The 251,666-nt window shown below is 41.5% G+C and overlaps 4 protein-coding genes, 1 long non-coding RNA gene and 1 other non-coding gene across 85 annotated transcripts; 1 reads left to right on the top strand and 5 right to left on the bottom strand.

Annotated features, from left to right (window-relative positions):
* Nucleotides 1–4,977: 4,977 nt before the first annotated feature.
* ANXA7 (annexin A7) lies at nucleotides 4,978–45,525 on the bottom strand. Of its 6 annotated transcripts, none has more exons than XM_028853431.2 (14): nucleotides 45,299–45,518; nucleotides 31,522–31,576; nucleotides 28,562–28,766; nucleotides 27,560–27,670; nucleotides 26,916–26,980; nucleotides 26,442–26,507; nucleotides 18,110–18,212; nucleotides 17,499–17,593; nucleotides 13,009–13,122; nucleotides 12,602–12,772; nucleotides 9,412–9,582; nucleotides 9,258–9,333; nucleotides 8,293–8,405; nucleotides 4,978–5,758 (listed from the first exon to the last, which is right to left on the bottom strand). In XM_028853431.2, the coding sequence occupies exons 2-14, from the start codon at nucleotides 31,573–31,575 to the stop codon at nucleotides 5,636–5,638; spliced, it is 1,467 nt and encodes a 488-aa protein (XP_028709264.1). In that variant the 5' UTR covers nucleotide 31,576; nucleotides 45,299–45,518; the 3' UTR covers nucleotides 4,978–5,635. The 6 variants fall into 6 exon arrangements, with proteins under 6 accessions (XP_028709264.1, XP_077801353.1, XP_028709266.1 ...); NM_001260935.2 differs by having other exon boundaries at nucleotides 5,051–5,758; nucleotides 45,472–45,525; XM_077945227.1 differs by lacking the exon at nucleotides 26,442–26,507.
* An 8,467-nt stretch (nucleotides 45,526–53,992) lies between these two features.
* MSS51 (MSS51 mitochondrial translational activator) lies at nucleotides 53,993–64,875 on the bottom strand. 5 transcript variants are annotated; one of them, XM_015147381.3, is made up of 8 exons: nucleotides 63,864–63,968; nucleotides 59,955–60,030; nucleotides 58,394–58,638; nucleotides 57,936–58,091; nucleotides 57,032–57,156; nucleotides 56,236–56,802; nucleotides 55,505–55,598; nucleotides 53,993–55,188 (listed from the first exon to the last, which is right to left on the bottom strand). In XM_015147381.3, the coding sequence occupies exons 3-8, from the start codon at nucleotides 58,612–58,614 to the stop codon at nucleotides 54,969–54,971; spliced, it is 1,383 nt and encodes a 460-aa protein (XP_015002867.3). In that variant the 5' UTR covers nucleotides 58,615–58,638; nucleotides 59,955–60,030; nucleotides 63,864–63,968; the 3' UTR covers nucleotides 53,993–54,968. The 5 variants fall into 5 exon arrangements, with proteins under 5 accessions (XP_015002867.3, XP_077802740.1, XP_077802741.1 ...); XM_077946614.1 differs by having other exon boundaries at nucleotides 59,923–60,030; nucleotides 63,864–63,962; XM_077946615.1 differs by having other exon boundaries at nucleotides 59,965–60,030; nucleotides 63,864–63,962.
* A 2,248-nt stretch (nucleotides 64,876–67,123) lies between these two features.
* Nucleotides 67,124–127,764, bottom strand: PPP3CB (protein phosphatase 3 catalytic subunit beta). 22 transcript variants are annotated; one of them, XM_015147315.3, is made up of 15 exons: nucleotides 127,140–127,764; nucleotides 110,792–110,992; nucleotides 109,328–109,452; nucleotides 105,752–105,863; nucleotides 102,273–102,418; nucleotides 101,876–102,015; nucleotides 101,693–101,770; nucleotides 101,493–101,587; nucleotides 98,056–98,181; nucleotides 84,421–84,498; nucleotides 78,881–78,907; nucleotides 76,691–76,775; nucleotides 74,953–75,050; nucleotides 70,198–70,227; nucleotides 67,124–68,739 (listed from the first exon to the last, which is right to left on the bottom strand). In XM_015147315.3, the coding sequence occupies exons 2-15, from the start codon at nucleotides 110,817–110,819 to the stop codon at nucleotides 68,561–68,563; spliced, it is 1,347 nt and encodes a 448-aa protein (XP_015002801.2). In that variant the 5' UTR covers nucleotides 110,820–110,992; nucleotides 127,140–127,764; the 3' UTR covers nucleotides 67,124–68,560. The 22 variants fall into 22 exon arrangements, with proteins under 22 accessions (XP_015002801.2, XP_077802728.1, XP_028682308.1 ...); XM_077946602.1 differs by having other exon boundaries at nucleotides 76,691–76,772; XM_028826475.2 differs by having other exon boundaries at nucleotides 127,545–127,764.
* Nucleotides 127,448–156,173, top strand: LOC107000156 (uncharacterized). The gene is made up of 4 exons (XR_001447142.3): nucleotides 127,448–127,557; nucleotides 128,167–128,247; nucleotides 142,782–142,903; nucleotides 155,541–156,173. It is a non-coding gene; the product is annotated as an uncharacterized LOC107000156 (long non-coding RNA).
* Nucleotides 129,302–247,212, bottom strand: USP54 (ubiquitin specific peptidase 54). Of its 50 annotated transcripts, none has more exons than XM_077946559.1 (25): nucleotides 222,479–222,602; nucleotides 214,036–214,100; nucleotides 198,807–199,372; nucleotides 198,522–198,685; nucleotides 194,130–194,222; nucleotides 175,324–175,458; nucleotides 172,190–172,303; nucleotides 171,975–172,057; nucleotides 170,804–170,909; nucleotides 170,546–170,692; nucleotides 167,121–167,270; nucleotides 163,913–164,081; nucleotides 162,337–162,507; nucleotides 158,095–158,226; nucleotides 157,534–157,914; nucleotides 157,063–157,294; nucleotides 153,923–154,056; nucleotides 150,587–150,754; nucleotides 147,869–147,988; nucleotides 146,769–146,964; nucleotides 143,351–144,726; nucleotides 136,604–136,743; nucleotides 136,163–136,303; nucleotides 132,278–132,461; nucleotides 129,302–130,938 (listed from the first exon to the last, which is right to left on the bottom strand). In XM_077946559.1, the coding sequence occupies exons 4-25, from the start codon at nucleotides 198,666–198,668 to the stop codon at nucleotides 130,379–130,381; spliced, it is 5,079 nt and encodes a 1,692-aa protein (XP_077802685.1). In that variant the 5' UTR covers nucleotides 198,669–198,685; nucleotides 198,807–199,372; nucleotides 214,036–214,100; nucleotides 222,479–222,602; the 3' UTR covers nucleotides 129,302–130,378. The 50 variants fall into 50 exon arrangements, with proteins under 50 accessions (XP_077802685.1, XP_077802687.1, XP_077802684.1 ...); XM_077946561.1 differs by having other exon boundaries at nucleotides 198,807–199,094; XM_077946558.1 differs by lacking the exons at nucleotides 214,036–214,100; nucleotides 222,479–222,602 and adding an exon at nucleotides 247,151–247,212.
* On the bottom strand, nucleotides 156,419–156,525 carry LOC114670270 (U6 spliceosomal RNA). The gene has a single exon (XR_003719738.1). It is a non-coding gene; the product is annotated as a U6 spliceosomal RNA (small nuclear RNA).
* Nucleotides 247,213–251,666: the final 4,454 nt, after the last annotated feature.

Raw genomic sequence — 251,666 nt, 5'->3', positions numbered from 1 at the left:
TGTAATCCCAACACTTTGAGAAGCCAAGGTAGGCAGATCACTTAAGCCCAGGAGTTTGAGACCAGCCTGGGCAACACAGTGAAACCCCATCTCTACTAAAAATACAAAAAATTAGCTGGACGTGGTGGCACACACCTGTAGTCCCAGCTACTCGGAGTCTGACATGGGAGAATCAACTGAGCCAGGTAAGTTGAGGCTGCAGTTAAGCTGTGATTGTGCCACTGCACTCTAGCCTGTGTGATAGGAGTCCTCACTCAAACCCTGTCTCAAAAACATAAAATAAAAGAGATGATCAAAAAACTAAAGGAAGATATGGAAAAAGTCAAGAAAATGATGAAGAAAATGGAAATATCAATAAAGAGACAGAAAACCTAAAAAGGAACCAAAAAAATTCTGGAGCTGAAAAATACAATAACTGAAATGCAATAATTCACTAGCAGGATTCAAAGACAGATTTAAACAAGCAAAAAAAGAGTAAGTCAACTTGGAAACAGGACAATGGAAACTGAGTCTGAAGAACAGAAAGAAAAAAGATTGAGGAAAAGAGAACAGAGCCTAAGGGACCTGTGAAACACCATCAGGTGGACCATCATACACATTGTGGGAATTCTAAAGGACAAGAAAGAAGAAGAGAAAATATTTGAAGAAATAATGGCTTAAAAGCTTCCTAAGTTCTGTTAGACATGAATATAAACACCCAAGCAGCCCAATGAACTCCAAGTAGATGAACTTAAAGAGAGCCACATTAAGACACATTTTAATCAATCAAAGTTTCTTTTTTTTTTTTTAAGACGGAGGCTCACTGTAAGCTCTGCCTCCCAGGTTCATGCCATTCTCCTGCCTCAGCCTCCCAAGTAGCTGGGATTACAGGTGCCTGCCACCACGCCCGGCTACTTTTTTGTATTTTTAGTAGAGACAGGGTTTCACCGTGTTAGCCAGCTTGGTCTTGATCTCCTGACCTCGTGATCCGCCTGCCTCGGCCTCTGAAAGTGCTGGGATTACAGACGTGAGCCACCGTGCCTGGCCTTTAATCAAACTTTCTAAATCCAAAGAGAGAATCCTGAAATCAGCAAGAGAGAAGTGATTTACCACATACAAGATTTTTTTTTTTTTTTTTTTGAGACGGAGTCTCGCTCTGTCGCCCAGGCTGGAGTGCAGTGGCTGGATCTCAGCTCACTGCAAGCTCTGCCTCCCAGGTTCACGCCATTCTCCTGCCTCAGCCTCCCGAGTAGCTGGGATTACAGGCGCCTGCCACCACGCCCGGCTAATTTTTGTATTTTTAGTAGAGATGGGGTTTCACCGTGTTGGCCAGGATGGTCTCGATCTCCGGACCTTGTGATCTGCCCGCCTTGGCCTCCCAAAGTGCTGGGATTACAGGCATGAGCCACCGCACCCAGCCTAGATGTTCTTAATAAGATTATCAGCAGATTTCTCATCAGAAAGAATAAGATGATATATTTAAAGCGCTAAAAGAAAACAAAAACTGTCAACCCAAGAATCCTATATCTGGCAAAACCATCCTTAAAAAGTGATGAGGAAATTTACATATTCCTAGATAAAAGCTGGGAAAGTTCATTACCACTAGACCTGCCCTACAAGAAATGGTCAAAGAAGTCCTAGTCCTGCAGGATGAAATGAAAGGAGACTAGACGGTAACTTGAAGCCACATGAAGAAATAAAGATCTCAATAAAGGGTAAATATATGGGCAATTATAAAAGCTAGTGTTATTGTAATATTAGTCTGTAACGATACTTTTGGTTTTCTACATGATTTGAGACAAATAACGTTAAAAAAAACTAAATGCTAGTATGACTGTAATTTTGGTTTGTAACTCCAAATTTTGTATTCTATGTAATTTAAGAAACTAATGCATTTAAAAGAATTAGTTTATGTTTTGGAGCACACAATGTAAAAAGATGTAATTTTGTGACATCAACCAAAAGGGTGAGTGTTATTACTTTAGGATGTTAAATGTAATCCCAATGGTAACCACAAAGAAAACAGCTATACAATATACACAAAACAAAGGGAAATGAATTTAAATGTTTCACTACAAAACAACTAAACACAAAAGACAGTAATGCAGGAAATGAGGGACAAAAAAGCAATAAGCCATATGGAGAACAAATAGCAACACAACAGAAGTTCTTATCAGTAATTACTTTAAATGTAAATAGATTACATTTCCTTTTTTTTTTTTTTTTTGAGATGGAGTCTTGCTCTGTAGCCTAGGCTGGATTGTAGGGGCATGATCTCAGCTCGCTGCAACCTCCACCTCCTGGGTTCAAGCAATTCTCCCACCTCAGCCTCCTGAGTAGCTGGGATTATAGGCACATGCCACCACAACCGGCTAAGTTTTGTAGTTTTTGTAGAGACGGGGTCTCACCATGTTGGCTAGGCCAGTCTCGAAGTCCTGACCTCAAGTGATGCACTGGCCTCAGCCTCCCAAAGGGCTGGAATTACAGGTGTGAGGGATTAAACTTTCTAATCAAAAGACAAAGACTGGGCCGGGCTCGGTCGCTCACGTCTGTAAATCCCAGCACTTTGGGAGGCTGAGGTGGGCAGATCACGAGGTCAGATCGAGACCATCCTGGTTAACATGGTGAAACCCCGTCTCTCCTAAAAATACAAAAAATTAGCCGGTGTGGTGGCGGGCACCAGTGGTCCCAGCTACTCAGGAGGCTGAGGCAGGAGAATGGTGTGAACCCGGGAGGTGGAGCTTGCAGTGAGCCGAGATCATGCCACTGCACTCCAGCCTGGGCCACAGAGTGAGACTCCATCTCAAAAAAAAAAAAAAAAAAAAAAAAAAGACAAAGACTGGCAAAACGGATTTTTAAAAAATCCTTGGGAGGCTGAGGTGGGCGGATCACAAGGTCAAGAGATCGAGACCATCCTGGCCAACAGGGTGAAACCCCATCTCAACTAAAAATACAAAATATTAGCTGGGCGTGGTAGCACACACCTGTAGTCCCAGTTACCAGGGAGGCTGAGGCAGAATCGCTTGAACCCGGGAGGAAGAGGTTGCAGTGAGCCAAGATTGCTCCACTGCACTCCAGTCTGGCAACAGAGTGAGACTCCGTCTCAAAACAAACAAAAATCCAACTTTATGCTGTCTACAAAACACTCACATTTGATCCAAAGACACAAACAGATTAAAAGTTAAAAGACGGAAAAAGACACTACATGCAAATAGTAACCAAAAGACAGCAGGGGAGGCTATAGTAATATCAGACAAGATAGACTTTAAATCAAAAAAGGTTATAGGGGCTGGGCATGGTGGCTCATGCCTGTAATCTCAGCACTTTGGGAAGCCGAGGCGGGCAGATCACCTGAGGTCAGGAGTTCAGGACCAGCCTGGCCAACATGGCAAAAACCTGTCTCTACTAAAAATACAAAAATTAGCCAGGCATGCTGGCGGGCACCTGTAATCCCCACTACTTGGGAGGTTGAGGCAGGAGAATTGCTTGAACCTGAGAGGTGGAGGCTGCAGTGAGCTGAGATTAGGCCACTGCACTCCAGCCTGGGCAGCAGAACAAGACTCCATCTCAAAAAAAAAAAAAAAAAAAAAGAAAGGTTATAGGGGACAAAGTATATTATATAATAAAAAATTCAATACTGCAAGAAGATATGACAATTATGAACATCTACACACCTAATAAGAGACCACCTAAATATATGAAGCAAAAACTGATAGAATTAAAGAAACAGTTTTACAACAGTAACTGGGGACTTCAATACCCCATTCTCAATAATGGATAGAAAAATCAGCTATAAGGAAAAAGATAACTTAAATAGCACAATAAACTAGATCTAATGGACACATACAGAACACTCCATACCTAACAATGGTAGCATATACATTCTTCTCAAGTACACATGGGATTTTCACCTATTAGGTTGGGTATTATCAAAAAGGTAAGACATAGCAAGTGTTGGCAAGAATGTGGAGCAAAGGGAACCATTGTACACTGTTGGTGGGAAGGTAAATTGGTACAGCCATCATAGAAAACAGTATGGAGGTTTCTCAAAAAATTAAAAATAATATGATACAGCAATACCACTTCTGGGTATGTATCTGAAGGAAATGAAATCAGTGTCATAAAGAGGTATCTTTACTCCCATGTTCACTGCAGCATTATTCACAATAACCAAGATATGGAAACTACTCGTGTCCATTGATGGATGAATGGTTAAATAAATTATAGTATATATACACCATGGAATATTATTCAGCCTTAAAGGAGGAAATTCTGGCCGGGTGCAGTGGCTCACGCCTGTAATCCAAGCACTCTGGGAGGCCAAGGCATGTGGATCACCTGAGGGTCACGAGTTCAAGACCAGCCTGGCCAATCTGGTGAAACCCCATCTCTACTAAACAAAAAATTAGCCGGGAGTGGTGGCAGATGCCTGCAATCCCAGCTACTCAGCAGGCTGAGGCAAGAGAATTGCTTGAGCCCAGGAGGCGGAGGGTGCAATGAGCTGAGATTGCACCACTGCACTCCAGCCTGGGGAACAAGAGTGAAACTCCATCTCAAAAAAAAAAAAAAAAAAAAAAGGAGGAAATTCTGCCATTTGTGACAATGTGAACTATAAACTTAGAGATCATTATGCTAGGTGAAATAAGCCAGACACAGAAAGAGAAATATTATATGCCATTTATATGTGGAATCTAAAATAGCTGAACTTAAACAGAGTGGTGGTTGTCCAGGTGAGAGGTGGGGAAAATGGGGAGATGTTGGTCAAAGGGTATAAACTTTCAGTTATAAGATGAATAAATTCTAGAGGTTTAATGTAGAGCATGGTATCTATAGTTAATAATGTATTGAACACTTAAAATTTGCTATGGTAGTAGATCTTAAGTGTTTTCACTACACACGAAAAAATGGTAACTATGTCAAGGTGACAGATATGTAGTTAGCTTGACCTTAATTGCAGAATCATTACGCAAGAAATGCTGATATCAAAACACCATATTGTACACCTTAAATATATGCAATTTTTTATTTGTAATAACTCAATTTAAAAAAGAAAACAACTGGAAAAAAAGTAGGCTATGTATCTTAAGCATATAAACATTTGACCCTTTCTTAAAAGGTGCTACAGGTAATACTCATCTATTTTCTATGTGGAAAGTGTTTATGAATACAGAACCAATTTATGCAAAATAAGATGCAAATTATTCTAGATGTAAAGAGATGAAATTTTTTTTAAAGTACACAGTTTTGACATACTATCCACTCTATCAAGCAGACCTAGAGGGATTCTGGAAGGCAGAGCTTTCAGCAACCTTCTAAAAAATTATGCAATGTTATTACACGGAATCAGAGATTGCTGTGATTTTTATTCAATTTGACATCTTGATGAGAATGAAAGTAGTAAGAATGAAGGTTTACAAACATTGCAATATTACTGTATCATTGTGATATGGCTTTACATTGATTATATGTAGAGAACAAAGTAACATTAGAATTAAGGCAATAACAACTTGTGCAAACCAAGCACATTACCCTGATACGGTCCTTGATAGAAAGCTCTTTTGGTTAGCTGATGTTTGATATTGCTGCATGCAGGTCATTGCTCTGAAGGATAAGCTATGAATAGAATTTTTTTTCATTAAAAAAAAAAAAATCCCTCCTACTGGCCCACAATAGCCAGAAGAAGTCTTCGGTAATCTCCACTCGTGTCACCTGCAATCATTGTGCCCAGAGTCTTCTGATACATCTGAGCAAACATCTGTTTTATTTGTACAAGGTCAATCTGCATAAGAAATAATATTTCTGTTAGAAAAGCAACTGTGATAACTGATATTTATTAAAATTCTTTTAAAATAATAATATCTTAATAATAATCAAAGCTGAAGGAGGAAAACACCAAGTGACTGACATTTTATGGCTGGCACTCATACCAATGCTAGCACTACCCAATGAAGGTCTGATTCACAATTCTGTAAAATACTGGATAAGGGTAGTACTAGTTTCATCTATTATTCCAAAGATACCAGTCATTTAAAGACATTTGATAGGATGACTATTACCAAAACCAAAAAATAGTCAGATGTCATGAAATGGGAACACTTGTACACTGGTCGATGGAAAAGTAAAAGGGTGCAACTGCTATGGAAAATAATATGGTAATTCCTCAAAGCAAAACAAAAAAACTCCCAAAGAATTACAATATGACCTAGAAATTCCACTTCTGGGTATATTCAAAATAAGTGAAAGCAGACTTGAACAGGTATTTGTACACCCATGTTCATAGCAGCATTATTCAGGTAGAAACAAACCAAGTCTCACAGATGAATAAAAAAAAAAAGGTGGGATACACGTACAATGGACTATTTATTACTCAGTCTCAAAAGGAAGGAAATTCTGACATGTTACAACATGAATAAACCTTGAGGACCCTATGCTAAGTAAAAGATGACAGTCACAAAAAGACAAATATTGTATGATTCCACCAATATGACGCACCTAGAGTAGTCAAACACAGGGACAGAAAGTCACATGGTTTGTTGCCACCAGTTGGGAGAAAGAAGAATGGGGAGTTACTGTTTAAGGAGTATGGATTTTCAGTTTTGTAAGTTGAAAAAACTTCTGAAGGTGAATGGTAGTGATGGTTGCATAACTATGTGAATGTACTTAATGCTACTTAAAAATGGCAAATTTTTATGTTATGTATGTTTTATCACAACTTAAAACATCCTGCTTAGAAAATTTAAGTTAAAGAACAAAGTTTCTTTCAAAATACCATATTCTGGTTGTTTTCTTTAAAAATAATCTACCTTCTTTGCTATAACTTAGGGTTTTTGGCCAGGTGCGGTGGCTCACACCTATAATCCCAGCACTTTGGGAGGCCAAGGCAGACGGATCATCAGGAGTTCGAGACCAGCCTGACCAACACGGTGAAACCCTGTGTCTACTAAAAACAAAAAAATTAGTGGGCGTGGTGGCACACACCTGTAATCTCAGGTACTCAGGAGGCTGAGGCAGGAGAATCGCTTGAACCCAGGAGGCAGAGGCTGCAGTAAGCCGAGATTGTGCCACTGTATTCCAGCCTGGGTGACAGAGCGAGACTCCGTCTCAAAAAAAACCACACACACACACACACACACAAAACCCAAAAAAACCCAATAATAATAATAATAATAATAATAATAATTTAGGGTACTTTTTTTAACACTGGATCTCTGTCACCAAGGCTGGAGTGCAGTGGTGCGATCACAGCTCACTGCTGCAGCCTTGACCTTCCGGGCTCAGGTGATCCTTCCACCTCAACATCTTGGGTAGCTGGGACTACCACGCCCCGCTAATTTGTGTGTGTGTGTATTTTTTGTAGAAATAGGTTTCACCATGTTGCCCAGGCTGGTCTCAAACTCCTGGGCTTAAGCAATCCTCCTGCCTCGGCCTCCCAAACTGCTGAGATTACAGGAGTGAGCCACCACACCCCGCCATGTTTTCTTTCAATTAAAAGTTCAGGTTGGGTGTGGTGGCTCACACCTGTGATCCCAGCACTTTGGAAAGCCGAGGCGGGTGGATCACTTGAAGTCAGGAGTTCAAGGCCAGCCTGGCCAATATGGTGAAACCCCATCTCTACCAAAAAATACAAAAACTTAGCTGGGCACAGTGGCGCACACCTGTAGTCCCAGCTACTCTAGAGGCTGAGGTGAGAGAATTGCTTGAACCCAGGAGGTGGAGATTGTAGTGACCTGAGATCGCACCTCTGCACTCCAGTCTGGGTGACAGAGACCGTGTCTCCAAAAAACAAACAAACAAACAAAAAGGCACAAATGTCATTTCTTCTGAGAAAACAATAATTTTTTATAAGTGCAGTAAATATATAAAGTAAAATTTTAAAAAATGAGGCTATATTTAAGGGGACAATGATGAATATTTTAAAAACTTTATTATTAATAAAGGATGCTAAATTTAAATAGTGTTGATATCCAATAGGATTAATCTACATAGGCTTTTCATATAATTTTTATATAAGCAAAATGAAAATCAAAAGATAAATGTCTAACTTCCCATCAATTTGTATTCTCCATTGACCTTCTCAAGTAGTAAAATCTGTTAGTATTATCTTCATTAGGGCAGAGTGGCCTATTTCACTAACACAAGCTTCTCCCACAGCATGAGGAAAGTGAATTTTCTGTTCTTTATACCACCTCTTTTAGGTGACAAAGAGAGCTCTTTCTTACCATTTTTGAGGGATTGACAACCAACTGGGGAACTTCTAAGAAATCAACATTGAACATGGAGTAGACTCGACAAAAAGAGAGAGGCCTGCCTCACCTCACTTCGAGTGACCACAATCCTGACCAGGGTGGAGTCATCTGTGCCAGCACCTTTCATAGCATAGTAGAGCCTCTCAGCAAAGAAGGCAGGGCGGTTCAGGGCACACTGCACTGCAAGTTAGAGATGGTTGAGACATGGAATCATGATCTGACAAGAAGTGTACCCCTCCAGCTTCATTTATCACTTCTAGCCCTCCTTTGATTATTTTCTCTGTAATCATCTCAGAAGCATGAGGTGAGTTAAGGATGTTCAGATGTTCTCCTCCTTGATTTTTTTTGAGAAGGCTCTCTGTCACCCAGCCTAGAGTGCAGTGGTGCAATCATGGCTCACTGCAGCCTCCCAGACTCAGGTGACCTTCCCACCTCAGCCTTCTGAGTAGCTGGGTGTGAGCCACTGCCCCTGGCCCGACATTCCACTGTTAATACCAATGTGTTACTAATACTCCCCTTAGTCCTAATATCCATGAGAATGAAACTTTCACTTTGTTAGACATCTGTGTATTAGACCACCAGAAACTGGTTGTTTAATTTCAAAAAGGAAATGAGTCTCACTGGGCTGAGTACCTGAAATACCTGTTTTGAGGACTCAAACTGCTTCATGGTGATACTGTGAGTTCCTCAGGGCTTTCCCTTTCTCTTTAAAGGAAGTGCTACAACTATCAGGTATTCTTGCACAGTTCTCAAGAAAGGCCTACAGATGAAGGCCAAATAATCCCCAAAGAGCCCTGCTTGATCACAGCACTACCACTCATAGGAAACTGCATGTAAAAATACAGGATTGTTTCTGGGGGCTTGTCCAATAAAGAAAACAAAGAACAAAAAACAAACCCCAAAGGATTAGGAGGTCACCTACTGCCTAAGCAGATTCCACTTGGACTATATTATCAACATTTAAAGGGAACAACTATTCAAAGCTCCCACTCATTTAAAAACAAAATAAAGCAAAGCACAAAAATATCTTACAGATGGTCTTCAAACCACTTTCCACATATCCGGAAAACTCACGGCTCACACTGCTTAATAAATCTCGATTAGCCATCTGCAAACAAAATTAAAGGGTTAAATATTTTTTTAAATCTTAAAACAGAAGCCAAATCTTCAGAAGAAAAGCTCATACTCTGGAATAAGCCTCCATGGTAGCTCTCAGCTGAGGAAAGCTTCTTGTGGCAAGGATCATGTTAAAGCAAGATTCATCGGTCCCTAGTCTCCCCTCACCAGCTTGATAGAGACGCTGAGCATCTTCCTGAGCCATTTGGTGGTTTACACTCTGGTTCTCATCACGATTTCCCTGCAAAAGAGAAAGGCAGAAATTGGAAGAAATAAATAAAAGTTCCACTAAAACACTTTTTTCCAATCTAATTCACTTTTGGATTTAAAGAGACAATTTATTTTATTTCATTTTTTTGTTTTTGTTTTTTGAGATAGGGTCTTCCTCGTCACTCAGGCTGGAGTGCAGTGGCACAATCACGGCTCAGTGCAGTATCGACCTCCTAGGCTTAAGTGATCCTTCCACCTCAGCCTCCCGGGCAGCTGGAACTACAGGCACAAACGACCATGCCTGGCTAAGTTTTTTATTTTTTGTAGAGGCAGGGTGTCTCACTGTTGCCCAGGTGCTGTTCTCTAACTCCTGGGCTTAAGTGATCCTCCCGCCTTAGCCTTCTAAAGTTCTGGGATTATAGATGTAAGCCAATGGGCCTGGCCTAAAGAGATAATTTATTAAAGATTAATCCATAATGTCTGTCATGCATATCCTTCATTTCTATGCATGGAAATACAACTAGTAATTTATTATACTGTCAACTGGATTTTATAATATAAGATCATGGTTTAATGAGGTTATGTTAAAAATGAGGGCTTTTGGGAGCTAAATTAAACCCAAATGTTTAAACAAAAATATCTCTACTAGGAAATATAAACTACCACTCAAATGAAGAAACAGTTCTCTTAGCTGGAATTTAAGACCAATATGCACTGTACTGAGTTCTACTTTGTATTCATTCACGCGACTAAGAGATATTAAGCACTTTCTTTGTGTCAGGCACTATGTTAGGTGGTAGGGACACAGGAGAGACAGGGTCTCTGCCCTCAAGAAATTTAACTCTAGGGCAGGAGGGAGGGAGGGTGTAATATGGAGGCTTCATAAACTTTCTTTTCTTCATCTGAGTATATTTTTTTAAGAGACACGATTTCACTATGTTGCCCAGGCTGGAGTGCAATGGCTATTTGCAGGCATGATCATAGCCTCAAACTCCTGGGTTCAAGTGATCCTCCTACCTCAGCCTCCAGAGTAGCTGGGAATATAAGCTCACACCACCACACTCAGCCATCTAATTATAATCTTAATATATAGGTATTTACTATAAATACATGCATAAAAATGACACATGAGCTTTACAGAAGAAGCTACAAATAACTCACTTTCTGCTAGACTGTGCCTATTTGTATACCAACTCTTCCCTGGAATAGGAGAAAAGGAAGGAGGAAGGAAGTGTTTAAGCTTAGATGGGCAGTTGGTTTCTCTCAAAAACAGAAAGACAAACCCAAACAAGAAAAGGTTGCCTTTTAAAGTCTCAGGGACCATCTTAGGAACAAGATGGAAAGATGCTCCTTGCAGCTGAAGAACTGTCTTCTGAGCACCTGGCACAAGGAATATGTAGAGGCACATTCTACATGGGCGACTGAATATAACACAGGAAAAAGTAGTCACGAAAAATTTCCCCAATTATTGCCTTTGGATTCACACACACTTTCCTAGGAAGTTACTCCTCTACTCATGCCCTGGAAAAGGTAGGGCTGGGCCTTGAACTCTGCATAGAGACTCAGCACCTCATGTAAAATCTTAATACTCGTTTTTTAGTATTGTCTGTTTTCCTTCTTGTTTCTTTTAAATCCTAACCTACTTCCCTTCTCTGTTACTCTGATGTAGGTAAATTCAATTTCCTTCAACCCATTTACTTTGCTTTCTCATTTCCATGTCCACTCACTGTTACACACTATCCTTTCCACACCTACCTCCCTTTTTATTTTTTTAGATGGAGTTTTGCTCTTGTTACCCAGGCTGGAGTGCAATGGCAGAATCTCAGCTCACTGCAACCTTCACCTCCTGGGTTCAAGCGATTCTCCTGCCTCAGCCTCCCAGGTAGCTGGGATTACAGGTGCATGCCGCCACTCCTGGCTAACTTTTTGTATTTAGTAGAGATAGAGTTTCACCATATGGGGCAGGCTGGTCTCAAACTCCTGACCTCAGACGATCCACCCGCCTCAGCCTCCCAAAGTGCTGGGATTATAGGCGTTAGCCACCACACCTGGCCCCTCCCTTGGCTCTTTAGAGCCCCTCCTCTCCTTTAGATCCCTCCAGATGGTCCAATCTTGTGCACTTGCACAATAGCCAGTAACTCTTGATATTGAATTAGCATGCTAGTCATTTACATAATCTCTTTCAAATACACCTTCATCATCTCATTCTAAGTGTGCTTCTTTTCTTTTTTCTTTTTTGAGGGCAGGATCTCACTCTATTGCCCAGGCTGGAATGCAGTGGTGTGATCACAGTTCACTGCAGCCTCAATCTCCTGGGCTCAAGTGATCCTCCCACTCAGCTTCCTGAATAGCTGGCACTACAGGCACATACCACCATGCTTGGCTAATTTTTAAAAATGTTTTTTGTAGAGATGGTTTCTTGCCATGGTGCCCAAGCTGGCCTCAAACTCCTGGCCTCAAGCAATCCTCCTGCCTTGGCCTCCAAAAGTGCTGGAATTACAGGCGTGAGGCACCATGTCTGGCCCTAAGTGTGTTTCTAATGCCATTCCAAATACGTTGGAGTATTTTCTGTCAATTCTCCAGCATATCTGGGGAATCAAAATAAGGAAGGTGCTAATCACAGTTATTACTGGGAACCCTAAAACATTTTTCTGCATTTCTGGGTCTCCTCACAGAGTCCTCACTTCCTGTAGCACCTCTATGGCAGTCCTACACGTCTTCACTTGATGGTACGGCATAATGGGGCAGGATAGTGATAAGCTCAAGTGTATACTTTCATCCCCATCCCAGCCACAGAGCCTCGTATTGGTTTCTGATTCCATACAACCTTAGAGGTTAAATCTCTAATTCCTTACAAAAGCCAGATTTACAGGAATAAATCTCAACAGTAACTACAAAGAAATCTGTACACTGGTTTCTGTGTTGTCCTTCTGAAAGATGACAATATTGCAAGGTGGCTAAATATTAAAAGGAGTAAAGAATGCTCACTGGCAAAAGACTTTTAAAGTATGTTCCCTCTATCAACGCACAAGCATTCATACTGTACTTACCTGGCACATGGACACAAGTAAACGCTCAAAATGTCCTGATGTATCTGACCTAATGTCCTTTTCAAGGTCTCGTCCAAATTCTGACTGATAACATCTGACAATTTCTCGGATTTCCTGATTTGTTCTTGTGCACAAAATCTCAATCAATACACGTTCCTGAGTTCCTGCTCCCTACATGAAATGAAGGGAGGATTATACAAATAAAAATGAAATTTCTGCAAGTAATTAAATCTTAACTGCTTCATCAAATATTACTTTGTTCTCTAGAACTAAAAACTATATATTCAGATGGATGACGGGAAATAAAGAATTGCTTTAATTACCACTGTAAATTCAGAACTGCCATAATTTGTACGGTCTTACATATGAAATAGGACAAAATACTCACAACAAATGACATACAGTACCTGCATTGCTTTCCGTAAGCTCCAGGCATCGTAATACGTAGGAGGCATGAAGAGGGCCAGAATCAGTTCTTCCATATTTCCACTTAACTCTGATTTGAGATCTTTGATTAAATCCTATTTAATTACAAATACAAGCTAAGTATATGTGTTCTCCAAATTTTGTCACTTGAGTGTAATGTATGTACAAGCAGATCTATTTTATTCATTCTATCAATGAACATTTAATAAATTCTTATTCCACTCTACGAGGTACAAAAACAAGGGATATATGAAACAAAGAATTATTCAAACTAACAAAATGATAAACAGATATTTACTTAGTAAAAGAAACTGTTCTGGCCGGGCGCAGTGGCTCAAGCCTGTAATCCCAGCACTTTGGGAGGCCGAGACGGGTGGATCACGAGGTCAGGAGATCGAGACCATCCTGGCTAACACAGTGAAATCCCGTCTCTACTAAAAAAAAAATACAAAAAAACTAGCCGGGCGACGTGGCGGGTGCCTGTAGTCCCAGCTACTGGGGAGGCTGAGGCAGGAGAATGGCCTGAACCCGGGAGACGGAGCTTGCAGTGAGCTGAGATCCGGCCACTGCACTCCAGCAAGGGGGACAGAGTGAGACCCCCGTCTCAAAAAAAAAAAAAAAAAAAAGAAACTGTTCTTGGTTCTATGAGGAAGTAGAAACCTTTATGATCTTGTTCTTATTTTTTTGTTGTTGTTGTTATTTTTTTTGAGACAGAGTCTTGCTCTGTCACCCAGGCTGCAATGCAGTGGTGCGATCTCGGCTCACTGCAACCTCCGCCTCCTGGGATCAAGCGATTCTCCTGCCTCAGCCCCCTGAGTAGCTGGGACTACAGGCGCATCCTGCCACGCCCGGCTAATTTTTGTATTTTTAGTGGAGATGGGGTTTCACCACGTTGGCCAGGCTGGTCTTGAACGCCTGACCCCAATTGATCCACCTGCCTTGGCCTCCCAAAGTGCTGGAATTACATGCATGAGCCACTGTGCCCAGCCAATCTTGTTCTTATTTGGAAAGATACACATCTAAAAAATAATAATAAGGTAACCTGTACTCTAGCACTGGGTAAGCAGCATAGAAATAAGTAACAGAGAAAGTTGAAACAGAAAAAGTTCAAAGTCAGCTAGACAGCTCAGAAAAGAATGTAAAAATTAGCACGCAAAGAGGAAGGAGAAAGGTATTTCAGGTAAGAAGGAATACCACCAAGGAACACAGAAGCGGTTCCCAGCCTTGACTCTTCATTACATCCATTTGTGGAGCTTTAAAAACAAAACAAAACAAAACAAAACAAACCACTGACGTCCAGGACTAAGACTCAGAGACTGTGTATTTTTAAGTTTTAAAGGAAATTACGATGTTCAGTTAAGGTTGAGAATCACGCATATAGAGGCAAGAATGAGCAAAGCTTGTTCAATGGAACAATAAGACAACTGTTTTTGTTACAGAGGAAGGTTTTCTTTTTTTTTTTTTTTTTTTTTTTTTTGAGACGGAGTCTCGCTGTGTCTCCCAGGCTGGAGTGCAGTGGCATGATCTCGGCTCACTGCAAGCTCCGCCTCCCGGGTTCATGCCATTCTCCCGCCTCAGCCTCCCAAGTAGCTGAGACTACAGGCGCCCGCCACCACGCCCGGCTAGTTTTTTGTATTTTTAGTAGAGATGGGGTTTCACCATGTTAGCCAGGATAGTCTCGATCTCCTGACCTCGTGATCCACCCGCCTCGGCCTCCCAAAGTGCTGGGATTACAGGCTTGAGCCACCGCACCCAGCCCAGAGGAAGGTTTTCATAATAGATGAGTTAAAACAAAGTTGTAACTAAATCTTGGATTATTACATTGAATGCCAAGCTAAAGAATGTGGACTTGATTCTGTTTGCTGGGAGGAACCACTGGAAACTTTTCTGTCTTTTTTTTTTTTTTTTTTTTTCCTTTTTGTGGAGAACGGGGTCTCGCTATATTACCCAGGCAGGTCTCGAACTCCTGGGCTCAAGCTATCTTCCCGCCTCTGCCTCCCTGAGAGCTGGGATTACAGGCGTGAGCCACCGCGCCCGGCCATGGAAACTTTTCATGCAAGATAATGGCACTGATGTAGCAATAATATTCAGAATGGATGACGGTGACAAAGAAGCTATAGATGAAAACATTTAGGCTACTGGAATATTTAGTTAAGAGGTAATAAAGTCTTGGACTTGAGTGATAACAGTGGAAATGAGAAGAAACAAAGTAGACAAAAGAAACATTTTAAAGGGCCACTCTATAGATTAGATCAATAAAAACTAGTAAATAACCAATTGCTAGGACAAAGCATACAGAACACTCTGACTGATAAAGAAAAACATGGAATCAAAGATGACTCTATAGCAGGCTAGAACAGTATTTTACTAATTAGGAAGTTAAGAGGTGGCTAGTGGTATGGAAATCAGATTGTTAGTTTTAACTCTAAAGCAATATATAAGAAAACTCGAGATAGCATTGTACAGCCTAGATAAAACATTCATAACATGGCAAATATCTTTGTGAGAAAAGTGAGTCTGATGTTGAAGCTTAAGGAGATCTAGGGTTTATGTTGCATAAACAGTCACTGGGCTGGGCAGACAGGGAAAGGCAGAATAGAATAAGCAAGGTGGGACTAATCAATGGACCACTACACCATTCTGAAAAACATAAACTAGATGCAGAGAACATTAGGACATTTTTAGGATTCCTATCTAAATGACAAAGCAGGTCGGGCGTGGTGGTGCAGGCCTGTAATCCCAGCACTTTGGGAGGCCAAGACGGGCAGATCACATGAGGCCAGGAGTTTGAGACCACACTTGCCAACACGGTGAAATCCCGTCTCTACTAAAAGTACAAAAATTAGCTGGGCGTGGTGGCAGACACTTATAATTCCAGCTACTCGAGAGGCTGAGGCACGAAAATTGCTTTTGCCTGGGAAGTGGAGGCTGCAGTGACCGGAGATCGTGCCACTGCACTCCAGCCTTTTGAGACTCTGTCTCAAAAAAAGTAAAAAATAAAATAAAATAAAATAAATCAATCAATAACGCAAAGCAGTGTGCTATCCATGTTTTCCCATTATATCTGAGGAATAGTGGCATTTTTTAGCCATAGAATCTTGTTGGATTTAGAAACTGATAATCCATTCAACAAATATTAAGTGGCTACTTGCCATTATACACTTGGTACTGTAATACAAAGATGACTATGACCATGGTTTGTCCTATGGGAGCTCAGTTTTTGGGAGTGGGCCATAAGATTAGTTATAACAGAGGTTTTACAAAGTGCTGTGTACTTAATACTACAGTATTAAGAAGAAGCTAAATTCTGTCCAGACTAATGAAAGAAACTTCACAGAGTAGCTGATATGTAAGCCAAATCTTAAAGAAGTTGGCCATGAAAAAAAGAAAAGGTATTCAAGGCCAGAAGAATGGCATGTACACAACACAGAAGCATAAAAGATCATGGTGCGTACACAGAATGGCAAACATTTCCATATTATTATTTTTTTGATATAGGGTCTTGTTCTGTGACGCAGGCTACAGTGCAGTAACACAATCACAGCTCACTACAGCCTGACTTCCTGGGCTCAAGCGCAATCTTTCCACCTCAGCCTCCCAAGCAGCTGGGACTACAGACATACACCATCACACCCAGCTAATATAATTTGGTGTCATTGTTGTTGGAAATGAAGTCTCCCTATGTTGCCCAGGCTGGTCTCGAACAGCTGGTCTCAAGAAATTCTCCTGCCTTGGTCTCCCAAAGTGCTGGGATTACAGGCATAAGCCACCACGCTCAGCCCATATAATTTTAATATAGGACATGTTTAGAGAAAGGGAGAGAAGCACAAGACGAAGAATAAACAAGGGCTATGTAATAAGCCTTGAATCCCACTGTAACAGGCAGAAGATTGAGAACTATCCTCTTGATCATGATTGTAGTCGTGATCTACTTTCTACTGAATATCTATCACATGTGTGACCGGAGTAAGGTATAATTATGAGATCAAGGACTACTCTAGAATGAAAAAGACTTTTAAGAGAAATAGGCAGGGCGCAAAGTGCTATAAACCCAGCACTTTGGGAGGCCTAGGCAGGCACATCACTTGAGGTCAGGAGTTTGAGAGCAGCCAGGCCAACATGGTGAAACTCTTTCTCTACTAAAAATACAAAAATTAGCCAGGCATGGTGGCGTGCACCTGTAGTCCCAGCTACTTGGGAGGCTGACGCAGGAGAATTGCTTGAACTTGGGAAGCAAAGATTGCAGTGAGCTGAGATCGCACCATTGCACTCCAGCCTGGACACTGCAGTGAGACTTCATCTCAAAAAAAACCAGAGAAATATATAGGGAATACAGTACTCTTGAGGTCTCTGAAGTCTAGTTGTCCCTTTTTTGCACCCCAGGTACTAATCAAAATATAGTATCCAATCTGACATGAATGCAGAGTCTACCGGCCACTGCTGGTGCTCACTCCAGGAAAGAAAAACATACCTTGCCATAAGAGGTCTTAAATGCTGCTTTAATTTTTTGCCTCTGATCATTGGAACGGTTGGCCACCACATCCACAATTGCCTGCTCGTCTGTCCCTGGAAGAACCACACATGTTTAAATAAGGACAAAGTATGTGCTAGGTGCTGCTTGAGGTCATCTTTTTTTTTTTTTTTTTTGAGACACAGTTTGTCACCCAGACTGGAGTGCAATGGTGCGATCTAGGCTGACTGCAATCTCCACCTCCCAGGTTCAAGCAATTCTCCTACCTCAGCTTCCCGTGAAGCTGGTATTACAGGCATGCACCACCACACCCATCTATTTTATTTTTTATATTTAGTACAGATGGAGTTTCGCAACGTTGGCCAGGCTGGTCTTGAACACAGGTGATCCGTCCACCTCAGCCTCCTAAAGTGCTAGGACTATTGGTGTGAGCCACCACACCCAGCCTGAGGTCAACTCTGAGAATGCTTACAAGGAACCAGACATCAGATTAAATTCAGGTACGTGCACCCAGGCTGACACATAAACTTGGTTTATGAGATAAGGTTTATTTTTACTTTAGAATTGATCACTTTAACTTATTAACAAAGACAAAAATTTGTTTTCCTTACCAAAACCCTTCATTGCCTTACGAAGAATTTCTGCATCTCTCATAGCATCAAAGTTGGCAGCTGGTCGGATAGTTCCTTGAGTGCCCTGAGTCATTGCAGCAGGCTGAAAATAAAAGACATAAAATCTGAGTCAGCATTTCCAGAAAATTTCTAATGAGGAAACTTAAAGACTTCCCCAGACATCAATCTTAAGTAAGAAGGCCAGTGTTTGGGTTTTAGGGCAAGGATATGAGCATTTTATTACCAGGGCTCATTCTGGAACAGACAGGAAAGACCTATCCCCCTTCAGGACAGATTTTTCTCCTGCCAACAGATAGCCAGACACCAAACTTCCAGGAGACAAGATGGCCAAACTTGTGAAATTAAAGTCACAATCTTCTTATGGTTTCCTTTTTGGTAGAATAGGAAGAAAAAAGGAGATTGATCCCTGAATAGTGTGAGATGAGCAACAATGTTTAATTTAAAAACAGAAGAATATAAAATGGCTTTAGTGAAGTAGAACATGAGTGCCCAGTGAGATTTCAAACCAGCAATATAATTTTAGTAATATCTCTTAATTTCCTATATGGACCCTGATTATTACACATGAAATAAGTCTATATGAAAATAAAAAATTGCCATTTGGTAAATACTATGGTAGTAACTGTTTCAGGCAAGAATCACCAATGGGTGCTAAAATTAGGTGGCAAAAGTATAAAGAAACAGGATATTTGCATAGCTTACAACATTACAGCAGAGAAACCTTGCAGACACCAACTTAAATGATCAAAATTAATTATCACCAGTAATGGAATAAGTCAACAATAAGTACCTCCTGATATGATGCACTGGGGGCACAAAATCATTTCTGTGGTACTCTTGCCAAAAAGGCATGACCTGGATTTAACCATGAGAAAATATCAGACAAACCCAAATTAAGAAATATTTTACAAAATAACTGACAGTGTTCTTCAAAAGCATCAAGGGCATGAACAACAAAGACTGAGGAACTATTTCAGATTAAAGGAGACTTAAGAGACATGACAATAAATACAACACTGCATTCTGGATTTGATCCTGAACCAGAAAAAGGACATCATTGACACAACTGGTGAAAATGAAATAAGGTCCATAGGTTGGGTAACAGTACTATATCAATGTTATTTGCTGATTTTGATCGTTCTATTGTATTTATGTAGGAAGTTAACATTTGGAGAATGTGAGTACAGGGTATATACGAATTATTTGTACTATTTGCAAGCCTAAAATTATGTCAAAATTAAAAGATAAAACAATTTAAAATACAAAGCTATGAAATAACTCAATAGTTTTTCCCTATTTTTTATTTTTTACAGATAGGGTCTCACTCTGTTGTTCAGGTTGGAGTGCATTGTTCAGGTTGGAGTGCAGTGGCACAAACATAGCTCGCAGTAACCTTGAATTCCTGAGCTCAAGCAATCCTCCTGTCTCAGGCTCCTGAGTAGCTAGCGCTACATGCATGTGCCCAGCTAATTTCTTACTTTTGTAGAGACGGGTGTCTTGCTATGTTGCCCAGGCTGGTATCGAATTCCTGGCCTCAAGTGATCCCCCTGCCTTGGCCTCCCAAAGTGCTGGAATTACAGGTATGTGCCCAGCCCAGAACAATTCAAGAAGTTTCTTTGGGTATTCAAGTCAGGGCTTAAGAGGAATGGGATGAAGATGATGCTCCACTACTTTTTAAAAAAATTTTAATTGTAACAACACATTTCTTGTATGTCTGAATGTTGACCTAAAATAAAGATTACTGTTGTAAAATAAGCGTTTTTACCACAGAAAACACACACACGCACACACACAATTAATTCAGTATCTCCAAAATATTATCATTTAAACATGCAATCAATACCATTTCAAAATAAAAGGTGATTCAACTGCTTTTTAGACAACTGAAACTGTTCTTAAAGTTATACACATTGAATACAGCAGTATGCCAGCACTTGTAGGGGCAAACAACTGAGGAGATGAGAACAAGCCCCATCTTTCAGCAGCTTTTCAAGATAACACTTTTATGGGTCAATAGCTCCTCCCACTCACATATATTTTTACTCCAACATTTTCTTCTACTAGTAAGCCTTAACATCCATCCTCTACTAGTTTCCAAGCTAGGGCTGTAAGCAGAGAACTAACAAATATACCTATAGTGGTTTTAATAGAAAGCTAAAATTATTCTACTTGTAGCAAATATTCAAGTATAAAGAATTTTTATGAGCCTTCATGTCTCAAGAAATTAAGTTTCCTTTGATGTAACCACTGTCACTAAAATCCTAAACAGGACAGAAGCCATTGTTTCTAATACACTGGACTAGATAAACTAACGCTCACTGTGTATCGTCTGATGATTCTCATTTTCTGTGATTCTCTTCTGTAAAAAAAAAAAAAAAAATATATATATATATATATATATACACACACACACACATGTATTGACTTCATATCTTATCTGTGGGGGAAAATTTTTTTGATGTATTCTCTGTTGAAAGTCTAAGTTGGAAGTCAATTTTCAAGAATACTGTCATCTTCCAGGCATTCAACTGAATTCAAAGAAAAGAAATCAGGATCTGGGCTGGGTGCAGTGGCTCATGCCTGTAATCCCAGCACTTAGGGAGGTCGAGGCAGGTGGATCACAAAGTCAAGAGATTGAGACCATTCTGGCCAACATGGTGAAACCCCGTCTCTACTAAAAATACAAAAATTAGCTGGGCGTGGTGGTGCACACCTGTAGTCCCAGCTACTCAGGAGGCTGAGGCAGGAGAATCACTTGAATCCAGGAGGCGGAGGTTGCAGTGACTCAAGATGTCGCCGCTGCACTCCAGCCTGGCAACAGAGCAAGACTCTGTCTCAAAAAAAAAAAGAGAAATCAGGATCTGTGTTCTTGAGGTTAAAACTCTAGGGGAGAGTTCTCAGCACAATCCATTACCAGAAGTTCCAACATTTGCCATTCTTTTTTAATGCCCATTTGATTCCAACCTTCTTGCTGAAAAACTATCATAGAGCTGGGTACAGTGGCTCACACCTGCAACTCCAGCCATTTTGGGAGGCTGAGGCAGGAGGATCACTTGAGTCCAGGAGTTCAAGACCAGCCTGGGCAACACAGCAAAACCTTCATCTCTACCAAAAATTAAAAAATTAGGTGGGCATGCTGGTGCACAACTGTAGTCCCAGTTACTCAGGAGGCTGAAGGAGGAGGATCACTTGAGCCCAGCATTTCGAGGCTGCAGTGAGCTTTGATCATGCCACTGTACTCTAGCCTGACCTGAGCAGCAGAGGCCCCGTCTCAAAAATGAACAAACAAACGAAACAACAACAATCAACAACAAGACTATCAGAGAATTAGAGAACTGGATCAATCAGGAGGGATAAAGTGGCCCAACTTCCCATCTAAGACAAAAAATTTTTTTGCACCTTCCTTGATACACACAGACACATCCATACTCACATCAACCAAAATCTGCCTGTGGACTTTCAGTGACAAGAAGCTCACCCCTCACAGGGTAGCCTATTTCACTTCCATCTTAAAGTTCTTCCAAAATCTAACACTCTACATTCTGTTAACTTCTACCTACTGGATTTAGTTCCAGCTTAAGGTGGTAATTGTTACATAAAATAAGTTGCATACGAGACTAACAAAGAAAAGAGAGAAGAATCAAATAGATGCAATAAAAAACGATAAAGGGGATATCACCACCGATCCCACAGAGATACAAACTACCATCAGAGAATACTATAAACACCTCTATGCAAATAAACTAGAAAATCTAGAAGAAATGGATAAATTCCTAGACACACACACTCTCCCAAGGCTAAACCAGGAAGAAGCTGAATCCCTGAATAGACCAATAGCAGGCTCTGAAATTCAGGCAATAATTAAGAGTCTACCAACCAAAAAAAGTCCAGGACCAGATGGATTCACAGCCAAATTCTAACAGAGGTACAAAGAGGAGCTGCTATCATTCCTTCTGAAACTATTCCAGTCAATAGAAAAAGAGGGAATCCTCCCTAACTCATTTTATGAGGCCAGCATCATCCTGATACCAAAGCCCGGCAGACACACAACTAAAAAAGAGAATTTTAGACCAATATCCCTGATGAACATCGATGCAAAAATCCTCAATAAAATACTGGCAAACCAAATCCAGCAGCACATCAAAAGCTTATCCACCACGATCGAGTGGGCTTCATCCCTGGGACACAAGACTGGTTAAACATACGTAAATCAATAAATGTAATCCATCACATAAACAGAACCAAAGACAAAAACCACATGATTATCTCAATAGATGCAGAAAAGGCCTTCGACAAAATTCAACAGCCCTTCATGCTAAAAACTCTCAATAAATTAGGTATTGATGGGACGTATCTCAAAATAATAAGAGCTATTTATGACAAACCCACAGTCAATATCATACTGAATGGGCAAAAACTGGAAGCATTCCCTTTGAAAACTGGCACAAGACAGGGATGCCCTCTCTCACCACTCCTATTCAACACAGTGTTGGAAGTTCTGGCTAGGGCAATCAGGCAGGAGAAAGAAATAAAGGGTATTCAATTAGGAAAAGAGGAAGTCAAATTGTCCCTGTTTGCAGATGACATGATTGTATATTTAGAATACCCCATCGTCTCAGCCCAAAATCTCCTTAAGCTGATAAGCAACTTCAGCAAAAGTCTCAGGATACAAAATCCATGTGCAAAAATCACAAGCATTCCTATCCACCAATAACAGACAAACAGAGAGCCAAATCATGAGTGAACTCCCATTCACAATTGCTTTAAAGAGAATAAAATACCTAGGAATCCAACTTACAAGGGACGTGAAGGACCTCTTCAAGAAGAATTACAAACCACTGCTCAACGAAATAAAAGAGGACACAAACAAATGGAAGAACATTCCACGCTCATGGATAGGAAGAATCAGTATCGTGAAAATGGCCATACTGCCCAAGGTAATTTATAGATTCAATGCCATCCCCATCAAGCTACCAATTACTTTCTTCACAAAATTGGAAAAAACTACTTTAAAGTTCATATGGAACCAAAAAAGAGCCTGCATGGCCAAGATAATCCTAAGCCAAAAGAACAAAGCTGGAGGCATCACATTACCTGACTTTAAAGGCTACTCCAAGGCTACAGTAACCAAAACAGCATGGTACTGGTACCAAAACAGAGATATAGACCAATGGAACAGAACAGAGGCCTCAGAAATAATACCAAACATCTACAACGGTCTGATCTTTGACAAACCTGACAAAAACAAGAAATGGGGAAAGGATTCCCTATTTAATAAATTGTGCTGGGAAAACTGGCTAGCCATATGTGGAAAGCTGAAACTGGATCCCTTCCTTACACCTTAGACAAAAATTAATTCAAGATGGATTAAAGACTTAAATGTCAGACCTAAAACCATAAAAACCCTAGAAGAATACCTAGGCAGTATCATTCAGGACATAGGCATGGGCAAGGACTTCATGTCTAAAACACCAAAAGCAATGGCAACAAAAACCAAAATTGAGAAATGGGATCTAATTAAACTAAAGAGCTTCTGCACAGCAAAAGAAACTGCCATAAGAGTGAACAGACAACCTATAGAATGGGAGAAAATTTTTGCAATCTACTCATCTCACAAAGGGCTAATATCCAGAATCTACAAAGAACTTAAACAAATTTACAAGAAAAAAATCAAACAACCCCATCAAAAAGTAGGCGAAGCATATGAACAGACATTTCTCAAAAGAAGACATTTATGGAGCCAACAGACACATGAAAAAATGCTTATCATCACTGGCCATCAGAGAAATGCAAATCAAAACCACAATGAGATACCATCTCACACCAGTTAGAATGGTAGTCATTAAAGTCAGGAAACAACAGGTGCTGGAAAGGATGTGGAGAAATAGGAACACTTTTACACTGTTGGTGGGACTGTAAACTAGTTTAACCATTGTAGAAGACAGTGTGGTGATTCCTCAAGGATCTAGAACTAGAAACACCATTTGACCCAGCAATCCCATTACCGGCTATATATACCCAAAGGATTATAAATCATGCTGCTATAAAGACACATGCACATGTATGTTTACTGCGGCACTATTCACAATAGCAAACACTTGGAACCAACCCAAATGTCCATCAATGATAGACTGGATTAAGAAAATGTGGCATATAGGCCGGGCGTGGTGGCTCAAGCCTGTAATCCCAGCACTTTGGGAGGCCGAGATGGGCGGATCACGAGGTCAGGAGATCGAGACCATCCTGGCTAACACGGTGAAACCCTGTCTCTACAAAAATACAAAAAACTAGCCGGGTGAGGTGGCGGCGCCTGTAGTCCCAGCTACTTGGGAGGCTGAGGCAGGAGATGGCGTAAACCCGGGAGGCAGAGCTTGCAGTGAGCTGAGATCGTGCCACTGCACTCCAGCCTGGGTGACAGAGCGAGACTCCGTCTCAAAAAAAAAAAAAAAAAAAAAAAAGAAAATGTGGCACATATACACCATGGAATACTATGCAGCCATAAAAAAGGATGAGTTCATGTCTTTTGTAGGGGCATGGATGAAGTTGGAAACCATCATTCTGAGCAAACTATCACAAGGTCAAAAAAACCAAACACTGCATGGTCTCACTCATAGGTGGGAATTGAACAATGAGAACACTTGGACACAGAATTGGGGAATATCACACACCGGGGACTGTCGTGGGGTGGGGGGAGGGGGGAGGGATAGCATTAGGAGACAAACCTAATGTAAATGATGAGTTAATGGGTGCAGCACACCAACATGGCACATGTATACATATGTAACAAACCTGCACGTTGTGCACATGTACCCTAGAACTTAAAGTATAACAATAAAAAAAAATTGCATACATACATGTGCTTTACTTTTAGTGTTTTATGTTTAAAAATCATTCATATTCAGTCATAAAATGATTTCCCTAAAAATACAAGCATGCTTAAACTACAATCAAAATTTTCATAACAAAAGTGATTACAGGTTTATAATATGATTGGCAAACAACTTCAACAATGAAAAAAAGGACTGAAAGCAACTTACATGACTGTATCAGCAAAGCACCTTTGTATAAGAGAGAGACCACTGGTCTAGAAGGCAGAAGATATAGACTAGAATCTTCTCAGCTTTGTCCTTCACTAGTTTTGTGGCCCTAGACAAGTTTCTCAACCTCTCTGGAGCTCACATACCTCAAAGTGAGCTTAAAAAATCACTAAGGTGTTCCTCTTCCAATACTAGAATCCTTCTCCTACCCTAGCCTAAAACAAGCTTGAAAATGCTAGATATCCGGCCGGGCGCGGTGGCTCAAGCCTGTAATCCCAGCACTTTGGGAGGCCGAGACGGGCGGATCACGAGGTGAGGAGATCGAAACCATCCTGGCTAACACGGTAAAACCCCGTCTCTATTAAGAAATACAAAAAACTAGCCGGGCGAGGTGGCGGGCGCCTGTAGTCCCAGCTACTCGGGAGGCTGAGGCCGGAGAATGGCGTGAACCCGGGAGGCGGAGCTTGCAGTGAGCTGAGATCCGGCCACTGCACTCCAGCCTGGGCGACAGAGCGAGACTCCGTCTCAAAAAAAAAAAAAAAAAAAAAAAAGCTAGATATCCATGAATATCCAATATAGAAATTAATAAGAAAATCAAAATAAAAGTAAGCATAAAAGTATGCTGCTTATTATGTTCCTAGTAACTTGCATAGGCTATAAAAAAATTAACAAGGCAATTTAAGAATAAAATTTGGGATTAAAATAAGAAGCCAGGCCATGCGCAGTGGCCCATGCCTGCAATCCCAGCACTTGTGGGAGGCCGAGGCAGGTGGATCACCTGAGGTCAAGAGTTCGAGACCAGCCTGGCCAACATGGTGAAACCTCGTCTCTATTAAAAATACAAAAAATGTGCCAGGTGTGGTGGCGTGCACCTGTAATCCCAGTTACTCCAGAGGCTGAGGCAGGAAAATCACTTGAACCTGGGAGGTGGAGGTTGCAGCGAGCTGAGGTCGTGCCACTGCACTCCAGCCTGGGTGACAAGAGTGAAACTCCGTCTCAAAAACAAATAAATAAATAAATAAATAAGCAGCAGCCATACATAGTAGGGCAAATATTTAATATATGGGAAACTCTGCAGCTACTGAGAAAATCCATTCAACGGACTAACTGGCTACCATGTCTAAAGCCCTACCAACCATTACAGGAACATAAAGATAAAATAGATACAGTTGAGCCCTTAAGGAAGTAATGAGAGACAAGTACATGAGAATCAGAAACAAAGGCACACATATAAAGGACCTAGTGATTAGTGAACATTAGAAAACCTTACTCACTTCACTGCTATAATCCAAAGAAACAGGAGAGAAAACAGGATAGGAAGGAAAAGATTCTGTATTGATCTGAAAAAAGAGTGAAAAGTTATAAAGGTAAAAATGGGAAACAAAACCACCCTACATAAATCACTGTCAGAAATACCAATCCCCAGCCACCCAAATTCATAGGTATAACTGCTGGTAAGGGCAGGGAAAAGGAAAAAGAACTAAAACCAAGAGCCCAGGTGAATTTCTAGGATAAAGTTGTGAGAATCATTACCTATGAGATTGGACCTATGCTTGTCTTCTCAAAGTCATCAGGACACTATTAATGCAGATGGACCAAAGAAAGTATGGAGCCTATTAGAAGCAAAGACTTTAGTCTTCCATTACAATAATGGGCCATTTCTTCTGACCCATGGAAACCTCAGCAAAGGGAAGGTTCCTTCTTTATCTAACTACCTAGACTGAGCTTAAAAGGTAGGAACAAAATACCTGACTAGGGTAAGTAGGTTGTCCTCCAGGATACTGAGAAGGCATCTGTCCTCCAGGAAAGCCACCTATATGTTAAAAATAATAATAATACAGCAACAGGTCTTATATGTTTTAATTTTTCAAAACAGCATTGATGACTATGAATATGGAAACATACAAGAACATTTACACTATGATATTCATGAGGATAATTTTTAAAAAATATAATTTACTGAATCTAAAACCAACTTTGGTCATAAGAACCTTTTTAATATTCCACGTTCTACAAAAGATCCTCACAAATAACACTTTTTCACACTTGAACCAGATTAAATTCTGATTCCATCTGGAATGGTTATCATAATATAGTTCTGGGGGTGGTTTCACTAGTGGTACAGGAGTGGGCAGAGAAGTTCCTGAAGGCTTCCTTTTTGGCTTTGGGACAGATTTTTTTAATAGAAAAAGTGTGACTTTATCTCTATTTTACTGATTAAACTTTTCCATCAATGTAATACATTTCATAAAACCATTATGTTTAAAATTATTTATGGAAATATCTAAACATTTATTGCAGATTACCTCAAATAAAAACTAAGTTCTCTCAATGGCGATTTTAAAATTCAAAATATCATGATACTGTTTTTGTCTGGACAGCTGGTACCTACCAGGTAGTGGGACCTGTGCTGGACCACCTCCATAAGATTGTGAAGGTGGCTGTGGGTAGCCAGAAAAGCCTGCTCCACCTGGTGGGACTCCAAATCCTTGGCCTGGAGGAACTAGAGAAAAGAACAGGTCAATAAACTATAGTACAGTTCTCATGATTGCAGGAAAAACCTTAGAAAAATGTCTATTGTTAAAAGTGGAAAAAATATGCTATTAATGCTATAACAACAGTCCCTTTTCATCTAGATTCAAAACTTCAAATTATCCAGTAAAAAACAAGTTTTTAAATTTTTATCTTATTTATTTATTTATTTTTTTGAGACAGAGTCTCACTCTGTTGCCCAGGCTAGAGTTCAGTGGTGCAATACCGGCTCACTGCAAACTCTACCTACCAGGTTCAAGTGATTTTCCTGCCTCAGCCTCCCAGGTACCTGGGATTACAGGCATGCGCCACCACACCCAGCTAATTTTCATATTTTTAGTCAGACGGGTTTCACCATGTTGGCCAAGCTGGTCTCAAACTCCTGGTTTCAAGTGATCCAACCACCTCTGCCTCCCAAAGTGTTGGGATTACAGGTGTGAGCCACCGCACCAAGCCAAAATTTTACTTTATTACTTTTCCCTACTAACTTAAAATACAAAAATGCTAAGGTTTTTTTTTTGTTGTTTTTTAGGGGTCTTTTTTACCTTTGAATAAAGCTGACCTAAAGGTCACAGTCTTGCTAATTGAAATGTCTTAATCAGGTCTTAAGACTACAAACAAGCAAAGTGTTACATATTGATCCTTTATTGCCATGAAATTTATTCCAAGTCCCTTCACAGTGGAATTTTTGAAACTGCTCCCAGCTTTCATGCCCCCAGAGAATCTTCATCCCTCCATCTTGCCAGCTAGGTCAGAGCGACTTGACCTCACACAAGACAAGCAGGAATGAAGAGGATAAAGGGAGAAGGAAAAAGTGCTACAGCAATCTCAATCATTACTAATTCCGCAACCCATAACTCACCTCCGGGATAGGATGGAGCTCCCCCTGGCTGTGGGGCACCAGGATAGCCTCCAGGGGCTGGATAACCTCCAGGCGCAGGGTAGCCTCCAGCTCCTGGGTAGCCACTACTTGGCACTTGTGGGTAGGCACCTCCGCCCATTGGAGGAAAGCCACTAGGATAAGGATACTGACCAGAAGGGGGAAAAGATGACTCCTGACCTGCAGGCTGAAAAATCAGAATAATTTTTAAACAAATGCGATCATAGAGAACTATGACCCATCTAAAAATAAGGAACAAACAGAGGTTATTATTAAGGTCTAGCTCATTCTTTCACTTTTTAAAACTCTCATTAGAAATCCTGGAATCTTGGCCGGGCGCGGTGGCTCAAGCCTGTAATCCCAGCACTTTGGGAGGCCGAGACGGGCGGATCACAAGGTCACGAGATCGAGACCATCCTGGCTAACACGGTGAAACCCCGTCTCTACTAAGAAATACAAAAAACTAGCCGGGCGCGGTGGCGGGCGCCTGTAGTCCCAGCTACTCGGGAGGCTGAGGCAGGAGAATGGCGTGAACCCGGGAGGCGGAGCTTGCAGTGAGCTGAGATCCGGCCACTGCACTCCAGCCTGGGCAGCAGAGCGAGACTCCGTCTCAAAAAAAAAAAAAAAAAAAAAAAAAAAAAAAAAAAAAGAAATCCTGGAATCTTATACTAGTTTGTCAGTATACCAGTTTGTAAGGACACTTGTTTGTCAGAATTCAGTTAAATTTAATTCTACTTGAGTCAGGCAAGAGGGGTCTGCTTCTCTATTTGGGAGTCAGAACAGGGTTCTTTACAAACCTCAAGGTTTTAAGAAAAAAAAATAAAAAACCTCATTAGTTCCTTCATTTTCCCAGCATCTACAAATATAAGAAAAATCCTCCTCTATACCCTAAACAGAGGAATTTGAGGCTATTTTGCAACACATCTGGATCTGTTACATAATATTTAAACATGAAAAAGGTAACCTGTATATCACATCACACACAGGATGTGACATTTTGGACCTCACAGTTCAGTGCAGTAATACGTAGAGAGGCAGAGATTGTTGCATATTCACTGAACTATTTCTCCCCAGGCCACAAAGCTATACAGACTACATTTCCCAGACCCCCTTGCAGTTAGGTCGGACCACATGAATGAATATCAGTGAATGAACATAGACAGAAGTGACATATACCACTTTCTAAATCTGTCCCCTAAAAACCTCTGGCAAATCCTCCATGTTCTCTCTCTTCCTTCATCTGCCACCCATAAGCAGAGGATCCAGCAGAGGACTCCAAAGTGCTAGAGGATGGTAGGATCAGAATAAGGAAGGAGCCTGGAAACCCAAAACACTGCATGAAACAAAGCCTCGTCCCACCCACCCCCTATCCACTACTGACTTCCAGGAGACTGAAGAAAGAAATACATTTTTTTTTCATTGTGTTAAGTCACTGAGATTCGGGAGTTGTCTGTTTTAGCAACTAGCCTACGCTGACTGAAATAGTTACTAAAGTCCTGTTTAATACATAGGGACTTGGGAACATATCCATAATTCTCATCTCTCCTGTGATAAATTCACAAGAGCTATATAATCACTTTGCATAAGGATAAACATATCACAAACTTGTATAGACCCCTCTTGCTATTCTCCCAGGGTTAGATAGCAGCCCCACAGTTATGAGTATAAAACTGAAATGTAGGCAGGGCTAAGTGGCTCATGCCTGTAATCCCAGCACTTTGGAAGGCCGAGGTGGGTGGATCATGAGGTCAGGAAATCGAGGCCATCCTGGCCAACATGGTGAAACCCCATCTCTACTAAAAATACAAAAACTAGCTGGGCGTGGTGGCATGTACCTGTAATCCCAGCTACTCGGGAGGCTGAGGCAGGAGAATCGCTTGAATCCCGGGAGGCAGAGGTTGCAGTGCGTTGAGATCGCACCACTGCACTCCAGCCTGGTGACAGAGCAAGACTCCGTCTCAAAAAAAAGAAAAACAAAAAACTGAAATGTGGCCGGGCGTAATGGCTCACGCCTATAATCCCAGCACTTTGGGAGGCCAAGGTGGGCAGATCATTTGAGGTCAGGAGTTTGAGACCAGCCTGGCCAACATGGTGAAACCCCTTCTCTACTAAAAATACAAAAATCAGCTGGCCATGGTGGTGGCACCTGTAATCCCAGCTACTCGGGAGGCTGAGGCAGGAGAATCACTTGAACCCAGTAGGCATAAGTTGCAGTGAGCTGAGATCACACCACTGCACTCCAGCTTGGGCGCAGAGCGAGACTCTGTTTCAAAGACAAAAAATAAAACGAAACAAAAAAAACCTGAAATGCACAATTCTTACTTATGGCTCAGCTCTTAGTCCTCAGAGTAGTATAGCTATCAACAAGGTGGAACTTAATAGCACATTTATAAAACGTACTCCAAGTCTAAGAACTATAAATCCACTGCAATTTATCTCTGGGTCAAGCCAAGCCATTAATTATTTTAAACATTCTAACACAAAGGTTAAGACGCAGTGATACTATGACTCAAGGGTATTAAAAAAAAAAAAAAAAAAAAGAACCAGTGATTAATGGGATGGATTTTGCTTACATCTGTGTTTTATTGGCTCATACAGCAGTTAACATTTTTTAAAACTAACTCCTAAATTTTGAAACTTTGGACAATTTCATATAGAACCCAAGTTTCTGGCTTTACTTGAAAGGCTGGAGTATCTAGCAAAGATAAGTGTGCCTCCCACCATGGCTACACAGGGCTGGTGCTAAGCACCTGCCAGCTTTCAATAGACAAAGCAAGACCTCTCTAGTTCCCCACACAACCGCCTTCGCTCACTTGCTCTACTCAGTACCTGTGAGCATCTGAATTTACGACCCCTGCTCTAGCATATCGGTAAGATCTGACATGGCCAGTCCCAAACACCACCTGTTTTAAGGATGTGAGGTATTAAGTGGCAATACTTACAGGATATCCAGGGAAAGGTGGGTAGCCTGTTGGGGGATAGCCTGGGTATGACATTCTGTAAGAACAATAAAAAAGGTCCTCTGTAAGTTTTTTTTTTTTTTTTTTTTTTTTTTGAGACAGTGTCTTGCTCTGTCACCAGGCTGGAGTGCAGTGGCATGATCTCGGCTCACTGCAACCTCTGCCTCCCAGGTTCAAGCGATTCTCCTACCTCAGCCTCCCAAGTAGCTGGGACTACAGGTGCACACCACCATGTCCAGCTAATTTTTGTATTTTTAGTAGAGATGGAGTTTCACCATGTTGGCCAGGATGGTCTCAATCCCTTGACCTGGTGATCCACCTGCCTCGGCCTCCCAAAGTGCTTGGATTACAGGTGTGAGCCACTGTGCCCGGCCTGTAATTTCTTATAATGGTTAAGGCCTTTGAAAACATATAGATATATACACACACACACCCCACACACACACACACAGGGTTTTATGCAAAATATTTCTCTTTTCAAAAGAGTCTGGCATAAAATTAAAGTGTGGATATTAGGGATATAAGCAAAGCTTATTAAATGCTTATTTCATCATTCACACCAATGGAATCAGTACAGCCTAGTAAAGTTTCCAACTTTGTCATGACATACAATTTTTGTCACATCTCAATTCTACCACTACTATTATTTATGAACTATTCTTCTTTCCTCCTTTTTTTTTTGGAGATGGAGTCTTGCCCTGTTGCCCAGGCTGGAGTGTAGTGGCGTGATCTCAGCTCACTGCAACCTCTGCCTCTGGGGTCCAAGTGATTCTCCTCCCTCACCCTCCCGAGTAGCTGGGATTACAGGCGTCTGCCACCATGCTCGGCTATTTTTTTGTATTTTTAGTAGAGATGGGTTTCACCATGTTAGCCAGGCTGGTCTTGAATGCCTAACCTCAGGTGATCCGCCCACCTCGGACTCCCAAAGTGCTGGGATTACAGGCATGAACCACCTCACCTGGCCAAGGCTTCACTTTGGAAGCAGAAAGCAGTCCTCACCAGATGCCAGCACCTCGATCTTGGACTTCCCAGCCTCCAGAACCACACCCAGCCAATCTATTTTTCTTTAAGCCAATTTTTTACTTCCGTTTATTTTTAAAGTATGCTTATTATCAGCACACTTTTAAATATCACCATACTTTTAAATGGAAAACTTCTAAATGGAAAACTTCAGTAGTTTTCTTACTACAAACAGAAGGTAATATTAAAATAAATACTTAGCTATTACAATAAAAAGTCCTTTCTAGGTGCCACAGAAATCCCCTCATATGGTGATATAACCACATTATGGGAAACAACGGTACAATGGTTAGGAGTTAACATTCTGGAGTCACATATACGTGGATTAAACTCTAGCTTTCTTTTTTTAAACTTTTTATTTTTGAGACAAGGTGTTGCTCTGTCACCCAGGCTGGGGTATAGCGGTGCAATTACAGCTCACTGCAGCCTCGACCTCCTGGGCTCAAGTGATCTTCCCACCTCAACACCCCGTGCTGTAGCTGGGACCACAGGTGCGTACCACCATGACTGGCGAATTTTTGTATTTTTTTGTAGAGATGGGGATTCACCATATTGCCCAGGCTGGTCTTGAACTCAAGTGATCTGCCTGCCTCATCCTCTCAAAGTGCTGGGATTACAGGCATAAGCCACAGAGCCCAGCCCGAAATTACTGTTTTAATGACACTTTGAAAATTATTCCTGTGTAGTTATGCTATCAATTTGACACATATTAGGTCCATTTGTTTCATTTTGCTTTTGACTTTTAAGGTTTTAAAATTTTTTGATTTAGTTTTATAATTATATAAAACATTTTCTGGATTCTAAAGTCAAATCTACAAAACAAGATATGTTCAGAAACCTGTTAACTTCTAACCCTGTCCCTTACTATCTCCTACATATGATTACTTTTACAGTTTATCTACCTATCTTTAAGTACATAAGCTGATATGTCTATATTTGTATCCCCATTCCATTCTTACATAAAACATACTGTTTTTTTGTTTTTTTGAGACTCACTCTGTCGCCCAGGCTGGAGTACAGTGGCATGATCTCAGCTCATTGCAACCTCCATCCCTTGGGTTCAAGCGATTCTCCTGCCTCAGCCTCCCAAGTAGCTGGGATTACAGGTGACTGCCACCGCGCCCAGCTACTTTTTGTATTTTTAGTAGAGATGGGGTTTCACCATCTTGGCCAGGCTGGTCTTGAACTACTAACCTGGTGATCCACCTGCCTCGGCCTCCCAAAGTGCTAGGATTACAGGCATGAGCCACTGCTCTTGGCCCATACTCTGTTTCTTTACTGGCTTTTTTCTCTTATTATGGCTATCATCCATAGTCTTCAATCCTTTTTAAAAACAATAACATAGGCCAGGCACAGTGGCTCATGCCTGTAAATCCCAGCACTTTGGAAGGCTGAGGCAGTAGAATCTCTTGCGGCCAGGAGTTTGAGATCAGCCTGGGCAACAAAGAGAGACCTCATCTCTACAAAAAGTAAAATAATTAGCCAGGCATGGTGGTGTGCACCTGTAGTGCCAGTTATTCAGAAGCCTGGGCAGGAAGATCACTTGAGCCCAAGACTTCAAGGCTGTAGTGAGCTAGGATCGCACCACTGCACTCCAGCCTGGGCAACAGAGTGACACCGTGTACCTTAAAAAAAACAAACAAAAAACACAACTACATAGTACTTCAGTGTGTGGCTACATCATGGCTTATTTAATGGCAGACATCTGAGTTATTTCTACTCTTTTAACTATTAGTCTTGCAACGAACAGCCCTGTACAGGTACCTCTCTGTATATTTTGCCAATATTATCTTTGGGGAAGATTCCTAGAAATGGCATTGCTGAGACAAGCGGTAAAGGTGAATGTGATACTGCCCAATTCCCCTCCACAGGGGTTGTACCAATTTGCATTTTCACCAGCACTGCCAACAGAATTTTCCATCTAACATCCTGGATTTCTAGCTGTGTGAATATGGGCAAGTTACTTAGCTTCTCAAAGGAAGTTACTTAGCCTTTTTAGGCCTTATTTCTTCACCTATAAAATGGGATGTGAACATACCTACTTAAGGATGTTGTTGTAAGAATTAAGTAAAAGAATATAGGCAAAGCATTTAGCAGTGCTTGGAATAAATTAAGTCCTCAATAAATGTTAACTGCTATGATCATAGAGAACTGTGATACATAACACAAGAATATTAAAAAATAATTAGCACAAAGTTTGGCTTTTATTCATTCATTATAACACTTTCAGTATATTTACCTTCTCAATTTTATTAGACTTAGACTAATTTTAAAATTAAAATGCTTTCTGATGGAAAAAGAAAGTAGGGTGGTAGAGTGTGGTTAGTCTGAGATTAAGGAGGCATTCATATATTATCTATTCTGTGATAATAATGGTGATCAAAAGTTGATAGTCTTATGATCAGCAAACATAACACTGGAAATATCTTTTAAAAACTGCAGTCTGTACCAGAAAGTTTGAAAGTTACGTTCTTCAAAAGGTACTCATTTCCATTTGGAAAAGTAAACAATAACCTGCACATCAAGTGATGTTAAGACATTACTATTTTTTTAGGTGTGATAATGGTATTATGATTTTCATCAAGTATTCTGATCTTTTAGAGATATACACTAAATATTTACAGACAAAATGACATGTCAGGGATTGTGTCAAAATAATATGCAGGAATATTATATATAATATAGTGCAGGAATTTAGACATAATAAGCAACCAGGAGTTGATAACTGTTCACGCTGGGTGATGAGTACATGGGATTCATTACACTCTCCTGTCCATTTTTGAAAAGACGGCTCATGTAAAATAAATGGAGCTAGTGTGGTTAAAAACAAATATCCCTATATATATACATATATCTTCTGCATTTGAAGAAAACACTATTAACCTAAAGCAAATGCAAATAAACAGAGAAAAAACAAACATTCAAAAGAATACCCTCTTAGCCTGATCAAATCTAAAATACGGTCAGGCGCAGTAGCTCACGTCTGTAATCTCAGCACCCTGGGAGGCCAATGCCGGTGGATCACTTGAGGTCAGAGACCAGCCTGACCAACATGGTGAAACCCTGTCTCTATTAAAAATACAAAAATTGGGGCGGGGCACGGTGGCTCACGCCTGTAATCCCAACACTTTGGGAGGCTGAGGAGGATCACAAGGTCAGGAGACTGAGGCCATCCAGGCTAACAAAATGAAACCCCGTCTCTACAAAAAATACAAAAAATTAGCCAGGCGTGGTGGCACGCACCTGTAGTCCCAGCTACTTGGAAGGCTGAGGCAGGAGAATCACTTGAACCCGGGAGGCGGAGGTTGCAGTGAGCCAAGATTGCACCATTGCACTCCAGCCTGGGCCACAGAGCAAACTTCTGTCTCAAAAAAAAAAAAAAAAAAAAGAAAAAAGAAAAGGCTGGGTGCGGTGGCTCACGCCCGTAATCCCAGCACTTTGGGAGGCTGAGGCAGGTGGATCACCTGAGGTCGGGAGTTCGAGATCAGCCTGGCCAACATGGTAAAATGCTGTCTCTACTAAAGATACAAAAATTAGCCAGGCATGGTGGCATGTGCCTGTAATCCCAGCTATTCAGGAGGCTGAGGCAGGAGAATTGCTTGAGCCGAGATCACGCCACTGCACTCTAGCCTGGACAATAGGGCAAAACTCTGTTTCAACAACAACAAAAAAATCTAAAATACTATTAGTGATCAGATATAATATACCTGGCAAATATATCTATATAAAGTCAGTAATCACTTTTTTGGCATCTACAAGAAAACATTGCTACAAGTGGAGAGTGAATGATCAAAGGTTTAAACTAGGTTTTTTTTTTTTTTTTTTTGAGACGGAGTCTCGCTCTGTCACCCAGGCTGGAGTGCAGTGGCCGGATCTCAGCTCACTGCAAGCTCCGCCTCCCGGGTTCACGCCATTCTCCTGCTTCAGCCTCCCGAGTAGCTGGGACTACAGGCGCCTGCCACCTCACCCGGCTAAGTTTTTGTATTTTTAGTAGAGACGGGGTTTCACTGTGTTAGCCAGGATGGTCTCGATCTCCTGACCTCGTGATCCGCCTGTCTCAGCCTCCCAAAGTGCTGGGATTACAGGCTTGAGCCACCGCGCCCGGCCTAAACTAGGTTTTTAAAGGTGCTAGACACAGATAGGCAAGAAAGTAGAACAATGTTATTTGCAAGGCAAAAGGTGGGATGTAACTGTGAGGTGGAGGATCACCAAAACAGACTAAGGAGCAGATTAAGACAGAAGTCAGTTAGGAGGACTTCCCTATGTGTAGAATAAAATACTCATCATTCTCCACCACACCACTCAACATCCTTTATCTGTCAATAGCACCCCTACTTAAATTACCTAATACTCCAGAATAGTAAGAAACCCAGTATTTTTATCTTCTTCTTTTTTTTTTTTTTTGAGACAGAGTTTCGCTCTAGTCGCCCCAGCTGGAGTGCAGTGGTGTGATCTCAGCTCACTGCAACCTCCACCTTCTGGGTTCAAGTGATTCTCCTGCCTCAGCCTCCTGAGTAACTGGGATTACAGGCGCCCACCACCACGCTGGCTTATTGTATTTCAGTAGAGAGGGGGTTTCACCATGTTGGCCAGGCTGGTCTCGAACTCCTGACCTCAGGTGATCTGCCCACCTCGGCCTCCCAAAGAGCTGGGATCACAGGCATAAGCCACCATGCCTGGCCAAAACCCAGCATTTTTCTATCCATCCTTTGAAATGCCTCTCTTGTAATTTCTGTTCTCATGGTCACATACTTAGACCAAGTTTCATCACTTGATGCCTATCTTACTAAAACTCCTTCTCTGTTTATATTCTTGCTTATACTCTCTCACCCTCCCAATTTTCTCAGACACTGTCACTAAACTTTCCTAAAATGCTACTCTTTCAGCAAACTGCTCTTCAGCTCAAAAATCATCAATGACTACTGCTAGAGTATCAGATGAAAATTAATTGGCCTGATATTCAGGTCTCCTTAGTACTGGCTCCAATTATTATTATTTTATTTATATATATATATATATATATATATATATATATATATATATATATATATTTTTTTTTTTTTTTTTTTTTTTTTTTTTTTTTTTTTGAGACAGAGTCTCACTCTGTCACCCAGGCTGGAGTGCAGTGGCCGGATCTCAGCTCACTGCAAGCTCCGCCTTTCAGGTTCACGCCATTCTCCTGTCTCAGCCTCCCGAGTAGCTGGGACTACAGGCGCCCACCACCTCGCCCGGCTAGTTTTTTGTATTTTTTAGTAGAGACGGGGTTTCACCGTGTTAGCCAGGATGGTCTCGATCTCGTGACCTTGTGATCCGCCCGTCTCGGCCTCCCAAAGTGCTGGGATTACAGGCTTGAGCCACCGCGCCCGGCCTATTATATATATTTTTTTGAGATGGTTTCTTGCTCTATTGCCCAGGCTGGAGTATAGTAGCGTGATATCAGCTCACTGCAGCCTTGATTTCCTGGACTCAGATGATCCTCTTATCTCAGTCTCCCAAAGAGCTGAGACTACAGGTGCACATCACCATACCTGGCTAATTTTTTGTATTTTTAGTAAAGACGGGGTTTCGCCATGCTGCCCAGGCTGATCTTGAACCCCTGGGTTCAAGAGATCCACCCGCCTCAGCCTCCCAAAGTGCTAGGATTACAGGCATGAGCCACCGCATCCAGCCTCTATTTATCTATTTAATTCATTTCTTACCAACACCTAACCCGTGTCAATGCAAAATCTCTAACACTTGAACTATTCCCAGCATTCCTTTGCTTAAGCCATTCTTATCATTAACAGACTTGGCCCTCAACCCTGGGCTTACTCACCCCTCCTATCTAGCTCAAGTCTTCTCTCTTCCTTCTTTGAACAACGAGGTTGACTAAAATAGTGTTTCCCAATGTTTTCTTTTTGAGACAGTTTTGTTCTATTGCCCAGGCTGGAATGCAGTGGCACAATCTCGGATCACTGCAGCCTCGCCTCCTGGGTTCAAGCGATTCTCCTCCTTCAGCATCCCAAGTAGCTGAGACTACAGGTGCACACCACCACACCTGCTTAATTTTTGTATTTTTAGTGGAGACAGGGTTTCACTATGTTGGCCAGGCTGGTCACAAACTCCTGACCGCAAGTGATCTGCCTTCGTCAGTCTCCCAAAGTGCTGGGATTATAGGCGTGAGCTACCGCGCCTGGCCTCAAACTTTAATGTATATATGAATCCCTAGGGATCTTGTTAAAATAGAGACTTTAATTCAGTAGCTCCAGGATGGGGCCTGAGATTCTGCATTTCTAAAGCTTTCAGGTGATATGGCTTCTGCAGGTCTGTGATTCACACTCTGATACCAGAATACTTCGGGATTTCTGGATCTACACCTAATTTTCTAAATTTGTAAATATATGTTTTGGCACTTCTCATCAATATAGCTATAAATGATTCATATTTCTTTTATACCAAGATGCCAGATAAACCCAACTCAAGTCAACGTTTATGAACGTCCACTGTGTAATAAGCACTGTCCTAGGTGCTGATAGAAAGATTGAGAATAAGTATTCAGCCTTTTGAGTACACGGTATAGGAAAATGAGACAATATAGTGTCTCTTATGACAGGAACACAGGATAGAAGCTAAAAATGTGCTGAATTGAGAATAAATGGACATAGATTGAATCAAGGCTGTAAGTCAATAAGAAACATAAAATGATACAAAAACTGACCCAGTCAATTCTAAATTGTCATTTGGGATCCCAAAGGGCTGGATATAAAAACAGGGACAGGCTAATTGTTTTTTGCTTTTTTCTTTTCTAAGCCTGGTTTGTATAAAGAGTAAAGGAGAGACAAAAGCTTTAAAGAATGGTCAGATAGGCTGGGCACAGTGGCTCACACCTATAATCCCAAAACTCTGGGAGGGGAGGGAAGGGGGAAGGGGAAAGGTAAGGGAAAGGAAAGGACAAGACAAAACAAGGAAAAAGAAAAAGAAAAGTAGATAGACAAAGGACAAAAGGGTCAGGGTCAAAATAAAGGGAAAAAAATCTGAAATTAATTTATGAGATAAATTAATAGTAATTTGAAAGGCAATAAGCAGTTATAGTACCAAAGACTTCATAAGCAATTTAAATTTCTAAGTCTCAAGAAATTGTTCCAGTGACAAAACCTATATCTAAATTCTTTAGCTACTATCCTAAATCTTACCTTTGAGAACCTGAAGGAATTATGTCAACAAAAATGAAAATAAGGCAAAGATTATCTGTATATAATAAAAATTAAAGCAATTTTAAGAAAGTGAATTTTGGTACATTTTGAAAAACAATTATATAAAAGACTAGAAGGCAATTCCATTTCCAGGAATGTACCTTATAGAAATACTTGCACAAGGACAAAATTATATATGTACAAGGCTATTCACTGCAGTATTTTTTTAATAGGAAAAGGTTAAAAACCACCTGAACGTCCATCAACAAGGGACAGGTGTCATCCCAGGGATGCAGGAATGATTTAACATATACAAGTCAATAAATGCGATGTATCACATAAACAGAATTAAAAACAAAAACCATATGATCATCTCAATAGATGCAGAAAAAGCATTCAACAAAATCCAGCACCCCTTTACAATAAAAAAACTCTCAACAAACGAGGTATAGAAAGGACCTAACTCAAAATAATAAAAGCCATATACAATGACAAAGCCAACATCATACTGAATGGGGAAAAGTTGAAAGCATTCCCCCTAAGAACAGGAACAGGACGTCCACTTTCACCACTCCTATTAGAGGGAAAGCAAGGGAAAGCAATAAAGTGCATCCAAATTGAAAAAGAGGAAATCAAACTATCACTGTTTGCAGATGTTATGACTATATACCAAGGAAATCCTAAAGACTCCAACAGACTCTTAGATTTGATAAATGAAATCAGTAAAGTCTCAGGTTACAAAATCAATGTACACAAATCAGTAACACTGCTATATACCAAAAACGTCCAAGCTGAGAATCAAATCAAGAACTCAATCCCTTTTACAACAGCTGCAAAAATAAAAAATAAATAGAATACCTAGGAATATGCTTAACCAAGGAGATGACAGATCTCTACAAGGAGAACTACAAAATACTGCTGAAAGAAATCACAGATGACACAAACAAATGAAAACTCATCCCGTGCTCACGGATTGGAAGAATCAATATTGTGAAAATGACTATACTGCCCAAAGCAATCTACAGATTCAATGCAATTCCCATCAAAATACCAAGATCATTTTTCACAGAAGTAGAAAAAACAATCCTAGCATTTATATGGAACCAAAACGAGCCTGAATAGCCAAAGCAATCCCAAGCAAAAAGACAAATTTGGAGACCTCACATTACCAGACTTCAAATACACTACAAGCCTATAGCTACAAGAACAGCATGGTACTGGTATAAAAGTAGGCACATAGACCAATGGAACAAAATAGAGAACCCAGAAATAAAGCCAAATACATACAGCCAACTGCTCTTTGACAAAGCACACAAAAACAAAAGTTGGGGAATGGACACCCTATTTAATAAATGATGCTGGGAAAACTGGCAAGCCACATGAAGATGAAACTGGATCCCTATCTATCACCCTATACAAAAATCAACTCAAGTTGATAAAAGATTTAAATATAAGACCTGAAACTATAAAAATTCTAGAACATTGGAAACAGTCTTCTAAACACTGGCCTAGGCAAAGAATTCATGACTAAGACCCCAAAAGCAAATGCAGCAAAAACAAAAATAAATAGATGGGACCTAATTAAACTAAAAAGCTTCTGCACAGCAAAAGAAATAAACAGAGTAAACAGACCACCAACAGAATGGGAGAAAATATTTGTAAATTATGCATCCAACAAAGGACTAGTATCCAGAATCTACAAGGAACTGAAATCAAAAGAAAAAAAACAATTGCATTAAAAACTGAGCAAAGGACATGAATAGACATTTCTCAAAAGAAGATATACAAATGGCCAACAAACATGAAATAAATGTTCAACATCATTAATCATCAGGGAAATGCAAATTAACCACAATGAGATACCACCTTGCTTCTACAGGAATGGTCATTATTAAAAAGCCAAAAAAAGGGCCTGGCGCGGTAGTCCACATGTGTAATCCCAGCACTTTGTGAGGCCGAGGCGGGCAGATCACCTGAAGAGGTCAGGAGTTTAAGACTAGCCAGAATGGCATGGAGAAACCTGTCTCTACTAAAAATACAAAAGTAGCTGGGCATGGTGGCACATGCCTGTAATCCCAGCTACTCAGGAGGATGAGTTAGAAGAATTGCTTGAATCCGGGAGGCAAAGGTTGGGGTGAGCCGAGATGGCGCCACTGCACTCCAGCCTGGGCAATAAGAGCAAGACTCAGTCTCAAAAAAAAAAAAAAAAAAAAAGTCAAAACACAATAGATGTTGGTGTGGATGTGGGGAAAAGGGACCACTTATTACACTGCTATACAGCCTCTACAGAAAACAGTATGGAGACTCCTTAAAGAGCTAAAAATAGATCTACCTTTCCACCCAGAAATTCCATTGCTGGGTATCTACCCAAAGGAAAGGAAGTCATTATATGAAAAAGACTTTTGCACATGTATATTTATAGCGGCACAATTCACAACTGCAAAGATGTGGAATCAACCTAAGTGCCCATCAACTGAGTGGATAAAGAAAATGTGGTATACATAAACCATGGAATACTACTCAGCCATTAAAAGGAACAAAATAATGTCTTTTGCAGCAGCTTGTATTAAGCTGGAGGCAATTTTTCTAGGTGAAGTAACACAGGGGTGGAAAACCAAAAGCCGTATGTTCTCACATTATAGGTGGAAGCTAAGCTATGAGTATGCAAAGGCATAGGTATGAAGTGTTATAATGGACTTTAGAGACTCAGAAAGGGGTGGGTGAAAAGGGGCTAGGAATAAAAACTACACATTAGGTACAATGTACATTACTTGGGTGACTAAAATCTCAGAATTCACCACCATATAATTCATCTATGTAACAAAACACCACTTGTACTCCAAAAGCTGTTGAAATTTTATCTTTTATTTTTTTTGGAGATGGAGTCTTGCTCTATCATCCAGGCTGGAGTGCAGTGGTGTGATCTCCATTCAATGCAACCTCCACCTCCCAGGTTCAAGCGATTCTCCTGTCTCGGCTTCCCAAGTAGCTGGGATTACAAGCACGTGCCACCACACCCGGCAAAATTTTGTATTTTTAGTAGAGACACGGTTTCACCCTGTTGGCCAGGTTGGTCTCGAACTCCTGACCTCAGGTGATCCACCCACCTCGGCTTCCCAAAATGCTGGAATTACAGGCGTGAGTCACTGTGCCGGGCCACTGCTGAAATTTTTAAAAAGGAGGGACAGGTGAAACAGATTATGGATAGCCATATAAGGAGGTGTTACGTGGTTATTAAAAATGAGGCAGCTTTTTTGTTTTTTTTACCCATATATGAAACCATGTGTAACACATATCAATGAAAAAAAAAAGGCAAAGGGAAAAACTGCATAGTGTGCAGCCATATGTGTAAAAAATGTACTGATTTGGACCTATAGAATATCCCTGAAAGGACACTCAAGGAAGTAGAAAACAGTGACTGCCTCCTGCATGAAGAACTGGGACACAATGGAGAAGACTATTTACTTTTCTCTTTCACTCTTTTTTTTTTTTTTTTTTTTTTGAGATGGAGTCTCACTCTGTTGCCAGGCTGGAGTGCAGTGGTGCGATCTCAGTTCACCGCAACCTCCACCTCCTGGGTTCAAGAGATTCTTGTGCCTCAGCCTCCTGAGTAGCTGGGACTACAGGCGCGTGCCACCAAGCCCGGCTAATTTTTGTATTTTTAGTAGAGACGGGCTATCACCGTGTTAGCCAGGATGGTCTCGATCTCCTGATCTCCTGATCTGCCCGCCTCGGCCTCCCAAAGTGCTGAGATTACAGGCGTCAGTCACTGCACCGGCAAAGACTGACTTTTCAATGTACTTTAGCCCTTAGAATTGTTCATATATCATTTATTCAAGAGGCAGATTTTAAACGTTTTTGTAAAAAGCTAAATAACGCCCAGAGTGACTCAAAAAAGTTCTCAACTTTGCCCAAATGAATAGTCTAGAGTTTTTGTTTTTTGTTTTTTTGAGAGGGAGTCTCACTCTGTCGCCCAGGTCGGTATGCAGTGGCACAATCACGGCTTACTGCAAGTTCCGCCTCCCGGGTTCATGCCATTCTCTTCCCTCAGCCTCCCGAGTAGCTGGGACTACAGGCGCCTGCCACCACGCCCGGCAAATATTTTGTATTTTTAGTAGAGACGGGATTTCCCCGTGTTAACTGGGATGGTCTTGATATCCTGACCTCGTGATCCACCCGCCTCGGCCTCCCAAAGTGCTGGAATTACAGGCGTGAGCCACTGCGCCCGGCCTTGTTTTTTTTTTTTTTTTTTTTTTTGGGGGGGGGACAGTCTCTCTGCCGATCAGGCTGCAGTGCAGTGGCGATCTCAGCTCATTGCAACCTCCGCTTCCGGGGTTCAAGTGACTCTCCTGCCTCAGCCTCCAGAGTGGCTGGGATTACAGGCGCGCACCACCACGCCCAGCTAATTTTTGTATTTTTAAGTAGAGACAGGGTTTCACCGTGTTGGTCAAGCTGGTCTCGAACTCCTCCTGACCTCGTGATACTTCCGCCTCGGACTCCCAAAGTGCTGGGATTACAGTCATGAGCCATCGCACCCGGCCTTCTTTTTTTTTTTTTTTTTTTAAAACATTCTCTGCTGTTAGCAACCACTTTTAAAAGGCTAGAAAATCATTTTTGGTTTTCCAAACCATCTCCACCCAGTGAGTCAGTCAGTAAGAGGGCTGGGTCTCACCGTTTCTCACAGATGGCATGAAGCCCAGGAAACCAAGAGGCAGCTGTTGCAAATTTATGGGGGAAAAAAATACACGAAACAGGAAGGGTGACTGAAGATAACGCGCAACAGCGAATACAATTTTGCAAAACCGGCCTCTAGGTCTGGTAGGATCATTTAAATCAGTCAGCGATTTGGAGAAAGAACGTGGAGGCATGGCTAGTCCTCTGCACGGACAGGTAGGTAGTCACCCACCAGTGAGGACTGAAAGTTTGCAGTGTCCAAAATTATCTCTTCTACCTATTTAGGGCTTGAAACTCTTTCCTTGCCTGGAAGGTAACTCATTACACTCACATCATCTAATTCGGACACATTTAGCAGATTAGCTGGCTATCAGCTGGCAAAAATTATGACATTTACGGCAGCCGGAAGATAACAGCGTCATGTCTGTCACTTTAGGGTGGACATCAGCCATCTACCTCTGCACCTTGGTTTCCTTGGGCAGTTTTTGCACAGGACGAGCTAATTTCAACACACATTTGCTGCTGGTCGGGGAACAGGAATTAAATATGGACTGCTATCCTAGAAGAGCTTCCAAGAACTGTAAACGAGAACCAGTGTACAATCTTGGCCTGGCGCATTCTGTCCTACGCTTCACTAAGCACAGTAAAAATTTCCCAAGTTTCCCTAAATTCGCTGTGTCACCGGAAAGTACAGCCACCACCAGCCAGATGGCTTTCAGCACTGCCCGTGCGTTTCCCTACTCAGCCTCCCGCAAGGCGGCTGGGCCACGCTCCGGCCTCAGTCCCTCCACCTGACCGAGGGCGGGGCGCCACTGGTCCCTGGGATTTCCAAACCCACCGAAGGGCTTCCCGTAAGCCGCGCCGGCCGCCTCACCCACGCCACCCCAACACACCCTGGCCGGCAGCCCGGCTCCGAGAGGCGCACACCGGGTCGCCGCCACCCGGGAGGCCCACACGGCCCTTCAGACGCGCCCTACCAGCTCCGGGACAGCGGCGCCCAGAGCAGGCCGAGGGCAAGACCACCGAGGCGGACAAGGTGGGAAGGGGAGGGGGCGCCGCTCCTCACCTGACCCCGGCAGCAGCGTCACAGCCCAACCCGGTCGCCCGCAAGATGGAGCCGGGGGCGGGCCCAGGGAAGGCGGGGCGTCTCGCGAGCCCGTTAGGATCGCTGCTGCAGCCGGGAACGCCCCCGAAGCCGGAGGGGGCGGTGCGGGGAGCGGGCTGTCCCTGAGTCCCGCCCCTAGGCTCCACCTGAGAGAAAGACTCTCCCTTCGTGTGGCCCAGTGGATTTTTAATCACATTTATCTGTCGCAAGGACCCTGCGCCAATCCCTTTTAAGGCTGCCTCAAGTCACCTAGAAAGTTGCAGCAGTCCTGGGGGTGTCCGGGGCCCCTTCAGTGGTGGGCAGTAGAGAAGGGCTGAGACAGGGAGGCTGGTGCAGCCTCTCCGCCTTTGAAATGCCGTTCTCCAGGTATTTTCTGGGGACAAACACAGCGTTTTTTGTTAGCCTCCTGTGAAAGTAATATTTGTGGGAAATCTTAGTTGGAACTGTAGATGAACTAATCAAAATCACTCCCGAAGGGAGTTGTTAGGTGGTTGTAGGCTCCCCTCGTGGGCTTGAGCATTAAACACACATTAGCATTAAACATTCGAGGCAATTACAAGGGCTCAGATCAATATTTTAAACTCGTTAAGGAATTTATATTACAGAGCAAAAACCAATCAGCTACCTTTTAGAGTGGTAAAAGGTAGTTTCTGGGTGTGGTCCCTGGAACAGCATCATCATAATACTGGAAACGTGTTAGTAATGCAGATTATTGAACTCCACCTTAGACCTACTGAATCAAACTCCCGGGATGGTGCCCAGCAATCTGTTTTAACAAGTCCTCCAGGTGGTTTTGATGCACACTAAAGTTTGCACATCCGATGCACATCAACTTATTCCTCTATACACTTTTCTACCCAAAAGCTTCCTCATGGGGGTGGAATAGAGTGGACTACGATTTTAAATGGGAAGAGCAAGCAAAATATACATGGCTTCCAAATAAGTGTGTGGAGTGAAAAGTATTTGAGGAAGGTCACTGCCTGATTTAACAGTGGTAGACAAAACTGCACAACTCTCTGGGTGACCAGCATTAATTCCCTGGCGCCCAAGTCTGTCTACCTGGAAAATAACACAGGACTTTCTGTCCTACCTACCCCAGAGACCTTCAGGATTTAAGCATTGCCTGAGAAGCCTACTCTGTTCATTCTACAGAGTTCCCTTTGTGAGCTCATTCCAAACCCTCCCTCTGCCTTAATTACCACAATAACAGGGTATTTGCCAAACCTGTTATTTCCAGTCCACTTTCCTGAGCTGCAGGAATCGTCCAATAGTCTACCATGACATTTGCCATTTCATCCTTTCAATTCATCCTTTCTTCCTGGCATAAAAGGCGTTCCAGGATCGGAGACCCTTCCCTCCTGCAACCTCTGCTTAGAAAGCACTGCTTGGCCGGGCGCGGTGGCTCAAGCCTGTAATCCCAGCACTTTGGGAGGCCGAGACGGGTGGATCACGAGGTCAGGAGATCGAGACCATCCTGGCTAACACGGTGAAACCCCGTCTCTACTAAGAAATACAAAAAACTAGCCGGGCGAGGTGGCGGGCGCCTGTAGTCCCAGCTACTCGGGAGGCTGAGGCCGGAGAATGGCGTGAACCCGGGAGGCGGAGCTTGCAGTGAGCTGAGATCCGGCCACTGCACTCTAGCCTGGGCTACAGAGTGAGACTCCGTCTCAAAAAAAAAAAAAAGAAAAGAAAGCACTGCTCATCTTTTAACAGTTATTCATCTAATTAGACTTGTTTCCAAGGTTGCTCATCTCCCTCTTGCTCCAATAAACTCTTCCTGATCTTTTTTGGAGTCAACTGGACCTTTTTAAATTTTTTAATTTTTTGGAGACAGTGTCTTGCTCTGTCACCCAGGCTGGAGTGCTGTGGTGCGATCTAGGCTTACCGCAACCTCTGCCTCCTGGGTTCAAGCAATTCTCATGCCTCAGCCTTCTGTGTAGCTGGTAGGCATGTCACCACGCCCAGCTAATTTTTTGTATTTTTAGTACAGATGGGGTTTCACCATGTTGGCCAGGCTGGTCTCAAACTCCTGGCCTCAAGCGATCCACCTGCCTCAGTCTCCCAAAGTGCTGGGTGTATTACAGGCATGAGCCACCATGCCTGGGTCAACATCTCTGAAGGCCATTGTATGTCCCAGAGTTCATGTGAAATAAGAGGCATCATGCTTCTAATGTGAACATCCCACTGTGTCAGTCTGTTTTTTTGTTTGTTTGTTTTTGGTTTTTTGAGACAGAGTCTCATTCTGTTGCCCAGGCTGGAGTACAATGGCACGATCTCACCTCATAGCAACCTCTGCCTCCCAGGTTCAAGCAATTCTCCTACCTCAGCCTCCCAAGTAGCCGGGATTACAGGCGTCCACCACCACGCTGGGCTAAGTTTTTTTTTTTTTTTTTTTTTTTTTGAGACAGAGTCTTGCTCTGTTGCCTAGGCTGGAAGGAGTACAGTGGCACAATCTCAGTTTACTGCAAGCTCCGCCTCCCAGGTTAACACCATTCTCCTGCCTCAGCCTCCCGAGTAGCTGGGACTACAGGCATCTGCCACCACGCCCGGCTAATTTTTTGTATTTTTAGTAGAGACGGGGTTTCACCGTGTTAGCCAGGATGGTCTCGATCTCCTGACCTTGTGATCCACCCGCCTCAGCCTCCCAAAGTGCTGGGATTACAGGGGTGAGCCACCATGCCTGGCCTTCACTTTTCTTAATTACTAACTTCTGAACACAGTGGTCTTTGGTCCAAACATACCAAGCTTGTGACCAAATGCAACAGAGATTCTCAGGACCTTTGCACTTGCTATTGCTTCTACTGGGAATGTTCTCCATGGTGTCATCTCAAATGTCTCCTGGCTGGGCGAACTGGCTCATGCCTGTAATCCTAGCACTTTGGGAGTCCCAAGGCAGTCAGATCACTTAAACCCAGGAGTTGGAGACCAGCCTGGGCAACATGGTGAGACCCCATCTCTACAAAAAGTATAAAAATTAGGCATAGTAGTATGCACTTGTAATCCCATCTATGTAGGAGGCTCACAGGGGAGAATCACTTGAACCCAGGAGGCAGAGGCTATAGTAAGCCAAGATCTCGGTACTATACTCCAGCCTGGGTGACAAAGCCCGACCCTGTGTCAAACCAACAAAAAATGTCATCTCCTCAGAGAGGTACTTCCTGAACATTAGTAGCTGCCACCAGCACAACCACCACTACCAGCTATGCTCATTATTTAATTTTCCTTATACCACTTAAAAGCATCTGAAATTCTGTGTTTATTGTTTTTGTCCCCAACTAGAATGTAAGCTCCTTGAGAAGAGGGATATCTTTAGAGCCTAGTAGTGAGTGTTTGATAAATAATTGTCTGATTGACTACAATAGGGTCTCCAAAACCCAAGCCAACTACTTCATCTGGTGATCAGCCAAATATAGATTTATTTCCAACACTGGAAAAAACTGGCTCTGATAGATCTACTGAGAGAACCCATGTGTTACCCTAAAGGATTTTCAAAGGTAGTTTTGAAAATATTTTTTTCATTTCATATGCTGACTTTAGAAAATATAACTCCATTATATTGTCCTTGCTTTTGTCAGTCTCCTATTAAGGGCAGAAGCCATCTTAGAATCAGCATTTGACAATAAGCTAGGCATTTGGACTTTTATGTACTATCACCACCATTCTACTAAATTGGATGTTTTTGTGCCACCTGTTACTGTGTAGTTTCTAATTATATTCTGGCTGACAGATACATCACCCTTCATCCATCACAATCAGCAAACAAATCCTATAGATTTTACTTTCATGTTCTACCTGCAAAATGTCACTACTTATTTACTTTACTTGTAGTTAAAAATTACCTCTTGCTCTCTATACCTACTGATATAATCTTAGCTGACACCTACATTATCTCTTGTCTGAACCATGACAGTAGTGTCCTAACTGGATTTTCCATTACCAAACCATCTTACACACTACTGCTAGTTCAATCTATGTTACTGAGCAAAATTCAAAATGGTATTTATCAAATAATAGCTACTAAGGACATACTATTTGCTAGGTACTGTGTTAAGGATTTCAATATCCTTATTTTTTACATTCTCTAAGATTAAAAAAAATTGGTAACAGCTTTACTGAAATATAATTCACCCATATGTGTACAATTCAATGATTCTTAGTACATTCAGAGTTGTGCATCTATCACCACAATCAATTTTAGAATGGTTATATCCCATACCCTTTACCCATCACCCCCAATACCCCTATACTCCCCCTCCACATGTAGCCACTAATCTACTTTGTCTCCATAGACTTGTCTATTCTGAACATTTCACATAAATGCACTTGTACAGAATGTAGTCTTTTGTAACTGGCTTTCATATTGTAGCATGAATCAGTATTTCATTACTTTTATGGTCAAATACTATTTCCTTGTAAGGATTTACCACATTTTCCTTATCCATTCATAAGCTGATGGATATTTTGGTTGTTTTCATCTTTTGGCTATCATGAATAACGCTGCTATGAATATTTATATACATATGATTTCATTTCTCATGGGTACAAACCTATGAGCAAAACTGCTGGGTCAAATGGTAAGTCAATTTTTAACTTTTATTTATTTATTTATTTATTTATTTATTTATTTTTAAGGGGCAGGGTCTTGACTCATTGCCCAGGCTGGTCTCAAACTCCTGGCTTTAAGCAATACTCCTAGCTCAGCCTCCCAAAGTGCTGGGATTATAGGCGTGAGTCATCATTACCTGGCCCTCAATGTTTAACTGTTTGAGGAACTGCCAGACTGTTGTTTTCCAGATTGGCTGCATCATACATTCCCACCAGCACTGTTATGAAGGTTACAATTTCTTCAGATCCTCATCAACACTTGTTACTACCTCTTTTTTTTTTTTTTTAATCATAGCCACCGTAGTGGGTAGGAAGTGGTATCTCATTGTAATTTTAATTTGTATTCCTTAATGATTGATGATGTTGAGCATCTTTTTATGTACTTATTGGCCATTTGTACATCTTTTTTGGGGAAATGTATGTTCAGATCCTTTGCCCATTTTTTAATTGGGTTATCCGTCCTTTTAAGTTGTAGGTCCCTTATCAGACATATAATTTGTGAATATTTTCTCTCATTCTTTACACTTTTTTTTTGGGGGGGGGGACAGGATCTCGCTCTGTCACCCAGGCCGGAGTGTGATCATGGCTCACTGCAGCCTCCTGGGCTCAAGTGATCTTTCCATCTCAGCCTCCCAAGTAGTGTGACTACAGGCATGTGCCACCATGTCCAGCTAATTTTTTCTTTTTTGTAGAGATAGGTCTATGTTGCTTAGGCTCATCTTGAACTTCTGGGCTTAAGCAGTCCTCCTGTCTTTGCCTCCTAAAATGTTGGGATTTCAGGTGTGAGCCACCACATCTGGCCCAAAATTTTAAATTTTGATAGTCTAATTTATTTATTTTTATTTTGGTTGCTTGTGCTTTTGGTGTCACATCTAAGAAAACATTGCCCAATGTAAGTTCATGAAGATTTTACCCTTTATTTTCTTTGAAGAGTTTGTTTTAGGTATTTGAACCATTTTGAGTTAATCTTTGTATATTGTGTGAGGTGAGGGTGTAATTTTATTCTTCTGCACATGGATATCCAGTTGTCCGAGCACTGTTTGTTGAAAAGTCTGTTCTTTTCCCAATTAATTGCTTATGTACCCTTGTCAAAAAGCAATTGACCATAAATGTTAAGGTTTTTTTTCTTTTCTTTTCTTTTTGAGACAGGTTCTCACTTTTCACCCAGGCTGGAGTGCAGTGGCGCAATCTTGGCTCACTGCAGCCTCAACCTCCTGGGCTTAAGCGATCCTCACACCTCAGCCCCTCAAGTAGCTAGGACTACAGGTATGTGGTTACCATGCCCAGCTAATTTTTTTTTGTATTTTTTTTAGAGACAGGGTTTCAGGATGTTGCCCACACTGGTCTCAAGCTCCTGAGCTCAAACAATCTGCTTGCCTCCACCTCCCAAAGTGCTGGGACTACAGGCATGAACCACTATCCTCCACCTCAACACATACACATACATACACCACACACACACACACACACATACACACACATACAAATTTACATGTTGAAATCCTAACCTCTGGCTTTAGGAGGTGGGATCTTTGGGAAATGATTAGGTCATGAGAGCAGAGCCCTCATGAGTGGGATTAGGGTCCTTGTAAAAGAGGAAAGAGTTAGCTCAGTCACCCCTTCCACAGTAAGAACATGCCCTTCCCAGACAGAAAATCTGCTAGTGCCTTGATCTTGGACTTGCCAGCTTCCAGAAATGTGGAAAATAAATTTGATGTTTACAAGCCACACAGTTTACAGTATTTTGTTACAGCAGCCCAAGCAGACTAAGACAATTCTCAATTCTATTGCACTGACCTATATGTCTATTCTATGCCAGTATCACATTGTCTTGACTACTACTATTTTGTACAGGTTAAGCATCCCTAATCCAAAAATCCGAAATTCAAAATACTCCAAAATCTAAAGCTTTTTGAGTACCGAGATCAAAATGTTCCAAAACCTGAAACTTTTGGAGTGCCGACATAGCACTCAAAGGAAATGCTCAGGGAGCATTTTGGGTTTTCAGATTAGGGATATTGAACTGGTAAGTATATAATGATTATAGGTTTTGGAACTGGGGGCTGGGCACAGTGGCTCATGTCTGTAATCCCAGCACTTTGGGAGGCTGAGGAGGGTGGATCTCTTGAGCTCAGGAGTTCAAAAACAGCCTGGGCAACATGACAAAATCCTGTCTCTACAAAAAATACAAAAATTGGCTGGGCGTGGTGGCTTGCACTTGTGGTCCCAGCTACTAGGGAGGCTGAGGTGGGAGGATCACTTGAGCCGGGTGGGTGGGGGGGGCAAAGGTCGCAGTGAATCAGGATAGGACCACTGCATTCCAGTCTGGGCAACAGCAAGACTCTGTCTCAAAAAAAAAAAAAAAAAAAAAGAAAGAAAGAAATTGGGATGTGTGAGTTCTCCAACTTTGCAAACATTTTCATTTAACTTCAATATTAATTTGGGGTACTTGGTATTATTTCCATTTTACAGATGAAGAAACTAAGGCTTAGAGAAGTTTAGCTTCCCCAGCGATACAAAATTTGATGGCTGCCCCAGGATTCATACTCAAATCTACAAAAATCCACAATACTCCTATAATCTTATCTCAGTCTACCTTCCAGATTTAATTTATACTAATCCCCAAAGGTACCTTCAAATATCCCATAGGCTTTTCTGCCTCCAAACTTCCCGTCCTGTTGCTCCTTCCACCTTGAGTGCCCTGTGCTGTTTCATAAAATTCCCACTCAGAATATTTTCAGTATCATTTAACAAAATGATCTCTTTTCACTCTATTTCCTTAGCACCAGAAGCCTCTCTCATGTTTCTTACTCCATTTTTTACCTTGCAATAAAGGTATCTCCATATACATAAATATTATTTCCCTTCCTAAGAATAAACACCATGTCTCATTCACCTTTCAATCTCCCCAAAGCCAAAACACATTACCTGTAGCATGACAGGTACTGTTTTGAATGAACATACGAAATTCTAAAATTATCCCTATTAGAGTGGGCAACAGAGTATGTATGTGTGTGTTGGGGTGATGGGCTGTATGTGTGCGAGAGACAGTCATGGCAAGATTGTAGGAATGAATACCTAGGAAATGTCCTAATCCTGAAAGTATGATAAGAAGAGGATGATACTGGCTGGGCACGGTGTCTCATGCCTGTAATCCTAACACTCTGGGTGGGAGGACTGCTTGAGCCCAGGAGTTTAAGACCAGCCTGGGCAACACAAGGAGGCCCTGTCTTTAGAAAAAACAAAAAGTTAGCTGGGCATGGTGGTATGCACCTGTAAGTCCCAACTACTTGAGAGAATGAAATGGAAGGATCACTTGAACCCAGGAGTCTGAGGCTGCAACGAGCTATGATAATGCCACTGCACTCCAGCCTTGGTGACAGAGCAAGACTGTCTCCAGAAAAAAAAAAGGAAAAAAAGGCTGGGCGCAGTGGCTCAAGCCTGTAATCCCAGCACTTTGGGAGGCCGAGGCGGGTCGATCACAAGGTCAGGAGATCGAGACCATCCTGGCTAACATGGTGAAACCCTGTCTCTACTAAAAATACAAAAAACTAGCCGGGCGTGGTGGCGGGCGCCTGTAGTCCCAGCTACTCGGAGGCTGAGGCGGGAGAATGGCGTGAATCCGAGAGGCGGAGCTTGCAGTGAGCTGAGATTGCGCCACTGCACTCCAGCCTGGGTGACACAGCAAGACTCCGTCTCAAAAAAAAAAAAAAAAAAGTAAAAAAGAAAAGGATGACATGAGGCAAATGTGTGACAGAGTGGCAGACCCAGAGAACTGATGCTAATTACTCTGTTAGCAAGAGAGAAACTTCCAGTCTTGAGGTGTTATGTGCAGATGAGTAATACTTGCCAGTGAACAGGAAATAAAACAAGTGACTTGAGAAGCCCCAAACTGAGTTTATTGGGCTATAGAATGGGGGATAAAAAGTAACTCCAGTATATTCAGGTAAAGTCTGATATAGCTTGGGATATCTCAAATACAACACCAGGGCTACTCTAGGGTCAAAAGTCCCCAAGAGAAAACAGGAAAATTAGACATTTCTCTCAAAAAAGCCAGGAAACAGGACAGTATACCAATGCTTACAACCTCATCCATGTTCCCAGTGACTTCCCTGACTTGTCCATTCTTCTACCACTTCAAATCATCAACATCTTTCCATTTTTTAGCCCAAATTACTGGATGAGAAGAAAGTCTTTTTCAGAAGAATAAGGTGGTTCTCATTCTTCTCCTCAGTGCCATCTGGTTCCAGTCAAAAGGTAAACTTCCTTACAAAGGAAAGTGTTAGGAACTATAAGCTCTGGAAAGACTAACATCAGGGCCTCTTCCCACCCACTCAATCTAATTTCCTATCTCTAAAAGGTACTGTGGCTAAACTCTTAGAAACCAGTTACATTGGCTGGGCATGGTGGCTCATGCCTGTAATTCCAGAACTTTGGGAGGTCAAGGCAGGCAGATCACCTGAGATCAAGGGTTTGATACAAGCCTGGTCAACACGGCGAAACTCTGTCTGTACTGAAAATACAAAAATTAGCCAGGTGTGGTGGTGCGCACCTGTAATCCCAGCTACTAGGGAGGCTGAGGCAGGAGAACCGCTTGAACCCAGGAGGTGGAGGCTGCAGTGAGCCGAGATCGCGCCACTGCACTCTAGCCTAGGCAACAGAGCAAGACTCCATCTCAAAAAAAGAAAGAAACTAATTACGTTATACAAAAACTCTCATTCAGCTTAGAATTTTTACCCAAACAGTGAATGAGGTTTAGAATATAGTGTTTTTCAAAGTTTGCAAGAATTTGGCATTAGCAGGGTAATTTCATCACAACCTCCCCATTTTCCAGATGTCCAGTCATGATCTATTTAAATCCCACCATCCACTTTCTCTTCTAATTGACTATTATCCAGCTGACAGGAGCTTCCAAGAAACATGATATAATATGCACTGCAGTATACTGGCTGCTTGTTGGGGTTGGAATAGACCTGTTCAGGTTTGAGGGACATGAAAGGATTAGCCCCATAGGCAGTGATGTGTGTATCCAGTTCCACCAGAATCTGCAAAGAGGATACCAACTCCTGATGACTGTAGAAGAGAGAAGAAAAATTACTGATTGTGACAGAGATAAAGAAAAAATTGCCCAAGAGCCTGACATTTCTGTAATCACCAATCCCCCAAATTGCCTAACGCTGGACTAGGCAAGGGCTATCCTTCCCTCCCAAATGTCTCATTAGATACTCAATTAACTAGCAAAGGACTGTTCCAAGGGGATGAAAAAGTCATATGTGGAAAAGAACATCCTCACCAGAAGGTAGATGAGCAAGAGGGGGCAAAATGAGCTCATCTATATAAAGAGAGATGTAAAGTCAGGGAAGTATCACAAATAGGAAGAGGTTAAAACCTGTAAACAGTAATCAATGTAGGAATCTTATAGTCACGAAGTAGCAGCAGGGTGGGCAGCCAAGCCTCCATCAAGTCTGGGGAGGAATGGAAACCTGTGGAACAAAAATGAAAATGGGAATAGGGAAAGACTAAAGCAGACCCTAAGAGCAAGATATTTGACTGTGAGCACCCCACTCCTCACCTTGCTTATCCCCAATCATTATCATCATTATCATCATCATCATCATCGTCCACTCCAAGTTCTTCGATGAAAAATTCTGAACCCAAGTGTAGTACATATTGCAAATCATCAAGAAAAGTTGTCGGCCGGGCGCGGTGGCTCAAGCCTGTAATCCCAGCACTTTGGGAGGCCGAGACGGGCGGATCACGAGGTCAGGAGATCGAGACCATCCTGGCTAACACGGTGAAACCCCGTCTCTACTAAAAAAATACCAAAAAAAAACTAGCCGGGCGAGGTGGCGGGCGCCTGTAGTCCCAGCTACTCGGGAGGCTGAGGCAGGAGAATGGCGTGAACCCGGGAGGCGGAGCTTGCAGTGAGCCGAGATCGCGCCACTGCACTCCAGCCTGGGTGACAGAGCCAGACTCCGTCTCAAAAAAAAAGAAAAGCTGTCATCATATTGTGTTTAATGAGACCAAACGAATGGGATTCCAAAGACAGAAGATACAAGATTCAGGATGGAAAATTCTCAGGGAAGCCACCCTCTATTCCCCTGAACCAATGAGTCTTACCTGGATGGAATGCTGCCACCAAATCTGGATGGTCTGTCTGCCCAGTCTCTACTTGCTCCTCCCAGAAGTCATGATAGAGGCTCTTGTGGGCACTAAGCTGAATTGTGCCAGGTTCCAGGGGTGAAGTTGAGGTGCTCTGTGAAAAGCCATTAGCCACATCTACACCCACCATGACCACACGGAGTCCAAGGTGCCCAGGAAACATGTGGCCAAGTTCATCATAGTCCCCAGGGCGAGTAAGAAATGTCTCCACATGGGAAGCACCAACCACATGCACTGTGCTTCCCCCAATCCTCCTAACATCTATCTCCAAGGCCCTAAGTCCTAGGCCCAGAGTCAAGGGCCGTGACAGGACATCTGTCAGCAGCCGCTTCAAAGATCCCTGCAGGACATCTGGGTCTGGCCTTGGCCGTCCTACACTGGCCCATAAAGTGGTCACGGCATGACTGACTAGCACAGCATCCAGTGTAGCATCTAGGTGTAACCCCTTCATAGAAAACCAGGAGTCCCAGTCCTGTACAGCTTCAGGGGGCCATGGCCAAGGTCCTGAGGGTAGGACAAAATCACCTGTAGGAAAGAAGAAATAAGAAGTAACCTAATGCTTTCCTGGCTTCAAAATTTGCCCCTCACTAATGATCAATATTCCCTCCATGTTCACTCTGCCAACCTGTGAGCAGGGGTGCCCCAACCTTTGCCCCACTTCCTCATTTTTTCGTAACAATATGATTTTGTATCTTCCTTTAAATACAATCAACTATGACCATTACAGCAGAGTTCCTCAACACCACCACTCCACCTGTGACCAGAAGCCATTCCATGAGACGGTCCACGGCCACAAGACGAAGCTCTTGACAAACCCTCCTGTGTGCAGGCCAGTCTGACCTCTGGCACTCCGGACCACAGTAATAGACATTTCTGCACCTGAGACAATGAGAGAGAAATAATTCTTATACTATAAATGTGATTGGGGTTATCTGAGGAAAGGAACTGATATTCCTGCACCTAGGATGGTGAATAAGGAAGGTAGGGAGAGGAATGACAGCTGATGCACCAATTTTGGGGACTACATTTGGCAGACAAGGCAGGAGGGATTGGGAATATAATTATTCTGCCAGACAGAGTGATACCTTACTCTCTATCTGGAACTTTTTATATCACTATTAGAAAAAACACCACGAGTTTGCAGCTGTCCTCTCATAACAGGTATGGTTCAACCCCCACCTCCCCAGAACAAATGTAGTCTTACTCCTTGAGTACTTGAGAGAGAGATAGAGAGGACTGTATTGTGGTTTCTTGTCTCACTTCCCAGTAACACCAAAAATAAACAGGGTTAGAACATTGTTCTAATCTCTGTAACCTGGATGACAAAAAATGAGGACCTAAGCCTTAGGTTATTTTGAAAACTTTCAGATCTTTCCTCTTGGAATGAGGTCATAGTACAGGAACCTCTGCCTCCTGGGTTCAAGCAATTCTCCCACCTCAGCCTTTCGAGTAGCTGAGACTACAGGTGTGTGCCCCCACACCGGGCTAATTTTTGTATTTTTAGTAGAGACAGGGTTTTGCCATGTTGGCCAGGCTGGCCTCATGTGATCTACCTGCCTTGGCCTCCCAAAGTGCTGGGATTACAGGCATGAGTCATCATGTCCGGCTAGTACAGGATCATTTCTGAATGTCTCCCGATTAGCACCCCCACAAGTCACCTCTTACAGTGCCGGAGAACCTTGGAGTCTGAAAGGCCACTAGGGAGTACTCTACAGTGAGCACAGAATCGAAATGTGTCTTCCATCCTCTGGAACATTTCTTGAGGACATCGAAATCCAAAGCCTGATACAGGGGTACCCCCATCTACCACCAACCTGCAGAGACAGCATGGAGAAGGAATGGCAGTGGGCAAAGGAGTATCTCCAAAATCTCTCATGCTCCTCATCTTGTCTCCTACACATTTCCACGTACTCCTACGTCTCTCACTGCCATCATTTTTCACTTAAGTGAATATTTCTTCTTTTATAGTAATATAGTAAAATATAGCAAAAGTCAGGATGAGAAAATAGCTTATTGCAAATACTTCATATTCCCCAAACTGTACTCCCTCTCCACCTTCTGAAATTTACTTCTACCAGAGACAATATATCCCTCTTCCATAGAGATGGTCACTCACTTGTATTCTTCATAGCTTTTCATGTTCAGCTTTTGAAGGATCAGCTGCGATAGGCCAGGAACATTATCATCCAAGGAGAAGAAGCCAAGTGTGTCAATGCTAGGGCCCGGTTTTGAGGGGGTCAGAGGCATAGGGGTCACAATTGTGGTTGGGGTCATAATGATGGGAGCCACTGATGAGGGAGGTTTCCTGTGCCTTCGTCGCCGGGACCGTGGAGCCATGGCCTGTCCAGTGATACGTGGAGACTATATGCAGAATAGACATGGAATAGAATTTTACAAGCTGGACACATGTGAAGTGTTTTCATATGCTTGACCTTTCACTTCTCATTCAAGTCTCTCACACCCAGGTTATCAGTAAGATTTATTCAGTATTTACTGGTTATTGATCACCATAGGCAGCTGTAAAAAATAGAGAAAAAAGAGTTTGTTGTTGTTGTTTGAGATAGAGTCTCGCTCTGTCGCCCAGGCTGGAGTGCAGCAGAGCAATCTCAGCTCACTCCTCCACCCAGCCTCCAGTGTAGCTGGGACTATGGGCAGGCGCCACCATACCTGGCTAATTTTTGTACTTTTTAGTAGAGATGGGGTTTCACCATGTTGGTGAGGCTGGTCTCAAACTCCTGACCTCAGGTGATCCACCCACCTTGGCCTCCCAAAGTGCTAGGATTACAGGCTTGAGCCACTGCGCCCAGCCGAGAAGAAACAATTTTATATGAATATAATTTATACATATTAAGTCCCATTTTTTATATATATATGTGTATGTATATACATATGTATATGTGTATATATACGTGTGTGTGTGTGTATATATATGTAAATAAATGCATAAAAAAAATTTGACAGGGCCCATAGAAAACTGGTAACAGCCAGGCATGGTGGCTCACACCTGTAATCCCAGTACTTTGGGAGGCCAAGGCAGGCAGATCACCTGAGGTCAGGAGTTCAAGACCAGCCTGGCCAACATGGTGAAACCCTGTCTCTACTAAAAATACAAAAACTTAGGTGGGTGTGGTGGTGGGTGCCTGTAATCCCAGCTACCTGGGAGGCTGAGGCAGGAGAATTGCTTGAACCCAGGAAGTGGAGGTTGCAGTGAGCCGACATCACGGTATTGCACTCCAGCCTGGGCAACGAGAGCAAAACTCTGTCTCAAAAAAAAAAAAAAAAAGAAAACTGGTAACAGTGATTAACTCTGAGTAGGGTAAGAAGCCAGTTAAATAGGAACTGGGCTGATCGAACGCGACTGTATACTTATCTGTAATGTTTGACTTTTTTTTATCAGGAGAAAATGTTAATATATCTTTAGTGTATTTTAAAACTCAATTTAAAAGAGGAAAAAGCAATAGAAGTTTTAGTTGTCCAAAGCGATCATCCAATTGGAGACTTAGACAATTTAATCTAGTTAGAGAGAGAAAACATTTTGAAACATCTATTATCACATTTATAAGCAATTTGCCAAGTAAAAATTAAATGTAATACAAAACGTGCACTAAGAGTTATGTAGTCAAGCAAGTCAGAAAAATTTCCTACAGTGGTAAGTTTTGAGGTAGAAATAAGCCTACACTCAGTCACCATCTGGCTGTGACTCTGTGCTGTCCTCCTTCCCTGTCTCATCTTCTCCCATGCCTTCCATAAGAGCTGAGGAAACAGGAAGGACCATATGAGAAAAATTAAAATGTCCATTCAGGTAATATGTATTTACTGATAAACAGATGAAATCATCTGCAAAACACTCTATATAGAAGCAAAAATGAAAAATATGTATCTCATCTAAAAGTCTTGTAGGGAAATTAGATATAGACTGTAAGGTACTACATAAATCCAACCAGAAAAGTGCAACTAAAGCACTAATGGGAGATCAGAAAAAGAAATCTCTCCAGTGGGTGAGAATTTCTTCAGTGGCTTTCTTCATGAAGCAGGTAGCTTGAAAGATGGGAATACTTTGAATACTTGGAAATAGGGAAAAAATTCTAAGCACAGAGGAGAGAATAAACACAGAAATATGGGCAGAAACATTCTGCAAATTAATGAAACAGAATGACTTGAGTTTGAACGTCTAAAGTATAAAGACCTAAACTTTAGAAGTAAAAAGTCTGTAAAAGTCTATGGGGGAAGGTTCATGACATAGGTTTTGGCAATAATTTCTAGGATATGACACCAAAAGCACAGGCAACACCACCACCAGCAAAATAGATAAATTGGACAGCAAAACTGAAAACTTTTGTGCATCAAAAGATGCTAACAGCAGAGTCAAATGACACCCCAAAGAATGGAAGAAAATATTTGCACGCCATATATCTGGTAAGGTGTTAGTATCCAGAATATATAAAGAATTCCCACAACTCAATAACAAAGAACAAACAAAAAAACCACCAAACAACCCAACTAAAAAATTGGGCAAAATATGTGAATAGACATTTTCCCAAAGAATATATGCAAATGGACAATAAACACAAGAAAATAAGGTCAATAGTCATTAGGAAAATGCAAATCAGAGCAACAGTGAGATATCACTTCATACCCACTAGTATGGCTATTATCAAAAAAACAGAAAATAACAAGTGTTGATGAGGATATGGAGTAATTTGAACCCTCATACACTACAGGTAAGAATGTAAAATAGTGCCACCACTATAGAAAACAGTATGGCAGTTCCCCAAAAAGTTAACATAATATTACTATATAACCAGAAATTTCTTTCTTAGGTATGTGCCCAAAATATTTAAAAACAGATACTCAAACCAGTATTTATAAGTGAATGTTCATAGCAGCACTATTCACAACAGCTAAAAGGTAGAAACAACCCAAAAAGGTCCATCAATGGATAAATGGATAAACAAATTAGGATATAAATATACATATGAAGATGTATATTATTCAGCTATAAAAAGAAATGAAATACTGATACATGCTACAATGTAGATGAACTTCAAAAAACATTATGCTAAGTGAAGAAAGCCAGACACAAAAGGTTATATACATGTTGTATGATGCCGTTTCTACGAAATATGTAAACAGGTAAACCCAGACACATAAGGCAGATTGGTAGTTGCTAAGGGTTGGGTGGAAGGAAAAATGAGGAGTAACTGCTTAATGGTTATGGGGTCTTCTTTTGGGGTGATAAAAATGTTTTGAAACAAGACAAAAATGGTGGTTGCGCAATACTGTGAATATACTAAATGCCATTTAATTGCTCACTTTAAAATTACTAATTTTATGTTATATGATTTTCACTTCAATTAAAAAAGAAAGGAAGGTATTCATAGAAACTGAGAGGCTAAAAAGTTATTAATCCCCAGATTAACTGTCTTCAGGTACAGAGAAATGATAGAGGATTAAAAATGCTGGCCATATGAATGAGGTAACTGTTAAAGTTCAAACCAGGGATCATGTTTTGTTACAAAAATGATCTGACATTTGATCCTTCTAGATCAGATCTGTTAGGAAAAACCTCAGAATCATCATGCAGCTGAGGTGTATGCAGGTGGCAAAAACAAACAAAAAGCTCCCAGAATTATCTAGTTCATATCCATATCTTACAACATGACTCTTAAAAACCCATCCTCAGGTTAATGGAGGAATAAATTTGTATTTTCCTTTGTACTTTCTTTCTCCTCATCCTTACGTTTCCATCTACCCTCTTAATATCTCCCCTTATCCCAAGGGTGAATGGATGGTTTCAGAGTCCACAGAACAGAAATAGCCAAGCTCACCTGTATACCATATCCTATATATTACCTTCAATGAAGAAGAAATTGGACCTAATGATATTAGATTATCTTAGGGTTTAAGGGTCATGTCCTTTTAGTAAAAGAGTAGATGGAATTGCCCTTCACACTTTAGGACCCCATTTCCAACAACTAACCTCATTCTCTCCTCTACTTTTAATCACCTCACATTCTCATTGCATTTTCAGAATCACTGCCATTCTAGAAAAGGCATTTATCTACTCTACCCACCCGCCTCAGGCAAGATAATACTTTCTTTTTCTTTCTTTTTTTTTTTTTGAGACGGAGTCTCACTCTGTCACCCAGGCTGGAGTGCAGTGGTGCGATCTTGGCTCACTGCAACCTCCACCTCCCGGGTTCCAGTGATTCTCCTGCCTCAGTCTCCTGAGTAGCTGAGATTACAGGCTCGCACCACCACGCCTGGCTAATTTTTGTATTTTTAGTAGAGACGGGGTTTCACCACATTGGTCAGGCTGGTCTCGAACTCCTCATCTCGTGATCCGCCTGCCTCAACTTCCCAAAGTGCTGGGATTACAGGCATGAGCCACAGCACCCGGCCAAGATAACACTTTCTTAAACCTTGAAAGAATGGACTTTTTTTTTTTTTTTAATAGGTATGGAAGGAGAAGTGTGATTTAAGACAACTCTAGGGTCTTAGGTCCCAGAATTTATAATAGATATCTCCCTGAAGTTAAAACATAAGCCTTTTTGCTGCAATGGAAGCAAGTCACTTAAAGTCAGAAAGGTACTGCTTTATTTATCTGCATTTCCAAGGAGAGGTCTTCCTCTAATGGAAGATTAGCTCTTGGCAATCTGGGAGTTGGTTGAACTGGTTAGAAAGCAGAAGTATCACACAGTTTGGGGAAGAGGAGTGGTGGTAAAAAATCCCTAATGTCACAGTCTCCTCTGTGTCTAGAGCACAATGTTCGTGATACAAGTGAGTTAGCTTTCTGGCAGAAAAGTAAGAAGGTGGGTGAGAAGCCAGGTCTTTGATCTGCATCTATATATATCATCAGGTTCATGTTTGAGTTTGTATACCCCAGGCCCAGACACAGCTTCCCTGGTTCTAATTTTCCTGCAAAGAGCCCCAGGCTCCTCCCTGTTTATGGGTTATAAACTGAGAGAAACAAAGGAAAAAACAGGGGACACATGGGAGAAGCTGAAAAGAACTGCAATAAGCTCTTTGAACTTTCCAGAGTCCAGAATGTTCTCCACTTAGAAAGGGAATCCCTTTCATTTTTTTCTAGCCATCCCCAGTGACTTAGGCTCTAATTTAGTCCCAGTATGAAAGAGAGAACACCAACACCAAGAACTGAAGAGGAGAGGAGACACGATCTTGATTGCCTAGAAAAACTTTTATCCTTCATGTCCAAATTACAAGTCAAAATATTAATCTATTCCTAGACCTAGGTTTCCCATCTTCTGCTTTACCACCAAGAGTCCCAAGCTTCACCTAAACTACAGTCATATTTTCACTATCTGCAGATAAGGAGTGCTCATCTAATTTTCTGTAAGTCACCAAAAAATGCAAAACATCTTTGGGAAGGTAGGGAGAAGGGAGAGTGAAACTGGTCATTGGCGATCCTTATAAGGTGGTAGGAAAAGAAAAGGAGAAATGCATTAAGGACACTGTAATTACGGCCACATTCAGCTGTTTAATCAGTGATTAACACTGCCTGGGGTGATAAATACTTTACTCAATTATAAACTAAGCAAGCAGACAGGTTGACGGAAAAAACTTACCCTGCTAAGTCCTCAGCTTCCTTCCTTCTCTCTTTCCTCCAAGTGAAGTGAGTGCTTGATCTCTTCAGATCTAGGCTGTGACTTACTTGCAGCTGTCCCTTCATATCACTTTCCTTTGCAAACTGCTGAAATGCTGAGTCTCAGTGATTAAGTGTGCCCTGCCAACCAGACAGACAAGGCTGAATTCTCCCTAATGAGGCAAAGAGAGATCTGTCCCCCTGCCTGAGGGCTTCTCTCTTTCTAACCTTTGTTCTCTGCCAAGAGGGCTCAGGACTGTCAACACTCCCAAGTGTTAGCCAAGTAAAGGCCAGGCAGGCTGACAAAAAATGAAACCTACTGCTTCCTAGATTTCTCTCACTCAAGGCAATATTTCTGTTTTCAGTTTACAGCTTCAGAAAAAAAACTGTTTGGATTAGTGCAGAAGTCAATATTTGATTGGAAAGGGTAAGCACCTTTCAAACCACGTGGGAGGAACCAGAGGATCAGGAATCCTCCAGAGTTCTATTTGTTGATCTAGACACAGGATGAGTTCCCCCAGGCCCAGTGTCCTTTTTTAGCATAACAAACACTGTTCAAACAAAACTCAACAATGTCCAATCTTGGACTAAGTAGAAGGGAGAAAATAAATAGCCATTTAATGATACAGAATGAAATCAGTTGTAGAGGAAACATGCAGAATTAACTTGTAAAATTCACTTTCCCTGAAAGAAGGGTAAGGTAAATTCTCTGAGTGAGTGTCATCAGGAGCACTTTACCTGTTTAAGAGAGGAATAAATGCTTCTGGGATATTAAACAAAACCAAAATATTAGTTAATGACTAAAAATACACACTATTTCCAGGAAAAGAAAATAGAAAATAATCAGCTCAACCATTCTCTTACCCTCCTTGTAATCGCAGCTGATGCAGGAAATTCAATTCCACATTCCTAGCTTCTTTCTACTTACAGATATCCTATCTGATGTTGTTAGGGCAGTGGTCCTAAAAGACTGCAAGATACAACTTTCTTACCCCCTCCAAAAAATTTTTTTTTAAATTTTTAAATAAAAAAGTTCTGACTTTCTGCTTATATCTGGCCCCAGCTCTCACTTACCTGCTTCTGTGAACATCATCAAACTGTGGAACAGAATCACTTGCAATGAGGTCCCGGAATGTGGCAAATCAAATCCACACAGGAACCCCAAACTGCAGAAAGTACAAACTACACGCAGGCAAAGTGCAAGAAAAGTGTTAAGGATTCAACCAAACACTGCATAACATTATGTAGAACAGCTGTGGATAAAGGAAAATCAGTTGCAATAGGCAAAAACCCTAAATAAAATAGGGGTAATTCACTTTGAGCAAAAGTTTAGGCCAACTTCAAATTTAACGGGCTTCAAAATTTAGCTGAGAACCTCAAATGTTAGTTCTGTTAATAATGGCTGAACTGCAGAAGATACAAGACATCAGAGATTGACTTTTCTAATTCAGAAGTTGTCAATGAATATAAAGGAGAATGGTAATATAGAAAAATTTTGATGTTGAATACTTATATTTTACCATCACTGACTTGCTCTGGTAGACATTTAAAGTTACAATTTAAAAAGTCTGAACTTTTCACAATTTGTATTCATCATTAGTTGTATTTTAAAAATCTTAATAAATGGTATGTTGTGAAACGAATTATGAAGAAAGACTAGAAAGAGGTTCCTATTCAACATGTAGTAAGTGGTCTGTGAGCCACTGTGTGATACTTTATCACTCTTCAGGTATATTGCTTTTCCTGAGTGTGGTTCCTCTCTCTTATTTTCCTCTTAACTTTTACCATCAATCCATAGTTTTTTTGCTGATAGTACTTAATGCTGACCCATGATTCCCACAAACACTATATAATGCTAGTTATGCATCTAAGGGCTAAGGAAGTTCCTGGCACCTGATATACTAGTTAAACTCTTACTTTATTTACTTTTTAATTTTTCTATTGGGTCTATGTTAGCCAGATAAACTCTTTACTGAATAGCTTTCATAAAACAACATCAACAACAATCTTTAAGGTATGCAATGCATAACCTTAGAGCAAACTCATGGACTGCTTTGTAAGTTAACATTATGGCAAGCAGAGAGTTATAATAATTAACAATTTGTGGCCAGGCATGGTGGCTCATGCCTGTAATCCCAGCACTTTGGGAGGCTGAGGCGGGTGGATCACGAGGTCAGGAGTTTGAGACCAGCCTGGCCAACATGGTGAAACCCCGTCTCTACTAAAAATACAAAAATTAGCTGGGCATGGTGGTGGGCGCCTGTAGTCCCAGGTACTCGGGAGGCCAAGGCAGAAGAATCACTTGAACCCACGAGGTGGAGGTTGCAGTGAGTTGAGATCAGGCCACTGCATTCCAGCCTGGGTGACAGAGCGAGACTCCGTCTCAAAAAAAAAAAAAAAAAAAAGAAAAGAAAAAGACAAAAGAAAACTATTTGAGAAGTTCTGTGTTACCTGGAATTAGGCAAGTACGTGTATGTGTGTGTGCATGCACACTTGCCTAATATATTTGCATGTATGTATTTTGTTTATTTTTAAGGGATGGGGTCTCACTCTGTCACCCATGCTGGAGTACAGTGGTACAATCATAGCTCAACACACAGCTTGCAACCATGAGCTTCTAGGCTCAAGCAATCCTCTGTCTCAGCCTCCCAAAGTGTTTGGATTACAGGCATGAGCCACTGTGCCGTGCCTATATTTTGACTTAATGTTTTATAATGTATCTCATTGTAATTATTGTTGAGACTGTAATTCAAGTTATTGTATTATATTATTATATAATTTTGAGCAATATCCTAATATCCCTCAATGTGCAAAATCCTATACTTACTTTGATTATGACAAAGAAGAAAGGAATAAGATAGGAAAATGCAATTATCACTAATATTTTTTCTTGTTGTTAGAATACCCAGTAAATTCGCAACACCACTATAACAAAATTCTAGATAATAACATATTTTCTTTCAATTAAAAGATAATAAACAGTGATCTTAAATATTAGATTTAGGAGGCCTATAGTAGGCATATAAAGTCCTCTAATACTCAGTTACTAATGCTCATGTAAAACAAGTATATAACAAGTTTTTTTTTAAGGCAAAATTTATAAAGAATTTAATTAATCAAATCACCATGAACTATCCATGAGATAATCTCCGGAGGATATCCCAGCTCTAGTAACAGGATTCTCTGATTTGCATCAAAAGGCCAAATCAGACTGCATCTTCCAAATAAAACCCAACACAGAGATAGGAGCAGCGGCCCATGCATGGAATTTATTGTGTGCTACTGTTTATAAAATACTCGAATAGTCCTGCACATGCATAATATTTCCAACTTAGACAGGAGACCATACAGGGTGCACTTTCTGGCAAACAAAACAACAGATGGTTCCGCTGCCTGGAGCTCTGAGTTGTATTCCAGGGCATGAGGGAAGCAGGCCACCAAAGTAAAGGGAAATACCAAACTACAGTGGCAATCAATACAGGTCAATAATTGTGAAAAATTAGCACATGGTTCCATTTAGTTTAACCAAGCAGTTCAGTAACTATCAAAAGAAAAGTTTCAACATGCAGTCTTGACTTTTATGCTTCCACTAACATCTGAATGATTGAACAGAACCATTGCTTCTAGGCTGCATTGCTTAATCAAAAACACTTCCAGAACATTTTAAAATTTCCTTTGCATTAAAACATAAAAATGATAGAAAGCCAGCAGCAAATCACCCTGGTGGCTATTTAAGCAACTTGAGTACTCACAATAAACTAAAATTTCTCATAACATCTAGGTAACCTATACATGTCGTACCTGTACATCATAGGTCTATATATTAAATATTTGCAAAATGAAAACATGCATACACAAAATACATCAAGTTTTACAGACATGATTTGAATTAAAATTTACTTTGACAATGTACAAACTTCTTTTAAAGTACCTTAAATGAGTAATTCTGTAATTCTTCATAATTTTGAAATTTAGAGGTTTTCTTCTTAAATATCTGGGGTATAAATCTTAAAAGATCTGGGCAAAAAAGATTCTAAATTAGTTTTTGGATTTGTGTTCAAGTAAGAGAGCCTGCCTAGAAATAGGATATGCATTCATAATTAAAAAATACCAAGACTATGTTACAGAATTAGCCACATTTAAGAACTATAGACCTGAGGTCAACATTTTGTATAAATGCCAACTGGGTTTCTCGGCATTTTGCTCACAATTCAAAATACAGCTAGTAACCTCAGAAATGTATTTTAAGACCATGCTAATTCATCCTTTAAAGACATTTCATGGAAAAAGAAAAGTCCACATTAGCTCTTAGGATTGCATTTGAAATCCTGATTGAAAAACAAAATCTAATTCTACTGAAGGGGAAAAGAAATCTGATTTGTAAACTTAAATGTGTGAACCACAAGCATAAAATGGAGGTGTGGATGCCCTCCACTGGAAATTGCCCCAAGCCCCTTGCTCACTGCTCTCCACCTTGGCAGCGATGACCCAATCTTATCAGATAGCACATGTCCCAGGGCCCTCAAGCCTCCATCCAGGAAGGGGGCTGGGGTCTCAGAAGCACAATGGTTTCTTCAGAGGGACTGTGACATTTACAGTCAGCTTGGCCGACCCCTCCAGCTCCTCGGGTGATCTGTCCATTTGGGGCCCGAGATGTGAGAGTCCCTGGGAAGTCGTGGGTCACTGGGCAGTATGGTTGCCCGTCCCGTGGTTGTCAGTGGCATGTGCGGTGTTCAGAGAATTGAAACCATCTTGCTGTACAGCATCTTTCCGAGGTGGCATTCTCTCATTGATCCTATCCAAACCCTTTGCCTCTTCAAAACTGCAGATTCTATGTGGTGGAGAGAATCCTCGTATTGCTTAACAAAATGCAAATTTGATAAGTCAGTAATTGAAAAACATTTCTGAGATTTCAAAACATAATTAATGATTTTTAAGAAGAAAGAAATTAGTAGCTGTAAGTAGCAACACTTAAATCTCACTTTAACTGAATCCTATCCTCATTTCAGTCTTCCCTTAAAATGTGAAATGTTTAAACCTAAATATAAACATGATAGCTTCACAGGTGACAAGTGTTAGCAAAGCCTTCCAAAAAATAAAAATCCAAAAAAATGTTAACCCTCTCCTGCCCCCAAAACCAACCTCCAGGCAATGGTCTCAGGGTCTGTCTGACTTCTACTATACCAATTATCTCCTACGTTAGTCCCTAAGATCACCGGTGACTATAACAGTAAGGCAGCAACGAGAGTAGGGGCAAGTGAGGAGGCTAAACAAGGTTAATCCTCAATATACAAATCTGTACCAAGAGCTTGGGAGGAGAAAGAGGTAAAGAAAGGTTAAAATATAGTAGATCAGAACTATCTTGGAGGTCCAGATCAGCCCATCACCACCAATATAACATTAAAAAGGTGGGAAGTGCCTCCAAGAGTTAGATCTGTGTATGGCTGATAGCAAAAAAGTATTTATAATCTCTTATTTTAGGAGATGTTTTCCTTAATTCACTGGCCATACTGCACAATCTTTGGGAACTCAAATCAAAATAAATAGCAATTCTCCACCAATTGTATGGTTTCTCATTCACTTCATCTAAAACGATGCATCCTCCATTATTAACATGTTCACAGGAAATATTTTCAAACCACTAGTTATAATCTGGTTGCTTAATATCTGCAATCCCTGGCACACGAAGTCTGGCACATGAACCAAACAAATGGCTGGGGCTACAAACACTGAGGAATGTGAAATACCAAGCCAACACATGATATGTATGAACATAATCTTATCCATAAACTATAGCCCAAACTGCAGCCAAAAAAAAAAAAGAAAAGAAAATCATTATAGTGACAGTTCCTGTATTCTCAGCCAGGCACACTACTGGATATGAGTAAAAAACTCACACCTATATCTAGAGGAGGTTTCACTTAAGGAAAAAAATCTGAGTAGCATAGAATCATGCAAAATATGGAACAGATCTCTATTTGCAGGTCAGTTTGGCAATTTCCATTAAAACAGGCAACTTTATAAAGCTATACTGTATAGCATAATATGCTATACTCTAAATAAATCAGAAACATTACATTCTGATTGCATATTACACTGGAAAAAAGAAAAAGACTGTCACCATAGACATCAGCCCTTCTGATTTAAAAATGAAAAATAAAAAAAAAGAGGGCTGCAAGGCTTCTAAACTTGATGAATCAGTGAGTCTGATTCATCTTGGGCTGTAAAAACTAGGAGTAAAACACACCCACAGGACATTCTCTGATGCCCACCCACACACCACAGATCTCTGCCCAGCACAAGGACTCTGATCATACCTTTTTCAGCCTCAATAGCCTCAACTGTGGCTGTACAGAAGTGAGCAGAGGCATGCAAAATGAATGAGAGAGATGAGAAGGGTCATATTGTACAGCAGAAAAGGCAATGATCACTTAAAATATCACAGTATCCCATACTACATCATCATTTACAATTTAACATAAATAGTACCCAAATTAGAGAGCCCCATCCAAACCCCCAATTCCTGACACAGCACAGTTTACACACAGCACTATGACAACATCACTCAGAGCACAGAACACATAAACCTACTGTAAACAGACACCTCAGCACCCATGCAAATGCACTCCAGTATTAATTACCCATCTTGAATCAGTAATTTGATGGCCTTAGAATTTTCCATAATGTTTATTATATCCCATCCATCACAATCACAGAAAAATGTTCTAGAGTGAAATTATAATAGAATTATAGCAGAAAAGCAAACAGAAAAGTCTTTTCTTTCATGTTAATGAGAACAATACTCATTACCAGTTGGTTCCCTAAGACATAAACTAGAAGGGGTCAGCAGTGCTTTACCTGTCACTTCTAATTTATAAGGCAAAACATAAGCTGCAAGGGCTGATATGACTACAGTGAAATTTTTAAGGGCAGTAAACTTGGTGAATTACTCTAAGTAGAACAGTTCTGTGGCTCTGTTCTTTGTCGGGGACCTGAAAGGGCTTCTCCTGTCTACCAGGAACTTCCTTTCTATTCTAGTACTGATGTTCCAAATACCTACAGATACTAACATCTATAGCCTTAAAAAATTCCATTTATCCTGACACAGTTTATCATGAACTCAAATTTGTCTCAGGAAGACTACTGAGCATCTTTTCAAACTCATCTACCAATTAAAGAGACATTAAGGAGTGGAAGTGAGGTCTTACAGGCATAAATTCTAATTATTTCATGATATAGACACATAGGTCATATTATAAATAAGAAACACATTCTTGGTATAGTGTGTCACTGGTCCATTTAGAGAATTTCAACATAATTAGTCAAATATTTTATGGTCAAAGATTCTTTTTTTCGCTCATTTCTGGGTTTGAACTGTATAAAGAGCTCACACTGAGGACCAGGACCTAAGATAGCAGACAACAATACTGGCTTACAATATTGTCCATTCCCCCTATTACTCAGAATATTTGTAAAAGTAATGCCCTTGTCTCTTCTATTTTGCTTCTTCTGCAATAAGGCCAATTAGAATAATTATTCCTGAAGTGATCTTTTAGCAATTAACATGATTTAGAAATAATTTTATCCAAAGCAATTATTAATGTACAAGAAACTGATGAATCTAAGGTATTAAAGTGTACTAAGTTAGAAAATGTTGATCTTAACCAGACAGTAAAGTGAATTGGGGATCCAGAAGAATTAGGACGAACACTGAATACAGGAAGAGTTAATTTTCCTTAACTGTTAAACTACATTACAAATCGGGCAGGGCATGGAGGATCATGCCTATAATCCCAGCACTCTAGATGGCCGAGGCAGAAGGATCCCTTGAGCATTTGAGCCCAGCCTGGGCAACACATAAAGAGACCTCATCTCTCCCCACAAAAAGTTTTAAAAATTAGCCGGGAATGGTGGTGTGCATATATAGTCCCAGCTACTCGGGAAGCTGAAGCAGGAAGATCGCTTGAGCCCAGATCTGCTAATTGCAAAACTCTATCTGAAAGGCACTATTTCTCCACTATTTGTTTTCAGTTATATAGGGCATCTTGACATGGCCTTAATAAGTTTGAGCATAGTGCTATCTCAAACTGTGTTCCTCAGTACTACACAGTTTAGATAAACGACCAAGAGGAATTTGGTATTACTAAAATAGAATTGGCCACATATATTTCCCATATAGATCCTGGTGAAGGTAGCATTACAGTGCTAGCTCCCAATCAAATTTCCCAGAAAGAAAACATACATAAAATAAATATGAACAGAAAATCCACCTCCAATAGAGTTGTGCAGTTTGTAAAAACACTCAAGTAACGTCATGTAAATTAACTTTTAAAGTTTTTGAAAACACAATTTTTATTTTCTGACAGGCATGAGGTCTTAGAATTAAATTTTTTTCCTTTTGCAATACCTCTCAGTTATACACACTAACATCAGGGAACGTACCTACTAAAATTTAACATGTAGGATAACTTTTTAAAAAATAATCACAAAAATGCAGCTTTTGTATGACTTTTGTTATTTGTTTCAAAGCAGATTTATCTTATCCTAGGAAAATAATTTTGACCAAATGCCCAAACCACACTATCAAGAGCTAGCAAAACTAGAAGCTATTTAGTTTAAGGGGTCCCAAATTAGACCCCTTAAACTCAATTCCTTCCAGTAATTTAGTCCATGCTGAGAATAGAGAGTTCCTCCAGCAAAGCTGTCTTTCAAACCTCCCCTGCAGTAGAGGGTGGTTTCAAAGTTGAAGGAATGAGCTTCAAGCCGTGAGCAAATTAAGAATAAACAGAAGTGCTGAGCTGTCAACAAAGCATGTAATTTAGCAGGTGCTAAATGTGAAATCTGAAAGCAAGGTTTGCTGTGGATACAATATAAAAGTAATGTTATATCCAAGGATAATTGAGAGATGACTATAGTGTAGATTGATTTAAGTATGATACCCTTTTGGTTTTATTTTTCTTTTCTGAACGAAGAAGAATATAATATTTTTGAAGCTATTAAAGTTCATCCTTTTCTATTAACATTTTTACTAGTTTTATCAAATGTTTAAGATCTTCTTGTTTTAATGTACATTCATAAAATTCTTTTTAGTTCATTTTTCTACTGTTTATAATATAATAAGAAAAATGGAGGGCAAGGAATGTAAAGCAAATCAAAGCAGGTTTTTTTAAAAAAGAAAATCAAAAAAGAAACCTCATTCAGAATGAAAAGTTATAACTATAATTTCAAAACACAGTGTACTTTTCAGATATACCAGTGGTGGTAGTGAACAATACAATGACATTTAAAATAGAACATGTATAGGCTACAAGTAAAAATTGTTTACAGGAGAAATTTTTTTTTTTTACTAAAAAGCAATCATTGGCCAGGCATAGTGGCTCATGCCTATAATCCCAGCACTTTGGGGGGCTGAGGTCAGAAGACTGCTTGAGCCCAGGAGTTTGAGACCAGCCTGGGCAATACAAATATATAAAAAAATAAAAAATACAAAAAATACAAAAAATTAGCTGGCTGTGGTGGCGTGTGCCTATGGTCTCAGCTACTCAGGAGGCTGAAATGGAAGGATTGCTTGAGCCCAGGAAGTTGAGGCTGCATTGCACTCCAGTCTGGGTGACAGAGCAAGAAACCAGACCCTGTCTCTCTCTCACACACACACGTACACATGCACAAAAAAAAGAGAGAGAGAAAGAAGAGAGGAGAGGAGAGGAGAGAGCACTTATTATGGAACCAAAGGAAATGAAATTGTGAAGTCAAATGTAAATTCATTCAAAATGTTAAAATTGCCTATCTTTTTCTCTCTAAAAAAGTCACGAATTACAACACCAAAAAGAAACTTAATTACGACTAAGGAAAACATCAGATCTGTTGCTATTTTAATAGACAATGACCCTTAGAGGGCTGTCAAAAGTGGCTACAAGAAATTCAGGCTTTTCCACATCACGTATTTTTGCTTTCCAACCACAGGAAAAGAAATCTAGACTGAATTACTGTGTATGGTCACTAATACTCACATCACTCTCTTCTATTTAATCTGTAATGGGCTTTAAAAAAGTTAACCCAGTATTTACACAAATATTTACGCCAAAAAAAAAGTTTTTTTAAGTATAAAATATTCAATGAGCCAGATTACAGGAATGCTTTACGTATAATTCTTTTTATTTGCATGCAAAATAAAGGCACACTTAATAACACCCTTTCAATTTTGACTTACAGGATTTAAATTCAACCCCTTATAACAATGACTTAATATCTAATGTTACATTCATGTTCAGAATGCACAAAGTGCAGCAACAAATGCAGCAAACCTCGAAACAAGGTGCTACAAAGCTGCTTCTACATTGACAGACAGACAAGTGTCTGATGGAGTAATTTAATTGAACATACTTTTACAGACATACAGCTAACCTAAAGAAAGACAGACAGATTTAGGAAAGCAGCTACATCTGCAGAGGAAGGAAACAGCATGTTACAGACAGTTAATTATACATAGAACATTTGACAAACACCACAGAAAACAAACTTTGGCATCATTTACCAGGGTACAAAACCTTGCACAAATCTTTTGGTAACTGAAGTGCATAAATAATGTTCTGGGGCCTAAGCAGGTAGTTAACTCTAAATTAAGTAGTTTTAAATATAAGCATGGTCTAATACAATGACATAAATTTAAAAAATTAAAAATAAGAAACTTGGAATTACATTTCCATTTTAGTAACAGGAATATCCCTGATTCACATTCTGAAACTGGGGCTTTTAAAAGAAAAGGGTGAATTAGACAAATGAATAAATAAATATTTCAGACATTATGATATGAGCTGCTCCCATATCATTTCATGAAAAGCTGAGGAACTGACCATTATTTTCAATTGAAAGGAATACCCACTCTATCAGTTTTCTGCCCTGATCAGGTATTAATGAGACACTAGCTAATACAGTACCCTGTCTAGGTCAGCTGCTGAGACAGGAACTAAAAAACAGAAGGAATTCCCTGCATGCATTATGTGAATTGTTAGCAAAAGAGTGAGGTGTGCCCCAGTCCATCTGAGGCACAGCAAGTTGCATAACATCATTACCACTTTGCAGGGTCTGCCGTCCTCCAGCTAACACTCCACTAGGCAACATCCCTGTGGGAGTCAGGCCCTTGAGTGTCAGCACACTTTCACTCTCCTCCCTATAGCAGAGAGATATAACAAATATCAGATACTTCCAACAAGTACTTAATTTAAAAGAAGACATAGGGTCTAGATATAGGCCATATATAAAATTGATGACATTCATTGCTATTACCATATTTTCCTCAATTTTGAGACATTTCAGGTATGAGGGTGTGCCTTACAATTGAGGCATGTATTATTTTTCCTGAAAAACTTTATTAAGTATGTGTTAAGATTCATCAAGGGGCATCATACTATTGAGAAAATATGGTATTTCATATGCTCTGAAGTTCAAATGTCTGATGTAGTCAGTTTTGCTAACAAATTTTTTAAGACTGATGTATTCATTTGTACTCTTAAACCTGGTCTTCCTGAATTAACCTCAGGGAAGGCAATTTATGGCTCCAGCACAAGGGACTTCCTATATGGATGAACAAGTTCATCAAGAATACTCTAAAAAGTATCCCCTCCTTCTTATACTGCTCTAATTTTCAAGGTGTAAATTTAGTGTTATCACAAAAGGAAAAGAGATACCAAAGATGAGCAATAATAATCACCAGAGTCAAAAATCTTAGCTTCAAAGGGACTTGCGTTCCCATCTTCAATATACAAATATATAATTAACTTCTTTTTCTTTTTGAGACAAGGTCTCACTCCGTCACCCAGGCTGGAGTGCAGTAGTGCAATCACAGCTCACTGCTGACAACTTCCTGGGGCTCAGGCGATCTTCCCATCTCGGCCTCCCGAGTACCTGGGACCACAGGTGCACGCCACCAGGCCCGGCTAATTTTTGTATTCTTTTTTGTAGAGATGGGGTTTTGCCATGTTTCCTAGCCTGGTCGTGAACTCCTAAGCTCAAGCATCCGCCCACTTTGGCCTCCCAAAGTGCTGGTATTACAGGCATGAGCCACTGCACCCGGCCTAAGCAACTTTTTTTTTTTTTCTGAGACAGAGTTTCTCTGTCACCCAGGCTGGAGTGCAGTGGTGTGATCTCAGCTCACTGCAACCTCTACCTCCCAAGTTCAAGCAAGTCTCTTGCCTCAGCCTCCGAGTAGCTGGGACTACAGGCATGCACCACCACGCCCAGCTAATTTTTGTATTTTTAGTAGAGACGGGGTTTCACCATGTTGGCCAGGATAGTCTCAGTCTCTTGACCTCGTGATCCACCTCCCTTGGCCTCCCAAAGTGCTGGGATTACAGGCGTGAGCCACCGTGCCTGGCCAGGCCTAAGTAACTTCTATATAGGAAGAATGATACTCTGTTGCTTTTTTTTTTTTTTTTTTGAGACAGAGTCTTGCTCTGTCTCCCAGGCTGGTGTGCAGTGGCGCAATCTCGGCTCACCACAACCTCTGCCTCCCGGGTTCAAGCAATTCTCGTGCCTCAACTTCCCGAGTAGCTGGGATTACAGGCGCATGCCACCACGCCCGGTTAATTTTTGTATTTTCAGTAGAGATGGGGATTCGCCATGTTGGCCAGGCTGGTCTCAAACTCCTGACCTCAGGTGATCTGCCCGCCTTGGCATCCCAAAATGCTGAGATTACAGGAGTGTGCCACCATACCCGGCCCCATGTTGCTTTTAGATGCAGGACAATGCTTGTAACAAGGTACAATAAACATAATTTCTGCAAAACAAATAATCAAGAAAAGACATCATTACCTGAGAACAGAGAAGACTCTTGCCATCTTGCCAATTGCTCGAATTTTGTTTCTTATGATTTCTTTCCGGGCTGCAGCTGAACCTACTTTCAATGGAATAAATAGAGAGAAAGGCTCAAGTTTAGGGCATGCATGCTTACAATATGCTATTAGCCTGTTCCACACTCATCTAAACCAATACCAAGGCCCCTGCCACCAGCTTACATGGAGGAGACTAGATGAACTCATGCTAAAAAATGTCTTGCTCTCTCAATATTTAGCTCAGCATTGGTCTAATATTGGGGTCTGATAAATGTAGAAATAAAAAGTAATCCACAAACTTTAATATTTCACTAGACTGGCTAATCAGTAAAACAGCAATTGGGGCAAAAAAAAAAAAAAAAAAAGCAAACTTGAGCCCAACTTGTATTACAAACCAGAGGGCAAAAACTGATAATAATCTTAAAGTCTCTGTTTAATTTTCATGACAGCCTACAGCATGCAGACTAACAGACTAAGAATTTGTAACAGTCCTGTAGTCTTATTTAACTATCACAAAGTATTTGACATGCAGGCTGACAATATCCCATCAGACTATGACAGAGTAAGCTTCTTTGGTTTGAGTTGGTCTAAAATTAATGGCATGAAGGAGCTACTGTGCAGGTAATCCTGAACTAAGGGCCATACCAGCATTTCAACAATGCACATCTTAACCTAATGTACCGGGTATTCCTAAGGTCATGCAAATATATACAATCTTTTACATCTCTAGGTGAGTATGACATAAGCAATGAGAAAAACATGGCTAAAGGATCACTACTGCTTCATCTCTAAAGGGTTAGCTGTGCTATCTATGACTGATGTAGAAGAGAATAAACCAAAACAACTAAATCCTTGGCTGAAGAATGACTCAAAGGTTTTATCTTCCTTCCCTTGGCCTCCAGAAAGAACAACATCAATCTCAGTCCTGTTATTTCATGTACAGCAACTAGAATCACTCTGGACCCAAAAGTGTGGTTCCTTAGAGCTGTGCTTCATTCAACACAATGAAAACACACATGGAAGCACCATGGTTGAGGAGAAGGTTAAGGAAAGGCTAAAGACACTAGTTTAAAAGGGGCCTTAGGTATACAGAGGTCTGAACAACTGTAAGTCTTCTGGGAGAGAACATCTCATTTAAAATTCAAGCAGTCCACAATTACATATAATTAAAAACTAAGATAATGACTGGACCTGACTGCAAGAAAAGAGAAAAAGAAATCCAACTTCAAAGATAGAAACAAAAGACATATTTTAGGGGGAAAAAAATAGGCTCCATGACATGTTTATGATCTTCTAAAGGGTAAATATTACAAGCACTGAAGCTACAGCTTTTACAAGTCCAAAACTGTGTGGGTACCTGGGTACCATGGCACTCTAAACAGGTATTTTTAAAATACCAAAAAAAAAAAAAAAAAAAAAAACCCCAAAAACTAAAAATTCTAAGAATCATAGAATATTAGAATTTGGAGACATTGGAGATACTATAAAGTGCAATCTCCTCATTTTATAGACAAAGAAACTGAGGTTATTAACTGACTTGTTCAAGGATAGAAGGTAAGTCTGGTTCTCTTCTAATAAATTATTATAAACATTTTGTTTTAAAATTGACAGAATTTGTAAGTAGCTACACTGGGGATAAGCAGAAGGAGGTTGGGGAGGATAGCTGTAATAAGTACATTCATATTTTCAGTCTTAATTTCTGTATCTATAAAACCAAATGACATGTAAACTATACTGATATCAAATGAAAAAATCACAGGAATATAAAAACACTGTACAAATCAGGATTTTAAATCAGTCTACAAACACATCATGCATCATATTAAAGTAAATGTCCACAGTAACATTTCTTTGGGAAATAATACAGACAATCAAACAACCCTAATCATGCAGGGAAAAGTACAAAACATTACAAATAAGCAAAAGAATGAAATTTTAAAACAGGAATGAAAAGGAGGGAAAAATATTTCCATGCACAGAAAGACAGATATCTTGGAATATGACTTCTAAAAATACCAAATACTAACTCAGATAAAACTTAAATTAAATTTGCACAAGGCCCAAGAGGACTCTGCATAGACATTACTCAATGAATGTGCTAACTTACATAGACATGAGGATAACTTATGAAGTCATATTTCAAAACAATGTTACTCTGTCTGGTCTGTACCTTTTTTATTGCCATATATGAGCCGTTCTTCAGATGGAGAGTCCAGAAAAAAGGAAGTGAATGATGGAGAAAAGGTGGTTGAGACAAATAAAAAGATAGAGATTTAACTTGGCAGTGGTACTGAAGAATGAATGTACAAAGAAAGGGAGAAAAATGAAGGCCCTCATATTTGGAAACTTGAAAAATGTAGTACTGTAGAATCTGGTGAATAAAGAGGGATGCCACTAGGTAGAACTCTAAAGATTTCTTAAAAGATATGTGCACGGAAGAAATTATGGACAGAATGACTATCATATCTGATGAAAGCAGACATAATTAGGGACAGAAAAAAACATGTGAAAACACATAAGACTGATAAAAGACTGCTAACAACAATTGCACATTTATAGTCATACCCCTAAGGAAATGTGTCACCTGTGGAAGTATGTTAAGTAAAAGGTAATGACACAAATGAAATACAAACTCATGTGGTTCTTCAAGGACACCAACAACTGCAAAATGTGTAGTACAGTCAGAGAAATGTAGGTAACTTCATAAACTGCCTCAGTAGAAAACCTCACCCCCTCTCAACGAAGGAAAAGCTAAACCTCCCATACTCCCTAACAAGAGCACATGATTTCCTGAATCTGAATTGCAGAACTTTTGCATATACTTAGGAGCAACAGTATGTGCTTTCTGTCCCCAATCCAATCTGGGAATTTGGGGGACATCTTTTTGCAAAAATAGCAACAGATTGTTTCAAATCAAGTAATAGTTCTAAGAGTAGGCAGCTGGGGTGGTTTCATTTGAGCTTTCCCTATCTTCCATTCAAATGCTGAGATAAATTATTCCATTATAGGAAATGTACTTATTTTAGTGAAACTGCAACACATATGGATTATGTACTTCCCTTTACCAAACTGAAGACAAAAGATAAATATCTGGAAAAAATTGCATGCAACCTAAATATCACAGAAATCAATGTTCGAAAATTCTCTTTTATGATTAACACTTCTAAAAGAGATGCTATGTGCATTTATACATTTAGTGTTAATGCAAATTTTTGTCTTAAAAATGACCCCACACGTACATTAAACAATACAGAGCACCAAAGATTTACCACTTAACAATAGTCTTATGCCTTTACCTAATCTTAGCTTTTTTTTCTTGAGACCGAGTCTCGCTCTGTCAACCAGGCTGGAGTGCAAAGGCATGATTTCGGCTCACTGCAACCTCTGCCTCCTGAGTTTAAGCGATTCTCCTGCCTCAGACTTCCAAGTAGCTGGGACTATGGGCACTCACCACCACGCCCAGCTAATTTTTGTACTTTTTTAGTAAAGACAGGTTTTGCCATGTTGGCCAGGTTGGTCTCAAACTCCTGACCTAAAGTGATCCACCCACCTTGGCCTCCCAAAGTGCTAGGATTACAGGCGTGAGCCACCACGCCCAGCCATCTTAGCTTTAAATATACAAAAATTAGTTTTTCTTTCCTGACACTCAGAAATCTCCAATCCTGCTCTCTCTTTCCCCAAAGAAAAGCTAAACCCTTATTCTGACTCCACAGCCATCCCATCAAGTTTTCTTTCTAAAGCCAGATTTCTCCCCAGACCAATTCCATAGGATGGTTCCACCATTGTGTAAGAAAAGAAGAAGGAGAGAACAGAAGGCAAGCCATTATGGTGAAAGGATAGGAGAAAAGATGGACGGAGTAAGAGGGAAGAAATTAGGGAGTACAAATAAGGAAGGGAAATAAACCTAGTTCCAGCAGCTCTTTCCCTACCCCACTTTAAACCTTAGTATCTATCCGAATCCCCTCCTCTATCCTCCATTTCCTCAACATTCTTTATCTTCCAAACCATTCCCATTTCTCCATGCAAACTCCCAGACTCATATTCCTAAAACTTTCTTAGAGTCTCTACTCCTAATACTTGGTAGTGGAAGAGTGAAAAAAATGAGGAGTAATTGTACCTGCCCTGTTGGCAGTAAAGGGAGATCTATTTCTAATATTAAAAGCTGGAACTCAGTGTATTTTCCCATTGAAACATTGTCATAAATGGTGCTTAACAATTTTTAAAATTATTTAAGAGTGGGAAAGAATTTTCATCCTCTCTATTCCCTCAGTTTCTGAATAAGAAAACTTGAGAAATTAGGTGCCTTTTCTAAGATTACACAGCTAGTGAACGGTAGTGACAAGACACCTAAACCACTGATCCTTTTCATTAAACTACACTGCCTCTTTAATGATCAAATTCAATTCATCCCTGGAATGCAAGAATGATATAACAAGGGGATAAATTATCATACTAATAGGAAAAATGCTGATGATATATAAAATCTTCTCATTAGAATATAATAAAATTTTATATTTATTTCTGGTTCAATATCAAAACATGACTTGGTATCTTTATTCATATAAATCATAGGTACCTAAAACCAAGTACTATAATTAGACTAACAAGTAACCTTTTTTTCTTATTATTATAAGAAGAGGACTAAAGCATTATCTACCATCATTCCTATTTAACATACTATTGGCCGTACTGATAATAACTTTTAAAGCATAAAAGAAAGGTAAAAATACAGAATAGAAGTAATATAAATCCCCTATAAATAACATATTTTTAAAAGTAATAGAAAACAAATTAAAAATTATCATAGAAAATAATTCTGCTGACTCAAGTTTGTTAGATATAAGATAAACCCACAAATATATATTCTTTTATACAGATAGAAAAAAAGAGACACCAGTTGTAATAGTAATAAGAACATAAAATACAGATGTATTAATTTAACTTGACAATGACAAAATTTTTTCAAAGAAAAACTATATAATCTTAAATAGAGGAATTATGTATTAAATGAAGTAATTATAGTAAATAAAGTAATTATATAGAGCAAGAGTTCTTGGTCTTAGTTTGGAAAACTAAATACTATTTATTTTAAAAAAGAAAGAAAGAAAGAGAAAGAAAGAAAGAGAGAGAGAGAGAAAGAGAAAGAGAGAGAGAGAAAGAAAGGAAAGAAAGAAAGAAAGAAAGAAAGAAAGAAAGAAAGAAAGAAAGAAAGAAAGAAAGAAAAGAAAAGAAAAGAAAGAAAGAAAGAAAGGGAAATCCCAGCACTTTTTGAGAGGCTGAGGTGGGAGGACTGCTTGAGGCCAGGAGTTCAAGACCAGCCTTGGCAACATAGGGAAACCTCATCTCTTAAAAAAAAAAAAAAAAAAAAAAAAATTAAAAAAACTTCCCTAGATTCAGATATAGAATTAACATAATATCAATTAAAACTCTCACTAAATATTTCACAGAATTTGAAAAACAGAAAACTTTCTTTAAAAATTAGGCTATGTGCCAATAATTACTTCAATTATTAATTATCTCAATACCTACAACATTATGAAGTAGGTATTACTGTCACTTCTTTAAAGATGAGAGAAACTGAGACTCAGAAAGGTTAAGTAAGTTGCCTGATGCCACAGAGCCATTATAAGGAACTAGAATCTAAGCCCAGGTCTATTCTTACAACAAAAGTGACAGCAGAACAGGGAAACAAAATATATATTTGAAACTATTCAATGGCTGGGCATGGTGGCTCACACCTGTAATCCCAACACTTTGGGAAGCCAAGGCAGGTGGATTGAGGTGGGCGGATCATCTGAGGTCAGGAGTTCGAGACCAGTTTGGCCAAGATGGTGAAACCCCGTCTCTACTAAAAATACAAAAATTAGCTGGGCGTGGTTGTGGGCATCTGTAATCCCAGCTACTTGGGAAGCTGAGGCAGGAGAATCACTTGAACCAGGGAGATGGAGGTTGCAGTGAGCCAAGATTGCACTACTGCACTCTAGCCTGGGTGACAGAGCAAGACTCTGTCTCAAAAAAAAAAAAAAAAAAAGGAAAGAATTAAAATAAGGAAAAGTATTATTCACTAAAGTTTACTATCCAAACTAAAAAATAACTGATATAAATATACTATGTCAGTTATTAACAAATGTGTAAGAATAAAAGCGCATCTCTGCCTACCACCAACAGATGGCAATGGTAGCACTTGTACACAGTTACTTTGTACTTTCAACAAATGGGCTTTCAAGTGTTTAAGAATCAAACCTGTTTGTAAGTAGAGAAATTTCTAAATAGGTTTCATTCAGATTTTACTCAAAAAGTGATCAAATGAAATGGATAGTTTACACAGTTGGAAAAACAGTAATTTTCTTCTTAGCATCATTAGAAATCAAAGAAATGTAAACTTAAGCAACTATAATTTACTACTATATAGCCATGAAGAAAATAAGTAAAGACCAAAATCCAATGAGGTAGTCCTGTGGAGAAATATGTCTATGGATTCCTTGCTGGAGGCACTTCATAGTGGTCCAATCCTTCTGCAAAGCAATGTGGTAGTTCACAGCTAAAACAATGAAGCTAAAAGAGTTACAGAGTTAATTCTGTAACTCTATAATTCTCTTCAATAAATTTATTCCAAGAAGGAAAATAAAAGCTATAATACAAATATGTTTATTTTACTGCTATTCATAAGGATAATTTGGAACCCAGTTGCCAAACAATGTGAGATTAACTATGAAAATTAAATTATCCTGTGTGTGTATTTTTTTTTAATAGAGACAAGGAAATCTTTCCATATTGCCCAGGCTGGTCTCCAACTCCTGGGCTCAAGGGATCCTCCTGCCTTGGCCTCCCAAAGTGGTGGGATTACAGGCGTGAGCCACCACATCTGGCCAAACATTATAGTTTATCAATGGACTTAGAAATATGTAGCTATTAAATCTTACCAATATATAGACCATGTTCAAAATATGGAAACACTGAAATATTGATTACAACTATAAAAAGTATACTAAAACAAAGATGTGAGGGGAATATGGAAGGGAATCATTTTCGGTTTATAAATTGTTTACCTTTTTATGTACTTGGGTTTTAATTAAATATTTAAATAAAGTTTTAAATAAAAATTTCAAAACAAAATAAAATGAATTTTTTTTCTATAGTACTACTTTTTACTATAAACATGCATTAGGTACATAGGCTTGTTGGCTTACATAACAACCATGTATATAACTTTGTTTCTGTGGAAAAAATGCTTTCAGAATCTCAAACTAAATTAGCAAGTGGTCTTTTAGAACACAGCCACACTAATTTAGAAACAGTCTATTTTAGTGTCTAAAAGGAAGGAAAAGCAAAATTGGGAGTTCAGGTATGCTTTTGATACATTAAGAATATTGTTCTAATAAAACAAATAGTATTTTTATCCTCTTTTCTCTAACCAGTGTCCATATTCATCAAGAACTACATCCTTTTAATACTTCAGTTTTCCTTTCCTTATGTTCTTTCTTCCAAATTTCTTTTTTCCCAAAGTTCATCTTCTTTCCAATATTACCATAAAAAAAGAAATCACTAAAATTATTTTCAAATCTTAATATCCAAAAAAAGTAGCTTGTTACTTATCAAATAGCATATGCTGAAAGCAATGACTATTATTTGCAAAATAGTGTGTATTGAGGCTAGGCAGTAAAGAAATATCATTTCACAATAAAAAAATAGTAAGATGAATAATCATACCATCAAACTGGTCTTCACCTTCAGTCATTAGTTCATCATCAGAGCAAATACTCAGAACATTTACCAACATTTCTGTCACTATTTGGAAAAAAAAGTTACATGTTAGCTGACCATATATAACTGTCTTTACATATACATAGCAACTATTTCTACAAATGGTCAAATAATGTTTAGCCCAAGAAAGCAAACACATTCTTACAGCAAGAACGATGGAAATAAAAAATGCAAAGGCTTTCAAAAGGAAAGAAATTCAGTGGATAACAACTCTGAAAGAGATTCCTTATGGAACAAATTTTCAGGCCTCTCAAAAAAAAAAAAAATTGGCCGGGCGCGGTGGCTCACGCCTGTAATCCCAGCGCTTTGGGAGGCCGAGGCGGGCGGATCACGAGGTCAGGAGATCGAGACCATCCTGGCTAACACGGTGAAACCCCGTCTCTACTAAAAAATACAAAAACATTAGCCAGGCGTGGCGGCGGGCGCCTGTAGTCCCAGCTACTCGTTAGGCTGAGGCAGGAGAATGGCGTGAACCCGGGAGGTGGAGCTTGCAGTGAGCCGAGATCGCGCCACTGCACTCCAGCCTGGACGACAGAGCGAGACTCCGTCTCAAAAAAAAAAAAAAAAAAAAAAAAAATTAAGCCCCACAGAGATAAGAACAGAGATGAATAACAACTGAATGTATACATTTCAAATCTTCATTCATGGATATAGCATAATAAGAAAAAAAATCATGGCAGAGTTTTACTGGTTCCAAAAAGTCTCAGGATTTAATTGTTTTTTTTTTTTTTTTGGAGACAGTCTTGCTCTGTTGCCCAGGCTGGAGTGCAGTGGTGTGATCTTGGTTTACTGCAACCTCTGCCTCACAGGTTCAAGCGATTCTCCTGCCTCAGCCCCCCAAGGAGCTGGGATTACAGGCATGCACCACCACGCCCAGCTAATTTTTATAATTTTTTTTTTTTTTTTTTTAATGAGAGATGGGGTTTTACCATGTTGGTCAGGCTGGTCTTGAACTCCTAACCTTATGATCCGCCAGCCTCGACCTCCCAAAGTGCTGGGATTACAGGCGTCAGCCACTGGGCCAGGCCTTATCTTTTAAAAACTGGCTCGGCAACTCCCTTGAAATTTATTTCTAAAGATTACTAATGACTAACAATCTGAACCCTTGGCAGTTTCATAGGCTTAATCCTCTTTCACTATTCTATATGTTTTTTTCCTTCTCTTCTCCCTTGGTTCCCAAGATTCTACTCTTCTGGTTTTCTCATGATTGGATCATTTTTCCGCAAAACTTTGGATATCCTCAAGATTCTCTCTGCAGTATTAATCTTCCTATATGTTCAATCACTTGGAATTTCTATTATCATATTTACAGTTTGAATTATGACCTCGTTGAAGATGCTTCCAAAGTCTGTATCTCCAGTGTTAACCTCTCCTTCAGGCTCCAGATTTCCTTGCTGGTTTTATTGTCAACTGTCTTAAACCATTTGTATACTGTATGTTTCCCCTACTAGAATGAAAACTTCATGAGTGTAGGATGTTGTTTAATTCACTATTATAACTTCAGAGCCTGGCACTGTGCCCTGTCACATGACAGGTACTCAATTAATAACAAATAAGTACACAAAATAAGAAAAATAAAAGCAAATTTCAATTAATAAAGAAAAATGTCTATTGAATATTAGCAGTTAGATGGCCTGAAGGCACCTAGAAATGAACATATCCAAAACAAAATTCAATACTTCTACAAACCAATTTTTCCTGCTATAAATATACTAAAAGCACCCCACATGTCAAGTATGACACTAAAGCTCTAGGATTCAGGTATGAAAGGCACAGTCTCTACCTTCAAAAAGCTTACTAACTACCGAAGGAGATATTAAATATCAACCGCAAAAGACTGATGAAAAACATGCTATAAGTATTCAAAGATACACAAAAGACCTGCTAGGGAAGGCAAGGCTTTTGATAGATGACATTTGAGAGGAATCATAAACTAGGAGTTTGCCAAGTGGAGAGGGCAGAAAAGGCATTCTAAACAGAAGTTAGAAAAATGATGTAGTAGTCATTTATCACAACAGAATAGAATTGAGAGTCCAGAAAGAAAACCTGATATTTAAGGTCAATTGATTTTTGACAAGGGTGCCAAAACAATTCAGTGGCTAAAGAACAGTCATTTCAACAATGGTCAACTACAAAAGAATAAAGCTGCAAATGGTCACATGCGAAAGAATAAACTGCACTCCCTCTACTGCACACCACATGCAAAAATTAACTCAAAATGGATCAAACACCTAATGTAAGAACTAAAACTCTTAAAAAAAAACAGGGGTAAATCTTTATGAGCTCGGATTAGGCAATGATTTCTTAGGTATAACAACAAAAACACAAGCAACAAAGGAAAAAATAGATAAATATGACTTTGCCAAAATTAAAAAATTTTTGAAAGAAGCCAGTCACAAAAGACCATATACCATATAACCTTATTTACATAAAATGTCTAGCAAAGGCAAATCTACAAAGACAGATTAGTCTTTCTGATGGTTACACAACTCTGAAATATACTAAAACCAACTGAATTGTATACTTTAAATAGATGAATTGCATAGTATATAAATTATATTTCAATAAAGCTGTTATGCTGTATACCTTAAATATACACAATAAAATGTATTTTTTAAAAAAAATTGAAAAGTTTTGTGCTTCAAAGGACAAAAGGCACAGAAACATGTGCCTGTAATCCCAGCTACCTGGGAGAATGAAGGAGGAGGATCACTTGAGCCTAGGAATTTGAGACCAGCCTAGGCAACACAAAGATCCCATCTCTAAAAAAAGAAAAAAAAAAAGCTAGTCATGGTGGGACATGCCTGTAGTCTACCTACTTGGAAGGACGTGTGGTAAGATTGCCCGAGTCCAGGAGTTTGAGATTGTTGCAGTGAGTTACGACTGCACTCCAACATTCTAGCTGAGGTGACAGAGTAAAAGCCTAAAGGACATTATTAAGAAAGTGAAAGTCAGCCAGGCGGGGGGCTCATGCCTGTAATCCCAGCACTTTAGGAGGCTGAGCAGGCGGATCACTTGTTTGAGATCAGCCTTACCAACATGGTGAAACCCCGTCTCTACTAAAAATACAAAAATTAGCCGGGCTTGGTGGCACAAGCCTGTAATCCCAGCTACTTGGGAGGGTGAAGCAGGAGAATCGCTTGAACCTGGGAGTTGCAGTGAGCCAAGATGGTACCATGCACTCCAGTCTGGGAGACAGAGTGAGACCCTGTCTCAAAAAAAAGAAAGAAAGAAAGTGAAGGTGGGAGAAAATTATTTGTAAATCATATATGATAAGGGACTTGCATATGGAATATATAAAAAATGGCCGGGCGCAGTGGCTCACGCCTGTAATCCCAGCACTTTGGGAGGCCAAGGCGGGCAGATCACGAGGTCAGGAGATTGAGACCATCCTGGCAAACACGGTGAAACCCTGTCTCTACTAAAAACACAAAAAAATTAGCCGGGCGTGGTGGCGGGCCGCCTGTAGTCCCAGCTTCTCGGGAGGCTGAGGCAGGAGAATGGCGTGAACCCAGGAGGCGGTGGAGCTTGCAGTGAGCAGGGATCGCGCCACTGCACTCCAGCCTGGGCAACAGAGCGAGACTCTGTCTCAAAAAAAAAAAAAAAAAAAAAATATATATATATATATATATATATAAAAAAAACACAACTCAACAACAATTATCTTGTGTGAAACAACTGAGATACTGAAAAATACTGCATCTTCTCCTAAGTGGAAGCTAAATAATATATATACATGGAGGTAGAGTGTGGAAGGATAGACAATGGAGACTTGGAAGGGTGGAGAGGTGGGAGAGGTATGGAAGATGAAATTACTTCATAAGTACAATGTATGCTAGTCTGGTGATAGATACACTAAAAGCCTTGACTTCACCACTATGCAATATATCCATGTAACAAAATTACACTTATACTTCATAAATTTATATAGACAACAAAAATATGTTTTATTTTTTAGAGACGGAGTCTCACTCTGTTGAGTGGTGTGAGCTTGGCTCACTGCAACCTCTGTCTCCCAGGTTCAAGCAATTCTCCTGCCTCAGCCTCCTGAGTAGCTGGGATTACAAGCGTGCATCACCACACCCAGTTAATTTTTGTATTTTTAGTAGAGACAGGGTTTCACCATGTTGGTCAGGCTGGTCTTGAACTCCTAACCTCATGATCCGCCTGCTTTGGCCTCCCAAAGTGCTGGGATTACAGGCGTGAGCCACCGCGCCCGGCAAAAGAATTTCTTTAATAAAGAAAACTTTAAGACAAATATTCCAATTATAAAATAAGCAAAGGATTTGAAAATATATTCATCCTCAGCTGGGTGTGGTGGCTCATGCTTGTCACCCTAGCACCCTGGGAGGCCAAGGTGGGTAGACTGCTTGGGCAACATGGCAAAACCTCATCTCTATATTAAAATTTATATATATTTTATATATTAAAATGTATTTTACATATTTAAAATATTTTTATATATTAAAATGTATATTTATTTTAAAAATATGTATTTTTTTCACACTGCTGATGAAACTGTAAAATGGTACAGCTAAGGCCGGACACAGTGGCTCACGCCTGTAATCCCAGCACTTTGGGAGGCTCAAGTGGGACAATCACCTGAGGTCAGGAGTTCGAGACCAGCCTGACCAACATGGAGAAACCCGTCTCTACTAAAAAATACAAAATTAGCTGGCCGTGGTGGTGCATGCCTATAATCCCAGCTACTCAGGAGGCTGAGGCAGGAGAATCGCTTGAACCCGGGAGGCAGAGGTTGCGGTGAGCCCAGATGGCGCCATTGCACTCCAGCATGGGCGACAAGAGCAAAACTCCGTCTCAAAAACAACAACAACAACAACAACAACAACAAAATGGTATAGCTGTTTTGGGAAGATCCTTAAAAGGTTTATCATAGAGTTACAATATGATCCAGCAATTTCACTCCCAGATCTATACTCAAGAAAATGAAAACATAGGCCAGGAACAGTGGCTCACACCTGTAATCCCAGCACTTTGGGAGGCCAAGGCGGGTGCACCACAAGGTCAGATCGAGATCATCCTGGCTAACTCGGTAAAACACCATCTCGACTAAAAATACAAAAATTAGCCAGGTGTGGTGGCGGGCGCCTGTATTCCAGCTACTCGGGAGGCTGAGGCAGGAGAATGGCGTGAACCTGGGAGACGGAGGTTGCAGTGAGCGGAGATTGCGCCACTGCACTTCAGCCTGGGCGACAGAGTGAGACTCTGTCTCGAAAAAAAAAAAAAAAGAAAAAAGAAAATGAAAACAAAACTTGCACATGCATATTCTTTGCAGCATTATTAATAAGAGTCCAAAAGTGGAAATAAATGTCTATCAGCTGATGAATAAAGCGAACGAAATGTGCTATATCCATACAATAGAATACTATTCCATCATAAAAAGGAATGTTATACTGATTCATGCTACACCACAGATAAACCTTGAAAATATGGAAAGAAGTCAGTCACAAAAGAGTACACACTGTGTGATTCCATTTATATGAACTGTCCAGAATAGGTGAATCTATGGGGACAGCAGATTGGTGGTTACCTAGGGTTAGCAAGGGGGGTTAGGGGAAAATGAACAGTGACTGCTAATGGGCACAGGGTTTCTCTGGAGGGGATGATGCAAATGTTCCAAAATTGTGGTAATGGTTACACAATTCTAGTATATATAAAACATGGAATTATATAATTCAAATAGGTCAACTGTATGGTATGTGAATTACAGGTCAATAAAGCTGTTATAAAAAATAAAGAAAAGTATGAGGGTATAAAACTTAAAGAGCATAGCACGTTCAGAAAACTGGCTTTGCTGTGTTATGGCTATAACGCAGATAATGTGAAAGAGAAAGGCAGGAAATGAGGCTGAAGAGAAAAGTAGGGAAGGTCCGAGGATTTTGTGTGACAGGTTAAGGTTTTTCTTGAAAGCTACATGGAGCCATTTAACATATACTAAATAGTAGCTTTAAAGTGTATATTTTCATCCAGAAACTTGGCTTCTGAAAGAAAGGCAAGAAAGTAATAGCGCAAAAAAAAAAAAAAAAAAAAAAGTCATAGCACAGTAGTTAGAAAAAGACATCAGATGAGAGAAATGTTATTTGTTTTTTATTTAAAGATCAGATAGATTTGAATAATTTATAATAGAACTAGTACTGAGAATGTGAAGATATGGTAGATATAAATGATAAAGCAAGTTTCCTAAAAAGCAGAAGGGTAATAGAATCTAGAGACAAGTTAGACTGGCTTGAATGGAAGGGTCACTTCTTCAACAAGGGAAGAATTCAAGATGAGGGTACTGTATAAATAAGTAGAGAAAACTCCCACTAGTAATGTGTTTTCGCTAGTGAGGGAAATGGATAGAAGAAAATGTTTAAGAAAAAAATATAAAAGGAGCCAAGTGCTTATAAGCCCAGCCAAGACAATGGGAAAAAGGAAGCAGCCCATCCCATCATAGGCCCAGAGGCCTAAGAGGAAAGAATAGTTTTGGGGGTGGGGCAGGAGCCCACTGACCAGAACAGCCTCAGGACAACTGCTCCCCACAGCCAGGGACTGCTCCAGCTCCAGCCACCACCTGGTGTTAAACCTCTAGGCAAGTGCAAGAGTGAATGAAGCTTGGTGGTTTCCACTTAGATTTCAGGTTTATGAGAAAGCCTAGGTGCCCAGGCAGAGCAGGGGCAGAGCCCTCACAAAGAGACACTACTAGGGCAGTGCCAAGGGAAAATGTAGGGCTGGATGCCCCACACAAACTCCCCACTGAGGCACTGCCTAGTGGAGCTGCTGCCCTCCAGAATGGTAGAGCCACCGGCAGCTTGCAACCTCAGTGTGGAAAAACCACAGGGACACAACTGCCCACTCAGCGAAGCAGTGTGCCCAGGATGTAGGACATGGAGTCAATGATTATTCTGGAGCTTTAAGATTTAATGACTGGCGCGAGTGGCTCACACCTTAATCCCAGCACTTTCAGAGGTCGAGGTGCATGGATCACTTGAGCTCAGGTGTACGAGACCAACCTGGCCAACATGGTGAAACCCTGTCTCTACTAAAAATACAAAAATTAGCCAGGCATGGTGGGACATGCCTGTAGTCCCAGCTACTTGGGGAGCTGAGGCAGGGTAATCACTTTAACCCAGGAGGCAGAGGGTACAGTGAGTGAAGATCGCACCACTGCACTCCAGCCTGGGCGCGACAGAGCAAGATTCTGTCTCAAAAAGAAAAAAAAAAAAATTAATGACTGCCTGCTGGGTTTCAGACTTGCATAGGGCCTGAACGAACCCCTTTTCTTTTAGCTGATTCCTCCCTTTTGTAACAGGAATGTTTATTTTATCCAATGCCTGTATCCTCATTATATCTTGGAAATAAATAATTTGTCTTTGATTTTACAGGTTCATAGGTAGAAGGAATTTCGCTTGAGTCTCAGATGAGACTTTGGAGTTCACACTTTTCAGTTAAATGCTAGAATGAGTTAAGACTTTGGGGAACCATTGGCAGGGGATGATTGTATTTTGATATATCAGAAGGATATGATATTATAGAGACCAGGGGCAGAATGATATAGTTTGGATGTTGTAAATTTCATGCTGAATTGTAATCCCGTGTTGAAGGTAGAGCCTGGTGAAAGGTGACTGTATCATGGGGGTGGATTTCTCATGAATAGTTTAGCACCATCCCTTTGGTACTGTCCTCACCATAGTGAGTAAACTCTTGTGAGATCTGGCTGTTTTTAAGTATCTGGCATCTTCCCCCTTGCTTTCTTGCTCCTGCTCTCACCACGTGAAGTGCCTGCTCCCACTTTACCTTCCACCATGAGAAGTTCCCTGAGGCCTCCCCAAAAGCCAAGGAGATGCCAGTGCTATGCTTGTACAGCCTGCAGAACCATGAGCCAATTAAACTCCTTTTTTTTTTTTTTTTTTGAGATAAAGTCCCATTCTGTCACCCAGGCTGGAGTGCAGTGGAGTGGAGTGATCAGCAAACTGCAGCCTTGAACTCCTAGGCGCAAGTGATCCTTTCACCTCAGCCTCCCAAAGTGCTGGGATTACAGGCATGTGCCACTGCACCTGGCCCTCTTTTCTTTATAAAATTTTTTAAAAAATGAAAATTTAGACTCTATCCTAAGCAAAATGGGAGAAAAAAACAGACTAAGGATATAAACGGTATTAGGGTTCTACTGAGAGCTCAGCTAATGTTAAAAATCAAGGGGTGGTGCCAATTCATAAGTCCGTAAAAATCTCCAGCAGCACTCTATACTGTGGCTATAGGAATGGAGAAAATAGATGGCTGGATTTGACTAGACCTAAGATGTATAGGACAAATGAAGCAGAAAAACAGAAGAGAAAGGAGTTTGAGGGTATGTTAAGAAGGGAGAGGTAAAAAGTGATTTGACTAGTAAGAAAATGACTTGGGCTGGGTACAGTGGCTCACACCGGCAATCCCAGCACTTTGGGAGGTTAAGGAGGGCAGATCACTTGAGGTCAGGGGTTCAAGACCAGCCTGCCCAACATGGCGAAACCCTGTCTCTGCGACAAACACAAAAATTAGCTGGGTGTGGTGGCACGCACTTGTAATCCCAGACTTGGAAGGCTGAAGCATGAGAACTGCTTGAACCTGGGAAATGGAGATTGCAATGAGCTGAGATCATACCACTGCACTCCAGCCTGGGCGAAAGAGCAAGACTCTGTCTCAAGAAAAAAGAAAAAAAAGAAAGAAAGAAAATGACATACTGAAAAGCCTAGAGATTCCAATGAACATGAAGAACAGCAATAACCTGAGTAAAGGGTTGTTGTAACAGAGTTTTCTCATCGGAGTGTGTTAATGGTACTATCTTCACCAGACTCAAAATATCCAAGTCATCTTCAACCATTCCCTAGCCTTAAATATGTAACCTTGTTAAGTCTCACTGATTCTACTTCCACCATTCTTTCGGTTCTCCCCACTCTCCGTTCCTAATGCTACCAGGCCTTCATTATGTCTCTACCTGACTTCTGGTGTAACAGGTCTCCCAACCTCAAGTCTTCCTTCCAGTCCACTTCACCACAGTAATTTTTCTAAATGACTACAGTCAAATTCCATCTCAGTGGCTTGCCCACCATTTATCAAAGTTCCAACTTCTCTGTGTGGTGATCAGTATCATCATGATCTAGCCCTAACCTTTAATTCCTTTTCCACTACTGTCCTTCATACATCCTACTCACTCATCAAATTAAACCCTCAAAGAGACCTATGATTTCTTGCTTTCAGACTCAGGCTCGGGAAGTTCTCTTATCTAGAATTCTGTTGCTCATAACAAACCAGCACCATTCCACCATTCTTCAAGCCTCTGTTCAAAAGCTACTTTAATCCCTCTGACAGAAATAACAACCTTTCTCTTTTTTTTTTTTTTTTTTTTGAGACAGAGTCTTGCTCTGTTGCCCAGGTTGGAGTGCAGTGATATGATCTCGGCTCACTGCAACCTCCACCTCCCAGGTTCAGGCCATTCTCCTGCCTCAGCCTCCCAAGTAGCTGGGACTACAGGCACCTGCCACCACGCCCAGCTAATTTTTTGTATTTTTAGTCGAGACGGGGTTTCACTGTGTTAACCAGGATGGTCTCCATCTCCTGACCTCATGATGCACCTGCCTCGGCCTCTCAAAGTGCTGGGATTACAGGTGTGAGCCACCGCGCCCGGCCTCTCCTCTTTTTTTGAGACAGAGTCTCCATCTGTTGCCCAGTCTGGAGTGCAGTGGCACAATATTGGCTCACTGCAACCTCCGCCTCCCAGGTTCAAGCAATTCTCTGCCTCAGCCTCCCAAGTAGCTGGGATGACAGCCGCCCGCCATCACACCCAGCTAATTTTTGCATTTTTAGTAGAGACAGGGTTTCACCATCTTGGCCAGGCTGGTCTTGAACTCCTAACCTCGTGATCCACCCACCTCAGCCTCCCAAAGTGCTGGGATTACAGGCATGAGCCACCGTGCCCCGCCCCCGAGTCACCACACCCAGCCCATCTCAATTCCTATAAAACTAGGCTTGTCTTGGAGCACTTACCATATTACATCTTATTATCATTATTTATATATCACAGATCCCATATTAACCTGCAAAGACCCATCTTACTTGTATCTGTATTTCCTTGGTACCTTGAATAAAACACTTAAAAAAAATCTAGTAAATAAACAAATCTTCCATGTATGACCTTCTATGGAAGATCATATAACATTAGATCCTCTAGAACAGAGGTTCTAAAGGAGGGTCAATAAGTGTGAAGACTGCAAATTCATTTCAGAACTATGACCATCCTGAAAATGTTGTGAGTACACACATTTATGCGTGAATTTTTCTGAAGCAAAAGTCCATAATTTTTATCAGATTCTCAAAGGGGTTCTATATTAAGAAATTAATGCTTTTGGCGGTGGCTCACACCTGTAATCCCAGCACTTTAGGAGGTTGAGGCAAACAGAGCTCTTGAGGCCAGGAGTTTGAGACTAGCCTGGCCAACATAGTGAAACCCTGTCTCTACTAAATATAAAAAAATTAGCCAGGTGTGGTACAGCATGCCTATAATCCCAACTACTCAGGAGGCTGAGGCATGAGAATCATTTAAACCCTGGAGATGGACGTTGCAGTGAGCTGAGATTGTGCCTGGGCAACAGAATGAGACTGCATTTTAGCCTGGGCAACTGAATGAAACTGTGTCTCAAAAAAAAAAAAAATTGGCTGGGCGCAGTGGCTCAAGCCTGTAATCCCAGCACTTTGGGAGGCCGAGGTGGGTGGATCACGAGGTCAGGAGATCGAGACCATCCTGGCTAACACAGTGAAACTCTGTCTCTACTAAAAATACGATAAACTAGCCGGGCGTGGTGGTGGCCACCTGTAGTCCCAGCTACTCGGGAGGCTGAGGCAGGAGAACGGCGTGAACCTGGGAGGCAGAGTTTGCGGTGAGCTGAGATGGCGCCACTATACTCCAGCCTGGGCGACACAGCGAGACTCCGCCTCAAAAAAAAAAAAAAATTAATAAATGTTTTTATGCATACTTTTAAAATGTGAGTCTTTATTTTTTAGAAATATATTCTAAAGTATTTATAGATAGAAAAGAGTTGGGATTTGTTTTAAAATAATTGACGTATGAGGTGGGGAGTACTGGATGGGGACATAAATGATAAGATTGGCTATGATTTGATAATTGTTGAAGATGAATAATTGGTACATAGGATATTCATATTATTCACTCTACCTTGGTGTATGTTGAGAATTTCCCAATGTAAGTTATTTTACTTCTTCAGAGACTGGGTTTTGCTATATTGTCTAGGCTGGGGTGCAGTGGCTATTCAGATGTGTGATTATTGTACACTGTATTCTCAAACTCCTGGGCTCAAGTGATCCTCCTGCCTTAGACTCCCTAGCAGTTGGGACTATAGGCCAATATAGGAATATTTTTAGTAAAATAGAAAAGGGGTTCTTGGCTAGGTGCAGTGGCTCACACCTATAATCTCAGTGCTTTAAAAGGCCAAGGCAGGAGGATTACATAAGCCCAGGAGTTCAAGGCTGCTGTGGGCTATGATGGCACCACTGCATGCTAGTCTGGGTGACAGAGTGAGACTCTGTCTCTATAAAAAAAATAGTGGGAGTTCTTAGCCCCCAAAAGGGTAGAGAAACACTGCTTTCACCTAATTTTGGGATTAAATCAGCCTCTCAGGAAGCCTCTGGCTTAGGTTAATTGCTTCTCAGGAACTAGACTCAGAGTCCAACTGGCTTCTTGGAAGTAAAACAAATGTCACTTGCTGCTTTTCACACCAAAAGAAAATGTTCATTAGAATCAAGAAGTAGTCAGGCTATCTAAACAGCCTTCATGTATTAAAATAGCAAAATATGCAAAGAGTTTGAGAAGATTTTCTTACTGTGCTCAACACTGGCTAGAATTCTATTTGCACGTAATGTTAAAATCTGAGCTTTACACTTTTAGAGAGATGTGAATAATTTAGAGAAGATCTAAAGAAAAACAACAAAAATGGTCAAAAAGTTTGAATATCTCTTTGTTTATAAAAGATGATTTAGAGTGGCAACAGAAAAACTAAAGATCACTTAGTAGCAGACCTCAAATGTAGAACACTGATAAAAGCCTACTGTTCTCCATCTTCACTTATAAGGGATCCACAGAATTCATCTTAAATTATCTCATCTCTCAAAAGGAGTTAGGCTAAATGATTGTTAAATCCACTTATGAGCTCTAAAACCCTATGATGCCCTGGTTTTTGATAGGTGCATTAGTTGAGAAAAACCTGTTATCTCTATTTCTTTCCTTGTTTAATACTCATAGCATAAACATTTAGATTAGATATAATGAAATATTTCCTTTTGTGGGACCATCAGAGAATCAAATTAGAATCTATGAAATGTGCATTTTCCTCCTACCTTATCTTCCTGGCCCCTCCATCCTTCCCATATTACATTAAAATAGTTGAGCTCCAGTCTAGCCTGAAGGCAGGAGAGTGAGCAGGATGAATTATTTAATTCCCTTTAGTCTGATGATGCTATGACTGAACTATTTCTCATACACCAAAGATAGAAGGTTGTAAGTGTAATGCATCCCTTGCACCTAAGCCCTTAACTGGCCCCCTTCTCAAATGCTAAAGGGTAATTCTATCTCCATATTAACACTGGACCTACTTAGTAAATGAAGAACACCAAAGGCAATCTGCAGAAAACCTGTTTAACATACACAGTTTAAGTATTAATTCTGAATTTCAGAACTACAAATTGCCTTGGCAGAAGTGGCATATCTCATACAGAAAGGAACATTTTGTAATATGGAAGAGGTGAGAAAAAATAGAGGGGGATACTGAACAAAATGTTTTATAATCATGTCTGTACTCTCATACTGTCATTTTCCACATATGGAAACTGAGGCATTTTCTTATAAAAAAATTAACTTAAAATAGAAAAGAAGAACATGATAGGTAACAAAATACTAAGAATTCTATAGAACTACAAATGAAACACAGAAACAGAATTTCTTAAATAGCATTTATTTTCTCTCAAAAAGCCTATTATGTACTAACAAGTGTTCCTCTAAATTATCAGAAAGGCATCACTACTAAAATTTTATATACATTTTTTATATAAGAGAAGGAATATTGGGTTACAATCTGAATTTCTCTTTATGATTTCTCTTAAAGTACAGAACTGCTATTAAAATGACTAATATTGCTAAAATGAAGGCTACTAGATTTTCCCATGAATTTCAGTGGAATGTCCCAAAATGGTGTTAAGATATGCAGAAGGACCCATTTCAAAGCAATTTCTCCACCCCTTCATAAAAGATTTAAGCTAAAGAAAAAAAAAAAAAAAGAAAAAGAAAACCCAACAGCTGAAGACATTGGGCTATTTATAAGTCTTCTCCCAGTCCCCCAGACAGCCTCACATGGGGGCTGTAAACAGCTAACTAAAATATCTTTGAGACTCTTATGTCCACACCCACTGACACAAGTAGAGCTGTAACCACAGTGAAACTAGACTTCAGTTTCCTTTAGCAAGTATGTGCCTATGATAGTAAACTGGAGTAAATGTAACAGTAATAAAACAATTAAAAAAAAATAAAAATTATACCTTTTTCTCCAACAAACGGTAAAGACCATGTGAAGACATCCATAAAATTGGGCAACCAGTAAGGATGTGGAGAACAGTTAAACTGTCGAATATTCATCACATTATTTTCATACTTTAATACAGCAGCTGCAAGATAAGTTGAACATAGATGTAACTATTTGTAATTAGCCTTAAAAATATAAAATACATAAAAGCAGAAAAATATTAAGAGGAAGGGAGATCGGGGTGAGTGGAATCAGGGCTGGTAGAGGGAGGAAGGAACGAATTTTTAATAATAACACACGTTTTGTTTTTAACACTGTCATGTAGAACTCTAACTATAGTCAGGTCTTCATATTACTAATGAAATTTCCAGATTCTTTCCAGAATGTTTGTTTTACTTTATAATCCAATGATGAACATGCATTTTTACTAAATCCAAAATTGTGAAAACTCAGTTTTTAGAAGAAACAGATAATGGCAATGAGCAATTTTCTAGGTTTTTAAAGTTCATACAAATTGAGAATTTAAGATCTTTCTAGCTTCAGGCAACCTGAAAAGTATAGCTGAATGGTAATAAAGCAAACAAAAAAATCCCATCCATTTGGAACATTTTACTTATAAATGTATGAATGTATTTGTTTCATTTAATATGGAAAATCAGGCAAAACTACTAAAAATAAATATTTTACTTTGTTTAGAAAAAAAATCCCACTAAAACACCAAAAGAGAATATTATAACCAAATAATCCAAAGATAACATATTCATCTCAAATGCAGGTATTTAATGTTTCAATATGTTGATATAATTAAAATCTTAAATGACCTACATAGATTTCAATTACTGGTTATATTACTGATAGAACACTGGGTTAGAAGGGTTGGATTCTCATCTAAACTATAGCGCACATTAGCTATGCAAGGCTTGGTAAATTATTCAACTAATGTGTTTCTCATTTATAAAACAGGAATAATATGTCTACACTGCCTTACCACAGAGGTTTAAGATCAGACAATGCATTTCACATGAAAATACACAAAAGTATAATGTCTTGTAGATAATATTTTATGGTTACTTTTTCACTTTAATGAAAAGCACTGGAATGCAGATGTTAAATTCCAAGATTTGTGATTTTGGCTAATAAAGAATCAAAAGTAATCCTGCTACACGTTACTGTTTACTAACAATAAGTATTACGTTTGTTTCCCATATGAAATTTCCCTCTGAAATAAAAGTATTTTAAATTATATGTTTTGACAATCAGTTCAAAGTGGGAAAATAAAGCATTTTAAATTAGCCTCAAAAATTATGAGCTGATACCAAGCTTTCAGATCTTTTGTAAGGGAGAAAAGAGAAAAATCTAGAAAATTGCCTTATGGATAGAATGAAAAATTACAAACATACCCATACAATGTAAACACTCAAACCATTAACACTATTTATGTACAGACTCAGAACTACAAAGAGACATTTGATTTTTGACAAGACAGTCAATGGTTTGAGTTTCTTTTATAAGTACTAAAAAAAAAAAAATCCATCCCTTAACTTCCTGAGTCAAACAAACAAAGGACAATCAGTAAGGCAGTACTCAACTGGACACTGAACACTAGCTCCCTTAATACTAACAAGGGGAAATCACAGCTGAGGAATTAGAGCACCAATAGAAAGTTAAATTTAACACTTGGTTCTGTTTTTGAGAATGGAATCAGGGCAGGAGTGCACTGGCTCAGGCCTATAATCCCAGCACTTTGGGAGGCCGAAGCAGGCAGATCACTTGATCTCAGAAGTTCAAGACAAGCTTGGTGAACATGGTGAAACCTCATTCTAAAAAAATACAAAAATTAGCTGGGCGAGGTGGCAGGTGCCTATAATCCCAGCTATTAGGGAGGGCTGAAGCAAGAGAACCACTTGAACCCAGGACGCAGATGCAGTAGTCAGCCGAGACTGCACTACTGCATTCCACCTGGGCGACAGAGCAAGACCCTGTCTCAAAAGAGAAAGAGAGAATGGAATCAAAACTTAGATGTTTCTTTTAAAAAATGAAGTCATATGGCCGGACGCGGTGGCTCAAGCCTGTAATCCCAGCACTTTGTGAGGCCGAGACGGGCGGATCACGAGGTCAGGAGATCGAGACCATCCTGGCTAACACGGTGAAACCCCGTCTCTACTAAAAATACAAGAAAATTAGCCGGGCGAGGTGGCGGGCGCCTGTAGTCCCAGCTACTCGGGAGGTTGAGGCAGGAGAATGGCGTGAACCCGGGGGGGCGGAGCTTGCAGTGAGCCGAGATCGCGCTACTGCACTCCAGCCTGGGGCACAGAGCAAGACTCCGTCTCAAAAAAAAAAAAAAAAAAAAAATGCAGTCATATTTCATAAGACATCTATAGTATAAGTTCTTGTAGCATATTCTGTACCAAATTTATCCAGCATGCTACTGTTTGGTCTCAGGCAAATGTTTTAATCTTTTAACCATCACCTCTCATCATCCAAAAAAACTCTTCCTCTGTTCCTCTTTTGAACTTACACCATGACTCTTATTTAGCAATGACCTCATTCTCTCTCTAAATGTCCTTTTTAAAGTCTTTAACCTTCTGTTCTTTCCTCTTGGCACATCCACTCCAGTCTGATCCTGAAGCCATGGCATAGTCAACTGAATTCCAGACATGTCAAGACAGAAGAGAAGCTGGCCTCTTAATTTCATCTTCCAAAGATGTAAACTACATAAACATACCCAATCTCATCTTCAATGTCCTTGGCACACACTTAACTAGATTAAGACCCTTTGGCACTTTCTGTTAATAAATTGTATTCAAAATAAAATGAAATCCAATTGCTATAGACAGGTCAAATTTTCAGGGAAGGTGGGAAAATGAAAATCACTGGAACAGAAGGCAAAGGAAAAAAGCAGTAAAAAGAAAGAGAAGAATGTATCCCTCAAATGAGATGAAGCTGGATTAATTTTTTTAAAAAAGCTCAAATACAAAGCTTCATGGGGCAGTGATAAGACTGTGGAGGTAAAAGAAGGAAATAAGAAAGGGAAAGAGAACCTAGATCAGTGAACATAAAACAAGAAACATGATAAACTAAACAAGCAGACAGTGCAAATAAAATCATCAAAGCAGCAGCAGCTTTATACAAACAAGAAAACATCCTCAATAAGGGAAAAGATTTAAGAAAGGGGAGTTTGAGAAAATCATGTTTGGTTTTGCTTGATGCACTTAACTCAGAGCACATTTTACAAAACGGTTTTTTCGAGACAAGTTGTGGAATGGGGTTACGTATTACTTAGTTTCACATTTTGGATTTTTATTTATTGTTCTCTCCCCTCCCTTATATCTTACAGTTATTTATAAAGAATGTGGATACTAATAGTTTCAAACAACACCCCTTTTTTATTATATTAAAAGTCTATTAAAATACTAAATTGTTTAACAATTTTTTTTATCAACAACATCTTACCTTTATTATTGTAGACATCTAAGTAATTAGGTGCCGAAAAAATTGTTATTAATGAAGGGAACCCTGTAGTTTGACTTTTTCTGTACATTCTATAGCTGCAAAACAAATAGCTTAATATGCATCGTAAAGCATCAATCATGGTTACTAAGTTTGATTTATATTTTAGGTGTTAATTTGGGTCAGGGAAACAGAATTCTTACCCTGCATCTTGAGCTTCATGAGCTCTAATAATCGATAACAAATTATTGTTTTGCAAAAATTCACACACTGCTGGATAGCTGTGGGGGAAAAAGAGTAAATTAAGTAAAATAATGGTTTTTTTGTATGAAGCATATGCTTTGTTAACAACTAAAATGTGATTAATCTTGGATATTTTTCCTTACTTATAAAAATAAGAACATCCTCGAACTGTATTGTGACTAAAATGTTCCTGTGATTTTTCATTTCCAAAATCTTCAGAAGGATCGGACCATAACAAGTCACACATTGGTCCAAATGCAGGTGGCTCTTTGAATCTATCTAACTGTGAAAGAAAGAAAAGAAAGAACAGAAGTAACTCATCACAAAGTAAGGACAAAATGTGCATAGGAAAATATACCAACTTTGAATACAGCTCATAGTATATTATTGTGAATAAACAGAAGCTATTTCCTCAAGATATCAGTATATTAATTTTTACCATTACCTAATCTTGGCAGTGAAAAGAAGTGTGAAACTTCTACTCTACTCAACAATGTACTATAAATAGAAATCAATCTTGGAAGTAAAATATATACTTACTCTCCTAATATCATCCAGTGTGTGTATTTCTGGTGAAAGTCCACCATGAACACAAAGAAACTGTTGGTTTAAAAGTGCGGCAAGAGGCAAACTATCAAAAGCTTCCATACAAGCTTCATAGACTCTTTCCGAATACTTAATTTTACCTAGGAAAACAAAAAATTAATTGAAAATTACATTACTGGTTGACCATTTTAAAAACATATATATTAGATTTTTATTTCTTGTTCTCTCCCCTCCTTTATATCTTTTAGCTATTTATAATGAAATTGAGATAGTTACAGTTTCCATTGTAAAAGGTAATAGCCCAAATAGACAGACAGACAGACAGATTGCAAGAAAACTATAGAGACAGTAAACAGCAAAGTGGTGGCCAGGGTTTCAGAGTGAGTGAAGGGGTGACTATAAAAAGGTAGCAAGAGAGAATTTATGGCATGATAAAACTTTTCTGTATCATGATAGTGGTAGTGGGCAACTCTATGTAGTGTCAAAAGTCACAGAAGTAAATACCACAGAGAATAAATTTTACTGCACACAATATTTTTTAAGGAAAGCATCTTCCCCTATAAGAATCAACAAAAATACGCAATGTTATCAGTCTTATAAAGACAAAATATTTGCTCTCTCTAAAATTATTCTGGATGATATGTCTTATGAAGCAAAATATTTGCTCTCTAAAATTATTTTGGATTATTGCAAAAATGTCATCAAGTATTATTAAAAATAAGTAAGTCAAATCTCTAAAAACAGGCAAGGCACAGTGGCTCACACCTGTAATCCCAGCAAATTTAGACAGGCCAAAGCGGGCAGATCACTTGAGGCCAGGAGTTTGAGACCAGCCTGGCCAGCATGGCAGAACACCATCTCTACTAAAAATATACAAAAATTAGCCAGGCATGGTGGTGTGTGCCTGTAATCCCAGAGACTCAATGGCTGAGGCACGAGAATCACCTGAACCCAGGAGGTGGAGGTGGCAGTGAGCCGAGATCACGCCACTTACACTCCAGCCTGGGTGACAGAGTGAGACTCCATCTCAAAAAAAAAAAAAAAGAAATCTCTTAAAAACAGCCCAACCCTTCACCTTTATCAGCCAAATAAGGCAAAATGAGTACAGGTGAGGTTAAAATCATTTTAATACTTGCTTTATTTTACTCTAAGAGTCAATGACTATTGTTATTACAGGCAAGACGACTACATCATCACAACAAAATTCAAAGTTCATCCAATTTTTCTGAAAAATAAAAGTAACAGCATACTCGTATGTCAGAAAAGCTGAGGGGTTCCTCTTGTCTACAATGAATACTTAAAAATGGGCAGTGAAGCACGAAGCCAATATAGAAACACAAGAAAGACAAAACTCTACCAAATCAAACTATCATTTACTTTTAGAGAGATGTCATGCACTTTCCTTTGCTCCTTTATAACTTTAAATTCCTGAGTATTTTGATTTTGATGAGATTTTGGTAGGTGATTTGTTATTTATCTAAGCAAAGAAAAAGAACTTAGTTCCTACTTCCTGTTTTAATACTATAATATTCAAATATTTTTAAAAACTATATATATATATCCAGTACCAGAGGTTCTAAACTGGTAGTGTGCTAACGAACCTGTTTTCTAGCACTGTGGTTTAATAAAAATTCTAATTTGACTGCTTTTAGGTCAAGCATGCACTTTCCAGGACTTATCTTACTCATTTAGGTTAACTGCCTGATCCTTGACGTTGTAAGAGTATGCCACTTCTGCCACTACCCATCACTGTATTTTTCTCCTTTTACTGCAAGTCTCTACTTAATATGATCTTTAATGGATCATGTTTTGAGTCTCAAAACGTTGAAATTATTTCTGTTTTTAGAATTTAACTCTACTTAATACAGTCATGAATATTAATTTAAAAAGCACAAAGTCAGGCCAGGCACAATGGCTCACACCTGTAATCCCAGGACTTTGGAAGGACGACGCAGGCGGATCACTTGAGGTCAGGAGTTAGAGACCAGCCTGGCCAACATGGTGAAACCCCGCCTCTACTAAAAACACAATTAGCAGGGCGTGGTGGCGCGTGCCTGTAATTCCAGTTACTCGGGAAGCTGAGGGAGGAGAACACTTGAACCCGGGAGGAGGAGGTTGCTGTGAGCCGAGATCACACCACTGCACTCCAGCCAGGGCAACAGAGCGAGACTGTCTCAAAAAAAAATAAAAATAATTAAAATAATTAAAAAGCACAAAGGTTTGATGTGTGAAAAAGGCCTAACCTTGTTCTGTAACATGGTTACTTACAGGTATTAGATTACCATTGCGGTAATAATTTGAGAGAGAAAAGGGATAAACATTGTAGGTTAAGAATTTCACCAACCACTGTACCTGACTAGTCTTAAAACTATGATACCAAAAAAAAAAAAATTTTTTTTTTAAAGAATTTCAATCATTAAAAGCATGATTGAAATGATCTGCAATGATAACAGGATACACAATTTGTTAGGATCCCTCACAGGAATGCCTCAAGATTGAAGGACAAAAATCTCCAATGCAAAAATACATTTTTTTCTTTTGGTTTTTATTTTTTCCTGTTAGAAAAAAAAAATATATATATATATATTTATATATATATATATGAGACAGAGTTTCGCTCTTGTTGCCCAGGCTGGAAGTACAATGGCACAATCTCGGCTCACTGCACCCTCCACCTCCCAGGTTCAAATGATTCTCCTGCCTCAGCCTCCTGAGTACCTGGGATTACAGGCATATATAACCACATCTGGCTAATTTTTGTATTTTTAGTAGACATGGTGTTTCGCCGTGTTGGCCAGGCTGGTCTCAAACTCCTGACCTCAGGTGATCCACCGGCCTCGGCTTCCCAAAGTGCTGGGATTACAGGTGTGAGCCACCATGCCTGGCTTAGAAAAATTAATTTTAACATTAAAACTTATATATAAAACTCTAAACTACTAAGCATGTTTGTAAAAGTTAAACATAATAGGAAATTCTGAAATGAAAAAAATTTTTTTTTTGAGACAGGGACTGACTCTAGAGCCCAGTTTGGAATGCAGTGGGACGATCTCAGCTCACTACAACCTCTGATTCCCAGGCTCAAGTGATCCTCCCACCTCAGCCTCCTGAGTAGCTGGGACTATAGGAGTACACTGCCACACCCAGTTAATTTTTTTTTTTTTGTACTTTTGGTGGAGACGGTGTTTCACCATGCTGGCCAGGCTGGTCTCCAACTCCTGAGCTCAGGCAATCTGCCTGCCTGGGCCTCCCAAAGTGCTGGGATTACAGGCGTGAACCACCATGCCCCACCAAAAACTTCTCAATTAAACACCATTAAATACCAAAGAGTGCTCGACAACTTTCCTCAAAGCTTTACGTGTAGACATGAAATCTATCCTTACATGTTGCACTGTAAAGTCCTCAAAACGCTTACTACACACATAAGTCCAAAAGAATACTGAGGAAGTGAAAACATTTCTCCTGGCAGTACTCACATTCCTGCTTAAAGGTAAAATATTCAGTAAGGTGTCTGCATTCATGGTTGCCTCTCAGAAGAAATAATGTGGTTGGGTATAGAATCTTCAGAACCCATAAATATAAGACACACTGCAAAAGAAAATTTTTCTAGTGAATTTATCTTGTATTTTTGTTTAATGAAGCTGCTTGATCTTTGCTCCTTTTCCTCTATTAACCTTACCATCCCCTATTATCTTTCTTTGTCCCTTACTAAAACATAAGCACCACAAAATCACAGATTTTGTCATCTTACTCACTTTTGATTCTCTACTCCTAGAAAAGTAGCTAGCAAATAGGAGAAGAGCAATAAATATTTGTTGAATGAATGAGTCAAACAATCTATTTAATTACTTTTGATTTACAGACTGCCCAATATAAAAACAATTAGCACATTGGTCTACAGACGCCTATTAGTAAATAAAATAATAATGTCAAAATAACAGCAGCTAACATTTACTGATTACTTACAATGTGTGAAGCACTATATAATTAATTCTCCTAATTTATTCCTTAAACAACACTATGAAGTATGTAATATCATCTTTATTTTACAAATCAGAAACTGAAGCAAAGATCTTAAGTAACTTGTCCAAAACCACAAAACTTCTAAGTGATGGAGACAGGATTCTGATCCTCTGATCTTAAGCATTATGCCATGCTACCTAATGAAGGGAAGGTCCATGTTTTATATTTGTTTAGTTGATTATGAATATTGCCTTACATATGGTAAGTGCTTATTATCTGAACTAATTCAATGCAAATGTAATTTTTTACATAAAAATATTATTAAACATTATAGCAGATGCTGTTCTCTAAACAGGTTTAACATAAGAGACTCACTACTTATTTGCTTAAAAAAGGAAGAACTATTTCATATGGAAATAAGCATGGTATATAATCACATGCAAAAAGAAAAAACAAACTTTTTTATTTTTAGAGACAAAGTCTCACTGTAACCCAGGTTGGAGTGGCACAATTACTGCTCACTGCAGCCTCAACCTTCTGGGCTCAAGCAATCCTCCTACCTCAGTCTCTTGAGCAGCTGGGACTTACAGGCACATGCCACAAGGCCCAGCTAAGTTTCTGTATTTTTTTGTGGAGCCAGGGTTTCACCATGCTTCCCCGGCTGGTCTCGAACTCTTAGGTTCAAGCAATCTGCCTGACTTGGCCAACCTGTGCTGGGATTACAGATGTGAGCCACCACACCCAACCAAACTTTATTGTTAATAAATTAAGGTATATTTAAACGTGTAACTATTCACACCTTCATTTTATTCAAAAGGGAAAAAAGTAATAAAATCAGGGAAATAATCTGTTCTCATTGCTTGTTTTGAGTCTTTGTTATTTTCCTTTTATAACAACAAAAGGTATTAAAAGAATCAGCTACATCCAGGCACGGTGGCTCACACCTGTAATCCCAGCACTTTGGGAGGCCGAGGCAGGCAGATCACCTGAGGTCAGGAGTTCGAGACCAGCTTGATCAACATGGTGAAACCCTGTCTCTACTAAAAATACAAAAACTAGCCGGGAGTGTTGGTGGGCACCTGTAATTCCAACTATTCGGGAGGCTGAGGCAGGAGAATCGCTTGAACCTGGGAGGCAGAGGTTGCAGTGAGCCGAGATCACACCATTGCACTCCAGGCTGGGCAACAGAGTGAGAGTCTGTCTCAAAAAAAAAAAAAAAGAGTCAGCTACAAAACAATCTTATACAAGGATATGCACACCAACTTAGTTACCAAATAAGCGTCATAAAACTGTTTATTTTATTGCTTTTGTCAAATGCCTGAAATTTTTTTGTTAGGATGGGCCATTTTCTGATTTGCCTGAAGCCTTGTGATAATTTGGGAAAAGCTGACGAGGCTAATAATCAACTATCAGCAGGAGGTAGAAGAACTCAAGATAGTAAAATTCCTAAGGGAAGCAGGACTGACGGAGTCTAGAACTTCCTTCCACTCTTGAGAATCCTAGCACACCTCAGAAAAAAAGGTATATTGGAAACACTGGAGAAGGGGATATAAACAACAGTAACCAACGTAAATTCACCAGGTAAGGTTTCAATATCTACTAGGAAAGGTGGTTAAAAGCACATGCTTGGAGTCACATTGCCTGGCTATGCTGTTTACTAATAATACAACCTTAGGCAAGTTACTTAACCTCTCTAAGCCTCAGGTTCCTCATCTATAAAATGAATAAAACAACAGTACTTACCTCATTAATATTATTGTAAGGATTAATCAACATGTGTTCAGTGCCTAGAACATGCTTACAACATATTAAATGTGCAACACAGGTATCTATTGGTAGAAATTTGACCCCACAATTCTACCTCTAGGAATTTGTCATACAAAAATAATCGGGCAAGTATATAAAGATGCATGAATAATATGACTCATTGAAGCATCATTTGTAAAGGCAAAAAACTGGGAACATCTTCAGTGTCTAACCACAAGGAATTAATTAATTATAGTTTGTTATTAGGTGGAAAACAATGTAGCTATTGAAATGATGTTACAAGTTTATATTTACTGACTTGGAAAGACATTCGGTGTAGGGATGTATGAAAAAGCAAGTTACAGACAATATTATAATATGATCCCTTTTTCATTAAAAAAAAGAAAGAAAATGTATATATTGGAAAATACATATTGTTCTACAGTTACAGAATTTTATTTATACAATTTAAAAAGATGGCAGGGCAACAAGGCTCACATCTGTAATCTCAACACTTTGGGAGACCAAGGCGGGAGGATCACTTGAGCCCAGGAGTTCAAGACCAGCCTGGGCAACATAAGAGACTCAATTGCTACAAAAAAATTAAAAATTAGTCTGGGCATGGTGGTGTGCACCTGTGGTCCCAGCTATTTGAGAGACTGGGACAGAATGATCCCTTGAGCTCAAGAGCTCAAGGCTACATTGAGCCATGCTGGTGCCACTGTACTCCAGCATGGGCCACAGAGTAAGACACTGTCTCAAAAAAAAAAAAAAAAGAAAAAGAAAAGAAAAAGAAAAAAGAAAAAGGAGCAAAAGGAACCCAAAAGGTCATTTTAATGCCTCAAGTTTTTAAAAACAAACTAATACTTTCCAAATACATAAAGATTCCATATGATACACTTGAGTCTTAATAGCTACATAAGGAGAAACAGAAGCACTAGGGCTCAAGCAATAAAAAAATCACAATATACTTTATTTAATCAGAGAGAATTCAAGTAATCTTTTTTCACATGGTTTAATGCCTTTAGGGGCAAGAGAGATAAATAGCACTAACTTTTTAAGGCCACTAGTTAACAGGGCAATAAAGACCCCTCAGTCTGCTCAAAAATTCCACTGGGGAAAAAATGGCAATTATAATTATATAAACAGAGTTATCCAAACAAATTTATTTGAATTGTTTGAAAGACAGAACAGGAATAAACAGTAGCTTTTCATAAAAACTTCAGAATATGCAGAGTTATTTAAAAAAAAACCTAACACAGGTACTTGTGAAAACTAGGATTAAGGGAAAGCATCTATGTTAACACTTAACAGCAAATCAAATGACAGTTTATGATTATTACCTCTATACTAAAATAACCTCTGTCCACATAATCGCCAAGAAAAAGGTATCGTGTATTAGCAGGTGATCCTCCTACTTCAAAAAGTTTCATCAGATCAAAAAATTGGCCATGGATGTCACCACACACTGAAACAAGAAGATTATTAGACAAGGGAAAAAAATCTCTAAAATAACAAATTTTAGTTAAGTTAAAACGTATTTTACAAAAGACATAGTATAAATGCTATCAAGAAATGTCTGAGAAGGAAGTAGTCTGTGAAGAGTCATGATTAGGATGATGTGTAACCAAGTGTTCATGTGCTCAAGATCTAGAAAAAGATGTAACAAGGCCGGGCGCGGTGGCTCACGCCTGTAATCCCAGCACTTTGGGAGGCCGAGGCGGGCGGATCACAAGGTCAGGAGATCGAGACCATGGTGAAACCCCGTCTCTACTAAAAATAGAAAAAATTAGCCGGGCGCAGTGGCGGGCGCCTGTAGTCCCAGCTACTTGGGAGGCTGAGGCAGGAGAATGGCGTGAACCCGGGAGGCGGAGCTTGCAGTGAGCCGAGATTGCGCCACTGCACTCCAGCCTGAGCGACAGAGCAAGACTCCGTCTCAAAAAAAAAAAAAAAAAAAAAAAGAAAAAGATGTAACAGAAATAATGAAATTTGTGGTCAGTGACAAACTGTCATCTACATTTATAAAGATCGTCTCTAGGACTCCAAGGATGTGTTTTAAGTTTCAAGATGACAAAATTACAATGGTGGCAGTTAAAATATCCATTCTTTTTTTTTTTTTTTTTTTTTTTTTTTTTTTTTTTTTTTTGAGACGGAGTCTCGCTCTGTCGCCCAGGCTGGGGTGCAGTGGCCAGATCTCAGCTCACTACAAGCTCCGCCTCCCGGGTTCCCGCCATTCTCCTGCCTCAGCCTCCTGAGTAGCTGGGACTACAGGCGCCCACCACCTCGCCCGGCTAGTTTTTTGTACTTTTTAGTAGAGACGGGGTTTCACCGTGTTAGCCAGGATGGTCTTGATCTCCTGACCTCGTGATCCGCCCGTCTCGGCCTCCCAAAGTGCTGGGATTACAGGCTTGAGCCACCGCGCCCGGCCAAAATATCCATTCTAACTCAATACTTTCTGTTGCTCTCTAAATGGTCACTTTTGGTATCTGATATGATATCAAGGTATTTGACCCTAACAATTGAAAGCAAAGTTAAGTATTGAATCAAACTGAAGTATGGTCAATACAATTGATGAAACCTTAACGAAAGCATAATAGACTAACTTCTACACTCAGATTATTTAGAATCATGTCTATTCACTGAAAACAGGCAATCTTTTTTAAGTATGGAAAATAATTTGGAAATTCAAGATAATGTCCAAGTAATATTGATTTAGCATACAGTATCATTGAAAACAGTAAGTTTTAAATCCAGGCAACTAAACAACGACATAATAAAAATAATACCCAAAACATGAATAAGCTTACCTGTGATTGGAGCTTCTACTTCTATCATGGTTTTCTCTCTCCGAAGGATGGCAGCACCTTCGTTGATAATTCTAAGCGCAATTTCTTCATCTACTCGACCTTCTTTTACCAAGTGATTCTTCAGAACATCAACCCTGGGTATCCCATCCAGATCAAATACTTCTTCAGATGTCAAGCGATGTGTTGGGGGGAAAGGGACAGCTGCAAATTTTTTTAATTAATAAAAAATAAGTCACCAAAAATATATTAACTTAAAAACTAATAATTGGATCTAGATAAGAATAAAAATTGTAAAGCAGAGATTTTTCTTTCTTCTTCATTTATTGGGTAGAAGTGTTTTTCTAAATAGTAAGCAAATTATACCACTTTTAAAGCTATTTATATTAACATGTTCTTTGTAGAGAATTATTAGAGAACTGAGTCGTCTCACAAAATTAAGTTCTTTCAGGATAACCAAAGCTTTTTTGTTTAAGCCAAAACATTTTTAGGCAGAACTCTCAAAATATTGTATTACAGTATTAGATATTTTTACCTTAAATGAAGTACAAAAAATACAATTTAATGCTGGGAGTAGTGGAGCATGTCTGTAATCACAACTACTTGGGAGGCTGGGGCAGGAGGATCTCTTGAGGCCAGAAATTGGAGACCAGCTGGGGCAACACATCGAGACACCATCTCAAAAAAACCCCACAACACTTTAATACCAAATAAGCCTAAATAGAAAGAAATTCCAAATACAAGGTGATTTACCTTATCCCTTTCTAACAAGAACATAAAAACAATGTTTTCTGACCAACTTGACTATACACTTCTAGAGATATAGACCAAACACCAGATGTTTACTTCTGAAATGTAAATTAATTTAGTAGGCTTAAAATAATAAACCATAATTTCAAAATATTGATTTTTCTCCTACCTTAATGTTTCACAAAACACTTTCATTCAAAATCTTTATGCATAAATTTGAAACCAGTGCATTCCTTATCATTGGAGTCACTTTTTGAGTCATCTAACACACATTCTGAAAGCAAATCATCTTCATTTCCATCTAAACTGTTTGAGATACAGCACTTTTTGCACATGTGTAAAATGTTATCACTGCAAATTTATCCCTGTAATTTTTTTTTTTTTTTTGAGATGGAGTCTTGTTCTGTTGCCCAGGCTGGAATGCAGTGGCGCGAACTTGGCTCACTGCAACCTTCGCCTCCTGGGTTCAAGGGATTCTCCTGCCTCAGCCTCCCGAGTAGCTGAGATTACAGGCATCTGCCATTATGCAAAGCTAATTTTTGTATTTTTAGTAGAGACTGGGTTTCACCATGTTGGCCTGGCTGGTGTCAAACTCCTGATCTCAGGTGATCTGCCCGCCTTGGCTTCCCAAAGTTCTGGGATTACAGGCATGAGCCACTGCACCTGGCCTATCCCTACAAATTTAACCAAAAGTTCCCATTTCATCATAGTTAAGTAGTTGGTTTTTTTCACTCTGCAGTACATATTTATGATTTCCATAAGAAATCACCAACTGTACTGTTTTTAAGTGATACTTGTTGAGTGGAATGGAAAACATGAATGTTTATTTCAATGGCATCTAAGCACAATTTTGAGGTCATATACCTAGGAAAAATTACTATATAGTAAGTTTTTCTTATTCCTTTTTTACTGAATCCAACAAGTAAATCTTTATGCATTCAAAATCAGCTTGGACTGAAGCAGTTTCAGGCTCTTTACTGAATAGTACTTTGCTTTGCAAAATAAAGAAAGTGAGAGAGAAATGTACATTAGGAGTGTAATAAATATAGACTGAAATGTAAGGCAGCTCCCTCTTTTCTGAAAAAAAAAATTTTTTTAAGTAGGCCAGGTGCAGTGGCTCACGCCTGAAATCCCAGACTTTGGGAGGCCAAGGCCAGTGGATCACTTGAAGTCAGGAGTTCAAGACCAGCCTGGCCAACATGGTGAAACCCTATCTCTACTAAAAACACAAAAATTAGCTGGGTGTGGGGGCGCATGCCTGTAGTCCCAGCTACTCGGGAGGGTGAGGCAAGAGAATCTCTTAAACCTGGGGAGGCGGAGGTTGCAGTGAGCCCAGACTATGCCACTGCACTCCAGCCTGGGCAACAGAGTGAGACCCTGTCTCTATCAGATATATATATATCTGAGCATATGGTATACAGTATTTTCCTGATGCTTTAGGGTCATGATTGTGATTATCAATTATCACAGAGAAGCCTGTAAATGTACAGGACCAACTGCTCCTTTACATTTCAACTTAAAGTAACAAAAAACAAAACAAAACAAAAAAAAACTGGGTTAGATTCATATCAATTACCTAAGAAAGAATATAACCACATTCTCATATCAGGAGAAAACATTAAGGAAGAACTCAATCCTTTACAAATGAGATAAGAACTAAGGCAGAGGGATGCCAACCATTTCTGAAAGACTGAAATCACTAATCTTTTTTTTATTACTATTTGATATATAGTAAAATAAAACTGGACTTTATTTTCCCTTCACAAGAAACATGTATTATCATTACTTTTTACTCATCTAGAGTAAGGCATTAAAATATATTTTACCCCCAAATATAGCATGTCAAGATTCTAATAAAATAAAAGCCTCAAAGTATGTTTTTACCAACCAAAGATTAAACAAACCATTATATATGCTATAACCAAATTTGCCCTCATGGTAGAGTAATTGTTTAAAAATATAAACATTTTTAATGAACTGATTACTAAATAAATCAAGTGTTACTTTTGGGACATTATAAAAATGAGAAGGTTAAATATTTCTTACTAATAAACACAAATTTCTGAGATCAAGATAGAATCACAGTTTTTTCATCAGGTCAGAGAAATTTTTTTTTTTTTTTTTTTTTTTTTTTAGCACTCTACTTGGGAAAAGAAACACTATTTAAGATGCTGTGTTCTGGCCGGGTGCGGTGGCTCACGCCTGTAATCCTCGTACTTTGGAAGGCCAAGGCAGGCAGATCACAAGGTCAAGGTTTTGAGACCACCCTGGCCACCATGGTAAAACCTCGTCTCTACTAAAAATACAAAAATTAGCTGGGTGTGGTGGTGCACACCTGTAGTCCTAGCCACTTGGGAGGCTGAGGCAGGAGAATCACTTGAACCCAGGAGGCAGGCGTTGCAGTGAGCCAAGATTGTGCCACTGCACTCCAGCCTGGAGACAGATCGAGACTCAGTCTCAAAAAAAAAAAAAAGGAAAAGAAAAAAAAGCTGTGTTCTACATGATGAATATTTCCTATTTATTTATTTATTTTGAGACAGAGTCTCACTCTTGTCGCCCAGGCTGGAATGCAGTGGCGAGATTTCAGCTCACTACAACCTCTACCTCCTGGGTTCAAGCGATTCTCCTGCCTCAGCCTCCCAAGTAGCTCAGATTACAAGCGCCCGCTACCACGCCCAGCTAATCTTCATATTTATAGTAGAGACAGGGTTTCACTGTGTTGCCCAGGCTGGTCTCAAACTCCTAACCTCAGGTGATCCGCCTGCCTCGGCCTCCCAAAGTGTTGGGATTACGGGCATCAGCCACTGCACCTGGCCTAGATGATATATACTTCCTAACAATCAACAACATAATTCCACTAATTGCTCAATTCAGTTCAAAACATAGAACTTCCCAAAAATCCACCTATGAGACCACTCCCTACTTCCCCCTTAGCCAGACACAAGTGGTACTGCATGTTTTCAAGCACACTGTGAATGCTCTACTTTAAGTCACACTGAAGAATTATAATGTATTCACCTGAAAAAGAAAGTATAAACTGACTCCATGCCACAGTTAGTTATCTAAAGACCTGTATTTCCTATTTATTTTTCAACTCAAGGCACTTCTACATTACATTTCAAAACCAGCTAGGACAGCTTTTAAAAATGTGTACAGGTTGACTGGTAGAAAAACGTCACCTACTCATGAGTAAAGGTAGATGAAAGCTATAGGGAATCAATGTTAACATAACACAGAAAATAAAAATTGGCAGTTTCAAATGAGTATGTTTTGGCTGGGCGCAGAGGCTCGTGCCTGTAATCCCAGCACTTTGGGAGGCTGAGGCGGGTGGATCACTTGAGGTCAGGAATTCAAAACCAGCCTGGCCAAAATGGTGAAACCCCATCTCCACTAAAAACACAAAAAATTAGCCAGGCGTGGTGGCCGCACGCCTGTCGTCCCAGCTACTCAGGAGGCTGAGACAGGAGAATCGCTTGAATTGGGGGGGTGGAGGTTGCAGTGGGCTGAGATCGTGCCAGTGCATTCCAGCCTGGGCGACAGAGCGAGACTCCGTCTAAAAATAAAAAATAAAAATAAAATAAATTTTAATTTATCAGCAAATAAGAGAAAAAAGGCATGTATAGTATTGTTTCGCAAGTGGAGAAAGGAGCTTCAGCAGGAGACCTGACGGGGCAAAAGATAACTGTCGAAATAGAATTTGGCCTAAAACAAGTTGCTCAATAGAGAGTCAAAATTTTTTTCATCAAAAATTAATTCTCTGGCCAGGTGGGGTGGTTCATGCCTGCAGTCCCAGCACTTTGGGAGGCCAAGGCAGGTAGATCACTTGTGGTCAGGAGTTCAAGACCAGCCTGGCCAACATGGTGAAACCCCATCGCTACTGAAAATACAAAAATTAGCCAGGCATGGTGTCACACCTGTAGTCCCAGATACTTGGGAGGCTGAGGCAGAAGAATCGCTTGAAGCTGGAGGGGGCGGAGGTTGTAGTGAGCCGAGATCGTGCCACTGAACTCCAGCTGGGGCGATAGAGACTCTATCTCAAAAAAAAAACAAAAAAACAATTAATTCTCAACTACCACTTTGTTTTGCAACTCCTAAAGCATTTTAAAGCATTTCCATATAGTTTCCAGGCTTTTTAAAGGTTTTTCTTTTTTATTTCTAATTCATCTTCAGCCAAGTATTTCTGCTTTTCCAGAGTTTATTTTCCCCCCTCCATATATACTTTTTTCTCCTAATTTTCAGACTATGTTTCCTCACTTTTCTATATTTGTGATAGGGAAAAACCAGAAAATAAATGTATATACATGCAATACAAATAGTCAACAACTGAAATGGCTAATAATAGAGGATGTGTTGGAACAATCTAAAGAGCTACAAAATCGGCCAGGCATGGTGGCTCACGCCTGTAATCCCAGCACTTTGGGAGGTTGAGGCAGGTGAATCACCTGAGGTCAGGAGGTCGAGACCAGCCTGACTAACGTGGAGAAACCCTGTCTCTACTAAAAACCCAAAAATTAGCTGGGCATAGGGGCGTGCGCCTGTAACTCCAGCTACTCAGGAGGCTGAGGCAGGAGAATCACTTGAACCTGGAGGGGCGGAGGTTGCAGTGAGCCGAGATCATGCCACTGCACTCCAGCCTGGGTGACAACAGCAAAACTGCGTCTCAAAAAAAAAAAAACAAAAACAAAAACAAACAAGAGCTACAAAATCCCCTCAAAACCTAAAAATCTTGATTTGGTAACATTCATTTTGACCAAACTGTTCTGTTGAAAATCTTCCTTTTATCCAAATTTTGACATGAAGGGCATATCTATATAGTAACCAATAATATTTGCAAGGTATTTTCACTCACATTTAATGTATAGTGGCTAAAAAAATAGGACTGAAAAACATTTTAATTTAGGAAGTTGGAAAAATAAACCAAGAACACAGACTGATCAGGAATTGGGAAAGAGGGGATGATGGTACAGACATCTTCTTAATGTTTCTACCACTGGGCAAAGAAACCTGAGAATTAACTGATCCTGTTCCCCAATTCTAAGCAAGGGCTGCCCTCTTAGCCCTATGAGGCCTCTAACTTCAACGGGGGTACAGCCTGTGCCAAGTGAATAACTTGACTCCAAAGTATCATTCAGATGCCTAAGGTCAGTTAATCCCATCGTGCTTCCCATCACTGCTATCCTTGGCAACTATCCAAAATACAGTCTCTACATCTATACTTCTAAATTTTTGTCTGTATTTCTTTCCCTCATACCATTTCCTTCTTGCTGTTCTCCCTCCATCCTTTTCACTGGGGCCTTCAGAATTCCTATTATAAGATTTTGTTTTAATCTATCCCACAATCCCTACACACAATCTTTTTTTTTTTTTTTTTTTTTTTTGGCGGAGTCTCGCATTGTCGCCTGGGCTAGAATGCAGAGGCACGATCTCAGCTCACTGCAACCTCCACCTCCCAGGTTCAAGCAATTCTCCTGCCTCAGCCTCCCAAATAGCTGAGACTACAGGTGCACACCACCACACCCAGCTAATTTTGTGTGTGTGTGTGTGTGTATATATATATATATATATATTAGATGGAGTCTAGCTTTGTTGCCCAGACTGGAGTGCAATGGCACAATCTGGGCTCACTGCAACCTCTGCCTCGCAGGTTCAAGCGATTCTCCTGAGCAGCTGGGATTACAGGCATGCACCACCATGACTGACTAATTTTTGTATTTTCAGTAGAGACGGGGTTTCACCATGTTGGCCAGGCTGGACTCGAACCCCTGACCTCATGATCCCCCTGTCTCAGCCTTCCAAAGTGCTGGGATTACAGGTGTGAGCCACCGTGCCCAGCCAATTTTTTGTATTTTTAGTAGAGATGGGGTTTCATTATGTTGGCCAGACTGGATTTTTTTTTCGTTTTTTTGTTTTTTTGTTTTTTGAGACGGAGTTTTGCTCTTGTTGCCCACGCTGGAGTGCGATGGCGCAATCTCGGCTCACTGCAACCACCGCCTCCCAGGTTCAAGCGATTCTCCTGTCTCAGCCTCCCAAATAGTTGGGATTACAGGCATGCACCACCACGCTCAGCTAATTCTGTATTTTTAGTAGAGCTGGGGTTTCCCCATGTTGGTCAGGCTGGTCTTGAACTCCTGACCTCAGGTGATCCACCCACCTCAGCCTCGCAAAGTGCTGGGATTACAGGCGTGAGCCACCGCACCCGGCCTCTCTGTTCTTTAGCTCTACACAGAATATTTGTAGTGTCTTGTCTCTCTAGTTTAATTAAATCTTGGGTCTCCTGAAGGATACTTCTCAAATTCTTTTTTCAAAGTGGATGGTGCTCATTTTTCCACATTCCACTAATCCCAGCGGAGACTTCAGCATTCTCTTAGCTCTCCATTAGCACTTCCAACATCATTGCTCCACTAGGGAAAAAAAGATGCCTCCTCCTTTGAGATTCATGCCTCTGGCTAGTTTACCCTTATCCTGGCTATCTATTAAACTAGCGATTATAGGCTGGGCTCCTGGCTCCGCAGCTCACATCTGTAATCCCAGCACTTTAGGAGGCTGAGGCTGGTGGATCACCTGAGATCAGGAGTTTCAGACCAGCCTAGCCAACATGGTGAAATCCGTCTGTACTAAAAATACAAAAATTAGCCAGGCATGGTGGTGGGCACCTATAATCCTAACTACTGGGGGGGTGCTGAGGCACGAGAATTGCTTGAACCTGGGAGGTGGAGGTTGCAGTAAGCCAGGATTGCACCACTGTACTACAGCCTGGGCGAGAGTGAGACAGTGAGACTTTCTCTCAAAAAAAAACAAAAACAAAAAAAACTAGTCATCAAAAGCTCAAGTTTCTGGCCCACAAGTCTTATCCATTCTAAGTTCCACCATCGTCAAGGTCTATGTGATAACCTATCTAAAACTTAAGAACTGGCCAGGCGCAGTGGCTCATGCCTGCAATCCCAGTACTCTGGGAGGCCGAGGCGGGTGAATCGCTTGAGGTCAGGAGTTTGAGAATAATAGCCTGGTCATCATGGCGAAATCCCGTCTCTACTAAAAATACAAAAATTAGCAAGGCGTGGTGGTAGATGCCTGTAATTCCAGCTACTTGGGAGGCTGAGGGAGGAGAGTTGCTTGAACCTGGGAGGCAGAGGTTGCAGTGAGCCGAGATCACGCCACTGCACTCCAGCTGGGGCAACAGAATGAGACTCCATCTCACAAAAAAAAAAACCAAAAAAAAAAAAAAAAAAAACCAAACAGGAGAAACACAGGTATTAAGAAATGTTTACAGAATTAATGATTATAGTTTCCAAAATACTTGTTTAACGACACTAATTTATGTAGCAATGACAATATATTTATAGTGTTTTATTCATAGTTGACCAAGTACTTTCACATACATAATTCCACATGATTCCGAGGCACATTCTGTGAGTTTGGTCAGGCACATTTTTGTTTTTTTTCCGACACAGTCTCGCTCTGTTGCCCCAGCTGGAATGCAATGGTGAGATCTCAGCTCATGGCAACCTCCACCTCCCAGGTTCAAGCAATTCTCCCTACCTCAGCCTCCCGAGTAGCTAGGATTACAGGCATCCATCACACCGGGCTAATTAGTATATTTTTAATAGAGACGGGGTTTCACCATATTGGCCAGGCTGGTCTTGAACATATGACCTCAAGTGATCTGCCTGCCTCTACCTCCCAGTGCTGGGGTTAGGGTCAGGCAAGTTTTATCTCCATTTCACAAACGATAGATAACAGGTTCAGAGACATTAAGTTGTTTCTCAAGGGGTTTCACTAGTAAGAAGTAGAGCCATAGTTGAAACTGAAGTCTTCAGAATGCTGCTCCTGTATCATCTGTCTTTATACCAACATAATGACAATTTTCTTTTGACAAAAGGAGACATCAAAAGGCTGATCATGGCTGGGCATGGTGGCTCACACCTGTAACCCCAGCACTTTGGGAGGCCAAGGCAGGACAATCACTGGAGCCCAGGAAATCGAGACCAATCTGGGCAACATAGTGAGACTCCTGTCTCCATAAAAAATAAACAAAATTAGCCAGGCATGGTGACGTGTGCCTGTAGTCCCAGCTACTTAGGAGGCTGAGTTGGGGGATCGCTTGAGCCCAGAAGTTTGAACCTGCAGTGAGCTATGATCATGCCACTGCACTCCAGCCTGGGTGACAGAGCAAGATCCTGTCTTGAGGTAAAAAAAAAAAAAAAAAAAAAAAAAAAGCCTCATCATGAAGAATGATATAACCATTTGCTTGCCAGGAGTAGAAGTATGGTTTGGGCACATGCTTTAAGGAAAGATTCAATAAATCCAACAGCATTGTCTTCAAAATTTCAAGGTATTCATTGGGTCTCTTTTAGTTCGTGGTGGTTCTTTAAATATATCTTTCCCTCAAAATTGGCTCCCGTTCCTGGCTTACCCCTGTTAAGGTATCACCATTCTCTATCACTCACACTTAATGTCATTGTTCTCTTTCTGAACTCTAAGTCCTATTGATTCTTCAAATTCAATTTTCTTAAATTTCCATTGTTGCAATATTAGTTCAAGTTCTTATCATTTACTAGAAAAATATTTTCTTCCTCTTTGACCGAACAAAGTAGTAAATTAACCTACTCAAAAACTTGGGGTAGTTTCTTAATGACTAAAGAAAAAAGAAAAAGAAAACCTTGAATCTTATTTTCAAGATTCTTCTCAATTTAACCATTCTCAGTCTTTTAAAATATCATTCCAATCTTTGCATCTAACTACAATTGCCCAATTTAATCTAGCCCTAAAGCAAAATTATTCTGATTATTGTTTCCTAAAAAACTGTTGCTCACCTATTTCACTTCCATACTCACTCATCCAATATACTCACCTTCTACTATTAGTAGGAATTTGTGTCATATCTAGTTTTTCATGCCTTGGTCATCCCCCACTTGGACTACTCCATTAATCTCCTAACTAGACAACCTTCTTCCCTACCAATAATTTGTTGCATACAACATGACCAGAATTAGCCATCAAAAAACAGAATACTAGGTCACTATTCTACTTTAAACCTTCAATAATAATAATAATAATGGTGACGGCTACGACTGGTTGAGTACTTACCATGTGCCAGGCCAGGCACTGTGGTACCTACTTTACGTGCACAGTCTCTATTAATTCTCCAACAACCCTATAATAAGATTTTATTAGTTCTACTTTACAGATAAGAAAATTAAGGCTTGGGGATGTTAAGTATCTTGTCCATGGCAAAAAGGTTATTAAGTGGTAGAGCTAGGATTCAAACCCAGGCAGTCTGACTCCAGAGCTTGTGTTTTTAATTATCCAGGTACTATATACTGCTATATTGCTTAATAGCTTAAGTTTCAGCTCCTCAACTTGTAATACAAAAGATCCTTTCTAACTTCATTCCTGTCACTCCTTGCCAAGCACTTTACATACTTCTGCCATACATTTCATACTTTTTTCAAATTCCATGCCTTTCTGCTTGTTTTCCCTACTCTAGCCCCACTTTCTATCTGGCGAAATTCTACTCATCCTTCAAGGACTACCTAGAAACATTACCCTCTCAGTGATGCTTTCCCTCAAAGAAAGATAGCCAGTCCCTTCTTTACAGCTCCAGTAGCGCTTTGTACCAAATTCATTATATTATTTATTTATAATAGTATGTTCCCCACTAGAATGCCAGCACTACAAGAAAATCTATCTTACTTAATATTCTATTCACTTCTGTATCATCAATGCCTAGCACAATGCCTGGTACAAAGCTGGTACTCAATAATCATTGCACAAATAAATGGTCCCAATCCTCTATTTTAATTCTAACCATCCATCAAGGCCACTTTGCTTCTATACAAGCCATCCTAGACCATTCCAGTCCAAAGTCATCACTACCTCCTTTGAACTCAGACAACTTGCTGGCTCCGCAACTTACCTGGCAATTATTAACTATACATATGACATATATTGATAATTTTTCAAGGATATTTATTCATGAATCAAGACTGTATTTTATATTTTATACTTTTGTTGTTCTCCTACAGTTTTGTGATACAGCAGACATTTAATAAATATTTGCTATTTCACAACTGTCATGTTCCAAAATAAATTTTACATACCATACACAGATGATGCCCAATTAGCTTCAGCTTATTTCATCTCTGGGTATAAAAAACATTTTTTATGGTGAAATGAAGTCATATGATTGGCATACTTTAATAAATCAAGGTTCTTTTTACCAAACTTTTCCTTACAACTCTTGCCAATTCATTCAATAGCTCTGGAACCTGAAGCTTTTGCCTCACTACTGAGCAGCTGTATATCCAACTTGGCATTTTCCTTTTAAGGTAACTTGTTACCATAGTGTTCCCTTTCCCTTTCCCTCTCACTCCATCCCCTCACAGTCTCTTTTTCTCTCTCTTTCTGTTCCTTTGCTTTCACTAGGACACATGGTACTGAAGATTTATTTATTTTTATTATTTGAGACAGAATATCGCTCTGTCACCCAGGCAGGGGTGCAGTGGCACCATCTTGGCTCACTGCAGCCTCCACTTCTCGGGTTCAAGTGATTCTCCTGCCTCAGCCTCCCGAGTAGCTAGGATTACAGGTGCTTGCCACCACGCCCTGCCGCTAACTGTTGTTTGTTCGGTTGGTGTTTTTTTTTTTTTTTTTTTTTTTGAGACGGAGTCTCGCTCTGTCACCCAGGCTGGAGTGCAGTGGCCGGATCTCAGCTCACTGCAAGCTCCGCCTCCCGGGTTCACGCCATTCTCCTGCCTCAGCCTCCGGAGTAGCCGGGACTACAGGCGCCCGCCACCTCGCCCAGCTAGTTTTTTTTTTTTTTTGTATTTTTTAGTAGAGACGGGGTTCACCGGGTTAGCCAGGATGGTCTCGATCTCCTGACCTCGTGATCCGCCCGTCTCGGCCTCCCAAAGTGCTGGGATTACAGGCGTGAGCCACCGCGCCCGGCTTTTTTTTTTTTTTGAGACAGAGTCTCGTGCTGTCACCCAGGCTGGAGTGCAGTGGTATGATCTTGGTTCACTGTAACCTCTGCCTCCCAGTTCAAGCGATTCTCCTGCCTCAGCCTCCTGAGTAGCTAGGGCTACAGGCATGTGCCACCACACCTGGCTAATTTTTGTATTTTTAGTAGAGGCGGGGTTTCACCATGTTGGTCAGGCTGGTCTCGAACTCCTGACCTCAGGTTATATGCCCACCTTCGCCTCCCAAAGTGCTGGAATTACAGGCATGAGCCACTGTGTCCGGCCAAATTTTTGTATTTTCAGTAGAGATGGGGTTTCACCATGTTGGCCAGGCTAGTCTCAAACTCCTGACCTCAAGGGATCCTCCTGCCTCGGCCTCCCAAAGTGCTGGGATTACAGGCATGAACCACTGCGTCTGGCCTAAAGATTTATTTTAGTATGGTTAACAGTAATGGGAGTGGAAAGTAAAAAAAAAAAAATTTCCAGGAGTTATCTTTTTACATAGGTAAGTCCACAAAACAGACTTTGTAAACAAAAATTAAAATTCAAGCTGCTTTAAAATATAATGAAATAGAACTAGCAAGAAACACTGAAGTAGCTATGTCACGCCAAGGCTATATGGATTATCTGAAAATAAGTTATCTGGCTGGGTGTGGTGGCTCACGCCTATAATCCCAACATTTTCGGAGGCCAGGGTGGGCGGCTCACGTGAGGTCAGGAGTTTGAGACCAGCCTGACCAACATGGAGAAACCCCGTCTCCACTAAAAATACAAAATTTGCCGTGTGTGGTGGCGCATGCCTCTAATCCCAGCTACTCAGGAGGTTGAGACAGAAGAATTGTTTCAAGCCAGGAGGTGGAGGTTGCAGTGAGCCAAGATCATGTCATTGCACTTCAGCCTGGGCAAGAAGAGCGAAACTCCATCTCAAAAAATAAATAAACAAACAAACAAACAAATAATAAGTAATCCTCCTAAAGCAAAAGTACTAGAAAACACTTCAGTCAAATGACTTCAGATTTATAAGCAGGGCAACTGGCAACAGCATGTAAATGAATTCTAAGGTTGCCAATCAGAAATATTTTAGCTTAAAAAAAATTAAAACACATAAATTCAGCATTTAGGTTCAATCTGAAAGTCTCATAATTTGAGGTTAATATAACCCAGCAAATAATGTTAAGAAAATGACTCACGTTATAGGTGCTAAAATGAACATATACCCAATATTGACAATGCTCTCTAAGTAAAAAGGTGAATTTTTCTATTAATACTAACAGTCTTGATACTCTCAAGAGACAATCCAGCTTTACAAATCTAGAATCTGGTATACAAAGCAAAAAGTACATTTTTTAAGTATCTGGGGGAAAAAGGAGGTATCTGGGCAATCCAGGTCAAGTAAACTTTGTGGGGAGGAGAGAAAGCAATATTTATCAATTCAGGGTTTTGTGCTTTAATTACCTATACCAGCTTTGCTGATGTGGTAAGAAAGCACACATGCAGATACGGTTAGATATTTTTCCTAATTTTTTTCCATTTTCTTATTTCCTACATAGCTAAAGAATGCTTAATAGAACATAATTAAAAGGGTATATACCATCTCACTTAATAAGGTGGGTTAGATCAACTTTCAAACAGAGGAAGAATTTGACTTGAGCCAGCAGTTGGAGTAGGCTCAGACTGAATTTAATCAACCAAAAACCTAATCACCCATAATCAATGACATGGAATTACCACTAATAATTTTAGTGACAAGCTAATCACATTTACATATGAATCACCTACAGTATTCCAAGCTCCCAAATTTCACAAAAAGTGAATTTCAGGTATCTGATCTTAAACACAGAAAGACCTATACACCCTTAAAAACCTACATGACCATAAAATGTAGGCCTTATGACTAGAAACATAGAATATAAAATTTCGACACTAAGAAGTTCCAGGGAGGCAAGCCAGGCGCGGTGGCTCACGCCTGTAATCCCAACACTTTGGGAGGCCAAGATGGGAGGATCATGAGGTCAAGAGTTTGAGACTAGCCTGGCCAACACGGTGAAACCCCGCCTCTGCTGAAAAATACAAAAAATTAGCCGGGCATAGTGGCGCACACCTGTAATCCCAGCTACTTGGGAGGCTGAGGCAGGAGAATCGCTTGAACCCAGGAGGCGGAGGTTGCAATGAGGGAGATTGCGCCATTGCACTCCACTTGGGCAACAAGAGCGAAACTGTCTCAAAAAAATAAAAGAAGTTCCAGGGAGAAAAAGACTACTTGCATTTAATGCCAACAGATGGTCTCCATAATATTACTACTAAGAAAATGTATGGATACAAAACTACCACCACATTGTGGACTTAAAAGAAATTTGGATTTTAACAAGTTAAACTTAAGCTGAACTCACACAAGTCATCATTTATCTCAGGCAACCAGTATTCTGTACCATCAGGTATCACATTATAGAATAATTACTGAATAAAAGACAAGAAGAATCCTGAAAATGAAATTTAAAAGTGGATTTCTGGATCTGTAAGAAAGGTGAATTTCTCAGTAAATGCAGGAGACTCCATGAGCAGTGCAAAGTAGTCTGTTACACACCATCTTTAAACACATAATCCATACAGCATTCCAACTGGTTAACAAATTCCATAAAAAAATGAAAGTAGTCTCTATGAAGAGGGCTCAATGAAGCACAAGAAATATGATAACCATGAGCTTTATTTAACTATAATTTTCTATATTAACAAGCTCCTTTCCTATTTATCTAAATCAAATGGCTTTTATTCCACACCAATAATCTGCAAATATGACTGCCTTGGACTCACAACTCACCCCTAAGGAATCTGCCTTATGTTTGGAATCTTATTTTCACTGCATTAAAGCAGTACAGAAAAAAACATTACCACATATATGACAAGGAATAAGAAGATTCACAAGCATAAGGATAGCATAAACTCATTGTTCAGGAATGTGATTGGTTACCCCATCTAACAGTCTGGTGAAAAGTGCCCAGGGAAATGCACACACAACACAGAAATACAGTCAGAAAATGACTGTAGCCAATATCCCGTTCCCACCCCCACAAAACTCCAGGATTTCTTGACAGAACGAATGCCTGCATCACTTTTTTTTTTTTTTTTTAAGATTTATCTGTATAAGGATTCCATAAATTCTTTATTCAGCTCATTCCAATGCCTGGCCCAACTGGATATACTAGTAACTTACGCCTAGGTGCAAATCAGTGTTTTGTTTTTGTTTTTGGAGACAGGGTCGGGCTCTGTCGTCCAGGCTGGAGCACACTAGCGCAAATCTCGGCTCACTGCAACCTCCGCCTCTCAGGCTCCAGCGACTCTCGTGCCTCAGCCTCCCGAGCAGCTGGGACTACAGGGGAGCGCCACCATGCCCGGCTAATTTTTATTTTTTGTATTTTTGGTAGAGACAAGGTTTTGCCATGTTGCCCATGCTGGTCTCCAACTCCTGAGTTCAAGCGATCCGCCTGCCTCATCAGCATCCCAAAGTGCTGGGATTACAGGTGTGAGCCATCACACCGGGCCAAATTAGTATTACTCTTTTAAGAACCAAAGAAGGTTCAGGTTTAAAATTTTTAATTAAAAAAAAAAAAAAAGAAAAAAGGTTTCATTTTTTTTTTTTTTTTTTTGGAAACGAGGTCTCGCTCTGTTGCCCAGGCTGGAATGCAGTGGCATGATCTCGGCTCACTGCAAGCTCCGCCTCCCGGGTTCACGCCATTCCCCTGCCTCGGCCTCCCAAGTAGCTGGGACTACAGGCGCCCACCACCACGCCCGGCTAATTTTTTGTGTTTTTAGTAGAGACGGGGTTTCGCCGTGTTAGCCAGGATGGTCTCGATCTTCTGACCTCGTGATCCGCCCACCTCGGGCTCCCAAAGTGCTGGGATTACAGGCGTGAGCCACCAAGCCCAGCCGTTTTTAAATATTTTAATGGAAACATATGAGTCAGATTTCCAAAAGTAGGCTAACAGTGTTTAAATACTGTGCCAGTGTATTTGAGAAGCTGAATGAAAACAAAAGTACCTATGTTTTAAAAATAAATACAATACAAATAAGGAAAAGTTTATTCTACGATTTCAATTTATCAATCAAGATACATGGTAAAGAGAATCATTTCAATTATTTTTCACCTCCACAGCAGTGTTTGAGGTTGGTAGGCTCTCCCAGGAAGCTTGGAATCTTAAGCAACTCTCAATTAGCTCTCAATTTCTCTATTTTAAATTAATCTGCTGACCTGTTGTGGGTAAACATCCATAAATTCTGCCCTGGCTGAGAAACATTTAACTTTTTCGTCTAGGATGAGTGTGTGGGTGTGTGTTTGTAGGGGAGGAGTAACCCATTTTGACCAAAGTGTTGACGGTTTTCTAAGTAAATACTTCCTATCCACAATTTTGTTGTTGTTTATGCTGCTTTCTCTCCCTTTCTGCACTATAAAGGCTGGCCTCCCAATTCCTTACCCAACCCTTCACCAAGGTCCCATCCCACAAGGTTCCCCCAGTTTCTGCTCCGGGTGGCACCTGACGGCCAAAAGTGAACCCCTGCGGTTGTCGCTAGCTAGACGCGGATAGGGCGGACGACTGTCACTGGGGAGCAAGCGTGAGCCAAAGCCGAGGTGATTTCTGACTGCTCACCGGCGGGCCTCGCGTGGCTGAAGGTCTCCGAGCCCCTCAGTTCGCCCCGGCAAGCCAGAAGTGCAGCTGTCGCGGGGCAGGAAACTAATCGCGGCCCCTGCGCCGCTTTGACAGGCCGAGTGGGGAGAAAAGGGGCTCACCGCAGCTAACAGCCTCAACCCTTGGGCTAGGAAGCCACGGCAGCAAAACCTCCGCCCCGGCCTGAAAGCAACCGGTAGACCGCGGAGCCACTGCCACCGACTCAGTCCTGCCCAGCAGGGGCCCGCCCAGGGGCCACTCCCCAAGGGAGGCAGCCACTCACTCGCCCGCCCTTCCGGGCCCACTCCCGAGGGGACGGTCTCCCGCCCGCTCTCACACACAGCTAGCTCCTCAGGCCAGGCCCCCAGGGCTTCGTCCACCTCTCACCTTTGACGACGCGGTCAGCCCCGGGAGGGGGCGGCGGGGGCGGGGGCGGGGGCGGTGCAGCCCGGGCCGGCTCCGGGGCGGCCATGCTGGGCCCGGGGCTCGGCTAGGCTCTGGGCCGGGCGGGGTTGGGGGCGGGGGCGGCGGCTACCAGAGCCAAGCGGCGGCGCCGCCGGGGAACATGGCGGACCCTCTTTCCCTACAGAGGGGCTAAGACCGGCATGCACTGCGCGTGCGGGGGTGGGGGCGGGGTAGGCTCTAGGGACTTGGGCAAAATTACTGAGGCTAGGAGAGAAACAGGACGAGGCCAAGGGATCAGGTTAAAATTCTTTGCATGCGGAATCAAGAATGAGGAGATGGGGCAAGTCTGTAGCTAGGTGCTGCGATGAACGACTGCGAGAAAACACACCCGCTCTCATGGCATTCCCATTAAACTGAGGAGACGTGATTAAACCTCAGGATCTCCTACTAATAGAGAAACAAATGTATAACGATTTAGCTACCAGATCTGAATACTAAAGGGTTGGCAGGGGACCACAGAATAGAGGAAGCATTATAGGTTCTAGAGTGGAGAAAGGACCATCCAAAATGCAGTTTGAAAGAGAATTCTGGCCTTTGTGTTTAGAGTCTGGAATTGTCAAGAGTCTGAAGGCACAGAATAAGAATGCAGCTAGAGCAATTTCGGCGCCACAGTTTGTCAAAACAGGTAAGGGGAAGAAAGAAGATGACACCAAGAGATGTGCAAAGAATCTGAAGAATTCACCTGAAAAGGACACAGCCTCCTCCTGGAAGGCAGAGGAGTAAATAGGGAATTGGAAATTAATTCCTTATTTCTGTGCATGCACAGAACCTGGGCCCAGGTGATTATGGACCCTTTATAGAGACCAAGGTGACTGACATTCATGGGAAAGGGGGTAGAGGGAAAAGAATTGACTGTTTATCAAAAATTATTAGAGGAGTGCATCCACGACACCAGGAGATATGTTGAATCATGGACAGGGACCAGCATGTCCACTAAGCTCTATATATCTTGATGGTGCAGGATCCAAGTGGGATGGAACAACAAATTCCTGCCCATTGTCCTGCTCAATAATACATGTGCTCAGAATCTGTTCATAATGGATGGTGATAAGTAAGTAGTAGCCCGAAGGTCTCAAAGAGTACCTTTCCACCTCTTCTTTGTGTCAGTTTCAATCCTGAGACCCGAGGTGAAAGACGAAGGGAAAGACCAACAATGGGTATTTTCCAAAAAGGGAACCCACAAGCTATTATTTAGAGGGAAGAGTCTCAGGAGTGAGGCACGGGTGAAAATGGATTTTTCTGGCATGGAAGGCCATAACACTACAGGGGAAGGGAAAGGGAGAGGCCCCCATGGAAGGAGAGGAAGGAACAGGAGGCATGTCACAAACTTATAAGATAGAGGAAAGGTACCCAGAGTACATCGATCAGGAGTGAGTTTGTAAGAAGAGCTTGAATCCCCAGAAAATCTCCCTAAGGAGGGGAGGAAGGAAGGAAGTGTATAATGTACTGAGTACTGAATGCTCTATCAGGAAAGGGATGGGAAACATCCTAGCAGCAATAGTAAAAAGGACAGGCACCCTATTTTAGGACCCATTGATTCCCACCTTGATTGTATATCCTTCAACTCCTCTCTGGCTCCTCACTTCCACTCAGTCAAAAGCCACTTCATGTATTTATCTAGGCCTCCCCACCCCAGTACAAAAAAAGCAAGAGCATACAAAGGGAAGAATGACAAGGAATTAAATAGAACTATCTTATAGATTTATTAATGAAAAATACTTTACAAAAACAGTATGTTTGGCCTAAAATAGTTCAGCTGATTCTGAGGGTTCACAACAACAACTGAGCAAGTGGTAATAATGGCTGTGCTGAGGACAGAAGGCTGTGTTAGTGTGCCTGACTCCATCTGTTCAAAAGGGTGGATGTTATGTTGGCAGCTCCGCATTCTAGGCCTAAGGTTTGGAGGGCACAAGGAATGCTGACAGGCCATAATACCTGGGCAGGGGGCTGCCCTGATGATGTAATCAGAACCATGACCACAGGGCTACATGTCCCCCCCAGGATGGGAGATAGGGAAGACAAAGGGTCAGGTAATAGGGATAGGTGGATAAAACAAAGAGTAGAAGTTGGGAATATAGTAGGGAACAGAGGACGAGGGCTCAGGTGGAGGTGGGGACATAAAGCATCCAGGAATAAAATGTGACCTTAAGATCCTAAGGAATGGGTAGTATCCAGAGTAATACCATGGATTCATCTTTAAAGTGGCTCAGATAAAACCCTTAAACAGCAGCTGCTTCCTTTTGCTAGGGGGAATGGAAGTTGGAATTTCAAATATCCCCTCCCAAAGAATCAGGTCTTTTTAGAGGTTCCTGACACCCTTAGGAGAACCCACCAATTCTATGTTGAGATAAGAATAGCACAACCATGGCAGTGATGCAGGGTACCAACGCTGCCACAGTACAGTTTTTTTGTTTTGTTTTCCGAGACGGAGTCTCACTCTGTTGCCAAGCTGGAGTGCAGTGGTGCGATGTCAGGTCACTGCAACCTCTGCCTCCCGGGTTTAAGCAATTCTCCTGCCTCAGCCTCCCGAGTAGTTGGGACTACAGGCATGCACCATCACGCCTGGCTAATTTTTTGTATTTTGGTAGAGACAGGGTTTCACCATGTTGGCCAGGATGGTCTCAATCTCCTGACCTTGTGATCCACCCGCCTCAGCCTCCCAAAGTGCTGGGATTACAGGCATGAGCCACCGCGCCTGGCCCACAGTACAGTTTTACATAGAAAGGTGTAGCTCCAGGAAAGGAAAGGAGTAACCTTTACCATCGACTGTGCTGCAGGACTCTAGCCCTGATCTGCTCTCTTCTGGAGGCATCTGATAGAACAAACAGAAACCCTTCTCCCACTGTCCTCCTGTGTCCAGAGCGGGAGGCATAACTGCTTTGCCTCCAGTCGTCATCTGGGGGCATATCTACTCTTCGAGGACCAGGGGTTCGGGACCCTGGAACAGGATCTGAATTCCAATCTGACCTCCGGGGTACATGAAGACTGCTAGATGGTGGGTACACAGGATGAACAATGGGAGGGTGGGAGGGTGAATGGGAAAGATCACCCCAGGACTGAGCGTGAGGAACCTGAAGGCCCTTGCTTTTTTCTGGTAGTGTGGCAGTGTAGGTTAGCTGAGGATTGCACCCTGGAGTAGTCAGGAATCTGGTCCCAATATGCTGGTTAGTCTCTGACCAGGGTGCCCAGGAGGTGTCTGTTCTGGAACGATGGGGGAGGCTCTGGTAATTCAAAGTCCTTCCTGTGTACTTGGCCCCTTGGGAAGTTTCACCCCTGTCACACATAGCCAGAAACTGCTGGACACTCCTCGAAGTTCCTGGGGAAAGAAAAGAAACCCAAAGACTGAGCATCTTCAGAATACCATTCTTCCCAGAGAGCCATGCCTAGCTGTTTAGCCCAATTCCCTACCAAGAGCATACACACAAGGGAAAGAAGGAACCAAGCTGTGCTTTTGATTCCATTTTTTAAAATTCCTAATATACATCAAAATCAAATATCATACTTCCAACCTGGGCAAATGAAACAGTCTCATGGATGTTGCCATACCTCTACCTCCCTCCACTATAATCTCTTATCCACTATACACACGCATACAAAAGGAGGGCTCCCTAATATATAGCAATATATAGCAAACGTATACTCCGTTTGTGATGGCTATACTTCTAGAACCACCATACCAAAACCTCACTCAGCTTTTCTTTTTTAAAAAAATAGAGATGGGATCTCACTATGTTGCCCAGGCTGGTCTCGAACTCCTGGGCTTAAGCAATCCTCCCATCTTGGCCTCCAAAGTGCTGGGATTACAGGTGTGAGACACTGTGCCTGACTTTTTTTTGTTTTTTCCAACTTTTCTTAAAATGTTATCTTCACTTCAGTTAAGCTGCCTTCGTTTGATCTCTGAGATCTAATGTGGAATGCCTTTTCTTATACATTTATTCAACTTTGGCACTGTTAATATCTTGGGCTGATAATTCTTTGTTGGGGTTGGGAAGAGACTGCCCTGTGCATTGTGTGACATTTAGCAGCATCCCTGGCCTCTACCCACTAGATACCAGTAGTACATCCCCTTTATCCGCTGAGAACCACTGCCTCAAGCTTGGACATCCAGCGCATGAGGGGAAAAAAGAGAACATCTCACTTGGAAGGTCAAAGAAAGCCAAAATGATGTTGCCCACCTTCCCCACAATTGTCTGGGTCTGTACACATGGTGTGGGTACTCCATGTACAGGGTCTTTCCAATTCTCCCACTCATTCCTTGTCTTCCTAGACCATCCCTCAGCTGAGACTCAGAGGACAGAAGGAGAGAAAACTAGCTGATAGAGATGACCATTTCTGTTCTGGGGGTGTCCCAAAGACTGGGTATTAACTCCCCTTTGTCAGTTAAAAGCTTATTCTATCATGACTGAAGCAGTTCATTCTCATAAGTAGACAGACTCTAGGGGTGCTGGTCTAGACCCTTGGTCTAAGAATCATGGTGCCCAACAAATGATTTAATATTTATCTGGATCAATGCACGACTTTGAAGCAGTAATTCATACCCTCACACCACTCCACCTTGGGATACCCCCCTCCCCATAGGTATACTGATTTGACCCTATGAGGCCCCTGAAAAGGTACCAAATTCTGGCATATAATATTAGATTTGGGGGAGTTACCTGGGAGTCTATGGGGCTCCCCTGCCACGCTGGGCATCAGGACATCTGGGGACAGGAACTGTGGTTGGGGAGGGTAGAGTTGGGGACCGAGGAGAAACACAGAAGGGTCATGGATGACAGGGAGGGAAGAGGAGCTGGAACAACGGTGCCCGGTTTCCAAAGGCTTCCTCACGTTTGATGAATCCTTATAATGAGACAAGACAAAAAAACATAGAGAGGAGGATTAACACAAAGCAGGATGTAGTTGGGTAAACACAGTGAGGCAAGCAAAGGGAAATGGAGGGAACCAGAGCACAAACATGCCTACATGCCTTGTTCTGCAGTAGGACCCAATTTATTCAGTCACTCTCCCTGCCAGCCCTCTAAGAAACTGCAAACTTCAGATCCTTATCCCTTAATCAGTCCTCCTCATATCCCTCACCTTCCCAACCCTACCATTCAGGTCTTTAGCAAACTCCTTAATGCTAACAGTAGAATTAGAGAGATTGAGATAGAAATTTAAAAATAAAAACAAAATATGAGAAATTCAGAAAGCCTGAGAGAATGAGAAAAAAAAAAAATCCTTATTCTAAGTACTGGGAATAAAACTATATATGTTTAAATGTAGAATCAAGAACTCTACCCCATCTTCTCTCCTGTCACTGCTATACATTCCACAGCTTCCTCTTTTGCCTGTCAAGTTTGTATTTACTGATGCTTATGTCCTGCTCTATTCCCTATTAATTATCTACTTTTATGACAAATACCCAGAAATATTCCCCTTTAATATCTGAAACAGTAGCATATCCAAAATCGAACCAAAATCCTTCCAAACTCCTCCTCCTGGTACCTCATTTTCCTAAATCACCCATATTCAAACATTGGCAATGACCTTGATTTCCTACTTCGCATCCACAGTTCCATTACTTGCCAAGGACTATCATTTCTACCTATGGGTTTTATATTTAAATTCACCTGGACTACTGCAACAGCCTTCAATCTGCTCTTCCTATCTCCTATCCACTCCTTACCATGGTCTACAAGGTCCTATGTGATATGGCCCTACTGCTCCTCACTTTATTTCCTATCATTCCTGGAGCTTTTACACTCTAATTTTAATGTTCCTCAAACACACCAAGCTCATTGCTACCTCAGAGTCTTTATACTTACTGTTTCTGTTACCAAGAATATTCTTCTGATGGCTCACACCTTCATATCACTGAGGTCTCTAATCAAAAGTTACTTCCTTAGAGCTGATTTCCCTCACTACCCTACTATCAGGAATAGCCCTCAAAAAAAAACACTATTACCTCTTTACTCCTTATTCTCTTGCCTTATTTTATTATTCTTTATCATACTTATCATTGTCTGGCATTATATCATTTATTTGTTTATTGTCTTTCTCCCCTATTTCTTTTTACTTCAGTATCCCTAGCACCTTGAACAGTGCCTAGAACAATGTGGGCACTTAGTAATAATACGTTAAATAAAATAATCTATATGCCAGTATGTCTAATTTCCTTTATGAGACTGCAAGCTACTCAAGGGCAGAATTTGTGTTGTTTCATCAGTGTATGCTCACAGCACCTACCACAACATGGCACAAAATAAGCATTTATCATACCGCCTAAGTCCAGGTGCCACTCCTCTCAGCATGTGACATAGCTAATTACTCCTTTCTTCTTGAAACATTCTCCCCTTGGTGCCTATGGTACCACACATCCCTGGTTTCCCTTCAGTCTCTCTAGTCTTTTTTTCTCAGTCTCCTTTTAGGGTTCTTCAAAAGAAGAACCACCTTAAATCTAATGCTCTTTAGGGATATGTCCTGGCTCCTCTTCTCTTTCTGCAAGTCTTTTCCTCTTTTCAATGGGTATGATTCCCAAATTTCAATTTCCAGCTTATATATCTCATTCCAAAAGCCTGCCAGATATCTCCACTCAAGCTTAATATATGCAAAACTGAATACATATCTTCCCTTAAATATATCATTATCTAACCATAAAACTTGAGTATCATCCTTTACCCCCTCTCCCAACATCCAGGCAGGCACCAACTCCCACTGATGTTTACTTCCTAACTGGGTCTCAAATACGTTGACTTATCTCTATCCTTCCAAACTACTTACTGTGACATACAGGGCTGTCTGCGGTCCATAATATTCTTTGTATCCTCTCGTCAACACTCTCCATCATCTCCCCTCGCCAGACTTTCTAATCCTGCCATACTAAATAAGCTTATTTTAATTCAGTTAATATTTGCTCAGGTCCCTTTTACCTGCTATATTCTTTTTGCTTCCTCCAGGAAGCCTTCCATGATACCTCAAGCCTGATTTAAATGTCCCTTCTATTATGTTCTCATAGGATCAAATCCTTAATACATTATAATTGTTTATTTATCTGTCCTTCACTGTAGACTGTAAGCTCCATAAAAGCAGGGACTACATCTAATTCACCATTGTATCTCCAGCACCTAGCACAATACCTAGAACACACTCAATAAGCACTTATTTATTTGTTTATTTTTGTGTTAGGAATCTTGTGACAGAATCAGTAAGTATTTATTTAAAAGAATGAATCAATGAATGATACAGAAGTCAGAAGAAAGGAAGCCAATTCTCCTTGGAAGATAACAATTTGCCATTAAATGAATTGAAAGTACATGAGAACAAATGCTAGGCAGGAGAGTCCACCTTTTCCAAAAAAGAATGGCAGCCTGATCAGAATTGTTTAGGAATTTATGAACAATAAATTGAATGAATCTTATTATAAATTCAGCTGAGTTTTTCTGTTTGTTTTGTTTTGTTTTTGAGACAGAGTCTTGCTCTGTCGCCCAGGCTGGAGTGCAGTGGCTCAATCTCAGCTCACTGCAACGTCTGCCACCCAGATTCAAGCGATTCTCCTGCCTCAGCCTACTGAGTAGCTAGGAGTACAGGCACCCCCTCCCACCATGTCCAGCTAATTTTTATATTTTCGCCATGTTGGCCAGGCTGGTCTCGAATTCCTGACCTCAGGTGATCCACCATCCTCGGCCTCCCAAAGTGCTGGGATTATAGGCATGAGCCACCACGTCTGGCCTCGGCTGATTTTTAAAAATTAGAAAAATGAGTACCTCTTAGGAGGGAAACTGAATCTGAAGAGCTGGTAGAAGACAGACTTGGTTTTCACCATATATGCTTTTATACCTTTTTATTTTTGTACCATGTATTTAAAACCTGTTTTTACATTTTTCCTGAACTGACCTAGTGGACAACCTTCAGTGCACTGGTACTTTGTACCCTGACCTCTACTGTAATGAAAACTCAACTTGGGCAAGGAAGTGAAATTCTCCAAAGGTATGATTACCTACAGACCTAGCCACTGATATTATTTAAGTCTGTTGATCTCTAATGGCTTGGGCTTTCCTGCCCCTTCTGCCTACACATTACTGCATTAGTACCATATGAAAATTTGCAAGGCTTTTTTCTTTTTCTTGCTGATGCACATGCTTCACTTTAGATTGAAAACACACTGAATTCTATTCAGTCACATACTGGGGGTGAGGGGAAAAAGCAAACCAATACCGCATCCCATTTCTTTCCTTCTTCCTTTGATTAGTGCGGTGGCTTCTGACCCAATCAGCAGCCTTTGCTTCTCAGATTCCTCTCAAGGCCATTATGACTCTTCTCACCCTAGGAAACCCTACAACACACACAGCCTTTCAGAACTGCTACAGGGAATGGACATTCCTCCAGGCTCCAACTGAATGTTTGTAAATAAAATAATGACTGCGTGTCCTTATTTTTGCTGAGTACACAGGGCTTTTCCTCACACTACAACCTTCACTTTCTCCCTGCTTCTTCACCTGCACTGTATTTTTGCTTAGCAAGGAGGAAGGTGCTCTGAATAGATGGACCCTGATTCTACTTACAAAACTGTGGGAAGAAACTGGAGCTTCCTCCCTCTCTGAGACAACGGTGCCACTGAGACTGCGTGAGATGCGACGTAAGTTCTCTGCACTGTACTGCTCATCCTCCCCACACTCCCTGCTGAGGCCTCGGCAAGGTGTAGCCTTCAAACACACAGACACATACAGGCAGACACATAATACCAGACTTATGGTTTTCCCACAGACACTATCCTCAGGGTATGGGAAAGAATAGGGGAAGACTCAGTAGTAATAGACACCTGAATTACATGTATTGGTAAGATAGTGGCCATGTAAAAATCTCCTCTAATTCAAAAGAAGCCCAATCATAGACCTTATTTTCTTCTGATAGCCCCATATCACCATGCCTCTGCCTTATCATCATCCCTACCAGACATATCTTTCCATAATTCCTTCCCCAACACACCACCCCAGGTCCAGCACCTTAGCACCTGAGGCTGCTACCTGAGAAGTACACACTGTTCTGGCTTCATGGAGACTCTGCTCCATTTCTGCTGTTGGAGTCTTTGAGAGACCAGGATCAGGGGCTGAGTGCAACCTCCTCCCCATGCCATCTGCAGAGCCTGAAGAGGAAAACATAAATACAAGTTGAGGCTGTTTCTTCTGCTAGGGCCTAACCTCTAAGCCTAGCAGCACAAACTCAGGAGTTGTTGTTTCACTAAATAATAAATATGCATTCCTGAATTCAACGGGGGGACATGCTCCTGAAATTTAGAAACAAGAGGGGCCAGATGTGGTGGCTCACGCCTGTAATCCCAGCACTTTGAGAGGCCGAGGCGGGTGTATCACAGGCCAGGAGATCGAGAACATCATGGCTAACACAGTGAAACCCCGTCTCTACTAAAAATACAAAAACTTAGCCGGGCATGGTGGTGGGCACCTGTAGTCCCAGCTACTCGGGAGGCTGAGGCAGGAGAATGGCGTGAACCCAGGAGGTGGAGCTTGCAGTGAGCCAAGATCATGCCACTGCACTCCAGCCTGGGCGACAGAGTGAGAGTCCGTCTCAAGAAAAAAAAAAAAGAAAGAAACAAGAATTTTAGAATATGGATAGTTTACTGAATGTCCCCATCTTGCTTCATTTCATTTTTGTAAACATAATCAGCTTCTGTCAGACTTGGGCTCAAGACTTACAGACAGAGGAAATTATCTAACACAGTGATTTTCTGAAGTATCTGTGGTGACAAAAGAAATTATCTCCAGTCTAGTTCAGAATTGAAATGATCAAAATAATCATCTATCAAACCTCCTCATTTTATATAACAGGAAAATGAGTTCCAGGGTCTGACAGTTTAGTAGTTTAATGAGGATTAAAACTCTCTTGATTTTCAGCACAGTACTCTTATCATCTCACCTGGTGACCTGGTGACCTCTTGTACTCTGAGCAGGAGCACCTCAGGAATGTTTTACACATGTAATGCTCTTTTCTCCTTAGCTTCTCTCAAATCATTTAAATTCTAAATAACTACTAAATGCTTACCTCTCTTCAAAACCTTTCTAGATTGTTCAGAGTTGCTCTAAACTGGATTGGTGACTCCCAAGGGGCTAACCCCAATCCAGCTAATTAAGTTTTCCATTCTGAAACTGTATATGCCCTTGACCTACATTTGACACATATGTCCATGGCCAATTCATGTCTTGATTTGATGATGTGATTCTAATATATCTATATCTGGCTGAAGCTGATATTATTCATGTAAGTACTGTAAGACCAGTTATTTTCAGTATTCCTGGGTACTTAAATGCAGTGCTTTCAATACCACCTCAGATTCATCTGGGAACTTTTAAAAATATAGCTTTCTGGATGTTACCACAGACCTGAATCAGAAGGTTTGTGGTTGGTGCCTGGGAATTTTCATTTTTGAAAGGTTCCTAAAAAGTCCAAGAAAATATCCTTGGCCGGGCATGGTGGTGTACACCTGTAATCCCAGCACTTTGGGAAGTTGAGGCGGGCGGATCGCGAGGTCAGGAGATCAAGACCATCCTGGCTAACACGGTGAAACCCCATCTCCACTCAAAATACAAAAAATTAGCTGAGCATGGTGGTGGGCGCCTGTAGTCCCAGCTACTCGGGAGGCTGAGGCGGGAGAATGGTATGAACTCGGGAGGCAGAGCTTGCAGTGAGCCAAGATCACGCCACTGTACTCCAGCCTGGGTGACAGAACAAGACTCCATCTCACAAAAAAAAAAAAAAATATATATATATATATATATATATATATCCTTGAACATTATTGGGGGAAATGTGAAATGTTACAGTCTTCCTAAAAAGCAACCTGGTAATCGCCAGTAAAATAAAAAATATATTTATCCTGTTGCCCAACAATTCTAATCCTGAGAAGAAGAAGAAAAAAATACCAGTTCATAACAACATATGTGTAAGAATATTTTCTACTGACATAATTTATAGTAGCCAAGAACTAGAAATAAAGTAATGCCCATCTATAGAAGAATAGCTAAATACATTATGGTTTAATACTAAATATTGTTCAGTCACTTAAAAAGAATGAACTGAGTTAAACGAGATGATGTGAAGGAATTTTAATGAAATGTTGCATTAAAAGGAAAAAATATGTAAAATGATATACAAGCAAAAAAAAAAAAACCACTTTCTGTATATGTAGGTCTACATAGGATTGTATGAACAGAAAAATACAATGTATGCACACTACATAATTACCTGGGGAAGGAGGGATGGCTGTGAGAGAAGAGACAGGAAAATTGTGTATAATAAAAACAGCATGTGTATTATGTTCTTATTTCTATAAAATTATTCATGTGTTTTTTGGGTTTTCTGAGCCACTCCTCAGATGACTATAGGTAGCCAGGTTTAAGGATTACAGCTAAGGCCAGGCGCAATGGCTCATGCCTGTAGTCCCAGCACTTTGGGAGGCCAAGGCAGGCAGATCACGAGGTCAGGAGTTCGAGACCAGCCTGACCAACATGGTGAAAACCCCATCTCTAACAAAAATACAAAAACTAGCCAGGCGTGGTGGTGGGCGCCTGTAATCCCAGTTACTCAGGAGGCTGAGGCAGGATAATCACTTGAACCCGAGAGGCAGAGGCTGCAGTGAGTCGACTTCGCGCCACTGCACTCCAGCCTGGGCAACAGAGACTCACTCCATCGCAAAAAAAAAAAAAAAAAAAAAAAAAAAAAATTACAGCTATGGCCGGCTGTGGTAGCTCATGCCTGTAATCCCAGCACTTTGGAAGGCTGAGGCAGTAGGATCACTTGAGCCTAGGAATTCAAGACCAGCCTAGGCAGCATAGTGAGACCCCATCTCTAAAAAAAGAAAGAAAAAAAAGCATTAAAAAATTAGCCAGGTATGGTGGTGCACATCTGTATTTGGAAGCCTGAGGCAGGAGGATCATTTGAACCTGGAAAGTGGAAGCTGGAGTGAGCCATGATCGTGCCACTGTACTCCAGCCTGGGTGACAGAGTAAGACTTTGTCTCAAAAAAAAAGAGAAAAGAATTACAGAGTAATGTTTAGAATTGGCTGTTCCTCTAATCAAGCCAAGTGTGACTCCTAGACAAGAAGGTAGCCACTGGAACCTCCTGAAGGGAGTAGAATCTGATTTCTTTAAAAGAAGGCAGGGTGCGATGGCTCACACCTGGAATCCCAGCACTTTGGGAGGCTGAGGCAGGTGGATAACCTGAGGTCAGGAGTTCAAGAGCAGCCTGGCCAACATGGCGAAACCCTGTCTCTACTAAAAATACAGAAATTAGCCGGGTGCAGTGGTGTGCACCTGTAGTCCCAGCTACTCCGGAGGCTGAGGCAGGAGAATCACTCGGAGGCAGAGGTTGCAATGAGCTGAGATCGCACTGCTGCACTCCAGACTAGGTGATAGAGCGAGAATCCATCAGGAAAAAAAAAAAAAAAATTAAGCAGAGGTAGAGGTGGCCATTTGTAAGGGAATTTCTAGAATAAATAAAAGATAGGGTTAAGATGATGTCTACTCACTGATCAATCATAACAAAAGAAAGACTACCAGACATTATGTATTTGCTGATATGGCGTAAGAAATACAAAGAACTTCCTATTAAATATTATTGTTTTTAAAATTTGTATCTGATTTTAATTGAGCCTCTAGCTCTAAGTACTAAGCTGCAGGAAAAATGAGGGCTAGAAGAACATGGTGGTTTTTTTGGGACAGAGTCTCCTTCTGTTGCCCAGGCTGGAGTGTAGTGGCCTGATCTCAGCTCACGACAACCTCCGCCTCCCGGGTTCAAGTGATTCTCCTGCCTCAGCCTCCCGAGTAGCTGGGACTACAGGTGCGTGCCACCATGCCCGACTAATTTTTATATTTTTAGTGGAGACAGGGTTTCACCATGTTGGCCAGGCCGGTCTTGAACTGACCTCATGATTTGCCTGCCTTGGCCTCCCAAAGTGCTGGGATTACAGGCGTGAGCCACTGCACCCGGCCACAACAAGTTTTTTTTTCTTAAAGACTTAAAACTATAATCAGCAAAATCTACAATGTGTGAAATGTTAAAAGACAATGACCAAATTTCTTCAACAAATAAATGGAAGGGGAAAAAACAGAGGGTATCATACTGACAAAAAAACCCAAAACCAAAAACAACAACAACAAAAAAAAGACTTACGAACCTTACCATCAAAAAGCAATGTGTGTGTCTTGTTTGAATCCTGACTTGAAATAAAACAACTGTAAAAAGACATTTATGGGACCACTGAGAAAACTGGAATATTGGCTAGGTATTATATTAATAAATTATTGTTAATTTTTTAGGTATAATAATATTATAGGTTTGTCTCTTAAAAAAGAATCTGGCCGGGTGCGGTAGCCATGCTTGTAATCCTAGCACTTTGGGAGACCAAGGCAGGTGGATCACCTGAGGTCAGGAGTTCAAGACTAGCCTGGCAAACATGGTGAAACCCTGTCTCTACTAAAAAAAAATATATATATATATATATTTGTATATATATATATATATATACACACACACACAAAAATTAGCCAGGCGTGGTGGTGTGCGCCTGTAATCCCAGCTACTCAGGAGGCTGAGGCAGGAGAATCACTTGAACTCAGGAGGCAGAGGCTGCAGTGAGTCGAGATCGTGCCACTGCATTCCAGCCTGGGTGACAGAGTGAGACTCCATCTCATTTAAAAAAAAAAAAAAGAATGTTTATTTCTGAGAGATACATGTTAAATTAATATAATGTCAGAGATTCAGAGATTTGTTTTAAAATAATCTAGAGGAGGCTGGGCATGGTAGCTCATGCCTGTAATCCTAGCACTTTGGGAGGCTGAGGCAGGTGGACTACTTGAGCTCAGGAGGTAGAGACCACCTGGGCAACATGGCAAAACCCTGTCTCTCCAAACCACACAAAAAAATTAGCCAGATGTGGTGGTGTGTACCTGTGGTCCCAGATACTCAGGAGGCTGCGGTGGGAGGACCTCAGAAGTGGCCCTGATGGCATCACTGCATTCCAGCCTGGGCAACAAAGCAAGACCTTGTCTCAAAAAATAAGATAAAATAAAATAAAATAATGTAGAGGGGAAAGGAAAGTGGTGGAGGTATAGCTAAATCAAAACTGGCCATATGCGCAGTGGCTCACTCCTGTAATCCCAGCATTTTGGAAGGCCAAGGTGGGCGGATGACGAGGTCATGAGATGGAGACCATCCTGGATAATATGGTGAAACCCCATCTCTACTAAAAATACAAAAATTAGCCAGGCGTGGTGGTGCACACCTGTAGTCCCAGCTACTTGGGAGGCTGAGGCAGGAGAATCACTTGAACTCAGGAGGCAGAGGTTGCAGTGAGCCGAGATCGCGCCACTGCACTCCAGCCTGGGAGGTAGAACAAGACCTCGTCTAAAAAATAAATAATAAAATAAAATAAAATAACTGCCATATGTTGATAACTGCAAGATAATCACTATGGAAGCTGGTTATAAGTACCCGGAGGGTTATCATAACATTTATTTTGTCTTTTTTTTTTGAGATGGAGTTTTGCTCTTGTTGCCTAGGTTGTAGTGCAATGGTGTAATCTCAGCTCACTGCAACCTCCATCTCCCGGGTTCAAGCAATTCTCCTGCCTCAGCCTCCTGAGTAGCTAGGATTACAGGCGTCCACCACCACCACGCCCAGCTAATTTTTTGTATTTTCAGTAGAGCCACGTGGGCCAGGCTGGTCTCCAACTCCTGACCTTAGGTGATCCATCCGCTTTGGCCTCCCAAAGTGCTGGGATTACAGTGTGAGTCACTGTGCCCGGCCTACTCTTATTCTTTACTTTTGAATATATTTGAAATTTCCCATAACAAAAGGTAATTTCTTATTTTTTAGATATCTATAAGATGGTGTCTGCTCAAGTTCAAAGTACGATGAAATTCAGAATATAGGTCAAGAGCAGTGTTTATATAACACTTTAGGAACTACAATTATGTCAAAATCTGGTCACAAAAGACCACATACTGTATGATTCCATTTATATGAAATGTCCAGAACAGGCAAATCTCTAGAGACAGAAAATAGATGAGTTGCCTGGGGTTGGGGGAAGAGGAGGAGGAGATAAAGAGTGATTTGCCAATGGGTACAGAGTTTCTGGTTAAAACGCTTTTTTTTTTTTTCTTTTTGAGACAGGGTCTCACTCTGCCACCCAGGCTGAAGTGCAGTGGCGCAATCTCAGTTCACTGCAACCTCCACGTCACCAATTTAAGTCATTCTTGTGCCTCAGCCTCCCAAGTAGCTGGGATTACAGGTATGTGCCACCACGTCCAGCTAATTTTTGTATTTTTAGTAGAGACGGGGTTTCACCATGTTGGTCAGGGTGGTCTCGATCTCCTGACCTCAAGTGATCTGCCCTCGGCCTCCCAAAGTGCTGGCATTATAGGAGTGAGCCACCGCGCCCGGCCCTGAACCATTCTTTAGCACAGCATACGGGAGAAGCCATGGGCAAATACTTAGTAATCTCTTACTTTAGAAGGAGGGAAGTTGCCTGTGAGTGATAATTCTGCCCCTTCCTCCACTCTAGCCAGAAAAATGTCTAGCTCTTGTCATGGAGGCTTTCTGAGTAAAGTAGAAAGTTCTACTACCTCCTACTAAGCTGGGGATACTATCTGTATAGAATACCCCCTTCTGATCTTTCCCTGCTTTCAGCTTTTATATGATCCTCCCTCCTCCCCCCAACCCCTGTTTGCATTCTTACCTGTTTGGCTAAGTGGGTGCCAGGCTGTATCCTGCTGCCCCCATCCAGAACAGCCAAGTTGTGAAGCGTGAAGACTGGCCTGATACAGAGACTCCAATTCTGAGGTCTCCTGCTCTGTGTCTTGGTTCCAATGTGGATGCAAAAGGATGTGATTTCTCTCTGGATAGGTTACACACATATGGGAATCATGAGGGGAGGACTTCATTCCTGGCCTAGAGGCCGCATGTTTAGGCTGAGAATCACAGAACCTTGTGACATTCACCCAGGAATCCAAAGGCAAGGAAGTCCCCAAGTCAGCACTGCTGCCCAGATCCTTAGACCTAGCATCTCTCACTTGGAACGGCTTCTCTTGGTATATGTCTGGCTCTGCCAACCTGGGCTGTCCTCCCCTAGAAGTTTCACCATTAGGCAACCCAGAGTTTAAGGCAAGAGAAGAATGTTCAGTGGACTCTTCCCAGGAAAGTGGTTTGTCCCCACTCTCCAGAGAGGATTGTTGCTTTGCCCATGGCCAGTGGCCTTTCTCTTGACCCTGTGAGAAAGGAGGCTTAGAATCAGAAGGGGAAGAGTTCTTCCTTAGACTACCTGACAAACTTATATCCTTGAAACCTGTACTATCTCTCATGGAGACACCCTGCATCCTCTGGAACTGCTCAGCCAGAGAACGGACAAGCCCCTTCGTGCTGGGAAACTCTGGCCTGTAGGGCTCCTCACTGCCTCTGTCCACTTTTAAAGTCAATGAAGTTTTGAGGCTTTGGCCTTGGAGGCATTGGTTAGTTTTCTGCACAGGATCAGGACAGCGAAGCACAGATGAAGAAGCAACAGGCAGTATGGGGTGGCAGGTTCTATACAGGGGAAGGCTGGGCTGAGCTGATGAATTTGAAGGACTACAGCCTAGGCTATGTTCATCTCCCCTCTCAGAGGTGGCTATTCCAGGCATCACCAGGGAGGGGTTATTAGCAGGGTCCCTCTTTTCTTGGAATAGCTGTTCTTGAGCAATGCCTCTTCCTTCTTGTGGAGGTAGCTTGCTGCAACTGCTGTTGTCACACCTAGAGCCTTGCAGCTTACCCTCTGGGGCATCCAATGGCTCCCAACTATGAGGAGAATTCTTCTCAGTCCATCCTGGTGTTTTAGGTAAACCTTGCCTGTGGAATGCAGAGGGTTCAATGTTGTCTACTTCAACCGAAGTCAGAAGCTTCAAGGCAGATCTACTGGGGGAGCTGTGCTGTGGGGCAGATGACACTGGAGATAGTGATGAGTGTGACTCATGGCAGGAAGCAGGTGAATGGAAGAAAGAACTGGCCCCAAACTCTGTATCCGTGCCGGGTTCCAGTTGGGCCTCTTGGCTTAACAATACTTGGAGCGGGATAGGCTGTTCACTGAAACAAATGGAGACAGCTAGTCATAAGCTGCCTTGACTGACAGGAACGCTTACAGAAAGAACTGTTCATTCCATTCCCATTTCTAGCTATTCACACAGGGAATGGTAAAAATAAACAGAAAGACAAGCACAAGTAGAGTCAGTAGTTCAGAGGATCACAAAAGAAAAGGCACATGGTCAGCTCACACCAAGGTAAATAGGTAACATTAATCCTCTTTATTAAATGCCCTCACTAAAGGTGCACAGTAACATTAAGTGGACCCCTTGCCAATATTCTTCACTACCTGTGAAGTCGCATTCCAATCACATTCTACTTGCAAATTAGGAAACAAAATCAGCTAGTCTCACATGCAGATGACATGGAAGGTAAGCAAAGCCTGAAAATCACTCATACCAAACAGCAAAAATCCAGGATGCTATACAGGGAGGCAAGTCCTACCTGGAGTCCTGAGAGGCAGCCCAGCCAAAGGAACCATGAGGCCACATTTACAAAATACACGGTGATTTGGGCTCATGGGAATACACAGAAATCAACCATTTCAAATATGTTTTTAAAATCTGGATTTTGTTCTATTAGTCACTGAGATGTTTCCCCAAAGCAATATGACTCTCTTGAGATTTAGGAGTAGGAGTAGGGATTAACTGTATTTAGTTGGTTTCTCACTAATTGTTTTGTATTTCTGATTTTAAAAACTTAATGTTACAAGGACTTAAATAAAGCCTCAATCACTCACATACATCAGGAAGTATATGTTTTCTGGAAAGGGTTTACCTATCTAAATTGCTTATATTCAAAACAAGCCCCTAAATTCAAATGAAAATATACTATAAACTTTTGAGGGTACAGTCACCCAGTCACCCTTATAACATTATGGAGAGTAAGATATACTAATATGGGAAGCCTAATCATAAAAGGCAATATACATAATAGTTAAGGACATGTGCTTTAGCATCAAATAGACCTGCATTTTTTTTTTTTTTTTTTTTTGAGACAAGGTCTTTCAATGTCACCCAGGCTGGAGTGTGGCAGCACCATCACAGCTCACTGTAGCCTTGACCTGCCGGGCTCAACCAATTCTTCCACCCCAGCCTCCCAAGTAGCTGGGACCACAGGTATGCACCACCATGCCCAGCTAAATTTTTTTTTGTTTTTTGTAGAGACAGGGTTTTACCATGTTGCCCAGGCTGGTCTCAAACTCCTTGACTCAAATAATCTGCCCTCCTCAGCCTCCCAAAATTCTAGGATTACAGGCATGAGCTACCACGCCTAGAGTTAACTATTTTTGAACATTTGCCTTTTGAACATTGAGCCCAGGAGGTTGAGGCTGCAGTAAGCTATGATTGTGCCACTGCACTCCAGCCTGGGTGAAAAAGCAAGATCCTGTCTCAAAAAAAAAAAAAAAAAGCTAACTGCTTTTATTAATTTATATTTTGAAAACTACTCAGAATTATTAATGGTCCAAATTAATGTTTATTTAAATTCATCTATTCTAAGTAAAAGCCAAATTCAAGGGCTAAGATGAGAGAACTACAACAATGACTACTGGAACTTCTTTCCTAGTCCTGACCATAAAGAAGCAAAGCAAAGGGAATCATTGTGTCTCTTCTTTATGGTGCAATCAGAGCAAGAAAGACTGCTTTCTCGGCTTCCATAAGGATAGGAAGCATTGAAATCCCAAAATAAATCACATGGTAGCTACTACAACATGAAATGTAGCCTAGATTGCCATGTCTAAGAACATAATATATATATACACAAATGTAATAATCGCATTACGCAAGTCCAGGGCTAAAGTTACCCATGGGAAATGTGGACAAATAGTCTTATTATGCTGTACTTTTGCATCCTAGGAATTATTAAGGAAAGGACCAGGAGTACAATGAGTTTTTCACTGTATGTCTGACCTGAAAGAAGAAAATCTTTTCAGAGGACTCCTCTCTCCCCTTCAGTCGGCAAGACAATGAGAGCTCTTGCTATAGAGTACTCATGGTCACTTCTTCCCCTGGCGTTCATAAACTAACATGGTTCCCAAGCACTACCTTGTTGGCTGAGGGAGAGTCCCCGCCTGTGACGGGAGGCAGGCTGAGGGCTGCGACGGCTGCTGTGGTGATTGCTGCTGCTGCATGCGATCCTGCAGGCTCCGTGCTTTTCGAATACTGATTTGCAACTTCTTATCGACTAGGGCTCTGCTGTGTGTGCTACAGCTGGCACCATGCAGGGCAAGTCTTAGTTTAGCTAAAATGCAAAAGAAAATATAGCAGAAACAGAACACAAAACACAAACAAAAATAAAAAGAATAAAATTGAACAAAAATGAGCAAAGATATGCAGTAAAACTCAAAATATGTAGCAGGAATGCAAGGCACGGACCATGCATATGCTGTCCAGGGCAAAGAGCTGCCTCTGGCTATGAGGAACATTGATGGAAGCCATGGAGGCCAAACAGGTTAATCCAAATTAAAAAACAAAACAAAACTAAAATAAATCAATAAGATAAACCAGTGCCTCCATCTTAGAGATTGCCACTCTTGTCCAACTGACCTGTCTGACTCTGGTCTCCACACTCTACTCTCACCCCTCTCTTCCCAATGGCCAACAGCAGAAATAAGATCCAAACCTGTATCTCTCTTTATAGACCACAGCTTCTTGTGGGTCACATACAAGAAGCCGATACCAATTCTAAGCCTTAGTCTCTTGCTGTAAGCTTATGGTGCTGCATACTATGAAGGTAGGGGAGAATCAGAAAGAATCAAATATTGAAGTAAAAAGTCACAGGCCTGGGAAGTCATAGCCAATTTATTCAGTTTTCCTTCTATAAGCTCCAACTCACTAGCCAGTGACTAGCAAAAAAGCAGACTAATCTCACATCTGAGGTCTAACTTTATCCTGGAATAAGAAGGTAGGCATGACTGGAGAAATCATCTATGGATTCCTTGCTGAGGTTATTCTGGTAAATATCCATAGGCCACAGTGCCAGTGCCAGGTACACTTAGAAATCTAAAGGGCAAAAACAGCTAACGGGCCTCAGTTTGGGAGAGCAAGAGTGAGGAGACACAAAAACTGTTGTCTGAGTGACAACACTAATACCTATTGTGAAGTTAGTCAAAAGTGCCATAGCCATAGCAGTTAGAGTTACTTACAGATAGCTTCATTACAGAGAGCCAAAGCTGCAGCACAGTCTCCTTTCTGTTCCAGATGCAGTGACTCTTCAAATACTGACTCTGCCTCTTGCAGGGACCTCTCAAAGCCGTCACTCCTCCCTGAAAGGGCCAGCACTTTTCATTTTCATTACAATTCATTCCAACTTTTCCTGTGTACTGTTGTTTCCCTTCAGTACACAGAGATCCTTGCTGCTGAGCCACTGGTCTACCCTTATTCCAACTGTTCATTGCTATTAAGAATTCTCTGAAACAAGCAGGACATTCATTTTGCCTTAACCGAGATGTTACCAAGGCCATGAAAGAGAGGCATGCCATTAATGGCCACATATTCTAACACCAAGACTCTTAGGAAGTCCCTCAAGGAAAGAACAAAGTATTCCATATAGCAGAAGGGTAGGTTCTTATGCCTGGAAGTGAACTGCTCTTTCCCAGTGCAATTCTTGCCAACTAGTGTCAGAACACCCTTGATGTCGACTGAGACCTTCACTGCTAAGTTATGGCAAAGGTAGCTTCATTATTCTGTGGACAACCATCCATACCACTTATTTACTTCACCAAATCACAGTCCTTTATGCACCACCCTAAACTGGAAAATCAGTACACCTCTTAGTCACAGATGGTCTACACTTGCTAATCCAATGTATCTGCCAGGGCAGTTGAACGGCCTTCGTTCCTGGTTTGCATATACATACTTTTCATAAGCATTGCTAAGTATTTACTTTCATCATGCTATTCCTCACCAAAACTACCCGCAAAGAAGTCAACTTCCCATACAGCGAGCAGGGAATATTCCATCCTTCTCTCAAAGTGAATGTGTGCCAAAGCAGGAGCAGAAGAGTCTAAAAACAATACCAGATGAAAAGGCTAGGAAGTACAGGCAGAGAAATTTTTGTAAAAGAACTCTCATGTTTATGTATCCCTTGCCCTCTACTTACTCATAATCATAAATTGGCAGCAAGCTGTAACATAAGTTCACCTACAAATGGGATTGCCAGTGAGCCTTCACAAAGTTGCAGGGGGAAAAAAAAAATGTCTGAGTTACTTCTCCCATAATGTCCCTCATCCTCCACTTACCTCCAGCTGGACATGGTAATAAAGGCTCTTCCACATCCCTAACATTCACTTCCTAATTCATCATGACTTTTTGAGAGCAATGGGAAGACAATGGAAACAGCAAGTTGGTTCTGAAGAACTTGGCACTCAGGATCCACTCTATCTCTAGAGGTGTGGTTTCCCTTACTTCCCAGACCTGAAGTTCTCTCATAATATTTGTAATCAACTAAATGTATACAACCTTTATAATCAGAGGTAGTGCCTAGAGCCATTTTTTTTAAGTTCTCTACTTTATGGAGATCTAGACAAGCTACAGTTGATCACTGTACTAAATTTTAATTCTTATCCTCCAGAATCTTAGTATTCCATTCCTTGCTCATGCAGGAAATGCTGAACCACAGTGTATGGAAAATTGACAATGAAAGATAGCCAGTGGGATCTCCTCCTAACTTTAATCTGTTGCCCAACTGGCAGAGAGAGAAAAAAAGGAAAGGAGAGAAATGACAAGACCCCTTTATTCAGAAGCAAAATAAACCTGGGACACCAATGTGATTATAGCTTGAGGTCAAAAAGGGAAAAAAGACTATCCAAATATAGAGACAGCTAAGTATTAGGAATTTAAAACTAATTTGGAAACGAATACAATGTCTTGGGAAATATGAGGCAACAATTACCTTGAATCAAAAGAGAGTAGTATTAAAGGAAAAAAGCTGCCCTCAAACAGGATTACTTGGCCCAAGAAGATTCTCTAAGTGTATATAAAAAGAGAAACATCGTCAACAGAAAACAGCCAAAAAAGTTAAAAGCTTGCACTTACAAACTTGGACCTTTATACTGCTTTAGCACAATTTGTTGTAAGTGGGGTTTCCAAATTATAAAAATAATAAAGTCATTTTATAGGGAAAAAAAAAACTAAGATATAGGTTCCATGGCCTATTTAAGGTAGATATCTCAGCTTGGCTGAACTATTTTTTTTTTTTTTTTTTTTTTTGAGATGGAGTCTTGCTCTGTGGCCCAGGCTGGAGTGCAGTGGCATGATCTTGGCTCACTGCAAGCTCCGCAGCTGAACTATTTTGAAGGTTAGTCTCTTTTGGTACAAAGTGACATCCTAAAAAAATTCTAGGAAGAAAAAAAGTCTAACGTGGGGCAGTTGTGGAAGTCAAGTCATGCAAATTGTTTGAGGTTAGAGAATCAATTGTCTTGGTATCAAAAGTAAACTGGCTTTGTTCTTGCTCCTGTTTGGCAGATCCACTTCCCTGATGCTCCAGGTGGAATATTTCATGGGTATGTTTCTTCCCAGCAAGTAGAATTCCCCTTGCTGTCAGTGTGGCTCACTGCCATTTTCAGCTATTTCTGACTCAAGGCTAGTTTTATTTACACCTTCAACAAATGTTCATGGGAAACATTATTCATGAACAATACACTATCTCTAATAAATTTAATAGATGTGCCCCAAATCAGGGCCTATCTCCAGTTAATAGTCTTGTCACATCCTACTCTAACTTGTTCTCACTGTAATGGGTGAATTAAGATTTTAAAAATTATTTTGCTAAAGAGAAGACAGGGAACTTACAAACTTAGATGTATTTTTCTACCCTTTCTGTCTTTCCCCATCACCCACAACCTAATGCTCACAACAATTACCCTGATTCTGCAGTTCATCCAAATCCATGAAGCGGCTAGGATGAGGGTTAAACCCTTTCGCTGCCTCTAATTCTTTCTCCCGTTTTCTTCGAAGTTCCTGTTCCTGCGCCCTCCTGGCCACCTCTTCCTGCAATTCATCCAGTTCACTTTTAGAAGATATCTCCTCACCTGTAATAAAAGCAAGGGAGAAGTCACTACATTTCCATTACCAAGACTAAGTACTTGATGAATTTTTAACCACTGCAATACTTTCCCTTTGGAATTATTGCTTTCAGTTTGGAGTTTATTTATTTATTTATTTATTTTTTATTTTCTTGAGACGTAGTCTCACTCTGTCGCCCAGGCTGGAGCGCAGTGGTGCGATCTCGGCTCACTACAAGCTCCGCCTCCCGGGTTTACGCCATTCTCCGGCCTCAGCCTCCCGAGTAGCTGGGACTACAGGCGCCCGCCACCACGTCCGGCTAGTTTTTTGTATTTTTTAGTAGAGATGGGGTTTCACCGGGTTAGCCAGGATGGTCTCGATCTCCTGACCTCGTGATCCGCCCGTCTGTCTCGGCCTCCCAAAGTGCTGGGATTACAGGCTTGAGCCACCGCGCCCGGCTATTTATTTATTTTTTTGAGATGGAGTCTGTGTTGCGCAGGCTGGAGTGCAATGGCGCCATCTCAGCTCACCGTAACGTCCGCTTCCTGGGTTCAAGTGATTCTTCTGCCTCAGCTTCCTGAGTAGCTGGGACTACAGGCACGTGCCACCACGCCCAGCTAATTTTTGTATTTTTGGTAGAGACAGGGTTTGACCATGTTGGTCAGTCCGGTCTCAAACTCCTGGCCTCATGATCCACCTGCCTCGGCCTGCCAAAGGGCTGGGATTACATACAGGTGTGAGCCACTGCACCAGGCCCAATTTGGAGCTTTTATTTTGGATAATGCTTCCCATAATCAGATTCAGGATGGCACTTGGGCCAGGAATAGTAATAATAATAATAATAACAACAGGCCGGGCACAGTGACTCATGCCTGTAATCCCAGCACTTTGGGACGCCAAGGTGGGAGGATCACCTGAGGTCAGGAGTTTGAGACCAGTCTGGCCAACATGGTGAAACCCTGTCTCTACTAAAAATACAAAAATTAGCCAGGCTTGGTGGAAGGTGCCTGTAATCCCAGCTACTCAGGAGGCTGAGGCAGGAGAATCACTTGAACCCGGGAGGTGGAGGTTACAGTGAGCCAAGATCATGCCATTACACTCCAGTCTGGGGGACAAGATCAAGACTTCGTCTCAAAATAATAATAATAATAACAATAACAACAACATTTATTGAGTGCTTCACAACAATGGTATTACACTGAACATTTGCTCAGCGCTTACTACGTGCCAGAAATAGTTTTAAGCACATTTACATGTATTATTTCATTTAATCATAACAACAACTTACAAGGTAGATACTATTACCCCCATTTTAGGAATGAGGAAACTGAGTCACAAAGAGGATAAATAATTTGCCCAAGGTAAAACAAATGGGAAATAATGAAGCTAAATTAAAGTCAAGTAGGTTAAATTCATAATCATGCTTTAATCATTAGAGAACACTTTCTACCAAGTGTTGTCACTGACTGACTGGGGAGCTTCAAGCATGTCATTTTCTCACCCTTAATTTCCACCACCTCTTTGAATTTGTAAAATGTCCACAGCAGTAAAAGTCCAATTTTATAAACCTTTCTAGATGGATCTAAATAGATCTAGAAGGATGTCCATAAAAAATTAAGTGAAAAATTGAGTGAGAGAAAAACATGTATAGTATGACTTCATCTTACTTTTTAAAAATGGTGCTTACCTATATATATGTACATAAACTTATCTATGTACTTGTGTAAGCATAGAAAAAGACGGAAAGATATATACTACAATGGTAACAGTGGTTCCTTCAATTTCAGGAGGCAAAGGGCAGATTATTGAATTACTGGACTTGATTTACCTCTGTAGTTTTTTAAAAGAGTATGCAAAGTTACCATATAAGAATGTTTGTTTTGTGTCTTAATAAAATGGTTAGATCAAATTGTGGGGCATAAATAGGGCTTGTTATACAAAGAGGATGGTGGGGTGATATGGTGTGTGAAGAATCTTGTCATAGCTCCTTGCTAATTATCTTTTACCAATTAAAGAATGCTGTTGGTGAATTCTATCCAACTAGTCCAGAATTGAGGACTATTCAGGAGATCATGAGACTCAGTCTTTAGTGCAATAAAAAAAATCCTGGCTATCTGAAGAAAAGGGAGAATAGTCTCATGCATGATTCACAAGTTTCTCAAAACAATGTTATTCAACATGAAATAAATTAAAATATGGGGAATAAACCAAATGTATAATTACAATGGGAAGCCCAAATTTCTTCCACGTGTCTCTTAACTGTAACTTACTAGAGCACAGGATTCCAGAGATGTCTGCCTTTATAGGCATTGTTCTGCTCTGCCAGATATCTGCAACCTTTAGTGTACATACCTAAAAGGGTTCATGCCTTTTTATTACTGCTGCTGCAGGCCTTTCTTCCTGCTACCTCTAAGAATTGTCAGTAACTATCAAGAGAATTGGTAGTAAGACTAAGATATTTAGCCACAGGTAAGGATAAATTTGAATTGCTTATTTCCAAGTTTTGCAAATAGGCACATATGTACCCCTTTGGTATGTCAATTCATAATACTAAACAATAAGAAATCCATTTTCCAAGAGGCGGTCACTAATCCAAGGAAAGCCCTAGGATCTATTCTTCCGAAAAATGGGGATGTTATTAACACTGTTCACCATATTTCTGTCCCTTCTTGCTCCCACAAGGGCTCCCTCCAAGTAGAAAGAAATATTCAAGTAGGCTGTGATGAAGAACAAAAAATAGATAAATCCAAAGATGGAGCAACTGAAATGACTCTACATTTACATTCTGATGGAATACTAAAACTGTAACTGTCCTTTTTTTTTTTAAAATGGAGTCTCACTCTGTCGCCCAGGCTGGAGTGCAGGGGCACGATCTCGGCTCACTGCAACCTCCACCTCCCAGGTTCAAGCAATTCTCCTGCCTCAGCCTCCCAAGCAGCTGGGACTACAGGTGCACACCACTACGCCCGGTTAATTTTTTGTATTTTAGTAGAGATGGCGTTTCACCGTGTTGCCCAGGCTCGTCATGAACTCATGAGCTCAGGCAATCTGCCTGCCTTGGCTTCCCAAAGTGCTGGGATTACAGGTGTGAGCCACCGCACCCGGCCTATAACTGTCCTCTAATTTCAGATGTACTCAGGTAAGTCTGGTCCCCAGACAAAACTGCTGGTCAAATCCAGTGTCCTTCTGCTTACCTGAGAAAGGCTGACTCTTTGTCCAGCCACCCATGGATGCTGTGGAGTCCACCTCCAGGATGCTACTACTGTGCGACTTTGGGATATGACGCCAGGAAGGAACCAACCCAGCTGATCTCTTAGCACTTGGATCCCTTCAAAAGAGAACCCAGAGTCTAGTGAAAGCATGAAAGCAGGTTACAGTAACATTCCTAGGACTAAATCTCTCTCTCAAAAAAAAAAAAAAAAAAAAAAAAAAAAACACATCAAACTGACATAATTAGAGCTTCTGCTAAATTACTTCTAAAGAATTGAAATATCCACTCATTCTCCTATCTAATCTCATCTCACCTCATTCACATCTTGTGCATCTAGCACAGTATCTGGTACATAATACGTATTCAAAATCTGTTGAAAGTATTAATGAACGTATTGGTTTCATATCTATTTCCTTCTTTCTTACTAAACCTTTGTACCACCTTCTCATAAGTAAAACTGAACAGGATCCTGCGGACAGGAAAGAACATTGAGGGAGTATGAACATGTGGTTATCACCTTTCATTCCTTTCAAAGCAGCTCTACTATTAGAAAAATTGCCTTGGCTGGGTGCAGTGGCTCACGCCTGTAATCCCTGCACTTTGGGAGGCCAAGGCGGGCAGATCATGAGGTCAAGAGATCAAGACCATCCTGGCCAACATGGTGAAACCCCATCTCTACTAAAAACACAAAAATTAGCTGGGCATGGTGGCACGCGCCTGTAGGCCCAGCTACTAGGGAGGCTGAGGCAGGAGAATCGCTTGAACCCAGGAGGTTGCAGTGAACCAAGATTGCGGCACTGCACTCCAGCCTGGTGACACATCGAGAGACTCCATCTCAAAAGAAAAAAGAAAGAAAAAAGAAAAATTGCCTCTGTGGCAACTCAGTAAAAATAATGTATGGAGATTTGAAATTTATAAAGAAAACTGAGCCCTACGGGCAGGGTGCAATGAGTGCTAATAAACTGTCATCATTATTATGAATACTATTAGCATCATAAAACACAGAGTCCCAGTAACCCAAAAACAAATCAAAATAAAAACTATCCCACCACATTGGGTGTGGTGATTCACACCTATAATCCCAGTACTCTGGGAGGCTGAGGTGGGTAAATCACTTGAGCCCAGGAGTGAAAGATAAGCCTGGGCAAAATGATGGAACCCCACCGATACCAAAAAAAAAAAAAAAAAAAAAAGCAATGACAACAACAAAACACTATCCCAAAACAACATTTGGGTTTCTTCTCTGATTTTAGGATTACATAAGTTTTAATTCACTAATCCATTCTTTTTGAGATGGAGTTTCACTCGTCACCCAGGCTGGAGTACAGTGGTGCAATCTTGCCTCACTGCAAACTCTGCCTCCCGGGTTCAAGTGATTCTCCTGCCTCAGCCTCCAGAGTAGCTGGGACTAGAGGTGCACGCCATCGTGCCCAGCTAATTTTTGTATTTTTAGTAGAGACAGGGTTTCACCATGTTGGCCAAGATGTTCTCAATCTCCGGACCTTGTGATCCACCCACCTCAGCCTCCCAAAGTGCTGGGATTACAGGCATGAGCCACCATGCGGTGGCCTACTAATCCATTCTTCCTTTTTTTTTTTTAGATGGAGTTTCACTCTGTTGCCCAGGCTGGAGTGCAATGGCACGATCTCGGCTCACTGCAACCACACCTCCCAGGTTCAAGCAATTTTCCTGCCTCAGCCTTCTGAGTAGCTGGGATTACAGGCGCCCACCACCACGCCCGGCTAAATTTTTTTTTTTTTTTTATATCTTTAGTAGACACGGGGTTTCACCATGTTGGCCAGGTTGGTCTCGAACTTCTGACCTCGTGATCCACCCACCTCAGCCTCCCAAAGTGCTGGAATTACAGGCGTGAGCTACCGCAGCCAGCCTAGTCCATTCTTTTCTTTTCTTTTCTTTTTTTGAGATAGAGTCTTGCTCTGTCGCCTCGGCTGGAGTTGCCATGGCACGAGCTTGGCTCATTACCACCTCCATCTCCTGGATTCAAGTGATTCTCCTGCCTCAGCCTCCCAAGTAACTGGGATTACAGGCGCCCGCCAGCATGCCTGGCTAATTTTTGTTTTTTTAGTAGAGACGGGGTTTCACCATATTGGCCAGGCTGGTCTCAAACTCCTGACCTCAAATGATCCACCCACCTTGGCCTCCCAAAGTGCTGAGATTACAGGCGTGAGCCAACATGCCTGGCCTAATCTGCTCTTTAATACATTTTTTTACTGCAGATATTTAAGGTATACAACATGATGTTATGAGATGTTATGAGAGACAGTAAAATGGTTACTATAATTGAAGGAAATTAACATACCCATCATCTCATCTAGTCACCCATTTTTTTTTTTGTTTTTGTGGCAAGAGGAGTTAAAATCTACTCATTTACCATGAATCTCATATGCAGTGCAATTTTATTAATTGTAGTCCTCATGTTTTACATTAGATCCCTAGACTTGTTTATCCTACATATCTGAAAAATATGGAAATCTTCACAAATTTTTGTGTCACCTTTGAGCAGGGGCCATGCTAATCTTCTCTGTATCATTCCAATTTTAGTATATGTGCTACCAAAGCAAGCACTAAACAATTATTTCATTATCCTTAGCAAATTAAGACAGGTACAGAAAACCAAATACGGCATATTGTCACTTATAAGTGGCAGCTACATGATGAGAACACATGGACACACAGAGGGGAACAACAGACACGGGCCTATCAGAGGGTGGAGGGTGGGAGGAATGAGAGGATCAGGAAAAACAATTAATGGGTACTAGCTTAATATGTGGGTAACAAAATGATCTGTACAACGAACTCCTATGACACAAGTTTATCATAACAAACCTGCACATATACACCCTGAACTTAAATTTTTTTAAATTACTTTATACATAACTGTACTTCAAAGTATTTCAAAGATAACTGTACATAGAAAGTTCTCTCCTTTCTCAAGTGCCTTTGTTCTTCCAGCAGAGGGTGCTGTTGTTATAGGAAGTTGATAGAGCACATAGTAGCAAAGGCCTTCCCTCCACTTGTCTAAACCTTGCCTGAAAGCCCCAAGTAGGTGGCTCACATTGCTGCAAGGGACAGTGTCACAACTGTTCAAAGGTCAAACAATACCTGTAGACATTTGAGCTCTCAGGCAGGGCTGCATCCAGGCTGACGGGGCTGCTGCTGTTCCTCTCACTGCTTTCATAGCCAGATTCCATTCGCTGGATTAGTCGGGGCTGCTGCTCTAAAAGGTGAGAGCCTGGCCGTGCTGGGCCCCAGTGCTTGTACTGGGGGCTTGGTCCACCAAATTTAATGTCATAAGAAGGTGGCTTGCTTGGTTCATCTGGTATAAATTCTTTAGCTATCCCAATCAAAAGACAGGTATGGAAAACGAGGTAGATTTAGCATTTGCCTAAAATCAAGACCTAACTAACTCCTCCCTCTGGCTACTTACTCACTGAACTCATATCCTTAAAACACCCAACATCAGAGTAAAAATGCCCCTTGCCAGATGTACCAAAAAACCCAGGTTTTAAAAAGACACAAATCAACTTTATTCAAAAGCCCAATTCTTCCCCCATTCTTCCCTTATCTCCTCACCTGAATCCTCAGAAAAGGGGCTAAGCTGGGTATAGCCACAGTGCTTCCTTTTGTCCTTACTAAAGATACTGTCAATATTCAGAGATTCTCGTTTTGGTCTCCATGTTGGACGATACTTGCTGGAAGAACTGGATTTTGACTCACTGCTGGTACTCTCTATTTCCCAGTCACGAGAGTGTAAAGGTAGGGTCTTAGGAGGTTTTTTGTCAGGCTGGTCTCCTCCCCTGCCCCCACAGTGGGAGCCTACATTGGTCTGAGAAGCCAGGGATGGTCTGTTATGGATCATATTGCTGACTGTCTCTTTAAAATCCCTCAGCCTGTTGGTGCTGCTGGATGGTTTGGAGGCATTTCTAGGAGCCTGCTTCTCTTTCAGTGTTTCTCCTAAAAACACAAAGAATGAAAGAAATATAGATGTTTAAAGTGATCATGAATACTAGATCCCAGTGTCGAAAAAGCAAAGAAAAGCCCTTTGAGCAGAAAGGAGAAGCTAACAGTCTGGAGCATGACAGAAGTTTGATAGAGTGAATGAAGGAGAAAGAGAAGCAGTGCAGAGGGGCTTGCCTTCACTGTGGTATCCTGAGGCCTGGGGCTCGTCGCCTTTCTTCCTAACCCGACCAGAGCTCCTCTTGCGCTCTATCAGTGACCCTTTTTTGGATGTGTGTTTCTGATTACATTCACTATCAGTCAGGTGTCCTGAAAAAACAAGGAAATTGGGGTAAGCTGGTATCTGAGACTAACCTCCATCCTCCTGAGAACCTACCTAATCTCCCTTTGGGAGTGCCACAAATTTAGAGTACCCATGGAACAGAAGCTGTAGGGCATAGGCTATCTGATTTCAGTGTAGGAACCTCCCAGTAGATAAATGCAGAGAAGGGCCTGGTACAGTGACTCACACCTATAATTCCAGCACTTTGGGAGGCTAAGGCGGGCAGATCACTTGAGGCCAGGAGCTTGAGACCAGCCTGGCCAACATGGCAAAACCCTGTCTCTACTAAAAATACAAAAATTAGTCGGGCATGGTTGCATGTGCCTGTAGTCCCAGCTACTGAGAGGCTGAGGCATTAGAATCACTTGAACCCAAGAGGTTGCAGTGAGCTGAGATCATGCCACTGCACTCCAGCCTGGACAACAGAACAAGACTCTGCTAAAAAAAAAAAAAAAAAAAAAAAAAAAAAGGATAAATGCAGAGAAGCTGGGAGCATCCAAATTTACAATGTCTTGACCAATCTCAATCCCACTGATAATCTTCCCCAGTGACCCAGAAGGTCTAACGACATGTTTCTAGGTAACTTTTTAAAGGCAAAAGTTTTAAAGATTATATAAAAATGTCAGGTAGCCATATACTTTCGCTCTCATAAATTGAAGACAGAGTTTTCCTTTTATTTATTTAGCAACACATATCAAATAAAGTCTGATTTTCAGTACATCTGGTATTATCCTGGATACTCCAGACTTTGCCCACAAGAGCTCTGATTGTATATGGCTTTAAGACCCAGTTCTAAGCTTCCCTTAATTGTAGATCATTTAAAGGACACTTCAACTTTGATTAATTCTCATTCCTATCCCCTACCCATGCTTCACGAAACTTGGCTCTATCCAGAGATTACACGTCACAGTTCCTTAATACTAATCACTGGGAAAACCAGGAGAGCTGGGCTCTTTTATGTAACTTGCCCAGCTTCATGCCCATAGTATGCAAATACATGAGCATGATTTGATGACAGCAAAGGTCAGATTCTAAAGGATATAAGCAACTAAAGTGCTGGAAGCCAGAGATGAATTAAGCAGGTAAAATAATTTTTTTTTTTTTTTTTTTTTGAGACGGAGTCTCGCTCTGTCACCCAGGCTGGAGTGCAGTGGCCGGATCTCAGCTCACTGCAAGCTCCGCCTCCCGGGTTTACGCCATTCTCCGGCCTCAGCCTCCCGAGTAGCTGGGACTACAGGCGCCCGCCACCTCGCCCGGCTAGTTTTTTGTATTTCTTAATAGAGACGGGGTTTCACCGTGTTAGCCAGGATGGTCTCGATCTCCTGACCTCGTGATCCGCCCGTCTCGGCCTCCCAAAGTGCTGGGATTACAGGCTTGAGCCACCGCGCCCGGCCAAAATAATTTTGAAGATACACTTAGGAAAAAAAAAAAAAAACCCTAGGTCAAATGCACGGAAAGCTAACAAGAATTTGTTTTCACATGACAGTATATGAAAATCCTTATACATATTCAGGTATCACCAGTGTAGTGATATGGATAAATATTTTCAATCAGTTGCCCCTTGGAATCTTGTATTGCTTTTATTTGGTCCTTTTCTACCTCTGTGCCCACAAGAAAGATTTAAGAGAGGAGGAAATGACTTGGAGCAACTAAGTCTTTTTTTTTTTTTTTTTTTTTTTTGAGATGGAGTCTAGCTCTGTCGCCCAGGCTGGAGTGCAGTGGCATGATCTTGGCTCACTGCAAGCTCTGCCTTGCGGGTTCACGCCATTCTTCTGCCTCAGCCTCCTGAGTAGCTGGGACTATAGGTGCCTGCCACCACGCCCAGCTAATTTTTTGTATTTTTTTTAGTAGAGACGGGGTTTCACCATGTTAGCCAGGATGGTCTCGATCTGACCTCGTGATCCGCCCACCTTAGCCTCCCAAAGTGCTGGGATTACAGGCGTGAGCCACTGCGCCTGGCCGCAACTAAGTCTTACAAATGTTAAACCAATGGGCATGTTCTCCATTCCTCACACCCTCCCTGCCAAAACCCCTAAACCATTAACACAAATCTGCCTCTACTGGAAAATACGCTTAGTTTATCCTGTGGCTTGGCTTCTCCCTGGTTCACAGATTCAAAAAGTGGGTCTAAAAAACTCACATCTGACACAATCAATGCAGTAGTCATCAAAAGAAAACCAACACAAGTCTGACCAAACCTCTAGGTCCAACTACCAATTTACAAGAAATATAGGACACAGAAACATGTTAAAGTATACCATAGGAATAAAATCAGCAAAATTCAGAATGTGGGAAATCTACAGGACAAAATACCTAGTTCTAGCAATAAATTGCAAGGAAAAAAATAGAGGAAAAAACATTATATTAAAAGAAACGCAAAGGATTTATCAACTCATCACAATACACAGACCTCATTTAGATGCTGAGTCAAACACATAAACCATGAAAATATTATAATACTTGTAAGTGGATATTTGAACACTCATTGGTTACCTAGCAGTTTTAAGGAATTATCATTACTATTTTTAAGTGTTATAATGCTACATTTAAAAAGTGATTTCTTATGTTTCAGCAAACATAAGAAATATTTATGGAAAATGTGATAAAATGCCTGGGATGTGCTTCAAAATAATCCAGGAGTGGGTAAAGGTACAGGTAAAACTAGATTGGCTGTGAGTTATAATTATTGAAACTAAGTGATGAGTACATGAATGGGCAGTACACTATTCTATGTAGCTTTGAATATCTTTGAAATTCTTGATATTAAAAAAAAAGCCCCCCCAGCTTATAAACCACCAATCTCAAACAATGAGCTCACGAATTCCCACAGTCCCAAAGAATATGGACACTGTTCTATGCCTTAGGTATTCTATCTCCCAGAATAAACTTTTCATCTCAGCAGTCATTCACTGTTCTTGCCTGTATTGACTTCTTCCTCTGACATGGGTATACTCTCCTACAGATAAACAAAACAATGCAAGAATATTCTCCGCATGGAACTCACAATAACAAATAGATTATCTTTCATTCTTTTGCTTCTCTATCCTTCAGGAAGCTTAGCAAGCTGACATGCAGTTGTCCCTCACCAATCCCATAAATAGGCCCCTTCTATCAAAGCTCTTCACTTAGGACAAAGCCTGGCATGAGAACATGATGATATGCAAGATCACAGGGGCTTAATGGGATACCATGGGAATCAAGAGGATAGGAGGAGAAAGGCAGACTTGAGAATAATCACGTCAATAATCACATTACAATCTTTATTGACATGCTGCTATTGACAGGAGTATGTGCAATGGAGCATCGTGGTTCATTCAAAACTGTGTTGCTTCTTTGTATCCCATTCAATTGCCCAAATTCTGTGCCATTCTGCCTTTGCATAACAAACATTTCTGACTTGCCCCAGTTTCTTTTTCTTCTTTTTTGAGTCTCACTCTGTCGCCCAGCCTGGAGTGCAGTGGCGTGATCCCAGCTCACTGCAAGCTTCGCCTCCTGGGTTCACGCCATTCTCTTGCCTCAGCCTCCTGAGTAGCTGGGACTACAGGTGCCTGCCACCATGCCCAACTAATTTTTTTTCTGTATTTTTAGTAAAGACGGGGTTTCTTTTTTTTTTTTTTTTTTTTGACAGGGAGTCTCACTCTGTTGCCCGGGCTGGAGTGCAGTGGTGTGATCTCCACTCACTGCAGGCTCCACCTCCCAGGTTCACACCATTCTCCTGCCTCAGCCTCCTGAGTAGCTGGGACTACAGGCGCCCACCACCACGGCCAGCTAATTTTTTTGTATTTTTAGTAGAGACGGGGTTTCACCATGTTAGCCAGGATGGTCTCGATCTCCTGACCTCGTGATCCGCCTGCCTCGGCCTCCCAAAGTGCTGGGATTACAGGCGTGAGCCACCGTGCCCAGCCAGAGACGGGGTTTCACTGTGTGTTAGCCAGGATGGTCTCGATCTCCTTACCTCGTGATCCGCCCGCCTTGGCCTCCCAAAGTGCTGGGATTACAGACGTGAGCCACCACGCCCGGCCTCCCAGTTTCTTTTTCTTAGGAGATCTATGCAGGAATTGATTCAGGCAAGCAGGACCCTCTGTGTAAGTCCCTACCTGTGTCCCGACTGCTCTGAGACATGGAATCATTCTCCACATTATAGATGACTGTCCCCTGAGAATCAGAAGAGAAGTGACTGACCACAGACTCATGGTGGGAATGTTTGTAGGGATAGCTCTCCGTTGAGGAATCTGTTCGAGTGTCACTTGAGATGGAGGGCTCCCTCCCTGAGGGAAGGAGGAAACACATATGCAAAAAGTGAGGAAACAGAACAGTAACAGAGAGAAGGAAAAGAGATGGACACAACAAAGCTCCATAAGGCAAGAACTTCCTAGACACAAGTGTGAGAAGGATATGCTATACCATCGAGCCATTCTTCACAACACCCAACTTCCAGATCACCCAGACACATGTAAAATTCCTCCCATCCCTGTCCCTACCTTGCTGAAGCCCTCACTTTGCCTGCCACTGTGAAAACCTGTGAGGGTTTTACAAAGTCTATCAGGGAAAAAACTGAAGTAATGAAAAAGTTGTGAAAAGTAGGATATATTTAGATGGAAAGTCCCAGGACAACCTGTCATACATAGTCAGTTGTTCTCCTATCCCATAATCTTTCTCCTATACTCCCAAGAACGTCACTTAAAATTTCTGAATGGATATTAGATGCATTTTTAATGTCTCTGAGAAATTATTGGGGCTGTTACTTATATGAAATACATTAGTATAAATTAGTTCAATCAGACTGCTTCCCTCTGAATAGATAGCTGAGATAAGTATAATAGGACAAATGGGTATTTGATTGAAGGGAAAAGAGGTAGAACAGGTCTGGGTGGGGTATGAGAGGTGGAAGAAAGCACCAGGTACCAAGCAGGAGGGAGGTACAAAGGGGAGAAAGAAAGATGTCAAAGTCAAGCATCTTCTCTTTCAAAATTATATTAAGGGCCAGTACCAGATCTAGAAGAGTAAAATAATATTTCTTCTTCCTTTTCAGAAATCAAGCCAAAACTATTAGGTTATACCTCAAATATATTATAAGATTCTGTGGGCTACCCTAGAACTTTAGCCATCAAGCTGAAAATTGTTTTTACAGAAAGTCATTACTTAAGTTCTAAACAATTAACTTAGAAGTGAAAAAGTGATTCATAAGCAGACAAATATCATTACTGGACATGGAATTCCTCCCCCGCCCCCCGCCAAGACAGAGTCTTGCTATTTTGCCCAGGCTAGGCTCAAACTCCAGGTTCAAGTGATCCTCCCACCTCAGCCTCCCAAATAGCTAGGATAACAGGCATGCATCACCCTGCCCAGCTACACATTTGCAATTTTAAAACAAAAATATCTCATGCCAAACAAAATAACTAGCCTTATAGTGGCTCAAATAAAACAACTCAATTAAGTCACTGTTAAAATTGCTTATAAAAATCAGCCATCCTCAACACTCTTTTGACAACTGAAGGAAATAAAGGCTGGCACAAGTTAGGCTTCAGCACAGATTGGCACTTCTTTCTTACCTCTAATGGATCCTCTTTCTCCAAGCTAGGTTACGTGCTAAGGACATAATTAAGTATGAGTCCCAACTGTTTGATCACATGGGGTGAGAAGAGAAGAGAGGTAAAGAGCCAGGCTGCTCACCTGAATCTTCACTGTCGTAGCATGTCCTGCTGTATGAATGGAACTCAGCTTGGGGAGGCAGGTCCTGGGTGGATACTGGGGTACCCTGGGGATCTGCATAAAGCAGCAGCAGGGGCTGATAATGCCCCTTGATGCATTTGGTCACCACATCCTTCCATTTGGGCCCAATCTGAACCAGAAACAACCAAAAGAACAGGACAATTATACTTCATATCCACAATTCACAACATATCTTCCTGTTCTATATTTCTAAAGAAAATAAAAGAGATGAAAAGACAAGAATTGGGTAAAAAGGCAGCAAAAAAGATCTCAGACCTAACACTTTTTTTATTAAATTTTTTTTTTCCTTTGCTAAGTCCTTTTAGAAAGCACTGAAATCCTATAGAAGAATAAAAGAATGAATAAAATTACTTTTATTTATGTGAACCATCAACTCAGTTGTAAAATAGGAATAAAAGTTATCAAAGGTGGATATGCTATGTGAGGGAACTTCAGCTGCCTTGGTGACCAATTTCTTTTCACAGACATCAGATTAAAGCCCTCACTAGAAATCTGCATTTCCTTAGTTTTCTCCCAAATATTAAAATCACTTTCATGAAGCTGAAGAGCAGACAGAAACTCTCTCACAGACTGCCTTAGAACAAATGACATTCAGTTTCAGAGTTTGCAAATGGCAGGATATAAAATGTCAAACTGCTTAGAATAGACAACTGAACCTCTCGGCCTTAGCCCTGTGCTGGATTCAGCTCTGTTACCACAGTGGAAAAGTGTAAGAGAACAGCCACGGAATCAATTCAACCCAGTCCTCAAACTCACCCCATCTTAAGCTTGAACCAGTCACATTTCTTAGATAATGTGCCGCTCTTGGGGTTGGACAACTAGCATAGTGGTATGTTAATAATAGATGTCCAGTAAACTTATAACTGAGTTATTATTTTAATTAAAACATTTATATGCTCTTCACATATTAATATAATCATATTTACTACTTTGTAAGGGTATTTTCAAATAAAACCCTAAATCTAAAAGAATTTATATAAATTGCCCCAAATTACAATAATACAAAAAGAGACAAAGAAAAGAATAAGGGAATTTGACAAACACTTTACTATTTGTGGAAGACACTGCTTAAAGTCTGTGGATTGGTGTAGATTAGTCACACCTTATCTCCTTATCTGCTAACCTTATCACAAGCAGCTTCCTAACTCATGCAGATCACATAAGCCACTTCAATCGCAAACTCTGTAGTTTAGACAGTATCAACTTTCCTGCTTTGTCATTATAACCCTACATGACTTATAACTATCCCAAAACACATGTTACTCTGTGATGGGGCACTTCAGGAAGATAACAAAGAATAATTTACAGCAGCCCTGACACAAAGTAGTACCCACTGGTAACTCCAAGATCTGAAATTCTGAACTTTGTATTAACCTTATAACCTCATTTGAGGCATTAGAGTGTTCCTACTCAAACCAATCAACACACACATTAAAAAAACAAATAACAACAAACAACCATTCCTCTCTGGAGTCCTAGTTTCCAAGAAGACAAAGAAAAGAAAGAACATGGCATGCCAAAAAAGGGCTGCAGCTATGTGCAGCCCATTCACTGCATGAACTGTGCCGGATGCATGCCCAAGGACAAGGCTATTAAGAAGTTTCTCATTCAAGGCCAGGCACGGTGGCTCACATCTGTAATCCCAGCACTTTGGGAGGCCGAGGCAGGTGGATCACTTAATGTCAGGAGTTAGAGACCAGCCTGGCCAACGTGGAGAAACTCCTTCTCTATTAAAAATACAAAAATCAGCCAGGCGTGATGGTGCACGCCCATAAGCCCAGCTACTTGGGAGGCTGAGGCACAAGAATCACTTGAGCCGGGGAGGCAAAGGTTGCAGTGAGCCGAGATCATGCCCCTGCACCCCAACCTGGGTGACAGCGCAAGACCCTGTCTAAAAAAAAAAAAAAGTTTCTCATTCAAAACATAGTAAAGGCTGCAGCTGTCAAAGACATTTCTGAAGTAAATTTATTTGATGCCTACGTGCTTCCTAAGCTGTATGTAAAGCTACATTACTATGTGAATTGTGCCATTCATAGCAAGGTAATCAGTAATCAATCTCCCCAAGCCCAAAAGGTGCTAACATCCCCACCCAGATTTAGACCTTCGAGTGCTGACCCATGAACTCCACCAAAGCCCACATAAGGAGCTGACTCCTCAGGACTGAAGAAAAACTATTTTCTAGAAAAAAAAAAAAAAAAGGAGATTATACTTTCAAAAAAATACTTTGGGCCAAGCACTGTGGCTCACGCCTGTAATCCCAACACTTTGGCAGGCTGAGGAGGGAGGATCACTTGAGCCCAGGAGTTCCAGACCAGCCTGGGTAACATCTCTAAAACAAACAAAAAATTTTAACTAGCTGAGTGTGGTGACCACACACCTGTAGTTGCCACTACTCAGGAGACTAAGGTGAGAGGATTGCTTGAACCTGGAAGATAAAGGCTGCAGTGAGCCATTATCATGCCACTGCACTCCAGCCTGGGTAATAGAGTGAGAAGACCCTATCTCAAAAAATAAAATAAAATACTTTGTCACCTATAAATACAAAACTGCTGAATGCCTGGTGAGGGGATTCAGAGGATATAATAGAAGATACACTGTTCCTATCCTCGAAGAACTAGCCATCTTCAGGGGAAGACAAGATGATACCTTCATAAATTCAACAGGCAGACAGATATAAAAATATAAAATACTCCAGGCACAGTGGTTCATGCCTATAATTCCAGCACTTTGGGAGGTTGAGGCAGGCGAATCACAAGGTCCGGAGTTCGAGACCAGCCTGGCAAACATAGTGAAACTCTATCTCTACTAAAAATACAAAAATTAGCCAGGTGTGGTAGCATGCATGTGTAGTCCCAGCTACTCAGGAGGCTGAGGCAGGAGAATCGCTTGAACCCAGGAGGCAGAGGTTGCAGTGAGCCGAGACCAAGCTATTGCACTCCAGCCTGGGTGACAGAGTGAGACTCCATCTCAAAAATAAATAAATAAATAAATAAATAAATAAATAAAATAAAAATATAAATATAATACGTTTTATGGAAATGTGGGGAGGTCCCATTCGAAATTATGAAAATGAAACACTAAGGACAAATAATTATTCTTTTTTTTTTGTAGTCACCAAACACTTCAAAAAGGGCTTGACTATTCCTACCTCCTTAACATGAGCATCATCAAAATACATCCATTTGCGAATCTTTGTTTGAAAAAAGAATGTAGAATAATGTTTGCCATAGTAACAGATCATTCCTACTAAGTACAGTTCAGATTGCTTGGCCCGGTCATCTGTCACTCTGAAAAACAGCTGGGGGGAAAGAAGAGAAAAGAAAGTACAGTCACATATTCAACCCTCCCACATCATCTCTCAGCAGACTCCATCGACATTTCTTAAGTAAGGTACTGACTTGCTTCTCTTCCCTTCAGTTTAAGATTTTTGTTAGTTTAGATTAATCATCAGAACTTAACTTTAGCACTTTGTGAGGCCAAAGTAAGAGAATTACTTGAGGACAGGAGTTCGAGAACAGCCCAGACTAGATAGCAAGACCCTATCTTTAGGCCCAGCGTGGTGGCTCACGCATGTAATCCCTACACTTCAGGAGGCCGAGGCGAACAGATCTCTTGAGGGCAGCCTGGCCAACATAGTGAAACCCCATCTCTACTAAAAATACAAAAATCAGCTGGGCGTGGTGGTGCACGTCTATAATCCCAGCTACTTGGGACGCTGAGGCAGGAGAATCACTTGAACCCGGGAGGCAGATTGCAGGGAACCGAGAACATGACACTGCACTCCAGCCTGGGCAACAGAGTGAGACTCCATCATAAAAAACAAAACTAAACTAAACAAAAACACCCTATTTTTACAAAAAAAATTTTAATTAGCCAGGTGTGGTAAGTGCACACTTAAGTGCTAGCTGTTCAGGAGGCTGAGGTGGGAGGATCCTTTGAGCCCAGGAGTTTGAAGCTGCAGTAAGCTATAATTGTGCCATACTCCACTCTAACTTGGGTGGCAAATCAAAAACCTCTCTAAAAAAATAATTCTTTTAACTTAAAAAAAAAAAAAAAATTGACCAGACATGGTGGCTCATGCCTGTAACCCCTGCACTTGGGGAGGCCAAGCCAAGAGGATCACTTGAGCCCAGCAGTTCAAGATCAGCCTGGAGAACGAAGCCAGATCCTGTCTCTACAAAAAATAAAAAATTAGCTGGGCATGGTGGTGCACACCTGTAGTCCCAGCTACTCAGAAGGCTGAGGCAGGAGGATCACTTGAGCCCAGGAAGTCAGTGCTACAGTGAGCTGTTTGTCCCACTATACTCCAGCCTGGATGACAGAGCAAGACCCCGTCTCAAAGAAAGAAAAAGAAAGAAAGAAAAAAATTAACCTAAACAGACAAAAAGGAAAAGCAAGACAGATAGTGGCCAGTAAACTGGTATGGTGATGATCTTTCTTCATATCTTTCAATAATTTTCTTATCAGGGCCTATCATAAGAGGAGCCAGGAAAGTTGGATTAAAAAAAAAACAACAACCGGCCAGGTGCAGTGGCTCACACCTGTAATCCTGGCACTTTGGGAAGCCAAGGTGGGCAGATCACCTGAGGTCAGGAGTTTGAGACCAGCCCGACCAACATGGGGAAACCCCGCCTCTACTAAAAATACAAAAAAATTAGCCGGGCGTGGTGGCGGGCGCCTGTAATCCCAGCTACTCGGAAGGCTGAGGCACGAGAATTGCTTGAACCCAGGAGGTGGAGCTTGCAGTGAGCCAAGATCGTGCCACGGCACTCCAGCCCCACGACAGAGCGAGACTCCCATCTCAAAAAAAAAAAAAAAAAAAAAACTGGCTGGGCGTGGTGGTTCGCATCTGTAATCCCAGCACTTTGGGAGGCCGAGGTGGAGGACCACAAGGTCAAGAGATCGAGACCATCCTGGCCAAAATGGTGAAACCACGTCTCTACTAAGAATACAAAAATTAGCTGGGAGTGGTGGCGCACACCCGTAGTCCCAGCTACTCAGAAGGTTGAGGTAGGAGAATCTCTTGAACCGGGAGGTGGAGGTTGCAGTGAGCCGAGATCGTGCCACTGCACTCCAGCCTGGCACAGAGCGAGACTCCCTCTCAAAAAACAAACAAACAAAACAAAACAAAACAAAACCCTATCTACCTGCCTACTTCCAAAAGTTTTTTTTATCAGCTGATCCCACAAAAAATATTTTCTTGTTAATAACCTAAGTAGAGCAATACAGCCATGCTCATTATCAGCATTTCAATTCCTAGCTGCCCAACAGTCCTAAGAGCTAAGAGACATATTAAAAAAAAAAAAAAAAAAAATTGAAGGAAAGGATTCTGGCCTTGAGGAACCTATTTGGTTGAAAAAACAATCATGAAAATTAAACCTTGAGCTTCAAGTTAGTGATAAGTTTAAAAAAAAAAAAAAAAAAAGAACAGTACAGAATATGTAAGTCACAGAAATTTAGAATAAATGATTGTTTTTGATGCCAGGCGCGGTGGCTCACGCCTGTAATCCCAGCACTTTGGGAGGCTGAGGCGGGCAGATCATGAGGTCAGGAGATCGAGACCATCCTGGCTAACACGGTGATAGCCCGTCTCTACTAAAAATACAAAAATTAGCCGGGCTTGGTGGCACGCGCCTGTAGTCCCAGCTACTGGGCAGGCTGAGGCAGGAGAATGGCATGAACCTGGGAGGCGGAGCTTGCAGTGAGCGGAGATTGCACCACTGCACTCTAGTCTGGGCAACACAGCAAGACTTCATCTCAAAAAAAAAAAAAAAAAAAGAAATGATTGTTTTTGTTTTTAAGAGACAGGGTCTTGACATGCTGCCTGGGCTAGAATGTAGTGGCTAGTCACAGGCAGGATCATTGCACACTAAAGCCTTGAACTCCTTAAGCAATCCCCCCACCTCAACCTCCTGAGTAGCTAGGTCTACAGGTAGGCGCTGGTGAAAAATGGAGATTTTATTGTGCACAGCCTACTCAAGTAAGATTCCTTGGGAAGAAAACCTAAAATAAGATCCCAGAAAGTTCATTTATTCTCAATCATGGCTTAATGACATTAAAAAACAGTAACAAAGGCCCTCTTCAGTCACAAGATTATCCCAGACATTGGTTCCACACTGTGAATTTCGTATTTTTGGGCTCAGGTCACCAACTTTTAACTTCTTCACCTACTATACCAGTTCTAGTCAGGAATGCCCCTCTTTGGACCTTACTGCCTCCCATGGTTGAATACCCTTCCCTACTCTATACTCATATAAACTAACAATAAATAGAACATACAGTAACTCTTTGAATTACTGATTTATTTTTATCAGTAGCTAAGCTCTGCCTACTCTGACTTTCAAGGCCAAGTCATCCCATTTCTTCTTAAAAAACCTTTGCCACCTATAAAAGGAGGTATATGAGCACATACCTACATGCACGGGTATCTGTACACAAATAAACAAGTTTATCTGTCCAAAACATTATAATACTTGTCATCTAGGACATACCTGTTTGTCTAGTGCTCACTGCTCCTAAGCAATACTAAGACACAAGAACTCAAAGTGAGAGATAAAGGTAACTAACACGCACATCACCCAGCTTAAGGCAGGTTCCCAGGCTGTGGATAACATCTTCTGCTAAGTCTGAGTGGTCTGAGTCCCATACCAGCCCAATCGTGATAATCTGTGGAGCATTCATCAACACACGGCGAATCCTGATCCTCTCTCCACAGTTGCTCTGAAATACACATACAAGGCTAGTTCAACATGTTTCCCACTGGCTTTGCCTCAATCCCACTGATCGACGGTTCCCTTTCCCACTCCAAGCCCCACCTCTGATTTAACTCACTGGACAGTTCCGCAGATCCCCCATGGTGCTGGCATTCTGCAGCAGCTCACCAAACATGCTTGGTGAAGGTTTCTCTCGTCTTTCCAGCATACAAATAGCCTGATTGCTTCGAGATGGGGAATAGAAGGGGAATGATGATTTGTACTTAGTTACTGCTAAATCAAACATTAATGTAAATTCCTAACTCACACATTTGACTTTCTTCCTCTGCCCACTATACCAAAGCCCCTGACCAGGCTCAGTGTCCCATAAACACAGTGAGTACCTCTACCTGGCACTCATAGAATCCCCACTCCTCCTCCCACTTTGCTTGCCAGTACTGAGCCTAAGAAATGGGGAGGGATGGGAGAGGAAAGGAGAACAAAAGTTATTTTTAAATTACTGTTCTGCATTCCTACAATATAGCACAGACTCAGCAATGAGGATATAAAACTATTTGTGTTTTTGGTGGTAGTGGTGGTGGTGGTGGTTTTTTTGAGACATGGTCTCGCTCTGTTACCCAGGCTGGAGTGCAGGGGCTCAATCTCAGCTCACTGAAACCTCTGCCTCCTGGGTTCAAGTAATTATCATGCCTCAGCCTCCAGAATAGCTGGGATTACAGGCACATGCAACCACGCCTGGCTAATTTTTGACATTTTTAGTAGAGACAGGGTTTTGTCATGTTGGCCAGACTGGTCTCGAACTCTTGGCCTCAAGTGATCTGCCCACCTGGGCCTCCCAAAGTGCTAGGATTATAGGCATGAGCCACCATGCCCGGCCAGGATATAAAACTATTTGAATGTCTTCAATTAAAGTTCAATAGGCCAGGCACCGTGGCTCACGCCTGTAATCCCAGCACTTTGGGAGGCCAAGGCAGGTAGATTATTTGAGGTCAGGAGTTCAAGACCAAGCCTGACCAACGTGGTGAAACACCATCCTACTAAAAATACAAAAAAATTAGCGGAGTGTGTACTATTTGTGGAAATAGCTGGAAGTCTCAGCTACTTGGGAGGTGGAGGCAGGAGAATCACTTGAAACCGGGAGGCAGAGGTTGCAGTAAGCTGAGATTACGCCACTGCACTCCAGCCTGGGCGACAGAGTGAGACTCTGTCTCCAAAAAAAAAAAAAAAAAAAATGTCCAATCAACTAGAGGAATGCCTAAAGGCACAACAGAAAATCTTGTGAGACTCACCAAAGGGAAGTGGTGGAGATATAATGTACCATCTGGATGAAAGGCAGCGGATCAGAAGTGGCACCACAGCTAGTACAAACACACTGGGCCAAAGAGAAAAAGGCAAAACCAAGCAACCATAGTCAGGAACTGTTTTGGCACCCATTTAACACCCCATATCCCAGGATAAAGTGTTCTTGAACAAAGGTCAAAAAAAAGATGGAGCTAGAGTTCACCTGCTCAAACAATGTCATTGCAAATTTCTGATGGGAAATGCAGTGTTGGGCAGTACATATATCCTCTTTGGTTTCATCAGCAATGTGGAAGTGAATTCTCATCAGGAGGTTTTCCTGACAGTGAAAGAACAAAAGCAGTACACCAACAATATTTAACAGACAAACACATAAATTAGTAAGCAGCTTACCCAGAGAAACAGCAACCTTTCTGGAAAGTAGGAATATTTTGATTTTTTTAACTTTTTAGTTTAAAATAATTATAAATTCATAGCGAATTTCAAAAATGTACAGGAGATCCCCCGTATCCTTCACCCAGCTTCCTCCAACAGTAACATCTTTGTTTTTCTTTTTTTTTTTTTTTTTTTTTTTTGAGACGGAGTCTCGCTTTGTTGCCTACGCTGGAGTGCAGTGGCCGGATCTCAGCTCACTGCAAGCTCCGCCTCCCGGGTTTACGCCATTCTCCTGCCTCAGCCTCCCGAGTAGCTGGGACTACAGGCGCCCACCACCTCGCCCGGCTAGTTTTTTGTATTTTTAGTAGAGACAGGGTTTCACCATATTAGCCAGGATGGTCTCGATCTCCTGACCTCGTGATCCGCCCGTCTCGGCCTCCCAAAGTGCTGGGATTACAGGCCTGAGCCACCGCGCCCGGCTTTTTTTTTTTTTTGAGATGAGTCTCGCTCTGTCGTCCCAGCTGGAGTGCAGTGGCTCGATCTCAGCTCACTGCCAGCTCCGCCTCCCAGGTTCATGCCATTCCTCTGCCTCAGCCTCCCAAGTAGCTGGGACTACAGGCGCCCGCCACCACACCTGGTTAACTTTTTGTATTTTTAGTAGAGACGGGGTTTCACCGTGTTAGCCAGGATGGTCTCGATCTCCTGACTTCATGATCTGCCCGCCCCAGCCTTCCAATGTGCTGGGATTACAGGTGTGAGCCACCACGCCCGGCACATCTTTGATAACTATACCAGGAAATGGACATTGATAGAATCCAGACTTTATTCAGATTTCACCAGTTTTACATGCATTCATTTGTGTGTGAGTATGTATAGCTCTGTGCCATTTTATCAAGATATAGACCAGTTCCATCACAAGGCTCCCTCATGCTAGCCATTTAGAGCCTTACCTGTCCAAACCCAACCCTAACCTGTAGAAATCACTAATGTCTTCTCTCATCTCCATCATTTTATTTCAAGAACGTTATATAAATGGGATCATATACCACATAACCTTTTTTTTTGAGACACAGTCTGGCTCTGTCGCCCAGGCAGGAGTGCAGTAGTGATCTCAGCTCACTGCAACCTCTACCTCCCAGGTTCAAGCGATTCTCGTGCCTCAGCCTCCTGAGTAGCTGGGATTACAGGTATGCACCACCATGTCTGGCTAAGTTTTGTATTTTTAGTAGAGACAGCATTTCACCATGTTGACCAGGCTGTTCTCGAACTCCTGACCTCAAGTGATCCGCCCGCCTTGGCTTTCCAAAGTGCTGGGATTATAGGAGTGAGCCACCGTGCCCAGGCCAGCATATAACCTTTTGATATTGCATTTTACACTTAGCGTAATTCCCTTGAGATCTGTCCAAGTTGTGTAAATCAATAGTTTATTTTTATTTTTATAAAAATACTTAATGCTTTGTATTGCTACATAGTTCTTCACGGTACAGAAGTACTATCTTTTGTTTAGCCATCTACTCACTGAAGGACATTTGGGTTGTTTCCAGTTTTTTTTTTTTTTTTTGAGACAGAGTCTCGCTCTGTCACCCAGGCTGGAGTGCAGTGGCGCAATCTCGGCTCACTGCAAGCTCCGCCTCCCGGGTTCACGCCATTCTCCTGCCTCAGCCTCCTGAGTAGCTGGGACTACAGGCGCCCGCCACCGCGCCCGGCTAATTTTTTGTATTTTTAGTAGAAACGGGGTTTCACCGTGGTCTCGATCTCCTGACCTTGTGATCCGCCCGCCTCGGCCTCCCAAAGTGCTGGGATTACAGGCGTGAGCCACCGCACCCGGCCTCCAGTTTTTTACTATTATGAATAACACTTCTATGAACATTCATAAACAGGTTTTGTTTTAATATAAGTTTTCGTTTCTGTGGGATACATGTCCAGGAATGTAATTGCTAGATCATATGGTACTTTACATGTCTAGCTTTTTAAGAAACTGCCAAACTGTTTTCCAGAGTAGCTATACCACTTTACATTCCCACGAGTAATATATCAGTGATCCAGTTCCTCAGGAGCACCTCTGATTTGGGGCCACATTTTATCCTGTGATGAGATATATATCACTGTTAAATTTTCTTTTCTTTTTTTTTTTTTTTTTTTTTTTTGAGACAGAGTCTCGCTGTGTCGCCCAGGCTGGAGTGCATTGGTGCAATCCAGGCTCACTACAACCTCCTCCTCCCAGGTTCAAGTGATTCTCTTGCCTCAGCCTCCCAAGTAGCTGGGACTATGGGAACCCACCACCATGCCTGGCTAATTTTTGTATTTTTAGTAGAGATGGGGTTTCACTATGTTGGCCAGGCTGGTCTTGAACTCCAGACCTTGAGATCCACCTGCCTTGGCCTCCCAAAGTGCTGGGATTACAGGTGTGAGCCACTGTGCCCAGCCTCAAATTTTCTAAATGGATGTACAGAGAGTCTTTTAAAGGCTGACGGATAGAACACAGAGTTCAGAAGAGTGAGGGGCACTGGGGGCAATGTAGCTATCTATCTAGCACATCACACTTATGCTAGGGACTCAGTTATTCCCTGATTAATTATCTTTAGAAATGGAGGAGCAGCATCAGTATCAGCATTACTTAGGAACCTGTTAGATACAGATATTCAGAGACCCCTCCACTAGGCCTACTGTATCAGAAGCTCTGGGGGTACAGCCCAGCAATTTGTATTTTAATGAGCCTTGGATCCTCTGAAGGTGAAAGCTGATATTTTATGCGATGACAAGCACAAAACCACCAGCCTAAAGGAAAAATAATAACACACTGCTATAATAAAGACATTTTAGATCCCTGAAAAATCAGAGAAACTCCTAGTTCTAACTGTAGAGATAACGACACAGTAAATTCCACCATAAAGTAGCCAGTCCCTGATGGAGACCATCAGCAGCCCCACCCCATATCAAAAAGGGCCAGAGGCCAGCACTTACAAAGCACTCTGCAGCATCATCCATAATTCCCAGCTGGAAACGTTGTTCATCCTGGAAAGTCTTTGCCAGAGCACTGCGGAGAGTGTCAGATGGAAGCACTTTTTCACTACTACACTGAAACTGGTTAAAGATTCCCTGTAGGGAAGAGGTTAGACAAGAGAAAAAGTGCAATGCTGTTATTAAACTAGTATACATCCTAGTCTGTCATGCTAGCATCTCCATGATGATAGCTATGAAACCAAATGTGCTTCCCATGGGTTGACATGCTTGCAGTTAGTAATTAAAAATAAAATCAAGAGTCAGAATGAAGGGCATGATCTGTGCTAATAAATATCCTCATTCCTTCATCTGAGTGTGATGCCAAGGACACATTAGGAGAAACCACTGTCATGAATTAATGTAATACAGTTACCTCATTTCTTCTTCCTCTAATACAGACAGAAGTAGATGGGTTAGGTAAAAAAAGAAAAAATACATATAAACATATCAACAAATTATTTTCTGGGGGTTCATCCTATGAATCTTGACCCCCTTTCTTTTAAAATTTTCAGCTAATATAAAATTACCAAAAAGTACAAAGACTAATACAACAAAAATCTGTGAGTCTAATACCCAGAAATAAACATTCTATCATGTTTACTTTCATCTACAGATAATGCCAAAGTCCTGTTTAAGACTGCCCCACTCTCTACCAGCCACTCATATCATAAATTTGTTGTATAATCTTGTTTTTAATAGTTTTATATATATATCCCTAAATAATACATAGGATACTTTTGTGTAGATTTGTGGGTTTTTTGTTTAGTTGGTTTTTTGTGTGTGCTTTTGTTGTCTTTTTTTGAACAGGGTCTTGCTTTGTCACACAAGCTGGAGTGCAGTGGCATGAACATGGCTCACTGCAGCCTCAATCTCCTGAGTAAATGGGACTACAGGCATGCACCACCACACACCGCTAACTTTTCAACTGTTTTGTAAGAGATGGGGTCTCACCATATTGTCCAGGCTGGTCTCAAACTCCTGGGCTCATGCAATCCTCTCACCTTGGCCTCTAAAAGTGCTGGGATTACAGACATGAGTCACTGCGCCCAGCCCTATTAGTATTAATAGGCTGAGGCAAGAGAATGACGTGAACCTGGGAGGCAGAGCTTGCAGTGAGCCGAGATTGCACCTCTGCACTCCAGCCTGGGCAACAGAGCAAGACTCCAATTCAAAAAAAAAATTGTTTTCCCATTCTGCCCTCTCACTAGCACCTTTCCTCCTCATACATACTGATATCTACTCCTGCAGCAGCTCAAGAACAGATTACTGTGTAACCTGCTATTATGTTCCTACAAATGTCTCCATATGATGTGGGGGAGGCAGTGCCAGCAATACATATTTAGTATTCTTTAATTAGCTGTGAGGGAAATCTGTTATAATTACTCCACATTATTTTGGCTCAACCTAGAAATTTATATACAAGTCCATTATAAGGTCAAGGAAAGGCAGGGCAGGGCCTTCCATAATTTGTTACTGGAAGGGGAAGAATGTCTATTAGTAACCTCTTAAACTAGACCAAAAGGAATGATCTAGGTCCACAGTTAAATAACTGGATATGTGTCCAGTGACCCATGGGATTTTGAACCTTTGGAGAAATAAGGAGAAACAAAGGAAAAGGAAGGGGGGAAAAGCAGTGACTGCTTTTACAAATTGCATAGTGGCATGATGACATCATGATTTGTTGAGAGAAGGTCAACCCAGCTTGGCAAAACTTAGTGACCACTATTACATCCCAGCCTGTTGCTCTTCTCAATTGTTACTGGTAAGAAATTACTGCTGACATAGGCTCTATTGCAGAACAAAGGATGGATGAGGTTTGGTCCTTTGTTCAAAATCCAAAATTGTTTCCAAAACAAACCAATAGGAAATTATTTCCAGGATAGTTCTATACAAATCTGAAATTTATAAACTCCGGCCCCTTTAGTCTTCTTCAACTGGATTTCCTCAAGAATTAAGCCCTAATACTCTAGGGCCTTAACTGCTCCTAACGAAATAGCAACTCTCCTATGCGTAGCACTAGCTATATGCCATCTTGGAGAGAATTAAGAAAATAGTCACTCTAATCACTTTCTGTGTTCTGTGGTTCTCAAATGACCCTGTTTGAGAAAAGTCAGGACTCTACTCAGAGATGGTATGGTGTAATAGTTAACAGACTGGATTCTGGAGCTAAAATGGGTTCAAAATCTCAACCCTGATACTTCAGCTATATGATCTGGGGTAAGTTATTTAACTTCTTTAGGCCTCAGTTTCTCTTTTAAAAGAGTTTAATAACAGCATTTACACCAGCCTGACCAATATGGTGAAATCCCATCTCTACTAAAAATGCAAAAATTAGCCAGGTGTTGTGGTGAGTACCTGTAGTCCCAGCTACTCGGGAGGCTGAGACAGGAGAACTGCTTGAACCTAGGAGGCGGAGGCTGCAGTGAGCCAAGATCGTGCCACTGCACTCCAGCCTGGGCGATAGAGCAAGACTCCGTCTCAAAAAAAAAAAAAAAGAAAAAACAGTATTTACTGCCTAGGGTTATTTGAGGATTAAATGAGTACACACACACACACACACACACACGTATATATAAGATATATATCAGCCGGGCGTGGTGGCCCACGCCTGTGATCCCAGCACTTTGGGAGGCTAAGTCGGGAGGATTACCTAAGGTCAGGAATTCGAGATCAGCTTGGCCAGTATTGTGAAACTCTATCTCTACTAAAAATGCAAAAATTAGCCAGGTGTGGTGGCAATCACCTGTAATCCCAGCTACTCGGGAGGCTGAAGCGGGAGGCTGAAGCGGGAGGCTGAAGCAGGAGGCTGCAGTGAACTGAGATCACTTGTACTCCAGCCTGGGTGACAAAGCGAGACTCCGTCTCAGGAAAAAAAACAAACAAAAAAGGATATAGGCCGGGCGCGGTGGCTCAAGCCTGTAATCCCAGCACTTTGGGAGGCCGAGACGGGCAAATCATGAGGTCAGGAGATCGAGACCATCCTGGCTAACACAGTGAAACCCTGTCTCTACTAAAAAATACAAAAACTAGCCGGGCGAGGTGGCGGGCGCCTGTAGTCCCAGCTACTCGGGAGGCTGAGGCAGGAGAATGGCGTAAATCCGGGAGGCGGAGCTTGCAGTGAGCTGAGATCCGGCCACTGCACTCCAGCCTGGATGACAGAGCCAGACTCCGTCTCAAAAAAAAAATAAAATAAAATAAAAGGATATAAATGTATATATCTTAGACTAATCCTTGTCAGTGTGATAAATGCTAAATGTTAGGTATTATTATTATTATTCTATTTAGGAGTCATTTCAGGTTGCTAAAGAGACTGTCTGTCACTGTCCTATGCTGAAAGAAGGGATCTGAGTCAGATGCTTCTACCTTGAGCTACTTCCTCAGTCGCTGAGATCTGAGTAGGAAGAACTACACTTTTTCCTATTCTCTATTCTGTTTCTCCCATTCAAAGGAGGCATATTTCCCATGACCTAGATAACAAGGGTTTCAGTACAGAAAGGGAAAGGTCTTAAGGTCAGAGCTCTGACTGCACCCAGAGCGGGTCTGTAACAATAGATCTGGCTCCTCAGTTCAGTGGTATCAACGTCTCTATGATATAATCTTTTCTCACCTCTTAATTACAGGCAGCCTTCCTCATACACACTGAGAATCTGAATGCATTCAGAATGGCCTCTGACTACATCTTCTTTATTCTCTTATTTTAATTATTGTTGTCAGTCTTGCTCTGCTATTGTTAGGAAGAAGCAAGTGTATTAGGGGTAAAGCTGACTGAGCCCGCCCAGCATGCATCTGTGGAGCTCTGGAAGAAGCTGTAGCACAAAGCCCCTCTGTTAGAGCAGCACACTAACCTCTGTGTGTCCCTCTCACATGAGCACAGGGACTGGAATGGGCCTCCTCCCGTTCTCTTTTTCACCCTCCTCCCACCTTTCCCAGAGGGAGATCCTGTTCACACCAAAGAAAGCCAAGAACATTTAGTTCAGCAGTAAGAACAGGTGGCAGCACCAATAAGGAACAAAAACTGGTATTCTTCCAATTGCTGAGTTCTATGACAGGCAGGGAGAAAGGGCAGGAAGAAACAAAACCCAAGAATCACTTTTCCTGTGGGGTCCCTGATGGTTCCATTTCAACAAGTAGAGAAAATCCACCTTGGAGTTTCTCTCTGCTCTTCTTCACAGGGTGAAACCAAAGAGGTCTTCCTTTTCATTCTCAGGAAAAGGCAAATCACTTTTTGTCTGTTAACTAGTTTCTTGGATGCAGTACAAAAGCAACAAGACTTTAATGACTAAAAGCAGGTGCTTCCCCACCCACCTCTCTTGATTAAGCAGCAAACAATTCTATCCACATAAGCACATGATTATTTGGATTAGTAAAAACCATGTAAGTAAGAAAGAAGTGCCATAAAAACAGAAAGTCTTTGTGCTTCGGCATCTACAAATGCAGCTGTTGCTTAAGTATTTTTTCCCCTAAAACAGACTCTTGTCTTTAAGTGGGAAACAGCTGTTTTTTTCTCTCTCAGGATTTCCTAGTCTTATATCTAAAAGAAGTCATGAGTAAAGAAGGTGAGGATTAAGGAGAAAGGTTGTCACTAATTTTGGTGCTTTTTGAGCTCAAGGTCTTTGGAAAGTGCTCCAGTAGGCAGCCCACTTCATCCCTGCAATACCTTCTGCAAAGGTGTGACAAACTTTACACCCTGCCATTAACTCTTTTCTTAGGGTTTCTCTTCTCGATCTGGACTTCCCAAATCACTCATCATTTTGGCTCTCATAATCACTACTTTCGCTACATCTCCAGGGAATCACAGAACTTAATTGGCCAGTCTGGCTTCTTTGTAAACACTACCCTCTGTAAGTAAGTTAAGGGAGCTAGTCCTTGAGGATCACTGACTACTGGAAAAGAGAACGTTCACTTGGTTTTGTGTATTCAAAAGAATGTTGAAAGTTGTCTTTCAAGAGGGGAGAAACATTTTACCCTTTTGGCACCCAAAAATAACACAGGATTTTAACATTTTATTGTAGAAAACTTCAAACATACAAGGGTAGACAGAAGAGCTAAATCAACTCCTTTTATTTATCATTCAACTTCAACAATTATCAACCTGTGGCCAATCTTATTTCATCTATACCACCCACCCACTTACTCTCAGATCATTGTGTAACAAGTGCCAAACATTTTTCATTTATAAATATTTCAAAATATATCTCTAAAAAATAAAAACGTTTTCTCTGAAACATAACCATAAGGCTGGGCACTGTGGCTCACGCCTATAATCCCAGCACTTTGGGAGGATGGCTTAAAGCCAGGAGTTTGAGACCAGCCTGGGCAACAAGGCAAGACCTTGTTTCTACAAAAAAAAAAAAAAAAATTAACTGGGTGCAGTGGCATACACCTGTAGTCTCAGCTACATAGTTGGCTGAGGTGGGAAGATCGTTTAAGCCCAAGAGTACCAGGCTACAGTGAGCTATAATTGTACCACTGCACTTCAGCCTGGGTGACAGAGCAAGACCCTCTCTCAATAAATAAATAAACAAACAACCATAATATCATTATCACACCCCAAAAGGTATTAATGCCTTAATATCATCACATATGTAATTTAATACAAACTCTTGATCTAACTTTGGAGAAGGCAGAGAAGAGCTGGCTAGTTTCTCCCTTGGGATTCTCTAACCATATATCTACCTTCTGGACTCTGATTAGAAAAGCACCTACATATCCTTTACCAGTCCCTTTAAATTAAAGTCAATTATCAATACCATATCATCTCATAACTTTAAGACTTTATTTGCATTCTGTTCATAACAATATTTGGGACTTGCAATGGTGAGGTTAAAGACAATCATAAACTACATATCACACTCATGCCTGCTACCACCTATGCAAACTAGAGGCAACTCACATATGCACAAAGACAAGAGACACAGATAAGCAGGAACACCAAGACTTCAAGACAATGAACAGAGACAGAGATGGGCCAAATTCACCAGAGAATGGTATTGCTTTTAGTGAGAAACAATAAGCTAATGTCAAGGTTTTATATAATAGTCAATTTACTAATTTTTGCCAAGATCAAAACTGCAAGACTCTTATAAATTACCAACAGTATTCAAATCAAATGTTGAGAATCAATACATAACCACTTACCCCTCAGGAAAAACTGAATGGGGAGACCCTTCTTGATAAGCACAAGGTTTTGAGATTGTCTAAACTGTAGGATCTGCCATAAATTCTGGCAAGGAAAGAATCATGATGATTCACTATATATTTCCTTGCAGTCGTACCCCTTCTATTTGAATATCATATACAATTCTGAATTCCAAATTTTAAAAAAAGATGAAGGATTCATTTTATACTATTCAAGTTTTGCCAATGGATAAATTAGTTGAGAATATTTAAATTACTCACAGCCTAATAGGAACTTAAAACTAAGGGAAGGACGATCAAAGGACCTTACAAATATGATCATATTCATACATAGGTGATCAAAACAATGAAGTTAAACTCAAGCAGATGATATTTGGATTAGACATAAGGACATACTTCCCTATGTGAGAGCTGTTTATTACCAGCTAAAATTTCTGGGGAATACACTAGAAATCTAATTTCCTGGTTTAAAGAATCAGTCCAGAATAATGAGTTTTCTCTTCTCTGATAGTGGCTGTGACTAAAGAACAATGAAGAACCTTCCATTTCTACAATCTGCAAAAGAAAGGAATGGATTAATAATGAACAATGAGTAATTTCTTTTTTTTCTTTTTTTTTTTTTTTGAGAGAGTCTCGCTCTGTCACCCAGGCAACAATCGTGTAGTGGCACCACCTTGGTTCGCCGCAACCTCCGCCTCCCAGGTTCAAGCAATTCTCTGCCTCAGCCTCCCAAGTAGCTGGGATTACAGGCACCCGCCACCAAGCCTGGCTAATTTTTGTATTTTTAGTAGAGACGGGGTTTCACCATCTTGGCGAGGCTAGTCTTGAACTCCTGACCTCGTGATCCACCCGCCTCGGCCTCCCAAAGCACTGGGATTACATGCATGAGCCACCGCGCCCAGGCTGAGTAATTTGTTACATCATTTTATTCTCTGTGCTTATGCTTCAGTACACAACAGAGAAACAGGCATAAGGTATAACTTGAAAAACACTAGAGATTTATTCCTTGAATTCTCAAATTTCCCCCAATCAACAAGTGGACTACAAGCAGAACACATACCTTCCTGTCGCATCAGAACAGTCTAACTGCTCTCCACATACAGACATTACAGGATACCTTATATACAAAATTCTGCTTCCTCCCCACCCACCCCCTGCCAGCACCATTCCCAGGCTTTTATGCCTTATACTAGCATACTTAAAAATCACTAATTGAGAAGATTTGTTTAATTTAATCAGTCAATGCACATTCTGCTTTGCCTATAACAAAAAACACTCTGTCCTACATCCTGGCACTGCAAAGCCTCTAGTACAATCCCTGGAAGAGCAAAATCTTTGTGGCACACTAAATACAGAGGACGGATTTCCTCTACTGAACAGAGATAAATAAATAAGCCAACACCAAAGTCAAGTCATACCCTGGGGGCCAGGGGTGTAAGAGTAGATTCATTGTGAATAATAAATAAGACCACTGGGCTATAGCCATAACAGTAATTTAGGTTAGAAAAAATATTTTAGTGACATGAGATAGAAAAAAATTGGGGCTTTTGAGGGGACAGGGTAATTAGCACACAAACTTCTTCAAATTTTCTTTTTTTTTTTGAGATGGAGTCTCACTCTGTCACCCAGGCAGGAGTGCAGTGGCACAATCTTGCTCACTGCAACCACCACCTGCCAGGTTCAAGTGATTCTCCTGCCTCAGCCTCCCAAGTAGCTGGGACTATAGGTGCCTGCTACCACACCTGGCTAATTTTTTTTTTTTTTAAGACGGAGTCTCTCTCTGTCGCCAGGCTAGAATGCAATGGCGTGATCTCAGCTCACTGCAACTTCCACCTCCCAGGTTCAAGCGATTCTCCTGCCTCAGCCTCCCGAGTAGCTGGGACTATAGGCGCATGCCACCACACCTGGCTAATTTTTGTATTTTTAGTCGAGACACGGTTTCACCATGTTGGCCAGGCTGGTCTCGAACTCCTGACCTCAGGTGATCCACCCACCTTGGCCTCCAAAAGTGCTGGAATTATAGGCGTGAGGAAGTTTTATTCTCAAAAGGAGAATAAATGGGTTACTTATCAAATAAATGGGTTCAGTGACTAACCACTTCAAGACCAGCTCAAGAAGGATTTAAAAAGCCATTATTCTTTTTTTTTTTTTTTTGAGATGGAGTCTTGCTCTGTTGCCCAGGCTGGAGTGCAGTGGCTAGATCTCGGCTCACTTGCAACCTCGCCTCCAGGGTTCAGGTGATTCTCCCATCTCAGCCTCCCGAGTAGCTGGGACTACAGGGAAGCACCACCATGCCCAGTTGATTTTTGTCTTTTTAGTACAGATGGGGTTTCACCATATTGGCCAGGATGGTCTCGATCTCTTGATCTCATGATCCGCCTGCTTCGGCCTCCCAAAGTGCTGGGATTATAGGCGTGAGGCACTGTGCCCGGTCTTCAATTTTTAAGTCAGAATTGACAGGCATCATGGTTCAAAGTAAGCAGAATGACACACTGACACAAAACATTTTCAATGAAAGGCATAATTAGTAACTTGCATGCAAGATTTTGAGGCTGAATTTACTGTAGGGACTTAGTATCATGTAACACAGAAAAAACCCAGTACATTTTACAGAACCAAAAGAAATGGATCATAAATACTATGTACAAATCAAAGCAATTATAAATACTGGAACAATTGTATACAGGCATGGGATTGTATTATAGTACACATTATAGTATACAATACTATACAAATGTATACAATACAAAAAGGGAAAGTTGGCTAGCCTCTGATTCATCTAGAAACATGTTAGTGTTTCCTTTTGTCCTTAACAGTGGTTCCTAGAGTGAATAATTATGCTCCAAATAAAAGAAATCTGACTTTACAGAATTGGCAAGTCCTTATAAAGCTGACTCGTGAACAACTCAGTGGTTAGGGGAACTGACCCCATATAGTTGAAAATTTGTGTATAAATTTTGACATACCAAAAACTTAACTACTAATAGCCTACTGTTGACTGGAAGCCTTACTGATAATATAAATACTTGATTATATAGACTACTCTCTACATGTTATGCATTTGTGACATAACTTTTTCTTTTTTTTTTTTTTTTTTTTTTTTGAGGCGGAGTCTCGCTCTGTCGCCCAGGCTGGAGTGCAGTGGCCGGATCTCAGCTCACTGCAAGCTCCGCCTCCCGGGTTTACACCATTCTCCTGCCTCAGCCTCCCGAGTAGCTGGGACTACAGGCGCCCGCCACTGCGCCCGGCTAGTTTTTTGTATTTTTTAGTAGAGACGGGGTTTCACCGCGTTAGCCAGGATGGTCTCGATCTCCTGACCTCGTGATCCGCCCGTCTCGGCCTCCCAAAGTGCTGGGATTACAGGCTTGAGCCATTGCACCCGGCCAGGGACATTTTAAAATAAAGAATGTGGCTTGGCAAAAGGGAGGTAAAACTCCACGCAAAGTGAATGGCATCTGAAATGTCTAAGAGGTAGACATAGCAAGTGCACTATTATCATAGCTGAAATGGAGAATGCCTATGCAAGGAAAGGAAAGATAGGTAAAATTAGGTTTTGAAATGTTTGTAATCATACATTTTTAAGTGATTTAAGAAACAAGTGGGAGCCACTTCAGGATTATGAGAAGATGCTAACTTCAATATAGCATTCCAGGGTATTCTTAGGTTTAAAAACAAATGAAGTAGGAAGATACTACAGATAAAGAGGCAATTTAGGGATCTGGAAAAAAGTAATCTTTTTACAAAAACAGTGGGCAAAAAGACTTACTACCAGAAATACAGACCAGAGGGGAAGCATAAAGAGAAATGACAATCTGTTAGCTGGGCATGGTGGCGCACACCTGTAATCCCAGCTACTCGGGAGGCTGAGGCACGAGAATTGCTTGAACCCAAGAGGTAGAGGTTGCAGTAAGCTGAGATCATGCCACTGCACTCCAGCCTGGGTGATAAGAGCAAAACTTTGTCTCACAAAAAAACAAAAAAACAAAAAAAAAATTACAATCTCCATGCTAGAATTCAGGCAGTTTTAAATCTTTATACTTTAGTGTGCTTCCTAGAATGGCTGCAGTGCTTTTCTACATTTTATAATTAAAATAGTCATACAAAAAGAGAATAAACATAACATATACACAGCCAAAGAATAATAAACACCCACACACCCGTGTGCCCACCACCCTATTTAAGAAATAGAAAAATAAACCATGAGTTTAAGCCTCTCCAACTGATTATATACCCTTACATGAAATCCACCCTCCACCTTCTATAGAACACAACTATCCTGAATTTTGTGAAAAGCATTTCCTTTTTCTCTACAGACTTATCACAAGCATGTACTCCTGAACAGTATGTTCTTCAGTTTTGCCTGGTTTTGATTTATATATAAACGGAGTCATGATTCATATAGTCTTCTATGACTTGCTTTTTTCAATCAATGTGATGTTTTATGAGATTAGCCCAAGTTGTCGTATGCAGCTGCAGAATTCATTTTCATTACTGTATAGTATTTTACTATTGGAATAAACCATAATTTTTAAATCCACTCTAGTGTAGTTGGAATGTGTTATTTAAATTTTTCTATAATCTCAAAATATACTACTTTGAACTTTCTCAAATATATCTTCTGGCACGTTATGTATCAAGAAGTTTTCTACAATGTATTTCTAGGGGTGGAATTGCGAGGTGGTTACATGGTGCAAGTTCAATTCTACTAAGTAATGGTAAACTGTTTTCCTAAGTAGTGATATCAATTTATATTTCAGCTAGCAATGTATGTCAAGTCCTCATTATCCCACATTTTTGGTAACATGAACTTTTTTTTTTTTTTTGAGATAGACCCTATCTGTCACTCATGCTTGAGTGCAGCAGTGTGATCAAGGCTCACTGCAGCCTCAACCTTTTGGGCTCAAGTATTTTCCCATCTCAGCCTCCCAAGTAGGTGGGACCACAGGCACACACCAACATGCCCAGATAATTTTTAAAAATGTTTCCGTAGAGATAGGATCTCATTTTGTTGTCCATGGTGGTCTCAAACTCCTGAGCTCAGCAATCCTCCTGCCTCAGCCTCTCAAAGTGCTGGAATTACACCGCCTAGCAGTAACAATTTTATTAGATTTTTAAATGTCTACCAAACTGAAGGGTATGACTTAATTTACATTTCTTAGATTAATAATGGGGGAAAGCATTTTTCATACGCTCAGGGGTTATTTGGGTTTCCTATCCTGAAAAAGGCCTGTTTGTAGCTTTGTCCATTTTTCTCTTGACTCATTTTATTTATTTATTTATTTATTTATTTATTTATTTATTTATTGAGACAGAGTTTCGCTCTTGTTGCCCAGGCTGGAGTACAATGGCACAATCTCAGCTCACCACAACCTCCGCCCTCCAGGTTCAAGTGATTCTCCTGCCTCAGCCTCCCAAATAGCTGGGATTACAGGCATGTGCCAACATGCCAGGCTAATTTTGTATTTTTAGTAGAGACAGGGTTTCTCCATGTTGGTCAAGTTGGTCTCAAACTCCCGACCTCAAGTGATCTGCCCGCCTCGGCCTCCCAAAGTGCTGAGATTACAGGCGTGAGCCACCGCACCCGGCCTTTTATTTATTTTTTATAGGAATTCTCTGGACTTCTATGCTGGATACTAATCTTCTGTTACATATATATGTTGAAGATATTTTCTCTAGGTTTGTAGCCTTGTCTCTTTGCATTCTTTATGGAGTCTTTAGATAAATGAAAGTTTCTGAATTTCTGTAGTAAAATTTATCAATTTCCTAACCTTTTTTTCATGTCTTATTTAATAAGTACTTCCCTATCCCTGAGGTCATGATACTCTCTCATAGTTTCTTCTAAAACTTTAAAAAAAAAAATTGGCCGGGCGCGGTGGCTCACGTCTGTAATCCCAGCACTTTGGGAGGCCAAGGCGGGCAGATCACGAGGTCAGGAGATCGACACCATCCTGGCTAACATGGTGAAACCCCGCATCTACTAAAAATACAAAAAATTAGCCAGGCATGGTGGCGGGTGCATGCAGTCCCAGCTACTCGGGAGGCTGAGGCAGGAGAATGGCGTGAACCCGGGAGGCGGAGCTTGCAGTGAACCGAGATTGCACCACCGAACTCCAGCCTGGGAGACAGCGAGACTCCATCTCAAAAAAAAAAAAAAAAAAATTGAGACAGAGTCTCACTCTGTCACCTAGGCTGGAGTATAGTGGCACAAACACAGCTCACTGCAGCCTTGACCTCCTGGGCTCAAGCAAACCTCCTGCCTCAGCCTCCCAAGTAGCTGGGCCAACAGGTGCGCACCACCATGCCTGTCTAATTTTTGACTTATTGTAGAGACAGGATCTCATTTTGTTGTCCAGGCTAGTCTCAAACTCTTAGGCTCAAGCGATCCTCCCACCATGGCCTCCCAGAGTGCTGAGGTTAGAGGGGTGAGTCACATTTTAGTCCTTAATTCATCTGAAATTCTTACTTTTGGTATGGTATGAAATAGGAAACTAATTTCCTTTTTTCTTTTCCCTATAGGGATAACTAATTGTCTAAACGCCATTATTGAAAAATCCACTTTCTCCTTAGAGTCACAGGGCAAGTAGCAAGTTTCCTATATGACTATTTCTGAACCACAAATTTTGTTCCACTGATTTATTTGCCATACTGTGTAGATACCACATTATCTTAATTATTATAGTTTTATAATAATTCTTGATATCTCATAAAGTATGCTAGTCATTAATACTGTTTGGCAAATATCTCTGGTCTTACCCCTCTTAAGGATCACCATAGGACTACAGTTCCAGGTTCCCTTGTGGGTCAGTGGGACAAGATTAGTTCTGTTTCAATGAGCTGTGAGCAGAAGTGACCTGCTGAGCATTAACTGCCTGTGCAAAACCGTCCAAAGCTCTTTTCCCCCCTGGCTTAGCAACTAATATTTTATATGGTGATCAAGCATGGTGGTGTTCATGCCAGCACCTTGAGAGGCCAAGGTGGGAAGATGACTTGAGGCCAGGAATTCAAGATCAGCCTTGGGTAACATAGCAAGTCCTCATCTCTACCAAAAAGTAAATAAATAAAAAGGAGTTGGGCATGGTGGCACACATCTATAGTCCTAGCTACTTGGGAGGCTGAGGCACAGAATTGCTTGACCCCAGGAAACTGAGGCTGCAGTGAGCTATGACTGGTACCACTGTACTCCAGGCTGGGTGACAGAGCAAGATCCTATCTCTAAAAAATAATAATACTCAATACAATTGTAGCTTTGGTACCTAAGTGATATAATCAGTCGTATCCCTACTTATCTTCAGTGAATGAGAAATAAATCTTTGGTATATTAATCACAGGGAGTTTAGGGTTCTTTGTTACCACAATATAATTTAGCACACTCTGGGCCAGGAATGGCAGTTCATGCCTGTAATCCCAGCACTTTGGGAAGCCGAAGTGAAAGGACTGCTTGAGCCCAGGAGTTCAAAACCAGCCTAGGCAACATAGTCAGAACCCATCTCTACCAAAAATTTAAAACTCAGCCAGACATGGTAGCACATGCCTGTGGTGCCAGCTACTCGGGAGGCAGAGGCAAGAGGACTCCTTGAGTCCAGGAGGTCGAGGCTGCAGTGAACTGTAAGAGCCCTACTACACCTCAGCCTGGGCAACAGAACAAGATCCTATTTCAAATAAATAAATAAATAACTTAGCCTGCCTACTCTGAAGTCACACTCTGTTGTTATTTTTCAGTACTGTCCTATTTTTCCCTGTTTGTTATGTAAATTTCAGAACTATCTTTTCTCAACTTCCAAAATAAGCCTACTGATGAGAGTATACATGAGTACAACCACATTGGAAAACAAATGGCATTATCTAAAAAAGTTGAAGACGTACATATTCTATGATCTAGCAATTCCAGTCCTGGGCATGTGTACAAAAGAAATGTGTACACATAGGTAAACATGTACAAAAATGTTCTCAGTAATACTCTTCATAAAAATAAAAAACTGGAAACAATCCAAATGACTGCCAACATTTGGTAGTTGGTCAGGCACAGTGGCTCACGTCTGTAATCCCAGCACTTTGGGAGGCCAAGGTGGGCAGATCACCTGAGGTCAGCAGTTCGAGACCAGCCTGGCCAACACGGAGAAACCCTGTCTCTACTAAAAATACAAAATTAGCCAGGCGTGGTGGCGCATGCCTGTAATTCCAGCTACTCAGGAGAATGAGGCAGAAGAATCGCTTGAAACCAGGAGGCAGAGGTTGCAGCAAGCTGAGATTGTACCATTGCACTCCAGTCTGCTCAACAAGAGCAAAACTCTGCCTCAAAAATGAAAAAAAAAAAAAAGGAAAGAAAAGAAAAGAAAAAAAGAAATACCATACAATAATGAAAATGAACTAGACCTACACACAACAACGTAGATGCTCTCATAAACATATTGCTGAGCTAAGAAACACACACAAAATTTACATAGAATGATTCCATTTACAATGAAGTCTCAAAAACAGGTAATCTTTAAATTAGATTAAGAATAAATATATAGGTAGTAAAACATCAGATAAAACAAGGAAATGGGCCAGGCGCGATGGCTCACGCCTGTAATCCCAGCACTTTGGCGGGCCAAGGCGGGTGGATCACAAGGTCAAGAGTTCGAGACCAGCCTGACCAACATGGTGAACCCCTGCCTCTACTAAAAATACAAAAATTAGCCAGGCATGGTGACATGCACCTGTAATCCCACCTACTTGGGAGGCTGAGGCAGGAGAATCACTCGAACCCAGGAGGTGGAGGTTGCAGTGAGCCGAGATTGTGCCACTGCATTCCAGCCTAGGCGACACAGTGAGACTCTGTCTCAAAAAAAAAAAAAAAAGGGAAATGATTACCACAAACATTAGGAAGTCCCTGGGAGAAAAGAGATCTGATTGAGAAAAAAGGGAGGATAATTTTCTTTCTTTTTTTTGTTTTGTTTTGAGACAGTGTCTTGCTCTGTCGCCCAGGCTAGAGTGCAGTGGTACGGTCCTGGCTCACTACAACCTCCACTTCCCGGGTTCAAGTGATTCTCATACCTCAGCCTCCTGAGTAGCTGGGATTATGGGCATGTGCCACCACACCCGGCTAATTTTTTGTATTTTTAGTAGAGATAGGGTTTTGCCATGTTGGCCAGACTGGTCTTGAACTCCTTACACCTCAGGTGATCTACCCGCCTCGGTCTCCCAAAGTGCTGGGATTACAGGCGTGAGCCACTGCGCCCAGCCAGTTCTGTTTCTATAGCTGGCAACAAACAGAAAATGCAATTTAAAAAGCATTTTATAATAGCAACAAAGTATATGCAGTAAATATGAATAAATCTTACAAAAATGGTATAAGACATTTGTGTAAAACCTCCACAGAGATCCAGTACAACAAGTAATCAAAGTCAACACCCTTGCAATAACTCTTCAAGTCAAAATTAAAAATTGCCAGTACCGGCAGGGCATGGTGGCTCACACCTGTAATCACAGCACTTTGGGAGGCTGAGGCGGGTAGATCACCTGAGGTGTAAGGAGTTCAAGACCAGTCTGGCCAACATGGCGAAAGACCAGTCTGGCCAACATGGCGAAACCCCAGCTCTACTAAAAACACAAAAAATTAGCCAGGCGTGGTGGTGGGTGCCTGTAATCCCAGCTACTCGGGAGGCTGAGGCAGGAGAATCGCTTGACCCTGGGAGGCAGAGGTTGCAGTGAGCTGAGATTGCACCATTACACTCCAGTCTGTGCAACAAGAGCGAAAGCCCATCTCAAAAAAAAAAAAAAAGAAACAGAACTGAATGTTATGCCTTGATGCAACAACCCACTATACTCTCTTATTGTTGCTTCTGACTTATCAGTAGATTGAGTTTTCTTATGACAGTCATATCATCTGCAAATAACAGCAACTTTGTTTCATCCTTTATAATCTTTGTATCTTTCCTTTGGGTTTGTCTTATTTACAATGATTAGAATCTAGTTCAATGATGAACTGTACTATTTTCATGTTCTATAAAAGTATTTTAATTTTTTTTATTTTTTTAGAGACAGGATCTTGCTCTATCACCCTGGCTGGAGTGTAGCGGCACAATCATAGCTCACTTCAGTGTTGAACTCCTGGGCTCAAGTGATCCTCCCACCTCAGCCTTCAGAGTAGCTGAGTCTACAGGTATGTGCCACTATGCCCCGCTAATTTTTGTTTTCTTTGTAGAGATGGGGTCTTCCTATGTTGCCCAGGCTGGTCTCACATTGCTGGCTTCAAGTGATCCTCCCATCTTAGCCTCCCAAAGCACTGGGAATACAGGCATAGCACTGCTCACAGCCCTATAAAAGTAGTTTTAAAGTGGGGAACAAAAGAGACATCATACAGGAGGACCCAGGTACTGATGGCTCATTTCAAGTGTACTCCTTCATATGTTTATCACCATTTCCCTTCTCTCAGAAAATGAAGCCCTCCATCCTGGATGAGGGAATAGCTCTTGAAAACTGGCTATTCTAACAATTTAAAGTTCTTAACGACTAAAATCAAGTTCAGCTCATCCACACTTCCAAATTAATCTATCTGCATTACAAGTCTATAATTTTCAAATCAAGTATACAATAATTAAAAGAATAGAAACAACGCCATCTAAAACGTGAAGTGTGTTCAAACTAGAGACTAATTATTTAACATCTATATAGCACTGAGGAACTGAAAAGCACTTAGGGGAATAAATCAAACTTTTAATACACTCCCAACACAACAGATGAGGCAGTGAAGGAAAATAAATCTCTTGGTTAGATCAGGCAGTGATGTAATGAGGAAAGTACCAGAATTCTAACACATCCTCGGAGTTATGAAGACCCAAAATATAGCCTTTGATAAATACATCCCCAAGACCATTTATCTATCCACCACAAGCAACTGTCTCTCTGAAAGAGTCCCAAAATATTTCCTCAGCCCAACAAATTGACAATTTCCCTTCTGTACTTGTGTATCTCAGAGGGTAGTCTAGTAGTTGGCTTTCTTCATCTTTCTAGCTTATATAATGATACTGATTTATACTAAGTAACAGTTTGTCCCTCAGGAAAATGAAATATAACAAGAGTGTGGCAGCCAGTTCTCCAGAGTCCTACCCAGATCAATGAAGAGTACAGCACAGTCCTGACTAGTCAAAGGCCTCTCAGAGGTCATATAAGTGCTCTCATCCCTTCTTGGTACAGACAAGAGTTTCCAGAGTCAGACAGTTCTTCTACTAGGGACTTCTCCAGGATTCACATTTCCCTAGTAAGTATCCCAAACATGTTTTGCTTTTTTGTTTTTCTCTCCCTTTCTGAATGACATTTTTTGTTGTTTGTTTGTTTTTTTCTCCCTAGCATGGCTCTAATGCCATGAATCAGACTTCTTTTGGACTTACTGACCACGGGACTACTGTATTTCTTCTTTATCTAAGTTAGATACTTAACGTATCTTTCAGAAAATCAGATAAAATGCCCTTTGGATGGACCCCTGTCTAAATGGGCACAGTAAGAAATGTTATATTCAACTTGTAAGAGATTTGGTTGTATTAAAATTCATATTTGAACTCCCCAATAAACCAATAATTTATATTCTATATATTGTTACAAGTTATAATAGTTCCAGCTGGGCATGATGGCTCACGCCTGTAATCCCAGGACTTTGGGAGGCCGAGGCGGGCATCACCTGAAGTCAGGAGTTGGGAGGCCAGCCTGGCCGATACAGTGAAACCCCGTCTCTACTAAAATTAAAATTAGCCAGGTGTGGTGGTCGGCGCCTTGGGAGGCTATTTGGGAGGCTCCCTATTTGGGAGTCAGGAGTTCAAGACCAGCCTGGCCAACATGGTGAAATCCCATCTCCACTAAAAATATATTTCAAAAACTAGTCACCACCTACTGGGGAGGCGGAGGCAGGAGAATCATTTGAATCTGGGAGGGGGAGGTTGCAGTGGGCCGAAACTGCACCATTGCACACCAGCCTGGGTGACAAGAGCAAAACTCCAAGTTATAATGGTTCCAAACAAAGGGTAGAAAACAAGATGTTTATGACCCAAGTGGCAAAAAGTTCAGAAGAATCACTTATCTCTTTCTAAAAATATCTGCCCGGCCGGGCGCGGTGGCTCACACCTGTAATCCCAGCACTTTGAGAGGCCGAGGCAGGTGGATCACCTGAAGTCAGGAGTTCGAGACCAGCCTGGCCAACATGGCGAAACCCTGTCTCTACAAAAATACAAAAATTAACGGAGCATGGTGGTGCGCGCCTATAATCCCAGTTACTCAGGAGGCTGAGACAGAAGAATTGCTTGAACCCAGGAGGCGGAGGTTGCAGTGAGCTGAGATTGTACCAGTGCACTCTGGCCTGGGTGACAGAATGAGACTCCATCTCAGAAAAAAAAAAAAGGAGAAGCATACTTGCATAGTATTCTGTCACATCAAATAGAGCTGCATAAGCAAAACAGGTTCAGTAAAAGAGACTACCTAAGTCAAGTACTAATTCTTTGAAGCAAGCAAACCAATCATATCCATTTTTGCACTAAACCACAGGTAGATAATTCAGTAACAAATTCTTTAGCATCATCCTGATTAACCAAACCACCTTGATATTGACCATGTGGCCACCGAATGGTAGTGAGAAGAAACTAATTGGAAGTACTTACCTTGAGAGCACAAAAGATGCAGGAATCTCCCATGCACTTGTGAGTTGTAAGCTGCCTAAAGCTACGTCGGAAGATATCCAAGTGCCACAAAACCTGGTGAGAAAGGGAAAACATTAGGCCGGGCGCGGTGGCTCAAGCCTGTAATCCCAGCACTTTGGGAGGCCGAGACGGGCGGATCACGAGGTCAGGAGATCGAGACCATCCTGGCTAACACAGTGAAACCCCGTCTCTACTAAAAATACAAAAACTTAGCCGGGCGAGGTGGCAGGCGCCTGTAGTCCCAGCTACTCGGGAGGCTGAGGCAGGAGAATGGCGTGAACCCGGGAGGCGGAGCTTGCAGTGAGCTGAGATCCGGCCACTGCACTCCAGCCTGGGTGACAGAGCGAGACTCCGTCTCAAAAAAAAAAAAAAAAAAAAAGAAAGGGAAAACATTTCATTACTCTATAAAAAGCCACCATTTAATTTTAAAGTAAAAGAGTTCAAGCAAACATAGGTAATGACTGCAGAAGATATCTTTATTCCCAGAGAAAACTTCATTCTAGTATATTAAAACAAATGTGAAAAATGGTGAGATATCTAACAGGAAAAATGAATGGTCATATTCTGGGAAAGATTAATTTGAACATAAAGTGAAGGTAATACAGTTAAAATATGACATGACATACATCAAATGTGATCCTGAAGAGGAAATTTATGGGTTAAAGCTGAAGAATAAGGATTTACATTAATGATCCACACAAGAAAAGCAAGAATATTTTATAACTTATATTAGAAATGTGAACCCATAGAAATGTGAACTGTAGTATGGAATTTTTTCTTTGTTAGAACTCTCAATTTTTAGACATTTCTAAGAGAAGTGTGATCTCCTTAAGTCAATAGGGTAAAAAATTATGATTTCTATACTTTTGTTGAAATGGAAAAAAAATATGATATTAACAGTGATAAATCATGTTATAGTATATACCCTTGATGTGATGTGTTCAAAACGGCACTCTACTTTTGTGGTCTTCCTCCCCAAAACCTATTACCCTAGTCTAATCATGAGAAAAGCATTAGACAAATTCCAATAGGGGAAGGGGGATATCCAAAAAAATACTTGATCAGTACTCCTCAAAACTGTCAAAGATTATCAAAAACATAAACATTCTGAGAAAATGTCACAGCTAAGAGAAGCCTAAGAAGACATGACAAGTAAATCTAAATGTGGTATCCTGGATGAAATCTTGGGCCAGGAAAGGACAGCAGGTAAAAACCAAGGAAATCTGAATAAATTGCAATTTTTAGTTAAAAAAGAAATGATGTAATATATAGCATAATGCCTTAGGAAGCTCCCCCCTTGCTAGGAAAGCATTTAATGTCATAATATGTGAAAAAGCATAATTTCTGGAGCCCCAAATGACGCACACCTCTGGAGCTTCTTCTTACTTATATGTCTCAAGATCCATACTCTAAAAGTTCTTTGAAACTGGCTATGCTCCCAAGTAAATAACATCTTTTTATAACAAATGTAATAAGTTCAACTCATTTGTGGCAAATACAGCTTTGAAACCAAAAGTCAGAATATTAGCTCATAGCAACAACTATTTTCAACATGTAACATGATTATAATAGGGACTCCAAAACCACCAATGCCTCAATCATTAAGTATGGATACAGAAATATGTGTATGTGTGTGTGTGTATACATATATATAATGTATTGTATATGGCACTGGAAATTAGAATGGAAACTCATAAACAGCATTGTTTCAACTGACAATATAAATAGACCACATAGAAAAAAACAATTATAAAAATGGGACTATGGCCAAGAAGGGGGTAAACATACACATTTATATCAATGCCTTATTTTGCCTGCTTCTAAATCACAAAAGTATTACCAGGATAAAAAGTAACTAAAAAAACTAATATGTGGCCAGGTGTGGTGGCTCATGCCTATAATCTCAGCACTTTGGGAGGCCAACGCAGGAGGATCGCTTGAGCCCAGAAGTTCAAGACCAGCCCAGGCAATTACAATGAGATCCCCTCTCTACAAACAATTAAAAAAAAAAAATTAGTCAGGTATGGTGGCACGTGTCTGTAGTCCTAGCTACTAGGGAGGCTGAGGTGGGAGGATCGCTTGAGCCCAGGATGTTAAGGCTGCAGTGAGCTATGAGTACACCACTGCACTCCAGCCTTGGCGACAGAGTGAGACCCCTGGCTCCAAAAAAAGAAATAAAGAAAGAAAACTAATATGCATCATCCAGGACAAAAACCTAGCCAACTCCACCTAAACACATGAAATTTGTGGTAATAATTAGGGAAAGCACTTAAAATTTTTTTTATAGGGTTGCCAGCACATAATTTTTTTAAAAAATTGTTTTCAAATAAAAACTTAAAAACTGAGAAAGAGACTGGGCGCCGTGGCACACACCTGTAAGCCCAGCACTTTGGGAGGCCGAGGTGGGCAGATTACCTGAGGTCAGGAGTTCAAGACCAGCCCAGCCAAAATGGCGAAACCCCGTCTCTACCAAATGTACAAAAATTAGCCCGGTGTGGTGGCAGATGGTCTGTAATCCCAGCTATTCAGGAAGCTAAGGCAGGAGAATCGCTTGAACCCAAGAGGCGGAGATGGCAATGAGCTGAGATCCCACCACTTCACTCTAGCCTGGGCAACAGAGCGAGACTCCATCTCAAATAAATAAAAACTGAGAAAGAGCATGAAACTTTTATTACTTAGATAAGCTTGGCAACATTCTTGTATTATGAATGAGGAAACTCAGACACTATTACCTGTACAAGGTCACAAGACTAGTCTACAGAATGGCTAAAACTAGAACCCAGGTCTCCTCCTAATGCCCAAGACCATTGTTCTTTATACTAAACATCTTGTCTTCTCTCATAGCAACCTATTTTCTCATAACATCTGAGGAGTCAAGCTAATATTTTACCCAAGTATAATTATCTTGGGTGGAAAATTTCATTTACTTTTACACTGAAGAGCAGAAAAGAAGAGAAAGTAATTACTTGAAAGTTAGGCCAAGGGGGATGAACTTAACACGCTATGGGCATGACTGGGCAGAGCAGACAGACAGAAAGCTTTGGGATTCTAAGACCACTTAAGTAGCAAGCAACAGTGAAAGGGAAAATGTAGGGTAGATAATCACCTTAAGGGAATTTACTTTCCCCTAGCTCTATTCAAGTGTATCTGACTAGACACCAGTTATGAGCCAAAACAGGAGAGCTCAAAAGGAGGAGATAAATTGGACAAAGACTAGACTCCATTCAATATGTGGGCCAAGAGCCTGAATATTAAGAGACAAGATTAACATACCTGAAAGTCTTTGACTTGTGGAAAGAATTTTGCTTCTATACTAGAGAAAAGCAACTAGGATAACACACCTGGCTCCCAAAAGGAAAAACAGAAAACAGGCCAGGCGCAGTGGCTCACGCCTATAATCCCAGCACTTTGGGAGGCTGAGGCAGGTGGATCACTTGAGGCTAGGAGTTCAAAACCAGCCTGGCCAACATGGTAAAACCCTGTCTCTACTAAAAATACAAAAATTAGCTGGGTGTGGTGATGCACAGCTGTAATTCCACCTACTTGGGTGGCTGAGGCATCAGAATTGCTTGAACCGCCAAGATCACCCATGGTCCCAGCTACTCAGGAGGCTAAGGCAGGAGGATCACCTGAGCCCCGGAGGTCAAGGCTGCAGTGAGCTGTGATTGGGCCACTATACTCCAGCCTTGGCAATAGAATGAAACTCTGTCTCAACAAAAAAAAAAAAAAAGAAAAGAAAAATAAGAACCCGTAGAGATTGCTCAGGAAAAAAAGTTGATAAATAGAAAGATGAGCCAGGCGCGGTGGCTCACGCCTGTAATCCCAGCACTTTGGGAGGCCGAGGCGGGTGGATCACAACGTCAGGGGTTCGAGACCAGCCTGACAAATATGGTGAAACCCTGTCTCTACTAAAAATACACAAATTAGCCAGGCATGGTGGCGGGCACCCATAGCCCTAGCTACTGAGGAGGCTGAGGCAAGAGAATCGCTTGAACCCGGGAGACGGAGGTTGCAGTGAGCCAAGATCGCGCCACTGTACTCCAGCCTAGGCAACACAGCAAGACTCCATCTGAAAGATCACCTGGCCCATTTACCTCCCTTTAGGCATGTAAATAATAGTAGTTACAGTTATTATTTTTTCTCTTACCATTATTAATCCCTCTTTTTGTAAATGAGGTAATTGAGATTCAAAGAGATAAAGTGACTTGCCAAAGATCACACAGATAAATGTAAAAATGACCTCAGGTTACTAACCTCAAACAGAGACTATCAAGAATTTTATTTAAAAAGAGTTACCAGAAATACAGCATCAGCAATTAAAAGTCAAAGTTCACCAAAAATAATTACCCTTACCTGCAGGGCACTGTTGAGGAAGCAGCTGTTTTGCCCTGGCTCATTGCTGAGGCCTTTGCTAGGGGCTATGGAGGTTGAGCTTCGAGGTGCAAACATCCCTTGTACACTACCACGACCCCCTGAAAAATAATTTCTCTTCCAAGACATTATTGTTCACATTTAGCCTGAAAAAAAACGGAGAAGGTTTTGTGCCTTTTTGGCAGGAATTTATGTCTGCTAAAGTTCTAAAAGGAAAGGGAATCCAGAATTTAGTGAATTTATGTTGGAAGATTTTGAGTTTACCACCTTCCAAATATCATCTGCATAGTTCAAGGGACTCAGGTATCCTCCTAGATCTAGATGACAGAGTCCTTCCTCACTTGTTCCAAACAATCTCCAAAATGTAACATGGCACAGGACTAACGCAAACAGAGAAATCCTTAAGTATTGCTTCCTTCTATTTTTCTTGAACAGCCTCAATAACGTCCTGGTGAAGTGGGTGTAATTCTCAACTCCAGCAGCATCCAGGATCAGGGTAAGATGTGTTCTTCAAGCTTGTTGATAATGCTTCTTATGGACTGAAGATTTTTCCAACTGGAAGGAGAGGTAGACAGATAAGCAAGAATCCAACATAACCCTCCTCGCCCTTTATTGCCTTGGTCTCATCATCCTCTGAAGCAAAAACTCAAATTCTGAGCAACTGCAAAAGGTTCCACAAAGCCAAGAAGAAGCCTGTTTGAATCATCTGAGGTTTTTGTTGATGTTCTTGCTCCTTCTTTTTAATGTGCCCCAAACTTCTATTGTCTCATCCAGATCTTCAGCAAGTCTCTCCTCTTTCTTCTGGGACTAGAATAGCCAGCTGTGTCAGAGAGCTTTAACAGAAATAAAAAAAATCAAAAGCTTGCGTCACTTAATGACTCTACTGGCTTTGGACTGTTCTGCCAAGATCAACGTTGCCTCACCTCTTGCTATAAACTGGAAACCTTGGCAAACAATGCCAAAAAAAAAAGGAAAAAAAAAAAAAAAAAGAGAGAGAGAGACACCCAAACTAAAGAGATGGAAAAAAGGTATGAACAGCTTTACTTTCAGGGGAAAATTATCTGCAATTTTCTTGAAACACAAGAAAGTTGATCTGGATAGAAATAAAACCCAAATACAAACTTTCCAGTATCAGGCTAACACAAAACAAATCACCAAGTAAGCACACACCAACTAGGAACTGAAACAGTTTCTTTTGGACATTGTGAATAAAGCACTTTCTAAAAGGTGTTTTCCAAGAATATGCTTATGAAAACCTGCTTAAAAGTGAGAGCAGTCTATGTGAGCAGTCTAAGATCTGTTCTGAGTAAAGATGTTCCACCCAGAGAAACACTGATGGTGAGTAAACCACAAGTCCTTAACATGCAGTTCAAGAGAACTAAATCTCCTCCTGCCCTGTTTGTTTGTTTGTTTCATTTTTGCCAGAGGATCAGAAAGATAATTTGGGTTACAAATCACTTAATCTCCAGATTATATCCAAGGGCTCACAATCAGAGGCAATCCATTGACCAACTTTAGTTTTCAACTAATTAAAATGCCAGTGAGGCAACAGAGAGTAATACCAAAGCAAGTATGTTCCCTGGAAGGAAATCACCACATCTCCAACTTTAAGTTTTCCTATAAGGCTGCCATGTCCATCTACATAAGGAAAAATGTTTAAATGTTAAGTGTTAAATTTGCCAAGATCAACAATTCCTCAATCTTCTCCCTTCCTTCTCACCATCATATGCACCATCTAAAAACGCAAAAATGCTTTAACATCTTAATCACTCTCTGGGAGATCACCTAGCATTGTCTACAGCATGTCCAGTGGAAAAACTGAGGTACAGGAATATTAAATGGTTGCATAAGACTGTTCTTTCCCTTCTGTAAATTCCTAGACTATTTATAATCTACATGTCACAATTAAAGTATTTGATTATACAGTGTACTGTCACATTATTCTCTATTTTTATTACCCTCTGTTTTATATCGTATCTGTCATAATATGACTACATGAAATGAAATAGTAACTACAGTCAGGTATGTGCTAAACACGATACTTACGTCTTTTATTCAATATTCACAACAGTCCTATCAGATAGTTATTAATAATTCCATTTTACAGAAAAGTAAAGGGAGGCTTAAAGACATTAACTTGCCCAATTCAACGCTGGTAAGTGGCAGAGCTAGAAATGTTTGACTATTAAACTATGACTCAATTATATATTTTATTATTCTATTCCAAAAGCTCCTATTACAGTGCTAGTCATAAGGAGGCAGTCAATAAATACTGCCTGATTAACATGACACCAGAAAAGAACCCATATCTCCCACACAGACTATAAGACCCTCACCTCTCTACACACACCCTCATACACACCCCACTCAAGGCCACCAAACAACTTCCAACAAGCCATGCAGCATTCCTTCAGCTCAACTGCTGCAAAGGAATGACAAGTACCAAGCCTCCACTTTGCTCACAGCCAAAAGGACTTGGCACACAGGTGGGGTTTCCAATATCCACATTAGGAGCTTAATGAAACTCGGCCTGCCCTATGACACACACTCCTGAGTACAGGGAGCAAAAGGAGAAAAACACAGTAGCAGAGAAAAGATTCTCAGGCTCTGAATGGCAGTATTATGTAGGCTAAAGCAGTAAGTCCTCAGACCTGTTTTAGGTGTGTCACCAGCTAGAAGTGACAGCATAAAGACCAGACAAGAGAGGCAGTAACAAGTGGTCCAGAGAAATACTAACACCAAAAACATTTCATTTAAATTGTAGATATAGCATTAAACAACGTAATCCTTCTCCAATGCCATTTACTGAAGATATGTGAGGAGGGGAATTATAGTTTTATCTGTATGGCTCTCACTACCTAGTTTGTTTATTTGTTTTGTTTTGTTTTTTGAGGCGGAATCTCACTCTTTCGCCCAGGCTGCAGTGCAGTCGCGCGATCTTGGCTCACTGCAGCCTCCGCCTCTTAGGTTCAAGCAATTCTCCCGCCTCAGCCTCCCAAGTAGCTGGGATTACAGGCATGCACCACCATGCTCAGCTATTTTTTATATTTTTGTATTTAGTAGAGACAGGGTTTCACCATGTTGACCAGGATGGTCTCCAACTCCTGACCTCAGGTGACCCTCCCGCCTCGGCCTCCCAAAGTTCTGGCATTACAGGCGTGAGCCACCATGCCTGGCACCTATTATATTTAGTACAGTAACATCCTATACAGGTTTGTAGCATAGGAGCAGTAGGCTATATCATATAGTCTAGGTGTGTAGTAGGCTACATCATCTAGGTTTATGCAAATTCACTTAAATGATATTCACGCAGTGACAAAACCACCTCACAACACATTTCTCAGAACATATTCCTGTTGTCAAGCAAAACATGGCTGCACTTTTGCCATACTTTTACCTAACAATCCTACTCCTAGATATTTTACCATAAAGAAATAAAAAATTGGGCTGGGCATGGTGGCTCATGCCTAAAATCCGAGAATGGGAGGCCGAGGCTGGTGGATCACTTGAGGTCTGGAGTTCGAGGCAAGCCTGGGCAACAACGTAAACTTCTAGGAAAGTAAAAGCCAAAATTGGGACAGAAGCATGTCATCTTATTACTTATTACTTATTTCCTTGTGTAACACAGTTACTAAGTTGTATGTCCCACTGTTCCCAATCTGAAAACACTAGCCTCCTGTGGGTAAGCCAAAAACTTTTCCACGTATGATATGATGGAAAACAGTGGGTCTCAACCTTTTTGCAGTGCCTCACATCCAAAGGCAGATTTACCAACCCACTAATGAAACTTAAGCTTCAGGGCTCTTTCTCTTGCACAGATTCTCAAGGCCCAATATCTCATTTTCTGTTTCAAAAAATATTTTCCTTAAAGGAGGCCCTCTGAATTGTATAAGCTTCAAGTGTCACAGAATCTGAGTCTGCCCCATCCACATTACATAAACTGGGCTTTTATAGTATATGTCACTTGAGAAAATACATAATTCAAAAAGCTACTTTGAATTCAGTAATACTAATAACTTTGCATTTTATAAAAGAAACATCTAATGTTATTCTCTGTATAAAATTTGTTTTACCTAAATAGATCTAAATATAATATTTAGTCCACATTTGGATTTTGGATTCTTGTGTTCACAGCAAGTAACTCCACAGTCCACAGGGCTAAATTGAAAAGATCATTACAGATTAAGGCTGCCAGAATTAAAGGCATACCTCTAGAAGCTGGTGACCTTTAGAAAAAAACACTTTCTCTGTATTAGTGAAATACAGAGAATGATTCCTTCACAAGTATACACAGTACAGCTTAATGTGCTACCATTTTTCTCAGGCCAAAGTAATAAACCAGGCTCCAGCTGCAGCCACCCTAATTATCCCCCACTGTATTCTTCACCAACAAAGTCAGCTTCTCTCAGCCTCTGTTTCTGAAAAAACCCAAAGCAGTCATTCAAATGGAACTGGCTTGTGCATAAAGGGAGATGAGGCCTGGAAGGACACTGGGCTAGGAGGAGCCTGGCGCCCTAAGAGACAGTGGGGTAAATGAGGTCCAGAGAGCTACAGGTTATTAGCATAAGAGATTCATTATGAGCAGAGCTGGAATTGAACTGAAACCAATGAAGACTAGATAGAATTTGTTCCTGCAAAGCCTGGGAACCCTTTGATAAAACCAGGTGTAAAGTGTGGGAAGTTTCGAAGGAGATGATTTTTTTTTTTTTTTTTTTTTTTTTTGTGACAGAGTTTCGCTCTGTCGCCCAGGCTGGAGTGCAGTGGCACGATCTCGGCTCACTGCAAGAGCCACCTCCACCTCCCAGGTTCAAGCAATTCTCCCACCTCAGCCCCCGAGTAGCTGGGATTACAAGTGTGCGCCACCATGCCCAGCTATTTTTTGTACTTTTAGTAGAGACGGGGTTTCGCCACGTTGGCCAGGCTGGCCTTGAACTCCTGGCCTTAAGTGATCCACCCACCTCGGCCTCCCAAAGTACTGAGATTACAGGCATGAGCCACCACGCCCAGTCAAGGAGATGGACCTTTTAAGCTAATTAATTTCACAGTAACTAAAGTTCAATAAAGTCTTTAAGGAGACACTACTAATTCCATGTGTAGAGAACTCCAAGACATTAATAAAAACGATAGTATCAACGTATCTCCACTAAGGCATTTATTAACTACATAGGAAAACATAGTAGTTTCACAATGGAGAAACCCAGCAGAAACTACCTTAACCAAGTGATCAAGGTCAAAATAACCAGTAATAATACATACTGACATCACGAATGCCATGATATGATGTACTGAAAAGGACACAAAATTATTTCTGTGGTATTCTTTTTTTTTTTTTTTTTTTTTTTTTTTGTTGAGACGGAGTCTCGCTCTGTCGCCCGGGCTGGAGTGCAGTGGCCGGATCTCAGCTCACTGCAAGCTCCGCCTCCCAGGTTCACGCCATTCTCCTGCCTCAGCCTCCCGTGTAGCTGGGACTACAGGCGCCCGCCACCTCGCCCGGCTAATTTTTTGTATTTTTAGTAGAGACGGGGTTTCACCGTGTTAGCCAGGATGGTCTTGATCTCCTGACCTCGTGATCCGCCCGTCTCGGCCTCCCAAAGTGCTAGGATTACAGGCTTGAGCCACCGCGCCCGGCCTCTGTGGTATTCTTGCCTAAACCATAATCTCAGTTCAATCATCAGAGAATATCAGACAAATCCAAATTAAGGAATATTTGACAAATAGTCCTCAAATTGATATTGATCAATATTCTACAAAAATGTCAAGGTTATAAAAGACAAAGACTGAGAAACTTTTACAGAATACAGAAGAGTAAGGAAGAAAAACACCTAAAATGCAATGTGAGATTCTAGATAGGATCCTGGAACAGAAAAAGAACAATGCAGCCTGTGCAAGATGGCGAGCGAGACCCTGTCTCTACAAAACAAACCAAAAAAAATTTTCTGAAACAAAGTCTCGCTCTTGTTGCCCAGGCGGGATCTTGGCTCACTGCAGCCTCGGTCTCCCAGGTTCAAGCAATTCTCCTGCCTCAGCCTCTGGAGTAGCTGTGATTACAGACGCCTGCCACCATGCCCAGCTAATTTTTGTATTTTTAGTAGAGACGGGGTTTCACCATGTTGGCCAGGCTGGTCTCCAACTGCTGACCTAAGGTGATCCGCCCGCCTCAGCCTCCCAAAGTGCTGGGATTACAGGTGTGAGCCACTGCACCTGGCCAAAAAATATTGTTTTTAATTAGCCAGGCTAACGCTTGCCTGTAGTCCCAGCTACTCAGAAGGGTGAGACAGGAGGACTTTTTGAGCCTGGGAATTTGAACCTGTAGTGAGCTATGACTGTGCCACTGCACTCCAGCCAGGGTGACAAAGCAAGACCCCATCTCTAAAAATAAAAAAGTAAAATAAATTACAATTTTAAAAAACTGAAAATAAAAAAGTAAAAAGAATAATGGTAGGCAAACTGGTAAAATTCAGGAAAACTCTTTAGTTAACAGTGTTGTACCAATACTATTAATTCCTGGTTCTGATAAATGTATTATGGTTATATAAGATGGTATCATTAGAGGTAACTATTTTTGCAACTTTTCTATAAATTCAAAATAAAAAACATTTTAAATTATGCAAATAATTCACTGAAGAAGATGGAACTTTTGGCCCAAAAGGGATTGAAGCATTTGGGTAATAAATATCTATATGTCTAAAGGTAGGTGGCCCAAGATAGATTTATAGGAAAAGAAGATAAGTGGCCGGGCGCGGTGGCTCACGCCTGTAATGCCAACACTTTGGGACGCTGAGGTGGGCAGATCACGAGGTCAGGAGTTCGAGACCAGTCTCGCCAACATAGTGAAACCCCATCTGTGCTAAAAATACAAAAATTAGCTGGGCATGGTGGCATGTGCCTATAATCCCAGCTACTCAGAGGCTGAGGCAGGAGAATTGCTTGAACCAGGGAGTTGGAGGTTGCAGTGAGCCGAGATCACGCCACTGAACTCCAGACCAGCAACAGAGCGAGACTTAGTCTCAAAAAAAAAAAAGAGAGACATTGACCTAGTTTGTGATCCTAGAGTCCACTGAGGGTTACATGTGAAACCTCTTGGTTTACTATGTTTAACATCACAGTATGGCAATTAATGGGTTGTTTTATTAGTCCAGAAACCTGTTTCTCAGAGCTAAATGTGCACAGAATGAATTAACAGAGAACTTGAAAACTGCAACATCAGGGGTAAGTAAATGTAAAATGATAGGGGTCTTGTTAGGATGATGAAATTATGGATTTTTTCCTTTTTTATATTTTCTAAATTAACTATAATTTATAAATAATCTATAAACTATCACTTCCTTAAAATAGGGGTTTAAACACATTTTCCCTAAAAATAGAGTGAAGGGACTCGAGACCAGAGATAACCAACCATTGAGACCCGTAATATCCTAACAATATGAAAGCTGGTTAATAATTGGTAACTATTTCCTTTTTAGAAACAGAGGGCCTAGTGCGGATCTCTATTTCCTTTCATTCTATTCTCACTGCTGCTGCTACTAAGGTTCAGATCCTCACCACCTCTAGACCACTGCACCACATTACTGACTCACTGCCAGTCCTCTAATCCTACATGTCACTACCACCTGACTCCTAAAACACACTCCACACCATGTCACTTCCCTTTTCAAAATATTTAATGGCTCCTAGAGGGAGATATTCTTTTGGCTGGAAAAGAATAATGGTATTTTTCTAATTCACAGGAAAGAAAATTAATAGATAGATTTTTCACAAGTTTCTCTCCCATAATTTTTTCTTACCTACTTAGTCTACTGCTAGCAATACAAGAACTTGAACAAATAGTAGCAAAATTAAGGGGGAAAAAATCAAGCAGTCAATTGGACCTATTTTAACAACTTTTTTTCCTAACTGACTGTGTTAAGCCATTTTTGCACTGCTATAAAGAAATACCCAAGGCTGGGTAATTTATAAAGAAGTTTAATCAGCTCATGGTTCTGTATGCTGTATGGGAAGCATGGCACCAGCATCTGCTCAGCTTCTGGTAAGGCCTCAGGGAGCTTACAATCATGACAGACTGCAGGGAAGCCCAGGTGTCACATGGCTAAAGAGAAAAGGGGGAGGTCTCAGACTCTCTTCAACAACCAGATCTTGCATGAATTAACTGAGTGAGAATTCAGTCATCACCGAGCTATTCATGAGGGATCCAGCCCCAGGATCCAATACCTTCCACTAGGCCCCAACATTGGGGATCACATTGCAGCATTAGATTTGAGGGAACAAACATCCAAATCATATCACTGAATCGTGTTCATGATTGTGATTTTTATGCTGCATATTTTTGATGTTCACATATTCTGCCAATAAAATTAATTCCTGGCCAGGCACAGTGGCTCACGCCTGTAATCCCAGCATTTTGGGAGGCTGAGGTGGGCAAATCACAAGGTCAAGAGATCAAGACCATCCTGGCCAACATGGTGAAACCCCATCTCTACTAAAAATACAAAAATTAGCTCGGCGTGGTGGCAGGCACCTGTAGTCCCAGGAGGCTGAGGCAGGAGAATCTTGAACCCGAGAGGCGGAGGTTGCAGTGAGCCAAGATCGTGCCACTGCACTCTAGCCTGGTGATAGAGCAACACTCCATCTCAAAGAAAAAAAAAATTAATTCCTAATTATAAGATGGAATTAAATATGCCTGGCACCAGCGTAAAGTTTGAGAATCACCGGACCTTACCACAAGTTCCAGCTTCATCTACACATTCACTCACTGATCAGACATCTCATTGATCATTACATGCCTCTCATTCATCCTCCACTCCAAGTACACTAGACTCCTTTCTGTATAACAAATATACCCTGTCCTCTACTTTCTCATTGTCTTGACTCTAGTATTGCCTCTCTCTGGAATGCCTTTCCTCTCCATTTATTCTTGCTGAAAATCGTAACTATCCTACAAGGAAAAGCCTTCCCAGATCATTCTCTCACCTTCTCACCGTTCCAATCTCCCAATTTATTTCATCCTCTTCTGTGCTCTCAGTGCATGGGGAGGGTCTGGATTACAATACTCACATTCTCCCTCATATTACAGTTATTTGTGTACATGGACTACATTTTATCTTAAGGGCATCTTTTTTATTCCACACAAAGGTTGAATATAATAGGCATTGAATCACTGAGAGTTTCATTGAAAGAGAAAACTTTTTGTTTGAAGGTACCTAGCCTAGAACAACCAATTCTAACATCCTGATAAATTCTGACTCTCCTTAAAGAAAAGAACCGACAAAATGGCCATATCTAGCTTGAGATACTGCTGACAACTTCTTCTAATAGTGACTGTATCAATGGAAACAATATTGGCTTCTGATTCAAGCTTGACAATAGAAAGAGATAAGCATCTACAACCATAAAAAGGGCCAAGCTATTTGTTGATTTATGGGCTGGTTATCTTAAACTCCCCAGCGAATAGTTACTCAACTCAAACAATTTCCTGAGGGCTGGACTTTGGCAGCTTCAAACTATTACATCATGTATAACAGAAGAATTGTATGCTGATAAAGGACAAAAAGTCTTATTTTTACTACACAAGAACTTAGGTAACTGTCATGTATAACAAATTTGTCTAAAACTTGTTAAAAAGTAGTTGGAAAGAAAATAAAAAGGCATGTTTCACTTTGTTATAACTGACAAATTGTAAGAACTAAGAAATGACAGCTGCAGGTTACTTAGCCCTTCCTTATAATGATCCAGAGTTGTATAATTTACTGACTTCTAAGAGAGGCAGCATGGTAGTAGAAATAACACAGTGGTTAAAAGTGTACCCTCTGCAGGCTGGGCATGGTGGCTCACACCTGTAATCCCAGCACTTTGGAAGGCCAAGTCAGGTGGATCACGAGGTCAGGAGATCAAGACCATTCTGGCTAACACGATGAAACCCCATCTCTACTAAAATACACAAAAAAATTAGCTGGGCGTGGTGGTGAGTGCCTGTGGTCCCAGCTACCTGGGAGGCTGAGGCAGGAGAATGGCGTGAACCTGGGAGGTGGAGCGTGCAGGGAACCGAGATTGCACCACTGCACTCCAGCCTAGGCAACAGAGCGAGACTCCATCTCAAAAAAAAAAAAAAAAAGTGTACCTTCTGCAGGGCCAACAATATTGCAGAACCTCGGGAGGTAACATGCTTACAATGGAGATCCAAAGGGTCCCATTCCTAGAGAATATTATGTGAATTATACAACGTGGGGACACAGAGTTAGTGGAGTAGAACAGGTCTCGGTGCTACCACCTAACAGCTGTGTCATATTGACCAAGTCATTGAACTAACTCTTAGGTACTTCATCAGAAAAAAATGGGATTAATAAATAACATCTGTCTCATAGGGTTGTTTTAAGAATTAAATAAAATAATGCAGATATGTATAATTAGCCCAGTGCCTAATATGTGGTAAGTGTGGAATAAATGTGTTGATAATGATTATGATGAGGATAACGATGATGAAGAATAAGATGAATCTACATCCCAATCCTAGCTCCATCACATTCAGGACATTTACTACCTATAATAAATGTGATTTGCTGAAAGGATGCAACAAAATAATGTATGCAGAATACTTAGGGCCAGGTACAAAACAGGAATTCCATAAACAGTAACTGTGATTATGATTACTGACCATCCTCTATATGCATTCTCTCTCCCCTGTCTCCCTTTCTCTCTTACAGGCAAACACACACACACATAAAACTACTATAAAAATTTCAGGAGATTAAAGTATAATTGATAGCATAAATCCCAAGGTCATATAAAAACGAGGAGAAAATGTATCTTTTTTTTTTCTTAAATGTATCCATTTTTGTTGTTGGTTTTTGTTTTTGTTTTTGAGATGGAGTCTCACTGTCACTCAGGCTAGAGTACAGTGGCGTGATCTTGGCTCACTGCAACCTCCACCTCGCAGGCTCAAGCAATTCTCCTGCCTCAGCCTCCATAGTGGCTGGGATTACAGGCGTGTGCCACCACGCCCGCTAATTTTTGTATTTTTAGTAAAGACAGGGTTTCACAATGTTGGCCAGGCTGGTCTCAAACTCCTGACCTCAAGCCATCCGCCCACCTCGGCCTCCCAAAGTGCTGGGATTACAGGTGTGAGTCACCGCACCCAGCCTGGGAAAAATGTATTCTAAAAACAGCGCATTCTCAATACAATTTACCTAGACTACTGCAAAAACTTTCTAACTATTCTTTCCCCTCTAATCCCGTCTATACAATATTGCAAAAGCAAACTGATGAATCTCGATTAGCTCAGAAAACTTCAGCGAGAAAACACAAACAAAATTCTGTCTTTGAATGGCTTTCCACAATCTTATCCCCTGCACATTTCCAACCTCATCTACCAGTACCCTTAAAACACATACAAAAAGATTTGTTCTGTGCACATGCCCAGTTTTTTTGTTTTTTGTTTTTCTCAATCAAGGAATGCTCCTCCCTTCTCTACTCCCATCTTCCCAGTCCTACGTAATACTAGCAATCTTTTCCACTCAGCAAACCTGTATGAAGAAGTCATACTACTGGCTACTTATAGTGATAGGAACTACTAATAGTCATACATCATCAGGAAGGAGCAGTGATTTACATTAATTCATTTCCCAAAGGATTGTCTTTTTAAATACCTCTCCACACAAACTGGGACTTCTCTCTCCCTCCCAGGAACATCATGAATCAACATGTAACCAGTATATCAATACTTTATTAGAATACAATGTAGAAAGTTACATTGCGTTACACTCAACAAATGCTCATTCCTTGTTAAACAAATAAATGAAGAACTAAGTTGCATGAGACCAATCAAACTCACATTTTTCTGTTTAGAGATAACTCAGTTACAGGAATAACCAAACAGCTCTTTAGCTTATCCCTGAATCTCCTGCCTAAATCATATCGCACCTAAATCATACCTTGTGCTTCCAAAAGGTCTGCAGAAGAAAGATACTCTATTTTATGGTCAGTAGGACAAACGAAATGTTCTTTCCAAACCCTACTGCCAATAGCAGCAAACTAGTAACAGCAGTGGTTAAAGGAATGAAAATCAATAGCAATTTATTAGGCCCCTGGATAGCAAAACAATGAGTTCCAGAAAGTTGCCCTATATAATAACCTTCTGATTCAATCATTTAGAACCAGAGATTTTTATCCTGAATTTTTAAAATCACTAAAACTTTTTACATTTAAATACTTGATTCCATCAATGCGTTATTTATTAATCATTATAAATATACTCAAATTATTTCAGTACAAACAATAACAAAAGTATGACAGTGCTATCAACAAGAGGAAAAAAGGAGGGGAAGCAAACTGACAGCACTGGCTTGACTCATTTCTATTGGGAGAACACTGGTACTGAATGGCACAAGCAACTCCAGTGTGAGAGAGCAAGCACATGACTGACTGGGAGGGCGACAGAGGATACCAAACAAAGGAGGACATCTATAAAGAAGCTTTCCTCTGTAGGGGGAGGAGGTGAAGGGATGAGAAGGAATCCACTGAAATCTACTCTAACAGCCTTTACAATACTCAGATGAAAACATGCTACCAGACTTCACACTTTGAGCCAGTTCATATTCTAGCCCTACCACTTACAACTGAGTGATCTTCAGCAGATTACTTATCCTCTTTCATCAGTTGTAAAATTATAATAATGGTAGCCCACTTAGTGAATACAAACTACATGTTTGGTACCGCGCTAGGCACTGGACACATGGTATATCCTCTAATTCTCACAATTAACCTGCCAAATAGTGATTATTTTTCTCATTTTGCAGGAAAGAAAACCCATGTTCTTTCTACCTACGTATAGCCGCTTTCTAGAGGGACAATGCTACTACCTGGCCAGGTTGTACTGGAAATTAGAAGTAAATGCAAAGCACTTAGCAAGGACCCAGCACTTACCTCATATTAGGAGCTCAGGAAATCATTACTGTACGAACACAACCATCATTTGAATAAGTGCCTCAATTGAACAGCAATGAAATCCCAGAAACAAGTTTCCTCTCACATCATCTACCATAAAGATTACTTCTAACTACCTGTAGTTTGGGAGACTCCAAAGCTCATCACTTATAACTGCTTGAAATACCAAAGTATCAACCATCCAGTATCCAAAAAAAATTTTTTTTAATACACAAATATTCTTAGAAGCTCAAAACATAAAACACAAGGAAATAACCCATTATGAAAGTGATATTTGACTCAATCTAAAGATCAAATATTAAATATTTTACTTTCAAAAGGATTATAGGCATCATGCCTCAAGGAAGCAGGTGCTAATGAACAAATCTATCTAACTTCCCAAAAATAATTCCCAGAAGCATCTGTTATCCTGAAGTACTTGGCAAACCATTTCCCAGAATTGACAACATATTGCCAAAATCTTAGCGGATTTTGCCAACACTATTATGCTGATAGGAAAAAAGAATCATTCAGCTACTTTCCAATTTAGCCACAAAATAGGCTCTTTTCTTCACTATTACTTTAGCCAGTATGTTAATACTTAAAATAGGTATACAGAAATCACAAATAACATTCTTCTGTTTGAAGGAAGTTTAAAATACCAAACCCACAACTCTTGCCTTTAATTCTAAGGAACTCAAGAAAATCTACATATTTTTTGAAAAAAAAAAAAATGAAATCTCCAAAATTTAATAATTGAAACAGGGAGGAGGGAGAAAGAGCAGAAACAACAGCTTGCAAGATGCCTCTTGAAAGTTGAGAGAGTCCTAAAATCTCAATTTCAAAGTTTAAACTATTGCTGTTTAAAGAAATAGTTTATTAATCAGTGCTTGGGAATATTTTTTTTAAAGAAAGAAAACTTCACAAAAACTAATCAGTTCCTGCAATCTTCCATCTATCTGTTTTTGCCACAACAACTACAATACTTACCAGACAGCACAGTCAACCTCCAGCAAAAGACCTCTAATCACGAGGGTATCTGTGGGGCAAGTGATACAAGAATGGGGAGGGATAAGGGAATAGCTAGAGCTGTGGGGAGGGAAGGGTAGGAGGGAGGAGACAAGTGTAGCCAGCAACAATGAGAAACTGTGAATCTAAACCACAAGGACTTCCTGCAGAACAGGATATCAGAAAGAAGGCAATTCTTTTTACCAACTACCAGGAACTCAACACTGACAATTCATGACAAAGTTAAAAAGGTGGAGCTTCCAATTAAAAACAAAGTAAACTTAAGAAACTAACCAAAAGTAACTTGAAAGGACATATCACAAACTTCACTTGAGGCTTAAGAAAAACAATTATGAAACTGTTTCCTGGGGCATTCCTGATGGAAAAGGTCATCAAACAATAAGGTTTGCAGGATGGCTGCTGCTTCCAAAGAAGGGCCGGTCCCCCCAAAAACAGTCCTTTGCACTGCAGTCTAAAGGAGCACGAGAAGACAACATATTTGTAGTTGTTTACAGAATAATTAAAACAATGTTATTATTGGAATCCCTAATTCAGAATTCCAAGACTGGGCTTAAATTAAATCATTTTAATAAGCAAAACTCTTCCAACTGTTTTAAACGAGCCACACTATTAAAGAAAATTATTATTTAAACTGAGCCATTGGAATCTGAGTCAATTTTAAAATGCTTGGGATCTAAAGGTTCCCAACCCCAAAGTCCGCAACAGGGAAAGATCTCCACCCCTCTCTCGGGGAAGAGACCTAGTTATATCACCAAAAACAAACAGCAGGCAGGGTCCCACCCCCAAACATGTGATCAGTCAACGGAGAACTTGCATTTGCAGGCAGGGCACAAAGGCCCCAGAGGACCAACACACACCCTTCTATGTATTATCTGAAGTTATAAAACAGTTTTATTGAAAGAGGTTGTTTTATAAGCATACTGATGAAAAAACTCATCAGTAGACTCCTTGCCAAATATGAAGGTCTGTTGTATTTCTATAGGTTGAGAGAAAATATATGAGTTCACTAAAAAAAAGATACAATTAAGATTTATTGGTAAAATTTAACAAACATGGGCAATGTCCAAAACTAATTAAGCTCTTACATTTTAACAATACAGTATATTAAATTGAAGTAGTCCTTTGGCCACAGGAAAAGTGCCACAAAAAAAAAAAAACACTGTTGCTTTTCTTGTTAACCATTAGCATTCTAATTCAGGTCTCTGAGTGCCAGGTGGAGGAGGAGGTAGTAATGCCATTTCGAAGTGTGAAACACAAAATTTCTACTGGTAAGTGCTGACTGCAAATAAAGATATACAAATATCAAGACCAAGCTCTTCAATCAAGTCATTAAAATATAGGTATACATTCATTGTGAAACCAATCAAATAAAACTAGAGTACTGGGACAGAGTTACAGAGCTTCAACCCTGATTACAACCAGACAACATTACTTTTCATGTCTCATCCAGGTAAGGGAAGTGATCCACAGGGAAATCTCACTCTAATAGATTGTAATCTCTCCAGAGGCCCCTCAGAAAACAACTCCCATAAAAATCTGCTATGATACTTACATTCTGCCTTGCACAAGTTATTTTCAGACATTTCTTATTCCCTCTTCAAGACTGCACAAGAGGTTCTGTGCCAAATAGAAAGAGAACCCTGTATCAACCACTGGGCTTCTCCATTCAAAATAAATTGAGTAACTACAAGTTCGTGTTAGGTGAGTGTAGAATTGCCTGTAGAAAAGGTTTTGTAGGCCGGGTGCAGGGGCTCATGTCTGTAATCCCAGCATTTTGGGAGGCCAACGCGGGAGGATCATTTGAGCCCAGGAGTTCGAGACCAGCCTGGGCAACATAGGGAGGCCTCTTCTCTACCAAAAAAAAAAAAAAATTAATTAGCCTGCTATGGTGGCATGAACCTCTGGCCTAGCTACTCCAGGCTGAGGTGGGAGGATCCCTTGAGCCCGAGAGGTCAAGGCCCCAGTGAGCAGTGATTGTGTCACTGCACTCCAGCCTGGGCCACAGAGCAAGACCCTGTCTCAAAAAGAAAAAAAAAAAGAAAAAATGGAAAGAAAAGGTTTTGTGTACATGATTGCTAACTACGTCAAGAGGGAGAGTGATATACAGGGTTTCAGTTTATTATTTTTTAAAATAGGGTTTTAGTTTAAATGTTCAGGTATTCTAAAGTTGGATGACTGGTTACAACAGTATTTTGTAAAACTGTGCTTCAACAAAACTTAACAAGTCATATTTTCCAAGTACTTCACAGGGAATATGTAACACCACAATAGGTCCACCTTAGACCGGAATAGACAAAGGTATCTGAAAAAATATAAATATTATTATCAGGGAGAAACAATCTTTAGGATTTGAGTAAATCAATCAAGAAAAATCCTTGGAGGGTAGTGAGGAGGGTAATGGAAAAGCACAGGCTGAAAAGTCCTATTTGGTCACATTCCATAACTTTTCATTATTGGTTTCCACTAGCAAATAGAGAAGGGTACAACAGAATGTTCAATTTAATAAAAGAACATTTTGCTTCTCTTAAAAGTCATGGCCGGGCGTGGTGGCTCAAGCCTGTAATCCCAGCACTTTGGGAGGCCGAGATGGGCGGATCACGAGGTCAGGAGATCGAGACCATCCTGGCTAACCCGGTGAAACCCCGTCTCTACTAAAAAAAATACAAAAAACTAGCCGGGCGAGGTGGCGGGCGCCTGTAGTCCCAGCTACTCGGGAGGCTGAGGCAGGAGAATGGCGTGAACCTGGGAGGCGGAGCTTGCAGTGAGCTGAGATCCGGCCACTGCACTCCAGCCTGGGCGACAAAGCGAGACTCCGTCTCAAAAAAAAAAAAAAAAAAAAAAAAAAAAAGTCATAAAAGAGAAACAGAGGATTTCTCTAAGAAAAACCAAAATGACTCCCTCTGGAGTAACCCCGAAGTCAAACCATCATTGTTGTCTTTTATTTCTGAGATGCTAATGATAATGCTGATGTTGGCAGTAAAGGCAGGAACTGAGTGACTCCACAGTAGGAATGAGATTGGAAAATAAAAGACTCTTTTTTTTTTTTTTTTTGAGTCTGAGTCTTTCTCGGTCACCCAAGCTGGAATGCCGTGGCATGATCTCAGTTCACTGTAACCTCCACTTCCCAGGTTCAAGTGATTCTTCTGCCTCAGCCTCCTAAGTAGCTGGGATTACAGGTGGGTGCCACTACGCCCAGCTAGTTTTTGTGTTTTTAGTAGAGATGGGGCTTCGCCATGTTGGCCAGGCTGGTCTCAAACTCCTGACCTCAAGTTATCTGCCCGACTCAGCCTCCCAAAGTGCTGAGATTACAGGTGTGAGCCACTGCACCCAGCCAATAAAAGACTCTAGATTTTAGAATGTAGTGACAAAATTTGGGGACTTTTTATTTTTTAAGAGACAGGTTCTTGCTCTGTTGCCCAGGCTGGCTGCAGTGGTGTGATCACAGCTTACTGCACCGTCAAATTCCTGGGTTCATGCAATCTTCTACCCTCAGCCTCCCAGTAGCTGGGACTACAGGTGTGTACCACCAGACCCAGCTAATTTTTTAAAAATTTTTGAAGAAACAGGGTCTCAGTATATTACCTAGGCTGGGACTTTTAAATAAACTGTAGGATTGGGGTGGGGAGGGGTGGGGAAGAGACTGCTTTATATCAAGTGAAAGGCTTTAGCATTTGATCCTGGAGAGAGGGGGAACTTAATTCAGAGCTGTTAAACTGGAGTTCTAGCAAACAAAAATAAGAGATGGACTTGATCTTAGCTAATAAGGAACCTAAGAGAAAATATTCTAGCCTTTGACTCTAGGTTGTAAGGAAGAATATACCATGAAGTAGATGAAAAACAGGAAAACTACATAACTAATTTGAGTCTAGGGTTTTTTTTTTTTAACTTTTTAAAAAAATCTTGGTTTTGTTTGTTTTTAAGACAGCATCTCACTCTGTCACCCAGGCTGGAGTGCAGTGCCACAGTCTCAGTTCACTGCAATCTCTGCCTCCCGGGTTCAAGTGATTCTCCTGCCTCAGCCTCCTAAGTAGCTGGGATTACAGATGCATGCCACCACACCCAGCTAATTTTTGTATTTTTAGTCAAGACAGGGTTTCACCATGTTGGCGAGGCCTGGTCTCGAACTCCTGACCTCACATGATCCACCCACCTCAGCCTCCCAAAGTGCTGGGACTACAGGTGTGAGCCACCATGCCCCACCACTATTTTCTTTTAAAGACGGAGTCTCACTATGTTGCTCAGGCAGGAATGCAGTGGCTAGTCACAGGTGCAATCCCTGTGCAATCACAGATGACTCTAGTTTTTATTCTGAGATTAATTCACAATGTTAGCAGAGCATGTGTACCTTAAACAGCTGGTTGTTTCACTCAAGTACACATTACTGAGAAGAGGAATATTGCAGAAAGAGTAGAGGGAAGAGGAAAAAACTGATCCAAAGAATATATTTTGGAGAAACTTTGGCTGTTAATCACAGACCTGAGCAGCAAAAATCATCCAAGAAATCTCTGTATTTCTCACACAAATGGACTCTAAAGAAAGAAGAAAGGGAGATAGGGGCCACATATTTGGGCTTCTAATGTTATAGTATCATTATTATTTAAATTCATTTATTTAACTATATCTTGCATAATTCTAAAAATTATATCAAATAGCATTATGTCATTATGAACATTAACCACCCTGTCTCTAGAACAAGGGTTTTTAAGTCTTTGACTGGACTTACAGCTCCTAGAAAGCAAGAAGAGTATGAAAATCCCTCTCAAGTACACCACAGAATTACCTAAATGCTAGTCTTACAGAAAGTAATCAGCTGGGCACGGTGGCTGACGCCTGTAATCCCAGCACTTTGGGGGGCCAAGGTGGGCGGATCTCTTGAGGTCAGGATTTTGAGACCAGCCTGGCCAACATGGTGAAAAACCCATCTTGACCAAAAATACAAAAATTAGCTGGGCATGGTGGTGTGCGCCGGTAATCCCAGCTACTCGGGAGGTTGAGGCAGGAGAATCGCTTGAACCAGGAGGTGGACATTGCAGTGAGCTGAGATGGTGCCACCGCACTCCAGCCTTGGCAACAGAGTCAAGATCCAATTAAAAAAAAAAAAGAGGCCGGGTGCAGTGGCTCATGCCTGTAATCCCAGAACTTTGGGAGGCCAAGGCAGGTGGATCATTTGAGGTCAGGAGTTCAAGACCAGCCTGACCCACATGGTGAAACCCCATCTCTACTAAAAATACAAAAATTAAGCCGGGCGCAGTGGCTCACGCCTGTAATCCCAGCACTTTGGGAGGCTGAGGCAGGCGGATCACGAGGTCAGGAGATCGAGACCATCCTGGCTAACAAAGTAAAATCCCGTCTCTACTAAACATACAAAAAAATTAGCCGGGCGTGGTGGCGGGTGCCTGTAGTCCCAGCTACTCGAGAGGCTGAGGCAGGAGAATGGTGTGAACCCGGGAGTCGGAGCTTGCAGTGAGCCGAGATCAAGCCACTGCACTCCAGCCTGGGCAACAGAGCGAGACTCTGTCTCAAAAAAAATAAATTTAGCCAGGCAGTAGTGGTACGTGCCTGTAATCCCAGCTACTCAGGAGGCTGAGGCAGGAGAATTGCTTGAGCCGGGGAGGTGGAGGTTGCCATGAGCTGAGATCAGGCCATCACACTCTAGTCTGAATAACAGAGTGAGATCCTGTCTCAAAAAAAAAAAAAAAAAAAAAAGAATAAAGTAGTGGTCGTGTTGTTCCCCCGACCCTGCCCTCATCAGTGGTTTCCAAGGTTTCTGTTACCTGAGGTCAACATGGCCTGAAAATATTACACAAAAATTTTGTGAGTGACCAGGACATGCATCATCTTTGTCCAGCTTATCCACATGTCTACACTTCCCACCCAACAGTCACTTAGTAACCCTTCAATTATCAGATCGACTGTCAGGGTCTCTCAGTGCTTGTGTTCAAATAACTTTATTTTACTTAACAATGTTCCCCAAATGCAAGAGTAGTGATACTGGCAATTCAACAGGCTAAAGAGAAGCCATAAGGCGCTTCCTTTAAGTGAAAAAGTGAAAATTATCGACTTAATAAGGAAAGAAAAAAAGCTGCTAAGCTGCTACACTAAAGCTGCTAAGGTCTACCATAAGAACAAATCTATGTATGAAATTGTGAAGAAGGAAAGGAAATTCATGCTAGTTTTACTGTCAAACCTCAAATTGCAAAAAGTCATGGCCATAGTTCATGGTAAGTGAAACCACCTTTGCAAAAATTATAACTGAGAAAATTATTGCAGTGAAAGAGATCTGACCTACCTGACTCCCTGTTGCTTCTAACTTCCAAGCTGTTCTTGTTCATTTCTGGACAAAAGGTGAACTAACTTTGGGAGGAACTTAGTTTACAGTTTAACTCTGAAATAAAGACAAAAACACAGCCCTTTCCCAAAACAAACCCTCTTCTTGCCTGGGGACTAGACTGCCTTTGTAGGACTAAAAAATTGCTACAAGATTAGAAATTATGCTTTAAGAATCATGCAGCGCCATCCTGGCTGACACGGTGAAACCCCGTCTCTACTAAAAAATACAAAAAAACTAGCCGGGCGAGGAGGCGGGCGCCTGTAGTCCCAGCTACTCGGGAGGCTGAGGCAGGAGAATGGCGTGAACCCGGGAGGCGGAGCTTGCAGTGAGCCAAGATCACGCCACTGCACTCCAGCCTGGGCGGCAGAGCGAGACTCTGTCTCAAAAAAAAAAAAAAAAAAAAGAATCATGCAGCTAAAGGTCCCAAGGTTCTGCACCTCCCTAACTGCTCCTAGGGATAACATCACTAATGTAAAACTTAAGATTGGTGCTCGAGATATTTTTCAAACCCTGAACTCGATGGATCACCTGGTGCCATCCAGATAAATAAACCGTCTCATCTGGTCTTGTGGTCCCACCCAGGAACTGACTCAGTGTAAAACGACAGCTTCGACTCCCTGTGATTTCATTGGTGACCTAAGCAATCAACACTCCCCACTCTCTGGCCCTCTACCCACCAAATTAGCCTTTAAAACCCCAATCCTGGAATATTCCAGGAGACTGATTTGAGTAATAATTAAACTCTGGTCTCCTGTGCAGCCAGCTCTGCGTGAATTAAACTCTTTCTCCATTGCTATTCTCCTGTCTTGATAAATCAGCGGTATGGGGGCAACGGACAGAATGAACCCGTTCAGTGGTTATGTAAGTGCTTAGTTAAGATGGAAAAGGAGGCCAGGTGTGATGGCTCACTCCTGTAATCCCAACACTTTGGGAAGCCAAGGCAGGTGGATCACCCGAGGTCAGGATTTCAAGAGCAGCCTGACCAACTTGGTGAAACCCTGTCTCTACTAAATATATAAAAATTTGCCAGGCATGGTGGTGGACACCTGTAATCCCAGCTACTTGGGAGACTGAGGCAGGAGAATCACTTGAACCCGGGAGGCAGAGGTTGCAGTGAGCCGAGATCACACCACTGCACTCCAGCCTGGGCAACAGAGCAAGACTCCATCTCAAAAAAAATAAAATAACCCATGCAGACTGACTGCCCATGGAAAAAATAAGAATAATCTACCAGGGACCTTCCTGGTAAAATCAAGATGGTCAGTGGATACAGTTATTCAATGTCTGACACATACACTTAACCAATCAATGAAATTTGTATCACTACACATGATCAGCCACATGAAAGACTGTGAAACTAATGGGATTTTGACTCACTATATGTAGAACAATCCCCTGATCCACAAAACTTTTAATCCTAAATAGAAGTAATGAAATCCAAAAATAGAAATAGAATTTGTTATGATCAATCAACCCATACTCTTCTTTCTCCTTAATACTCCATATTATATTTAGTCATTTATAATTGAATTTTCCCAAGATTTAACAATTTTACACGTCTATGGTTTTCCAACTACTTTCCTTTCCTCTTTTTGGATATAAAGACATTTGTCTCTCTCTAGTCTTTATGGTTTCTCAAAGATTAACAACAGTGGCTCTGAGATCATCAGCCAGTTAACTCAGCATCCTGAAATGTAATTCATTTCACCCTTAAGACTTAAATTCATTTAAAAATGTTCACTATTACCATCTTGGGCTACAGTTTCCAGTTTTTAACTTGCTATATACTTTCTAGTTTGAAAACAATTATCCCTGCTGCTAATAATAATCTATATAATATTTATTTTTTGAAAGAGCTTTACAATTTCTCAAAAATCCTGCAAAATAGGTTAATATACCGCTATCCCATTGTATAGATAAGAAAACTGAAGCACAGAGAAATTAAAATTATTTGTCCAAGGTAAAGAGCTACAATGAACCAAAATCAATTGCAGTTTTGGGCTTTCTTTTTTTTTTTTTTTTTTTTTTTTTTGAGACCGAGTTTCGCTCTTTTTGCCCTTGCTGGGTGCAGTGGCGCAATCATGGCTCACTGCAACCTCTGCCTCCTGAGTTCAAGCAATGCTCCTGTCTCAGCCTCCTGAGTTGCTGGGATTACAGGCATGCGCCATCACACCCGGCTAATTTTGTATTTTTAGTAGAGACGGGGTTTCTCCATGTTTGTCAGGCTGCCTTGAACTCCCGACTTCAGGTGATCCACCCACCTCAGACTCCCAAGTGCTGGGATTACAGTTGTGAGCCACCGCGTTTAACCCAAGGGCTCTTTTCATAAGGCCATGTGTATCTTTCATACAGAACTTCTCAGGATTGCACGTAAAATTTTCTCTGCTAAAAACTGATTTTTTGATTAGCGGTTGACAGGAGTTAAGAAAGGTATAGGGGTGGAAGGGAAGTGGGGGTAGCTATAAAAGGACAACACAGTAGATCCTGTGGTGATGAAAATATTTGGTACCTTGACTGTATCAACATCAATATCCCGGTTGTAAAATTGTACTGTAATTTTGGAAGATATTGCCATTGGGGGAAACGAGGTAAATGAAACATCAGATCAATATTATTTAACTCTGTATAAATCTAGAATTATCTCAAGATAAAAAGTTCCATTCAAAATAATAAACAATTGGGGCCTACTTGAGGATAGAAGGTGGAAGGAGGGTGAGAATTAAAGAACTACCTATCAGGGGCCGGGCGCGGTGATTCATGCCTACAATGCCAGCACTTTGGGAGGCTGACGCAGGCGGATCACCTGAGGTTAGGAGTTTGAGACCAGCCTGGCCAACATGGTGAAACCCCATCTCTAACAAAAATACAAAAATTAGCTGGGTGTGGTGGCGGCTGCCTGTAATCCCAACTACTCAGGAGGCTCAGGCAGGAGAATCGCTTGAACCTGGGGGGTGGAGGTTGCAGTGAGCTGGGATGGCGCCACTGCACTCCAGCCTGGGTGACTAGAGCGAAACTCCATCTCAAAAAAAAAAAACACACACTACCTATCAGGTACTATGCTTATTACCTGGATGACGAAATAATTTATACTACAAAACATGTAGTTTACCTATATAGCAAACCTGCACATGTACCCTGGAACCTAAAATAAAGGTTACAAATAAATAAATGATAAACAATTGATATTTCTTTTCTAAACCAATTTCATTTTTAAGAACCTTACCTAAAGTGAATAGGAAAGTTTGGGTAAATTAAAACAAAACAGGATCATGTATAGGAGCTCTGAAATCCAACACAGAAGTATTCAAATGTGGGATGTTTCCTCAATAAAAGCTCCAAAACAAGCCATGAAGATCCTTGAAAATAAAAAAGGAGCTCCCAGGATTCTTATTTCCTAGAGAAATGAAACCAGTCAAGACACTGTAGGAAACAAAATTGTTAAGTCATGAAAAGTCACCTCAAAAGGAAGTAGTAGAATAAAGTTAGAACCACCAAAGCTTTGCTTTCCTCAACACAATACACTTTACTGCAATCCTCAACTTAGAGAAAGATTATGTGTGTGTATGTCACCTTCAACCTGATATTCACACACATATTTCAAAAGCTTCCCCAAAAATGCCTTTTTAACTTTTTCCTTTCTTTTTTTTTTTTTTTTACTACTCACCAAGTGCCTGAAGCGTCAATCATTTCCTGCTTCTCCCAGCTGCAGGACTTGCAATTAGGAAAACATTCAGTCAGTGTCTAGAGCAGGTCTGGTTAGAAGGATGAGCTCATCCCTTTCAGTTGCACACCTGATCCTCAAGAAGCTGCCCCTCCTCCAGCAAGCAGATCTTTGTATGTTTAAAGTGACACCCACAACCTGTACAACCACTCTGCCAGAGCCAAAGTCCTTCGTTATACATGCCTAGTGCCATGGAATCACTTCCTGGTCTAGCCACCTCACACAGCCACTGAATGCAGGTGGCAGTGGCAACAGCTGCTGCTGCTGCTACTATGGCTTCGTTATAGAAGGACTTCATTTTCAGCTATTATGGAGGTCAAGTCCTTCACCACTGCCCTGAAAACACTGCAGTTTATTTCAACAGCCCCTTGTCCACAGTCAGATCTTACCAGAATCACGCCTTCTTTCAAAACTTACAGCCATTTTTCTGAACCAAAAACGTAGCACCTCAACATTGCCTTATTCCATTTGCCCTGTCTAAAAGTTAAATTAGCCAAGGCAGCTAAATGTACTGTATGTATTTAGAGCTAAAATGTTCCCAACTCAAGTTTGCCCTCAGTTCCACTACCTCTAAGAAAACATTTACTTTGCCATAGCAGTCTATTTATTGGTATACAGTAATCCTAACACAGAGATATCTAAACTTCACTTCATATCAAAATAGTATAATAGCCAGGCATGGTGGCTCACGCCTGTAATCCCAGCACTTTGGGAGGCCAAGGTGGGTGGATCATGAGGTCAGGAGATCGAGACCATTCTGGCTAACACTGTGAAACCCTGTCTCTACTAAAAATACAAAAAAATTAGCCAGGTGTGGTGGTGGGCACCTGTAGTCCAGCTACTCGGGAGGCTGAGGCAGGAGAATGGCATGAACCCGGGAGGCGGAGCTTGCAGTGAGCTGAGATCACGCCACTGCACTCCAGCCTGGGTGACAGAGCGAGACTCCGTTTCAAAAAAGAAAAAAAAATAGTATAATAGTGGCCAGGCATGGTGGCTCACGCCTGTAATCCCAGCACTTTGGGAGGCTGAGGTGGGTGGATCACCTGAGGTCAGGAGTTCAAGACCAGCCTGACCAAGGTGAAAACCTGTCTCTAACAAAAATACAAAAATTAGCCAGGCGTGGTGGTGTGCGCCTGTAGTCTCAGCTACTTGGGAGAGTGAGAAAGGAGAATTGCTCAAACCCAGGAGGTGGAGGTTGCGGTGCGTTGAGATCGCACCACTGCGCTCCAGCCTGGGTGACAGAATAAGACTCTGTCACCAAAAAAAAAAAAGAGAGAGAGAGAAAATAGTATAATAGTGGTACAGGGCTGGGCGCGGTGGCTCAAGCCTGTAATCCCAGCACTTTGGGAGGCCGAGACGGGTGGATCACAAGGTCAGGAGATCGAGACCATCGTGGCTAACATGGTGAAACCCCGTCTCTACTAAAAAATGCAAAAAAAAAAAAAAAACTAGCCGGGCGAGGTGGTGGGCGCCTGTAGTCCCAGCTACTCAGGAGGCTGAGGCCGGAGAATGCCGTGAACCCGGGAGGCGGAGCTTGCAGTGAGCTGAGATCCGGCCACTGCACTCCAGCCTGGGCGACAGAGCAAGGCTCCGTCTCAAAAGAAAAAAATAATGGTACAAAATATCTTCAATCACAAGTACATGGGTTCCAAATAGTCATTCAACAAACATTCCTGTATACCTATTATGTGCAAGTATCTCTGATAGGGTGCTGAACTGGGCTTTGGACAACAGCATCACAAAAATTTAAGAAAGAACTCCTCCCACCTTAGCCTTCCCCAGGATCTTTGCAGAATTTTTACTTCAGTCATGACAAGAGGCTGTCTAAGGAGTATAAACTAGTCAGAGAAAAATCAAATTCATTAGTGGTTACCTTTGGTGAGGGGTCTTGTAATCAATAAAGGGAAACTCGGGAGCAAACTAATTTACTTATATTTAATTTGATAGTGGTTATAAAAACGTTTACTGTATTATTCTTTTAAATGTCTTACAAAATATATAATAAAATTTTTAAAAACCAGAACTGTGAATCAAAGGAAAAGAGAGAGGACAACCCATGAGATGGGAGAAGATATTTGTAAATCATTACTCTGATAAGGAGTTAATATCCACAATATATAAAGAACTCCTGCCATGTGCGGTGGCTCACACCTGTAATGCCAGCACTTTGGGTGGCCAAGGTGGGCAGATCATTTGAGGCCAGGAGCTTGAGACCAGCTTGGCCAACATGGCAAAACCCCATCTCTACTAAACCTGTCTCTACTAAGCCCTGGTCTCTACTAAAAATGCAAAAAAATTAATCAGGTGTGGTGGTGCACACCTGTAATGCCAGCTACTTGGGAAGCCGAGGCAGAAGAATCACTGGAACCTGGGAGGCAGAGGTGGCAGTGAGCCGAGATCATGCCACTCAACCCCAGCCTGGGTGACAGAGTAAGACCCTGTCTCAAAAACAAAAACAAAAACAACAAAAAAACTCCTACAACTCAACAACAACAATACACAATTATAAAATAAACAAAGAACTTGAACAGACATTTCTCCAAAGAAGATACACCAATGGCCAATGAACACAGGAAAAGACACTCAAGATCACTAATCATTAGGGAAAATAAAACCACAGTGAGATATCACCTCATACTTATTAGGATGGCTACTATTAAAAAAAAAAAAACGGTGGCCAGGCACAGTGGCTCACGCCTATAATCCCAGCACTTTGGAAGGCTGAGGGGGGCAGATCATGAGCTCAGGAGTTCGAGACCAGCCTGGCCAGTGTGGTGAAACCCCGTCTGTACTAAAAATATACAAATTAGCCAGGTGTGGTGTTGCGCACCTGTAGTCCCAGCTACTTGGGAGGCTGAGGTAGAAGAATCGCTTGAACCCAGGAAGCGGAGGTTGCAGTGAGCCGAGATCACACCACTGACTGCAGCCTGGGCGACAGAGCAAGACTCCATCTCAAAAACACACACACACACACACAAAAAAAAAACAAAAACAAACAAAAAAAACAGTGTTGGCAAGGACGTGGAGAAATTAGTAACCTTGTGCACAATGGTAAGAATGTGAAATGGTAAATAGCCAGTATGAAAAATAGTATGATAGTTCTTCAAAATTAAAATAAAATTACATATGATCCAGCAATTCTACTTTTGGTTACATATCCAAAAGAATTGAAAGTATGCTCTCAAAGAGCTAACTCGCCAGGCACATTGGCTCACACCAGTAATCCCAGCATTTTGGGAGGCTGACGCAGGAGGATTGCTTGATCTCAGGAGTTTGAGACAAGGCTGGGCAACATAGTTAGACTCCAGCTCCACAAATTTTTTTTTTTTTTTTTTGAGATAAGAGTCTCACACTGTTGCCCAGACTACAGTGCAATGGTGCAATGTTGGCTCACTGCAAGCTCCACCTCCCTGGTTCATGCCATTCTCCTGCCTCAGCCTCCCAAGTAGCTGGTATGTCCAGAGTTGGTTCCTTCCAGTGGGTTCTTGGTCTCGCTGACTTCAAGAATGAAGCCACAGATCTTCACGGTGTTACAGCTCTTAAAGGTGGCATGGACCCAAAGAGTGAGCAACTGCAAGATTTATTGTGAAGAGCGAAAGAACAACACTTCCACAGCATGGAAGGGGACCCAAGTGGGTTGCCACTGCTGGCTGGGGTGGCCAGCTTTTATTCCCTTATTTGTCTCTGCCCACGTCCTGCTGATTGGTCCATTTTACAGAGTGCTGATTGGTCCATTTTTACAGAGTGTTGACATATTTACAATCCTTTAGCTAGACACAGAGTGCTGACTGGTGCATTTTTACAGAGTGCTGATTGGTGCATTTACAATCCTTCAGCTAAACACAGAGTGCTGATTGCTGTGTTTACAATCCTCTAGCTAGACAGAAAAGTTCTCCAAGTCCCCACTCAACCCAGGAGGTCCAGCTGGCTTCACAACTCACTGGGACTACCGGCGCCCACCACCACACCTGGCTAATTTTTTGTATTTTTAGTAGAGATGGGGTTTCACCATGTTAGCCAGGATGGTCTCGATCTCCTGACCTCATGATCCACCCACCTTGGCCTCCCAAAGTGCTGGGATTACAGGTGTGAGCCACCACACCTGGCCAATTTTTTTTTTAATTAGTGGATGTGGTGGCGTGTGCCTGTAGTCCCAGCTACTTGGGAAACTGAGGTGAGAGGACCACTTGGGCCCAGATGATCAAGACTGCAGTGAGTCATGATTATGCCAATGCATTCCAGCCTGGGCAACAGAGCAAGATTCTATCTCAAAAAATAAATAAAGAGATAACTGTATACCCATGTTCATAGCAGCATTATTCACAATAGACAACAGGTAGGAGCCACCTAAGAGAACGGGTAAGCAAATGTAGTACATACATATAACTGATTCAGCCTTAAAAAGGAAGGAAAATCTGACACATGCTACAACACAGATGAACTTGAGGACATTTTACTAACTGAAATAAGCCAGTCACAAAAGGACAAATACTCAATGACTCCATTATATGAGTCATGAAGAATAGTCAAATTCACTGAAACAGAAAGTTGGATGGTGGTGGCTAGGCACTTTGGGGAAGGAGGAATGGGGGGCTTGTTTAATGGATTTAGAGTCTCAGTTTAATGGATTTGGAGATGAAACAGGGTGGCCAGGTGTGGTGGCACACACCTGTAATCCCAACATTTTTGGAGGCCAAGATGGGCGGATCACCCAACATCAGGAGTTCAAGACCAGCCTAGCCAACATGGTGAAACCCTGTCTTTACTAAAAATACAAAAATTAGCCAGGCGTGGTGGTACAGGACTGTAATTCCAGCCACTCGGCAGGGTGAGGTAGGAGAATCGCTTGAACCCAGGAGGCAGAGGTTGCAGTGAGCTGAGATCACCCCACCGTACTCCAGCCTGGGCGGCAAAGTGAGGATGTCTCAAAAAAAAAAAAAAACAGGCCGGGCGCGGTGGCTCACGCCTGTAATCCCTGCACTTTGGGAGGCCGAGGCGGGCGGATCACGAGGTCAGTAGATCGAGACCATCCTGGCTAACACGGCGAAACCCCGTCTCTACTAAAATACAAAAAATTAGCCGGGCGCGGTGGCGGGCGCCTGTAGTCCCAGCTACTCCGGAGGCTGAGGCAGGAGAATGGCGCGAACCCGGGAGGCGGAGCTTGCAGTGAGCCGAGATGGTGCCACTGCACTCCAGCCTGGGCGACAGAGTGAAGACTCCGCCTCAAAAAAAAAAAAAAAAAAAAAAAAAACAGATGAGACACAGTGCTGGAGAGTGGTTGCACAACAATGTGAACGTATGCAACACTATTGAACTGTACACTTAAAATGGTTAAGATGATAAATATTATGTTATTTTACCATGATTAAAAAAAAAGTAAAGAGAACTAATCAAAACACAAAGTGGGGTGTGATGCTGCTCACCTGTAGTCCCAGCCAATCAGGAGGCTGAGGTGGGAAGGAATTACTTGAGCCTAGGAGTTGAGTACAGCCTGGGCAACATAGGAAGAGCCCATCTCTTAGCCTGATCAGTATTAAGGTGTTGAGTGACAAACACTCTACATTCAAATTCAAATAAACAATCTGCTGCTTTTCTCATTTCAAAAAACAATTCAAGCCTTACTGGTGATATTTGTTGAAAAGGACTAATAGGCGCCAGGTGCAGGGGCTCACGCCTGTAATCCCAGCACTTTAGGAGGCTGAGGCAAGCGGATCACGAGGTCAGGAGATTGAGACCATCCTGGTCAACACGGTGAAACTCCATCTCTACTAAAAATACAAAAAAATTAGCCGGGCGTGGTGGCGGGCACCTGTAGTCCCAGCTATTCGGGAGGCTGAGGCAGGAGAATGGTGTGAACCCGGGAGGCAGAGCTTGCAGTGAGCCAAGATCGCGCCACTGCACTCCAGCCTGGGCAACAGAGCAAGACTCCATCTCAAAATAAATAAATAAGAAAAGGACTAATAGATATCAAATTCATTACTCCTAACTGAACAGTTTCATACAACTGAAAAACCTAATATATTCAGGGCAGCTAATATATTTCTAAAGGCAGGAATTAGAAAGTAAATATTGACCAGACACAGTGGCTCATGCCTGTAATCCCAGCACTTTGGGAGGCCAAGGCAGGAGGATAGCTTGAGCCCAAGAGTTTGTGACCAGCCTGGGCAACATGGTGAAACCCCATCTCTACAAAAAATACAAAAATTAGCCAGGTGTGGTGGCATGCACCTGTAGTCCCAACTACTCAGGAGGACCACTTGAGTCCAGGAGGTGGAGGCTGCAGTGAGCCATAATCCCGCCATTGCACTCCAGCTTGGGGGACAGTGAGACATGGTTTCCACAAAAAGTAAATATCATTACTAGAGTTTGCTTAAAAAAAAAAAAAAAAGAAAGAAAGAAAAAAAAAAAGACTTAGCGGCCGGGCGCAGTGGCTCAAGCCTGTAATCCCAGCACTTTGGGAGGCCGAGACGGGCGGATCACAAGGTCAGGAGATCGAGACCATCCTGGCTAACATGGCGAAACCCCGTCTCTACTAAAAACACAAAAAATTAGCCGGGCGAGGTGGCGGCGCCTGTGGTCCCAGCTACTCGGGAGGCTGAGGCAGGAGAATGGCGGGAACCCGGGAGGCGGAGCTTGCAGTGAGCTGAGATCTGGCCACTGCACTCCAGCCTGGGCGACAGAGCGAGACTCCGTCTCAAAAAAAAAAAAAAGACTTAGCCTAAAGAACATAGCTTCCAAATACTAAATATGGTAGCTTAGAAATAAAATAGTCATTAATAATTTGTTATATTCTATACAAAGTTTGAAGTCTGCATTAAGTTATTAAGGGCCCCATTCCTGAGGCTTATTATTCAAAAGGGTGGAAGTAAGAAAACTTCAATTTTAAAAACTAAGAAATAGGCCAGGTGCTGTGGCTCATACCTGTAATCCCAGCATTTTGGGAGCCCAAGGAGGATGGAGAGCCTGAGCTCAGGAGTTCAAGATCACCCTGGCTAACATGGTAAAACCCTGTATCCACTAAAAATGCAAAAAGTTTCCCGGGGATGGTGGCATATGCTGTAATCCCAGCTGCATGGGAGGCTGAGGCACGAGAATTACTTGAACCCAGGAGACGGAGGTTGCAGTGAGCCGAGATCATGCCACTGCACCCCAGCCTGGGAGACAGAGCAAGATTCCATCTCAAAAAAAAAAAAAAAAACCTAAGAAGTAATCCTTCAGAGGAAGAAATGTGCTTAACTGAGTGGTAAGGATTAAATGAGTTGCTGTGTGCGAAGTGTTAAGCCTAGCTCCTGCCACACGGTATTGCTCAACAAAAGTTACTCAGACTTGGCCGGGTGCGGTGGCTCACGCCTGTAATCCCAGCACTTTGGGAGGCCGAGGCGGGTGGATTATGAAGTCAGGAGTTCAAGACCAGCCTGGGCAATATGGTGAAACCCTGTCTCTACCAAAAATACAAAAATTAGCCGGACGTGGTGGCTGGCACATGCCTGTAGTCCCAGCTACTCCCGGGGCTGAGGGAGAAGAATCGCTTGAACCCAGGAGGCAGAGGTTGCAGTGAGCTGAGTTCATGCCACTGCATTCCAGCCTGGGCAACAGAGCGAGATTCCATCTCAAAAAAATCAAACAAACAAAAAGAAACAGTTATTCAGATTTTCTCCATTGTCTCATTTCCCTACATTTCCCTCTTATAATACCAACATAACCAAAATGAGTTTGACTGTTTTTAACACAAACATGAACAATATTTGAAATAACTGTATACACTTAAAAAGTAATTTTATAATCACTATCTTTTAAAACTTAAAACAGTTCAAGGAAAGGAAAAAGAAAACTGAAATTTAGAGTCCCTATAACATTATGGCTACTGTGCTAAGAACTAACATCTATCACTTCATTTAATTTGTTCAGGTAGGTTATTATTATCCTAATCTCACAGATAAGGGAAGTGAGGTTCAAAAATATTGAGTAATTTGACCAGGCTTGGTGGCTCATGCCTGTAATCCCAGCACTTTGGAAGGCCGAGGCAAGCGGATCATTTGAGCGCAGGAGTTCGAGACCAGCCTAGCAAACATGATGAAACCCAGTCTCTACTAAAAATATAAAAAATTAGCAGGGCATGCTAGCGCGTGTCTGTAGTCCCAGCTACACAGGAGGCTGAGGTGGAAGGATCACTTGAACCGGGGAGGTGGAGATGGCAGTGAGCCAAGATTGTGGCACTGCACTCCAGCTGGGAGGGCCAAGTGAGACTTCTGTCTCAAAAAATAAGTAAAATTTATATGGAAAGGCATAGGCCCCAGGAATATACTCTAAAACACTGAGGTGTCTAAAGCTTAATTTGGTAATTATGAAGTTTCTTATATCAAGTCTGTAAAATAAGCTTGATGTTTCCTTAGACCTAGGGGGCATCAGGAAAGGTGAAAATCCAATACTAAAATGATATTGCCTCTCCCTGGTGTTCCACTAACACTGAAGAAACACACAGAATTCCCATCTGTTCATAAATACCCTTCTGATCTTCAATGACCATGAGTAAAGATAAATAAGGAGTTGAAAGAAATGGCAAAAAAGAACCAAAGAACTTATCTTATTTTGGCACTATACAGCTCTGACTGGGGTCAACATCCAAGACAGGATGTACCACCAAAGGAAATGGATCTGCACAGAGAAATAAAAGCTGAGCCCAGGTCAGAAATGAAACAATGGCACACAAATAAGTTCTGTTTCCACAGAGAATGCATTTTTCTATATAAACTTTACCACGAGGCCGGGTGCGGTGGCTCACGCCTGTAATCCCAGTACTTTGGGAGGCCGAGGTGGGCGAATCACTTGAGGTCAGGAGTTCAGCCTGGCCAACATGGTGAAACCCTGTCTTTACTTAAAATACAAAAATTGCCGGGCACGGTGGCTCCTGTCTGTAATCCCAGCACTTTGGGAGGCAGAGGTGGGCGGATCACGAGGTCAGGAGATCGAGACCATCCTGGCCAACACGGTGAAACCCCATCTCTACTAAAAATACAAAAATTAGCTGGGCATGGTGGCAGGCACCTATAATCCCAGCTACTCAGGAGGCTGAGGAAGGAGAAGCACTTGAGCCTGGGAAGCGGAGGTTGCAGTGAGCCGAGATCGCACCACTGCACTCCAGCCTCGCTACAGAGCGAGACTCTGTCACAAAAAAAAAAAAAATTAGCAGGGTGTTGTGGCATGTGCCTGTAATCCCAGCTATTCAGGAGGCTAAAGCAGGAGAACTGCTTAAACCTGGGAAGTGGAGGTTGCAGTGAGCCAAAATCATGCTACTGTACTCCAGCCTTGGTGATAGAGCAAGACCCTGTCTCCAAAAAAAAAAAAAAAAAAAAAAAGGAGCTAGGTGTGGTGGCACACGCTTGTAATCCCAGCTACTCAGGAGGCTGAGGCATGAGAATTGCTTTAACCCGGGAGGCAGAGGCTGCAGTGAGCTAAGATCGCACCACTGCACTCCAGCCTGGGTGACAGAACAAGGCTCTGCCTCAAATAAAAAAATAAAAATAAAAAAACTTTACTGTGAAACTACATTATCTACAAGATGTTTCTTCAGAAATTTCTTCTCAGGAGAAAATTAAAAATTTTTCTTCCAAGACTTAATAATTGTCACTCACTTCCTGCCAGCTTTATATCAGAAACTTTTAGCCAGGCACAGTGGCTCACACCTGTACTGTAATCCCAGCATTTTGGGAGGCTGAGGTGGGCGGATCACTCCAGGTCAGGAGTTCAAGACCAGCCTGGCCAAAATGGTGAAACCCCAACTGTACTAAAATTACAAAAATTAGCTGGACATGGTGGCAGACACCTGTAGTCCCAGCTACCTGGGAGGATGAAGTGGGAGAATCACTTGAACCCAGGAGGCAGAGGCTGCAGTGAGCCAAGTTCGCACCACTGCACTGTAGCCTGGGCCACAGAGCAAGAACTGACATCTTTCACTTTTCTGAGACAGTTCTGTCTCACAAAAAAAAAAAAAAAAGAAAGAAAGAAAGAAAAAAAGAAACTTTCAAATATCCTAGAAAAAATGACACAGGTCACAAGAAAACAAAAATGTATTTTGCAAGAATACAATATAGGCTTACCTTGGCTTCTGTTTTCATTTAAAAACTCAAATGCTATTTTTAAAAAATGTGCTTTGTAGAAACATGTTTCTTGCTTTCAACATGGCACGGGAAGGTATTGCTACCATACAGCGCCAAAACACTAAAATATGGGTTACAGAAAAGCTTGTTAGTTTCATACCAACAATAATAGGGCTAGATTTCCTATTTGCAACAAGTTGTGTAACGAATATAACAGCTTTTCCTTAAAAGTCAGTTATCTATAGAGAATATTTATACAGACAAACTGAAAGAAATAAGAAAAATTCCAGAAGAGTGAGTTTTTTAAAAAACATTTTTGTACATTCTACCATCATACCTCCTGAATATACAAATATTCATGTATGTGCCTGATATAAGCCATAAAAATAAAATAATTCACAAATTTATTATATGAAATTATCCCTGAAACTAAGCAAAATTTGGATAAGTTTTTCTACAAATATAATCTCTGGGAGAAAAAGATAGAAAAGTAAGCCTTAAAGTGAATTCAATTTTTCTACTACTTCTCATTAAATATTAAAAATGTGTCCATATTTTTTAATATTGACAAACTAAATTAAAAACCTTAGTGAAGTACAAGGTATGGTAGCTCCTATCTAATAAGCTCAGCTACTTGGAAGGCTAAGGTGGGAGGACGGCTTGAGTGCAGGAGTTCCAGGCCAGCCTGGGCAACACAGTGAGAACCCAGATCTAGAATGAATGAATTAATGAATGAATTAATTAATGAATGAATAAAAAATAGGCTGGGCCCAGTAGCTCACACCTGTAATCCCAGCATGCTGGGAGGCCAAGGCGGGTGCATTACTTAAGGTCAGGAGTTCGAGACCAGATCGGTCGACAGGGTGAAACCCCATCTCTACTAAAAAAAAAAAAAAATACAAAAATTAGCTGGGCAAGGTGGCAGGCACCTGTAATCCCAGCTACTTAGGAGGCTGAGGCAGGAGAATCGCTTGAACCTGGGAGGCGGAGGTTGCAGTGAGTAGAGATGGCACTACCGCACTCTGTCTAGGCAACAGAGCGAGACTCCATCTCAAAAAAATAGTAATAAAAATAAAATAAAACAGACCAGGTGCAGTGGCTCATACCTGTAAGTCCCAGCAATTTGGGAGCGAAGCAGGCAGATCACTTGACCTCATGAGTTCCAAACCAGGCTACACAACACAGTGACAACTCATCTCTATGAAAAATACAAAAAAAATAGCCAGGCACAGTGGTGTGCACCTACAGTCCCAGCTACTCAGGAGGCTGAGGCAGGAGGATCACTTGAGCCCAGTGAGGTTGAAGCTGCAGTGAGTTGAGATCCCACCACTGCACTCCCACCTGGGAAAGCATTAGACCCTGTCTTAAAAATAAAATAAAACAACATAGATAGACAGAAAACCCAGTTTATCCTATATGTATAATTAAATATCAGATACAGTTATTATTTACATACACTATTGAGGATTTTTAATCTGATCAATTTTATTGAGTTAGCTTCTCCCCAATTTTAAGCGCAACCCCTCTCAGATGGCACATAACTATAAAAAACATTAAATACAGAATTTTATAGTCAAATCACATTTGTACCCAAAAGTAGGCTTTTCCCCCTTGTTTTAATTCATAAATTTATTCAACAGACTTGATTTTACAAATTCTAACCATCCTAGAATTTTCCTCATGTCAAGATATTACAAGCATTGTAACAGCCTATTCTAAGTGTTTTACCCACTGATAGTCAAGAGATTCCCCCTAAAAGTAAACAGCAAACTAGAAAACCATTGCCAGCTATATGATAAAGAATATATTTGAAGGCCGAGTGATGTGGCTCATGGCTGTAATCCCAGCACTTACAGAGGCCGAGGCCGGCACATCACCAAGATCAGGAGATCGAGACTAGCCTGGCCAACATGGCAAAACCCAGTCTCTACTAAAAAATGCAAAAACAAGCGGGGCATGGTGGTGCATGCCTGTACCCCACTTACTCGGGAAGCTGAGGCAGGAAAATCCTTGAACCCAGGAGGCGGAGGTTGCAATGAGCAGAGATCTTGCCAAAGCACTCCAGCCTGGGAGACAGAGTGAGACACAATCTCAAAAAAAAAAAAAAAAGAATATATTTGGCTGGGCGTGGTGGCATACACCTGTTATCTCGGCACTTTGGGAGGCCAAGAGAGGAGAATGACTTGAGCTCAAGAGTTTGAGACCAGCCTTGGCAACATGGTGAGGCCCCGTCTCTACAAGAAATACAAAGAATTAGCCAGGCATGGTGGTACATGCCTCTGGTCCCAGCTACTCAGGAGGCTGAGATGGGAGGATTGCTTAAGCCCAGAAGGTCAAAGCTGTAGTGAGTGGTGATCGTGCCACTGCACTCCAGCCTCTTTTTGGTTGTTGGAGATGGAGTCTCACTCTGTTACCCAGGCTGGAGTATAGTGGTGTGATCTCTGCTCACTGCAACCTCCGCCTCCTGGGTTCAAGCAATTCTCATGCCTCAGCGTCCAGAATAGCTGGGACTACAGGTGCACGCCACCACGCCCAGCTAATTTTTGCATTTTCAGTCGAGATGGGGTTTCACCATGTTGGCCAGGCTGGTCTCAAACTCCTGACCTCAGGTGATCCACCCGCCTCGGTCTCCCAAAGTGCTGGGGTTACAGGCGTGAGCCACTGCACCCAGCCTGCCACCCTCTTCTTTTTTTGAGACCCTGTCACTCCCACCAAAAAAAAGAATATTTTTACTACAAAGAGATTTAAAACATGTCAAAATAAGAAAAAAAATTGCACATGCCATAACAAAGATAGGCAAAGACATGAACAGTTAGAAATATGACTATCTTGAAAACCCAAAAGGGCTGGGCATGGTGGCTTACACCAAAACTTTGGGAGGCTGAGGCAGGCTGACCATTTGAGGCCAGTAGTTTGAGACCAGCCTGGCCAACATGGTGAAACTCTGTCTCTACTAAGAATACAAAAAATTAGCTGGGCGTGATAGCGCGTACCTGTAATCCCAGCTACTCAGAAGGCTGAGAGGGAAGAATCACTTGAATCCAGAAGGCGAAGGTTACAGTTGAGCCGGGATTGCGCCACTGCACTCCAGCCTAGGTGACAAAGCAAGGCTCTGTCTCAAAAAAAAAAAAAAAAAAAAAAAAAAAAAAAAAAACACCAAAAGAATAAAAAACATATAATTAACAAAAGGATTTAGTGGCTCACACCTGTAATCCTAGCACTATGGGAGGCTGAGGACAGATCACTTGAGGCCACGAGTTCAAGACCAGCTAGGCCATGGAGAAACCTCATCTCTACCAAAAATATAAAATTAGTCACACATGGAGCCACACACATGTAATTCCAGCTACTGCGGAGGCTAAAGTGGAAGGATCATTTGAGCCCAGGAGGTCAAAGCCACAGTGAGCCAGTATCACACCCCTGCACTCCAGCCTGGGTGATACCTGTCTCAAAAAACAAACAAAAAAACTGTATGGTATCGGCCCAGGAATAAACAACTGAAAAGAACAGAGATATTCAAAAGTAAACACATGCAGGCTGGGCGCAGTGACTCGTACCTGTAATCCCAGCACTTTGGGAGGCCAAGGCGGATGGATCACTTGAGGTCCGGAGTTTGAGACCAGCATGGCCAACATGGTGAAACCCCGTCTCTACTAAAATTACAATAAATTAGCCAGGTGTAGTGGCATGCACCTGTAGTCCCAGCTACTCCGGAGGCTGAGGCAGAGAATCACTTGAACACTGGTGGCGGATGTTGCACTGAGCCGAGATCACACCATTGCACTCCAGCCTGGGCAACAAAAGTGAGACTCCATCTCCAAAAAACAAACAAAAAAAAGGAAACACAGGCATACATACATACACACACACATGGTGAATATACGGCAATTGAGAATATGATGAAGACAAGATTTAATATCATTAAAGACAGGATATTCAACAAATAGGCTTAGGTCAGTTACATATTTGTGGAGAAAAAGAGTACCTCCAAAAACATATAAAAATAAATTCCAAATCAATTAAAGGGCTAAATATGTTAAGCTAGTAAAGAGTTCGAATATAAAATATTTTTATAATTTTGGTATGGAGAGAGCCTTCTTTTTTTTTGAGACGGAGTCTCGCTCTGTCGCCCAGGCTGGAGTGCAGTGGCCGGATCTCAGTTCACTGCAAGCTCCGCCTCCCGGGTTTACGCCATTCTCCTGCCTCAGCCTCCCGAGTAGCTGGGACTACAGGCGCCCACCACCTCGCCCGGCTAGTTTTTTGTATTTTTTAGTAGAGACGGGGTTTCACCGTGTTAGCCAGGATGGTCTCGATCTCCTGACCTCGTGATCCGCCCGTCTCGGCCTCCCAAAGTGGTGGGATTACAGGCTTGAGCCACCGCGCCCGGCCCCGTAGAGAGCCTTCTTAAGCAAGCCTCAAAACCCAGAAACCATTAAGAAAAAAGATAGTTATGAAATTTTAGCACATCAACAGACACTATAGATGATGCAACAGATTGTAGAAAATATGTGCGACATGTGTTAAAAATACAGGGATACATAGACAGAGTTCCTATTAGTCAAAAGAAAAGTGAAGAGAGGTGTGCATAGTTAATGGGTACCAAAAAAAAATAGAAAGGCTGGGCATGGTGGCTTACCTCTGTAATCCCATCGCTTTAGGAGGCCAAGGCAACAGATCAGTTGAGGCCAGGAGTTTAAAACTAGCCTGGCCAACATGGTGAAACCCTGTCTCTACTAAAAAATACAAAAATTAGCTGGGCATGGTGGTACCCACCTGTAATCCCAACTACTTGGGAGGCTGAGGGACAAGAATCGCTTCAACCCGGGAGGCAGAGGTTGCAGTGAGCCGAGATCACACCACTGCACTCCAGTCTGGGCGACAGAGCGAGACTATCTCAAAAAAAAAAAAAAAAAAAAAATAGAAAGAATGAGTAAGAGGGAGTATTTGATAGCACAAATGCTTAATAATTTGTAAGTCAATAATTTAATTGTACATTTTAAAATAACTATGAGTATAATTGTTCATAACACAAATAATGAATGCTGAGGGGATAAATTCCCCATTTTACATGATGTGATTATTACGCAATGCATGCCCATATCAAAACATCTCATGTACCCAATAAATATACACACCTACTATGTACCCACAAAAAAATACATATATTTTTAAAAATAAAGCCGAGCATAGTGGCTCACACCTGTAATCCCAGCACTCTGCAAAGCTGAGGTAGGCAGATTGCTTGAGGTCAGGAATTCCAGAACAGCCTGGGCAACATAGCAAAACTCTGTTTCTACAAAAAATACAAAAATTAGCTGGTCATGATGGCTCACACTGTGGTCCCAGCTACTCGGGACGTTGAGGTGGGATGATCACCTGAGCTTGGGAAATTGAGGCTGTAGTGAGCGAAATCACTCCAGCCTGGGCAACAAAGACATCTCTCTCCAAAAAAAAAGGCCCAGCACAGTGGCTCACACCTGTAATCCCAGCACATTGGAAGGCCAAGGCGAGAGGATCACTTGAGGCCAGGAGTTCGAGACCATCCTGGCAAACATGGTGAAACCCTGTCTCTACTAAAAATACAAAATTAGCCGGGGGTGGTGGCAGGTTCCTGTAATCCCAGCTACTTGGGAGACTGAGGCAGGAGAACTGCTTGAACCCAGGAGGCGGAGGCTGCAGTGAGCCGAGATTGCGCCACTGCACTCCAGCCTAGGCAACAGCGAGACTCCATCTCCAAAAAAAAAAAAAAATTACTTCAAGCTCCATTCATGTATCCTCAGCAAACTAACACAGGAACAGAAAACCAAATACCGCATGTTTTCACTTAAAAGTGGGAGCTAAACAATGAAAACACATGGACACAGGGAAGAGAACAACACACACTAGGGCCTGTGCGGGGGTGGGGAGAGCATCAGGATAAACAGCTAATGTATGCACGGCTTAATACCTAGGTGATGAGTTAATAGGTACAGCAAACCACCATGGCACACATTTATGTAACAAGCCTGCATATCCTGCATGTGTATCCAGGAACTTAAAATTAAATTAAATTCTTAAAAAAAAATACAAAAATTATCTGGGCGTGGTGGCAGGTGCCTGTAATCTTGCCTCTTCAGGAGGCTGAGGCACAAGAACCATTTGAACCTGAGAGGCGGAGACTACAGCGAGCTGAGCTCACACCACTGCACTCCAACCTTGACAACAGAACGAGACTCTGTCTCAAAAAAAAAAAAAACTTAAAAAAATGTTTTCAGAGAATAAATGTAGCTTTGATACAAAAAGAAAAACTGAAATGGGCCCAGGGAGGGGGGAGGGGTAGAATGGGAAGAAAAAAGCCCAGTTACAAAATAAGCAAAGAATAAGCAATTCCACTGAAAGAAATACAGCCAAAAAAGAAATAAAAAGATGTTAGGCCAGGCATAGTGGCTCACACCTGTAATCTCAGCACTTTGGGAGGCCAAGGAGGGCAGATCACGTAAGGTCGGGAGTTCGAGACCAGCCTGACCAACATGGAGAAACCCGTCTCTACTAAAAATACAAAATTAGCCGGGCGTGGTGGCGCACACCTGTAATCCCAGCTACTCAGGAAGCTGAGGCAGGAGAATTGCTTCAAACCAGAAGGTAGAGGTTATGGTGAGCCGAGATCGCGCCATTGCACTCCACCCTGGGCAACAAGAGAGAAACCTTGTCTCAACAACAACAAATATAAATTAGCCAACTATGGTGGCACATGCCTGTAATCCCAGTTACTTGGGAGGCTGAGGCAAGAGAATCACTTGAACCCAGGAGGCAGAAGTTGCAGTGAGCTGAGATCATGCCACTGCACTCCAGCCTGGGCAACAGAGACAGACTCTGTCTAAAAATAATAATAATAAATAAAATAAATAAAAAATAATAATAAATATGGAAAATGTTCAACTTCATATCAAATAAATGGAAATTTAAAATGAAATCACTTGGCCAGGTGCAGTGGCTCACACCTGTAATCCCAGCACTTTGGAGGGCTGAGGTGGAAAAATTGCTTGAGCTCAGGAGTTCAAGATCAGCCTGGGCAATATAGTGAGACCTCATCTCCTCAAAAAAATTAAAGATTAGGCTTTCTCTTCCTGGTTCCTAGCAGAGTCAGGAAAAGCTTTGTTGAGAGGGCAGGGTGAAAAACACTTTTTAAAAATTAGCTGGGCATGGTGGTGCACATCTGTAGTTCCAGCTACTCGGGAGGCTGAGGTGAGAGGATTGTTTGAGTCCAGGAGGTAAAGTCTACAGTAAGCTGTGATTGCACAACTGCACTCCAGCCTAGGCGACAAAGTAAGACCCTGTCTCAAGAAATAAAAATAAGGCAGTGGTTCGCACCTGTAATCTCAGCACTTCGGGAGTGCAAGGTGGACGGATCATCTGAGGTCAGGAGTTTGAGACCAGCCTGGCTGACATGGTGAAACCCCATCTCTACTAAAAATACAAAAATTAGCCGGGCTTGGTGGCAGGTGCCTGTAATCCCAGCTACTCAGGAGGCTGAGGCCGGAAAATTGCTTGAACCGGGGAGGCAGAGGTTGCAGTGAACCGAGTTGTGCCACTGCACTCCAGCCTTGGTGACACAGCGAGACTCCATCTCAAAACATTAATAAATAAAAATAAATAAATAAAATGAGATCACCTGTCTTCTCTTTTTAGCAGCAGGGTCTCACTCTCACTCTGACATCCAGGCTGGAGTGTAGTGGCATGATTTAGCTGACTGCAACCTCAAATACCAGGGCTCAAGTGATCTTCCTGCCTCAGCCCCTCAAGTAGCCAGGACTATAGGTGCATGCTGCCAGACCCAGCTAATTTTTAAAATTTTTTGGTAAAAAATTAGCCAGGGCCGGGCACAGTGGCTCACGCCTATAATCCCAGCACTCTGGGAGGATGAGGCAGGGTGGATCGCCTGAGGTCAGAATTTTAAGACCAGTCTGGCCAACATGGTGAAACTCCCTCTCTACTAAAAGTACAAAAATTAGCTGGGCATGGTGGCTCACGCCTGTAATCCCAACTACTTGGGAGGCTGAGGAAGGACAATCGCTTGACCCAGGAGGCAGAGGTTGCAGCGAACTGTGATTGCACCACTGCACTCCAGCCTGGGTCACAGAGCGTGACTCCATCTCAAAAAAAAAAAAAAAATTAGCCAGGCCTGGTAGCTGGCGCCTGTAATCTCAGCTACTCAGGAGGCTGAGGCAGGCTAATCGCTTGAACCTGGGGGCAGAGGTTGCAGTGAACTGAGATTATGACACTGCACTCTTGCCTGGGAGACAGAGCGAGACTCCATCTCAAAAAAAAAAAATTTTTTTTTGGTAGAGGCCAGGCAGGTGGCTTACACCTGTAATCCCTGCACTTTGGGAGGCCGAGACAGGCAGATCACCTGAGGTCAGGAGTTTGAGACCAGCCTAGACAACATGGTGAAACCCTGTCTCTACTAAAAATACAAAAATTATCTGGGTATGGTGGGGTGTGCCTGTAGTCCCAGCTACCGGGAGGCTGAAGCATGAGAATCACTTGAACCCAGGAGGTGGAGGTTGCACTCCAGCCTGGGCGATGAAGCAAGACTAATCTCAAAAAACCAAAACAAAACAAAACTGCACGTATTTCTTTTTTTCTTTTCTTTGAGACACAGTGTCTGTCAGTCACCCAGTCTGGAGTGCAGTGGTGGGATCATGGCTCACTACAGCCTCAACTTCCCAGGCTCAAGCGATCCTCTTGCCTCAGCCTCCTAAGTAGCTGGGATTACAGGTGCATGCCACCACATCCTGGCTAAATTTTTTAATTTTTTTGTAGAGACAGTGTTTCTCTATTTTGCCATACCCAGGATGGTCTTGAACTTGTGGGCTCCAAAGTGCTGGGATTATAGGCGTTAGCCACCACATTCAGCCTAATATGTGTTATAATGCAATTGTACTCTTCCACTTTTTTCTAAATCAGAGAAGCATTTATTAAATGCCCCAGCAGTGCAGCTGAAGACAGAAAAATTAAACAGTAATATAGCAAACCAAATATAGGAAGCACCTAAATAAAACACCTGAATCACTTATCCTTAGTACAAGTAGGAAGTATAAGTACAGTTTAAGGTAAACAAGTAATCAGTTTGTATTCTATCATCTATCAGTAAATAGCCTCTTGACAAAACTGGTTTCCCAAAATTAGCTGAGGGCATCTATAACTCTACAGTAATTATTAAATATAACTTGGCAATGTGGTACAGTATAAGGAACAGTTAACTGGAAACCAGGACATCTGGGACATTGCAGCTATGTGACTTTGGGTAAGTCATTTAAAAGTTCTCTAGGCAGCCAGGCACGGTGGCTCACACCTGTAATCCCAGCACTTTGGGAGGCCGAGGCGGGTGAATCACCTGAGGTCGGGAGTTCGACACCAGCGTGACCAACATGAGAAACCCCGTCTCTACTAAAAATACAAAATTAGCCGGACGTGGTGGTGCATGCCTGTAATTCCAGCTACTCGGGGGGCTGAGGCAGGAGAATCGCTTGAACCCGAGGGCCGGAGGTTGCAGCGAGCCGAGATCGCACCATTACACTCCAGCCTGGGAAACAAGTACGAAACTGTGTCTCAAAAAAAAAAAAATAAAAAAGTTCTCTAGGCTTGCCGGGCACAGTGGGTCATGCCTGTAATCCCAGTACTTTGGGAGGCCAAGGTGGGCAGATCACTTGAGGTAAGGAGTTCGAGACGAGCCTGACCAATATGGTGAAACTCTGTCTCTACTGAAAATACAATGATTAGTCGGTCGTGGTGGTGGGCGCCTGTAGTCCCAGCTACTCAGGAGGCTGAGACAGGAGAATTTCTTGAACCTGGGAGGTGGAGGTTGTAGTGAGCCAAGCCAAGATTGTGCCACTGCACTCTAGCCTGGGCGACAGAGCGAGACTCCATCTCAAAAAAAAAGAAAAAGAAAAAAAAAAGTTCCCTAGGCTTTAGTTTCCTCAATATAAAATGAATGGAATGGACTGTTGACCTCTGAGCATTCTAGTAAGTCTAGAACTGATTATCAATACTTCATTAATGGTATTTGTCATTCTCCCTTAGGTTTTGGGGGATTCTTTTTTTTTTTCTTATCAGTAGAAATAGGGTCTCACTCCATTGGCCAGGCTGGTCTTGAACTCCTGGCCTCAAGCAATCCTCCTGCCTTAGCCTCCTAAAGTGCTGGAATTACAGACCTAATCTCACTCAGATTTTTAAAGAAGCCATTTACAAAGATATAAAATTTGGGGGCCAGATGTGGTGGCTCATGCCTACTTTGGGAGGCCGAAGCGGGTCAATCATCTGAGGTCAGGACTTCGAGACCAGCCTGCCCAACATGGTGAAACCCTGTCTCTACTAAAAATACAAATAAGTATCTGGGTGTGGTGGTGAGCGCCTATAATCCCAGCTACTGGGGAGGCTGAGGACAAGAGCAAAACTCCGTCTCAAAAAACAAACAGGTTGGGTGCATCATGCACATATTTAGCATCATGCTAACATTCACATTAGTTCCTCATATGTAGTGTAAATATCTGAGGGAGAAAATATATGAATAAATAAACAGATACCCCTATCCATTTATACCTTCCAAGTCCCACCCAGAATTCTGGTCTCCCGGCCAATTCCACCTGCAACCTCTCCCCACTTCCTCCACACCAAGACTCCCTCTCTCCCTACAAAAGAAAGAAATCTTTCTTAGTATATTAGAATCACATAAATTTCCGACACCAATCTCTAATCTACCATTTACTAGCTCAATAATCTTTGGTAACTTCCTGAACTTTTTAAGCCTCAGTTTTCTTTAAAACTAAAGTAACTAGTACCAGCTGCAGAGCAGAGTGTTGTTATAAGATAAAATGAGATAATGTGCCTGGCACATTAATAATCACTCAATGAATGTCAGCTATTATTATTATTGCCTTAAGACTGTTGTAATATTTATTTACTTACTTATTGATTTATTTTGAGACAGAATCTTGCTCTGTTGCCTACGTTGGAGTGTAGTGGCATGATTTCGGCTCACTGTAACCTCTACTTCCTGGGTTCAAGTGATTTTCCTGCCTCAGCCTCCCGAGTGGCTGGAATTACTGGCAGGCATCACCATGCCCAGCTAATTTTTGTATTTTTAGTAGAGACGGTGTTTCACCATGTTACCCAGGCTGATCTCGAACTCCTTAAGTGATCCGCCCACCTCAGCCTCCCAAAGTGGTGGGATTACAGGTCTGAGCTGCTGTGCCTGGTCCATATTTATTTACATTTACAGTAAAGGAGTACTAAAAAAAACTAATAGGACCAGCGAGGTGGCTCACACCTATAATCGTAGCACTTTGGGAGGCTGAGGAGGGAGGCTCACTTGAGCCCAGGTGCGCGAGATCAGCATGAGCAACATAGGGAGATCCTGTCTCTAGAAAAAGTACAAAAATTAGCCAAGCACCTGTAGTCCCAGCTCTTGGAGAGGATGAAAAGCAAGAGGATTCCTTAAACCCAGGTGACTGAGGCTGCAGTGAGCCGTGATTACTCCACTGCACACCAGCCTGGACGACAGAGAATGCGTCTTAAAAAAAAAAAAAAGGTTTAATTTATGAACTGACCAGTGAATTTTCTTCTCAAACTTCCATTCTTTTATCTCTTCTGAGAAACTTACTATGTGTTTCACTAATGCAGCACAGTTTAGAGTTTGCTTAACACTTTGTAATTTTGAAAACTCTTAGGCTGGGCATGGTGGCTCAAGCCTGTAATCCCAGCACTTTGGGAAGCCAAGCTGCCAAGGCAGGAGGATTGCTGGGTATCATAGCCAGATCAGCTTAGGCAACATAGCAAGGCCTCGTCTCTAAAAAAAAAATTTTAATAATTAACTGGGCGTGGATACATGCACCTGTGGTCCTATCTACTCGGGAGGCTGAGGTGGGAGGATAGCTTGGGCCCAGGAGGTTGAGGTAGCAGTGAGCTGTGATGACACCACTGCACTCCAGCCTGAGCAACAGAGTGAAAACCTGTCTCAAAAAAAAAAAGAAAAGAAAATTCTTACTTTTGAGAGGCTGAGGCGGGAGTATCACTTGAGCCCAGGAGTTTGAGACCAGCCTGGCAACATAGCAAGACCCCATCTCCAAAAAAAAATCAGCTGGGCATGGTGGCCCTCACCTGTAGTCTCAGCTCTATTCAGGAGACAGAGGTATGAGGATGGTTGGAGCCCAGAAGGTTGAAGTTGCAGTGAGCCATGATCTTGCCACTGCATTCCAGCCTAAGTAACACAGTGAGACCCTGTTGCAAAAAAAAAAAAAAAAAGACAATTCTTTGTCCTGTCAACTACTATATAAAACTCTTCGGGGGCAGAATCTTGTCTCATACTTTCATGTTAATATATTGTGCTTATTACATTGTTAAGTATCTTTTTCTCTATCAGTCTGCCCTCATAGGGTCTGAGTAATTCCAAGGCAGAGATCAAGTTCTACCTGTATTTGTATCCTGAAGGCTTGGCAATCAGACACAAATAGGTCCCAATAAATATTAAGTGGATAAATGAATTAATCTTTTTTCCCTGCAATGCCTGACACAGTACTTTACACATAACAGGAGTTCAGTAGAGCTTGTTATTGGATTCATGCAGAAATCTTTTGGACTCAACCACCACACAAAGCTTTATCTTGCCTCAGAAAAGCACTTCTATTTTAAAGTTTAGCTGCTGACATTACAAATTAGGTTTTACTCTAACATATATCAAATAAATGGGTTCAGTGACTAACCACATCAAGACCAGCTGAAGAAGGATTTTAAAAGCCTTTTTTTTTTCTTTTTTTTTTTTTTTTTTGAGACGGAGTCTCGCTCTGTCGCCCAGACTGGAGTGCAATGGTGCGATCTCGGCTTACTGCAATCTCCGCCTCCCGGGTTCAAACGATTCTCCTGCCTCAGCTTTCCGATAGCTGGGATTGCAGGCGCGCGCCACCATGCCTGGCTAATTTTTGCATTTTTTTAGTGGAGACGGGGTTTCACTATGTTAGCCAGGCTGGTCTCGAACTCCTGAGCTCAAGCAATCCGCCCGCCTCCGTCTCCCCAAGTGCTAGGATTACAGGCGTGAGCCACCGCGCCCAACCAAAAAGCCATTATACTAATTAATGCATTTGTCAACCTCAACATGAAAAAATCCAGTTATATAATCACGAGAGGTTATCCTTTTCAAATTTATACTTACAAAAGATAGAAAAATGATCACAAAACTCGTATCTGTCGATTGAAATAAATTATTTTTATGACTGACTTGAAGCCATTGTTTTCACTACAAATAACAGTTAACCAGAAAAGTGGTCCACACCTATTTCCAGAAAACACTCCTTAAGACTCAAAGACTAGATGTTTTCCCCTCTCAGTGATTTTAACTCCTGAGAGACACCTTTTATTTCAACATTGAGACATTCAAAACATGTTCGGTCTCCTAAAATAAAATTTAATTCATTTCTTAAAAGGCAACTAGCTTGATAGGCACACTTTAGGAACACTAGGTTTTACATCCAAATAATTAAAACCATCCCTAGATTTAGTGTTCAGCCTGCTGCTGCAATTAAAAAAAAAAAAATTGGTTTTTTAGTTACATTTTTGGAAGGTTTAAGTGTCGTATTCCACATTTTTTCACCATATCATCTAACCTGACTACCTTGCATATATTTCATAAGCACATCGTAAAGAAATTGTACACTTGAATGAGTCTGGGAAGAAACGTAAGCTTAGCACACACCCCCTTCTTCCAACTCAATACGCTTCAGAGGAAGCAACCTTAGTGTTTTTTTCTTCTCAAGAATCGCTCTCTCCCGCCCCCCCACCCTGCGCTTTATTTTAGAATAGCAATCATTCATTATCCTACTCGTAGTTTCTCAGCGAAAAGAACCATCCCAACTAATACTAGTTCACCAGGACTTCCCTTTCGCATCTCAGAGTGTCCGTGGGGAATTTCTCCGGAAAGAGGGAAAGGAGGCAGTGACGGTCTGGGACGCCACCATTCCCGCCACGCCATGTAGGACCCAGATCCTGGCGCGCGGTCCCCGACCAGCCTCAGGCAGAGCCCGGGGATCTGTAAAGATCTGATCCCTTCTCCTCCCTCCACCCCCTAACCAGTGAAAAGAAAACTGGGCCCAGCCTCTGTGCTCTCATTCAACATACCCTCCTCCTCGCTGTACCCCATTTCTTCCCACTTCTTTCCCAATGTAGCCTGGTCCCTTTATCCAGTTCCGAGTCTCCGTAAACACCCTGCTCCCAACACACACACCCCTCCACGCTCCAGCCCGCGCCCCTTGAACCCCACTACACCCGGGTCCCTCCCCCTGGACCTCCCAGCAGCTCTAGCCCTCCCTGCGTGCCCTAGAGCAGACCGGCGCCGCGTCCCTGTACCCACAGGACCCAGGTCCTGCCCCACACGTCACACTCAGGTCCATTCCTCCCGCGACCTAACCTTCCCCGCGCCCCCTCCCCAAGCGCTACCCCCTACACCCGGTTACCCCCGGCCCCGCCCCCCTGAGGGTGTCGCACTCACCGCTTCTGCCGCCGCATACTTAACCGCCGCGGCTGCTATAGCTACAGGGAGCCAAGGCAACCAGCTCTCGCGACACTTTCCTTGGCCACGGCGAGAGCAGACGAGAAGAGACTCTCGCAAGAAAGTAAATGAGTCAGGCTGGAAACGGCGAAGTATATCTCGCGATAGCAGAGTTTAAAATGGCGGACTCAAGGCGTTTTATGGGTGGCCCGGAAAGGCATGGAGGTGGGGCGCGGGCGAGGATGAAGCTTAAATTGGCCGGGAGTCGGAAAACGATTGCAGGCGGGACCGTCCGAAGGGGCTGAGGAAACTTAGCCTGGCAGACCCTACACTGGGATAACTTTAGGGATATGGTCTTCTTTTCCCAATTTCCTCAAACTTAGAGCAGCGTCACCTTTAGCTGAAGGTTCGTTTTCCCAGCATTTTCCTTCTCCAGGCGGAGTAGTTGGAGACAGGGCAAGCCAGAAACTGACCTTCCCATCTCCTCATTCCGTTCCATCAAGAACTTTTCATCGTTCTTTCGCTTCATAGAAACGTTTGTCCATGGGTGCCCTGCCCCATCAGTTAGCCCCAGCAATAGAGGAAGTTACCCAAAAAAAATTTTTTTGTATTGACCTTGGATGCAGAAAGGAACCGCATTGGTGTGTGATTTGAATTTTGCAACTGTTGCTTCCTGCCCTGTGGCCACGTCCCCCTTACTTGGTGACTCTCAGCACTTAGTTGTGGGGCTTTTTCTCTCTGCTCTCAGACAACTATAAAAGCAGACTAATTGAACAGCATCTAGAACAGAAGGTGGATTTAAAGAACATTGGTCGGCCGGGCGCTGTGGCTCACGCTTGTAATCCCAACACTTCGGGAGGATGAGGCGGGAGGACTGCTTGAGCCCAAATGTTCGAATCCAGCCTGGCCAACATGGTGAAACCCCGTCTCTACAAAAAATACAAAAATGAGCCGGGCATGGGCCGTAGCGGTGTCTCACGCCTGTAATCCCAGCACTTTGGGAGGCCGAGGCTAGCGGATCACGAGGTCAGGAGATCGAGACCATCCTGGCCAACACAGTGAAAACCGGTCTCAGTCTCTACTAAAAATACAAAAGTTAGCTGGGCGTGGTGGCATGTGCCTGTAATCCCAGCTAATCGGGAGGCTGAGGCAGGAGAATTGCTTGAACCAGGGAGTTGGAGGCTGCAGTGAGCCGAGATCACGCCACTACACTCCAGCCTGGCGACAGAGGGAGACTTCGTCTCAAAAAAAAAAAAAAAAAAAAAAAAAAAAATGAGCCGGGCGTAGTCGCGTGCCTGTAGTCCCAGCAACTCGGGAGGATAAGGTGGGAGAATCCCTTGAGCTGGGAGGTGGGGGTTGCAGTGAGCTATGATCACACCACTGCACTCCAACAAACATAACAAGACTCTGCCTCAAGAAAGAGAGTGTAAGAGAGAGAAAAAAATATTTCAACATATAACCAATGTTATTAACAAGATAGCTTACATTCTTTTTTTCGTACTAAGTTTTCAAAATTTGGTGTTTATACTTGGAGCACATCTCATTAAGGACTGGGAGCATTTTAAGAGCTCAAAAGCCACATGCAACTAGTGATGACAGTATCGGACAGCGCAGACCTAGACTCTAGAGTAATGAATGAGCACTCTGGATGACTGGGGGGGGGTATCATGGGTGTGTGGTGTATGTAAAAGAAACCCTTGAAATTGCTAACTCAAATGGCTGCAGAGGCTAGGCAAGTAACAAAGATGACCTGACATAGGGACTAGGACCCACTGGAGACTACAAACTCCTATCTAAAAGAGCCACTTTTCCTGAATTTTAAAACACAGTGATACCAAACAAGATGTCTGAGCAGGACACACAGCTAACTCTGTGGCCAATGTACTGCCTCAGTGAACCATGGTATTCAAATATCTGAAACGCAAGGATTTTGTTTTGTTTTTCTTTTTTTTTTTTTTTTTTGTTTTTTTGTTTTTTTTTTTTTTGAGACGGAGTCTCGCTCTGTCACCCAGGCTGGAGTGCAGTGGCCGGATCTCAGCTCACTGCAAGCTCCGCCTCCTGGGTTCACGCCGTTCTCCTGCCTCAGCCTCCCGAGTAGCTGGGACTACAGGCGCCCGCCACCTCGCCCGGCTAGTTTTTTGTATTTTTTTTAGTAGAGACGGGGTTTCACCGTGTTAGCCAGGATGGTCTCGATCTCCTGACCTCGTGATCCGCCCGTCTAGGCCTCCCAAAGTGCTGGGATTACAGGCTTGAGCCACCGCGCCAGGCCTGTTTTTCATTTTTTTGAGACAGGGTCTCTCTGCCATTCATGATCTCAGCTCACTACAACTTCCACCTCTCCCACTCAAGCGATCCTCCCACCTCACCTCCCAAGTAAGGGGGACTACAGACACCTACCACTACACCTGGCTAATTCTTGTAGAAAGGGTATTTTAACAGAAGAGTAGTAACTAGGCAAAGGGATGGCAAACCTTGAAAATCTGACCAGATTTCTTGCTGGGTCCTGTACAAGTGTGTGCACTTTAAGCCACCATTGCAATTTAGGATTATAATTTAACTTCTAAGTAGAATTTCCTACTGAGGAGGTAATTTTACAGCCATCCTGGGCTCCCTGTAAATTAATAAGCTGATATCATGATTTTTTATTATAGTTAAAATTTTAGACATTCTGAGCTTAAAATAATTATTTCCAGGTTTTCAAAGTTGTTGACCAGCAGACTCCAGACATTTTTTCTCCAACTTTAAGAGAAGGCATATATATATATAGAGAGAGAGAGAGAGTTTTTTTGTTTGTTTGTTTGTTTGTTTTGAGACAAGGTCTCACTCTTTCACCCAGGCTGGAGTTCAGTGGCGTGATCTCAGCTCAATACAACCTCCACCTCCCGGTTTCAAGCAATTCTTTTGCCTCAGCTTCCAAAGTAGCTGGGATTACAGTTGCGTGCCACTGTGCCCAACTAATTTTTTTGCATTTTTAGTAGAGACAGGGTTTCGCCATGTTGGCCAGGCTGGTCTCGAATTTCTGGCTTCAAGTGACCTGCCCACCTGGGCCTCCCAAAGTGCTGGGATTACAGGTGTGAGCCACCACACCTGCCCTACGAGAAGGCTTTTAATTATTTTATGGTTGACTGAAAGCTCTTTGTCACAGAAAAGTTATTTGTCTTTGTACTACTTTTGCCTGATACAGGACCTGGTATATGGAAGGCACATAATATTTGTTAAAGGAACATAGTCCTTAAACTTTTGAGGGGCTCACGGACTTAAAACCTGAGAATCTGATGAAGGCTAAGGCTTATACAGATCTTAACTGTGCCCTATCCATATTCCCTCAAACTACCCCAGAGTTCAACTCAACTTTGGTAGACAGATCTTGTAAAGGCCCAGAACTTCTTACCTCAAACACCTGAGTACCTCTGTGTGGAAGTGCTAGTGGAGTTAACATTACAAGAGACAATCTGCAATCAATGAGAGATGGGATTTGGTAGCTAAATATTCCAGTTCCTCATCCCCTTAGTGGAGTCAGTCTGAGGCATATTCTACTGTAATGTTTCTCAAAATTTTCTAGCATATGATAATCACCTAGAGAGATTAATATGACACAGATTCCAGCCAGGCTCAGTGGCTTACACTTGTAATCACAGCACTTTTGGAGGTTGAGGCAGAAGGATTACTTGAGCCCAGGAGACCAGCCTGGGCAATATGATGAGACTTTGTGAACATGGTGGCACACATCTGTGGTCCCAGCTACCTCAGAGGCTGAGGTGGGAGGATCACTTGAGCCTGGGAGGTTGAGGCTGCAGTGAGCCAAGACTGCATCATTGTGCATCAGCCTGAGTGACAGAGGGGGAGAGTCTGTCTCCAAAAAAAAATGAAAGAAAAAAGATAGAGATTCCTGGGCCCAAGAGTATGCATTCTAACCAAGCTCCTGGGAATACTGATGCTGCTGCTAATCCATGGATCACATTTTTGGAGTTTTTTTTTGTTTTTTTTTTTTTGAGATGGAGTTTCACTCTTGCTGCCCAAGCTGGAGTGCAATGGCCCGCATGACCTCGGCTCACTGCAACCTCGCCTCCCGGGTTCAAGTGGTTCTCCTGCCTCAGCCTCCCAAGTAGCTGGGATTACAGGCATGTGCCACCACACCCAGCTAATTTTGTATTTTTAGTAGAGACGGGGTTTCGCCATGCTGGTCAGGCTGGTCTCCAACTGCTGACCTCAGGTGATCCACCCACCTCAGCCTCCCAAAATGCTGGGATTACGGGCATGAGCCACCATGCCCAGCCTAGACCACATTTTGAGTAGCGTTGTTTCTAAGACTCCCCAGTGGGATTCAGCCCCAATAGCTCAAAGGGACTTTTGGCTTTCCTCTCACTCCCTTATACTGTTTGGATTTCTTGGGATCATATCCCAAATGAACTGGTCTTGCAACCAAATCTTTCTTTCAGAGTCTGTCTAGGGTGGGTGGGAGAATACAAACTATGACAACCCTCTCCTTAGGAAAAAGTATAGAGGGGTGGGTGCG

The sequence above is a fragment of the Macaca mulatta genome, chromosome 9 (genome assembly GCF_049350105.2).
Source record: "Macaca mulatta isolate MMU2019108-1 chromosome 9, T2T-MMU8v2.0, whole genome shotgun sequence".
In the NCBI taxonomy this organism is placed as follows: Eukaryota; Metazoa; Chordata; class Mammalia; order Primates; family Cercopithecidae; genus Macaca; species Macaca mulatta.
The sequence above is the reverse complement of the archived record's forward strand: the minus strand, read 5'-3'. Positions and strand labels throughout refer to the sequence as shown.

Coding starts and splice junctions, on each gene's coding strand:
- ANXA7 (NM_001260935.2), bottom strand. CDS start 31,575: ATGTCATACCCAGGCTATCCCCCAACAGGCTACCCACCTTTCCCTGGA. Junction 9,583..12,601: donor TACTTGTGTCCATGTGCCAG/GTAAGTACAGTA, acceptor TCTCTTTTGCAG/GGAAATCGTGATGAGAACCA. Junction 5,759..8,292: donor TTGTGGTCACTCGAAGTGAG/GTGAGGCAGGCC, acceptor TTTCTTATGCAG/ATTGACCTTGTACAAATAAA.
- MSS51 (XM_077946614.1), bottom strand. CDS start 60,006: ATGAGACAGGGAAGGAGGACAGCACAGAGTCACAGCCAGATGGTGACT. Junction 57,157..57,935: donor GTTCTCCGGCACTGTAAGAG/GTGACTTGTGGG, acceptor TCATTGTCTCAG/GTGCAGAAATGTCTATTACT. Junction 56,803..57,031: donor GGAATGGCTTCTGGTCACAG/GTGGAGTGGTGG, acceptor TCTTTCCTACAG/GTGATTTTGTCCTACCCTCA.
- PPP3CB (XM_028826475.2), bottom strand. CDS start 127,629: ATGGCCGCCCCGGAGCCGGCCCGGGCTGCACCGCCCCCGCCCCCGCCC. Junction 102,016..102,272: donor CACTGGATGATATTAGGAGA/GTAAGTATATAT, acceptor TTTCTTTCACAG/TTAGATAGATTCAAAGAGCC. Junction 98,182..101,492: donor AGATGTCTACAATAATAAAG/GTAAGATGTTGT, acceptor CTTATCTTGCAG/CTGCTGTATTAAAGTATGAA.
- USP54 (XM_077946558.1), bottom strand. CDS start 198,668: ATGTCTTGGAAGAGAAATTATTTTTCAGGGGGTCGTGGTAGTGTACAA. Junction 154,057..157,062: donor GAGAGCTCAAATGTCTACAG/GTATTGTTTGAC, acceptor TCTCTTTTGAAG/GGATCCAAGTGCTAAGAGAT. Junction 132,462..136,162: donor CAGTTTCTTCCCACAGTTTT/GTAAGTAGAATC, acceptor TCTCATTATAAG/GATTCATCAAACGTGAGGAA.